Genomic DNA, 266,579 nt, shown 5'->3' on the forward strand with positions numbered 1-266,579 from the left:
GATGCCCTTGGTGAGGGGTCCTGGGGCCCCTCCGCCCGGTCCCTGAGCTGCAGCCGGGCCTCACTGCCCAGGAGGAAGGGAGAGTGCGGGCTGCTCAGCTCCGAGAGGAAGCTCGTCTGTGGGGGAAATGGCGCCTCCCTCAGCCCCTCCCAGCGAGGACGTCCAAGTCCGTCGGACACACATCCCGGCCCCACAGACACACATCCCCACAGACACACGTCTCGGCCCCACAGACACACATCCAGGCCCCACAGACACACATCCCGGCCCCACAGACACACATCCCGGCCCCACAGACACACATCCCGGCCCCACAGACACACATCCCCACAGACACGGGTCCGGGCCCCACACACACGCGTCCCGGCCCCACAGACACGCGTCCCGGCCCCACAGACACGCATCCCGGCCCCACAGACACACATCCCCATAGACACGGATCCAGGCCCCCACGGACACGGGTCCAGGCCCCACGGACACGGGTCCAGGCCCCACAGACACGGGTCCGGGCCCCACAGACACGGGTCCAGGTCCCCACAGACACGGGTCCAGGCCCCACAGACACGGGTCCCGGCCCCACAGACACACATCCCGGCCCCACAGACACACATCCCCACAGACACGGGTCCGGGCCCCACAGACACGGGTCCCGGCCTCACACACGGGTCCAGGCCCCACAGACACGGGTCCAGGCCTCACAGACATGGGTCCAGGTCCTCACAGACACGCGTCCCGGCCCCACAGACACGGGTCCGGGCCCCACAGACACAGGTCCGGGCCCCACAGACACGGGTCCAGGTCCTCACAGACACGGGTCCAGGTCCTCACAGACACGCGTCCCGGCCCCACAGACACGAGTCCGGGCCCCACAGACACGGGTCCGGGCCCCACAGACACGGGTCCAGGTCCTCACAGACACGGGTCCAGGTCCTCACAGACACGCGTCCCGGCCCCACAGACACGCATCCCGGCACCACAGACACGGGTCCGGGCCTCACAGACACGGGTCCAGGCCCCACAGACACGGGTCCAGGCCCCACAGACACGGGTCCAGGCCCCACAGACACGGGTCCAGGTCCCCACAGACACCTCCATGCCCGGGATTGGCGTGGGGCACTTGTTAGGTGGCCCACACGGCTGTGCTCACTCTGACAGGAGGAACGTGTTGGGGATCGAGCAGGGAGCGGCACAGATGGGTGTGGGGTGCGTCCGGCCGCGCCCGAGGCCTCCTGCCGGGGGAGCTGCTGGAGGCTGGACTGGCTGTTGGCAGGTTTGCTCGTCCAGACGGATGGTTTCCCATCTCCTGCCGCTGGCGCTGCCGGCTGGGGCCTCAGCACGGGAGGAGGTGAGACCCCTGTGCCTGCCCCCCTCCCTGTGGCTCCTCACCTGGCTCACCTGCAGGCTCGCCCAGGTGGCGTCTCTCCGGGAGGCCCCGCTGCCCCGGCCTCCCGCTGTTTGCTGTCTCTGTCCCCTGCTCCGCATCCTGGGGCTCTGCTCTGTCTCCTCTGGTTTAACTGTTCCCCCTGCGGCCAGGTTGTGGCTCCTGGAGGCCAGAGCCGTGTACCTTTTGCTCTTTGGTCTGCTTAGCACCTAGAACCTCACTCAGCACGTAGTAGGTACGCAACAAGTATGTGTTGAGGGGAGAATGAGGAGGCACGGCCCTTCCGTGGAGGGGTGGACAGTCCAATGTGAGTCACCCTCAGGCAGTAAATGCTGGGCCATATGAGGTCATAGGACATAGTGAGGGGCGTTATCAGCAAAGCCAGGATGACTGTGGGCTGGAGCAGTCAGGGAGGGCTTCCTGGGGGAGGCGGGCTTGAAGTCTGAGTCAGATTTTTTCACACGCAGAGGGAAGAAAAGGGAGGGAAAGGGGTGTTAGACAGGACCTGCCCTCTGGGCTCTGTGGAGCTGCGCCTGGTTAGGGAAGGTCAGCAGGGCCTGGTGGGACGGCTGTGAGTTGCCATCGAAGGAGATCTGGTCTTTGTTCCGAAAGCCAAGGGCCGCCTGGAGGGCTTTGTGTTTTCATGTCGTGGGTCCTGTTTAATGACAGAAGTTCTGCGTGTTCACCGTTAACATTCAAACAGCCCAGAGTATGGAACGTGAGACCCGGGGACGGGGTGTGCTGTGCACGCCGCCCGGCTGTGTACCTGTGTGTACAGCCCACGTGACCAGTGAGTGCACACGCCAGCGCGGCGCCCCACGGACAGGTTCCCGCCACGGAACCGGCTGCGCCGTGCGCTGCTGCTGTTAAGGGAGCAGCGTGTCGATCAGAACATCGGGCAGAGACAGGGCGCACGTTCTCACTTCTCCGTGGGTCTCCCGTTCATGGCACAGCCCGTGTGTGAGCCGCGCATGCGTGGACGGCCGTTCGGACAGCGTTCCTTTCCCCTCGTGCCTTGTATTTAGTGCTCGGACTTGCCTCTCCTCGTCTCCTGCTCTCCAGCCACCCCAGGTGCTGGGAGGGCCCCTCCCAGGTCAGAGCAGACACGAGGCAGGTGGCATTTCTCTGCACGCCCGGGACCCTGGGCCCTGGTGCCCACGTGTGGAGACAGCCAGGCCACTCCACCAGGGTCTACCCTCGGGGAGGCGTCCCTGTGCCTTTGAACCCGCCTTCTCATGGGCTGCTGGCCTTGGGCCCCGGGCACAGCCTTTGCTCCTGCCCGCTGGGCATTCTCCTTGCAGGCAGGACGAGTTCCCACGCCCTTTGACCCTGGCCTTTGGAGGGTTTACGTGTTGCTGAGTGTGGAGTCAACATTCAGAATTCAGAGGGAAGGGACATTTCTCCTCCCCCTGCAGCAGCCGCACGCTGTCCCCTGCTCAGCACGTAGGAGGCAGTTTTCCTCGTTTCTCACAGCGACCTACGGGAAACTCGAATGCGGACCATAGCGGGATGATATGTACTAAGGCAGACCTTTGCTTTCTGCAAGTGCCGCGTGAAGTGCGGAGGCTGCGGGCTAAGGTGGGCACCCTGCCTTGCGGGGTGGAGCCGGGGTCCAGCCCTCAGCAGGGACGCGTGCAGGGAAGGCCCCACGTGGCACATAGGCCTGCTTCGTCCAAGGGCCTTGTGGTCACTTGAAAATGTCTTTCTTAATTGAATTTATCGGGGTGACATTGGCTAATACAGTTATCTAGGTTTCAGGTGTGGCGTTCTGTAACAACGTCTCTACATGGTATTGTGTGTTCACACCCACGTCAGTCTCCTCCCATCACCATTTATCCCCCGTTACCCTCCCCCCACCCCCTCCCCTATCTCTCCGCTCATCACCACACTGTTGTCTGTGTCTGTGAGTGGTTTTTATTTTTCTTAATCCCTCACCTTCTTCACCCAGCCCCCAACCGCCTCCCCTCTGACAGCTGTCAGTCTGTTCTCTGTTATCTATGAGTCTGTTTCTATTTCGTTTGTTAGTTTACTTTGTTCATTAGATTCCACATGTAAGTGAGATCATATGGAACTTGTCTTTCTCTGACTGGCTTATTTCACTCAGCATAATGCTCTCCAGGTCCATCCACGCTGTTGCAAAAGGTAAGATTTCCTTCTCCTCCTCCTCCTCCTCCTCCTCCTCCTCCTCCTCCTCCTCCTCCTCCTCTTCTTTCCTTCTCCTTCTCCTTCTCCTTCTCCTTCTTCTCAGCCCAGCAATATCCCATTGTGTAAATGTATCCCAGCTTTTTTATCCACTCATCTACTGATGGGCACTTGGGCTGCCTGCAAACCTTGGCTGTTGTAAATAACGCTGCAGTGAACACAGGGTGCATCTGTTCTTTCCGATCAGCGTCGCGGATATCTTCGGGTGTATTCCCAGCAGTGGACTCACTGGGTCGCAGGCAGTTCCATTTTAATTTGTTGAGGAAACTCCATACTGCTTTCCGCCATGGCTGCACCGGTCTGCCTCCCACCAGCAGTGCACGAGGGTTCCCTTTTCTCCACAGCCTCGCCAGCACTTGTCGTTTGTTGATTTACTGGTGATCGCCACTCCGACAGGTGAGAGGCGATGCCTCATTGTGGTTTAAAGTTTCATTTCTCTGGTGATTAGTCACGTTGAGCATCTTTCCCATGTCTCTTGGCCATCTGTGGGTCCTCTTTGGAGGACTGTCTATTCAGGCCCTTTGCCCATCTTTAATTGGGTTGTTTGGTTTGCTGGGGGTTTGGTGTTGAGCTGTGTAAGTTCTGTATCCATTTTGGATATTAACCCTTTATCAGATGTGTCATTGGCGAGTATGTTCTCCCACTCAGGGCTCGTCTTTTCATTTTGTTGATGGTTCCTTTGCTGTGAAAAGCCTTTTGGTTTGATGTAGTCCTTTTGTTTCCTGGCCCTAGGAGGTGTATCAGAAAAAAATATTGCTACGGGAATGTCCGAGATTTTACTGCCTCTGTTTTCTTCTAGGATTTTTATGGCGTCTAGTCCAGCATTTAAGTCTTTAATCCATTTTGAGTTTATTCTTGTGTGCAGTGTAAGAAGGTGGTCTAGTTTTATTATTTTTTGCACGGAACTGTCCAGTTTCCCTAATTCCATTTATTGAAGAGACTGTCTTTACCCCATTGTGTGTTCTTGCCTCCTTTGTCAAATATTAATTGAGCATAAAGGTTTTGGTTTCTTTCTGGGCTCTTGTTCTGTTCCATGGGTCTGTATGCCTGTATTTATGCCCATACCATGCGGTTTTGATGACTATGGCCTTGTAGTATAGTCTGATGTCAGGTAGTGATTTCTCCAACTTTGTTCTTCTTTCTTAAGATTGCTGTGGCTGTTCAGGATCTTTTTTTTGGTTCCATATACATTTTTGGAATATTTGTTCTAGTTCTGTGAAGTAAGCTATTGGGATCTTGATAGGAATTGTGTTGCATCAATAGATTGCTTTGGGTAGTTGGACATTTTAATGATCTTAAATGTCTTTTACATCCTTGGTTTAAATATATTCCTAGGTATTTTTTTATGCATTTGGAAATGGGATTGTTTTCTTAGTTTTCCTTTCTGATAGTTCATTATTGGTGTATAAAAATGCCACTGATTTCTGAATATTAATTTTGTATCCTGCCACTTTACTGAATTCAGTTATCAGTTCTAGTAGTTTTTTTGTGTGTGTGTGTGTGTGTGTGTGTGTGTGTGTGGAATCTTAGGGTTCTCTATGTACAGTATCATGTCATCTGCAAATAATAATAATTTTACTTCTTTTTTTGCAATTTGAATGCCTTTTATTTCTTCTTCTTGTCTGATTGCTATGGCTAGGGTTTCCAGTACTGTGTTGAATAAGAGTGTTGAAAGAAGACATCCCTATCTTATTCCCGATCTTAAGGGAGATACTTTTAGTTCTTGTCCATTGAGTGTGATGTTGGCTGTAGGATTGTCATTTATGGCCTTTATTATGCTGAGGTGTGTTCCCTCTGTTCCCACTTTGCTGAGAATTTTTAACATAAATGGGTGCTGGATTTTATCAAATGCTTTCCTGCATGTATTGATATGATTGTGTGATTCTTGTCTCTCAATTTGCTTATGTGATATGTCATGTTTATTGATTTGCAGATATTGTACCAGCCTTGTATCCTCGGAATAAATCCCACTTGGTCATGATGTTTGATCTTTTTAATGCACTTCCGGATCCAATTTGCTGATACTTTGTCGAGGATTTTAGCATCTACGTTCATCAGGGATATCGGCCTGTCCTTGTCTTCCATTGTCGTGTCTTTATCTGGTTTTGGAGTTAGGATCCTGCTGACCTCCTAAAATGAGCTTGGGAGTCCCCCTCCTTTTGAATGTGCTGGGATAGTTTGGGAAGGATAGGTATTCGTTCTTCTTTGAATATTTGGTAAAATTTGCCTGTGAAGCATCCAGTTGAGGATTCCTGCTGGGAGTGTTCTGATTACTGCTTCAGTTTCGTTAGTTGAAATCGGTCTGTTGCAGCCATTTTTTAAGCGATGAAACCATCCTTTCCCAGGGCCCCGGAGCTTAGGGGAGCCTAACCGGACACTGTGTGTGGCTCAGTCGGGAGTCACCGTGGGCCCGGGCCGCTCCATGGTCACTCTTACGGAGCTTGCGGGGTACAGGGGTGAGGGACGAGCAGGCCGATGTCACTTGTACTGACGTCGCCTGATGTGACGTGCAGGAGAAGGCAGGAGCGGAGCCACCAGATGTAGGTCTGACAAGAGCCGGGAAGTGGTGCAGGCCATGGCGGGAGCAGCCCATGCTGTTGCTACCGTGTCACCATGTTGTTAGGGTCGGGCTTCCTCCCAGGGGTTCCGAGCATCCCAATGTCCCGTTGGGGCCGGGGTGGTGGGGGCCGTGAGGTTTGAGAAAGCAGGATTGGTGAGCGTGAACCGCTGATGATTTGCAGGCTGCGGCGAGGGGCTGGCAGGAATCCTGTGCATGTGCATGTGTATGTGTGTACCGTGTTACCAGGTGTGTGCATGCACGGGTGTACCTGTGTGTACCTGTATGTGTGCCCCGTGTGTTTGTATGTGCGTGCATGCACAGTGTGTTTGGGTGTGCGTGGGTGCACCTGTGTGTACCTTTATGTGTGTACAGTGTGTTTTTGCATGTGCATACATGCACCTGTGTGGACCTGGCCTCTGAGGGTGATGATCTGGAGCCGTGGTCGGCAAACTCATTAGTCAGCAGAGCCAAATATCAACAGTACAACGATTGAAATTTCTTTTGAGAGTCAAATTTTTTTCAACTTCAACCTCTTCTAATGCCACTTCTTCAAAATAGACTCGCCCAGGCCGTGGTATTTTGTAGAAGAGCCACACTCAAGGGGCCAAAGAGCTGCATGTGGCTCGCGAGCCGCAGTTTGCCGACCACTGATCTGGAGAGTAAATGGACCTTAGCCCTGGTCCCTGGAGTCCTGTTTGCTGTGGGCAGGGGAGTTCCCCTTGAGGGGTGAGCCCCCGCACCCAGGGCAGCTCCATGTTCAGACAGGCGGGCTGGGGACCCTCCTCCCTCCCTTCCCTGTTGGCATCATCACGGTTTCTGTAGCCCAAAGGCACTGGTCTGAACAAGCGAACCGGTGCTCACTGCCAGCTTCTCCGCCGGACACACTGGGACCGGCTTTAGCAGGCGAGTAGCTGACACATCAAAGAACATGTCGACTGAGCCATCCCCGCCTGGGAGTGTCTTCCCAGCCCCAGCCGCACCGGAGGCGCCAAGCCGCAGCCCCGCCGGCCGTGGCCGTGGCCGTGGCCGTGCGTACATTCCGGCGGTTCCGGCACCTGCGTGCCACGGGCAGGTGAGGATTATGGGGGGGACGCCGCCGGAGCCCGCTCCATCCTCGGGACGACTGGTCATGAACATGCTGGTGTGACCGCCTGCCTTTCATTGTTATTTGCTACCAACGAGACTACCTTTTAATTAAAAAAAACACAAATAATTGAGTTGTAAAGCCTCAGACTGATTTTTTTTTTTGGTACAAAATAGTTCCAGTGGGCTAATTTATTTTTCAACTTTAAAACCTCAGCGTTTTATAGATCCCGAATTTCACAATGTGGGGATGATTGCTCCGTACAATTTGCAAAGTTGTGATTAGGCAGCCCTGGCGCGGAGCGAGTGCTCCCCGATCCACAATGGCTTCCCAGAATAGCCCGCGCGAAACCCAGCCTGCAGATTGCAGGGCAGCTCGGAGGGCAGCTCAGAGAATGGCGTCCTGAGGGCTGCATCTATATTTACGTCTCTTGTTAAAGCACACGCTTATGTGAACGTTAGGATCCGTAAATAACCGGCCGGGCCGCCTCCTCCAGGCGGGGTTGCATCTTCATTTTTGGCAGCATCGGCCAAGACGCGCACATTGGGGACGAGCTGACAGACATTCGTCGGTACCTGCCGCCGTATTCGTGCGGGTCCGCGAGGCTCAGGGTGGGGACCTTTCGTTGCAGTTGAATGTCTCACGAATGAAGATGCCGTGCAGCGGGAAAGGCTCTGCCCGGTGGTGTCCTGGGGGACGTGGGCCTCGCTGGGCACGCGCCTCCTTTTTACAGCCACCGGTGTGCCCCGGCCTGGCGGGCGCGCAGTCGGACGCTGTCACTGCGGTTGGGCAGCAGAGGAACTGCTGGCTCCTGTGGGCGGAGCGGGCAGTGCCCACGCTCTGACTCCTCTCCAGACGCCGTGCCAACCTGGGTGAGTGGGAGGGCAGCGTTCAGGAAACAGCGTGATGAGACAGACCATCGGCGAGACAGCCGCGTCCCCAGCGCTGGAGGCCTGTACCTCCTCGGGAATCTAGATAACGCAGAGACACTGTCGTGGTAGCTGATCTTGGGGTTCAAGCGAACCAGCGGCTTCTCCTTTTTAAGTACAAGTCGAGTGGCCCTAGCCAGTTTGGCTCAGTGGATAGCGCGTCAGCCTGTGGAATGAAAGGTCCCGGGTTTGATTCCCGATCAGGTCACAACCGGGGCATGTGCCCTGACCTCCTGGTTCCTAGGTCTGCGCTCAACCCCTGAGCCACACGGGCGGGCAGGGGCCGCCTTTTCCTGAAGTTCCCTTCCATTCCGTCTGCTTAGCGCTTTGCGGGGAAACGCGATGTTTGGGGAGTGCTCACTCCGTGTTTGGGACTTCCTGTCCCCTGGGAGAGCGGTGCCCTGCACCCCGCCAGCCCCGCCGCCATCGAGCCCTCATATGCCTGCAGACTAGGTCACGGGGTGGGGGCTGATGCACTGACCGATGGCGACGGTTTCAGGCCTGGGTACGCCCCTGTTGAGACCACGGGGTTTGCTTCTCCTCTTACCCGGCTCCGGGGGCCCTGCTGAAAGGCGTGGCCCTGGTGGGAGAGACTGGCAGAGGGTTGAAGCCCTCAGAACCCCTAGCCCTGCCCTGGCTGGTGTGCTCAGTGGTTAGAGCGTCGGCCCTCAGACCAAAGGGTCGCAGGCTCAATTCCCGGTCAAGGTCACGTACCTGGGTTGCAGGTTTGAACCTGCCCCCGGTTGGTGGTAGGGGTGCATGCAGGAAGCAATCAATCAATGTCTCTTTCTCTTTCTCTCCTTTACTCCCTCTGCCTCTCTCCTTTCCACTCTCTATAATAATAATAATAATAATAATAATAATAATAACAACAACAATAATAATGTAGATCCTGATTATTTCATACATTTTGAATAAGGAAAAGAAAAGAACTCTACTTCTTGAGGGAAGCACACGACGTGGGGACAGGCACAGCTCGACAAGCCCTCTGTCCCCGATGATGGGAAAAGGAGAAGCAAAGGCAGGAACCGAGGGCCCTGGACACTCTGGCCCTTCCGGGTCCAGGCCCAGCACCCCACGATATTCCTGATGGACCAGGCCACCCCCCAGAGCACATCACCCCTGCCCCTGCCTGAGCTGGGAGGTCCTAAAGGGGCCTCATGCATGGGGTGGGGGTGAGGGTGGGGGTGGGCATTGCCAGTAGAGCCCGCACCTCTGTTGCTTGTGAAGGTGGGGACAGATGCGGGCGAGGACTTCTCTCTGCTCAGCTCCAGCCCAGCACCCACGCCTCTTCTCCCCACCCCCCTCCTCTCTCCCTTCCTCACAGACCCCACTCCTCAGACACTTAACGCCAGCCCAGCGACACCTCCCACCTTCCATTTGCATCTGGATCTTTCTTGAGCTGCTAATTCACCCACAATCAATAATCTTATTCTTGTAAAGAAAGTAGGGAATATTTCTGAGAGTGGGCAGAGCAGGGAAAGCACAGTGTGTGTCTCAGATTTGATGCGTTCTGGATTTAGAAGTGCTAAATAATTCATCCCTGCTTAAAAAATAAGCATATTTTCTCTACCGGGACTTGGCCTGGGGGCTTCATAATGAATCTATTCCAGGGTCCAGAGTCCAGGGTCCAGGGTCCTGGGGTCCAGGGCACAGGGTCCGGGGTCCTGGGGTCCAGGGTCCAGGGTCCAGGGGTCCAGGGGTCCAGGGTTCAGGGTCCAGAGTCCAGGGTTCCAGGGTCCAGGGTCCAGGGTACCAGGGTTCCAGGGTCCAGGGCCCTGAGGTCCAGGTTTCCAGGATCCAGAGCTAGGCAGCATGAGAAGGAGACAAGCAGTATCTGAGGGCGGTGTCTCTCTTCCATGGTTGGTGGCAAGCGGGCCGTGGCCCTGCTTGGTGGCGGCATTGCTGGTCCTTACGGCTTCCACCTGCCCTTTGAGGGGCTCTCTCCCCGGCTGGTGTTCAGTCCTCCAACCCATCCTTTCTGCATCATTCCTCCCGTTGCCACGCACCCCCCGTTCTCTGTTCATTCACTTCCCTGTGTCCCTCTAGCTACCTGATCGCATTTCCTCCCAGTTTCTTCTTCCATCCACCTGTCATCTCTCTTTCCTTCATTTACCCATCCACTCCTTGTCCATCCATCTGTCTCTCTATCCACCCATCCACCCATCTATCCATTCATTTGTCCATCCATCCATCCATCCATCCATCCATCCATCCATGTATCCATCTATCCATCCACCCACCTATCTATCCTCCCATCTACCCACCCATTCACCTGTCTACCCATTCACCTACCCATCCATCTATTCATCCATCTGTCCATCCATCCATCCATCCATCCATCCATCCATCCATCCATCCATCCATCTGTCCACCCACCCATCTATTCATCCATCTGTTCATCCATCCATCCATCCATCCATCCATCCATCCATCCATCCATCCATCTGTCCATCTATCCATCCACCCACCTATCTATCCTCCCATCTACCCACCCATTCACCTGTCTACCCATTCACCTACCCATCCATCTATTCATCCATCTGTCCATCCATCCATCCATCCATCCATCCATCCATCCATCCATCTGTCCACCCACCCATCTATTCATCCATCTGTTCATCCATCCATCCATCCATCCATCCATCCATCCATCCATCCATCTGTCCATCTATCCATCCACCCACCTATCTATCCTCCCATCTATCCACCCATTCACCTATCTACCCATTCACCTACCTATCCATCTATTCATCCATCCATCCATCCATCATCCATCTATCTGGCCATCCATCCACCTGTCCATTTGTCCATCTGTTCATTCATCCATCCAGCCACCCATGCACCTATCCATCTATCCCCCACTCTGTCCTCTGTGAGCGTCTACACCCTGCACATCTGCGAGCCTCCCCGTGCCTGTCCACGTGTTCCAGTGGGAGAGTCAAGCAAGGGATGGCTGCTGATGGAGACAGCAATACTCAACTTAGCTGCTGACAGCTCCCTGAGACTAGGGCAAGGGATGGGAGCTGCTATCCATGGGCGAGATGGTGGCCAGGTGACAGATGGGGACCGCCATCTCTGCACATCTGGGGGGACTCTGGCTCAAACAGTCCTTGGAAGACCCCCCCCCCTTTTTTTTAAACTGGGAAACTGTTTTACAAAAGCCCTTTCTTTCCTTATGCAATGGAGTCTCCTGCTCTCGGGCAGCTTTTGTTCAAGGATGTCCTGTTGAAGTTGACACAGGAGGGACGCATGTCCCTGGCCATGGGCGTGTCCCCTGGCTGTGGGCGTGTCCCCTGGCTGTGGGCGTGGCCCCTGGCTGTGGGCATGTCCCTGGCCGTGTGCGTGTCCCCTGGCTGTGGGCATGGCCCCTGGCTGTGGGCATGGCCCCTGGCTGTGGGTGCGGAGCTATGGCGCACACGGGGTTCCCACCAGATTGGGAATGATGGTCCTGGGTGAGGCGGGAGCCTGGTCAGCGGTCAGCGGGGCCCAGCGGGGCCGGCCCACCCCGCGCTAGTCTCCCCGGGATTCCGGCCCTTCCCCGCCGGCTGGCCCCAAGGGAAGCGGGCGTTTTCCAGGCCTGCGTTTGATTTTCACTCCTAATGATCTCCACATAAGTCTTCAATTTGGGCTTTTGAATTGGAGACACATGAACCCGGCTGTGCATGTGAGGAGATCAGTGACAAAGTCACATGACATTTGCGTGCGGCAGTCGCTCCCGCCCTCCGTGGGGCTTTGTTGGAAGGCAGACCTGCCTGCCCTGCGCCCTTCGGAGGGGGCGGCCTCCGTGACTGGGTTCCTTTGTCTTCACGTCTAAGTGCCCCTGTGGCATGGGCGCTGGTTTTCCAGTCTGCTCTGTCCACCCGCACCTCCCAGGCCCGGCCTCGTCTCTGCCTCCTCCGTGGCGTGGGCACCTCTGAGGGTAGAATTAGGAACTGCCATGACTTTTAAAAAAAATCTATATTTTTATGGATTTCAGAGAGGAAGGGAGAGGAGAGATAGAAATATCCATGATGAGAGAGAATCATGGATCGGCTGCCCTCTGCAGAGACCCCTTGGTGTGGGGGGCCGGTGGGGTCCGCTCAGGCCCCTCAGACCCACAGATCCTCAGCCACGGGGAGGGGGGCGCAGCGGCCAGGCCGGCGGAGCAGAGCCGCTCAGAAACGCCTGCAAGGCCGGGGCAGCCCTTACAGGGACGGCTGCTCCGTAGGACCGCGGGCCTGCTTGCCGAACACGTACCCTTTGTGCAGAAACCACGCATAACCCCAAGGCCGGCTTTGCCCTTCGAGTGGGAATCGGCGCTGCTGGAATTTGGGGGTGGGACGGGGAGCGGGTGCGGAGGACCTGCTTCAAGCCTGCGCCCCGAACCCGCGCCCAGAGGAGACTCCGGGCAGCGGTCTCCGCAGAGCGCTGTTGGTGAGGGGGGGCCACGAGGACCAGTGAGAGGAGCTGGTTAGGAGGAGGAGAACCCGAACGCGTGGCCCTGGGGCGCCCTGGCTGGAGCTGTGCTTTGGTGGGACCTGGGGAGGCCCCCGGCGCAGACCGTGGGGTACCGGCTGTGGCCCCTCCGCCGCGTCCAGCCGCTGTGCGTGTGACGTGCGGTGCTGCCACAGGTCTGAGGGTGTGTCCATAGTCCGTTAAAACCCACCCTTGCCCGTGGGCGTGTCAACCTATGAGCCAGGAGGTCACGGTTCGATTCCCGGTCAGGGCACATGCCAGGGTTGCGGGCTCCATACCGCATAGGGGGGTAGGGGGCGTGCAGGAGGCAGCCGATCCATGATTCTCTCTCATCACTGATGCTTCTATCTCTCTCTCCCTCTCCCTTCCTCTCTCGAAATTAATAAAAAAATATATTAAAAACAAACAACCCCCCCCCCCCTTTTTTTTTAAGAAACAGAGGGTTATTGCCGGGCAGGATGGTCAGTAAGGGGCCTGCCTTACTGCACTTGGGGGACATACTTCCTACCACGTTTCTGAAGAAAAGTCAGAATTGATCTGGGTCTTATTGAACTCCGCTCCTTGAGTCTTTGAGAAAAATATTGATTGAGCAGAACGCACTAAAATAGTGCAAAATGGCACGTTTCTGTGAGTGTTTTATAATCCCAGGACCTAGATGCACGTCGTGCCGGGTATACAGTGGTGCTCAGTAAGCACTCCTTGGTCCCTGTCCCTATGGCGACTCCCGGCAGCACCACAGCCGTGGGCTAGGAGGGTCCTGAGTGACAGATCACACCTCTGTTTATCACCGTGCCGCGGGTCACACACAGACGGTACTGTATGAGCACGTGTGAGGTTGCGCCCACGGAATTACGTTAAGTAGGTTTGGGTATGAGCAGCTTGAACAGAAGCGGGGTGGGAACCCCCTTCTGAGAGACAGGGCCTGGTACCTGGGTCCTGTGGGTGCCGGCTGGGGTATTTTATCTAATGCCCTCGTTTCTCACCCGAGGATATGATATTTTATTGACTTTAGAGAGCGAGGAAGGGGGAGAGAGGAAGGGAGAAACCTCGAGGTGAGAGAGAAGAAACATCGACCGGTTGCCTCCCGCACGAGCCCTGGCCGGGGATCGAACTCTCAGCCTCGGTCTGTGCCCCGGCCGGGAATCTGACACGAAACCTTTTCGGTGTGTGGGACGATGCTCCCACCAACTGAGCTACCCGGCCAGGGCTTATTTCATTTTTTAAGAGTAAATGTACTTTCCTGATCGTAAACGCCACTGCATTCACAGTTTCCTATTATATTTTGTGCACGAATTTTAATAGAAACTCAAATCTGGCCATCTCAACAGATACTCCAAAACCATTGCATCTGACTATCTCAACCGTAGATGCTTAAAAGGGAATGTATTTCCTTTTTGTGTGTGTGTGAGAAGACCCTTCCTGATTCCCCTGCAGCCTGCGAATGTCAGCCTCGTGAGGGTTGGAGGTAAAGTAGCGTCTTTCGCTGAGAGCGTGAAGGAGAACGTGGGAGGAGGGTTGTGCTCCCGGGTGCCCTGGGCCGTGTCCGCTGTCCACCTCCTGACGTGTGTCCCTTCGCTAGCTCCCACCTAACCGGACCTGACCTTGCCACACCCTTAGCCCCACCCCTAAAGGTGACTTGAGCCCGACCGGCTGGCGTGGCTCAGTGGTTGAGCGTTGACCTATGAACCAGGAGGTCACAGTTCAATTCCCGGTCAGGGCACATGCCCGGGTTGCAGGCTCTATCCCCAGTGTGGGGCGTGCAGGAGGCAGCCGGTCAATGATTCTCTCTCTTTATTGATGTTTCTATCTTTCTCTTCCTCTCCCTTCCTCTCTGAAATCAATAAAAATATATTTAAATAAAGAAATAAATGAATAAAGGTGACCTGAGATTGTGCCCTAGAAAGACCCACCTACCCACTGACCCCACCCGCCTGCTGACCCCACCTGCCCGCTGACCCCACCTGCCCGCTGACCCCACCTGCCTGCTGACCCACCCGCCCGCTGACCCCACCTGCCTGCTGACCCACCCGTCTGCTGACCCCATCAGGACGAACCCCAGACATCCGGTCCCACGTGGCCGGACTGTGTCTCTGTTGACACGTCCCTCTCACGCTGATGACATGTTTGTGTAACTGATGGCTGCCGTCCTCATTAGAGACTCATTATGGAGCCTGAAATAGTGATTCCTTTTGCTGATATTCCTTCTATGCAAAGATGATTTTTAAGAAGAAACAAACCCCTCTGTGGGTGCCATGAATCCGCAGTGAGGACAGTCAGTTTCAGCGAGGCCCCCAGCCTGCCTCAGGGTGAAGATGCAGGGTCCGTGCCCGCTGCTGGCCTGAGGGTCACTGACGGACGTGACTGGTGACCCCTCCCTGAGACGAGGGTCCCTGCGTTAGAGCCAGCAGCAACCGGAAGCTGCAGAACCCGGCCAAGGGGAAGGGGGTCCTGGGGTTCCAGAAGGTTCTCTTCCCCTCAAGGAGAAAGTCGTAATCCTGATGGCTTGAGTGTTGATTGCGGCATCCCACTGTGACTCAGCGCTGACCGTCCCCACTGACCAGTCCCTCCTCCCTGCAGGGTCGGGAGGAGCCCTGCAGGCAGAACCCTGAGGACGAGGGAGGAGTGACCGCACCCGGAACCGCGGGCGGGTCGGCATGGTCTGAGCACCGGGTCCTACCTACACAGGTGCAGGCTCCAGCCCGAACACAGGGCGGGGCCTGATGATGGACTGCGCCCCATGGAGGATGCTGTCCATGGCGGGCGGTCACCGTTGTTTCTCTGGCATCTGGCACGTAGTAGGTCCTCAGCACACTATTGCTGAATGAATGAATGAATGAATGAATGAACGATCGGGATGCTTGCTAACGGGATGCTAACGATGCTTGGAAGGGCCTCTCAGGCTCGGGCTGCCGAGGCTCCTTAGGGGAGACCAGCTAGCCCCGTGGTCGGCAAACGGCGGCTCTCGAGCCACATGCGGCTCTTTGGCCCCTTGAGTGTGGCTCTTCCACAAAATACCACGGCCTGGGCGAGTCTATTTTGAAGAAGTCGTGTTAGAAGAAGTTTAAGTTTAAAAAATGTGGCTCTCAAAAGAAATTTCAATCGTTGTGCTGTTGATATTTGGCTCTGCTGACTAGTGAGTTTGCCGACCACTGGCTAGCCGATCCGTGGTGCAGCTGGCACCTGGAGGCGGAGGAGGAGAGGGCGCGTGGATTGCGCGGGAGGCTGTGGACAGGCACTGGGTGGAGGTGGGTGAGGCCGCAGGTGGACTCGGGGGGGGGTGCCAGGGGAGCGCCAGAGGCCAACCTGGAGAGGCCGGCAGAGGCCAGACTTCTCGGGCTGGGCCGGAGCGCTCAGCTGTGACCCCGGGGCTATTTTAAGGTGGTGGCTTCTTCCTATTTAATTATGAATGAAATTGCATCTGAGGACGGCAGCTGATGGCGGCGTGCGGTTATGCTGTGTGGGCTGTTTTCAAAATAGCTCGCCCCAAACTTCATTAGTGACCAGTTTGAGGCAAGTGCAGCCTGACCGGCCGTCGGCTCCCGGTGTTCGGCGTCCGGGCCGTGCGGACTCAGGCGAGGCGGCCGGAGGCGGTGCAGGCCGGGCCGCGGCCTCTCTGCCAGGCCTTCTCCCAGAGGCGGGGCCGGGGCCTCAGCCGCTCTCCACGGGGCGGCTGGTGTCCCTCCCTCACTCTCCTTGGCCTCGCGTCAGTCCCCTCGCCTCGTGTGGGAACTTGGGCCTCCTGAGGGGAGCCCGACGGACCCTGCCCGCGGTTCTGTGAGGCCGGGGCGGGGGGGGGGGGCGGGGGACGGGGTGGGGGAGGGGCGGGTGTTGGACACTCTGGCCAGGACGCTTGGCTGAGTCGGTGACTGAGCTGAATGGCTGTGGCCCAGCCTTCGGCTTCTCCTAAATATGGTCCGTGCTTGCAGGAGCACCCCGCCATCTGAGGAGCCGTGGCCTCGGGCTTGGCCGCCCTCCCTCCGCCGGACTCGGCCTGAACCCTCCTTACGCCTGAGCTCAGCCTCATGGGGAGAGCGCAGGGCTGGCGACCAGCGTGAGGCCCGGTCAGATCAGCATCTCCAGCGCCCGATGAGCAGGACACGCAGGCTGGGCCCGCTTCCTCTCCTGAAACCCTGGTCCTGGCCAGCTGGCGGCCATACTGCTGGGCCGGGCAGTGGGCTCCTGGTATGCGCCGGGCGCCGGTGGGGGCTCGGGTGGGCTCCGCCGCTGCCCGTGGCTCGACCTGCGTGGCACCTGGGAGCTCAGGTTTCTGGTATCTGTCTGTGGGGAAGGAAGGAAATCCTAGAAACGAGATACAGTCACATGTCGTGTGAGATGTGAAGCCCACAGCACCCGGCCGTTCCCAGCCAAGGGACGTAGTGACCGCTCCGCTCCGCTCGATGGTGACGGCGATCGCGAGGCCCAGAGGCCGGAGGCGGCCGGCCTGGGGTTGGGTCCTGGTTCTGTCGGGTGACTCGAGCTTCCCTGCCTCGGTTTCCCCCCGTCGGAGGAAGGCAGTTGTGCGGATCTCCACCTGCACCGGCCTGGGGAGCCCGGCCAGCTCCTGAGTGCGCTCTGCCTGTGTCTTCCCGTCCGCTAACCCGGGGAGCCTCGGTTTCCCTAGATGAACCGGGGACGCAGGGCCCAGGCCGAGAGTGCGGGGTGCCACGTGGGTGCGGTCCCTGGCTCTGCCTCCTCCCCGGCCGCGGCGTCCTGCCACTGAGTCACGGGCTGATGTGCGGCTGCCGCCTCCGTGGTGACAGCTGTGTCCTGGCAGAGGAGCGCCCAGGTTTCAGTTTGGAATGCGCCAGCCTCCGGGAGCCCACGGGCCCGCGGGCGGGTGCTCTCGGGGCTCGCTGCTGCTGGGACCCTGGGACACCGGCCACAGGGCGGGCACTGGAAGCCCCGGGGGAGGCGGAAGTCCCCTCTGAGCCATCTCTCGGGATCGCTGGTCCCACGGGCAGCGCACACATCCCACGGGTCCCCATCAGTGCCCTCGGGTCTCCGGGTCGGGCCCCCCGGCCCTTCCTCTCCCCTGGGCAGAGACCTGCTGGCGGATCCCTTCCCAGGAATTCTGGGGGGTCCCTGGCTCAGGAGGGGCCTCCTGCTCTGACCCCTGAAGCCACTCCTACCTCGCCGTGGAGGCGAGGGCGTTCCTCACGGGGTGGGGGCAGTGGCCTTGCGAGGCCGTGCACCGTGAGTAGCAGGAGGGGCGGCCCGCAGCCCGGGGTGCAGAGGAGGCTGGGGAGGGGGACACAGGGTGGCCGTGAGCTCCAATGGGCCACGGAGCTGTGGGCGGATGGAGGCTGGCTGCTCCTCCTGCTCCCCCAGATAGTGGTGTGGGACCCCCAACTCGAGGTACCCACTGCTGCCAGCTGGGTGACCTTATGTGACGAGGCCGCCCCCAGGATGCAGGCCGATTGGCAGCTAAGCCTGCCCCCATCCCTGGCAGGCTGCCACCTACCCCGTCCCAACATCTGCTCTTGGGAGGGGAGCGTGGAGACCCGGCCAGACCTGGGGGCCGACGAGCAGCGTCCCCCTCACTCTGAGGAGCCCCAGCCCCCAGCAGCTCTGTCTCTGGGGGAACAGGGTCCAGGACCCCCAAGCCCAGAGGTCACACCGGCTGTAATTCTCAGCGGTGGCCTCAGGGGACACGAGGGCCTGTCCGGGGCAGCGGCCCTCTCTGATGGGAGACGGCAGGCGTCCAGGCAGCACGGCTCCTCCTCACCCTCACGGCGCCGTGTGTCCAGGACAAACCTTCCATGCAGAGGACACTTCCTGCGCCTTCGAGGAGCCTTTTCGCAGCCCCGGCGGCTCGGCGCCCGGGACCACGGCCTGCGCCTGCGTTGGCACACACCAGGCCGAGCGCTGGCCCTTGGCATGCAGGTTGCTGTCTGTGGTTGACCCGTGCAGGCAGGGCCCAGAGCAAGTCTGTGAGGAGGGAGGAGCACGTGGAGGCCGGAGTCCACCGTCGGCGAAGATCCCTCGGCCATCGCCGCTGTGACGTCCTTTACAAAACACGAGGCCCCGCGGGGGCCCCTCCCGCACCCGCCCGGCCTGCGCGCTCCCCTAGGCCCCGGCCCCGGTGGGGAGGCCGGGGAGAAAGCCCCGCCATTGGGACGCGGTCTCTGTGTGAGCAGGCGGCGACCCCGGCCACCTCTTTAGCGAGCCGCGGTTCAGCGAGCTGGCACACAGCAGCCGCGGCGCGGGGGGAGGATCATAAAGCAGATGGAAGCTTTACATTTTTTGTTTAGTTTTTAAGAGCAGTTTTTATAACATCGCTTAAAACCGGCCCGATGCCTTGCACTGTTTACACTCGGAGCTTTGTAGCGGAGATGTTTACAGCATGGGGAATGTCTTCAGCTATTTTATAGTTATGATATTTAGATAATTGGCAGGGAAAAAAACAGTTTGTTGAGATTGAGGGGATGTGGGTAATCGCGGAGTAACTTATGAGCCTCCATAAATATGTCCAGTTTGGTGGAAAGTACAGACTCACTTAAAACAAAACAAGGCAAGAGGGAATATCTTCTCCGTGAAATCATTTCCTTTTCTTAATCAAAAGATGACAGGCGGGCCTTAGGACTCCCCTCTGCCCTGCACCCCTCCGTGATTGACAGCCCGTGCCCCGGCCCGGCCACGCCTCCAGCCACACCCCTGGCCACGCTCCCCGAGGCCCTGCGCCCCTCCCCCCGCCGCCACGGCGGCTCCACGCGAGTTCACGCAGACACCGAAGTTCAGTTTCCCCAGCCCACCTCCAAAGACGCCCCTTCCCATCTTCGTGCAGACATTTTTCTTTTTCATGTCAAAGAATTTATGCCGAGCTTGGACTTGGAACTCTCTGTGACTTTTTTTCCACCGCCCCAAAATGGCATTAATCAAAAACAATAACTCCTTTTAACTTTTCTAAGTGCTCTGACGGAAAGTATGGGATAAGCTGCGTGTGGGCCGCAAATGTGGAGAGCGCAAACATTTCACAATAAACATGTTTAAATGAAAGTCCTGGCAAGATAGCCCGAGAGATAGCGCATGCGGGGTTAATTAATGCACGCTCATAAAAATAAACCTCACTTTCAAGATTCGACCAATAAAAATCATTAGCATATTTGGATCAGATGCCGCCGCGGTCTCTGTACAGCGAGCTCCTCCTCGCACATCGCCCGCCTGAGACACAGCTCAGCTCAGCCGCGGGCCTCGCTCCCGCCTGCTGTTTGCTTCCCGTCCGGCGAGACGGTGATTTATTCTGGTTTTATCTCTCCTACCTGCCATTGATCTACCGGCGATGGGATGAGATTCATCATGTTCGATGTAGAACTCCTAGTTAGAGAGCCAGAAAGATGTTTAGTGGCGTAAAAAGTCCCATTGTTTGCTTATAACACCCAGTGTTTGATTTTCGCTCTAATCAAATTACCAGTGCGTATTATTTTTACCCCAAGATGTTTGTTTGTTTGTGTTTTTTTTTCCCTATCTTAAATTGAATCGTTTGGGCCTATTCACAAACGCTATCGTGAAAAAAAAAGAAAAAAAAAAGAAAGAATTCCCTGAAACCCTCCCTTGCAGCCAATGTTGACTTTAGGTCGTGGATAACGGGGCGTTCTGAGGTTCGGGTGAATTAGAAATCACATCATTTTCTGAGCCCAATTACACGATAGAAGGTTCTGGCTTTCTGTTGCGCCATTTGCCCAACGAGAGACACAGTCCCACCAAGACGCCCTGGTTAGGACGCCGGCAGCAAAACCAAGCTCCTTGGAATGGAACTGAGACGGGAATTCATCAAGTCAGGAGTTAAGCTGTAACTGCGGAGATGGTGAGATCCGGAGCCTCAGCTACGGCCACGTCTCAGATCCTTAGGAAAATAAAAACACCCGGACAAGAATTAGCGAAGGAAAGACTCCGCTCGCGTTTCACTTCACCCGACCTGACTGCAGCCTGTTCTGAACTAACACCCAGTGAAGTTGCCAGGCAGAATGACAGGGAGGAAGGAGAAAAGCCGTGTCCGGGGTGTCCTGACCCTGTTTGTTTCAATAAAGGCTGCGGAGCGGTAAACACCTGCATAGCTGATCGGGGACTTGTGGGGATCACGCTTCTCCATGTGTGTGATTTCCCAGTTCACAGGCGGGGTCCCGGGCGGCCCTGTGGCCTGCCCACCCCGGGGGCAGCCGAGGCCCCTGCAAGACCTTCTATGGTAGCGTCGTCCCCGCTTGCCCGTCCGGGAGCCGGACAAGTGTCCGCGCCTAGGCAAGTGCCTTCCCACAAATGTTCCTGGAAAAAGGGCCCGGAGTCTCCGGATCCAGCGGTTTGTAAACAGTGCGGTTCGGACACTCGGGTGGTGCCTAGACTCAACAGGGCCTGCTTGAGAGCGTGTGCTCACGGCCACAAACCAACTTCTGTGTGCGTCTGTGTGCGCGTGCACACGTGTGTGTATATGTGTGTGTGCGCGCGCACATGTGTGTGTATGTGTGCGCGTGCACTTGTGTGTGTGTGTGTATGTGTGTGTGTATGTGTGTGTGTGTATGTGTGTGTATGTGTGTGTGTGGGGGGGTGCTTGTCCAGAACCCTCGCCTAGTGATTCCCAGGGAGGGGCATCTCGCCGTAACACCCAACACAGCTCTGGGGACCAAGGCTGTGGAGCTTCTCAGCGCTCCCCCCTCCCCCCGCCCCGTGCCGGGGGCTGGGCCTGGGGAGCCTCCACACGGTGGCCTGCAGGGGACATGACCCTGCCGAGACCGGAACCCATCCACAGACGGGGTGGGAGGACGTGATGAGCACAGAGGGCTGCTGACTGGGGTCCCAGACACACCCCAGGGCCTCCAGGCGATAGGATTGAAAATCTCCCGCAGGCGAGATTGGGCCACGGAGAAGGCCAGCCTCCCCATCAGAATATTTTAAAAATATATGTATTTTTTATTTTTATGGATTTCAGAGAGGAAGGCAGAGGGAGAGGGAGAGAGAAACATCAGCGATGGGAGAGAATCGTAGATGGGCTGCCTCCTGCACGCCCCCCACTGGGGACGGAGCCCGCAACCCGGGCCTGTGCCCTGACCGGGAATAGAACCCTGACCTCCTGGTTCCTAGGCCAGTGCTCACCACGGAGCCACGCCGGCCGGACATGACCTCCGTGATGGAGGCACCAGGAGGCGGCGGTGCTCGGAGACACCACCTGCTTCAGGACAGAGCTGCTCCCGAGAGCCCCACCTCCAGGACGCTGGGGCCTGGGCGAGGCGGTGGAGGTGGGTCCCCCGAGGGCGGCACATGCATGGCCACGCCTCGGGCCTTTCCCAGGCGCCCTGTGGGTGTGGCTGTCGTGATGACCACAAGCTGAGGGTGTTGAGGACGCGAGCCCAGGCCTGGGCCGGACCCGGCGAGGCAGGCAGGGGCCCAGGGTGCTGAGTCCGTGCTGAGCTGCCCCCGTTTATGGGACACGGTCAAGCCCGTCTCCGCTGCCCTACTGGGGACCCCCATCCCCCTTCGTTTCCTCCTTGGTGCCAACCCTGGGTCTCCTGTCTCGGGACTGCGCACTCGAGTTTCTCCCCGCGCCAGGGCCTGCCATGCTGGAAGCCTTTTACTTCGGGTGCGAGGGTGTTTATTTACCACGACGGGGCTCTGGGGGCCTCGTGGCTCCCTATTCCCCAGGGTCATGACCCCAGAGTTCAAGCCCCTTGGTGTTTAGTTGGGAGAGTTGAGGCCTGAAGGGAAGGAACCCCCGAGGTCAGGCAGCGAGCTGGGCAAGGGCCAGGCAAGAGCCAGGCTGCCGATGCTCAGCCCGTGACCTTGACCCCGGGTCACCCGCTTGTAGGTCAGTGTCTAGTTCAGTCCCCATCCTGTGAGGATCTCCAGAACTACCCCTCCTGCTGGCTTATCCTTAGTATAGAAACAACAGCAGCTGTGACGTGCCGGGCACGTGCTCTCATGCAATTAATTAATCGTTAATTAATAAGCGCACTTAATTAATTAATTAATCATTAATTAACGAGCTCACTTAATTCAGTTAAATTCTTGTGACAACTTATGAGGTAGGTGCTGTGCTCCCCATTTTCCTGATGAGGAAACTGGGCCCAGCCAGGCGGCTGGGTGCTCCGCCCAGGCCGCCCGCGCCCGCTCACGCCCGTGACCCCACTCTCTGAGGTGACTCCATCCAACGTGCCCAGCCCTTTCCTCTTGGGTAGAGTTAGGTGTCTGTTTCACATACTTCGTTGGGGATAAATACTGTGTTTCATTTCGGCTGTGTCACCGACGATTTCTATTTGAAACGAGTCGATTTACAGGAATCGGTGAGTCCGCTGAGGAAGAATCATGACTGGTTCACGGCACAGGCAGACGGGCGACAGGGGAGGTGCCGTGTCAGTGACTGGAACGTGGGTGTGCTGTCCCCAACCTCGTGTCGCAGGAGGAGGAGGGACACACAGACATTTCAGGCGAGCCCTGTCCTCCTTCCGGGAGGCGCTCCGGCCGCGGCTCATGGTGTCGATCTCTCTCTCTCTCTCTCTCTCTCTCTCTCAAATCAATCAAAATGCACTGGAGTCAACCCATGTACCACAAGGTCACGGTTCGATTTCCGGTCAGGGCACATGCGGGGGTTGCGGGCTCGGTCCCCAGTGTGGGGTGTGCAAGAGGCAGCCGATCCACGATTCTCTCTCATCATTGATGTTTCTCTCTCTCTCTCCCCTCTCCCTTCCTCCCTGACATCAATAAATATGTATTAAAAAGAAAAGAGAAGATGCCAATGGTATCCTTTCATCCATTCACAAGGCCCCTTTTCATTTGCATATGCATTTTCGCATCGAGGCATCAGTCCACAAATGTGTTACCTTCTTAACTCCTTCAGGCATCGCTCTGCCCCTCATCCGCCCACCCACCTGTGGCTGTGTGCATCCGTTCAGCCATTCACCTCTGCGCTTACCTGTGCATTTGTTCGCTCGTGCATTTGTTTCATTCATTCGCAAACAACACACTTTGAAATCAACTTAAGCCTCTAGAGAAACGTGGCAGAGTCTGACCACCACCAGGTCGACTCCGGGCATCGTTCTGGTCATCAGGTGCGGCCACGTGCAGGTGGACAAGCACGTGTGAGAGGTGCAGGCTCAACTCGTCTACTGTGACCGTGGGATCCCAGTGTCACGGGGGTGCCGGGTCTTGAGGCCTCCTCCCCCCCCCCAGGCTTTCCACAGGTTTGCCTGAGCTTTCGTGGGGCGCCCCGGACCTCTTGTGACCTTGAGCCATCCTTGGGCTGCCCTAGAATGAGAGAACCCCGAGGATACCCCTGGGAAGCAGTTGATGGTGAAGTGCGGGCACCAGGGCTGTTGTGTGCCAGGTGGGAGGGAGCAGCTGTTGTCTCGGTGATGACTGAGGCGCACACATGGCCGACATGGCCGACGTGGCAGGTGTGGCAGGCATGGCAGGTGTGGCGTGGGCAGGACATGCAGTGGTGGGCACAGCGGGAATAAAAACCCGCCAAGGGTCACGCAGACCTAGCGCATCCTTCTCTTCTCCCGCCGAGGAATGTCCGCCGGTTCCTGCGTCTGAACGTCACACTGTCCCTGAAAGACGGGCGGGGCGGGTGCTGTGGTGTGTGTTTCACGCTTTGAGACTCTGTATCCGAAAGCACAGAAACCTGCCCTGGCCGGTGAGGCTCAGTGGATAGAGCGTTGGCCTGCGGACCGAAGGGTCCCAGGTTCGATTCCAGTCAAGGGCACGGATCTTGGTTGCAGGCTCCTCCCTGGCCCGGGCCCTGGTCAGGGCTTGTGCAGGAGGCAACCCATTGATGTGTTTCTCTCACATCAATGTTTCTCTCTGTCTTTCCCTCTCTCTTCACTCTCTCTAAAGATCATTGGAAAAACATCCTCGGGTGAGGATTAACAACAAACAAAAACAACCCAAAAGCGCAGAAACCGTAAAGCTCGGTCGAAGATGAGGTGAGATTCCCGAGGCAGCGGTGACACTGCCTGCGCCGGCTGCGCCTGGAGCTGTTACCCGTGAACTTGGAGTCCATGGGGAGGGGCCTGCCGCCATCAGGGGGGCGTGGACTAGAAAGGACGCCCCGCAGGCTCTGAGTGGGGCCCTGCAGGAGGCTGCCTGGCTCCCTGGGGGCTCCTGTGGTTTATTAAAATGGTGGTTTGCACCCTGACCGGTTTGGCTCAGTGGATAGAGCGTTGGCCTGCGGACTGAGGGGTCCTGGGTTCGATTCCGGTCAAGGGCATGTGCCTTGGTTGCGGGCACATCCCCAGTAGGAGGTGTGCAGGAGGCAGCTGATGGATGTTTCTCTCTCATCGATGTTTCTAACTCTCTATCCCTCTCCCTGCCTCTCTGTAAAAAAATCAATAAAATATATTTTTTTAAAAAAAGAGAAACGGTGGTTTGCTCCCGCATCCACTCCCCTTCCCGTGCACGGCGCTGCACGTGCGTCCGCGCCCTCCCTGCTGGCCAGGCTGCTCATTTATTTATATTTGTAAATCCTCCCCCGAGGATACTTTTCTGTTGATTTTTAGGGAGAGTGGACTAGAGAGGGAGAGATAGAGAGAAACATTGATGTGAGAGCAACACATCGATGGGTTGCCTCCTGCGCGCGCCCTGACCAGGGCCTGGGCCAGGGAGGAGCCTGCAACCGAGGTCCATGCCCTTGACCACCATCGACCCCAGGACCTTTCAGTCCACAGGCTGACGCTCTATCCACTGAGCCGCCCCGGCCAGGGCTGTGCTGACCGTTTAGAAAGCGTCCGCTGCAAGGAGCCTTCCGATGCGCAGCCCGTGCCAGCTGTCCACTCTTGCAGGCTGGGCCGCACCTGCTGGCTCTGGGGTCCAGCCTGTGCCACACCAGGGAGGCGGCCCGGTGGCCAGCCGGGAGCTCATCCTGCCCCGTTCAGGCTGTAGGGGACCCCTGGGGACCCGCCTCCCCCAGGATTCAGGAAGCCTCGGCCCAAGGAACCACGCTCAGGTGGCCTGCTTACCTGTGGGTCAGAGCCCCGCCCACAGTGAGGCTCAGCTCATGGCCAATCACAAGAGTTCTTACCCGGTTGCCTAGGTAACCGAAGGGGACCCTGGAGGAGGACCAGAGGACGGGAAGACACACGGGCACATGGGGTGGTCCTGGGCGCTCATCCTCCATCCCCATTGCCCCGTCCAGGCCCTCGCCACCCAACTGCCCAACTGGCCTTTGCCTTGTTGCTTTACGTGATTGAAAACACACAGCCGTACGCACGCAGGGCAGCCAGCAGCGCGGCCGGGATACTATTCATTTCTCTACTGGTTTATTTGTGAAGGAATCCACCGTATAAATCACTGGAAGCCACCAAGACAGGAAGGGAAATGTCATGTTTGAATGGAGGGTGTAGGGCGTGCTCCCATTACCATCCAGAACATGCGGCCGGTTGGTGGCCTTTCCTCGGGGGGGGGGGGGGGTATTTTGTGAGCCTCGCTGCAGACCACGTGCCGCGCTCAGGCAGCTCCGCCCTCCGTGGCCACGGGCGGCGCCGGGTGCCCACCGCTTGTGCCGTCAGAAAGCCCGGTGTCTGCCGGACAGATCCCGGGCGGTGCCATTTGTCAGGGCTTGTTCCGTGAACAGCCATGTTTTCACCTGGACGTGTTATTCCAGTTGCTATTCTCTCCTAAATTACGTCTAATGAACATATTTGCATGTTATCAGAGAGGGCAATATATCATCTCAAATTTCGGTGTTTAAGCCCGCATCACTCAAAACAGCTTTGGTGGATTAGTAAGCAGGTGAAATCAAAAATCTCATTTCATATCTGACATTAATAACTTTCAGGGGGAATGAGCATTGGCATTTATGTCTGGCCCGGCTTCGAGCCCAATGTCCTAGAAACACAAGGGCAGCAGACAAACCTCCTCGCCAGATAGGAAAATAAATCACGCGTAATGCCGGATTCCTACCTTACATGTTAATTAATGTGTGCAATCAATTACCGATGTTACAATATGAGCAAGAAACTGGTGGGGAATGGGGTCATAAAAAATACCTATAGATTTATCTGCTTCTTTTTTTTTTTTTCTATTTAAACAAATAGTCTTCAAGCCCGTGAATGCTGTGTTGAGACATGCTCTGAATAATAAGCATCATAAAATCTAATCAGATTTATAAGAGGAATTGATTGTTGTGGCAGGAGGAGAGGGAGGAAAATAAGCTGGAATTTAAGTGTTAATTTTTATGCTAATCCACAGTGGCTTCATATGAAGCAATTTTGTTCTGTGCCACAAATATAAAATTGTCCCTTGCAGAGAAATGTCAGCTTGCTAGACCTGAAAGCAGTAATTTATTAGGTATGTTTCTATTAGTATGTGTCACAGTTGTTAGCAGGCTATACACACAATGGTGCTTCATACTTATCCTCCAAGTCTCCGAATGTCGCAGCTCAGTGGCTGCAACGTGGGGGCATTAATACATTATCATATGCGGGGTGGTCTGGGCCCTGTGGACAAAAGGCTATTTAATACAATTTAATGTCATTCCGAGGAGAAGTGGAAAAATAAAGACGGGGAATAAAATGGCATCTGCGTGTTTCACAGTGCGCTCATGCACGAACCCTCGGTTTAAGAGGTATGACATTTCTGCCAAGAAAAAGAATAAAAACTGGGCCATTTTTCCCCCCGTAACCTGCTCCCCACTGCAGTCCTTTCTCAGTGCTATTAAGTGATCGATTTACACGGCCCGTGATGTCATCCATAAGGAGGGGAATGCAGAAGGCAGCAAAATCCGCACGCCGGTGGGTGACCTTGTTTCAGAATCCGGGGGACCCCGTCGGCCCCGCGCCCCCGTGGATGGTTTCGGAAGGATGTATTTTTTTTTTTTTTTTTTGGACAATCGCTCGCTACTGGGGAGTGAATTAATAGAGTTAAGGGTTCTGATGCAATTCACATATAGGTCAATTAGATGCACCAACATCTGCTGTCACCGTCATTTGCATGCGGCATTCATATGTTAATGACGCCTCTTTTTACTCAAGTAATATATTTAAAAAACAAGATTTGCATATCGGTTTGGATCAGTATATTATAAGCGATTTATCATTTGCTCCTTCCCCGGGCCGGCGGGAGGCACCGGCTCCTGAGTGGCGGCTGGTGTGTTCGAGCAGGGCCCTGATTCAGGCAGGAGCCCTTGGGTGGGAGCGCTTCCCTTCGAGAGCCGCTCCCCGCCCGATAAATCAATACCGACACAGATGGACGGGTGATAATCTATTTAGAATGCCTGATAGCAAATATTGGTGCACAGATGATGAGAGTGGTAACTGTTTTAGCAGCAAAGCCTCGTCTTTCTCCCTCTGCGAATGGTAAGTTGGGACCAAAAAAAAAAAATGGAAAAAAAAAAGTGGTCCCCCCCCCCGCCGCCCCCCACCCTTGGACTTGGTGTCGGGCGACCTGCCGGCTGGGTCTGGATTGCAGAGGAGGGAGCCTGATGGGGAGAACAAAGAGACTCCCGCTCCTGCCAGGTCCTCGCCGACCCGCTCCTTTAACAAACAGGACCTCTTAATGGGATTGTGTCTCCAGGTGTAAATAGCATGGAACGCGGGTCTCCTCTCCTTTTTGCCCCGATCCCGCGCCAGGAGTGAGAAAATAAAGTGGAGGTTGTCAGACGTGGCAGCTGCTTGGAGCCCTGATAAATATAAGCTCTTATTGATCTGATGGAAATGAAAGGTCCCAGCGCTGGGCACTGTTTAGCTTCTGGGTGTCTCCAGCCGTCACCCGTCACCCAGGGCCTCACTGGCGCGGGGCGGGGGCGGGGGCGGGGGCGGGGGCGGGGTGAGGCTCTCCTCCCACAGGGGGCTTGGATTTCATCTCTAACCTTTTCCGGTGAAGTTCCTTGACCTCCGCCTGTCGCCGGGATGGGGCGAATTGGTTACATTTCACTTTACGTCGTTGCTCTCTCTCTCTTCTCTGGTGACAGGACCTGGGACGCCCCTCCCCAAGCTGTCAGTGCCGGGCCAGCTGCCTCCTTTCGCCGGTGTTCCTCGCCAGACTGACAGTCCCCAGGACAGCATGCAGTTAAGCTAAGGTAAGACGCCCGATGCCGGGCTCGCCGCCGGGCACCTGGGCACTTACGGCTCGGTGGCTTTGACCGAACACTAATTCCAAGGCAACAGAACCCCCTCTCCTCCCGGCCTGGGGGCTCCCTCCCAGGTAGCACCTCTTCCAGGAGCTCTGGGCCAGGTGCTGGCAGGACCTTTGCCCCGGAAGGCATTGCTGTGTGGTGGGGAAGGGAACAAAGGGAACATGAAAAATGTTACGTTTTATTGATGTCAGAGAGGCAGGGAGAGGGAGAGAGAGAGAAACATCCATGAGGAGAGAGAATCATGGATCGGCTGCCTCCTGCATTCCCCACACTGGGGATGGAGCCCGCAACCCGGGCACGTGCCCTGACCGGCTCATAGGTCGACACTCAACCACTGAGCCACGTCGGCCGGGCACAACGTTACATTCTTCATCTTTTTCTGAAGTTTTCTGCCAAGATCAACTCGAGGCTTCAGTTCCCAGTGCCGAGGCCGCTAACACATCCTGGTTCCAAGGAAGCGCCCGCATTCCGTGGCGTGGTTTGGACACAACCAAATCGAAGGGGAGGTTTGCAGGGGCTTTCTGAGAGCCGGAGCCGAGTCAGAATTACCTGCAGCGTGACTGCCCGTGACCGTGCGATGGTGCCTCCCCGTCGACGTTGCTGCCATGGGCCGCAGGGACGGTCACAAGCACAAGGACACAGTTAAATCCCTGGCAGGGAGGCTCCGCGGGTAGCGCCGATCCGGTGCACTCGCCGTCGCCCAGGTGCACGGCCCAGGTGAAGAGTGGGGTGGGCGAGGAAACACGTGGCTGGCGCCATCCAAGGGGACGCGGTGCGCCTGTCGACAGGGCACGGTGACCGCGTGCCGCTGCCTCGCGGACGACGGGGCGAGAACGTGTCGCAGCGAAAGGGTTGGATGTGTTCCGTCGATTGGAGTGAGAACGTGTTGATTTCACACGGCGGTGGTGTTTTCCATCAGCCGCATGGCGGTGTGACCCGCGCCGGGAGGAGCGGCGGCGTGGCCTCGGGCTCGGGCCTCCCCCTCACGGGCTCCCCGGGGCCCGGGCTCCCCAGGAGGCGGCCGCCCACCGCTCCTCGCGGCGGGGGCTTCCAGAAGGAGCTGTTGGCTAGTTCCCTCCCCGGCATCTCGCAGTCAGAGCCGTTTTGGGTTCCGGGGCTGTTTGCTTGGGAAAACAAGCGTGCGGTTGCCAGTAAGGTTTAGGATTCTCCTGCCAGAGACGGGGATGTCTGCAAAGACTATTTTCCCTCTCGGGAGGCAAAACACAGATGGGGGAGTCAGGAGTCTTACAGCGTGGCTGCTCCATCGGGGGTGGGGATTCTGCCGTGTGGATGCTCACAGCGCGGGGAGGCCCAGCTCGGCGCGGGTGCCCAGGGCCTTGGGTAGGGCGATGGGCGGGCTGGCTTTGGGGTGCGGCCTGAGGTCCTGCCTCGTGAGCGGGGAGAGGAGGGAGGAGGGGGGGCTGCGGTGGCCCCTTGATCCACGTTGAATGGGAAGGGAAGACAGGGACGCACCCAGTGTGTGACGAGTCCTGTGACTCAGACGAAGGCTCTGAACGGATGGGCACGGGCCTCGCCAGGCAGCCTGACACCGGGGCCTGGCGGTGAAGGGCGAAGGCCGCACAGCGGGTGAGGAACCCCGACGCAGCGCCCTGGGCATCGGCCGCGGGGAGGTGGGCAGGTTCCGCTTGGAGACGCCGCTGTGTGGGGGATGGCCCTGGGGTCCCGGGAGCGTCCCCTCCCAGAGCGAGCTCTGCACCTGGAGGCCTGAGCGGGGACAGGCCTTAGAGATGGGCCCCCACGGACACTGCCCTCCCGGCCTCTCGCTGTCTTGCTGGCCCTGCACTCGGATTGATTCCAGGCCCCGAGCGGACCTGTCCCCGGGCCCTGGGACTGGGCCAAGCTGGCTGAGCCGCGTCTGGACGTCTGAAGGTTCTGGCGGGGACGCTGCCCGCACGCTCTCCCCCGACGCCCTCCAAGGCTTGACATTTTAAAATCCTACGTGAAATGCTGCACAGGCAGCGTTGGGGCGCCCAGACGGCCACCCCGAAGCTCCGTCGCAGGAAGCCCCAGCAACCTGCCATGGGAGCCTCTCCCCCACATTGGTGATGGGACCCCCCCCCCGCCCCCTACTGTCGACCCTGACGTGGCTCCAGGTGGTTCCAGAGGACCAGGCCCGGCTGTGCGCCCTCCAGCCTTATCTTCCCGGGGGACCCTGTGCTGACTCGGGAGGGTGGGTCTCAGGCCCACAAGGTCTTCCCTCCATCACCTGATGGACACAGAGTGGCTCCCCCTGTCCACGCGGTGTGGGGGGACCTGGCTCCGGTGCCCGTCCGTGTGGCTCCCGCGTGGCTCCGCGTAGACGTGAGCCAGCAGTCTCCGCGATAATGCCTGCAGTGACGCGCTGCAGTGGGGGTACTCTGGGAGCGCCGAGGAGGGCGGGTAATTGTAATTTCTGTGCGATAACGATGATGGGCCGGCATACGTGTGCAGGGCTCCACGTGGCGTCTGATCGGCACCAGGAGAGCTCGGGCTGGGAGGAGAGATCCCGGCGGAGGCCCCGGAAGCCACTGGCGGCATGGGGAGCGAGGCCCGTGACTCTCCCTGTGCCTGAGAGAAACAGTCTGAGCGAGTGGACTTGAGCCCCAGCGGGCGCGTGCGGGCAGGGCTGGCCTCAGGCCCTGGGGATGACCTGGGCTCACCCTCTCTGGCCTCCCCGCAGGCAGAAACGGCATCAGTACCATTTTCCAGGTGTGGAAACGGAGGTCAGGGATGTTTGCGTGGCCCCTCCGGTCCCCCAGCTGGTGATGGTCAGGCCACGCCGTGAGGGGGCTTCCTCCTGACTTTGGAGCCTGGACCCTGGCCGTGGAGCAGCCGGGAGGAGACAGACCAGGTCCCCGCCCCCAGAGAGATTCCACCCCGAGGCGGGAAGGAAACGGGCGATCCCAGAGCGGATGGTGACAGACGGGGCAGGGGCAGAGCCTCTCTGTGCTTGGAGGGGCCGTGGTCGGGGATGGCCCCCCAGGAGGCGCACGGGCAGTGACAGGGATGAAGGGCCTAGAGGAGACAGCCGGCGTCGGTCTGGCGGGAGCAGCCGTGCAAAGGGCCTGGGGTGGGGAGGAACTTGCCATGTCAGACAGTCAGCCCGCAGGCCCGCGATGCTGCAGCCCTGAGCTCTGGGGACAGGGGACCTGGATTCCACGTGGCTGTGCAGACCCTAGTGAGGAACTTTCTTTTACGTTCACGTTGCTTTTATTTATTTATTTTTTTTAAAATATATTTTCATTGATTTTTAGAGAGAGAGGAAGCGAGAGGGAGAGAGAGAGAGAGACACATCAATGATGAGAGAGAATCAAGGATTGGCTGCCTCCTGCACGCCCCCCACTGGGGATCGAGCCTGCAACCCTGGCATGTGCCCTGACCGGGAATCGAACTGGAGAGCTCCTGGTTCCTGGGTCGAAGCTCAGACGCTGAGCCACGCCGGCCGGGCACGTTCCTGATGCTTTTAACCGGAGGGTGTGTCCAGAAAGACCCTCCGTCCCAGGCAGGGAGATGCTGGCAGGCACCGGAATTCTGCATGTGGCTGGGAGTGGCTCCTGGCGGGCTTTTGGCTATGGCCTGGGGCCTGGGGCCTGGGACGGGGTGGTGGGGGGGAGTGTCCTGGTGACATGTCTACCCTGAGAGGCAGTATTGCTGGCCTCGTGGTGCAGAGCAGGTGGCCAGCTGCACGGGTGACACGTGACCATGCCCCAGCAGGAGCCTCCTGGGCAGCCGGAGCCTGAGCCGTGGGCGTGGTTAGAGCTGCAGGTGGCGGGCTTCTGGCTCCCGCTGATCTGGAGACCGTGGTCTGCCCGGGTCTGCGCGGCCTGGGGGTGCAGGCGCCTCCGACTCACATGGGGAAGCACCGCCTCCGGGCTGAGCCCTGATCCTTTCGTCAGCGTAGAGTCGGGTTTCTGGGGCGGCTCGGGGCGCGGCTGGCCATGTGTGCTGCGTGCGTGCTGTGCCCCCCCAGTGCGCGAGCCTGCGCTCAGTGCGAAGTAGGGGCGCCTCGGGAGCCCCAGCTCTGTCCGGTCCACAGACACCTGAGTTTGCAGAACGGGTTTTTAAAACTTCAGTGCGCTGCCGACCGGGAGGAGGAGGGGAAGAACCAGGTCACTTTCCACTCACTTCTCTTCCCTTCAAAACGGTGCCTCCTGGGAAAACTCTCCCACACCCCCAAGTCTGCCCTCGGGGGATGCCCCTTTGTAGCATCTGCCTCCCACCCCCTGGGTCTGCCCGACACCCGAGCAGCGGCTGCTCACCTGCAGGGCGTGCTCAGGCGGGGAGAGGCCTGGCGGGAGCAGCGCGGCCCGTCTCCCTGGTGGCGGCTGGCGGCGGAACTGCCGCTCAGGAATCCTCGGTCGCTGACCCACAGAACCCCGGGCGGCAGAGCCTCTGTGGTCACAGCCACCTTCCCTGAGAGGCGAGGGGACAAGTCCAGAGAGGGCAAGGGGCGCCCAGGGTCACACAGCCGGGCGCCGGCAGAGCCAGTGCTGGACGCAGTTACACTCGGGCCCAGCCAGAGGCCAGCTCTCAGCCGTCGGGCACAGGGGCTGCTGGGGACAGGGCCGGGGTCTCGCCTGCCCAGCAGGGTGCCTGGGCCAGCCTATGGCACGCTGTGAGGGTCAGCGTCACTCACGGCCAGTGGCTCCCTGACCCTCCGCTATGCATCATCATGACCATCGTGGCTCCTTAGTTTCAGCAAACCCGCTATGCCCCAGCGCCACGGCGCTCTCCGGAGACCCAGCAATGCGGGGCTTGCAAAGCACACAGAGTAGCCAAGCCCGGGACACAGGAGGCCAGGACCCTGGTGGCAAGTCCCTGACAGCTGCCCCCCCCCCCCAAGCGTTCCCGTGGGTCCGCTCTCGGCTACCAACCCTCAGGGTTTGGACAGAAGGCAGGGTGCTCACGCCAGCTCGGCCCTGGAGGCCCTGGACTTTGCCCCAGACTGTCCCTGGGGAAGGGCCACCCAGAGAGCCTCCGGCCTGGCCGCGGGGCCCCGGGCGGGCCGCCGCGCTCCCTGGCAGCTGGCCGCGCGTGCAGAGCAGCTGGGGAGGGCTGGCCCACGGAGCCCCGCTCTTACCCAGGGCAGCACTTCGGATGCAGGCAGAATGTTCCCAAGGCGGCACCGTTTTCAAGGAAAGAGAAGTAAGTTAAAAAAAAAAATCTGGTTCTTTTCCCCGTCCCCCCAATGTTGGCAACGAATTTAAGTTTTAAAAATTCTTTCTGCAAATGCAAGTGTGTCTGTGGACGGACAGAGCTGGGGCCCCTGAGGCTCCCCCACTTAGCACTGAGCGCGGACTCACGCACACGGCGGCCACACAGTGGGCACACAGCACATAGCAGGCACACAGTTGGCACACAGTGGGAGCACAGCACACACACACAGTGAGCACTCAGCATGCAGCACACTCACAGTGGGAGCACAGCACGCAGCACACACACAGTGGGTGCACAGCATGCAGCACACACACAGTGGGCACACAGTGGGAGCACAGCACGCACACAGCACGCACATAGTGGGAGTACAGCACAAGCACACACACAGGTGGCACACAGTGGGAGCACAGCACACACACAGTGAGCACTCAGCATGCAGCACACACACAGTGGGAGCACAGCACGTAGCACACACACAGTGGATGCACAGCATGCAGCACACACACAGTGGGCACATAGTGGGAGCACAGCCCGCACACAGCACGCACATAGTGGGAGCACAGCACACACACAGTGAGCATTCAGCATGCAGCACACACACAGTGGGAGTACAGCACGCACACAGCACACACGCAGCAGGCACGGCCAGCCATGCCCTCATCCACCCGACAGCATGGGCTCTGTCCCTGGGGTTCGCTGGCCTCCATCTGCCCCTCTGCGTCCCTGTGGCAGGAAGGCCAGGTCTGGGCTGCACGGGGGCGCCCCCCTTTCCGCACACGGTTCCTTCACCTCCTTCCTAGATCTGCCCCCTCACCTCTGAGGAAGGTGGACAGGACGCCCTTTGTAGCCTCTGCGCCCCACCCTCTGTGTCCCCCCCCCCAACACCTGAGCCACGGGACACCTGACAAGTCTGAGGTGGGGACACGGGGATGCGTGGATGTGTCTGATTGGGCGACAGACCGGCCCGCCTCCCCTGAGGCAGCAGGTGAGACAGGAAATCGAGAGGCTGCTGGGCCACCCAGCCCCTGGCCCCTCCTGGTCCCAGGGCCACTCCTTTCTGCCGAGGTGGCCCATGTCCTCCCCACCCCGCGAGGCACGCAGGCGGCCCCGCACCCGTCCAGCTGGGGGCCTCGGGCAGGTGCCCGGGCAGGGCGGGGCGGGCCGGCCTGGCTCCCCTCGTCCCGTGCACACGCCGGGTGGCCTTTCCGCGGGGGTAACGTTATTTGTTTTTATTTCCGTAATTCCTTTATTGTTTGCACAACGGCTGTCAGGCTGTTGCCTGAGAGGATCACAGGATAATTGCGGAACGCTGCATAAGTAATTTCGCAGGAAACCGGGCCTGGTCTGCATGTGAAATTGTTTCTCTTGCTGCATCCACGGGCTTCATTATGGGAGGCTGTTGACGGGCCTTCCGCCTTCCCCACCGCCACCGACACGGGACGGCAGGAAACGCGGGGGCCTCTGCTCGGCCCCGGGACATTTCTGGAGGGCGACGGCGGTCCGCTGTGGTCGGAAAGGACGGGCCCGGCGGACGGGCCTGGGGCTGGCGTTGCCCGCGGCTGGCAGGCAGGCCGGTGGCTCCTCCCGCCCGCCCGTGCCCGGCGCCCCTTCCCGCCGTCTCTGCGATATTGATGGTGTGTGGCGAGGAGGAGCTGTGTTTTATTCTCGAGCTCACCCCGCTGTTATCAAAGTAACTTCCAGCTTATTAGCGACAAAGGACTTTTCTCCTCGCGCGGCCCTGCTCGCCGGGGCTTCCTGAATTAAACTGCTGCTTCCTGTCCTTGATATGCATGGCCACATCTGGGCAGCCGCTCCAGCCCGGCCGCTTAATAACAATCACCTTCCCTCTCAGTCTCTGTTGATTGTTTCTAATTCACTCTGACAGATAGTGCCTGACAACTCGCCGGCGGGCCCTCCCTCCGTGACCTGAAGTTACTCACGGCACTTATAGAGGCTGTCATTTTTAATATTTGATTTCATTTTAAGTTATGTGTTTTACTGAGAAGATGAAACCAAAAAAAAGGAGGGGGGGACTTGTAATGGAACATAAATTTAACCCTTCTCGCCGCCCAGGCCAGCCGCGCAGCCTCCGCCCGTGGCCTTCCCTCCCCGGGGCGCGGAGAAGCTGCTGTGGGCTCCCCTCCTTCTCCTTCCTTCTGTCTGTTTCTTCTCTCCTTCCTCCCCTCCCTCCTTTTTCCCTTCCTCCCTCCTTCCTCCCCTCCCTCCTTTCTCCCCTGCCTCCCTCCTCCCCTCCTTCCTTCCTCCCCTCCCTCCCTCCTTCCCTCCCTCCTTCCTCCTCTCCCTCCCTCCTTCCTCCCCTCCCTCCCCTCTCCCTCCCTCCTTCCTCTCTCCCTCTCCCTTCCTTCCCTCCCTCCCTCCTTCCTTCCTCCCCTCCCCCTTCCTCCTCTTCCTCCCCCTTCCTTCCCTCCCTCCTTCCTCCCCTCCCCCTTCCTTCTCTCCCTCCCCCTTCCTTCCTTCCCTTCCTCTTTCCTTCCTTCCCTCCTTCCTTCCCTGGAAACAAAAGCTTCATTTCACATCTGTCCCCTTTACCGGCACTTGAGCTGAGTTTATGGAGCTAATAATGGTGATTCCTGCTTTGCACCATCTTGTGATTGACAGGCTTTGGGGTTTGACTCGAGGGAGGGAGTCAGGGGCGAGGCCTGGTCACGTCCAGGTGACCAGCTTCAACGAAGGTGTCCAAAGGTGACCTTCCTTTTCGGAGACGCTCCTCTTCGGGGGAGCTGCGGGACATAGACGTGCCCCCCCGCCCGGGCTTGGGATGGGCCAGTCCCAGAGCGACAGGGGCGACAGGGTGGGCACTGGATCCCGTTTCCTCCGGCCCTTCCCACTGAGCCTGCGGGGCGGGGTCCTCGCGGGCGGGGTCCTCGCGGGCGGGCGTGTGTCCCACGTCACTTTGGGGCCACCCCGCCATGACTTTGCCTTTGTTTGCCGCTAGACAAAGGCCCCTGTGTCCCTCTGGGCCCTTCAGAGTGGAGAGCGGCGAGGCCGCGCATGGGGTCAGCTTTGCAAATAGACGCCACAGAGCAGAAAAGAGGCCGTTAACCCGGGGCGCCGCCCGCTGCTGCCCGCCGCCCGGCCGTCTGTCTGTCCTCGCAGCGTGGCACAGGCAGCGCAGAGGTGCAGCCAGGGGGGTCTGGGTGGGAGCTCGCCGCCACTGTTGCCCGCGCCCTGGTCCCCCGTGAGCGGTCACCCCAGGCCCCGGCTCCCAGAGCCCAGGCTGGCGTTCCCCGGAGCCTAGCAGCGGTGCCCGGGCCGAGGGTGCCGTACAAGGGCCCAGGAGGATGGGCTCCTAGTGAGCACAGGCCGAGGCCTGCTCCCAGCAGCCTTTGCGGCAAAGGCAGCGGCTGCAGGCGGGCGGGCAGAGGGAGGGACTCGGGCGGCTCCACTGCCCACAGTGGCCATTCGCTGCTTCCCTGCCGTCGCTGCTCCGGCCAGGCCTATGGGGGCCCTGGGAGGGCCTGCCTGGTGCCAGCTCTGTGCAGGGTGGCTCTTCCCTTCTCCACGCATGTCCCTTCCGTTCTCTGGGCCCGGGGGTAAACTGAGGCAGCAGCTGCTCCTCAAGTGGAGACTTTCCCTCCCGGGCCCCGAGCATCCCTCAGTTTCCTCCCGTCTCCGGAAGCGGGGGAGCCAGAACCCCCTTCTGTTTGGGTTTCTCAGCACTGGGTGCACGCTGGGCTGTTGCTGGCCGTGTCGGAGGGCTGCTACTGGAAACAGAACCGGGCGGTTGTGCACGAGAAGCAGGCGCCCGACAGCAGGCGCAGCCACTCCTGCTCCGGACCTGGCGCGCTCTGTGGGCGAGGCAGCGGCCAGGCGGGAGGGAGCCAGCCTGTTCTCCCCCCACGTCCCGATGTGCGGGGGTCCAGCCTTCCCTGGCGTGCGTGTGGCTGTGCATGTGTGTGCATGCGTGTCTGTGCATGCATGTGTGGTGGTGCATATATGTGCACGTGTGTGTGTGTGTGCGTGTGTGTGTGTGAGCATATGTGAAACCGACTGCCAGGGGTCGCCGGGAGGTGCTGTTGGTCCTGACAGCCGGTGACCCCTGTGCGCTCAGTGAGGTTGGCCCGCAGGCCCTGAGGGCACAGGCAGGCCCAGGCCCCGGCCTCTCCTGCAGCGGGGCCTCCGAGTAGGTCTAAAGGAGGCTCTGTGTCCGAGGCTTCCCCTCCAGCAGGGCCGAGTTTTGCTTTTACTCCCGTGACCACGGCCTGGGGGCTGTTCTTGGCTCTTGTAGAGTCAGAGGGAAACGGGATTGACATCAGCCGAGACGGATCTGGGTTCTGTGCCGCCGGCCCGCCTCCTGCCCATGAGCTGGGGAAGCCCCGTGAGCACCCTCCCCATCCATCCTCCCCGTCGCCTGTGGAGCTGGCGGGGGAGCGGGCGCTCAGTGGGGACCTAGGCCTGGGTAGCCTCAGGGGCGCTGCTTCCCGGAGGAGCCGCCCCAGGGCTGCCGTCAGTCAGCACGGCCCGAGGCCCGGCCCGGAGAACCACAGACTCAGGCTAAACGGACGCGCCCCTGGGGACTCCGAGGGCTACCACCCTACGCACGGGGGTGACCGTGCAGAGGGAAGAGGGCACAGAGGCCGGGCACAGGGAGAAGGAGACCAGCGCCACCTCTGATGCCAGCGGAGCACGGGCGTCAGGCCTGAGCGAGGGGTCTGTGAGTTAGCGCCTGGGAGCGCCCGGCTGACCGGCGGTGAGGGGCTGGCGATCATCCTGAGCGTGCGCGATGCGGGGCTCTGCAGTCCCTTGAAGAAAGCGAATGTCGGGCCCTGGTGGGGGCTCGGTTGGTTGGCACGCAGTCCCGTTTGCCAAAAGGTTGCAGGTTTGATTCCTGCTCGGGGCACATACCCAGGTTGTGGGTTTGATCCCTTGTCGGGGTGCGTGCAGGAGGCAACCGATCAATGTTTCTCTCTCACATCCATGTTTCTCTCTCTCTCTTTAAAAATCAATACCTCAACTCTAATTGAAAAATAAAAAAATATTATTAACAATCAATAGACAGACCCTCAGGTGATAATTAAGAAAAGGAAGCAGAGGTTGGGCTGGCTTGCGGCTCGGGCAGAGCTTCGGGGCGAGCTGGCCTGGAGCCGGACTGTGGGGACAGGAGATTTTCATAAACAGACGGGCGGGGAGAAGGCAGAGAGCGCTGCCTGCAGGAGGCAGGACTTTTTCAGATGCCTTTGCAAGTGGGGGTGAGGGTGGGGGATGGCGGCCGATCCAGGCAGAGGCTGTGGAGGGGGGACAGTGGGAAAACTGGGGCCGGGGCAGAACTTAGGATACGAGCGGGTGGGGGTGGAGGTGCAGCTGGTGCCTGATGGTGAGAGACGCCTGCCACGCCCGGGCATCTGCGATGACCCGGGACCCACCCAGGCCCCGGGCACCTGAGGACCGTCTCAGTACGTGAGGCTGAGCAGGCAGAGGACACGGGGAGGGGAGAAGGGACATCGGCAGCCTGCGCATACCTGGCGCCACCTTGTCTTGCTCAGGGCTTAGCGGGACCTCAGGAACAGTGAGCCCCAGCAGGGCCGGGCCGAGGGGGGCGTCCACACTGTCCAGCCGACCGGGTGCTCTGGGGCCAGGGCCACAGATCGTGCACAGCAAGCTGGCCTTTTGGACATAACGCGAAAGGGACCGCTCTTCACAAAACCCACGCTGGCCTTCACCCGTGCCACACACAACAGACGCTCCCTGGGCACCCCGAGGGTGCGTGCCGCGGCCGCGACCAGACCCGGACACGGGAACAATTAGCAGATTCATCAGGTCTCCCGCTGATTCTCCCATTCCAAGGGCAGAATGTTCGTTTGTTCAACTCCCCGTGCCGCGCCTTGATCCCAGCGTGAGAGCGCTGGCCGCGCCCGGCTCCCCGGTCGGAGGGTCAGGGCCCACGGCTCTCCAACACGTTCGCCGAAATCCAAACACTCGCGGCCACGGCTGGTCTTGAAACCAAGGCACAACTTAGGAAGCGAACACTTAATTATCGTGTTTATTTGGGGCATAAATAGAGTGCGTGCATTTAAAAATTTTTCTTCCTGATAAGGCCTTTAGCCAGTCGCTCTGCCCCGCCCCCCACTCCCTTTCTTTCCCTCCCCGACTCTCTCCTTTCTCTTCCCTGTTTCTGCCTTTTTTCTCCTCTTCCCCTCCTCCTCCTCCTCCTCCTCCTCCTCCTCCTCCTCCTCCTCCTCCTTCTTCTCTCTCTCTCTCTCTCTCTCTCTCTCTCTCCCTCCCTCCCTCTCTCCATCCCATCTCTTTCTCCTTTTGAAGGGAAGGGTTCTGCTGCAGCTTTGTGGCTTCCCCTGGCCCTCAGGGTTCAGACAGGCCCTCGCCGGAGCCCACGTCTGCCTCTGACAGTCCGAGGGGGCCCAGGGCCAGCAGGGCCAGGAGCCTGGTGGGCAAGACCTGCAGACCCAGGGAGTGGGGGGCAGCACAGTGGCTGCTGGGAACAACCCCCTGGCGCTAGCCCGGCCACGTTCCTCATCCACGCGCCTCCGTTTTCATCTCTTACCCTGTTCCTGCTTGTAGGTTTGATATTTTTTTTGAAGGGCACGCTTCTTTTAATTAACTCTTATATTTAGCTTTGTGAAGTAACAATATCCAAGAAATCTCTGGTTTGACCTGCCAGTTAGATGCAGGGTGGGGCGAAGGTGGTTTACAGGTGTTTGTAGGGGAGATACCAGGACAGGTAATCAGGAATACAAGAAGGAACTCTGCGTTTCATGTACTAACAGCTGTAGGCCCCCTTTGCGCCCCCATATATTTTTATATTGAACTTACAATGTGAACATTCGTCTTTCTGAAGGAGCTTGTCTGTGTGTCAGCTGAGGTCGCCCTATGCATCCGTGGTCCGTGGGCAGCTTGGGCAGCGGGCACCGCTCCCGTGAGGGCCCCGTGGCAGGCCTGGCTGGTGGTTTCGAGAGGCAGAAAGAAAATCTAAGTGGAAGAATGAAGATTTGACTCCAGCTTTTAAAAAATATATTTTTATTGATTTCAGAGAGGACGGGAGAGGGATAGAGAGAGAGAGAGAGACATCCATGATGAGAGAGAATCATGGACCGGCTGCCTCCTGCATGCCCCACACTGGGCATGTGGCCTGACCAGGAATCGAACCGTGACCTCCTGGTTCATAGGTCGATGCTCAACCCCTGCGCCACGCCGACCAGGCTCGACTCCAGCTCTGACAAGGCTGAGCGTCTCCCATTCTCGCTCCCTAGCGGTGCAGCCTCTTTCCATGTTGGCAGGTCCGAGCCTGACCCCTGACAACCAAGCCTTCCCTGCCGGGAGCCGGGCGGCGGGCGTGCCCGCGGGGGTGGAGGGCTGGCGCCCGGGCACGCACCGTGACAAGCGCCCGCCAACATGCTAATGTTTCATTGTAATCTGGAGTGCCAGGGTCCTCTCCAATTGAAGTGGCTCAGGCGAGGCTGTAAAGTACACGGAGTGGAAGAGTTTAATGCTAATTAAACGCCACCTGACTGCCGGGTCGTGTCTCTGGATGGCCGGGAAGAGCATCATCCAGGTGGGAGGTTTGGGAGCGCGTGATCCCTGTGACCGTGCGAGCCCTGCAAACACACCTTCCCTCCTGGGGACTCCTTTGCAATCCAGACCCGCACACCCCCACGTGGCGATGCCCAGGCCCGCAGGGAGGCCGGCCCCTTCCGCTCTCCCTGTCTGGTGGGTGGACAAGGGCCTTTAATGTGTATTTGATTTAGGAGGTCTAGGGTGGAGCCCCAGGAAGTCCCTGAGGCTGGCCCAGCTGTGTGGTGAGGAGTAAGAGTCTAGAGCCTGACCATGGCCCTAACCGTGGCCCTGACCGTGGCCCTGACTGTGGCTCTGACAGTGGCCCTGACTGTGGCTCTGACAGTGGCCCTGACTGTGGCCCTGACAGTGGCCCTGACTGTGGCCTTGACAGTGGCCCTGACTGTGGCTCTGACAGTGGCCCTGACTGTGGCCCTGACTGTGGCCCCGACCGTGGCCTTGACCGTGGCCCTGACTGTGGCTCCTGGCACCACTGACCTTGGGGAATGATGACATGTGGAGTCTCCCATTTTACTGGCCTCACCTACCGCCTCCACCTCTCCGGCTCCCGCCTGTCCCACTGTCATCGCCGTCTGCCTTCCCAACTAACAGCAGTGATGGCTCGAGATGGTTCAAGACCACCCCCCTCCACTGCGTCTTCCACCAGCCGCTTTGTCTCCGTCGTCTGAGCTTGGTGCCTGGTCCCTTCCCTCCTCCTCCAGGATTTATAGGTTCTTCTCGGCGTGGCCGGGTGGAGAGGCACTTCCTGACCCTCCGCAAACGGGGACTTTTGGGCAGGACTGGCCATGGCTGCCCCGTGCGGGCTGAGCCTGGCGGGGAGGCCTGGAACCTGAGGTCCCCTTCCCCCGTCCGCCCCCCGCTTGCCTTTGGGGAGTGTCTCCTGACTGTGCGGCCTCTTCCCTCCTATGGCACCGAGTGGGACGTGGGCCCGCAGGGGCTCATGGGAATGTGGATCTGGGGCTGCTAGACCTTCAGGCTTTTCAAGGGAAGTCAGAAATCTGTTTTGTTTTGTTTTCATGGAATTCAGCCCGTTTTGCAAGTTGACACCTCTCACATGATTTTCTTAAATTGCCACATGGGACACGTGAACGTGTGTGTGGGGAATTCAGCCAGTGGGCCTCGAGGTGCAGCCGGCGGGGCAGGGTGGTCAGGCTGGTCCCCCGCAGCGGCCCTCGTTGGCTCCAGGAGCCGCGTGGGCAGGGCTGGCGGGCTGGGCGCTCTGCGGGAGTGGCCCCGGAAGGCGCGTGTCTCCCCATCCGCCTGTCTGCGTGCACCTGCGACGTCGCAGCCACTGCCCCAGGGTGTAGATTCAGCCGCGTCCTCTCTGTCCAGAGCTCCACGCGGAGCCCACCCCCGCGGCCTCTGCTGTTTCCACGGGAGCGGCCGGCCGTCTGGCGGCCTATAATGGATTTAGAGGTTCCGTGGCCTTGCTGCGACTAACTTGCATCAGTTTCAGCACAAGGTTAGGTTCCCAATGGAATGTTGGCCAAGTGTAAGTGGGATTAAGATCGTTAAAAATACGTGCAAATGGTGGGCCCCTGTATGTAGTCTGAAGATGCTATTTCTGCGAAAGGGCTTGATCTCATCTTTATAAATTAAGGGTAGCATAGGGCCCTGTGTATGTATGTATGTATGTATGTATGTATGTATGTATGTATTTATTTCTCCTCGCCCGAGGATATTTTTTTTCATTGATTTCTAGTGAGAATGGAAGGGAGGGAGGATGGGAAGAGAGAGAGAGCGAGAAACATTGATGTGAGAGACACATGGACCGGTTGCTTCCTGCATGCACCCCGACTGGGGCTGGGGAACCTGCAATGGAGGTTCGTGCCCTTGACCGGGAATCTAAGCCGAGACCCTTCGGTGTGCGGGCTGACGCTCTAACCACTGAGCAAAACTGGCCAGGGCTCTGCATTTTGTTTTTGCAAGCTAAGCGTGAATGTGTGACGTGGAGAGGGTCCAACCTCGGCCGTGTCTGAGGGAGCCTGGCCTGTCCGTGGGGACTCAGCCCTGGACGTAGCTCTCGCCGTCCGAGGTGGGGGTCTGACTGGCTGTGGCTTTGGCCTGGTAAACATTGTCAGGGAAGAGGGTAGATGCTCTCACAGACTGCAAAGCCACGAGGCCCTACTGTTTCCTCTCAGACCATAAGGTACGCACGTTCCCCCAGGAAAAGATGCGTGTATGTCACTGAACTTTATTTACCTGGGTCCCGTCTGTAATTCTCTGGCTGTCTTTCATTTTTTTTTTTTTTTAATCCTCATCTGAGGATATTTTCCCATTGATTTTAGAGAGAGTGGAAGAGAGAGGAAAAGGCAGAAACATGTGAGAGAGACACATCGATTGGTTGCCTCCTGCACACGCCCCGACCAGGGCCCAGGCTGGGGAGGAGCCTGAAACCAAGGGACCTGCCCTTGACTCGAATTGAACCCAGGACCACAGGCCGACATTCTATCCACTGAGCCACACCGGCTAGGGCAGCTTTTTTTTTTTTTTTTTTTTTGAGAAGGGAACCAATTCTGTTTGTTTTTACAAGGAATTCCTTCGGTGGCTGTCAGCAGAATAGAGTCATTCCACGTTCAGGTGAAGAGGAAAGCGCCGTGCGAGGCTGCGCGCTGTTACGGAAAGTTTATTATTATTGGTCTGTGCGCTGGCTGGGGGCTGAGGCGCCGAGCGGCTGGGTAATTTAGCTCACTCCTGGATCCAATTAAAACCAATCTATGTTGTGTCCACAGTGGGGGGACGGCCACAGCTGAGCGAGCGCTCTGTCGCGAGGGCGACACACCTGTGGCACCCTCCTGGGGACGCGCACCGGGGGACGCGGGGCGGCCGAACGCCTCTCCTTACCGCCGGAGGAGACAGCCCTTCAGGCGGGTCTCCACGGAGCTGAGATTCCGGCTGATCTCTAGAAAGCCGCTGGCCGTGGCTGGGGGGGAGGTGGTGCGGTCTGAGCGACGGTGTGGCTGTGTGTGAGGAGCGAAGGGCCGGGCGTTTCAGGGGAGAGCTCTCCGATGGAAACGCGCGCCTCTGGCGGCGAGGCGTCTGCGCGGGGCATGACGTCTGTCCCCAGCTGCGGTACCTGGTGCGGACGGAGGCGCGTGGGGGAGACCTGACAGGAAGCGCCAGGGCCTTCTGTTCTGCGCGGGAGCCAAGCGCCATAAACACTTTGGGCTCCAGCCAGCGTCTCCCCCCAACGTGGTGGCACGTGCCTGACGTACCTATAGATCGCGGCCCGGCACCATTTGGGAAACCCGTGTTCCATAGAACACACGGACGCACCTCCAGGCACAGGAAGCCAAAGGGAACTCGCTGGCAGACGGCGTTCTCTTGAGTGAGGTTACGAAATTATTTACTTATTTATTTATATTTTTTTTAACTGAAAACAAGCTTTAAATATGGCTTTCCGTGGAATCATCACTGCCTCCGTCATCAATATCCGTCCTTAGTAGCAGCCCGATCACGCAGCCAGCAGGTGAAACAGCTATTAAAAAGTGTAAAAAAATGATTAATCAGGTGGGGTGGGGGCAGCTGGTGCTCTCCCATTATTTAATGCTAAGTCCATCTTTTTTAAAGTGTTTGTTTTTAATAATCGCGTGTAATATTAGTTTGCAAAAAAAAAAAAAATGTAATTGCTCCTTAATTCTGCATCCCGGCTTCCTCACGGGCCCCAGGTAGCATGTCTCCGCGCTTATTGTTTGCAGCGCTCCGTGTAAAAAATCACGTTCATTTCGAGGGGCTGTTAGGGTATTGATTCTGGTAAAGGCTCCCATTAGCTGGCCGCTCTCACCCTCCTAAGCGATGCCGCCCGGCTGGCTGTGCACGCGCCTGCTCCGCGCACGCGGCCGCGGTGCCCGGACGCAGGCTGCCGGCTGGCCACGGCTGTTAAATTATTTCTCAGCACCGAACCAGAGCAGCTTAACGGTGCCGCGGTTCGAGCCCGACACAGAAATGACAATCTGCCACCCCTTTGTTTTTTAAATATTAACGCTGGACGGGGGGAGTATTTTGGGAGGAAAAAACCTGTGGCACGCGCGGAGAAGTGGCATAAACAAAGGCAGCTGGGCCTCGTGAAATAATGGAACAATAAGGCCCTCGCAGCCGCTCTCATCGCTCCAGTATGTTAATTAGCATTCTGCGGTGGCCGCGGCGCCCGGAACATGTCATCTGCGTGGAGTACAGTACAGCTGTGAGCACACATTCGTTTTTGTGGGTCCCTGGAGTTCGCCCTGCCATTGGCATATGCGTTTGGGCCAAAAGTCAAGCCACCCCCACGAAAATAGCACGCCATCGCGGCAAAATGTCATTTGTCTTTGCTTATCCCCTCCCCCCCCCCCCCCCCCCCCCGTGCCACATGCCACCCAGTGATGTCATCCTGTCCGCTTGCATCTGCTCCTCTGCTCTGGATTTGCGGGAGGGTGTGGGGGGCTGGGGGGTTGGGGTGCCGGAGTGCCGGCGAGCAGGGGCCCCGGAAAAGGCCTGTGGCCCCCAAAGACTCCCATGAAAACACGATTCTTTCTCTTTGTGTTATTTGCCTAAAAATGTGTCTTTAAAAAAAATGCATCGATTGCTACGTGTCGTGGCCTTGTTGTGCAGCCTGTCTCCCTGGGGAGTGGGAGGGGCGGCCGATTCCTGAGGAAGAAACAACCTCAGTGAACGGGACCCTTTTCATCGTCTGTTCCCGCACGTGGCACCCACCTGGCGGGGCGGGGGCTTCCCGTCGCCAGCTGAACACACGGAGGCTGCCGCACGGTCGGTCCAGAGAGGGGCCCAGCCTAGGCCCGGCGGCCTCCATCTGTGGCAGACACCTCTGGCTGAGACAAAGGGTGATGCCAGGGAAGGGGTTGGCTCCGTGGGCAGAGGGAAGGGGTTGGCTCCGTGGGCAGAGGGAAGAGGTTGGCTCCGTGGGCAGAGGGAAGGGGGTTGGCTCTGTGGGCAGAGGGAAGGGGTTGGCTCCGTGGGCAGAGGGAAGGGGGTTGGCTCTGTGGGCAGAGGGAAGGGGTTGGCTCCGTGGGCAGAGGGAAGGGGGTTGGCTCTGTGGGCAGAGGGAAGGGGTTGGCTCCGTGGGCAGAGGGAAGGGGGTTGGCTCTGTGGGCAGAGGGAAGGGGGTTGGCTCCGTGGGCAGAGGGAAGGGGTTGGCTCCGTGGGCAGAGGGAAGGGGGTTGGCTCTGTGGGCAGAGGGAAGGGGTTGGCTCCGTGGGCAGAGGGAAGGGGTTGGCTCCGTGGGCAGAGGGAAGGGGGTTGGCTCTGTGGGCAGAGGGACGGGGTTGGCTCCGTGGGCAGAGGGAAGGGGTTGGCTCCGTGGGCAGAGGGAAGGGGTTGGCTCCGTGGGCAGAGGGGAGGGGTTGGCTCCGTGGGCAGAGGGAAGGGGTTGGCTCTGTGGGCAGAGGGAAGGGGTTGGCTCTGTGGGCAGAGGGAAGGGGTTGGCTCCGTGGGCAGAGGGAAGGGGTTGGCTCCGTGGGCAGAGGGAAGGGGTTGGCTCCGTGGGCAGAGGGAAGGGGTTGGCTCCGTGGGCAGAGGCAGCTCTCTGCCGGGGGCAGGAACTGGGACTCCGGGGCAGGACTCAGAAAGGCCCTGCTCCTGTGAGGTCCCTGCTCACACGTGGCCGGTGGGAGCCGCCCTGGCACTGCCGGGACTGGCCCGGGTTCTCTCCGATGCCAGATGCTGGCAAAGGCGGTCTCATCATGGTTGTCATAGGAGCCGGCCACATGGCCACAACCTGCTTCGCTTGTACCTGCGGAGTTCGACTTGAAAAATGAGAATGGTCCCACTTCGATGATCCCTGTTCTCAAAGACACTCACCTTTCAGTGTGTGTGTATGTGTGCATGTATGTACACACACATGTATGTGCACATGTGCTGGTGTGTATGCTTGTGTGTTTGTGTTTGTATGTATCTGTGTATGTGTGTGTAAGCATGTTTGTGTGCGTGTGCATGTGTTGCCTCCTCAGCACAGGACACACACACGCTCATACATGGACTCTTGTCCACGCAGTACATATCCTTTTCCAAATTAATTCTTGAATCAAAAGCGACATTTTCCAGCACGTGGGATGCACTGTCCATTCAGAGGGGGGATGCAGCTGTTGGAACTTCCCAGCGTCACGTGGTCCATCCCCTCCCATCGGGTCTGACGGCAGCCGCAGGGTTTTTGAAAGAACATCCCCACGTGGCTCGAAAGTAACTCTCGGTTCTGCTTCTGGGCTGTGGAGGGACCCAACTGTCCGTGTTTGGTGCCCCGAGCACCTGTCCACCGGGAGCAGACAGGTTGAGGGCTAATAGCAGTTGCTTATTTTTAAACAAATTCCCGAGCCCAGGCCTCTCTGTCCCTGGCCTTCCCCCCCCCCGAACCCCCTCCTCAGCTCCTGCCCCCCCTCACCTCTAAAGGCCTCAGTGGTGCCTCTCCCCAGACTGGCCAGGCGGGAGGCAGGCAGACACTACGCTTTTAGGTTGCTTGTTTCTCTTTTCCTAGAAATCCGTCCCCTCCCTCAGTTAATGGCTCTTTAAATATTGAAATGCCGGGGAAAAAACAACACACACACACAAACAAAACAAAACAAAACACGGGCCGCCGCGCGGAGAGCAGCCCCCAACAACGCGGCATCTTTTAGAATTTGTCTTCCTCGCGGTAAAAAGTATATAATTAATAGGAGACTTCGCCTCCAGATGTGGCCCTGCCATAATGGAGCCTCCTCAACGCTGCGGAGAGAGACCTCGCGGGGAAGGCGGGCGCCCCCGAGGAGCGCACACCTGGGCCCGACAAAGATCGCATTGAGGACGCTGCGCTCTCACCGCGGAGGGAGACCGGGCTGGGAGCAGCTGGAGAGACAGCCCGGATCTGCATGCAAATAGCAGCACATTGTTAACTTAATCAGATGCCTTGGAAGAGGTGCCAGGGCCTAGGAGGAGGAGGATGGACAGACAGGCGCGGAGCCGAGGAAGAGCCGGGCGTCAGGGCCCTCGAGGTCGGCAGGGGCCAGGGGCTGCTCGCCCCGCCCGCCTGCGGTCCCAGGTCCCAGACGCAGGGCTCGCCCTTTGGAAAGACAGAAACGAGGCCGTGCATTTCCGTGGGAAGGAGGCTTTTTCATGTTTTTGTGGTGGTGAAGGTCGGGGCGTTACTTCTCCTGACGCCATCGCTCCCAGGAAATAATATTTCTGCTTCCATATCTGGTGGCATGAAGAGGAGAAATACTGCCCCGGCTTGTACAAAAGGAAGAGTTGTGTTTTTTTCCCATTAAAAATAAAAATAAAAAAACAGAGGCGCTCTCTCTGGACGGGAGTCCATGGCGCCCCAAGAAGCCGCGGCCACCTGTTAGTGTATTTCTCAGGCCTCCGAATGGACGCGGGCATCCTCGCTCGCCTCCATCTTTCTGGCGAGCACCGTAAGAAATAAAGAGTAATACTCTTTAATCACCCACGGCGCATAGTGCCTTAGCTGTTTACTGCCACCGCACTAATTGCTGTGTACTAATGTGTTTCTCTGTGATATCCAGGAGTGCGGAGAGAACAGAGATGCATAACCAATTAAATGTAGGGTTTTTATGTTAAAAATATAGCCGGGGAGGCTGGGAGGGGCCCGGCGCCGCCCCAGAAAGGCGCTTGGCAGCATCTCCGCGCCCCACAGACGGGGCCGCGCGGCCTCTTTTGCGCAAAGACAAAGGGGGTCATATTTTGGCGAGAAAACAAGCTCGCAGAACACACAGCCCACGGGAAGCACAGCACACAGAGCGCTTCCCGGGCCCCGGCCTGCGGCTCTGGGCAGTGGCTGCTTGCTCCTCCGGCCAGGGGAGGCTGGATTGGGGGGGCAGGGTGGGGGAGGGCTGGATTGAAGGGGGGCGGGATTGAGGGGCTGGATCGGGGGCTGGATTGAAGGGGGGCGGGATTTGGGGGCTGGATTTAGGGGGGCTAGGTGGGGGGCTAGATAGAGGGGGGCTGGAGGGGGGCTGGATTGGGGGGGCTGGATTGAGGGGGGCTAGATGGAGGGGGGCTGGAGGGGGGCTGGATTGGGGGGCTGGATTGAGGGGGGCTGGACTGAGAGAGGCTGGATTGAGGGGGGCTGGATTGAGGGGGGCTGGATTGGGGAGCTGGATTGAGGGGGGCTGATTGGGGGGGCTGGATTGAGGGGGGCTGGATTGGGGGGAGCTGGGTGGAGGAATTGAGGGGGTCAGCCTGGAGCCCAGAGCGCACATTCAGTGGTCCCAGGAGCGTGCGCAGCCCAGAGGGGACGGTGAGGTGGACAGAAGCCCGTTCACAATAATGAACCCGGTGGGGTGTGACCCAGGAACCCCAGCCGCCCAGGCCGGGGCTGTGGGTGGAGAAATCACGGGGTGGACCAGGGCCGCCCCAGCAGCCGCTGCCGATATTCCTTGGCAACGCGCCCAGAGTGGCTGCATCCGGCCCGCGCCGCCCCCGCCGCCCGCAGCCCCCTCGCGGCTGCACTTCACCTTGTGGAGGGGAGATAATGAGATCAATTAGAGGCACGGGTCCCGGGCCCAGACAGCTGCCGGCGGCGTGTGGAAGTCAGGCCTTGGGGAGCGGCTCCACCCCCCGCGCCCACCGCGCCCTGGGCACACCTGGGCCCGCCTGGGCCTGCGCCCACCTCGCTGCCCCTGCCGGGCGCTCACCCCTGGGCTGGCCCGGCTGGGATGCGGGTGGGAGTGTCCTGGCACCCGCACCTGTGCTGTGTGTGTGCGTGCGCATGTAGGTGGGTGTCCACAAGGGTGTGCCCCACTGTGTGCGTGAGGGGCCGGGCCAGTGCCATGGTGCCTGGCAAACCCTCCGATCACAGGAAGCAGCAGGAATCCCGGGGGGTTCTGGTTTGGCTCCACGTACCCCACTGATGGGGAGTCTGGTGTCCGACCTCAGAGGACCACAGGAAAGACCCCTGGAGCCTGCCTCCAGCTCTGACTGCGACCTTGAGGTGCCCTTGAAGGAGGGCTTGGACCTTGCTGGGCCTCGATCCGCCTCGGCGACGTCTGAGAGGGCCCGTCCTGCCTCTCCTCGGCTGGATGGACGTGTGAGGGTGAAGGCTTCTGACCGAGAAGAACACGGTGCTTACCGGCACGGACACCCCTTGTGGCCCACGTGCCGCGTCCCTGACTCTCCCGCATGGCACTCCGGGCACCGAATCCCCACTCCGAGGGGACTCCTGGCCACTCCGGGAGCTTCCCCTTTCCCTCCAGTTCCGGCCCCGCCCCCAGGCCCATTCCTGCTCCTTCCTCTTTGCACCCCTCCATTGCCCGCCTTGGCCCTGTTCTCCGTGCGCAGGAGATGAACTGGGGAGAGGGAACAGGGCGAGGGGCCACACTGACCGGCGTCTTACAGGCAAGAACAGGAGGGGCCTGAGGCAGCCACAGGGTCGGGCTGGCCCGTTTCCACTTCCCCGTCTGAGACGTTCGCTCCGACCTCCGCGACCTCCCGCGGCTGGCTGAGTGTGACACCCTGTGCCAGGGGCTGGGGCGCGCAGGGTGAGGCCCTGGTCTTGCTGATCGCCGGGCCCTTGGCGGCCCCCTGGATTTCTGAGCCCGAGGGCGAGGTATGCCGGGCGAGGAGTGTCTGGCTGGCCTGGCTGGTGGGGAGAACTTGCTGGAACGTTGGGCACCTTCCCGCCCTGAGTGTGGTTGGAGATGGCCACACTGTTGCTTTCAGCTTTCCTTCCCAGCCTCAGCCTGCACAGTGGTTAGAGCATCCGTCCACAGACGGAAGGACTGAGGGTGCAATTCCCCGTCAAGGGCACGCACCTCTGTGGCAGGCTCTTGATCCCTGGCCTCCGTGGGGGCGCGTGCGGGAGGCAGCCAGTCCATGTGTCTCTCTCACACCGATGCTTCTCTCTGTGTCTCTCCCTTCCCTCCAGTCTTTCTAAAATCAGTGGACAGTGCCTCAGGTGAGGATTAACAACATCAACATGTCCCCCTCCTTTGTCCAGCTGCTCATGGGTCTACCCAGTCAGTGGCCCCGTGTGGCCGGGACATCCTCACCCGCCTCCCCTTTCCCGGCCCCCCTCCCCCTAGCCCGGCCAGGCCTGTCCACCCCTGAAGAACAGGGTGGCTTGGTCCTAGGAAGCTTCGAGGCCAAATGAGTCTGAGCTATGAGTGGCCCCAAAAGAGGCCAGCCTCCAGGCGTCCTAACGACCCGTTTTCTTAGTGCTCACTCAAAGGGACTCCACCGCGTCGTCTCAGACTCTGCTCCAACTCCGGGGCCTGCGCCGCGCATCCAGCCCAAGGCCCCGCGCCTCACAGGCTTCCCCTGGACGGCAGCTTCCCGAGGGTGGGCGTGGGCCGTTTTCTAGAAGGTTCCTGTCTGGCTGCTTCTCACACTTTGGTTCATGTGGTGACTCCCTTCCCCCTGCCGCCCGCCGCCTGCTACCGGGACCCAGCTCTGCTCCTGCCCGTTCCCATGATAGCCGTCTCTGTTCCTCTTTTTTAATAAGCATATTTTTATTGATGTCAGAGAGGAAGGGAGAGGGAGAGAGAGAAACATCCATGAGGAGAGAGAATCATGGATCGGCTGGCTCCTGCACGCCCCGCACTGGGGATTGAGCCCATAACCCAGGCCTGTGCCCTGACCTAGAATTGAACCCTGACCTCCTGGGTCACAGGTCGACGCTCAGCCCCTGAGCCCCGCCGGCCGGGCGGAAGGCTCTGTTTTTAAAAGCGAGGCGTTCAGTCTGGACGCCGCCCCGACCCTCGGGCTCTGTGGACGGGCCCCAGATGGTTCCCGTGCGTCGTGGGTGCAGCGCGTTCACGGTTTGGCAGAGTTTTGGTCACTCGGTGATGTGGGCTTAGCCATCCATCTCCTCTGAGATATTTGGGTGGAAATGCGACCAAACACTAATAGATCAATACATTTAAATTAGAACTTTCAGACACTCAATAATTGTATTTACAAATTAATAAAGCCCGTGGAGAAAGGCCCGCACTTCGTTATTTAGGGATGCAGTTAATTTTTCCATTGATTATGCATTCTTTTGGCGGATGGGCTGTGGGCAGGGAATTATTACTTTTTTAATTATTTCTTTTTATTGATTTCAGAGAGGAAGGGAGAGGGGGAGAGAGAGAAACATCCATGGTGAGAGAGAATCATGGATCGGCTGCCTCCTGCACGCCCCCCACTGGGGATGGAGCCCACAACCCGGGCCTGTGCCCTGACCGGGAATCGAACCCTGACCTCCTGGTTCACAGGTGGACGCTCAGCCCCTGAGCCACGCCGGCGGGGCAGGGATTCCTTTTTTCTGCGATCGCTGTGTGCAGACCCCGAGTGTGTGCGTGCTCTGGTCCCACCCGCCCCTTACTGTCGCCTGGCCGGCCGGGCCCGTGGTGACGGGGGAAGGGAGGCTGGGGTGTTGGGGGGACAGAGGGAGGGACGCTCTGAGCTGTGGCTGGAGACCGGGTGGGGGATTCGGTGAGGGAGTCCTCACTCCTGGGACAGGGCCAGGAGCCGCTCTTCGTTTTCGGGGGCTTCCCCGTGGAGACCCTCAAAATTCGCCCACCTGCTCTGTGTGTCTGGAGCGAAATGTGGGTGTTTCCCCTCAAAACAGCGAAGCTGACTTGGGCTTTCAGGATGGTCCCTGCCGAATCCAGCAAGTCAGGCCTGCCCTGCCCGGCCCGGCCTGGGCAGGGAGACGCCGAGGGGCCCAGAGGCCACCCCTCACTTGGGTTCCTCCCCCCCCCCGCTTCTTTCCGACGTCCTGTGTGTGTGATGGGGGTGAGGCGCTGGGCAGGGGGCGGGGGGACAGGCTGGGCCTCCCGTGGATGCCCATCCTGGCCCTTCTGCTGAGTGACCTGGGCGGGCCCTGGGCTGGGGGTGAGGTCCCGACTGGGCAGCCTCGGGGCCCCGGATGCCAGGCGATCCCCATGGAGTGTGGAGAGGACGAGAGGTCAAGGGAGGGGGAGTGGCCACGACCTGGCTGTAGTCTGTATAAACTCCCCTCCAGCCTCTCGTCCCTCCTGTCACACAGTAGGTCTGCAGATGGCATCTAGGGCAGGCGTGGTCCTAGCTGGAGGGGGACTGGGAGTAGGACCTTGCATGGGTGAGCACCAGAGGCGGGAAGGGGACAGGAAGAAAGGGATGGGAGGGGAGGGGCCGGGGGAGAGGAGGGGCAGGGGGAGGGGAGGGGACGAGGGAGAGGGCAGACAGGGTGGCGAGTTGGGTGACAGAGACGGAGGGAAGCCGTGACCTGGTGGGTCGTAGTGGCTGGGTGCCCGGAGGCCCACAGGCAACTGATGGGTGTCTCCTGCCGGGAAAGTGAAGCTGTGCCGGTTCGGGGCGGGGGAGGCAGTCTCCTGCTGGGCGCCCTGATGGGCGTTTTCTGGTGAGCTGGGGGCCGGGCCCTGGCCTGGTGACATGCTCGATTCTGGGCTCACCCTCCTCGGCCGTACCCTGCTGGGCTGTCGCCCCTCTCCCCGGCCCCGCCTGCTGTCTGCCGTCCCCAGCGCGCTGGCTGGTGGCTCCTTCGTCCTGAGAGGCAGGGTGCCCCCATGTGAACGTGGCGCCCTCGGCCTCTGCAGACCCTCCCTGGCCGGCTGCCTCTCCTGGGGGTGAGCCCCACACAGGTCCCCCACACCTGGGCTGATTCACTTCCTCCTACGAGCGTCCCGTTCCCTCACCCCCACTTTCCTACCCAATCGCTCAGGCCCAGGTGCGCTCCCCTCCATCACCACCCTCTCCTGAGGTCTGAACTCACTGCCCGGGACACCCAGTGGGGACGGCATGGGCCTGGGGCGCCGGGTGCGTGGCTGGACCTCAGGTGAGGCCGAATGAGTGGCCGTCCAGGACACTGCCCTGGCACATGGCTTTCTGAGGTCGTGTGGCCTGGTCCCTCATCCCACTCCAACTTGGACGGAAACACTGTGGCCCCGGGCGGCCCGCAGTCAGCAGCGTTGCACTGAGGCCTCACCACCCAGCCCCTCCGCCCTCCCAGCTTCTTTCCACAGGACATGCCCCTCCCCCCATCCCTCTGGCCTCATTGTCACCTTTTACGATGCCACTGGGCACCTGCCATTCCTGACACCACACCCTGCTCTCCATGCCTCTGCGTGCACATCTCCGTGTCCTGGAAAAGCAGTGGCTTCTCCTCCCCACCCCCAAGAAAACTCCTATTCATCCCCCAAAGCCCAGCTGAAAAGTCCCTTCGCTACGGACGCAGTTTCTCTAGTCCTGGGTGGAGTCCGTCCCTCCCTCAGTTGCACTTGCAGACCTGTGACCCATGACCTCGCTGTCGTCTGTATAAACTCTGGCCTCTCATCCTTCCCGACACACAGTAGGCCCTCAGCCCTGTCACCAACACTAATGCCTGCCTCCTCCTAGAGCAGTGCCGGCCTGCGGCCAGGGCCACGGTGCTGGGTGTGAGACTTTAGGCTCTCGGGACCCCGGGACTTCTGGCCCCGGGAGCGGCACCAGGGCTTGCCTGGGGGCAGGAGGCGTGCTCGGAGGGCCCATCCAGAGTCACGTGTCAGCAGCAGCATGTAAGGTTGCGTGTTGGCATCTGTGTGCTAGATTCTGTACGAAGCCGCTGAAGGAGGTCGTGTTTGAGCGTGTCGGGCTGTGCGGTGGGGCCCGAGGCAGGGAGAAGGGCAGTGGGTCCTGCAGGCGCATGTACCTGCCTCTCGTGGCCCCCGCCCCACCCAGGCGAGGTCAGAGCTGCCTGAGAGTCAGCGGGACGTGGGGGAGGGCGGGCGCCCAGCTGGGAGATGCTGAGTCCTCCGAGCCCAGAGCCCAGGGCCCTGGGCGGGCCGGCCGCTGTCCAGGGCCTGACTCAGCCGAGTCTGGAGGCCGAGGCTGGGTCCCGAGCCCCTGGCTGCTGGAGCTGGGCCCCGCGCCCCAGTTCTCTCGTGGCCCCGTCGGCACAGAGGGACCCGCGCCCCCTCCACGCCTCCCTGCCGCGCCCACAGGCTTGGGCACATCTGCCACGAGGCCGGCGGGTCCCACGCGGAGGCTGGTCGCCGTTTGTCACCCACGCTGACGTGAGCCATGCTCCCGGCCGATGACACACTCCAGATAAGGTCAGAGGCTCACACAGAGGGACATTTGTCGCTTCTGTTGCTTAATCCCCGTTGGAAAAGAGCCGCAGACACTAATGGCTGGTCCCCGGGGGCCTGGCGGGAGGTCACGGCCCCTCCACCTCTCGCTCCCTGCGCAGGGGGCCAGGGCCGCACAGCCAGCCTGGGGGAGGGCTGCGGGGGAGGCCAGGCATCCGGATCCCTGGGGTCCTTCCCTGTGCACCCCCAACCCCTTCCCCGGTGACACCGAAAAGGCGGTGACCCGTCAGGGAAGTGGGTGCTGAGAGGGAGGGGAGGGGAGAAGCAGGATAGGGGGTGGCTGCCAGGTTTTCTGTGGGGCGTGGGGTGCATGTGGCCTCTTGTTCACCCCGAGTTAATTCACCCCGAGTTAAGGCCAGGAGCCCACAGAGCACCATGCAGGGAACTGCCGCGTGCATGGAGCCCCCCGCAGGCCCAGGTTCATGGATGGGGCCCCCCACAGGCAGGCCCAGGTACATGGATGGGGCCCCCGCAGGCCCAGGTACATGGATGGGGGCCCCCGCAGGCCCAGGTACATGGATGGGGCCCCCGCAGGCCCAGGTTCATGGATGGAGCCCCCGCAGGCCCAGGTTCATGGGTGGAGCCCCCGCAGGCCCAGGTTCATGGATGGGGCCCCCGCAGTCCCAGGTTCATGGATGGGGCCCCCCGCAGGCCCAGGTACATGGGTGGGGCCCCCGCAGGCCCAGGTTCATGGATGGGGCCCCCGCAGGCCCAGGTTCATGGATGGAGCCCCCGCAGGCCCAGGTTCATGGATGGGGCCCCCGCAGGCCCAGGTTCATGGATGGGGCCCCCCACAGGCCCAGGTACATGGATGGGGCCCCCGCAGGCCCAGGTTCATGGATGGGGCCCCCGCAGGCCCAGGTTCATGGATGGGGCCCCCGCAGGCCCAGGTTCATGGATGGGGCCCCCGCAGGCCCAGGTTCATGGATGGGGCCCCCGCAGGCCCAGGTACATGGATGGGGCCCTCCGCAGGCCTGGTGTAGAGGGTCCCGTGATGGCCTGAGTCCCCAGAAGCATCCCACAATGGTGGGTGGTGAGGGGGACCCGGCGGGCGTCCTGGGAGCTCCCGGCGGAAGCCCTCAGCCTCCCGCTCTGCCCGGCCCGAGGCCCTGCCGCGGGCACTCGGCACGGTGGGCACAGACACAAGATGGGGTGGGGGGGGCTCTGCGCCACTTCCCAAAGGCCTGTGGCTGCTGTATGCTGGCCTTCCCCACGTGGAGCTGCAGTGGTCTCCACAGGACAGCTCTGCGGAGTCAGAAGGAGACGGGCTGGGGCCCCGAGGCACACGGCCCTGCTGTGCTCCCCGAGATCTCCCCAGTGGCTGGGGGGGGGGGTGTCCCTGCTCCCACTCCCCTGAGGCACCTCCCAGACCTCCGGCTGGGACCTCAGGGGAGTCAGGGGAGACCTGCCCCTGTGCCCCCGCCTGGGGGTCCCCGAGCAGGGCTGAGCGCACGTGGAACTTATCCAACGGAAACCGCCGGGGCCTCCTCTCCCCTTCACCAGCTCTCACGCAGGCGGTGGGCGGGAAGAAAGGGGATGGGCCCGGGGTCGGGCAGTGCAGCCAAGGCCAGTGGAGCCGCACGGCGGGCCGGTGGTGATCGGGCCTTTCACGTGAGGAAGTGGAGCCTCGGAGTGTGACTGCAAATGCAGAGGCCAGGGCTGGGGAGCACTGTGTGTGGGGGGGCTGTCACTCCCCCAGCCCTGCCGGCGCCCCCTCGCTGTCCCACCAGCCAGGCGCACGGAGAGAGGCCACATCTGGGGCAGAGAGAGAGGGCGCCCAGCCTTCCTGGGAGCAGGCGGCTGATGGTCCCTAAAAAGACCCCCTCCAAGCCAGAGGTCCCACAGCCAGCAGGAGGAGGAGGAGCAGGAGGAGGAGCAGGAGGAGGAGGAGGAGGAGCAGGAGGAGCAGGAGGAGAAGCAGGAGGAGGAGGAGCAGGAGGAGCAAGAGGAGGAGGAGGAGGAGCAGGAGGAAGAGAAGGCAGGAGGAGGAGGAGCAGGAGGAGCAGGAGGAGGAGCAGGAGGAGCAGGAGGAGGAGGAGGCAGGAGGAGGCAGGGGGAGGCAGGGGGAGGCAGGGGGAGGAGGCAGGAGGAGGCAGGGGGAGGAGGAGCAGGAGGAGGAACAGGAGGAGCAGGAGGAGGGGGAGGCAGGAGGAGGAGGAGCAGGAGGAGGAGCAGGAGGAGCAAGAGGAGGAGCAGGAGGAGCAGGAGGAGGAGGAGGCAGGAGGAGGCAGGGGGAGGCAGGGGGAGGCAGGGTGAGGAGGCAGGAGGAGGCAGGGGGAGGCAGGAGGAGGCAGGAGGAGGCAGGGGGAGCAGGAGGAGCAGGAGGAGCAGGAGGAGGCAGGGGGAGGCAAGGGGAGGCAGGGGGAGGAGCAGGAGGAGCAGGAGAAACAGGAGGAGCAGGGGGAGGCAGGAGGAGCAGGAGGAGACAGGAGGAGGAGCAGGAGGAGGAGCAGGAGGAGGGGCAGGGGGAGGCAGGGGGAAGCAGGGGGAGGCAGGAGGAGGCAGGAGGAGGCAGGGGGAGCAGGAGGAGGCAGGAGGAGCAGGAGGAGGCAGGGGGAGGCAGGGGGAGGAGCAGGAGGAGGCAGGAGGAGGCAGGGGGAGCCAGGAGGAGGCAGGAGGAGCCAGGAGGAGGCAGGAGGAGGCAGGAGGAGCAGGGGGAGGCAGGAGGAGCAGGAGGAGCAGGGGGAGGCAGGAGGAGGCAGGGGGAGGCAGGCAGGGTGCATTTTCTGAGGGGCTCTCACCACGGCATGTGCAGTGGAAGCTCTCTGGCCCCCCGCCCCCAGGGCCTGCACTCAGCCCCCTCAGCACCAGTGAGGCCCTGGGCCTGGAGCACCCATCCTGTGTCAGAACCAATACAAATCCTCCTCGTGAGCTTCATAGCCCTGCACTGCGTGCCCGCTGAGCGCTGATGTGCCCACCAGGGACCAGGTCCTGCCGCAGAGGCACACGCGGGGCCTGGGGTCCCACAGTCCGCGGCCGGAGCGATTCCCAGCCTTCGCAGTGGCCCTGCCTGACCGGCAGCCGTGAGCAGTGGCGGCCGCCTCTGCCATCCTGTCCCCGTGAATTCCTAAACTGGGGCCAGCCACGCAGCGCCCCCATCTCTGCTCCTGGGTCCCGAGGAGCCCCCACAGTCTTCTCGGCGTCTCGACGTGGCGACATCGATTTCAGGTGCAGCTTGTCTGGGTGTTTAATTGTAAAAAATGATGGCGGCCCAGCCGGCGTGGCTCAGTGGTTGAGCATCGACCTAGGAACCAGGAGGTCACGGTTCGATTCCTGGTCAGGGCACAGGCCCTGGTTGCAGGCTTGGTCCCCAGTGTGGGGTGTGCAGGAGGCAGCGGATCCATGATTCTCTCTCCTCATAGATGTTTCTCTCTCCCTCTAAAAAGAAAAAAAAATCAATAAAAACATATCCTTAGGTGAGGATTTAAAAAAACAAGGATGATGGAGCCCAGCACAGACAGACCCGGGAGGGACCCAGAGACAGGCAGGGGCGGGGCCCAGAGGAAAAAGGAACATCTGATCCCGTAGAGGTGGGCCCCCCTGCCGATCTTTCCCTGGTTCTGGCCACAGCGTGGCCACCCCTTCCCCGCCGCCAGGAACTCGATTCTCTCCAACCTCCGGGCTGTAACCTCACACCTGTCACTGTGCCCGAGACACTCCCCCTGAATTGAGCCCGTGCGGCATGTCTTCCACACCCCTGTCCTCCGTCTGGCCTTTGCTCCCCAAAACGTGTGTCCCAGGGGAGCCCAGCGGCCTGTGGCCCCAGTGAATCCTCAGCTCAGGCAGTGGGAGCGGGAGAGGGCGTCTCCACTGCTGAGTCCCCGCCGTGCAGCCCCGCCTGCCCGGGCTCCAGGGACTCCCCGCCCCCCACTGGGGATCCCGGCCCGATGGGTGTCATCCAGAATTTGCCAGGAACCAGACGGAAACCACAGACCCAGGGGGGCCGGGAGGCGGGGGCAGAGAGATTTTGCGGTCGAGTCTAAACTACGAAGGGAGGGTAGGAGCAGCCGCCACAGGGACTTCATTAAGGAGACCGCAAAATTGAGCCTTCACAAGGCCACGCCCAGGTGGACGCGGTGGGAGGCCCCACGTGGAGGGAGGCCCCACGTGGAGGGAGCGGGGGAGGGTTGGGAGGCCTGGGATTGAATCCCCACCCTCATCCCACCAGCGATTCCCTGGCTCCTGCCCCCGACGCACTTCCTCTGCTTGGAGCCACCCTCTACGCCCCGCTCTGCGAGTCCTCCCGTTTCCAGGTGTCTGTCTCCCCAGGCCCCGGATAACTGCTCTCACGTGCGCTGAAATTTAACTCCCCAAGGCTTGGGAGTGCGTTTCATTCCGAGAGATGGAAACGGGCAGAGTCACTTCTTTATTGGACGCAGCCCGTGCAGAGGGAAGGCGAGACCTGTGTGCAAACAGCGATGGGCTCTCCTCCTCGGTCCCGAACATGAGCGCGGCGTGAGAGCAACCCAGCCGGGCGCGTGCCCGCGGCGTTTTCAGATGGCTCCGCGGCTTCCGATACAACCTCTGGGTGGCTGAGCCGGCCCGGCGGGTGCTCGGCCTCGGTGGGCCCGGGAGGCCCCTGTCCTCTGTCTGTGGTTTGTTCACTTGTGTATCAGGAACCCTGACACAGGGGTGATGGTGTGTGCGCCTGGGTAGTGAGGTGTCCAACTACCTCTAGGTGCGTGTGGGGGTATGTAATTAGCGGGCTCGCATGTGTAAACGCTCATTTCCTTAAACAAGCCTTCCCCCCACCTTCTCTGCGACCTTCCTGCCTCCACCGCACACACACCCAGGTGTCTCTCTCTCTCTCTTTTCAAAAAAGTATATTTTTATTGATTTCAGAGAGGGAGAGAGAGTTAGAAGCATCAACGATGAGAGAATCACAGATTGGCTGCCTCCTGCACGCCCCACACTGGGGATCGAGCCCGCAATCCGGGCATGTGCCCTGACCAGAAATCGAACCGTGACCTCCTGGTTCATAGGTCGGCATTCAACCACTGAGCCACACCGGCTGGGCGACTTATGCCCTTCAGATATGGGCTCTGCTTTCTCAGCAACCTGTCCTGAGGCTCAGCCGGCTTCTGCGTGCACCGAGGTCCATTCCTTTGTGCTCCTGGGTGGCGCTCCGCGGTGTGAATGGACCAGTGAACTTCACCTGCAGCCCGTGGCTGGCGCACAGCTGCTGTGGACGGCGGCGCACAGGTGCTGTGTGCAATAGGCCTGCGTTTCCCTGGGACACGTTCCCGAGTGCGAAGGCTGGATCAGGCGGGGAGCATGTTATATTCCCGAGGAACCCCCGGGCCGCCTTCCGAAGTGGCTGCACCGTCCGGCACTGGGGCCCGGATCGGGGTGCGGCCGTCTCCCGGCAGCCTGGCTGGTGGTGCTTGGTCTCCTGACGCTTCTTGTGGTGACTGCGCTGGTGGGTGAGACGTCGTGGACCTGCCTGGTGGCCCGGTGCCGCTCCCTGTGGCTGGTGACTGGAAGGCGCTCAGGGCTCACCGCCGGCCTCCCCTCCTCTTGGGGAAACGTCTGCTCACGCATTTGCCCGCGTTCTGATGCTGTTCCGTGTTTCCCTGGTCCAGTGCTAAGAGACTTTGCACACGCGTTAGCTGAGTCCCTGGCCAGGCACAGGGTGTGCAGGTAGCCCCTCTCAGTCTGTCGCTTGTCTTTTGTTAAAAAAATATATATTTTATTGATTTTTTACAGAGAAGAGGGGAGAGGGATAGAGAGTTAGAAACATCGATGAGAGAGAAACATCGACCAGCTGCCTCCTGCACACCTCCTACAGGGGATGTGCCCGCAACCAAGGTACATGCCCTTGACCGGAATCGCACCTGGGACCCTTCAGTCCGCAGGCCGACGCTCTACCCACAGAGCCACACCGGTTCAGGCTGTCGCTTGTCTTTTTGTCTGTCTTGGAGGGTTTTCTGCGGAGCAACGTTTTGAATCGCAGTGAGAGCCAGGGCATCAGCGTTGCCCTTGACGTTTCGTGGTTTTGGTGCCACGCTGAGCGCGCCAGGCCAAAGCCGGGGCCCCATCGTTGTCTTCTAGGCGTGTTGTGCTGTTGTGTTTTACGCTGAGATCTGTGATGCATTTGTGAGTAAATTTTGTGCGAGACGCAAGGTTTAGGTCAACGTTCGTGTTTTTTTCCTGCCTGTGGACGTCCGATCGGTCCAGCACCATTTGTTCAAAAAGCCGTCCTTCCTCCACGGAATTGCTTCTGCATCTTTCTTAAAAGATGCAGAACATCGGGGCTGCGCTGGGTTGCCTGTCAGTCACCCAACGGTGCACCTTGGTCTTAGAGGATAAGAGAGGACTCCAGGGCTCCCCACCCCAGAGCAGATGCAGCCCCAGGACGGGGTGCCACCCCCCCCGGGGCTCGCTCTGCAAAGGAGCACGCGTGGGGGACCCTCCGCACGCCGTCTGGGCTGCACCCCCGGACCTGGCTGCCTTTCTCTCGCATTCCCTGCTTTCTATGCTCATGTATATTCTCAGATTAAATGGGATTTTCTAAAATAGATTTTTCTATCATGGGGTAAAAACCGTAAGTAAACAGAATTATCATAACAATTTAAATAGTAATAAAATATGTTTTCCTGTTGCCATTCAAAGAAGGGGAGAGGTAGCCAGAGGAGATGAGAGGCGACGTTCGTCCGTGGGCGGGAGGTGTGTGGTCCCCCCCTCTCTCTCCCTCAACAATAGGTAAAGAGTTTTCATAAAAGGACTTCAAGGCACAGGGAGAAAAATAGCATATATTGTGATGGGGTTATTTTTATCTTTCATTTTTATGACAACTTATTTGTACTTAAGAGAATCTTTCCAAAGAGTTAGAAGCATCATTAAATAAAGACTGTGAAATGTGCAATATGGCTTATTTATTTAAATGTTAATTGGTCCAACGAACACTTCTAATTAGCTCTATATTTGCTTAGCAAAAAGTTTTACAAATTCCGATTGTGAAAAGCAGCTATTTTAAGCCGGGAAGCATGTTGCAGCCTCGGCCATGATTTTTCTATAGTTCTCAGCCCTCGAAGGCACAATTTAATTTTTCATGTATGCATACTAGCAACGGTAAACACTCGCGAGTGTAAAGAACCTTCCTTAATTAGCTGCACAACAATTAAAGGATTCACAAACTAAATTGAACCCTGTCTCGGTGCTTACGAGCTGGATTCTACCACCTGTCACAACAGCCCTGCGTTCAATCTGTTATGCAAAATCATTATAGCGCCGAGCGGAGGGGGTGGGGGGCGGGAGGAAGCGGCAATTATTTCTTACTTTTCTCCTGAATGGGTTATTTTGGGTTATACTGATGGCAGGCTCATTGAAGCTAACCTTTGGAGAGCTCCAACAGCATAATACTCGCAAGGCAGGGCTAGCACGGCGGGCGCGGAGAGGGTCCCGTCTCGGCCTCTTCAGAGGAAGCGGCGCTCCTCGGAGAGGGAGCGGGACTCTGATCCTTGGTGGCAAACAAGCTGTTGGGACTCTCGCCTCCGCCCCCACCCCCGCCCTGCCCCGCCCCTGCCCTGCATCCCTTCCCACAGGAGCCGGGACAGGCCCTGAGCCAGAGCCGCAGGCGCAGGCAGACGCGCAGGGCGCCGTTCCCCAAAGCAGCCCAGTCAGACGGTCTCACCAGCCCAATTGCTTCCTGGAAAAAAATTATCTTTAATTTTTGAAAATGAAAAAAAATTTTTTTCATTAAAAATTTTTTTTTAAAAAATGTATTTTTATTGATTTCTGAGAGGAAGGAAGAGGGAGAGAGGGATAGACACATCCATGATGAGAGAGAATCATGGATCAGCTGCCTCCTGCACACGCCCCACAGTAGGGATAGAGCCCGCAACCTGGGCCTGTGCCCTGACCGGGAATCGAACCCTGACCTCCTGGTTCTTAGGTTGCTGCTCAGCCACGCCGGCCGGGCCATTTTTAAAAGTTTGATTTAAGCTTTGGAGGCTGATTGAGGGGACGCTTGCCCTCGTCATCCTCAGAGAGAAAGGCATGATGAGGCCCACACCCCAGCCTGACGCGCAGACTTCTCTGTGGTTGGGGGTCGTCCCCTGGCCCCTGGCGGTGAGGGAGGACCAGGACGGGGCTCCTCGTGCAGAGCCCGCCCCCTGGCAGCCGCACTTGGGGGGGCCCTGGCAGTGGCTTAGAGTGGCACCAAGGACATCCCGGTCCCGTCTGGAGCACCTGCGGCGTGCCCTGCAGACGCCCGAGTGACCACAGACACGAGCCGGCTCCCCGGGGCCTGTGGGTCCCGCCTCACCCCGTGTAGTGAGCTGCCTCGTGATGTCACACCACGAACATGTGCAGAGGACAAGGCTGCCCTTTGCAAACACGGCCTCTGGCCCCGAAAATGCGGGAGAAGCGGTGCGAGAGCCAGAGGCCGACGGCTGAGCGAGAATGCGTTTCCTGGTTGCCCCTGGTTCCAGCGGGGCCCCTAGGACCGCCTCTGATCACGTCCCGGGGGGGCCGTGTGCGGTGTGGGCGCTGCCGGGGCCTCGCTGCCGAGACCAGCCCTCGGCCCATGCCTGTAGGTTCCAGGGGGTTGTTGCCGCCTAGTTGAAGCTCAGAGCCTGCACGCCGGGTGCACGGTGGGGCCAGAGAGCCCTGCTGCTGTGAGCAGCCTCCTGCCCCTGAGCTGGGCCGCCTCCTCTGACCCGGGTGGGTCCTCCCTCGGTTCTGGGTGCAGCTGGGTGTCCCAGGGCTGGGTCCCCTGCTGGGTTCCGGGCTGGGTCCCGTGCTGGGTTCTGGGCTGGGTCCAGGGCTGGGTCTCGGGCTGGGTCCCGGGCTGGGTCCCGGGCTGGGTCCTGCATTGGCCGTGATGGGAGCTGCTGCCTCTGGGACAGGCTGGCGCACAGTAGGCTCTCAGTAAACATCCGCTGAGTCACCGAGTCGGAATCTCCTCTTGGCTGCAAAGCTCCTGGGAACTGGAGGGGGAATTCAGGCGACCTAATCCCTCAGCCTCTCCTCCCCGCGCTGGCCCCGCTTCCTTTGTCCCCAGCTGCTCCTCCGACGCCCCTTAGCACACAGCCCGCCTGTCCCCCCCCCCCCCCCCCCGCCCCCGGTTCCTCGCTGCTCATCCTGCTGAGAAACGCGGCACGTGATGGCCTTCGGGCGGCCTCGACTCACGGGGGGCCCAGGCTGGTTCGGGGGCTCCCCCAGGACGCAGGAGGCGAGCGCCGGAGGAGGTTTCTCTCTGGTGGGGCTGCAGCGGGATCTGCGTTTTGTTCACTCTTGTGTCCAGCTCCGTCGGCCGCAGGGGACCGCGTGGTTCCGTGGGCAGATGTGTGGACGTGGACACAGTGTCAGCGATACAGCCACCAGCCAGGGGCCTGTGGGCAGGGGGCCTCACCGTGGGGCCTGCGTTTCCTCCTGTGATGTGGGTGCGACGCTAGTCACCGTGCCGAGCTGTGGTGAGAATTCCGGGGAGGCACGAAGGACGCAGGCGTGTTGGTGGCCGCCCTCACCGCCGTCCCCCTCGCTGCTCCCTGTGCCGTCCCCCTCGCTGCTGCCCATGCGTCTCCCTGCTGAGAGCCCAGGGCTGCGGGTCTGAAGGCTGTCCGGGGACCAGTTGCGTCTCCAGCTTCAGCTGGAAGGCGTGGTGACCTTCCTGGGGGCTCCGGCCCGAGGGCGCTGGGCTGCCAGGGCTGAGCGGGGATGTGGGGCCGGCACGGCGTCCGGGGAGGGGCTGGGGCCCGTGTCCTCCTGGCTCGCGGGTGGTGGAGGTGGACGGCCTCTCGCAGGGCGTGTTCTTGCAACGGGAACCCCTTTGCTCTGGGCCCGAGAGAGAGCAGGGGGTGTGGGCGCCTGGATGTTGAGGTAGGAAATGTACATTTAAAAACAATGTTTTAAAAATATGTTTTTATTCATTTCAGAGAGGAAGGGAGAGAGAGAGAGAGAAGCATCAATGATGAGAGAGAATCATGGATCGGCTGCCTCCTGCACATCCCCCACTGGGGATGGAGCCTAAAACCCGGGCCTGTGCCCTGAGCGGGAATCAAACTGTGACCTCCTGGTTCGTAGGTCGATGCTCAGTCCCTGAGCAGCCGACTGGCCCCTCTTCAGTTCTGGACACATTTTCCTGAGTTTCTTCCGCTGCACACACGTTTGTTCTGAAAAGTCAATGCGCAGAGAGGAGCTCAGGAGGCGGAGGGAGGTCCTAGTGGCCACGCGGCTCGCCTGCAGTAGGCTTTCCATAGACGTCGCCTGGGCTGGCGCTGTCGTGGCCTGCACCGCCCGGACCGTTTTTTAATCCGTGTTCCATTTCACATCTTCCTCGGCGCCATCGGATGACTGCAGAAGCGATGGCCTTGCTCTGCCATGATTTATTTATTTAATTGAGTGCCGTGGGTGGGCATTTAGATTTTTTTTCCCTTTCCCTCCTTTGATGTGGGGACCGGCTTCTCCTCTCTGGCTCAGAGGGTGGCCGGGATTCTCCTTTGGGGAAGGAAAGTGACCGTCTTGAGATCGAGGGCGCTGTGTTCTCTAATGGGGGGCGGGGGGAGTGCTCGTACGCCTGCCCTGGCCAACGCGTCTGCAGCCCTGTGAACCGGGGGCGGGCCGTGTCAGAGGCGGGCTGTGTCCCTTTTCCTGTGCGTGGGTAGGTGCGCGTGCACACATGTGTGCGCAGAGGTTTGGAGGCCCTTCGGTCCGGTCTTCATGCGAGGTTCCCAGGGATCACAGGCCAACACGCAGGCCACGGTGCAGAGAGGGATGTAGGTGAGGCCCCGGGAACCAGCCTCCGGAGGGCTTCACTCCCTGACTTCCGGGTGTCCCCAAAGGGTTTCAGTGCTCTTTTGCACCATTTTTAAAATCCTCACCCAAGGATATGTGTTTATTGAAGAGAGCGAGAGTGAAAGCGAGAGCGAGAGCGAGAGAAACACTGATCGGTAGCGTCCTATATGCGCTCCAACCAGGAACTGGAACTGCAACCTAGGTATGTGCCCTAACCAGGCATTGAAAACACAGCCTTTGGGTGTGTAGGACGATGCTCCAACAGCGGAGCACCCGGCCAGGGCTGCACCATGTTTGATGGGTGCATGGTGTCCAGTTAAGGGTGTCCCCATGAAGACCCAGGTCCCCCTTCTCTGCTGCCTGCCATCCAGACCCCCTCAGACCTCATCCTGTTAAACACTTCCCTCCGGTGTCCATCCGCATGCCTTTTCCAGGCTGTGGCCTTTTCTCCAGGAATTGAAAAGTCATCACCCTCTTCAAATGCCATCAAAATCTTCTTGACCTCTGAGGAGGGCTGCGAGCTGCCCTCTCCCCTGCCAATTTCAGCAGCTGAGAAGGATGCTGGAGAGGAAGGAGGAAGCAAAGGAGGAAGGACCTTATGGTGCACTAGCATCTGAGTTACAACATGTTTGGTTTTCTTTTTGCTTTGTTAGTTGTCTGTTCATCCATCCATCTGTCCATCCATCATCCATCATCCATCATCCATCCATCATCCATCCATCTATCCATCCATCTGTCCATCCATCCATCATCCATCCATCCATCCATCCATCCATCCATCCATCCATCCATCCATCCATCCATCCATCATCCATCATCCATCATCCATTATCCATCATCCATCCATCCATCCATCCATCTATCCATCCATCCATCCATCCATCCATCCATCCATCCATCCATCCATCCATCATCCACCCATCCATGTATTTATCAATATCTTTCTATCCATCCATCTGTGGTATCTAGAATGGTGTCTGGCATAGAGTACTTGCTCAATAAATATTTGTTGAGTAGATGAATGAATGAATGAACAAATCAAATAAAACCCAGAGGTTTCTACGTGGAGAGTTTATTTCCTGTCAACAGCCCCCAGCAGGTCCATGAGATTTAGATGACCTGCTGACCTAACTTTCATACCTTGTTCTGCGGAGAAGGTACCTCACGACCCCCTAAGCTTGCAGAGCTCTGTTTCCTAATGCAGCCATCCTGCCTAATTTTCTTCTCTGAGTTCCTGGCCCCCACCCCATTTGCCCCCTCCCTCGGCAGCCGGCACTTTAAAGGGCAATCACATTGCACTTTAATGAACAGCGTTCTGATGAAAATCATTTTAGATAAATCTTTGTACACATTCTTAATCACTTCCTTAGGTTTAATTGCTAGGTGTGGAGCTGCCGAGTTAAAGGGAATGCACATTGAGAGATTTGATTACCTGTTGCCAAATTTCCCTGCCCTTTAGGCGTGTTATGTCAAATTATTATCTGCCCCAACACACACAAATTATAACTGCCCTTTCCCCACATTCTGCCAATACTCAATATTATTTAACAAAGTCATGCTAACTTAATATGTGACTAATGTTACTCTTCATTTCTTGAGCTTAATATATACACATATCTATATTTTATGTGGTTATCAGTCTTTCTATATATATATCTGTCTCTCTATAACTCTATTTCTATCCCCATCATCTATCTACCTCCCTTTAATGGAATGTCTATAGGTCTTCGGCGAGTCACCTGGTTATGCCTTTTATTGCCCCTGTGTGGTTTCCTGAGGATATTTTAATTTTTCTTTTGAATTGTAGGATCTCTCCCTGCATCAAAGGTTTTGACCCTTTGTCTTTTACATATCCTGTAAGTGTTTCTCCCAAGTTTCTCACTTGCTTTTTAATTTTGTACATGGCGTTTTTTAATGAGATAAAGGGATTTAGTGATCAAATCTTTTAATCTATTCCTTTGCTGCCTTTCGTGTCATGCTTTGAAAATAATTTCCTACCCCATTATTATATTAAGATACTCCTCAATTCACCTCCTTATGTATTTATGGTCCTATTTTTAAATATAAATCTTTAATCCATTGAGTATTTATTTTGATGTATATTACTAGGGCAAGATGTTATCTACATGCATTATACATGTATGTACTTATTCATGATTTGCTATTATGAATGAGATTTTAAATTTATAGTTTTCAGCTCATATAAAATATATAGGAAAAGTATATTTTGTTTTGGTTTTATATAAATAAAACATGTTTTAGAAGCCACATTAGAGAAATATGAAATACAAAATTGAAGTCTTTAAAAATTTTTTTAATCATTTTTATTTTTTCATCATCATTTACCGCCCCCCCTTTACCCTCTTCCAGCTCCACCCACCCTCCTTCCCTTCCATAGTCGTCACACTGTTGTCCATGTCCATGAGTTCTTTTTCTTTTTTTTTTCCTTTTTGCTCAATCCTTCTATGCCCCCCTCAGCACCCTCTCCCACTAAACAGCTGTCTGCCTGCTCTCTGGGTGTCTGTCTCTATTTTGCTCGTTAGTTCAGTTTGTGCATTAAATTCCACATATGAGTGAGGTCATATGGTATTTGTCTTTCTCTGACTGGCTTATGTCACTCAGCATAATGTTCTCCATGCCTTCTCATGCCCCCTTCCTTAAAATTTACTTTTGTCACGTTTTCCAGATGAATTTGAGATTTCATGTGCTAAGTTTGATAGATATTCCTATCAGCGATTTGACATAGATTAATTGCATAAAATTTATATAATTACCACATCGCCTTTCTGTCCATGAACATGGTATACCTGTTTATTCAGGTCTTATTTTATGCCTTCCAATCAAGTTTCATGTTTTACTTTACGTAGATCTTGCCTATTTTTTTTATTATACTTATTTCTGAGCGTTTAGAATTTCCTCTGATAATTAGCTGTTGGTTTACAGTGTATAAGAAAGCAATTATTTTCAGTATATTGATTTATCTTTGACATCTTACTGCACATTTATTAATTCCAACGGTTTCATACTTCCTTCTTTGGATTTTGTACACACAGCCATTATTAGTTGCTAATAGTGACACTTTTGTCTGTTCCTTGTCAAGAATTCTATCTCCTGTTTTCTTTTCCCATTTTAAAACAACAACAGTGTTTGCACTGGCTAAGATCTCCAGGACAGAGCATCTTGTTGCCAGCTTTAACAGAAACGCTTCCAATATCGTGCCATCAAACGCGATGTGTGAGGTAGACCCTTTATCTTTTAATAAATTAGGAGGGTATGCTGGATTTTATCACGCGTCTTTGGAACATGGTTGATATAATATGGTTATTCTATAGGATAGTAATATGGTGAATTTCTAGGTTTCCTGTTGGTGAATGAGTCCTGAATGATTGGACTCCACTGTGGTTGTTTGTTGAGGAATTATTATGTTATGAGACTGCAAGGTTCATTTCGCTAATATTTTATTTAGGCCATTTGCATTGATGTTTGTAAATGAGATGCCCTCTGGCTTCTGTGGGGGTGGCAGCAGTAGAGTAGCTCTCCCTTTTCATCACTCTTCTCCTCCCGTTTTCCTCCACTCCTCCCCTCCTTCCCCCTCCTCCCTCATCTCCTCCCCTCCCTCCCTCCCCCTCCCTCCCCCTCCTCCCCTCTTTCCCCTGCTCCCCCCATCTCCTCCCTCCCCCTCCTCCTGATTCCCCTTTTTCCTCTAGGCTGTACCAGTAGCCCTGTCCCAGTTCAGAGAATGAAACGGGGACCCTTCTGTGTCCCCGTGTTCTGGGTCCATTTATAAACACAGAGATCCATTCCTTTGAAGGCCTCGGAAATGATAAGCATAAAACGGACCGGGCCCTTTTTTTTTTTTATTTAAATTTATTTTGTATGTAACTGTCCATTATCTTTTAAATTTTTGCTACGATTATGATTTTATTCAGGTATTTAACGTCTCGCTGAGTCATAGCTGATCCTTTTATTAGATAATCATCCATTTTAATATAGATTTTTAATGGGATAACGTTGTTTTGTACTGTATTTCGATTTTTAAGTCTTCTTTGTATCTGAATTTATTTCCCTTCCTCAGTCCTGATGTGGTGTGTGTGTGTGTGTGTGTGTGTGTGTGTGTGTGTGTGTGTGTTTTCTCTATTCTTATCCATACAGTTTGTTTCCTTGGCATTGTCAAAGAACCAGCTTTTAGTGAGTCTTTTTTCCCTACCCCAGAGGGTGGGGTATTCTGTTTAATTGGTTTCTGCTATAATTTTTATTAATCTCTTCCTTCTGCTTCCTTTGGGTCTACTCCCTGCCCCCCATTTAGCTTCTTGAATTGACAGCTTAGTTCATTTGTTTTCAATTCTTTTCACTTTCTATTCATCACACTTTTATAACTTGTTTGTTGAGCTGCTTTAGCCACAACCCAGAACTATTTTTTTTTTTTTTTTGCTGTAATTTTGTTTTGCTTTTTACTGTGGACCTCGGCTCACGGGAGCCACACGGAGGCCCTTTCATACGTGTGGCCTCTTGCAGGGGACCTCTCTGAACGCCGCCGCGGGGAGTCTGTAAGGATTCCGTTGTTTTGTCGGGTTTCCCCGCGTGGGTTTGGGCCGAGCTTCGGGTCCGCTCCTAGTCACCTGATTCCGTCCGTGTTCCCTCTCCCGGGAAGAGCTCAACATTTCTGAATCCGCCAGGCCGGTGTCCCGTAGGCAAACGCGCCGTGGGCGCCGTGGGCAGGGCGGTGGGAGCCGAGGCAGGGAGCGGACCTGCCTGGGTGGTTGCATGTGGATACAACCCGCTGGCCATGTTGTCACGTGCTGCCTCTCTGGATTCCCACATGCAGGGGGGTTTTCTAGACGGTCCGTCGTATCATTGTGAAGTAATAACGACTTCCTGTTTCCAATACGTGTTGTTCTCGTGGGATTTTTCTCTTAGTCGGAGGCGCTAGAACTTCCACAACCATAGTTAGGAACCTGGGGGGCGGGGGGGAGCAGCTTTACGTCTCGAGTGTGTTTGGTTTTGCTGACAGAGCCCCTCTGGTGTCCCCAGGGGCCTGTTTTCGAGTTGTTTTGCAGTAGATATTTGGATGGTCTTATGTTTCTATTATCAGGGATTTTCCTAAAAAATCAGAAACAAATATCCAATTTCGTGAGGGGCCTTTTTGACATCTGTCAGAATGACGCGTGGAGTTCGTCCCCCGACCTGTGGAGATAGGGTTCCGAACATTGTGTCCTCGTGTCTGCGTTCCTGGTAGTGGGGGGAAGGGAGGGGACCCTCCTGCGAGGAAGCGCCAGGGCCAGGCTGCGCGCCGCGTGCTTCCTCCTCTTCTCTGGAGCGCGTGGGACCTTTCACGGTGGCGCTGGGTCCGAGGGGAGGCGGCCTGTTCACTCCCCGGTGTGCTCGCATCTGGGAGGCTCTGCTGTGGGGCCCTGACTCCGAGTGCTCGGCGGGCTCTAGGGGGACGAAGGTCAAAGGCAGGTGTGGATAATCTCCCATCCGAGCAGGACTCCCAGCGAGTCCTCCGCCCCATGGCGCCCTGGGCGGCACGGAGAAGCCACCAGTGCCCCCAAGAGCTCCTCGGAGAGGAGAGCAGGAGAGGAGGGGAGGGGAGAGGAGGGGGGAAGGGAGGGAGAAGGGGAGGGGAGAGGAGGGGAGGGGAGGAGAGGGGAGGGGAGAGAGGGGACAGTGACCCCCCAGGTGGGCACTGCTTCTGGGCTGGGGCAGCAGACACATGGTGGGTGATGCTGGCCCCAGTGGGGTCACAGCCTGGGGTGTGTGGGAGCGAGGGGGGCGGGGCCCTGTCCGCATGGGACTCTCTCAGGACATTGCGGGGAGCTGCAGCGAGTGGCTGTGGACAGCCTCGGGCTCAACGCCTTTTTTGTTGTTGTTAATCCTCACAGGGGAAGCTTTCCCATTGTATTTTGGAGAGTGGGAGAGAGGGGGAGAGGCAGAGAGAGACATCGATGTGTGAGGGACACATCCATTGGCTGCCTCCTGCATGAACCCGCAACCCAGGCATGTGCCCTGATCAGGAGTCGAACCGGGGACCCTTCAGTCCGCAGGCCCACGCTCTAGCCACTGAGCCAAACCAGCCAGGGCAGGCTCGGTGCTTTGAACAAGTTAATGTCTGTGCTCCTGGGCGCTGCGCACAGGGAAGAATTAATTAAATCCTTAGGGAGCTCGTCCGTGTTTGAGAGCAGAGGAGACACTCCGCCCGCATCACCCCGGGAACAAGGAGGCCCTGTCGCCTCGCAGGCCCTGCAGACCCGTCCTCTTGCCGGGACCGCGTGCGCGCAGGTAGCTTCACCCCGCAGCCTCCTGGGGAGCCTCTGAAACCCCAGTTATTCCCATGTCATCGCCGGCGTCTGAATCCCAGGCAGCTCCTTCCAGTCTGTGCATGGGACTCGCGTCTCCTCGCGCCATCAGAGACTTAGGAAATACATCACCGACGTGGAGGCGCTACTCGCGTGTTAATTACCACGAGCCCGGCTGCGGGTGGCTAATCCCCGCGTGGGGCGCCCGGCTCAGGCACTCGCGGGAACACAGACCAGCCTGAACCCCCTCCCGCCCTGGAGCAGCAGGCGGCTGGCTGTGGAGCTGAATCCACCTCTTCAGCGGTTCTTACGGGATCTCGCCGCTCTCTGACATGCTTCTCTCTTGAAAGAGAAAAACGAGGTGGATTTCCCGGATCCTGGCGAGGGCCGCGGGGCTGTTGTCAGTCTTCATGCTTCAGAGAAGAGGCTGGGCGGGGTGCAGGCTCCGAGTGTGGGGGGCGCTGAGAGGGTGAAGGTCCAAGGCAGGCGTGGGGTGGGCCCAGGAGGCACAGAAGGGAGGAGTCAGTATGTTTTTTGTTGATTTTTAGAAGGAGAAGAAGGGAGAGGGAGAGAGAGAGAAACATCGATGTGAGAGAGGAACATCCGTCAGTTGCCTCCCACACGGGCCCCTTTTGGGAGTGGAGCCCGAAACCTGGGCATGTGTCCTACCTGGGAATCGAACCGGTGAGCTTTAGGTGCATGGGACGATGCTCAACCACTGAGCCACACCGGCCAGGGCTGGAATGAAATCTTTTCTGTAATCAGTGGGAAGGTGAGGTGGTTCCCATTTATTCTGCATTTCTCACGGAGGCCCCTGTCCACTGCGACCCGCGGGTCCTCGCTGGCTACCAGAGGGGCTGTCCGGCCTAGGGAGAAGCCTGCGTCGGTGTCTAGGGCGACCTCAGGACATGCAGGGGCCCCCACATGAAGTAACTGGGGTCACCCTGAGAGACCTTCCCCGCGATCCTCCCCTGCGTGTCCCTGACCACCCTCCACCTCCCTCAGCCGCTCCTGGAAGAGAGCGCAGCCCCGGGCCAGCGCCTGCTGCAGGCGGCGGGTTCAGCCAGGATTTAATAACACTGTTCTCATTTTATTTATTTTTATAATTACCTTTAATTTAGAGCAAGCGATACAAATTTCCATTTAGGGTAATGATATAGTTTTCTTTTAAATGCATTAAAGTAAAAAATAGTGAATTAATTAAAAAGATATTAGGGCACGAAAACACGGCAAAGGTGGGGGCGCTTTCTTGCGGCGGACGGGGCTCACGGCGCGGTGCGTGGGGAGGCCACGGGTGGAGACACGTCTGGAAGGCCTTTCACGCAGTTCTCATTTTACTTACTTTCTGAAACAGGCGAGGGGACCCTGAGCTCCGGGAGTTGGGGATGTTAGGAAGCAGGGCTCCTCGGGACACATCGACCCGGAGGTTGAACGTGGGCCCGAGCCTCAGGGACAGTCCCTACGCGGAGCAGGCCTCCCTCACGTGCACTTCAGAGTTCCTGCAGGGGACTGAGGGTGCCGGCGCACCTGAGCCCGGACGTCTGAGAAGGTTCTCGGTGTCAACCTGCATGTGGTGGGCTCTGCTTCCCCTCACCTTCCCCTGGGCTCTGACACCTCCTGGCACTTCCTGTGCTCCCACTGCTCTCGGGTTTGGTACCCGGAAATGCATCCAGGCACCTTGCCATAGCCCTCATAGTACCCACCATGTAGAGGGTGCTCATTCACTCGTCCCATCCACCTACCCACCCATCCATCCATCCATCCACCCATCCATCCATCCACCCATCCATCCACCCATCCACCCACCCACCCATCCACCTACCTATCCATTCATGGATCCATCCATTCATCTATCCATCATCCACCCACCCACCCACCCACCCACCCACCTACTCATCCATCCATCCATCCATCCACCCATCCATCCATCCATCCATCCATCCATCCATCCACCCATCCACCCATCCACCCACCCACCCACCCACCCATCCACCTACCTATCCATTCATGGATCCATCCATTCATCTATTCATCACCCATCCATCATCCATCCATCCATCCATCCATCCATCATCCATCATCCATCCACCTATTCATCTACCTATCCATCTATCAATCATCCATCCACCCACCCACCCACCCACCCACCCACCTATCCATCCATCCATTATCTACCCATCCACCTGCCTATCCATTCATGGATCCATCCATTCATCTATCCATCACCCATCCATCATCCATCATCCATCCATCATCCATCCATTCATTGATCCATGCACTTACCCCTCCATCCCCTCAGTAAACACGAATTAAGAGTTCTCTGTATATTTCACAATAAAAAGTTACACAAAAGTGCTGGATCCAGGGATCTGGCAATGACAGGGAGACGCCGTCACTGCCATTGCAGAGTTAGCGGCTAATGGGGAGGCAGAAATGGGACCCGTGGCCGCTCTGCATCAGGTGGAGGGAGGGAGGGAGGGAGTGTATCTGTCCGTAGATCCTCTTCCTCTGTCACGCTGGGCACCGGCTGCGGAGTCCGGGGGCGCTGGGGGGGAACAGCAGTTGCAGTTTCATAGATCAGAGGTTGCATGTGCCGGGCCCCGGCCAGTGCGTCCCTGGAATGAGAGGACGGGCCCTGCAGAGCTGGCTCAGTCTGTCCCGGCCTCCGGGGCTCACCGGGCAGGGCTTCCTCCCGGGCCCCACAGGGGCCAGGCCGGCAGCCCCAGCAGCTGAGGCGGGCATGGGGCAGGGGGGCGGTCACCGCAAAGGGTGGCAGGGAGGGAGGTGCGGGCAGGTGGGCAAATGGACAAGTGGTAACGAGGCAGCAGACCCAGGCTCCCCGTCAGGGTGCGTGTGGCCTCTGGGAGGAGAGAGGCAGGGTCTGGGGTCTCCCTCGGTCCGGGGCTCCCCTGGGCCTGGCCCGCCTCCCTGTTGCTCTGGGTGCCCACGGGGGGGCGGGGAGGATTGCTTCTGGTGGCCACCCTGAGGAATTGCTAGTGCCACCCCAGGGCCCTGGGGATGGCTGAGACACGTCTGGCTGCAGCTCATCTGCGCTCCCCCTTCGACATGCCCCCCAGGGGACCCTGTGTGCCTCTGCCGTGTCCAGACGCCCTGCACGCCTCGGCTCTGGCCTGTGCATCAGGGGCAGAGCGGCTGCGCCCGTCCCTCGGGCTCTCTGTGCATGAGGAGGAGTCCAGGAACCGGTGCCCCGCAGGGTGGACAGAGAGAGCGGGCAAGGTGACCAGGAAGTGCCTGGTGACCCACAAAACCTGTGCATGTGGGGCGCTGTGGCTTCCCGGGCCTGCGTCAGCCAGTGGGCATGGCCGCTGAGCAGGGCTAACACGTGAGCTGGGTACGTGCAGGAGGCAAGCGATCAATGTTTCTCTCTTTCTCCCTCTCCCTTCCTCTCCTTCTAAAATTCAACAAAAACGTATTTAAAAAAAAAATTAAAAAACATACTGACTCCTCCCTTTTCTGCCTGCTGGGCCCTCCTCATACCTGCCTTTGACCTTCATCCCCCGGAGCCCAAGAATACTCAAGGGTCGGGGCCCTCCCCCGTCAGCTGGATGCTCAGGGGGACCCCACCTTGGGGTCTTGGGAAGTTGGGGGGCATTCCTGGGAGAGTGAAGAAGTTACCCACAGTGGGGACGGGAGGGGAGGAGAGATACAGGAGCATCGGGCAGAGGGCCCCGCGGAGAGAGAGCCTGTTAAATCCACACGGACCTGAGACCTCGGGCCCCGTGACCACACGTACATCACGCCACTTTCTGGGCTGTGATGGAGCAAAGCCCTGTGGCGAGACCCGGATATGGAAACCCAGATGCTGGGCAAGCGGCCAGGAAGGGGCCGTCGGGGGGGCAGGGTGGCGATGCCTTCTCGGTGCCGGGGGCCCATTCTGTGTCTGGTGCACAAGGGACGAGACACAGCCATCCCCCCTCACACCAGACCCTCCCGAAGCGCCCCGCCCTGCCCCGCGTGCTGCTCAGGCCCCTGGGGGCGTGGCGCCTGCTGGGCACGGCTGGTCCGTGTTTGAATGAGTTCCGTGGAGCAGGGCAGACATGGGAATGAGTGGGCTCGCTTGGGAAATCCACCCAAACCAGCCAACGCCCAGGGGCTACAACGTGCGGACGTGGTTGGGCCTCGGGGAGCCTTTGCATCGGGAGCCCAGGTGTTGTCCCCGAACAGCTGACGCCCCTCCCGGGTCCTGGCTGCTACACCCCACGCCCAGCAGCTTCGGACTCGTGGTAGCAAAAGGGCTGCCAAAGCTCCGGCTTCACCGGTGAGTCTGAAGCATCTGTAGCTCCCGCTGAGCCCTGACCCTCACGCTCAGGGCTCGACTAGTGTCTGGCCTTAGTTTACCCATCTATAAAATGGGCTCACTGGAGGAGCCCTCGGGGCAGGAGGCAGGCCCACCTGGTGTAGCTATAGCCAGTTGTCTGGGAGGCACAGCCCTGCACGGTGGGCGGTCCCCTCTGGGACAGCAGGCGGCACCCCTGCCCTGCGGGGAGTCGTTCACTGTACCCCGCTGCTCCAGACACTAGGGCGAGGGCCTTGCTGGGAGGGGGGCTGCAGAGGAGCCGGGATGTTGAACTGGAGGCCCCGAGGCCCCGCCCCAGCGCCGGTGCCCTGGGTTGTGCTGTGCGCCTGAGCCGACATCTTCGACAGCACGGTCCTCCCTGCCCGGCGTCCCTGAGTGTGTCCGTCGACCCTCCCTGGCCTCTCGCATACCTGCGTTCTGCATCCTGTTTAGTGTCGCGCCGAATCGAATCGGAGCGTCTGTGCAATGAAAAGGAAATGACAGTGAACTGTGCGGCAGGAGGTCGCAGTCGGGAGGGCTCCGGGGTGAAGGGCTTTCCTCGGGGCTGAAGGGCGGTGAGAGGTAGCGGGGCGCCCGCTCCCCGACCGCTGCTGTCCCGGGAGGAAGGGGCTGGGAGGCCTGGGGGCCGGTTCCTGTCAGTTCAGGGCAGCGCTGTGTGCAGAGGCTGAGCAGGGGCCAAGGCCGGTTAACAGGGATTAAAGATCTGAGTTCCCGTCCTGATGAGTCTGTTTGAAAAGGGAGAGAGAAAGCGGGCGAGCGAGAATAATCAATTCGCCGCGTGGCGACCGCGGGCATCCCTTCCAGCGCTGCCACGCCGTTCCGAGGCAGAGCGCTCATTAAGAGCGCACGTCCACCGCGCTCGTAGCTTCCCCGACAGGCGGACACAGTTCAGATAAATCCTTTGCAGAGAGGTAGGGGCCAGCTCCTTCCGGTTCACCCCGTCTGGGAGAATTGGAGGCTCCACTGTGTGGCCTGAATTCTGGGGGACAGGGCTGGCCTTTTGCTCACCACATGCTGTCCCTTTGCACTGGGGTCATCGGAAGCTCAGAGGACCGCCAGGTGGAGGGCCTGGCCCTCCGGGAGCTGCGGGCGGGGCTGTAAGACGCGGCCCACACAGAGCTCTGACCAAGGCAGGGACACATAGCCCTGTGGCTGTGTGTCTGGCACACCAGGACCGTGTCCCCACCGTTCCACCCACAGAAAAGGCACGGGGGATGGGGGGTTCACGGCCTAAGTTGTCACCTCCAGCCTGGAGCAAACCCAGGAGGGCTTCCCGGAGTAGGTGACACCAGGCTGGAGCACGGAGGACGGGTTTGGGCTGCCAGGAGCCTGGGGACTGGCCCTTCCACGGCCCTGCTGTCCGAAGAGGAAGAGAGGAGGCCAGTGCTGTCTGTCCATCTCTAAGTCCCTCTCCTCCCTCCTGCACGGGGATCTCTCGCCACAGTGACCACTGCGCCCTCCACACTAGTTCTGTGGTCCTAGAGTTTGCTGCACCCTTTGTTTTCCCATCTCTGACGCACAGGGCACGGGAAGCTGCTAACGGGGCGCAGCAGCCGCGCGAGGCACGCGTGTTAGCCTGGGACGCTGGTAGGAGCTTTTGGAGGCCATTTGCCCCAAATGTAAATGTGCACGCCACGGGCCCACACTCAGGTGTGTGCCGGCACCACTCCCATCGCTCATCTTCCCGGACCGCCCCGCTCAGTCCTCGTTCCGCACCCGCTGACCCCTCTGTGCCCACCCCTCCTCCTCCTCTGGGCCCCGTGGCGTCCTCAACGCTCAGCCACGGATGGGCTGCTTCCCAGACCTTTATAGTCCCTGCTCTCCCCCCTCCTCTCCCCAGCCTCCGCCCTCGCCCCGCCTCACGCACCTCATAGGTTCCCCCAGTTCCTCAGCCTCCGCCCTCGCCCCGCCTCACACACCTCTTAGGTTCCCCCATCTCAGCAGCGGACTCAGGTCGGCTGTGTCTGTGGGTCACTCCTCCCTGAGTCAACTGGGAGGCGGGAACCTGGTCCTGCTGTACATCCCTCAGTCCGCCCACGTCCTGTCCTGTCACATGGAGGCATGAAAAGGTGTCATTCATGATGAGCCTTACCTTCCAGATGCTTCCACAGAGCTGCCAGGTGGGTTTTTTATTTTTTATTTTTTGGTAGAAAAGCAAGAGTTTATTGACCACAGCAAACATATACTTAGGAGAGAGAAACAAGGAAGGGCATGGGAGGAGGAGAAGAAGGAGGAGCAGGAGGAGGAGCAGGAGGAATAGGAGGAGGAGGAAGAAGAGGAAGAGGAGGATGAAGAGGAGGAGGAGCAGGAAGAGGAGGAGCAGCAAGAGGAGGAGCAGGAGGAGGAGGAAGAAGAGGAGGAGGAGGAGGAGGAAGAGGAGGAGGAGCAGGAAGAGGAGGAGCAGCAAGAGGAGGAGCAGGAGGAGGAGGAAGAAGAGGAGGAGGAGGAGGATGAAGAGGAGGAGGAGCAGGAAGAGGAGGAGCAGCAAGAGGAGGAGCAGGAAGAGGAGGAAGAAGAGGAGGAGGAGGAGGAAGAAGAGGAGGAGGAGCAGGAAGAGGAGGAGGAAGAAGAGGAGGAGCAGGAGAAGGAGCAGGAGGAGGAGGAGGAGGAGGAGGAGCAGGAGGAGGAGGAGCAGCACGAGGAGGAGCAGGAGGAGGAGGAGGAAGAGGAAGAGGAGGAGGAGGAAGAAGAGGAGAAGCAGGAGGAAGAAGAGGAGGAGCAGGATGAGGAGGAGGAAGAGGAGGAGGAGCAGGAGAAGGAGCAGGAGGAGGAGGAGGAGGAGGAAGAAGAGGAGAAGCAGGAGGAAGAAGAGGAGGAGCAGAAGGAGGAGCAGGAGGAAGAACAGGAAGAGGAGGAGGAGGAAGAGGAGGAGGAGGAGCAGGAGGAGCAGGAGGAAGAGGAGGAAGAAGAAGAAGAGGAGGAGCAGGAAGAGGAGGAGGAAGAAGAGGAGGAGGAGGAGGAAGAAGAGGAGGAGGAAGAGGAGCAGGAGGAGGAGGAGGAGGAAGAAGAGGAGGAGCAGGAGGAGGAGGAGGAGGAAGAGCAGGAGGAGGAGGAGGAGGAAGAAGAGGAGGAGCAGGAGGAGGAGGAGGAAGAAGAGGAGGAGGAGGAAGAAGAGGAGGAGGAGAAGAAGGAGGAGCAGGAGGAAGAGCAGGAGGAGGAGGAGGAAGAGGAGGAGGAGGAAGAAGAAGAGGAGGAGCAGGAGGAAGAGGAGGAGGAGGAGGAAGAGAAGGAGGAGGAGGAAGAAGAGGAGGAGCAGGAAGAGGAGGAGGAAGAAGAGGAGGAAGAGGAGAAGGAGGAGCAGAAGGAGGAAGAGGAGGAAGAAGAAGAGGAGCACTCACCAGGAATTGCCTGGGGTGCCGTGGGCCTGTGTGGGACCGGACCGCCGACCATGTGCATTTGAGAGAGTGAGGGCCTCAGCTCTGGCCAGCGCTCCATCCAGTTGAGGGTGGGAAAGGTGGGGAAGTTGACTGCACTCCCCACCTCGACACTCCTGGTTACACCGTGGCTGCCACCGTCCACAGCCTGGTTTGAATGGCGTGCTTTCATTAATGAACGCAGCCAGGACTTAGCCATTTCTGGCCCCTCCTCGTAGCATCGACTGCATGTCAGTCACAACAGGACGGTCCCACGCTGCCCTCCCGTGTGTCTGTTGCTCACCGGGCACACAAAGCCCTCGGCGTCCCGCCCCCCTCGGGAGCGTCTGCGATGCAATCGTTCGGGGGGCCCAAATGTCACCGGCGTGGATTGTAGGAGATGGGAAAAAAAAGTCCTTGCTCAGCACGGCAAGCTCTAGGCCAAAATGTGAGCGTGAAATCGCTGGCTTATTTTTGTAATAATGTTTACAGCTGTTTAATGACCCTGAAAAGGTCCGCTGGTCTGGTGCTCCGTGTTCAGAGCAGGAGCGGATTGTGCTGATAACAACCTGAGTGTACGCAGCGTGAGCCCCGACAATCGGAAGAGGAGCGCTTAATAGAAAGCCATTGTGCTGCAGGCGACGCCGTCTTAATCACAGCGCACCCCCCGTGTCAGGAAGCAAGACGGGTCACGCGGAAGGGCCGAGGGCCAGCGAGACCCAGGGAGGGGTCCGCCTACCGCCAGAACTGCGGGCCACGGCAGCATTTTGGGTGAAAGCGTCTCCAGGGCCGGGGCCATGGCCCCGAGCCCTCCCCCTGCCCAGCGCCCGGCCGTGGGGCCTCGAAGCTCGGAGGCAGCGCCTCTCTCCACGCTGATAAAAAGGGGCATGCTTAGTTGTGCTTGGCTAGACAACAATATTCGATTTTTAAAAACCCAGTTGCAATGGTAATTTTGAAAGTCATTTTATTTCCCAACTACTCTTTTTCATGGTACGCGGATAAGACCCTTGCTGGCAAGATCTATATTTTTTGGACTATTCGTAAGATTACTTTTTTTTCCCCTCCTGTGCTAGCAAAACGGAACCGTGTTTTTGTGTAAAATGTATTTAGACTCGTCGCAGCTGGCATTTCTGGTGCCCTGATAGTTTCAAATGTCCTCTTGAGAGAGAGACGCCATTCGGTTCTCTGCTGGAGGAGCGAGTGGGAACTTTCGACGTGGCTGCGGCAGGAAATGGTTTCGAGGGCGGAACTGCCGGGTCAGAGGAGCGTCCGCGCCGCGAAGGCAGCCGAGCGGCTCAGGTGGCTGCGGTGATGCGATGATGAGGCGGGAGGTGTTTGATGACCTGTGTGCCCACTGGGGGGTGCCCTGGGCCGAGGGCACCCTCACTGGGAAACGGGACATTGCTTAGGTCCAGCGGAAGCCTCCAGCCCCCAGAAGCTGTCCCGGGGCCCCACGTGGCAGGCGAGGCTGCCATGGCGGCCGGGACTCAGGCCCCCACCTGGTTCTTGGTATTTTTTCTTTTTTGTAAATATATTTTTATTGATTTCAGAGAGGAAGGAAGAGGAAGAGAGAGAGAGAGAGAGAGAGAGAGAGAGAGAGGGAGAGAGACATGATGAGAGAGAATCATGATCGGTGCCTCCTGCACGCCCCACACAGGGGATCGAGCCTGAAAAATGGGCATTTGCCCTGACCAGGAATTGAACCGTGACCTCCTGGTTCCTAGGTTGATGCTCGGCCATTGAGCCACGGCCATCAGGCTGGTTCTGGGTCCATATAGACAGCAGTGATGGGTGCCCGAGCACCCCACCATGACCTCTGGGCTCGGAAAAGGTCAGGCTGGGACAGTGATGGTATTTCCTGAGCTGACAGCGGCAGGGCCGCCACCTGCCCAGCTTCGGCGGAGGCCGGCTCCTGTCCGTGGGGCAGACAGGCGCCCAGCCCGCGGGTTTGTTACCTCCTGCTGGCTTTGGGCTGAGGCCCTGCGCCGAGGGCCAGGCGGGCGGCTCTCTGTGGGTAGCCGTTGGCTTACTCCGCTTCATTGTGCGAAGGGTTCCTACCTGGTGACAGGTCATGCTGCCTGCGCGGTTACTCGGAGGCGTGGCTGGCTGCCGAGGGCCTGCAGGCCGGGTCCCGGCCCACCCCGTGCTGCTCCCGCCTCTCCCCGTGGTGTCTCAACGGCCGTGTCTTGGGAGAGGGGCCAGATCCAGGCCTGGGCCGTGCACAGGCCACCAAGTGCCCCGGCCCAGGGGCCGTGGGGGCAGAGCTGCACGTCAGGAGCGTGTCCGCCTGGTGGTCGGGACGCAGGGCCTGGCCTGGGCACTGACAGGCTCCACTGCAGGCCTCTGGAGGACAGCTTGTCCCATGCCTGCCGGGGCTGCCGGAGGGACCCGGGACATTTCCGCCAGGGAGGCCCCTGCAGGCAGCCCCGCCCTACCTGGGAGCTGTCCGGGCTGCAGGCGGCTTCCATCCCTCAGCAGTGAGACAACTGGTCCCAGAGTCACAGGGGAGCATTTGTGTGAGTTCCCATGGGGACTCCATGCCCTGCTTCTGCACAGACCTACTCCATGGGCACACGTGCCCACACACACACATGCACACACCTACACCTGTGCACACACTCCTCTGCACACACACATACACACATACCTGTACACACACTCCCCTGTGCGCACACACACACCTGTGCACACACTCCCCTGCACACACACCCATACTCACACCTCTGAACACACTCCCCTGCACGTACGCGCGCGCACACACACACCTCTGAACACACTCCCCTGCACGTGTGCGCACACACACACTCACACCTCTGAACACACTCCCCTGCACGTGCGCGCGCGCACACACACACCTCTGAACACACTCCCCTGCACACACACTCCACACGCACACACACACACACACACACACACACTCAGTCCTGTGTCCACAGCTGCGATGTTTCTCCTCCCCCTGAACTTGGCATTCTGTCTCTCAGGAGCCTTTTTGTTGCTTCCCTGTCATCAGTGGCCTTGCCCGTGGCCCCTGGCACGTGTCCCTGAGTGCCCGAGCCAGGGGTAAATGAATTCTGGGCGTGGAACCTGGAGGCTGGAGACTTTGGGGTGGACCCAGGGTTGTGAGGCCCAGGCCGGGCGGGGGGCCAGCTCATCCTGCCGCGGCCGCCTTGGCCCCGGCCAGCTCCCCAGCTCCGGCCTTTCCAGGAACTCCCTCCCCTGCGCTCAGGCTGGCGCTGGCATTGGCCGGGGCTGACCCATCTGGGCACCTGCTCTTGGCACTGCAGGGGGCGGGTCCCAGAGGATCTGGGCTGACCGTCTGGTGCGGCCCTGCCCACGGTGGCTCCGCTCACTTGAGGGCCGTCGCCTGGCGTGTCTCCTGGTGCGCTGGCGCTCTGCTCAAATCCTCGTCCTCCGTGGGTCCCACGAAGCCTGGTCTCTGCCCCCTGGTGCCCGTGGGCACCTGGACTGAAGGGTTGGTGGTGGCGGGGTCTCCCCAGGGGGCAGCCCGAGGCCCTCCCGACTCTGGCGCGTCTGACTGTGGGTGCTGGTGGACTTGGGCGAGGCTGAGTTTGGGGCCCCTGGGGTTGGGGCTCACTTCCGTGGGCTGTGTTGTTGAGGTCTGCTCATCCACCCCCCCGTTCGGCGGGCCAGCACGGAGCCTTCGGTGAGCCAGCGCTGCTCTCGCCCTGAGACCTCCTCTGGGACCAAGGCCGACGGGCCCTGCCCTCGCGGAAAAGCAGCCGCTCTCTGGAGAGTCCACGCCAGCCTTCCCTGGCGCTGAGCGCTGTGGAGGGCTGGTCTAGAGAGAGGCGGGGGCATTGGCCTCAGACACGGGGCACAGGGGGCATGTGAGCTGAGGCCCGCGTGAGAAGAAAGACGCTATCTGGCCTTTGCAGGCTCTAGAACGTTCTGTGTTCAGCAATGGCACTTGACCAGTTGCGCAAAAGGTTTTTTAAAAAGCTTTGTTGATTGAAAAAAAATTTTAACAGTAAAAGAACTGCATACCCAGACCTCACTGGAAAAGGCCCCAAGCGCATTATTTGACACGCGTCCCCGCCCCCGCGTGCGTGGGGGCAGTAGGTGGGCCTCCCCTGACCCACTGGTCTGCCGTCTCGCCGGATGGCACGGATGGCGCGGATGGCGCGGATGGCGCCCTCAGCCTCCGCGCCCTCCCGCTGAATTGGCCGCAACATGAAAATAGCCCGTCTTCCTGGCCGCGCGTCTTCGGAGCCGGCCAACTGGGCAGCCTCTGGCCGCGGGCCAGTGCGTTGGCTCCGGACTTTGCGAACTTCCCTGCGCGCTGGTGGAATCCTGAGGCTCCCACGTGCCCTCGGGGCCGTGATCCGCGTTTGCTCAGGAGAGGAGCGAGTGTGGCCCGGGGGGGGGGGGGGGGGCGGGGCTTGAAGGTGGCGAGAGGCTGGGGATACGGCCCAGGGGTCCTGGAGTCCCTACCTGGAGACCTCAGCCAGGGGCTCTGCACCCTGGGCCTGTCTCTGTGCTGGCCGGTGGACGCCAGGACTGCTGGGGCCGGCCAGCCATGTCTCCGAGGGCCAGCGACGGGCCTGGCACACAGGGGATCTCGGCAAGTTACTGAGATGCACGACTCACCACAAGAAGTCACTCCTTTCGGACCGGTCTCCAAAATGGACCATTTAAAAAAAAATAAAAATAATTTTTTAAAAATAATTTGACTGCCACCAGAAACAAAAAGATGGCCAATTGGAAGGTCTCTTCTACTGCAGGAGCCATGTGCCGTGGGCAGTTGCCCTGCGTCGTCCACATGAGCACGCGGACCTGCACCGCGCTGGCGCTTTCTGCCTGTGTCTGTGCCTCCCCCTCTGTGCCCCATGGCCACCCAGCCCAGCCTGTCTCCACGCTGCACACAGGCTGCCCGGCAGGCAGCGCAGCGGGCAGCGCACCCCATGGCACTGAATGTGCTTCCTCCACACCCGAGCTCTGTCCCCAGGCCCCCTGGGGAGTCATGGGCCCGGGGACCAGTCCTGGCTGGGGGTAAGCGCTGCTCCGGGCCCGCCTGTCTGGCCGGGACATCTAAACAGTGGGGCCCGCAGAGGACAGCTGGTAGCTTCGTTCCAGGGGCAGGAAGCGGGTCTGGGCTCCTTCGGGGGGCGGGGGGGGGGGGGGCGGGGAGCCGGGCTCTGGAAACAGGAGGACCCCAGGCGTGGGCTCCTGGCCTCTCAGAGCTGAATTCCCATGGGCTTGACGTGGGGCTGCCTCCTGCGCCCCTCCCCGCATGGCCCGGCCCCGGGGCCCTGCTCTGGCTGGAGGGGCGGTGAGGCCGGTGACAGACCGTTCCGCAGCCCCGCGCTGCGTGCCGGTGTTTAACAAACGGCTCCGAGTTCTCATTTTCTGCAGAGCTCCTTCCGCAGGTACCATTTGTACTCATTACTGGGTATCGGGAAAGTTATTAAAAACGCTCAGACTGGGCGAGAGTTCCAATGGCGGCGGCGCCGGCCTTTAATTGGTCTTTATCTAGTTCTCTGAACGATCGCCTTAAGCCCGGTGCGCGTCCCATTCTTGGAGATGGTGCCTTGGAAGGACAGGGAGCGAGCGCGTCCCTGGTGGGAGGCCTCACCCCACCCACATCCGAACCGTCTCGGCGGCCCGCCGACGCCGTCAGGAGGTCGTGTATGCTGCCTCTGACGGGCACAGCTCCCCAACGGCAACATAACAGCGTTTCGTAACATAAGGGTTAAATCTTAATCTCCGAGGTTTGCAAAGCTGCTACTCGCAGTCTCCTTAAAATTTAATATACCTCGTTAATGCTTCCTTGCAAACACTGAAGGATTTTTATGATTATAATCATGTGTTACAGCACCTAGCACTGTTTCTAAGCAGCATACTAATCAGCTTAATGAGATATTACTGCACTTTTTGTTGACTAAAGCAAAATCCCTTTTATTGTTCCAAAGCCTGTCCTTTACTTTATTTCCCCCCAAAACATTATCTTGTTTTATTATGTATCAGTAAATATCATGCCATGGGGTGTTTCTTTTTCCTTTTTTTGACCAAAACATAAAATAACCCCTTTCATCTCAGAGTGGCGAATGCATTGGCCGTGGGAACCGGAGTTCGGAGGGAGCGGGACAGCCGTTCTGCTCCGAGGCCAACTTTGAACGAACCAACAGGTGTGGGTGTCCCGAGGTGGGGGAGGGGGCGGGAGGGAGACTTTCCCACGCTGACCGCCCCCCACCCCATGTGTTATCAGGTGTTGAAAGTGGTAAAACATTAATAATTTAACTGTGAATGAGTAATTGCAGTCGGCAAATAGAAAATACAAGGGAAGACGATCCATCGCCCAAACAAATGGGAGGACCAAAGCCATGTTGCATAATTGGCATTTAATAATTCATTTTTTTATTATTGTTTTCGACTCTCATTCCCGCGCATGATGGTGTCGAGGTGAGGCCGGGAACTGCCGGGTTCCGCGCCCCATCTCAACTCTCTCTCCCTTTCCAGGGATGGAAGAAGCCAGCCTGTGCCTTGGAGTGTCCGCCGCCGCGGCCGACGCGGAGCCCCGCCGGAGCGGCCCTGTCCTCAACGGGCAGTATGCCATGAGCCAGAAGCTGCACCACATCACCTCGCAGCTGGGCCAGGCCTTCCCGGAGCTGCACCCGCGGCCCGGCCCCGAGGACAAGCCCGCGCCCCTGGAGGACCAGGCCCACGTGGCCCTGAGCGGCGGCCCGGCCCTGGGCAGTCCGATGGCGCTGCTGGCCAGCCCGCTGGGCCGCGACCTGGACACCAGCCTCAACGGGCGCGTGGACCTGCAGCAGTTCCTCAACGGGCAGAACCTGGGCATCATGTCGCAGATGAGCGACATCGAGGACGACGCGCGCAAGAACCGCAAGTACCCGTGCCCGCTGTGCGGCAAGCGCTTCCGCTTCAACAGCATCCTCTCGCTGCACATGCGCACGCACACGGGCGAGAAGCCCTTCAAGTGCCCCTACTGCGACCACCGCGCGGCGCAGAAGGGCAACCTCAAGATCCACCTGCGCACCCACAAGCTGGGCAACCTGGGCAAGGGGCGCGGGCGCGTGCGCGAGGAGAACCGCTTGCTGCACGAGCTGGAGGAGCGCGCCATCCTGCGCGACAAGCAGCTGCGGAGCAGCCTGATGCCCCCGCGCCCAGACCTCAAGCCCCCGCCGCACGCGCATGCGCACGCGCAGCCCGCCCAGCCCGCTGTCCCCGGCCACCTGGCGCCCCCTGCCGCCTCCGCCCCAGGTGCGCCCGACGCCGCCCGCCCCGCGCCCTCGCCCAAGCCCGCCATTGGCGGCAGCAGCGCGCAGGAAGAGGCGGTGGCCCCGGCGGCTGGCTTCCGCTGCACCTTCTGCAAGGGCAAGTTCAAGAAGCGCGAGGAGCTGGACCGCCACATCCGCATCCTGCACAAGCCCTACAAGTGCACGCTGTGCGACTTCGCCGCCTCGCAGGAGGAGGAGCTCATCAGCCACGTGGAGAAGGCGCACATCACGGCCGAGTCGGCGCAGGGCCAGGGCCCCGGGGGCGGCGGCGAGCAGGCGGCGCACGAGTTCCGCTGCGAGGTGTGCGGGCAGGTGTTCAGCCAGGCGTGGTTCCTCAAGGGCCACATGCGCAAGCACAAGGACTCCTTCGAGCACTGCTGCCAGATCTGCGGCCGGCGCTTCAAGGAGCCCTGGTTCCTCAAGAACCACATGAAGGTGCACCTCAACAAGCTGTCGGCCAAGGCCAAGGCCCCCGGCGACGCCGACGCGCCCGCGCCCCTGGGCGGCCTGGCGCAGGAGGCCCACGCCAACCTCTACTCCCGCTACCTGTCCTGCCTGCAGGGCGGCTTCCTGGCCCCGGACAAAGCCGGCCTGAGCGAGCCGGGCGGCCAGCTCTACAAGGGGGAGCTGCCCCTGAAGGAGAAGGACGTCTTGGGCAAGCTGCTCGCGCCCATCGCCAGCGGGGCGCACGGGGGCGCCCCCGAGGGGGACAAGCACGCGCTCCTGGGCTGCCTCAGCCTGGTGCCGCCGCTCAAGTCCAGCTGCATCGAGCGGCTGCAGGCGGCGGCCAAGGCGGCCGAGATGGACCCGGTGCACAGCTATCAAGCCTGGCAGCTCATGGCCCGGGGCGTGGCGGCGGACCGCGGCTTCCTGCCCAAGGAGCACCCGCTGCCGCGCGGCCCGGAGGAGGCGCTGGTGCCCGCGGGCGTCCTGTTCGACAAGGAGAAGCGGGAGTACGTGCTGGTGGGGGCAGACGGCTCCCGGCAGAAAATGCCCGCGGACCTGCTTCCCGGCTCCAAGGCGGCCGGCCAGAGGGACCTGCCGGCCAAGCTGGACCCCCTGGAAGGCACTCGGGAGTTCCTGTCCCACGGGCTCAGCCAGGCGCTGGACTACAACCTGCAGGGCCCCGGGGGCCTGAAGGAGAAGCCCACCGAGTGCCCCGACTGCGGCCGCGTGTTCCGCACCTACCACCAGGTGGTCGTGCACTCGCGTGTGCACAAGCGGGACCGCAAGGCCGAGGAGGACGGGCCCCACGTGGGCCTGGAGGAGCGGCGGGGCTCGGGCAGCGACCAGGAGTCCCAGTCGGTGAGCCGCTCCACCACGCCCGGCTCCTCCAACGTCACCGAGGAGAGCGGGGTCGGCGGGGGGCTCTCCCAGACCGGCAGTGCCCAGGAGGACAGCCCGCACCCCTCCTCGCCATCCTCCTCAGGTAGGTGGGCCGGGCGGGCGGGTGGGGGCAGGACAGCCGGCAAGGGCCCTCCTGCTCAGGGGCCAGCTTCTGCACAGGCCTCGGTGGGGGGCAGGCCTTTTGCTGCTTTTCAAGGTCAGATCTGAGGTCAGCAAGGTCAGGTCCGAGGTCAGCGTGGCTGGTGGGTGCGGGAGGACCTCGCCTGTCTGCCCGGTGGAGAGAAGGCTGCCATCGTGTCCCTTAGCCGTCCCCTGAGCCCTGGCTCCTACGAAATGTAGCGGACCCTCCTCCCGTGTGGTAGGGTGGCCAGTGGGCACGTTCACCCGCGGGGCCGACCTCTCCCTGTAATTGCCCTCCTGCCCGCCCCACCTCATGCCCTGCCCCTGCTGGCGGTCCCCTGCTCTCCAGAGCCTGGGAGCCCGGAGCCCGCTCCATCCGTCCACAGACGTGAAGGTGCAAATTCAGACCCTCCCTGCCCTCCCCCCTGAGGATGCCCCTGTGACTAGCTCAGGTGGGCTCCCCCAGTCTTCCTCCCCAGACCAGGCCCTGCGGGGTCCCTTCCAGAATCGTAACGTGGCCCCCGGCCAGCTCCTCTGTGGTGTGGAAGGCACGGAGCTTTGGCACAGATGTGCCAGTGCCCATCCCGCCATGCGCCGTGTTCATGGGCCATGCGGCCTTGGGGTCCAAAATAGTAAAGCAGCAAATCTGTCATCAGGACATCTGAAACACAGAGGCTTCCTGGCCCCGTTTGAAGAAAACACACACACACACACACACACGCACACGCACATCCTTGCGCCTCCCAGGGCGGAATCTAAGTGGCCACCTCGCAGGTGGGCGGCCTCCTCGGCCTGGGCCCCGGCGCTCGGCACGGACGGTGCAGGGAAGTTCCGTCGGAGCCCTTTCTGCGGAAAGCAGCCGGCTAATACTGTACTCACTCCGCAGCCTCCCGGCAGCGGAAGTCATGCCCTAACAAATACCCGGTTACTAATGGCAACATTGATTTCTGCAATCAGCCATTCAGTCTAGAAAACGAATGGCAGTTTGGGGCACCTTGAGGCGCCGCATTGCCCACGGGAACGGGTGGCAGCGAGGGCGGGGGTTCGTTTTTTTTCTTTTCTAAGTTTTTTCTCCCCTTCTCCCTTTCCTCCCCCCTTTCTGGGTTTCGATAAATATCCGTGTATCGGAGGCGGTGATTATGTGCACGCGGGCCGTTCTGTCGTCGCTGTCACGCTCCCGCCTGCCCTCCGGCCGGGGCAGAAGTAGGATGAGATGAAGTGTGCGCCTCCGGCTTATCACGGACCAGGAAAGAATTGTTAAGACACATAAATCTGAGCGGCACATTCCAGAGATTCCGATAGCACTTAATGCCGCTGCTTAAATACCCATGAAACACACTGTCTGCTCCGGAGTCCCTGGCTCGGCGGTGATTTATTTCTGGTGGGAACTCCGGGGGAGGCTGCGCGGGACCAGGAGCGCGCCTGGGCGGGTGAGGCCGCGCCACGGACTGACCACGGCCCAGGGCAGGCGAGATGCAGGGCGGGGACTTCAAGTTTCGGTGGAAATGGATCCCTGAACGTGGAGGCAGCAGAGTGAGGGTGTCCCCGGATAAAGAGGTCCCTGGTGCTGGGGAGTGCGGTCTCGCTGTTTTGGGGATGGGGGACCTTTGAGGGGCAGAGAGCAGAGCGCAGGCCGGTTCCCCTACGTCTGCGGCGGGAAGCTGACAGGTTTCCACGCCTCTCGCCCGGACCCGCTGAGACGCAGAGGGCTCGGCGGAATGTTCCGGCACCAAATGCTCGCCTTTTCTTCGTGACGTCTCGTTCCCCATGGTTTTCTCACCTTCTGGCTGAGTGACGGCCCCCACGCTCTTCCTAGCTGTTATTTCCGGGTCTCGAAATGTTCTCGCAAAAAGCCACTCTGCCCTCGGAGCCCGCCGGGCCCAGGCCTCGCAGAGCCTGCGACCTGCGCTGCGGTCAGCTGCGTGCTTTCCCGTCCCCCGTGGAGGCAGTTCTGAGTCCTGAGGGCTGACTCTGTTCCCGGAGGGCTGGCTTCCTTCCTATCCAAACGAGGCCCTTTCCCGGGGCCCCGGCTCAGCAGCAGCCACAGGCCTGCCATCCACGCGGCCCTCATCGGCTGCCGCGCGGCGCGAGGGCCAGCCTGGGATTAGGACCCGACCCCCAATCTGTTTCCTCTTCCCTCTTCCTTCCGACAAGTCAGACTTGGACAGAGTGCATTGAAAAGAAGCATTTACATAAAACTGGTGACACAATAGGTATTTTATTATTACCTGTCAGAGAGAAACCGCGAGGTGAGGGGAGGGAAAGAGCCAGGTCTTTAAGCCCTTCCGTAAAGAAAGAAGCACTTATTAAGGCCTCTGTGAAGGAGCGGCGCTTCCCCACGTCTCTCAGGCGGCATGACAATGTCGCAAAACTCAATTTCCATCCCTCGCTTCTTTTCTTGTTGAAAACTGGGTCAGGAGGGCCTGAGAAACTATGTTTTCAGATCTTCACCAGCGAATTCTTCCTTTATAAATCGCTGCTCTTAACATGATAGTCGTTCTGAATTCATCACCCACCCTTTCTGCAGAGAGCCTCTCAGCGCGGATCCGCCGCGGAGGCGCACAATGAGCGGCCTTTGTTATCTGATGTAATGCTCGCGAGGACGGGGGCCGAGTGGCTGTTTAAAAATGTCTCGCTCAGACCGAGACGCCGAAAGGGTCAAGTTTGCGATCACACGGCGATTGCCGAGCCGGGCGACCGTCCCCGGCTGGGCTGGTGTGGGGTGCAGCTGTTGGTGATGTGAGCAGAGGGGAGGTTCGAGTCAGTGAGCGTGTGAAAGCCACCCCAGTGAACCGGAAAATAGGTTTGTTCTCGGGCGCTCCCCACTGCGGAGGCCCAGCTCGGAGCCGCGGCGGGAGCCAGGGCCTCGGACAGATTGAGAGGTCGTATTTTCTCACCGAAAAGGGACAAAATGAGCAGCCTGGACCTCCCCCCGCCGCCCCCCACCTCCACCCCCCCCGGTCTCGTCCCCCATTTTTGCTGCTGTTTGTGTGGCTGGCCGATCATTTCACACCCCAGCCGATGTCCTTTCTGCGTCCGTATCCAAGGCCAGGGAAGTGAGTGACTTGGAGGCAGCAGCGTATAAACCTGACTCCCTCGTGACATCAGGGGAGCGGGTGGCTGTTTGGAGTCCCCTCGCTGCTGGCGTGCGTGCCCACCGCCCAGGGCCTCCGTCTCGGCATCTCTCCCCGTAAAACCCCACAGAGCCCGTGCCGGCATCTGAGCTTCACGCCAACTCGGAGGATGACCCAACTTCTGCATCTTTAGGTTTCGCGTTGGAAGTCACGCTCGGCATAATTAAAACTTAATGTGCTAGGAAACGGCCCTGCTCCTCATTACAGCGGCGGGGCAGCTGCCTTCCCCCCGCCGCCCCGGGACTTCGGAGAGGGGCTCACTGGAGCGTGCAGGGGGAGGGAGTCATCGGATGCGCTGACCCTCCGTTGTTAAATAACGTCGGCTAAGTTCTGGGATCCGTGGAAAGCCAGGGAGAGAGGCGGGGCGAGAAGGCCCTTCGCCCCCACCCCTGCTGGGCAGCCTTTCGAGTGGACACGCTCATTGTTTGATCAGCTGGGCTCGAAGCTGGCGGCTCCTCGGTGCTGGCCGAGTGGCATTCCCACGTCGTGGGTCCCAGCCTGGGCAGGCCCTGTGACCACAGCCTCAAAGGCCGCCGCCCAGTCCCCGTGCCCTTCCCCGGGCTGGACAGTGAGACAATCAATTCCCTTTCTTGTCCACCCTTTTTCTCCGGGGACTCCTCCCCTCCCCGCCCACCACCGCCTCTGCCCCCCTACCCCCCCCCCACACACATATCCAGGCCCCCAAAGAAGAGGGGGTAAAAAATAGAAAAATATTTAAATCTGAGGATTAAGATCTTCTTCTTCTTCTTCTTCTTCTTCTTTTTTTTTTTTTGCTTGTGCATTCCAATTGTTCTTAAAATATTTGGCAATGTCAATTAGTAACTGAGCAGAGTTAGCTGATGAACACAATTTTCCGGGAGACTGAGCACCCTATTGTTGCCGCGCGCACAGCAGATTTCTGAGGCCATTATCATGCGCGGGCTGCTTGGCCCAGCTGCTTCCTGCAGCAAAAGCCAAACTTCCCACTGGCGCTCTGGGATGGAGGCAGCAACAGGGGGCTGGGAGCGGCTGGGCCCACCGCCCAGCGCCCGGCGGGCGGGGAAGGGGCCTTTCCAGGCCCTTCCAGGGAACCTGCCCTCCCAGGCTCCTCCCTCTGGGTCCTCCCTCTCCCAGCACCTGCACTGCCTGCCCGCCCAGCTGGGGATGAAAAGGACCAGGGGACCCGCCCCCCCCCACCCCCCCCCGCCCCGGCCCCCGGGCATGGCGGCCACTAATCTCAGTGCTGAGCAGAACTTTAGAAAACAATAATCCCATTTACAAATGTACTTAAAAACTGTTAACCCACTCGGAGGCCGAGAGTGCCTTCCCCGAGACAGGCTGCCTCGTTTTTATTAGAGTCAGAAAAGGATAAAAACACGTCTTTTTTTTTGCAAAGATGAAGTTAGGAACGTGGCTTCAGTCAACCGGGGATGGCAAACGGGGAAGCTGATTTCCTTTTCCAGAGGCACCTGCTGAGCAGAGGAGGGTCTGAAGTGCCGTGTGAGGCCCCGTGTTGTGTGGAAGGCACCCCTGTGCACCCCGGCTCCCTCTCCTGTACCCCCGTCACCCTCCTGGCCCCCCAAATCTGGAAGCCGGTTCAGGGAGATGACAGGCCGCAGGTTTTTAAAGCTCAGCTGTCGAGACCGGGTACCACCTGCAGCCCTTCCATCCCGCAGACCTGGACGTGTGTGCAGGCGCCGCCGCGTGTCGGTGGAGACGGGTGGAGGGAGGGGGAGGCTGGGCTCGGGTCCCAGGCTGGACCCAGGCCGAGTCCAGCCAGCTGACTCCCGGGGAGTGTCAGGTGGGGACCGGTCAGCGGGCAAGGTGCCCCCTCTTGGCCTGCACCTTCCCTCTGGCGTGGGGTGGTCTGCCCACGGGCCTGGGGCGGCAGCTGGCGGGAAGGGGCCCGCGGGGCCCAGTCACACCTCCCTCCCGTCCTGGGCTGGACAGCGCCCAGCAGCTGCTTTGCAGAGGCCCATTCGCTCGTGCACTCGGGCAGGTGCTGGGGAGCTGGACTCAGCCCTTGGGTGGCCAGGAGCCCACGTTGCGTGCTGCCACTTCGCATGTCAGAAAGAGGCGTGTCCTGGGTCAGCGGTTGAGCCTCTTTTTATTTTTAATGTGTTTTTATTGATGTCAGAGAGGAGGGGAGAGGGAGAGAGAGAAACATCCATGATGAGAGAGAACCATGAATCGGCTGCCTCCTGCACGACCCCCACTGGGGATGGAGCCCGCAACTCGAGGATGTGCCCTGACCAGGTATCGAACCCTGACCTCCTGGTTCATAGGTCGATGCTCAACCCCTGAGCCACAGCGGCCGGGCACATGGTGCAGGATCTGAGTGGTGGGGTCGGCCGGGTGAGCAGGCGGCTCCGTGGCTGCCTAGCGCTGTGGGCTGGCGGGGGCGGGGGCGGAGAAACACCTGCAGGGCCGGAGATTGGATCTGTGCACACATCCCGGATTTGTGATGATCAGGCTGGAACCTTTGCCATCTCCTACCCTGGGGCCTGCTTGCTGCCCTTCTGGGTTCCTGGCCCCTCCTCTCCTCTGTCGGCATGCGGCCTGTGCCGGCTGGTCCCCGCGCCCCCTGGGCCGGGCTGGCATGCTGAGGCGGGAGGAGGGGGCGCAGCCAGGCTTGCCCAGGCAGAGGGGCAGGGGCTCCCCAGCGGGGTGCGGGCAGTTGGCGGGGGCTCACTGATCTCCCCGGGAATGGAGCGTCGCAGCAGCCGAGACGCACTGCGGGTCCCCCATGCCTTTTCCTGGCAGGACGGGGCGACAGCAACATTTACTTAAGCTGTGGAGTTTGGCACCAGCCACACCAGGCGCCATCTGGAAAGGCCTCCTCAGAAAGCCGGGCTCCCCGACGAGCTCAGAGGAGCAGGCGTGGGCGGGGCTGCGGGGCTGCCTCCCCGCGCAGAGCCTGGGCGTCCGGGCACCTGGGCAGGCGAGGCTGGGCAGGTCCTCCCGCTTGGCATGTGGCTGCCTCCCTGCCAGGCCTCAGCAGCTGGTCCTGAGCCAGACCCGGTCCTTGTCAGGAGCACGCCCACCTCCCGAGCCGTGTCCCCACGTGTTGACTGTGCATTGCATGTTGCTCACTGTTTTCACCCCCGTTCTGGTGTGTCGTGGGCGAGGAGGTGTGGAGCCAGCCAGGGCCATGGTGGTTCGTCACCGACACGGCTGAAATCACAGGGCCTGTGACGTATGTGAGGAAGGCATGTTGTGCCTCTCGGCGGGGCCGGGGACCAGGATGGAGAACCGGGGGCTCGGCCTGTGATGCGTGGGGCCGAGGTCAGCACAGAGGTTTGCCGCCTTCCTTTCCTCAAAGAGACGGCGAGCCCCAAACCGTGCGTGCCTGCCGCTCAGGGCCGCTCCCCGACTGGCCAAACGCACAGGCGGGTCCCCGAGCCCAGGTCGGCCCTTTCCACCCAGACGAGGTGCCCGCGGGCCTGGCTTCTCGAGGGACCCATCCCTTTGTGGCTGTGAGCCTGGGGCAGTGAGGGACGCGTGGCAGGGGCCTGAGAGAAGCCGGCCCCTTGGCCGGGCTGCCCACGGTGCCGCCTGGGGGTTGTCTCCTCCGGGTGCCCAGTCCGTGCTGCAGGAGCAGTGGGTGGCAGGTGGGCTTGGCGTCTAAGGTGGGCTTGTCGTTTTCCAGCTCTCCTGGGAGGCAGGGCACACCTCTGGAAACCTTTGTCTGTTTTGCTCTGTCCCTGGGTCTAGAACATTCCACAGAGGAATCCATTCTTCCTCTTTTAAAAAAATATATTTTTTATTGACTTCAGAGAAGAAGGGAGAGGGAGAGAAAGAAGCATCAACGATGAGAGAGAATCGTTGATCAACTGCCTCCTGCACGCCTCACACTGGGGATCGAGCCCGCAACCTGGGCCTGTGCCCTGACCAGGAATTGAAGCGTGACCTCCTGGTTCCTAGGTCGACGCTCAGCCACGGAGCCACGCCGGCCGGGCTCCATTCTTCCTCTTGCTCAGGCAGCTTGCTCGGGATGCCCGGTCCTTTCTTTTTGTCTGACCGTAGCCCAAAGCCATCTGCCGTGTGGGGCGCGGGTCCCCACCATGCCCTCGCCTCTTCATCACGGTAATGTCCCGAAACGCGGCGCTCAGCTCGCCCCCGGGCTGCGGACACCCTGTGTCTTCAATCATCTTGAGAGGCGTTTTGGAAAGTTTCCAACCTGCTTATGTTTAGTTCAACATAAAATGTGTGCACGTCATGCCTTGAAGACCGAGGCAGATGCGACGCTCTCTTCGCTGCTAAATATACTTTGTCGTGACAATAGGTGTAATTTTTTAAAAGTAATTTGCCCTGAAAAATTTGGAGCGGGCCCTCAGCCACGCTGCTCTGTGACATGAAATGGTTCTGCTGTGGGAGGAGCCGGGCGGGCTGCGCCCTTCCCGGGGGCCCTGCCCCTGCGACCTCTCTGACCTTGACCAGCGACCTCCTCCAGGAGGGATGCTCACTGGCTTCTTTGTTGCTATTGCTGTTTAATGACATTGCAATTGTTTTCCAAACTATAAATTCTTATTCATGTTAGACATTTAGAAAATACTGATAAATAAAAATTAAAAAGAAACCATTTTTATTGATTTCACCAAGGGAGATGGTGAGGGAGAGAGAGATGGAAACATCACTGATGAGAGAGAATCACCCATTGGCTGCCTCCTGCACGCCCCCTACTGGGGGTCGAGCCTGCAACCCGGGCATGTGCCCTTGACTGGGAATCAAACCGTGACCTCCTGGTTCCTAGGTTGACACTCACCCACTGAGTCACGCCAGCCGGGCAAATAAAAATAAGCTTAAAAATATGTTCATGCCCATGACGACTCAGCAGTAATGTGCCCAAACCCCTGGTGCATCTAGAGACGTATTTAACAAAAATGGGTCTTGCTGCGTGTACTTCCATGTGACACACTTTTTACTTAAATATATGTCATGTGTCATCTGTCATCGAATATTCTACACAAGATCAGCAAACTTTTTCTGTAAAGAACCAGGTAATCAGTCTTTTAGGCATTTGTAGGTCTTGTGGTCTCCATGGTAACTGCTCAGCTCTATCAATCAAAGGGTGTGATGTGTTCCAATAAAACTTTATTTACAAGAGCAGGTGGCCAGTGGATTTGGCCCGAGGGCTGCCCTGGGTCACAGGTGACTGCCTTTGTGCTGTGTCCCCACTTGGTGGGAGGGAGCTGTCCAGGGTCCCTTTGTAAGGGCGCTAATTGCATCCAGGGGGCCTCCACCCTGGAGACCTTATCACCTCTTTTTTTTTAAAAAATATATTTTATTGATTTTTTTACAGAGAGGGAGAGAGATAGAGAGTTAGAAACACCAAAGAGAGAGAAACATCAATCAGCTTGCCTCCTGCACACCCCCTACTGGGGATGTGCCCGCAACCAAGGTACATGCCCTTGACCAGAATCGAACCTTGGACCCTTCAGTCCACAGGCTGATGCTCTATCCACTGAGCCAAACCGGTTAGGGCCCTTATCACCTCTTAATGCCTTCACCTTGGGGGTTAGGTTTCAACATATGGATTTTGGGGGGATGCAAACAGTCTATAGCAGTGGTTGGCAAACTCATTAGTCAACAGAGCGGCAAACTGCGGCTTGCGAGCCGCATGTGGCTCTCGAGCCGCAGTTTGCCGACCACTGGTCTATAGCATCTCTTCACTGGTTCCCGCCCCCCCTCAAAGCAGTGTTGATCAAGCCAGTTTTCTAGATATAAACAAATGGAAGAGAGAGTGACTCCCATGTCACCCGCCCTCTGCCTGCCCCCTGCCCCCTGCCCCCTGTGTGCCCCCTGCCCTCTGCGTGCCCGCTGGCTCACAGCACACCCCCCTCAGGTCCGCCTGCACGGCTCTGCCTCCAGGTGCCCGCCACCCCTTGGCTGCGGGAGGCAGGTCCCGGAGGGGTGTCGGGCAGCTTGTAATTCACGAAATACAGCCTTGGACAGACAGACGTGCCCACTCGGGGCGGGGAAAGGGACGTCCACGCAGGTTACACACAGACCTGAGCACGTCCTGCTTCCCTGACTGTCCCCCGACCTCCCCCGGCTCCTCGTGTGCCTCTCTGTGTGCGACGGGCATTCAGCGGACGGGACGCAGCCAGAGAGGTCGGCAGCGCCCGGTGCCCCCGGAGACGGGTGTGGAAGAAGCGTCCTATGAGCACGAGTCGTCCGAAAGTGCGTGGCTGTCTCACGCTGCCCTCAGCCTCCTCCTGGGGGCAGCGGTGGGTGCAGGGTCCGAGGGGACTGCGGGGCTGTGGGGGGTGGCTTCCTGTCTGTCCATCCCATCCTCCCACCTCCCCTGGGGCTGGCTCCCTGCAGTCCTCTCAGCTGCACCCCTTTTCGGGGGGGGGGGCAGGGGGTCGGAAACATTTTATTTTAGAATCGTGTTGGGTTCCGGGGAACGTCACAGGGATCCCGCCCGGAGTCCCGTGAGCTCCGCACCAGCGTCCCCGTCAGCGTTCCCAGGGCACCCCGTCCCCAGGAATGAGTCAGTATTGACCCAGGGTCATCACTGAAGCCCCCCCTTTATTCAGCCTCCCCGCGCCCTTACCCGCGCCCTTACCTATCCCAGGGTCCCGTCCAGAACACGCACCACACTTAGCTTTTTAAAAATTAACAAACTCCGTTTTTTAGGCCAGTATTAGGGTCACAGTGGCACCGAGCAGAAAGCACGGGTCCCTCAGGGCCCTGTGCACCCCGACTTCCACTGTCCTCAGTGCCACGCCCCCTCCCTCCGGCTGCTCTTGGCCGTGGCCGTTTCTCAGGCGTCTCTGGTTTGGGGTGACTGTGACCGTTTTGAAGGTGACCGATCAGGTATTTTCTGGACTGTCCTTCAGTGTGGGTGTTTCTGAGGTTTCCCTCGGGGTCAGCGGGGTTTTGGGTGCCTGTCCCCTTGGGCAGTGACCTTCCCCAGCTGGTGAGTGGGCGGGCCCAGCCACGTCCTTCTCAGGTTCCATGCAAAGTGGGAAGGTGGGCCCATTGATCAAGATGAGTAAGAGTTGTCCGGTCGGCGGGGCTCAGGGGTTGAGCATCCACCTATGAACCAGGAGATCACAGTTTGATTCCCGGTCAGGGCACATGTCCGGATTTGCGGGCTGGATCCCCAGTGTGGGGCGTGCTGGAGGCAGCCGATCCGTAATTCTCTCTCATCATTGACGTTTCTCTCTCTCTCTCCCTCTCCCTTCCTCTCGGAAATCAATAAGAATAAATGTTAAAAAAAAGAGTAATAATTTCAGTGGAGCGCCAACATAACGTTACACCATCAGGGGCCTCCTGAACGAGAGGCCCAGTGTGGCCGCACTGGTGGTGATCCGTGGGGTGAGCCCTGGCTGTAGGACAAGTGTCAGGTCCCCAGCAACCCCTGGAGCCCCCGGGCACAGGTGGCCCAGCCCTCGCCACGGAAGGGACCCTGGCTGGGGCGGGCGAGGTGCCCAGAGCCATGTGGTGACACGGGCGTGCACACAGCTTGTCCGCACGTCACAGGGGTCCGCGCAGCGCCTGCTGAGGCACCAGCCTGGGCACGTGCAAAAGCGGGCCGAGTCCCCGCGCTGCCCGGACGGAGAGGGGAGCGGGCCGAGTCCCCGCGCTGCCCGGACGGAGAGGGGAGGCTCAGGGGTGCGGAGGCAGCAGCAGGCCGGAGAGAAGCCCCAGGAGTTACAGAGCTGTGCCACCTGGCCCTGCCTGTGTGCTCAGTGATTGGAGCATCCTCTCGAGCACTGAAGGGTCGTGGGTTTGACTCCTGGTCCAGGGCATGTACCTGGGTCTCAGGCTCAATCCCCAGCCCCCATCGGGGTGTGTGTGGGAGGCAACCAGTCAGTGTCTCTCTCACATCGATGTTTCTCTCTCTGCCCCTCCCTTCCACTCTCTAAAAATCAGTGGGAAAAATATCCTCAGGTGGGTGAGGATTAACCAAAAAACCAAACCAAACCAAACCTGGGTGCCACTCTGGCCGCCTTTATCTTGGGGGTTTTCTCCTTTGGCTTAGTGCCCGGAGCAAGCAGTGCCCAGCACAACGCTCTCCGCTCTCCCAGGGTCTTCTCTAAAAAATGCAAACCGAGCCTGTGAACACGGCACACAGGGCGGTCACATGGGGAGGTCACATGGGAGGTCACACGGGAGGTCACATGGGGAGGTCACATGGGGAGGTCACAAAGGGAGTTCACATGGGAGGTCACATGGGAGGTCACATGGGAGGTCACATGGGGAGGTCACATGGGAGGTCACATGGGGAGGTCACATGGGGAGGTCACAAAGGGAGTTCACATGGGAGGTCACACGGGGCGGTCACATGGGGAGGTCACACGGGCGGTCACAAAGGGAGTTCACATGGGAGGTCACACGGGAGGTCACACGGGGCGGTCACATGGGGAGGTCACATGGGAGGTCACACGGGAGGTCACATGGGACACTGGCTCACTTGGAGAGGAATTGCCTCACGGCCGGGCCCAGGCGGGTACCTGTGGCCGCACAGCCCCGGGCAGCCCTGGCAGCCTTGGTGAAGGGCGGGCGGGCAGCTGCCGTGCCTCGTTCTCGCCAGTCCTCCCCGCTGTTTGGGGAAGGCGTGAGCGCTCCATCAGCCAGGGGGAGTGCAGGCTTCCTTGCGATGCTGAGCTGAAACGCACACCGTGGTCAGCATCTTGCACGCAGATTCCCGCACGGCGCCAGGAGCGCTGCCGGAGCCGGTGGACGTGACTCTGTGACTGCACGGCGTGGTGGGCTCGCATCGCCGTCCCTGACGACCCGCTCCCTCCCCGCGCCGCCCGGGGACCTGGCTGCGAGGCTCCGGTGCCTGAGCGAGATGATGTGAACACGTGTGCGATCTCGAACGTGAGGAACGAAGTTGAGGACTCGTTGCAGGAATTGCCCAGCGGCTGGAGGAGCCTCCGCGTGAAGACCCGGTCGCCGGGCGCGGTGATGGAAAACGCACCTGCAGGCTCGGGCGAAGGGGAAACCCATCCTTTCTGCCCTGATCGTATCAAAGGGCCGGTTCTGGGCCTCGCCCTCAGCTCTGTCTCCATGAGCATGAAATCACCGCAAATCTGTCGCTCTCCCTGCTCCCCCCCACCCGCCCCGTGGGAACCTCAGCGCGCCTGCAGGGAGCGGATGGCGTCTGGTGGACTGCGGAAGTTTCTGGAACCACCCAGGCTGTCCCATGCCAGCCCCGGCCCTGGAAGGTGCTGTCCCTTCACTCCTCTCTGTGGAGCACCCACAGCATGTCCCTGAGTTACGGTCCCACCGAGTAAGTCAGCGTGAGCCTTGGTTCAGTGCAGTCCCCTCTGGGGAGCCTCCCTGTCCACACCCCCTTGGGTCTGCACGACTGCCCCCCCCCCCCCGACAGTTAACCTGCTGATGCCCTGGCGTCCATCCTGCCCTGCCGGTGCCCCAGCACGTGTGGCCCTCTGTCTCCCCGCAGCAGGGGTGCCTGGGGTGTCCGACTGACTGGGGTCTGAATCTTAGTCCCTTCAGGTGCCCCCTTGAGCAGATGCCTCCGAACCCCAGTGTCCGTCTGTGCAGAGGGAGATGCTCGCCTCCAGGTTGTCAGCACCGGATGTAGGTCCTGTCCTGGCTCGTAGTAGATGCTCATTAAAATGTGCGTTCACAGGTGCGTGGGGGACGTGGGGCCTGTGGACAGTCCGGCAGTCTGAGCTTGCAGAGGAGGGAGGAGGGCTGGTGGCGGGGAGGCGTGGTGGGGACAAAGGTGAGGCCTGGCAGCCAGCAAGGAGTGTCGGGGGATGAGGTCCCCGTGTGGCTGTGTGTGCGTGCGGGGTGATGAAAGGGGTTTGCAGAGGGCACGCTGAGCATGGGGCTCCCTGCTGGTATCCGTGTCCTGGTCCTTCATGGTCTCCCCTCCCCCAAGAACCTGTCCAGCAGACACTCGGGGAGCTGCAGGGTCGCAGGGGGGCCGGGCCTGGCCCTGGGTGAGCCCCCCCCCCCCCCCCCGGCCTCGCTCTGTCGGGGGCCCACGTGTCGGTGCACTGCCAGGGGGCGTCCCGGGGGCTCTGAGTGCTGCCTCAGAGCCGTTGGGGTTCTCGTCCTCCCACTGATTATGGTTAATTAAGGTTGATATTTACAATCAGAGGTGGGGCAGGAGCGGATCCTTCGTTATTTTTTTTTAATATATGTTTTATTGACTTCAGAGAGGAAGGGAGAGGAATAGAGAGATAGAAACATCAACGATGAGGGAGAATCCTGGCTCGGCTTCTCCCTGCACGCCCCACACTGGGGATGGAGCCCGCACCCCGGGCCTGTGCCCTGACCGGGAATGGAACCGTGACCTCCTGGTTCATAGGTCGAGGCTCAACCACTGAGCCCAGTCGGCCGGGCGGATCCTTGGGTGTTCAGCTCCGCTCCAGGGTCCCCCTCGGTCCCCATCCTCACACACCAGGCAGGGCCGGGGCTGGGCTCTGAGCGCTGGAGGCGCACCGTGTCCCAGGAGCCTGTGTCCGGCCGCCTCTGCCCCTGCTCTCCCTCCCGCGCCCGGACCGGTGGGCATCACTATCTACGATGAAAGAGGTGGCCCTGCCCTTCGTCTCGGGGCGGCCCCTGCCGTTGGGACACGCGGGCCGGGGACCGTGTTCTCACTCTGCAGACGTGCACACCTGTGTGCTTCCTCCAGCCCCAGAGAGAAAGGGCTGCTCGTTACTGAGAAACATCAAAGGACTGCTCTGCCTCGGGGCACGTGGGCAGCGCGTGCGGGTCGGGGTGCACGCTGAGGGTCTGCAGGTAAGCCCTGCTGGGTGTTTTCCCCGGAGGAAGTTTCCCGTTCGACCCCGAGAACCAGGCGGGAGGAAGTGGCTGCGGTGACGTTGCTTTGGCGGAGTGAATCTCCACGCCCTGCGTGCACACCCGCTCCTCTGGGCTGCCCACGGCCCGGCTCCTCGTGGGCACAGGGACGGGCAGGCATTGGTGGGCGTCCCTGTCGAGCCCGCCTGGACTCCTGCCTGGGGTCTCTGTGGTCCCCGTCGCCCATCACCAGGGTGCCCATCACCCCTGCCCAGCTCTCTCCCCGCCCCCACCTGGTCACCCAGGACAGTGGTCGGCAAACTCATTAGTCAACAGAGCCAAATACCAACAGGACAACGACTGAAATTTCTTTTGAGAGCCACATTTTTAAAACTTAAACTTCTTCTAACGCCACTTCTTCAAAATGGACTCACCCAGGCCGTGGTATTTTGTGGAAGAGCCACACTCAAGGGGCCAAAGAGCCGCATGTGGCTCGCGAGCCACAGTTTGCTGACCACTGACCCAGGAGATGCTCCATGTGTTCTGTTGAATGAATGAATGAATGAATGAATGCTCCGGAAATCCAAACCCAGCCTCGTCGTGTGCGGCCTCTCTGGTCCTGTGACAGGACGGGGGCAAGGTCTCTCCTCGCCCGTGTTCTCCCTCTGGGCTCCCAGCATCTGCCCGAGCGCCCCCTCACATGCCGTGGCTCCCTCGGAGCTGGGCCGCTTTGCGGGTAACAGCTTTGTTAGGATCGTGTTCACGTACCGTACCCAGCACCCTGTAAAGTGTCCCAGTCGGTGAGTTTCGTTATTTGTAGAGTTGTGACTTGTCACCTCAGACAGTTTCAGGACATTTTCGTCACCCGGCCCAGGGAGCCACCGGTCTCCTTCTGGGCCGGTAGACTTAGGAGTTTGGGGTGTCCTCTAGCTTGTCTCCTGTACTCCTTGTCGGATTCTCTTAGACCCGTGGTCGGCAAACCGCGGCTCACGCGCCATATGTGGCTCTTTGGCCCCTTGAGTGTGGCTCTTCCATAAATACCACGGCCTGGGCGAGTCTATGTTGAAGAAGTGGCATTAGAAGAAGTTTAAGTTTAAAAAATTTGGCTCTCAAAAGAAATTTCAATCGTTGTCCTGTTGATATTTGGCTCTGCTGACTAATGAGTTTGCCGACCACTGTCTTAGACAATCAGTAGGTTGCCCCCCCGTCTCTGTCTCTCTCTCTCTCTCTCTCTCTCTCTCTTCTGTCTGCCTGTCTGTCTGTCTTCTCTCCAGAGACTCACCACAACGCCTCCTAATTTTTCTGGAACCCGGGAGAGACGGGGCCCCTCCTCTTGGCTCTGCGGGTGAGTGACGTGGGTCACAGGCGCCGTAAGGGTGCGGCACGGAAGACCGAACTATTGTTGGTTTGCTGTCGGTGCTCCAAACTGATGTCACGTTCTCAGGCTTTTTCCTTAACGTGGTCCCCTCGTTAGCAAACTCAGGTCCCGAGGAACACGTTTTACCCGCTTCTTTCTCCCCGGCTGCCAGCCTGGCCTTCCGGGGGGGGGGCGGACCTGGGCTGGGGGGGCGGGCGAGGCACCGGGGATGCAGCTCAGAGCCCGGTGAGAGCTCCCTGGCATCGCGTGGGGGCGGGCGTCACGCGTGCTCTTCAGGAGGGAGACAGGCATGCCCTGCAGTCATGTATCTGGTGTTGGTCTAGGCCAGTGGCCGGCAAACCGCGGCTCGCGAGCCACATGCGGCTCTTTGGCCCCTTGAGTGTTCTAACGCCACTTCTTCAAAATAGACTCGCCCGGGCCGAAAAACTTCTTCGTGTGGGCCACGAAGTTTCAATCGCACTGTACGTGTGCGCCCGCACATGGTATTTTGTGGAAGAGCCACACTCAATGGGCCAAAGAGCCGCATGTGGCTCGTGAGCCGCAGTTTGCCGACCACTGATCTAGTTGGTCCTGGAGCCCCACAAACCTTCCCTTTGATTCAGATAAAAGGCAAGGACCCCTGACTCACCCACGAGGCAATAAAACCCGTAAATGTAGGAACACAGACCACTGGCTCTCGTGGTTAAAGGTTGCAAACTTCACCAGATACCAGCCCTGGCCAGTGTTGCTCAGTGGATAGAGCCTCAGCTTGCGACTGAAGGGTCCCGGGTTCGATACTGGTCAAGGGCACGTACCTCGCTCGGTTGCAGGCTCGATCCCCGACCTTGGTTGGGGCGCATGCAGGAGGCAAACAATCGATGTGTCTCTCTCACATCGATGTTTCTCTCCGTCTTTCCCCCGTCCCTGCCACTCTCTCGAAGAATCAGTGGACACATATCTTCGGGTGAAGAGCCAGCTGCCAGTTTGGCCTTGAGATGATGACAGATATCAAACACTGACTCTCCTGGCTGCTGGGGCCATCCGCCGGAAGGGATGGTCCGGACCGGCCCTCTCCCCAGCAGCACGCTCCGTCTGGAACTCCCCATGTTTGCTGGCGGCATTCGGAGTGGCGGGGGCTGGGCAGGAGGCCACCAGCAACACCTGCCGGGAGCCACGACACCTGAGACACGTGGGCCCAGCTGTCCTGCTTCTGAGAACCTCTTTGAAGGAACTCACCCAGGGCGCCACCAAGCTCAGTGCTTGAGCGTGCGCGTTAGAGCAGTGGTCGGCAAACTCATCAGTCAACAGAGCCAAATATCACCAGCACAACGATTGAAATTTCTTCTGAGAGCCAAATTTTTTAAACTTCTTCTAACGCCACTTCTTCAAAATAGACTCGCCCAGGCCGTGGTATTTTGTGGAAGAGCCACGCTCAAGGGGCCAAAGAGCCGCATGTGGCTCGCGAGCCGCGGTTTGCCGACCACGGCGTTAGAGCATCACTTAAGATGTCAAACGTTAAAATGGGGGGTGGGGGGTGAGGGGAGGGAGCTCAACGCACGGCGCCGGGGTGACCGGGGAAGCAGGTCTCCTGGAGGGGCGGCATGCAGTCCGTTAAAATGAGGGTTTTCGGGACAAAAGAAGAAAAGAAGGAAGCGCCACCGAGCGTGGACCCTCCTCGTGGCCACGTGGGAGGACGGGCACAGGAAACAGCAACGCGGAAATCCCAGCGGGAGAGGCGTCAGGCCCGGCACGTGGCCCTCCTTGGCTGCCTCGCCTCTGCTGTGTATCGTGTAACATTCCCTCCAAATAATAAGAAGGAATTGGGAAAAATCGCGGCCCTGCCCACGGGCATGTCTCAGGACGGCAGACCTACTGTGTGTTCTCAGCGAACCCTGCGGGAGGAGCTGGAGGTGTCCGCTGTGCGCAGGCCCACCCTCCCCGGCACCACAGAAAGGCGCAGCTCCCCGGCTCCCTGAAACAAATCTCCCCTAACTTTGATAGTTCAGCAATTAGGACTTTGGCACACAATCTTTCTTCTTCGGCGCGCATAATTAGCGGTCTCCAATTATATGAATCAATTTCAATTTCTATAAATCAGATGATTCGGAGAGAGGGCCGTTCAATTTCCCTTTCAGCGGGGCGTTTCAGCAGCCATAAACCTCTCCGCTCAAACGTCAGGGGGCAGCTCGCTTCAGAAACGGCACCGGGGCGTTAGGGCCTCCCCGGCAGCCACGCCTCTCGCCGTGGCCGTGCTCTCGGCCTCACGTGACCTGTCTGCCCCCGAGTGCTTACAGCATCCTTCCCACCCCGGGGGGCTGTCGGGAGCCTGGTCCGACCCCGCCCGGACGTGGGCAGCTCTGGACCGTGTGCTTAGAGCGTATATTTGGTGTTGTTTTCTTCCTTTTTTGAAAAATACGTTTTTATTGATTTTTAGAGAGAGAGGAAGGGAGAGAGAGAAACATCAGTGATGGAGAGAATCATGGACCGGCTGCCTCCTGCATGCCCCCCAACTGGGGATGGAGCCCGCCACCCAGGCCTGTGCCCTGACCGGGAATCAAACCGTGACCTCCTGGGTCATAGGTCGACGCTCACCACTGAGCCACGCTGGCCGGCCTGTGTTTTAGCCGTGTGAGGAGGTGTGTGGGGCTCAGACTTGGTTCACTGCACGCGAAGCAGTGACAACAACACTGGTTGTTGGGGGAGAAGAGCCACTGAAGACCGCCCCCCCCCTTTTTTTTTTTTTACTAAGTTGATGCTTCTTAAGCCAGGAAGGAGTGCTGAGTCCACAACTTCGCGGGATGAGCCCCGAGCGGCCGGGGGCTCACTTCCTGGGACTGGGGCGGGTCCTCCTGGGCACGTTTTCTAAGATACTTTCAAACGGACGTAGCGTTTGCTGTCCGGACCCTTTGGCCGCTGGGTTCCGTGTGGATGCGGGGAGGGTGGGCCACCTCTTGCTGACTCCACAGCGGAAGCAGAGCCGGGCGCTGATGCAGACGGCTCCGGTGCGGCATCTGTGGGGTCCCCACGGGCCCCCTCGCCGTGTGGACAGCTGGGGACCTCAGACAGGGAACCCTGGGCGGCCGGCAGGGGGCACTGTCCGCGCCGCCCACGTGGCTTCCAGGAAGCAGGACTGAGGGCCATTGTCCCCAGGGCCCCCTCTCAGGGCGGGTCCCTGGCTCCGAGCCCGTGGCGCCTTGTGCCCTGGGCCGCACCGGGAAATGTCAAGTGCCCGCGGCCCACTGCAGTTGGCATTTGGTGGAAGAAGAGAAGGGCTGTGAGGTCGCAGAGGGAAAGCTTTGCATTGGGGGCGCACGCGTCAACGTTGGCGATAATGAAGACTTTGTTTGGAGGCGCCCCAGCCCAGTGACTAATGGGCCAGCCGCCTGGGAGGCAGGGCCGGGATTGGGGTGTCAGCATGGGGCTCTGGGTGGGGCGTGGGGGGGTGGGCAAATAGGCAGATTGCATCAGAAGACTAGTCAGCTGTGGCTTCGGCATTAACTAGGGACCCTCTGCTGCGGCTCTTGGGGACCCCCCTAACTTCCTGAGGGTAAATGGTCAGCGTGTCCTGACGTGGGCGGGCATTGTGGGTCGTGACCTCAACATAACCATTTCCTCCCCATAAACGCCTTTAAAATGGGAGCTAAGCCTGGCTAGCAGGGCTCAGTGGTTGAGCGTTGACCTAGGAACCAGGAGGTCACGGTTCGATTCCCGGTCAGGGCACACACCTGGGTGTGGGCTCAAACCCCAGTGTGGGGGGTTCAGGAGGCAGCCGGTCAGTGATGCTCCCTCATCATTGATGTTTCTCTCTCTCTCTCCCTCTCCCTTCCTCTCTGAGATCAAGGAAAATATTTTTTAAAAAATGAGTGCTCTTCCTCTGAACACATTATTATTTTTTTAAAATGAGTTTTTATTGATTTTTAGAGAGAGAGGAAGGGGGAGGGAGAGAGAGACAGAAACATCCGTGGTGAGAGAGAATCACACTGGGGATTGAGCCCACAACACAGGCGTGGGGAATTGAACCTGTGACCTCCTGGTTCCTGGGTCGACATCAACCCCTGAGCCACGCCGGCCGGGAACATGGCCTTACTCTTTAAAAATCCTGTTAGCCATGGTTCATCTTCCTGCTGCTTGACCCGTCTCCTGAGGCCCTCTGGCCCTGGCCACAGCTTAGGGCCCGGACTGGGCACCAGCACACGGCTCCCTGTCTGCCCCAGGCCCTTCCGTGGGCCTGGCTTCCTAACCGCCTTGTGTCTGCGGGGCGGGCACAGGTCCGGCCTGTGTGTTGGGGGCGGGCACGGGTCTGGCCTGTGTGTTGGGGGCGGGCACGGGTCCGGCCTGTGTGTTGGGCGTGGGCACGGGTCCGGCCTGTGTGTTGGGCGTGGGCACGGGTCCGGCCTGTGTGTTGGGGGCGGGCACGGGTCCGGCCTGTGTGTTGGGCGTGGGCAGGGGTCCGGCCTGTGTGTTGGGGGCGGGCACGGGTCCGGCCTGTGTGTTGGGGGCGGGCACGGGTCCGGCCTGTGTGTTGGGGGCGGGCACGGGTCCGGCCTGTGTGTTGGGGGCGGGCACGGGTCCGGCCTGTGTGTTGGGGGCGGGCACGGGTCCGGCCTGTGTGTTGGGGGCGGGCACGGGTCCGGCCTGTGTGTTGGGGGCGGGCACGGGTCCGGCCTGTGTGTTGGGGGCGGGCACGGGTCCGGCCTGTGTGTTGGGGGCGGGCAGGGGTCCGGCCTGTGTGTTGGGGGCGGGCACGGGTCCGGCCTGTGTGTTGGGGGCGGGCACGGGTCCGGCCTGTGTGTTGGGGGCGGGCACGGGTCCGGCCTGTGTGTTGGGGGCGGGCACGGGTTTGGCCTGTGTGTTGGGGGCGGGCACGGGTCCGGCCTGTGTGTTGGGGGCGGGCACGGGTCCGGCCTGTGTGTTGGGGGCGGGCACGGGTCCGGCCTGTGTGTTGGGGGCGGGCACGGGTCCGGCCTGTGTGTTGGGGGCGGGCACGGGTCTGGCCTGTGTGTTGGGGGCGGGCACGGGTTTGGCCTGTGTGTTGGGGGCGGGCACGGGTCCGGCCTGTGTGTTGGGGGCGGGCACGGGTCTGGCCTGTGTGTTGGGGGCGGGCACGGGTCCGGCCTGTGTGTTGGGGGCGGGCACGGGTCCGGCCTGTGTGTTGGGGGCGGGCACGGGTCCGGCCTGTGTGTTGGGGGCGGGCACGGGTCCGGCCTGTGTGTTGGGGGCGGGCACGGGTCCGGCCTGTGTGTTGGGGGCGGGCACGGGTCCGGCCTGTGTGTTGGGGGCGGGCACGGGTCCGGCCTGTGTGTTGGGGGTGGGCACGGGTCCGGCCTGAGTGTTGGGGGCGGGCACGGGTCCGGCCTGTGTGTTGGGGGCGGGCACGGGTCTGGCCTGTGGGTCCGGCCTGTGTGTTGGGGGCGGGCACGGGTCCGGCCTGTGTGTTGGGGGCGGGCACGGGTCCGGCCTGTGTGTTGGGGGCGGGCACGGGTCTGGCCTGTGGGTCCGGCCTGTGTGTTGGGGGCGGGCAGGGGTCCGGCCTGTGTGTGGGGGGCGGGCACGGGTCCGGCCTGTGTGTTGGGGGCGGGCACGGGTCTGGCCTGTGGGTCCGGCCTGTGTGTTGGGGGCGGGCAGGGGTCCGGCCTGTGTGTTGGGGGCGGGCACGGGTCCGGCCTGTGTGTTGGGGGCGGGCACGGGTCCGGCCTGTGTGTTGGGGGCGGGCACGGGTCCGGCCTGTGTGTTGGGGGCGGGCACGGGTCCGGCCTGTGTGTTGGGGGCGGGCAGGGGTCCGGCCTGTGTGTTGGGGGCGGGCACGGGTCCGGCCTGTGTGTTGGGGGCGGGCACGGGTCCGGCCTGTGTGTTGGGGGCGGGCACGGGTCCGGCCTGTGTGTTGGGGGCGGGCACGGGTCCGGCCTGTGTGTTGGGGGTGGGCACGGGTCCGGCCTGTGTGTTGGGGGCGGGCACGGGTCCGGCCTGTGTGTTGGGGGCGGGTGGGGGTGGGGAGGTGGGATGGTGGAGGGGCCGGGATATTAATTAGACGGAAAGCGCTCTCCGCGCCTTATCTGCAGGGAGGAAGATAAAGCCCGTGTCCACACCGTGTGCTCCCCTCAGCGCATGCCCCCTGTCCCTCGCTTCTGCCCAGAATCAGACACTGCGCTTTCATTCCGCGAGGCGTTGGACGCAGGCCAGCGAGTTTTTCTTTTAACTTGATATTTGGGGCTCTGATCTTCGTGAGAGCCACCATGGCGGCCTCCCCTGCAGGCGGGGTCACCCCTCCAGCCCCTTCCCTTCCCTTCCCATCCTCTCCCGGAGAATGTTTGTTTTCAAAACAAAGGCTTGGGGGAGGCGTAGGTATCACATATCCGCACGGATCTCCCGCCGAAACGAAGCACACTCAACCCTCCCTCGGAAAGGTCAGATGTTATTTATGACGACGAGGGCCGCGGTGGGTGATTTATGCGCGTCCTTTGTCGCCGCGGACGCAGTCAGAGGCTTAACACGACATTGTTTTCCTTTGACGATGCAGCCACGAGACCACGGCAGCTGCTCCTCGCTCACAATAGCAGATTAATTAACACAATCCCGTGCTCTTGGCTCGCACTCAATGAGTGGGTCTGCGGCGGGACAGATAGGTAAATCCTTCACGTGCGGCCGCGATAAAGCGCACACTAGGTGGTGTCCTAAGGGGCCGCCCAGCCGCCGACCCGCCCGCCCTGGAGGGACCCGCGCGCGGGCCGCGGAGGGCCAGCGTGGGCCGCACCTCGTGGGCGCCCTCACGCCCGGCTTCGCAGAGATGTGCACGCAGAAGGCCCCGCGGAAACCGCCGTCCCGGTGCGCGTCGCAATCAGTCTGCCGCCCGCGTGGAGTATTTTTTTAAAGTCCAATCACTGCTTTCCTGAAATATCTCCCTCGCTGTTACTCACTTCCCCCCTTTCTGCCCCTCCCGCAGCGCAGGCAGTTCCCAAGGACCAGAGACGCTTTCCTCCCGCGTGTCCCCCCGCGTGCGCGTGTCCCCGCCCCGCGCCAGCCGCCGGGATGTTTATTGGGAACCTGGGCTGACATTTTCGGGAACGTGGGCCCTTTGTTAGAGCAAATGGGAGGCTTTGCTCTGGAAACGCTCCTGCCATGTCGAGAGCCAGGGAACCAGGCGGGGCCGGTAGGGCTTCCTGAGCAGTTTCCTCCCTGACGCCCGTGACAGACGCGGCTCTTTTACTTACTTCTGGTTGTGTTCGTTAGCACTGAAATGGAAAAGGTGAGAGCTTTGTGGGACGATGAGGCTCATTATAGAGACGCATAGAGTGAGAGGAAGGAGAACAGCTCACCGTGCGGAGCCTTTAGCATCCATCCAGGTGGGGAGAGTCCCACACGCCGCCCCGTCCTGTGTCCTGTCCCGTGCGAGCAGGGCCGACCGCGGCCACGTTCGGGCACAGACATATGGACGCTTTGGAGAGACCAACCCGCCGTGATGGCGAGGAGGGCGCCGAACTTCCACGCCGGGGTGGTCCCCGCCCCGCGGAGGTCCCCGTCGGCCCTGGGAAATTCTGGCGGCCGCGCACCCGCATCTCCACTCTCCATGGGCTGGGCTCTGAGGTCCTTGTCCCGGAGTCTGCACGGCTCCTGGGGGCGGCGGTCTTGCTCTTTGTCCCACCTCGTTCCCCACGTGGCTTGTTTCGCTAAAATCAAAACGCTTACGGGCCCGGGACACGTGAAGAATTAGTTGCATGTGGCACCTACGGCTCAGATTGTGTAGAAAAATCTGTCTGGAGAGCAGGAACCTGCAGAGGCCGACGGACGGTAGACAGAGAAGCAGGGGCGACGGGCAGACCTGGGAGGAGCCGTGAGGTTTAAGCCCTTCAAGCTCGGTGCTGGGGTCCCGTGAGCGCACAGAGCACCCCGGAGCGGCGGCCACCCGCCCACGCCCTGGACTCGTTGCGAGGCCCGGGCATCTGCTCTGCGTGGAGAGCCAGGCGGCCTCTCTCTTCCTCTGCGGGGTCCTGTCTGTTGTCTCATCCTCCCCCGAGGAAGTTTTTCCGTTGATGTTTAGGGAGTGGAAGGGAGAGAGGGAGACAGAGAGAGAGAGACACACATCGATTGGTTGGTTCCCGCACGCGCCCCGACCAGGGCCAGGGATGGAGCCTGCAGCTGAGGTACATGCCCTTGACTGGAATCAAACCTGGGACCCTTTGGTCCAAGGGCCTAAGCTCTATCCACGAGCCACACCAGCCAGGCCTCCTCTGGTTGGATTTTGGAGGCTCCTGGGTGAGGCTGGGAGGACGTGTGGCTGGAGACTGCGAAGGTTGACCTTGAGACTGGCGGTTGACCTTGGGACCCTAAGGCGCGAGTAGTGGTGATGTCCCACGTGGACTTGGGCTCCGTTTCCAGGCCTGGGGTGGCTCCCCTGTCCCTCCATCCTTCCACCTGTCTGTCCTCCCATCTAACCCATGGACCCAGAAAAGCTCAGAAGAGGACCCGGGACGAGTTTCGTGGGTGTTTCTTGAGATGGCATGTGAGGTGCCTGTGCCGGGCCCAGAGCCAGGAGGCCCCGCTCGGCTGTGTCCGCAGTGTTGGGATGCGGTCAGTCATGCCCCCTGCCCCCCGTTACCCTCCGGGGCTCTCCATTCGCGCGCGTGCGTCCCTGTAGGAGGACGTGAGAAGGAAGTGACATCGACCTGGAGCTCGCATTCGGTGGGCGTCGTGGGGCGAAGGAATGAACGGGGCCGCAGGGCTCCGTGCTGCACTCCGAGGAGGGCGGGAAGGGGTGGAGGGGATGGAGCCGTGTCTGAAGGACGCGTCGGCCCACGGTGACAGGGAGAGGGAGGCCCGCGTAGATGATACTGCAGCACCGTGGGCGGGGAGCGGGCGTGGACACGCCTGTTCTCGCACAGACGGGCTGAGGGCCTGAACCTGGGACCCGTTCCGCTGCTGCGTGTCCGCCCAGGCGAGTTGCATGGAGGTTTCCGATGAAAGAAATTCCTTTGGAGTCTCTGGGTCCGGTCAGGCTGGGATTTGAGGTGGAGGCAACGGGCGGGGCAGGAAGGGGGAGTGTCCTAGGAGCAAGGGGCTCTGAGGTACGGATGGAGCTGGCCAGCACCTGCGGCCCCAGCCATGGGCAGGCGGGCAGCCGCATCAGCGCCCCCTGCAGCAGTAGTTCAGCCCCTCACCGGCAGCAGCTACCGGGCGACGCCACGTGCCCTCGGTGCCCGGCACCTGGAGGGACGCCGTGAATATTTGTGGGATGAACTTACCGGAGGAAGGACTGTGCATCTTCCTGGGGTTCCAGTGCCTGGAGAACCTGAGTCTCAGGGTGCAGTTCCCGGCGTGCCCTCTGTGCTGCACCCGTGGGAAGGGTGCTGGGCCACCCTGAAACATCTCAGTCCCTTCACGCCTCCGTCCCTCTCTCTGGAGCGTCCTCCGCCCTCCTGACTTGCCAGATGTGAACCCATTTCTAAGGGTTGCCAATTGCCGCCTCTTCCATGAAGCTCTCCAGGATTGCCCACTCCCCCAGCCTACAGGTCTCTCCTGGGAATGCCCACAAGTGTCTCTTTAAGGCTCTTAGCATCCCCCCGCTCCTGGGGCAGGGGCATCTGGTGATTTATATGCCCGCTGTCCTGTTCTGCAGCCGTGCGCTGGGCAGGGAGCTGGGGGTGGGTGACATGCGGTGACTGAGCAAATCACTCATGCGTTGCTCTGAGACCTGCAGATGGGGGCAGCCAGGAGTCGGGTAGGAAATGACACGGGAGGCAGAGCAGCAGAGATGGGGTCAGAGGACACAGCCCCGGGCCTTTGGAGAGCACCAGGCCACCCCGGGCCCACGTGGCAGGGACTGTCCGGACCGGCTGGCCTCCGGGGGCCTGTCCTGCCCCTGTGGTGTGTGAGGTGCTGCTGGGTGGCCCCTGTCTGCCCTGGGGCACGGGGGAGTGTGTTCTCCCGAGGGCACAACCTCAGCCCCGAGCGAGGGGCCGGGATCCTGGGGGGGAGGGGGGGAAGGTGGGGGTGGGGTGGGGAGGCAGGGGGACTCGGCTCAGCAGCCTGAATCCCTTCCCAGGGCATTCCCAAGGTCAAAGAGGTAGAGGTCCTGGCAGCGGTCCCCTCCCCCTCCCTCCCCTTAAACCCGCCAGGGCCGGAGTGTCTGCAGGTGCCGCTCCGCCGAGAGGCCGCAGCCACAATGGCAGCGCTGCGGCCTGCCCCCCGCGTGCCCATTCAGGAGGCACGCGGCCGCTGAGCCATCGCGGACGCTCCTGAGCGGCAGAGGGCCCTGGGGCGATGACCCGCTGCCGGTGGCCTTTCTGGTGCACGTATTTCATCCCACGCGCGAGGCCACCCATCGGGCCACTGGCTGGTCCCTCCTCCTGCACAATGGCCCAGCGTGCCGGCCGCCCCCGCCCGGACCTGGACCCTGGACGGGGAGGGCACGCTCCCGCCTCTCGCCCTATTGTCGCGCCGAAACCTTTGTCCCCCGAGGGTACTTTTCACATAAGCCTAGGTGTTCTTCTCTTTTCAAAGCGAAGGTTCTCCAGTGTGACTGTGCGTCCCGCATTTTCCCGGGCTGGGCCCTCAGGTGAAGCCCAGGCCCCTCTCCTCCCCCGCCCCCCCCGGGCCCGCAGTGGGGAGACTGGGCCCCAAAACCAGGAGAGGCCCCCGGACGCAGCGAGCTGTGGCCCCTTGTGATTTAAGTCATTCGCTTTCCAAAGGGACCGTGGGTTGTGGTTGTGTGTGTGTGTGTGCGCGCGTGCGTGTGCAGCCCGTGTTTGTCAGGCAGACACGGGACACAGAAACTCTAAGCCGGGACCAGACTCGGTGGGCAGCCCTGCGGCCGCACTTCCGGCCGGTTCAGTCCCGCCCCCTCGCCGTGCGTCATGGGTTAGGTGTGCCCCCGCCATGGGCTTGTCCCGCCTGCATTTTGTGGTTTGTTGTTTGTTTGTGTTATTTTGTTACTCCTCACCTGAGGATATGTTTCCATTGAATTTTAGGGAGAGTTGGGGGCAGGGGGGGGGGTGGGGAGAGACAGAGAAACACGGATGTGAGAGAGACACATCAGCCGGCTGCCTCCTGCACGCATCCTGGCATCCTGACCAGGGCTGGGGATCCTGCAGCCGAGGTGTGTGCCCTTGACCAGAATCGCACCTGTGACCCTTCAGTCCGCAGGACAGTGTTCTAACCACTGAGCCACCGGCCGGGGCGCCTGCGTTTTGAATGTTGGGAAAAGGGAAACCACCCTCTGCAGCTTCCAGAGAAGTGCTCCCCGGGAGGCAGAGGCGGAGCCTCGGAGCGGGACGTGGAGCGGCCGCCGTGTGGGGTCTGGGTCCTCTTTCGGTGCTGGGTGAGGTGGGTGCCTGGGTGCCCATTTCTTAATATAGATTTTCTTTATTGATTTCAGAGAGAAGAAGGGAGATGGAGAGAGAGATAGAAACATCAGTGATGAGAGAGGATCATGGATCGGCTGCCTCCAGCCTGCCACGTGGGCATGTGCCCTGACCAGGAATCGAACCATGACCTCCTGGTTCATAGGTTGACGCTCAACCCCTGAGCCACGCCAGCTGGGCTTGGGTGTCCATTTTGCAGAGGGCCCACGAGGTGCAGGGTGGGTGGGTCTGTTGCCCCGAGTCTGACCACCAGCCTCCCCACCGCCCCCGCCTCCCGGCCTGCTGCTGCCCTGCGCTGGGCATCCTGGGGGCTGCACGCGGCGAGCCGGCCCCTGGGCAGGGCCGCTCTCCTCGGTGCCGGCAGGTTCCAGCGCCAGAAACAAAAATAGGCCCGGCTATTTTCACTCACACTTGGTGCTGCTTTTTCCTATTTTCCCCCTCACATGCCATTGGAACAGAATTCTAATTTTTACACCAAACGTGTCATCTTAATAAATGGCTACATTGTTGCGTGCTGCTCGATGTATTTAAAGACCACCTCCTTCCCAGAAGGCTGTCTCCAGTGCGATCATGGCGGTCGATAGGGAGCGGCTTCGGGGCCGGGCGCTGTGCTGGGGGCTGTCTGCTCAGATGGAGACCCCTCTTCTGTGTGTGTTCAGACTGGGCTGCCGGGACGGCCTCACGTTTAAGTAACAGGACTTCACATTCCATCTCAAACATCTAGGTCTTACACTTTCTTTGTTTTTAAAATGTTTTTACTGTTTTTAGAGAGAGAGCAAGGGAGAGGGAGAGAGCGATAGAAGCATCAATGATGAGAGAGAATCTTGGACTGGCTGCCTCCTGCACGCCCCCTACTGGGGTTGGAGCCCGCAACCCCCGGCCTGTGCCCTGACCGGGAATCGAGCTGTGACCTCCTGGTTCCTGGGTCGACCATCAGCCCCTGAGCCACGCCGGCCAGACTAGATCTTAGTTCTATCAGATTCACTTACACGTGAGGTGCATTACACATTTCTGAAGCTCCACGTGACTCCCGTGTTTACAGAGTGCCTCACCGGGACGTCTCCGACACGTGTCCTGTGTTGCCCTCGTGGACCTCAGCTGCGGGGGGTCTGGGGGGGCCCTGCTCACTGGGGCTGCAAGGGCAGGAGGTGGGGTGCTGTCCTACTTTTTTAGTTGGACTTCTGATTCACTCTTTAGGCCAAAATAAACCCCAGATGCATCGAGGAGTTAAGTGCAAAAGAAACAAATAAAAAGAACCCTAAAGACCTAGAAGGAGTCCCGATGTTTTTATAATCCGGGGCAGGGGACGCTGACGGGACCTCGGGCCAGGGATGCTGAGGGGGAAGGTGGCCGTTCCCTTGTGGGGTGAGCGGTGTGGGTGAGGGGTGCGCGTGCGGGCGTCTCCGGGACCCAGAGGGCTGCGTGGGAAGCTGTCGGTCCCTGCGCCAGGAAAGGGTTAAGGCTCCTGGTACGAAGGCAAAGCTCTTGTGAATCGATGCGGAAAAGACAAACCCTCCCTCCCATAGAAAAATGGTCAAAGGGCGCGAGCAGGCCGCTCAGAGGAGGCGCGCAGGTGGTCGATACCCCAAGGCCCGACGAGGAGATCTTGGGGCCCTGCCATGCGCGAGGCTGGCTGGCCTGTGGTTGTGGCTCGGAGGGCGGCCTGGCGCGCTGTGGGCTGAGGGGAGGGAGCGGCAGGAGGCGGCAGGTGGGGATGGAGGGTCGCCAGAGCGGCTGGTCCTTGGGGGATACCTGTCTGGAAGCCAGAGAGGCTGCAGCTCCTCCTGTCATTCAAAACACAGGCGGGACAAGTGCGGGGCGGGGGCACACCTAGCCCGTGGGGGGGCACACCTAACCCATGACGCGCGGCGATGGGGCAGGAGGTGCGGCTTCGGGGCTGCCCGCTGAGTCTGGTCCCCCCTTAGAGCTTCCGTGTCTGCCGGGTGGGTGGCCACCCCTGGGAGGGGTGGGCCCGCGGCCTCCCAGCTACCTGCTCAGGAGTCATCGTCAGAGGGGCTGGGTGTCATTTGAAGGGGACAAGAGAGGCAATTTTGGGGGCGTCCCCCGAGGTGAGGGCGCCGACTCCCGTGTCCCCCTGGGGGGCTCCCCTCTGCACAGGCAGCACACAGGACAGAGAGAACCACGTCTTAAGAATACACAGGGGAATGGCCAGGAGCGGTAAGGGAACCAGAGGGCCCGGCCACGGGGCTCTGTGGCTGAGCGTCAGCCTAGGAACCAGGAGGTCAGGGTTCGATTCCTGGTCAGGGCACAGCCTGGGTTGTGGGCTCCATCCCCAGTAGGGGTCGTGCAGGAGGCAGCCGATCCATGATTCCCTCTCATCATTGATGTTTCTTTCTCTCTCTCTCTCTCTCCCTCACCCCTCCTCCCTTTCTCTCTGAAATCAATGGAAATACAATAAATAAGTAAATAAAGGAAAAGCTCACAGAGAGAAAAAGGGCAGAGATCTGACAGCTGGGAGGAAGCTCAGAGTTGAAGCAGAGAGCGCTGAGGGAGGGAAGCGTGGAAGGCTGCGTTAGCGACAACGGGGCACGGCATCGCCCGTGAGGGAATGTCCGCCCTCGAAGCACAAACCTCCTTAAGCGCCACACGCCCCGCTCGGGGTGGAGAGAGCCCGCGCTAAGGGTTTTCGAAAGGGAGCGCCTGGCAGGCCACCTCGGGAGGGTACAGGGCGACGCCAGAGGGCCGGGGAGAGCACAGATAGAAGACACTCGGGAGGGAATGCGAGAGGAAGGCTGAGAGACGGAGGGGAGGCCGCGGGGCACCTGAGGCAGAGGAAGCGGAAATCCTGCCAATGTGATCGCTTAGGGCAGTGGTCGGCAAACTCATTAGTCAACTGAGCCAAATATCAACAGTACAACGATGGAAATTTCTTTTGAGAGCCAAATTTTTTTCAACTTAAACTTCTTCTAATGCCACTCCTTCAAAATAGACTCGCCCAGGCCGTGGTATTTATGGAAGAGCCACACTCAGGGGGCCAAAGAGCCGCATGTGGCTCGCGAGCCAGTTTGCCGACCACGGCCTTAGGTGCAGAGAAAGCTCAGGACTGCGTGCGTCCCCTCACGTGTGGGACGGACGTAGAAGCGCAACCGGTGAACACAATCAGCCGTGGGGCGGCTGCCGGAGGGAAGGGGTGGGGGGCGGAGGGGTCCTCATAGGAGGTGACGGGAGAAGATCTGACTTCGGGGGGTGGGCACACGGTGTGACATACAGATGCTCTCACACAGAACCCCCCCCCCCCCCCCCTGAGACCTGGATGATCAGGTTGACCAATTTCGCCCCAATCCATTTAGTAAAGAAACGTTTTTTTAAAAGGGTGAAGGCCCTGGCCAGTTTGGCTCAGTGGATAGAGTGTCGTACCCACGGACAGAAGGGTCCCGGGTTCGATTCCGGTCAAGGTTGTGTACCCCATTTGCAGGTTCCCTATCCCTGGTCGGGCCTTGTGCGGGAGGCAACCAATCGATGTGTCGCTCTCACGTCGATGTTTCTCTCTGTCTCTCCCGCTCTCTTCCACTCTCGCTAAGATCAACAGATAAATATCCTTGGAGTGAGGATTAACCAAAAAAAATAAAAGTAAATTAAATAATGAACAGGGTGACGTAGGAGGACTGCTCTTCCCCAGGGGTGACATACGGGGACAGGAGGCAGGGAGTCAGCACCCAAACAGCAACAGCTGTCCTTCCTTGGGGACCAAGGTCGTGGGAGTGGGTGTGCCGTGGCCTTGAAGGACGGGGTTCAGGTCCCTCCCCCAGTCGCTTCCCCGGAAGGCAAGCCCCCCGGGCGAGTGGCTGACGGGAGTGGGGTTGTCACGAGGACTTGGTGGTGGAAACTGTTGAGACTGCGTGTCCTCCTCTGCTATGGCCGGGAGGTCGCTGCGTGGGCGGCTGGGCAGCCACAGAGCCTCCCTCTCCAGGTGCGTGGGCTTCCCTGGGTGCCGAGGCGGCAGGGGTGCCTCTGACCGGACCGTCCTGGGGCGGGATTCGCAGCTCAGGAGACAGAGTGTCCCCGGCATCCCTGGCGGTCGCTGCCACCTGGGCGTCCCTTTGCTCCCCTATAAATGCTGCCCGCGCACCCACTAATAAGAATAAATCTGTTTCCGATTACTCGCTATGCATCCAGGTGCCTGCTTGTTATGAGCAAGGCATGTTCATTAATTTCCAGCTATGAAAAGTGCACTGTGCCATAAATATACCACTCGGAGCGCACCGCTGGGGATGCGTACACGGCCCGGGAGCGTGCCCGAGAGGGACGCGGGGCAGAAAGCGCGTGCCCATCGGGAGCGCCCGGCGACGGCGGGCACGGCCGACCCTGCCGGCCCTGCCTCCCCCGCGGGGCAGCCCTGTCCTGAGGCCCGTTCTCCCTTGATGGTGGCTGATCTGGAGCAGTGGGGAGGCTGGTAGGGGCTGGCATTCTGTAAAAATGAAATGCCCCCTTCACGATGGCTGGGTCCCGCTCTGCCCTGCCTTGGCCTGTGACGTCTCCTCTGTGGTCTCACGGACACGGACACAGAGCTTCCTGGAGTCAGGCAGGTGGATGGCAGACCAGGCCTCTCTGGCCGCGCCCCCGGGGGAAGGCCATGTCCTCCCTCTGCTGTCCCCTGGCCGTGCTCCGGGAGTGTCCAGCCAGGAGAAGGGCATCCGTCCCCACCGTCCATGCTGATCCGCCTGTAGCTTCCCATGGAGGCGGGCGGGCGCAGCCGCCATGAGTCTGGGGCCTGGGCCAGCGCCACTGTGGGAGGGATCAGGTTTCCCAGCCCGCCTCCCAGGGGCCAGACTTGGCCTGAGAACAAAGGAAGCAGCATCCCCAGGCCTGAGCCGGGATGTCACACAACGCGGGGCCATTTCTAGCGTCTGCAGTTTGGCTGGAGCTTGAATGGAGCGAGGCCGTGGTCAGACCGGCTTCTTCTGGCAGGGTGTCCGGAGGCAGCGTTTTGGCCACCTCCTCCTATCCTCCCTGTGGACACTGCCCACTCCCAGCTCCATTCCCAGCTCCAAGCTCCCAGCTCCACTCCCAGCTCCATTCCCAGCTCCCAGCTCCACTCCCAGCTCCACTCCCAGCTCCACTCCCAGCTCCACTCCCAGCTCCCAGCTCCACTCCCAGCTCCCAGCTCCACTCCCAGCTCCACTCCCAGCTCCACTCCCAGCTCCCAGCTCCACTCCCAGCTCCACTCCCAGCTCCCCTCCCAACTCCACTCCCAACTCCCCTCCCAACTCCACTCCCAGCTCCACTCCCAGCTCCATTCCCAGCTCCAAGCTCCCAGCTCCACTCCCAGCTCCACTCCCAGCTCCACTCCCAGCTCCCCTCCCAGCTCCCAGCTCCCCTCCCAGCTCCCAGCTCCACTCCCAGCTCCACTCCCAGCTCCACTCCCAGCTCCCAGCTCCACTCCCAGCTCCACTCCCAGCTCCCAGCTCCACTCCCAGCTCCACTCCCAGCTCCCAGCTCCCCTCCCAGCTCCACTCCCAGCTCCACTCCCAGCTCCACTCCCAGCTCCCAGCTCCACTCCCAGCTCCCAGCTCCACTCCCAGCTCCACTCCCAGCTCCACTCCCAGCTCCCAGCTCCCCTCCCAGCTCCACTCCCAGCTCCACTCCCAGCTCCACTCCCAGCTCCACTCCCAGCTCCCAGCTCCACTCCCAGCTCCCCTCCCAGCTCCCAGCTCCACTCCCAGCTCCACTCCCAGCTCCCAGCTCCACTCCCAGCTCCACTCCCAGCTCCCAGCTCCACTCCCAGCTCCCCTCCCAGCTCCCCTCCCAACTCCACTCCCAGCTCCACTCCCAGCTCCACTCCCAGCTCCACTCCCAGCTCCCAGCTCCACTCCCAGCTCCCAGCTCCCAGCTCCACTCCCAGCTCCCCTCCCAACTCCACTCCCAACTCCCCTCCCAGCTCCACTCCCAGCTCCACTCCCAGCTCCACTCCCAGCTCCCAGCTCCACTCCCAGCTCCCAGCTCCACTCCCAGCTCCACTCCCAGCTCCACTCCCAGCTCCACTCCCAGCTCCTAGCTCCACTCCCAGCTCCCAGCTCCAGTTCCCTCAGCTGCTAGAGCCACATGGACCCCAGTCTATTTTGTTTACATTCGAAGCTAATGCAGCTATGACATGAAATTTAATTTATACACAAATCATAAAAAAGCCTTCAGGTTCATGAATTCCTGATGAGCCAGAGGCTAAGAGTGTGTGTTGATACGTGCACAGTTACATTTTCCACGAAGAACATCTATTTTGCGGGTCTGCATGGGGCTCGAGGAAAAGCAGGAAATCAAGCACGTGGAGCGGCGGCCTCTCTCACTGTGCTCCCGGCCACGGCCCTTCTGAAGCGCGTTCAGGTCTGAGCCGAGGTTCGCTGGGAACAGCCGCTCAGCCCCACGCCGGACATGGAGTGTCACCGATTAAGACGCACGTGTAACATCTTAAACATAATTAACGCCGCAGCGGGGACGTCACCGTGGTGTAACGTCGTCACTTAAGTCCGTGGCTGGGAGCTTCCGTGGGCTGGAGGAGACCGGTTCTCCGTATCCCGTGAATGACCAGTTAACTCGTGTCTGGACGGAAGACCACAAAGAACGAAAGCTTCCAGAAGCTTCCTGGTGCCGGTACCCACCCGCTCCCTGGTCTCCATGACAGAGATTTCTGCGGGACATTCGGAGCGAGGCAGGGTCCGTAAGGAGCCCTCACGAGGAGTCTGTCCGTTCACATTAAGCAGAATTCCGGGCTTCGCGGAGGCGCAGGCTGGCCCCGGCGCCGCCCGTGGCCCGGCCCTCGACACGCTTTTATTTTACAGTGAAAATGGTGCAACGTTTCCCCGCGGCAGCCTCTCCGTCAGAGCGACGGGCGAGATGGCGGGTCGGTGGATGGCGTGTTTAAAATTCGGAGAATTAGAGCCGTAAAAAAATACACGGCGAAGCCCAGAATTTAAAATGGTTGTTTTTCCCCCTCCCAGCGCCTGCAGAATTGTTTTATGAGGGGGACTGCGGAACACCTGCCTTAAAACGTCGCTCAGAACATCTCCCGCACGTCGTTTTCCTTAATTGACTTGGAAATGGCCCAAATGTATTGCTGAATGCAGTCTAATTAATATTAATAATAAATGCCATTATTAACATCAAAGAACATCTGGTGCTCCTGCCTGCTCGGAAGCCTCGTATGTAACACATTCCGTGGTCGCTTCATCTCGCAGACATGGCGCGGTAAACAGCTTTCGCCACGCAGGTCAAGTCGGACCCTGTCCCAGCAGAGTGCATTCATCCCATCTATATGTTTTTTAAGGAGAGAAAAAAAAAAAAATCGAATCTTTTTCTTTGGGTCACATGCGTTGCTGTGATACGCCAACGGGTTAGAGGTCCCCGGAGTAAACCATTTCGAAAAAAAAAAAAAAAAACACAACAAAAAACCGCTGCTCCCAGCATCTGCACAGTGGCCACATTAGAGTTTTGTACAATAAATCAAGCCCTGAATAACTTTAATCTAAAATTTCATTAAGTAGTTCTTGTCAGGTAGTAAAGCAGGATAATGCAGTGCTGTTTAATGATAATTGGTGTTTGGTTAATAAATTCTGCAAGTTCGAATTACTTTCTAGCAATCTATAGAATGCAAGCCTCAGCAGTGTAACTAAACCTCAAATTGATTAACTTGCATGAACCAGGCGCACAAAGATGGCACACTTCCAGATAAAAAGAGAGCAGGCGCATCAGCCGGATGGCGTTCTGTTGCTCTGGAGTAAGAAATAAATCCCCCCGGGTGCATTTTTAAAAGCTTATGCCTTTGAAATGATGTCATCATATTTTATATATTTTTTTCCTCCTTTTCTTTCATATTTTCTTTATATGTACACACACTTAGGTCACCGGTTCACGAGACACGTGACACATTAGAATAATGGAAAGCATTTTTTTTTTTTATATCCTAGAATCAAAACCACAAAACAATTTAGCTGGAAAGTATTATGGAGCGGGCGCCATTACCAGCAAGCTGGCGTTCCCCGCGATTAATGGGGGCAGGGTGTGGCCGGGCACCGGCGGCTCCCTCGCCTCTGGGGTGGGAAAGGAGACAGACTCAGGGCCTTTTTCAAGTGAAACCCACGCCGGTTCTCGGGGCGGTGTGTGTGTGTGTGTGTGTGTGTGTGTGTGTGGGGGGGGGTCCGCATCCCGGGTTCCGGGGTGCAGGGCTGAGGGTGCTGGGGGTGTATGCCGGGAAAAGAGGCTGAGTTCTGTTTATTGCTCCCCCCCTCCCCCCGTGACTCCTGTGACATTGCCGTGGTTCGGTCGCAGTCTGTAACAGTTCCCAGTTAAAAATAACATTTATTAAATGTCCTGAAACCCAAGACTCCGGCCCATGTTGACGAGATGAGCAAGGGCACAGGGCCCTGGGGGCAGTGACCCCGGGACAGACAGACAGGGAGGTGTGTCCACGCGGTTCTCGGTCTGGACTCGGTGTCCAGCTGGGTGTGGATGGCTCCCCAGGCGGCTCCACACGTGCAGGTCCCGAGTGGCGACACGGCAGGCGTTGGATGTCGGGGTCGGGAGGGGGCAGCCTGGAGGAGAGCTGGTGGAGGGACAAGCCTACGGATGTTGGAGCCACTGCCGGCCGCTGTCCTCCCTGCGGAGGGCCGAGGAGGAGGCCCCCCGAGCGGGGACTGGGCGCCCTGGTCCCTGGGCTCCGGCCGTCCCGCTGGGGTGCCCTGGGTGTCCCCTGGCTGCCGTGGGGAGCCTCGCCCCGCCGCAGGGCATGGCGACCCAGGTAGGGTTCTCCCCTGGCATCAATCCTTGACCCCTGAGAGGGTTGGCTTTGCCTTTGAAGCCGAGCAGATGGCACCAAATGGCACACGTTTTCAAAGGGACGTCCCCAAGGAGGAGCGAGCAGGCCTCAGCCACGCCCCTTCCACTTTCCCCGCAGATCCCCGGCTGGGAGCCGACTGTCATCTTTGGGCTGGGGGGCGGGGAGGGGGGGAGGTAGGTGACTCAGCCCTCGGCTCCCCCCCGCCCCCCAGCCTCAGAACCCAGGCTGTTTTTTTTTGGTTTGTGTTTTGATTTTTAAATGTTTTTATTGAGTTCAGAGAGAGGAAGGGAGAGGGAGAGAGATAGAAACATCCATGATGAGAGAGAGTCATGGATCCTCTGCCTCCTGCACGCCCCCCACTGGGGATCGAGCCCGCAACCTGGGCGTGTGCCCTGACCGGGCGTTGGAGGGACAGAGTGAGCCGGCGCCCGGTGGCCTGTGGTTGATTTATTGCAGTCGATGCGGCTGAGGTGTAGACCGCACAGGTGCGTGTGAATCTCCGTTTTGAGTCCCAAAATCACAGTCAAGACAGGTGTAGCCGGCACTAAAGGAGGACACGCCCTGAGCAGTACCCCCGAGGCACCCGCCGAGGATGGGGCCGCGTTCGAGTGACATGCTTCGGCGCCCTCGGTTCCGGAGCAGAAGTGAGCATGACAGGGTGTGGGCGGCTTCCCCAGGGCAGGGAGCAACGTCTTCCATGCTAAAGAAAAAGGCCCCTGGTGCCCGCTGCGTGGCTCAGGGGCTGCGGGTCGACCTGTGAATCAGGAGGTCACGGTTCAATTCCCGGTCAGGGCACAGGCCTGGGTTCAGGCTCGATCCCCAGTGGGGGGCATGCAGGAGGTGTCGGGTCCATGATTCTGTCTCATCATGGATGTTTCTCTCTCCCTCTCCCTTCCTCTCTGAAATCAATAAAAATATTAAAAATAAAAAGAAGGAGGAGAAGGAAAGGTCCCTGGCATGTAATCGGGCGTGCTTGAACGATCCGGGCGGCACGCCTGTTGAAACCACTGCGCTAGGCCCTGGCGCCTCTGGGGTTTAAGGGGCACACAGGCCTCGCTCACCCTCTGTCTCATGCGACGCTCAGATTCCCTTGTGACAGTGGCTTCGTCCAACTCCGCGAACAGGGAAGCGAAAGGCCCTGAGGTACAGCGTGCCGCCCGGATTGCTCAGGAGCCGTTTGGAGTCAGACGCGGAGCTTGGCGCCACACATCTCGGCGTCCTGAGCGGGCCCCGCAGGCGGGCAGGCTCCGAGCCTCCGGGGCCGGGCAGACACGAGGGTCCAGCCCCGGTCCCTTGTCCCTGGGGCACGGCTGCCTCTCCTGCAGGGACGCCTGGGAGGCCTGTCACCTTGCTACTCGCGAACTCGTTCCTGGTCCCGCTTCCTCCGGGCTGGTCTGGGGGCTTCCCGGAGCCTGAGACGTTCGCTTTGAGACACGTGCTCACACTGGGTACTTAAAAAAAAACCCAACGTTTTTACTGATTTTAGGGAGAGACGAAGGGAGAGGGAGCGAGAGATGGAAACATCACCATGGACCAGCTGCCTCCTGCACGCCCCCTGCTGGGGACCGGGCCCGCAACCCGGACTTGTGCCCTGACCGGGAATCGAACCTGCCTGGCAACGCCGAGACCCTGTCTTGTCTGTGCCCCGGGCCAAGGCCAAGAGCCGGGCAGCACATCTCCAGAAAGAGATTTGGGATGGGCACAGCTGGATCGATTTTTTATTTTCTTGCTAATTTTTATACGTCCTCTAAAGTCTCTGTCACTACTCGGTGTGGCCGCGTCCGGCACTAATGTTACAGGTTCCCTGTCTCGATCCCGCGCTGGCGTGCCTCCGATGGAGGCTCTCCAACGAAAAGGGCCCAGATCCCTCGGTTCAGCTCAAAAATGGCAGTGACTTCCGAGCTGGCAACTGACACTTGTTTCCTGCCACTGTTTACTCTTCAATAAAAAATGCATATTTACCATAGCAACCCCGGGATCACGTGGGCCGTCCTCCCGCTCCCCCCTGACACGGCAGCGCTCCTTAAAGAAACACACACATGCTAAATAGGCCTGCTTTTCAGATGCAAAAGTGAGTTCTTCGGAAGGAAGGCCCCCTTTCTGGGGATTTAATGCTAATAAACACGTCCTCTCTCCAGAAATCATTCGGGGCCCGCGTCTTAAATTTTAGGACGTTCGTTCTGGAAATAAAGCCGAGATCAGTCTTGGAGGGCCTTTTGTTTATCTTGACAGTTTGCCGATTATTTATGTTAATACCGCCCGCTCTCCGGATGCGTTGGTGTTTACACGTGCACGTAGAGAGATATAGATGTTTCCCAAGCAGCAGCCGTCCGTATCCTTTGGAAGGGAGTTCGGGGTGATCCTCAGACCCGCGGCTTCGTCTGTGATGGAAGATCCTCGAGGACTCGAAGCTCCGTTGGGGCCTGAATTGGTTTCCGCTGTGAAGTTGGGAGGAGTGCCTGGTCTTTGGGGGTTTGGAGGGACGACTCGGGGCGAGGCTTTTCGGGAGAGCAGCGCCGTTCTGTAACCGGACAGCCATGGGGTCCGGGCTGCCTGTGGCTGCTTGAGCCAGTGACGCAGAGACGGGTTGAGTCCTCTGTGAGCGTTTATCCCGATCCCGCCGGCAGCGGGGCGGGCAGCAGGTCAGCCACAGAACCTGCTCCGCCCCCGCCATAGCCTGGCCGCTTATATGGGGCAGGAGGACAAAGATTACGTGGGGATTAGGAATGACAGGCGTGGGGACGTGCGTGCGGGATAATCTTTACAGGTTGCAAGTCATGCTGGGGGGCGGGTCGCAGAGGGCGGGCACCTCCAGGCACCCCGGGACCAGATTACATGCACAGGGGCAGGGGCTGCAGAGAGCAGGTGCCTCCGGGATGAGACTGTGTCAGCCACGAGGTGTCAATCCCCCCATCATGACAGGCGGTCCTCGGGACAGGAGGAGGGACCGCGTTCCGATGTGAGCGCCCAGGCCCCAGGCGCACAGCTCCCCGCAGGTGAGCCGGTGCTTTCTGATCAGAACAGAGCCGTCACGGCTAACAGAGCAGGCTCCTGTTTCTTACGATTCTAATTCGTTTCCCGTATTCTACTTCTGCCCTTAACCATTCCACACCTTGGAGCTGGCAGGGTGAGGAGGGAGCTGAGGCCACCGGTCCCCCGGGCCCCACGCTTGTCCATCCCTGCACGGCAGGCGTCCCTTGGGCCACGCTGGCGGGAGGTGCGGCCATGCCCGGGAGCGCGTCCTGCGCCAGGCGCCGTGGGAAAGGAAGGATGGTGACTGTCCCGTGTTGTGGATGAGGAAACTCAACCTCAGACCGGCCGTGTCATTGGCCCGGGATTCCACGCCCTGCAGTGGGCAGAACTTGGTTTCCCCTGAAGTCTTTGCTTAGCCCGTCATTTAACCCTTTCCGTCCAGCCTCAGCCAGGAAGGGGGCCGAGGCCGAGCAGCCTTCGGGGAAGGGGCAGCGAGCAGTCGGTGCCTAGAGGCTCCCCTCTAGCCTCGGTGTCCGCAGAGCCTTCAGGGACCCTGCGCTGGTCTTCCCTGTGCCCGGTGACCACGCGCCTGTGCGATGGTGTCTGGGGGTGTCTGTGGATGCCACAGCCTTGGGGACGGGCAGCATGGGGTCACCAGCCTGGGACTGGGTGCGTGTTTTTTATTTTTATGTTTTTATTGATTTCAGAGAGGAGGGGAGTGGGAGGGAGGGAGAGAGAAACAGCAATGATGAGAGAGAATCCTGGACCGGCTGCCTCCTGCACGCCCCACACTGGGGATCAAGCCCGTAACCCTGGCAGGTGCCCTGACCAGGAATCGAACCGTGACCTCCTGGTTCATAGGTCGACGCTCAACCCCTGAGGCACATCAGCCAGCCTGGCTGAAAGGAATTTTAAAGATGCACTCAGCCCTGGCCGCTTTGGCTCAGTGGATAGAGCATCGGCCTGTGGACTGAAGGGTCCCGGGTTCGATTCCCGGTCAGGGCACATGCCAGGGTTACAGGCTCGATCCCCAGTGTGGGGCGTGCAGGAGGCAGCCGGTCCATGATTCTCTGTCATCATGGATGTTTCTGTCTCTCTCCCTCTCCCCTCCTCTCTGAGATCAATAAAAATCTATATTTAAAATTCCTTTCAGCCACACGCAGACCCATCGGAGAAAGTAGGCCGTGCGTGACTCTGCTGTGTTCAGTGGCGTTGGGGGGAACCTGATTGGGAAGTGAGGCGGGGCCCTCCGTGGCCGAGTGGCATTGTGACCCGACGTCGGAGGGGGAGGGTCCCTGGACGCCACGCCCAGGCCTGTCCATCCCCACACCGGCAGCCCGTCCCAGCAGCCGCGCACCGCTTCCTGGTTCCTGTGAAATGGGCCCTGTGCCTCCCACGGAACCTCGAGTCAGCCCCGGCGTGCGGACACCCGCGCCGGGCGGTAATTGCTTATCATGTATCTCTTTGTTCCCGACACTCTTATAACAGAGTCCGTGTTATGTACGGTGTGACCTTCAAATGTCAGGAATGTGTTGTGCAGTAAACTGTCAATATTTGTGGTTCTAAGGCGCCCGATGACTTTTACAATAATTGGAGCGGCTGTATGAAAAGCCCGGATCCCTCGCCTGGTTCCAGCCAGAGGCTCGGCCGGCGTCCATCGGGGACCCGCCTTCCGCTTAAATGGGAGAGACGCCGAGGTGCCTAGGTGCCTTCTGTGTTTAAAAGAGAACCTGGCAGAACCCCAGTCCCCCGCCCCGCCTTCCCCTCGCTCAAACCCGGCCCCACAGGTGGCGATGACGGACCAAGTTCATTTTCAAAAGCTCCGTTCAGCGTCTCAGGGCTGCGAGGAATTCCTTGGAACCGGCAGGCGAGATCCCCTCCGATCTCCCCCCCCCCGCCCCGACACAAAGTGGGGGGCTGTAAATTATCTTAAAAGGATCTTAAAAGCTATAGGGTATGGTGTGTTGATTGTTTTTTTAAGAAAATAAATTATGGAGAAATCTTGGGGAAAATTGTGCTTTATTTAGAAGTAGAGACTTCTATAGTTATCTTTTTTGTTTTGAAGGAAGAAAAAAGTCCTTAATTTAAATTATGAAACTGGGAAGGCACACCAAATATTCTGCAATAATGATGACGGCAATCGGGGTGTGGCTTCGCTTGAGAATTTCTGTCTTGCTGTACTCGTTTGTTGATTAATGTCTCCTCGTGACAGCGAGGCCTCGGGATTGAGGGAGGAAGGGGGAGACTAAGGTGCCCCCACAGCACGCCCCGCCCCCTTCCCTGAGAAAGCTCGTCCGTGGCCGTGCTGCTCAAGCCTATGCTGTGGCTCCTTCCCCCTGGTCGGGAGGAACCGGAGACCCCGAGGCCGCCTCCTCCAGGAAGTCCCCTGGGCATGCCATCCGCCTGCCCTTCCCGCTGGCGTCACACCACAGGCCCTGGAGGTGCTGAGCACTGTGGGGCGTTCCTGGGGTTTGACGGGTGCCTGGGGCCCTTCCTCCCAGGCGGACCTCAGCTTCGGACTTCCAGCTTGCTGGCCACTCGGATTCTCCCATTTTCTGAGAAAAGCAGGTACAGGGTTTTGAAAGCATAGGCTGAGCCCTTGTTCTGACCTGAGCGCCTACATGTGCCGGGGACAGAACGCACCCAGCGGCCCGGGTCCCTGTTGCCGGGGCTCGTGTTCCGGGTGGGGCCCGGTGGGAGCAGCCCGACCCGAGGTCAGAGCGTGCAGAGGGAGGCGGCAGGCGCCAGGAAGGAGCAAAGCAGAGGGCGCTGCCAACTGCGGGGTGTCGGTGCCGCTGCAGATGGCGGGGTGCTCACGGGCCCTTCGGGGCGCAGGTGTCTTTGGAGAGTCCCCGGGGGGTTGGACCCAGCTCCCAGGGTGGGGACCCTTTTCCTGCCCAGGGCCGTTGGGGTGTTTATAGCGTCATTCCAGGCCATTCACCATCGTCCCCTCAAACACACCCTGCTCGCCCGGCCGGTGGCTCCGTGGCTGAGCGTCGACCTAGGAGCCAGGAGGTCAGGGTTCCATTCCCGGGCAGGGCACAGGCCCGGGTTGCGGGCTCGATCTCCAGTGTGGGGCGTGCAGGAGGCAGCCGGTCCATGGTTCTTTTTCATCATGGATGTTTCTATCGTTCTTTCCTTCTCCCATCCTCTCTGAAATCAATAAAAGTATATTTAATAAAATAAAAAGTAAGTAGCCGAAACCGGTTTGGCTCAGTGGATAGAGCGGCGGCCTGCGGACTCAAGGGTCCCAGGTTCGATTCCGGTCAAGGGCATGTACCGTGGTTGCGGGCACATCCCCAGTAGGAGGTGTGCAGGAGGCGGCTGATCGATGTTTCTAACTCTCTATCCCTCTCTCTTCCTCTCTGTAAAAAATCAATAAAATATATTTAAAAAAATAAATAAAAAGTAAGTAAATAAAAGTGAGCCTGCTCTGTTTGGTCAAACATTTCATGAACTGCCCCCGGATGCCTCGGCAGGGCCAGACCAAGTGATTTCACGAGCTTATAGGGCCTGTGAGCCGGACGTTCCCCCCCACTGCGGAGGTCCGAGGAGAAGAGAAGATGGGTGCTGAGGACAGCGGCGGGGGGCAGAGGGCAGTGAGGTCAGAGCAGGAGGGGGGCCATGTGGGCGGGGCTGAGGACCCTGGGAAGGATGGGGCTATTCTAGAGAGCGATGGGCCCAGGGCCGTCCCGCCCCTGCTGGCTACCAGGCTTCCCCCCCCCCCCCCCCCCGGAGACGCTGCGCCCTGGCCGGCCCCCTCCAGCCTCACTCTCCGGCCTGCTCGCCTCGTCCAGCCGGGTCATGGTGGGCCTGCTCAGGCCACAGTCACCTGTGGTCTCTAGGGCGGGTTCCAGCCTGCACCCCTGACCAGGCCAGAGGGGAGAGAGGGGTTGCAGAGCCCAAGGAGACCCGTCATACCAGGTGTCCCCAAATCCTGCCTGCCACGTCCACGGTCGGTCCCCAGGCTGGGGCCTAGAGGCGCCACCCACAGCCAGTCCCGAGGGCCCTGGGAGAATCGGGCAGGCAGGGAGCGCAGACCCTGTCGCCCACGGCAGGTCACAGGACGCCAGAGGAGAGAGACCCCATGGGTGGCCCCGTCGCCAGCAGGGTGCCACGCTCCCCGACGGTTAGGAGAGGGCTCTGGGCTCCGTAAAACCAGGAACACATTTGGCCCGAAGCGCTTGATGTCGGAGCCCTTGTGTATGTTAAGGGAAATTTAATCCATGTGTTTCTGATTCATTTTCACTTAACTCATCAAAATGTTGCTTTAGTGAAGCTATTTGAGATCCCAGTATCTTATATGTTTTTTCTCTCCAAACTTTAGCCTTTTTATGACCTATTTCCCCAGTTCCCGAAATCCTATCTTGCCAAATGCAGAGATGCCCAGTTTTGAGTGTGGGTCAAAGGTGAAAAAGGGCAGTGACAGGGACACCCCCTCTCCACCTCCACACCTGGACACACGGAAATGGGCTGGTGAGCTCAGGGGTCCCCGTGAGCCCCGCCCCGTCCCCGGTCCTGAGACCCGAAGGGCAGCTGGCTCTTGCCTCCCCCTAAGTGGACAAAAATATCTCTCTCTTTAAACAAACACTTTGCCAATCCATATTCATGTTTAGCTTTTTCGCATGACTATATATGGCCATCAGAAGCCCGGGAGCCGATGAAGCAACAGAGACACCAAAGCAGCACGGACCCGAGTTCAATAGGATTGTTTACAGACATGTTACAGATTTCCCACACACCACTCATTTAAAGTAATTTAAAAAAACAAAGGAACTCTCACCTGGGAATCTCTACCACAGCAATCATTGTTTCGTTTGAGTCTATTCATGTTAAAGTTTTCAAAATTAGGGAGAGTATTAAGCTTTTAAGAGGAGCTGTGCATTCTTTTGGACTTTCTCCAAAGAGCCATTTCTTCTCCCTGGGGAATATTTTAAAGACGGCTATATGGGGGCAAAGAAATGAAGAAAGATGCAATTTTTTGATGTCCTGCTCGCCCCTTCGACACCAAAAATAGGGGTTTTTTTTTGTTAATGAATTGAGATTCAGACTTTTGTGGTACTCTTTGCACGAGGCTCTTTCCGATTTGACAACTCATCTAGGAAAATGTGTTTACTGTTATACTAGAAGTTCCATAAAATAAAATACCATGGCTAGTTCATGGTATAAAGTGATAAGTGTTCAGGTATACAGACAGCTACCTTATCCGGGTGAGGTTGCTGAGAAAACTCTCCAGTCACTGCATGAACTTATCACCATCATCATCACCACCACCATCACCATCATGATCACCACCATCATCACCATTACCTTATCATCACCATCACCACCATCATCACCATTACCTTATCACCACCATCATCACCATCATCACCATCACCTCATCACCATCATTACCATCACCACCATCATCACCATCACCATCATCACCATTACCTCATCATCACCATCATCACCATCATCACCATTACCTCATCATCACCATCACCACCATCATCACCATCACCTCATCATCACCATCATCACCACCATCACCATCATCATCACCACCATCATCACCATTACCTTATCATCACCATCACCACCATCATCACCATCATCATCATCACCATCACCACCATCATCACCATCATCACCATCACCATCATCACCATCATCACCATCACCATCACCATCATCACTATGACCTCATCATCACCATCATCACTACCACCATCACCATCACCATCACCATCATCACTATGACCTCATCATCACCATCATCACCATCATCACCATCACCATCACCATCACCATCACCATCACCATCACCATCATCACTATGACCTCACCATCACCATCACCATCATCATCACCATCACCATCATCACTATGACCTCATCATCACCATCATCACCATCACCTCACCATCACCATCACCATCATCATCACCATCATCATCATCACTATCACCATCATCACCATCATCACTATCACCATCATCACATCATCACCATCACCATCATCACCATCACCATCATCACCATCATCACTATCACCATCACCATCATCACTATGACCTCATCATCACCATCATCACCATCACCATCACCATCACCATCACCATCACCATCATCACTATGACCTCACCATCACCATCACCACCATCATCACCATCACCATCATCACTATGACCTCATCACCATCACCATCATCATCATCATCACTATCATCATCATCATCACCATCACCATCATCACTATCACCATCACCATCATCACCATCACCTCACCATCACCATCACCACCATCATCACCATCACCATCATCACCATCATCACCATCATCACCATCATCACCATCATCACCATCACCATCATCACTATGACCTCATCATCACCATCACCATCATCATCACCATCACCATCATCACTATCACCATCACCATCACCATCACCATCATCATCACCATCACCATCATCACTATGACCCCATCATCACCATCACCACCACCAACATCCTCCTTGTAACCGTTTTGAAAGGAAATCTTTCCAAGACGCACTTGTGGGCACGGGGAGGGGAGGGATGAAGAGAGAACTGAGAACACAGGCCCGAGGCAAAGGGAGCCTCTTTGTTCCCCGGTTTGGTCTCTGGCTCTGTTCTCTGAGTCGCCCTGAATTGGCCGGGTAACCTGGACGACTGGGCCTGTCTGTTCTTTTCCAGCAAACACTCCCAGCCTGTGGGAGCCGGGAGAGCGTGCAGGGTTTCCGGTACCTGGTACCGTTCACCAGTTCTAGGCTGGGACCTGGGAAGGGGGACCCCTGCAGCCCGTTCCCTCCAGAATATAATCGCTGCACGCATACACGACTCCATTTCTGAGGAGCGGATCCCATATTGCTTAGTGGGGTCGAGAAATGAAACAGGGTCCCAGCCCGGCTGGCGTGGCTCAGAGGTTGAGCATCTACCTACAAACCAGGAGGTCACCGGTTCGATTCTTGGTCAGATTCATGCCCGGGTTGTGGACTCAATCCCCAGTGTGGGGCGTGCGGGGTCCCAGGGGTCTCCCCCAGCCTTTCCCCATCCAGGGAGGCCAGGAGAAGGAGGCGGCCTCCAGCCGCAGCCAGTTGGTCCCAGGGTCACTCCGGGTCCAGGTGAGCACGAGGAGCAGGTGACGGGTCTGAGGCCGACCTCCGTCCACATGTCCTCCTTCCGTCCCCGGAAGACCCAGGGAACGCGCCTGCCCGGGGGGAAGAAATAGGTTGTGGAGAAGGACGTTTCTCAGAAGGCTCCACCCACCCACCAGCGTCCGACTGAGGACCACAGCTCGGTATTTGAAGTGCCCCTTCCTTTCCACCGCCGGCTCCCTGGGGGGCGGGGACGTCGGTCTGTAACCAGCACCCGGATTGCTTCCTGGCTGGGGGTGGGGCGGGGGGCGCGGGGAGGGCGTGCAGGGCGGCAGGCCGAGCCTCAGGCCTCCACCCAGACATCCTGGAGAAGGACAGCTGTCAGCGCTGTCACACTGGGGACGAGGCTTCAGGTATCGGCCTCTGAGCGAGCCCCCGGGGGCTCGAGGTCCCCGCACAAGGCCTGGCCGCGCGTCCTTAGCCATCCGTCCCTGCCCTTGGCTCGCGGCCCCTCCGGACACTTCCCGGGACCACCCACCGTCCCCTTCATCGTCGCTCAGAGTTTGTTTTTCTACTTGGATTTAGTCTCAGAGTAAATGCCATGGGCCTTCTGGCCCTCCCAAAAAAAAAAAAAAAATCCCATTTCTGTGTAAAGTGAAAATTAGATTCTTAAATCTGCAGAGAAAGCTGTTTATCTTATAAATGTATTCTCTTTATTGGGCCACACATGTCCACGATGGAGAGATGAAAGGCAACAGGGCCAGGCCATCGCTCCACGTGACGACAGTCAGGCGCCCTCCCCCCCCCTCCCCCACCACACACACACTGGAACCTCCAGGCTGCGGCCTTATCTGTGCTCATCAGAGGTGCCCGGGCAGGGGCAGCCGGAGCCGCCGTGGACCGTCCCCGCCAGCTGCGCTCCGCTCCATCGCGTCCCTCCCTTCCTGTCTGACTGTCCCACAGCCCCGCGGTGTGTCACCAGGGCTTGTCGGAGGGAGACTTGGGGGCTGTGCCCACGTGCAGATCACGGCACACGAGGACCCGCAGGAATAGGGCGGCAGACGTCCACTCCTGCCCAGCGGGCCTGGCTCAGGGGTTGAGCGTCGACCTATGAACCAGGAGGTCAGGGTTCGATTCCCGGTCAGGGCACAGGCCCGGGTTGCGGGCTCCATCCCCAGTGGGGGGCGTGCAGGAGGCAGCCGGTCCCTGATTCTCTCTCATTGATGTTTCTCTCTCTCTCTCCTCTCCCTTCCTCTCTGAAATCGGTAACAATATGTTTTAAAAGAAAAGGGTCCAGGGTTCTGTTCCCGGTCGGGGGCATGCACCTGGGTTGCAGGTTTGATCCCCGGCCCCAGTCGGGGCTCGTGTGGAGGCAGCCCGCCCCGTGCCTCTCACATGGATGTTCCTCCCTCTGTCCCTCCCTCCCTGCTCCCCTGCCTCCCACTCTCTCGGAGAAGCAATGGGAAGAATATCCCGGGTGAGGATTAAGGAGGTGAAAAGCCCCCACCCGCACACCTCTCTCTGGGAGACAGCCTCTGGGCACCTCGTTCTGCTTGTGATCCCAGCTGAGAGCCGCCGCCGCCTGGTGGAAACAGGGCCCTTGACTGCGCACAGCGAGGCCGGGCGGGCTCACTGGTGGTTTACTGACCTCACGGTCCCAGCCTCGGAGGCCGAGGGAGGCCGGGAGGCCAGTGCCCGTGCTGAGGGGTGGGGCGGGCGGGCGGGCGGCAGGAGCGGGCATTGCAGCTGTTTAAACCTGCAGGGTGACTTGGACGGACGCCTGGCCATCGTTCTCCTGGGCTCTTGGGAAACTGGCGCCTGGGGGTGGGGGCCCTGCCGGCTGCACGCAGCTTGCGACACGGGTTAGCCGTGGCACCGCTCACACTCTGGTGCCCGTGTGCCCTCGTCCATGGCCCTCGTCGGTAGCCTTTGCACATGCGTGTGGATGTCCCCAAACCTGGTGCTGGGGGGGGCGAGTTCCACGTGTGGCGGAACCCGAGGAAAAGGATGCCGGGCAATCAGGCCCTTAGAACAGCTCCCCGGGGGTGAGAGGGGTTGGGAGCTCAGGGCTCCCGGGAGCCCTCGGGGGACTTTCCAGGGTGACGCCCCCCCACTGTCGTGGGCAGTCTGAGGCAGGAAGGGTGCTCCAAGCAGAGCGTCTCCACAGAGCCTCAGAGCCAAGGGCGCTTGGCCACGTCCCGCTCACGGCCTGCGGTCTGCAGGAGGGCAGCGACTTGCATTGCCATCGCTCGCGTGGGACATGTCTCGTGTGTTCTGCTCTCCGCAGAGCCCTGGCCTGTCGTCACCCCAGAAGGTCCCCTCGTTCTCCCGGTGGGTCTAGGTGAGGCCCCGAGGGAGGGCGGAGGCTGCAACAAGCGAGGATCCCGCCAGCCTCGGCACCTCAGGGCCTCGGGGTCTGTGAGGCCGTCAGCGCAGCCCCCGCAGTCCTCTCCCAACACACAGCTCCCAGCTCCCGCCCCGCCGCCCCCTCGGGCCTCGCCCTGACGTGTTCTCCAAACGCTCGATGTTTCCACCGTTTTATTTACTGTCGTGGCCCGTCATTTCCATGCAAATCTCGCTCTGTCGTCTAACGGTTTGGGTTCCACGACGAGTAGCAGCCGGAGGGACGTGGGTATCGATGCGCTGCAGGCGGGTTCTCAAGCGCCGTGCTCCGCGCTGACGGAGATTCAGCCGCGTCTGCACGGGCCTGTGGATGCGGCTCATCGCGGGCGGATTGTGGAACTGCGTTTCCAGGCTTCTCCCTCCCGCGAGATCCCAGCAGCCACGGGCGGAGCCTGCCAGGGGGAGAGGACCCGTCGGGTCGTTTCCTTCCTGTCCCCTACGTCGCCCTGGTCTGCACGCCTTTGGGGCTCGGCCGACACGCTTTCTATTTTCCGTTCGTTGCTTCTTCATGTCCCATGGCAAACTCTCCCGGCAGTCGCTCTTATAAATTAATCAGATCCAACCAAACACCACCATTGCTAAACTTTTGGGGGAAAAACTATATTTAATAGGAGCTAAGCAAGAGGAGAAATCCGACCAGCTGCTGACACAGCTGTTTCTGTTCTTGTTTAATTCAGTTCGATATAAAGGTACCATATGCTGCTTAAGACGATGATAGGAAAGATGAAATAATTTTGGAGAATAACAAGGAAATACATGAATTGTCAGCGTTCTGTCAGATTTAAAGAACGAGACCGACAGGTGCGGTATCGACACGTTTGACTCTGCGTGGCGTTAGCAGTTTGGGTGCGAACAACTTTTGACGGGCGCTGAAGTGACGTGCGAACGTTTCCCCCGCTGCAGACCTCGGCGAGGAGGCGGGGAGAGCGGCCGGCGTGCAGCCGCCCGCGCTGCTGCGGGACCGGAGCCTGGGCTCGGCCATGAAGGACTGTCCGTACTGCGGGAAGACCTTCCGCACGTCACACCACCTGAAGGTGCACCTGAGGATACACACAGGTGAGCGCTGGGGGGCCGCCCTGTCCCTGGTCCCCGCTGTGGGAGTCACTCGGTCACGGTCTCCCGCGAACCTGGGCACACACTGCTGTGTGCGTGGAACTGACCCCGAGGCCCAGGGCCCGGACTTCACCATCCCCCTCCTGAGCGACCCCCAGGTCTGTGTGCAGGCCCGGGGTGACCCGGACACTTGGCCGGTGGCCTCCTCCTGCTGCATTGAGGCCCGTCTGAACCTCGTACTGACGGGCGGCCTTTCGGGTGCAGGATGGCAGGCCTGTGGATGCACCTTCCTCCTCAGGGGAGCTGGGTTCCCCGAGGCTGTGCTTGGGATTGTGGGGGCTCCTCAGGCTGCCAGGACATGGGGACGGCCCCCCAGATCCCCCACCATAGGGCTGTCACAGGAGGGGAGACCTGGCCACGTGTCCCGGGATCCTGTCCGTTCATTAGATATGGACATGGGCCCCTGGGACGGCCCCCCAGGGGGCAGGAGAGAGAGTAACAGCTTTGGGGGTCAAGCTCTCTTATGTATGAAAGGGGACGTCGCTGCTCCCCTGGCGTCACCCGCCGGGGCACCAGCCTGAACCTGAGGTGGGCCAGACGGGGGGTGGCAGAGGGAGGCTGGGTCTCCTGAGAACAAGGACTGACGGCTCTTTAGCAAACAGGGACGGGCCGCGGGCCTGATTGTGGCTCCCGCTGCCCCTTCCGGCCAGCGCCTACCCCGGCGCTGCCTTGCCCCACCGTCCTGGTTCTTGCTTTTCTGCAAGCTGCTTGGACGTTGCCGACAGGAAAGAAAAATCTATCCGCGCTATGGACACCTCCATTTTCTTTGATTTTTCTCCTGACGCTTTATCTATCGGAGTCTGAGCTGCTCCAGAGGGTGGACAAATATGCCATCCATTTTCAGAAATAATTGTGGTCTGCTTCCCGAGGAATCAATAAAGCTCAGGGCCCGGCAGGATGTTCGGTGGCGCGGGCCTCGGAGCAGCTGCGGCGAATGCCAAGTGCCCTCGCCTGGGCCCTCGTCTGCTGCCCCCAAACCTCCCTGACGGGGGAGCCCCGAGGACGGCGGCGTGGGCCAGCTGCGCTTCCTGCAGAACTGGGGGGCCGGGGAGCGTGGCCCCTGGGACGGCCCCTCTCAGCGAGCCCTCCCAGGCCAAGGGGGAGCGCCCGAAACCACAGCCAGGTTCCACCGAGGCCTGGCCCCTGGGACCCGGCCCAGCGGGCACCGTGGCTCCGTCCTCGGCTCCCTCCCACCCTTCCCCGTCCTCCTGTCTGTCCCTCCAGTGCAGGGGCCTGTTTCCGCTATAGGACGTCCGTGCCCACAGACCCTCCACCTGGAATGATCTCCTTCCGGTGGCCACTGTCATCTCAGAGAGACCGGCCCGACTCCCCGTCCGAAACACCCCGCAGGCCCCGCTCCATTTTCTCCCTCAGCTCACACGCCCCACGAGGACCCTGTGCGGTGCAGTTGTTTGTAGAACATGAGGCTGGTGACGCGTGCGTCTGTCCCACGGCTGTGATTTCTCGGTCCCCAGGGCCCACCCGCGCACCTGCCGCACCGCGGGTGCCCAGCGCCTGGCCGTCTCCGAGTGACCCGCCTCCTGCAGCCGTGCCTGGTGCTGGGGCCGCCCGCCGAGGGGACAGGGGCTGCGGGGACCCTGGTCCGATGGGAGAGGCGGGCTGAGCACAGCACCATCGTGAACCACGCTTGGCTGCCGGCTGCAGGGCGGGACTCTAGGTTGCAGACGGCAGACCTGCCCAGGAGCGCGGTGAGGGCATGACCCCGACTGCGGGTCTCTGCACCTTCGGAGCGTGGCGCCAACGCCCCTTCTCGGTGACGGCTCCCCAGCTCAGACCCCTGGCTTCCCCATATTGCCCGAGGAGCACTTCCCTCCCAGGGGGAGCTGGGTCCCCGAGGCTGTGCAGGGGTTGGGGGGGCCCCCATCCTGCCAGGACATGGGACAGTCCCCTAGAGCCCCTGCCACGGGGCTGTCCCAGGAGGGGAGACCTGGCCACGTATCCCAGGGCCGGGTTCACCCGTGGCTGTGCCTCCCTCCGTGGCCTCGGCCCCCAGGGACTGTGGGGCAGGAGAGAGAGGGTCTGGGCCTCCCCACCAGGAGCCTGCCCACCCCGTGGGAGACCCTCTCAGCTGCCTGCGGGTAAGAGATGCTCCCAGAACATTCCATGAAGAGGACCGAGGCCGCCAGGAGGCCTTCCGGACCTGGACGGAAGCAGGTGGATGCTGCTGCTGACATTTTAACGCGGAGAAACGTGAGCGGTTTCCCCAAACTTCTGTTTTTCCCGCTTCACAAACTTCTTCTGAAATGTATGACTCATGGTCCGTGGAGATGCGAGAGAAGCAAGGAGACCGGGCCGTGGGCAGAGGCATTCTGGGAAGCTCCCAGAATAAGGAAGAAAGTGAAAGACGCCATGGAAATGCCCCCCCCCCCAACCCCAGCAGCGTTTGCTGAGTGTAAAAAGCAGGATCATATCCAGATGAAGATCAATTTCCTTTTTATCAAAGAACAAAGAAGGAGGGAAACGCTTACACGCGTGCATGGGAGCAGAGCTGACAGTGGTCCATGTGCGATTCGGCACATCCATGACGGCGGTGTGAGCGTGCAGGCGACACGCACGAGGAACCAAAGCAAAACGGAGCGTTGGTCGGTCACTGAGCCCATGACCCAGGGCGGGGTGTCCCCGGCTCCTCCCAGTTTCTGTGTTTTGAGGTGACGTCGCGCAGGACAGGAGTCTGTGAGAGAGAACACCCGTGTCCCACAGTGCCGCCTTCTGAACTCCTCCCATCAGGGCCCGCAGGAGCGCGGGAGACAGTCAGCGTGTCGCCGACGTGCTGTAACTGGGTGGGGTGGGAGGCGGCCCAGTGGTGGTCTTATCCACCGTCCTTCCTCCCGAGAGTCTGGTGGGAAGACAGGGTGGGCGGAGGGGACCCCGCCCGAGTCCTCCCTCCCCGACTCAGCGGCTGCCCGTCCCCCCACACCTCTTCGTTAGGCAGGTGAGCGGGGCCGCACCTCAGCTCGGCCGTGCCCCCGGGACCCGCACGGCTCCCGGCCGTGGAGGGAGCCGCTAGGGACCTTCGGGTCCGGGAGGCCGCCCTGAGTTGGCTCTGCCACGCACCCCGGGGAGCCCGCGCTTCCCTCCTGGTTGACACGCCGTCCCGGGCTGAGCAGAATCAGATCAGTTAGGCCAGTGGTCGGCAAACTGCGGCTCGTGAGCCACATGCGTCTCTTTGGCCTCTTGAGTGTGGCTCTTCCACAAAATACCACGGCCTGGGCGAGTCTGTTTTGAAGAAGTGGCGTTAGAAGAAGTTTAAGTTTAAAAAATTCAGCTCTCAAAAGAAATTTCAGTCGTGCTGTTGATATTTGGCTCTGTTGACAAATGCGTTTGCCGACCACGGGGCTAGCCTGCCAGCTTCTGCCGATTCCTCTTCCGGAAGGAGAGCACGTGTGTCGGGCTTAGTGGGGCCCTGCCACCTGCGTGATTATGAAAAAAAGGAAAAAAAATACCCACTTGCCCCAAAGGAGAGGATTCTTTTTTTCCTTTTGTTCCGAGGTGAAATTTCATGGCTTCTGTGGATCCCACGATGAGCCGAGAGCCCATTGTCTTCCCCCACGGGCCCCCGCCCCCCTCCCCCGCCCCGTCTTCTCTCCCTGCCCTAAGGACGTCCCAAACTTTTGTGGAAAATAATTGGCGGGGTTTAGATTTCCTCAGAAGTTGCGGCGGTAAGGTGACGGCGTAACTTTCCCCGCAAACCCTAAGCAGGGAGATACCCATTAGTGGAATTAACCGCGGTTCCTAGGCAGGAGCCGGCGCCGTACAGTGGGCACGGCTAATGAACGCTGCAGCGGCGATATTTCATCAGACAAATTAATGCTCACGTTTAATGGGGAAGTCGCCTAATGAATCTGGGCTCCAGTGACAGCAATTAGAGACACAGATTGTCCCCTTCTGGACAAGCCACTGTTTAGCACGGAGCAGCTGTGTGAGAAGTCTCCAGGTTTACAACGTATAGATGCTTTGGGGGAATTAGCGCACAATTTATATTTATGGACTGGAGCTGCCGCGGGAAGGCGCCGCCGCATTTGTCTCTCCCGGTGTTCGCTGAGTGAGGACGGGGAGGAAGGCTGAGTAAATAGTGAGGAGACGCCGCCGCCGACGCGGGAAACCGTCCGCACCTCGATGTCAAACCCAGAGCCCCGCACGAGAGCCAGCAGAGCGAACGGGAATCAGCAAGGACACGTGGGAAGCGCGAGGCCCTTCTCAAAAGCCTGAGGAAGGGGCGTCCGCGGAGACCCGTCGGGACCCACCTGTGGGTTTGGGAACGTGCTCCTCCAGCTTATCCAGCGCAACGTGGAGGCTCAGAATGATGAAAGCTATGGCCGTGCGGAAATAGGTACGGTGGCCCGGCCGGCGTGGCTCAGTGGCTGAGATCCACTTAGGAACCAGGTGGTCATGGTTCGATTCCCGGTCAGGGCTCATGCCCGGGCTGCGGGCTCCATCCCCAGGAGGCGTGCAGGAGGCAGCTGATCCATGACTCTCTCATCATTATGTTTCTATCTTCCCCCTTCTCCCTTCCTCTCTGAAGTCAATAAAAATATATAAAAAAAAAAAGAAAATAGTGGGATGAACGAATGAAAACAGATGGCCATATACAGGGAGTCCCCCCCCGCCCCCACAAACATACACACACTTCAACAACTGACAGCCCCGTTGTGGAAATGAGATGCATTTCAGTAAACACTGCCTTTATGATGATCCTAAGTGTGTGGCTACATTTTGGGGGGACACCCCCTATTTCCATAGCTTCTTTACAGTGACCTGTGGACGTGCCGATGCTCCCCCAAAGCTGAGTGTGCAGCCCGTCCCCAAGGCGGCGGGAGCTGGTTTTACTATAAGGTGGTTCCAGTGATTTCTTTTCCTCTTTATGGAACTTATGGGGGGGACCCTGGCTAAGGAAAGTACACAGGTTTCAGGTGCACAACCCCACTTCACGCATCCGCACCCTGACGTTAGCAGGGGTGGAACCTTTGTGCTGCCGAGGGCCGTTTGCACATTTATAACATCATTCATGAGACACACAGGGTTATCAGCTTAGAGTCTACCCACAGGTTGAGAATCGAGACCCACAGGTTGAGAACCGCTGCTGTAGAGCCTAAGGCCATCGGAAAACACAGATATTTACATTACGATTCATTAACAGTAGCAAAATTACAGTTATGAAGTAGCAACGAAAATAATTTTATGGTTGGGGGTCACCACAACACAAGGAGCTGTATTAAAGGGTCGCGGCATTAGAAAGGTTGGGAACCACTGGCTTAGACATTCGCCTGCTCTATCTGGTCAAACACCTAATGACCTCGGCACCCGGGCCTTGGCAGGGCCAGACCCATGATTTTGAGGGCCTCATAGGGCCCGTGGGCCGTACGTTCCCACCCCTGCTTCTGCCCACTGAGGTGAGGAGCTGCCGACGGCTTTGTGATGCCGGCTCTAGCTACACTCTCTTTTCTAGAAAGGCGGTGTCCGGGCCCAGCCTCACTCCCTTGAAAGGTTGGGGAGGTTTCCGGAAAGGTCACCGGTGCCCTGACCTGCTTCGTTGGATGGGGAACTGGCTCAGCAGCGGCCCCCTCCCCCAGGCGCAGGCTTCGGAAGGGCCGCCGGGGCCGGACCCAGCCGGCGGAGGAGGCTCCGGGGCCCCTCACGTTTGGGGACGTGTTTAAGCAGGTGCCAGAGTTTAAAAACCAGGATGCTGCACGTAGGAAACGAGTGTGGCTTTGCCTAGGGCCGTGGTCGGCAAACCGTGGCTTGAGAGCCACATGCGGCTCTTTGGCCCCTTGAGTGTGGCTCTTCCACAAAATACCACGGCCTGGGCGAGTCTATTTTGAAGAAGTGGCATTAAAAGAAGTTTAAGTTTAAAAAATTTGGCTCTCAAAAGAAATTTCAATCGTTGTACTGTGGATATTTGGCTCTGTTGGCTAATGGGTTTGCCGACCACTGGTCTAGAGCGTCAGCGGTCGCCGTGTCCACAGCTGTTTGGACCTGAGTGGCGGCCGCCTGTGGGAGAGGCGTGGGGTCTGCCTGCAGTTTCCCGCAGCCTGAGGTGAGCCTGGCTGGGAAGGCCCCTGAGAGGGCGGCTCCCACACCAGGCGGATGCAGAGACAGCGTCCCAGACATCACGGTCCCAGGCGCCCTGAGAAGCCGGGGCAGCCCGAGTGGTGCCCCCGGCGGGTTTGGACTCACGTAAGGCCCAAGTGGCCAATCACTCAGCTAGCCGGCGCTGCTGGCCGGGTCTGGGCGGCCGGTGCCAGGAGGCTGCACAGGGAACACCTTTCCAAGTCTCAGGCGGAGTCTGCTGGGCGGGAGGGGCTGGGCGGCCGCTGGCTCGCTCCTGGGCAGACGCCCGAGGCGTTGGCACCAGCCCCCGTCAGGCTGCAGCGAGTGGCCAGGTGGGTGGCGCGGACTGGGCAGTAGCTCCCAGCACAGGTGGGCTCGCATTTGTCCGTTGGCCAAATGGAAGAGGTGTGTGCGTGCATGTGTGTGTTACATGATGGCTGTGCATGTGTGTGCACATGTTATGTGATGTGTGTGATGTATGGTTTTTGTGTGTGCACACATACATGTGTGTATGGTATATGGAATGTGTGTGGTGTATGATGTGTGTATGTGTGTGTGCGCGCGCACGCACGCATGTGCACAGGCATCTCTGGGTGTATGTGGGGGGTGTGTGCACAGGCGTCTCTGGGTGTGTATATGTGTGTGTGTGTGTGTGCACAGGGGTCTCTGGGTGTATGTGGGGGGTGTGTGCACAGGTGTCTCCGGGTGTATGTGGGGGGTGTGTGCACAGGCGTCTCTGGGTGTGTATATGTGTGTGTGTGTGCACAGGCGTCTCTGGGTGTATGTGAGTGCACACAGGCATCTCTGGGTTTCAGAGCTGACATGAGACCTCCGAGAACACAAGCTCCAACTTCCCACACCAGAGGGTGAGGCGGCACAGGTCCCGACATGGGAGTCGTGTGCCCGGGGGGAGCAGACCGTAGCTCCGGGGCCCTGGTCCCAGCCCCGACTCTCAGCCCCTCCTGGTGCAGAGGTGCAGGGGCCTTCCCTGCTCAGCCGCCCACGTCCCTCCCCGAAGGCCACTTCCCGGGAGCGGGCACCTGGTTTCCGCGCTCCGGCTGTGCGTGGCGGGCCGACAGCAGGACTTCTGGACGTGGAGGTGGGGTTAGTGTCGGAAGTTTGTAAAACTCCTCAGCTCCTCTCTGGCTTTTCAAAGCGTATTCTTTCCCTGTCTGCGTCAGGACTGCTCAGGACCCCGGAGAAATGCCCCCTCGGGCCCTACCCCCGACCTAGGCCATCAGGACCACAGCTCCTGTGTGCGTCCCCTGGAAATGCATCCACGCGGCCCCGTGCACCCCGCCCAGGCCTGCGGGCACGGTCCACACCCTCCCTCGGCAGCTCCCGCCACGGAGGCCCGGCGCTGCCCGCAGACCCTGTGGGATGAGTGATTAAGAGGCACCTAATCGCCCCAGGTGTGCTCTGCAGTGCAGCCTTCGCCTCACCCAGCCTGCGGGCCTCACCCAGCCCCGGTGCCCACTGACCCACAGCCAGATCCCGAGTCCTTGTCAGGCCCCATTGCCTGGGTTCCACCGGCCGCCGACCCCCAGGCGGCCCAGCTCCGTCCCACAGAGGCGTCCGGGTCTCCGGTGAGTTGTCCAGAGAGCGGCAGCGACATGAGCCAGGACCTCCCACGGGACCGAGGCGGGACATGAGGTGGTATCTGGAGCCCTATGTCCCTTTCTTTTTTTAAATAAATTTTATTGATTTTTTACAGAGAGGAAGGGAGAGGGATAGAGAGCTAGAAACATCGATGAGAGAGAATCATCGATCAGCTGCCTCCTGCACACTCCCTACTGGGGATGTGCCCGCAACCAAGGTACATGCCCTTGACCGGAATCGAACCCGGGACCCTTCAGTCCGCAGGCTGACGCTCTAGCCACTGAGCCAAACCGGCCAGGGCAGCCCTGTGTCCCTTTCCTCTGAGGGTGGCGTCTTCCTCTCGGTCCTTGGCAGGGTCCAGCCAGAGCCCCAGGACCTTCCCACATGGAGACCCTCCCAGACCCACGGGCGTCTCGAGCTGCCCGGGAGCCCCGCAGCTACTGAGCGGGGGGCACATGGCAGCGTGCGGACGAGGCCGGCACTGGGTCTGGGGGTGACGGGGAGTCCCCTGCCCAGAACCAGGCTGTCGGTCTTCTTGGCGGCCTAGTCCTCCCTTCAGCCACTGTGTCACCCAGTGCCCACGCCCGGAGGACGGGGGTCGCGGCATCGGCCCAGCCCGGCAGGCACCGGTGACCTCGTCCGGTTCACGCTGGACGAGGGCAGGTGGGGACGTGGTCCCTCAGAGAGATCACGTGGGTGTGGACGGGCATGCTGGGTGGGAGCAGCTCCCAGGGACGGTCACGGCCGCCTTCCCCGCGGACAGCTTCTCCGTCCCCGCGTCTGGGGAGGACCTGGGCGGATCCGGAGTCCTTGGGCAGCACTTATTTATTTTTATTTTTTAAAAATACATTTTATTGATTTTTACAGAGAGAGAGGGGAAGGGATAGAGAGTTAGAAACATCGATCAGCTGCCTCCTGCACACCCCCCACTGGGGATGTGCCCGCAACCAAGGTACACGCCCTTGACCGGAATCGAACCTGGGACCCTTCAGTCCGCAGGCCGACGCTCTGTCCACTGATTTCAACCCGTGTGTGCGTCGCCTCCTGTCCCCTCGGGCCCACGGTGCACCTGGTCCAAGTGCTACGTGCCCGTGTCTCTTCCGTGGAGGCAAGAACAATAGAAGTTGGGTGTTGAATTGGAATAAATATTTAATTCGTGAAAATGGCCTTATATGTTTTAAAACGCCCCTTAACGCGATTTTTATTCTCTCGAAAGCGCTTATTACAGGTAAATTACGCATTTTACTGCCGCAGCGTTAGGTTCGCCATTAGAACAAATTTAAGGCCCTGTGAAGACCAGTAGATAACGTTAATTTCAAATACAGAAGCTAAATATATTTTGCCCCTTTTTATTACTCGTTTTCTTTTAAGGTTTATTGACTGCTTTTTGTCTTAACTATACGTCTTTACGTGCCGCCGCCGTAATGCACGGTAATGGCATTAATATTTTAGGGAATCGGTATTTATGGATCTTTATTTGGAAACAATGCCGTGGGTCTGCCGCTCTCCCAGCCCTGGAAGGGTGCCCTCCCGATAATGATGAATTGCCCGTGCTGTGTGCCATTTGCTAATTATATCCATGATTTACTGCGGAGCGAGACTTAAATCATTCATTTCAGTCTTGCGTAACAGGGCCATAAAATTTTTAGGTTTAAAAATGGTTTCCATGTGTATAATTTAAACAAATTTCAGAGCTATTGTATACACAAAATACTGCACCCAGCCATTTGTTACGTACGCCGTCTTCCTAAACTTCTACTCTTAATGATCACTGTGGTTGGAATTATTATGCTTAATTTTCATAATCATAGCTTTTAAATCTATAGCCGTTTCCACACGTTAGATGAAGAAAGAGATAGCTAATTGTGTGTGGATAGTATGTCATTCCTGAGTAGTCCCAAATGGTACGAAATCGTTAAAAAGGCTGAAAAGCACGAATTATTCTTCTATTAACGAGCAGTTGTTCTCCGACTAATTATTAGTTGGCGCTGCTTTGTGTCCAAGAACAAGCGCTGCTCCTTCTAGCCTCACGCGCAGCAAAGTGAGATAAACTCTCTCTCTCTCTCTCCCCCCCCCCCCCGTGCCCACGCCTGGCAGGTGAGAAGCCCTACAAGTGTCCGCACTGTGACTACGCCGGCACGCAGTCCGCCTCCTTGAAGTACCACTTGGAGCGGCATCACCGGGAGCGACAGAACGGGGCGGGGCCCCTGTCCGGCCAGCCGGCGAGCCAAGACCCCCGGGACGAGCCGTCGGGCAAAGCCGCGCTGTTCCTCAGGCCCGACATCCTGAGGGGCGCCTTCAAGGGCCTCCCCGGGATGGACTTCCGAGGGGGGCCCGCCACCCAGCCGTGGCCGGCCGGAGCGCTCTCGTCGGGGGACCACCCCGGCCAGGCCGGCGGCGTGTCTTCCTCGGAGCCTCCGTCAGACGCCCTGAGAGGCACCGACCTTCCCTCCAAAAGCGCCCACTTCTCCGACGTCGGAAGAGCCTACCAGAGCCTCTCGGGCAACGGCGTGAGCTTCCAGGGGTCCCTGCAGGCGTTCATGGACAGCTTCGCCCTCGGCTCCCTGCGGAAGGAGAAGGGCGCCAAGGACAAGGCCCCGCCGGACCCTCCCTCCGCCAGAGCCCACGGGGCGGACGGCGGCGGCGAGGACAGAGGGGGCGGGAAGGCGCCCCCGAGGAAGTCAGAGAAGTCGCAGTATGAGCCTCTGGACCTGTCGGTGAGGCCCGACGCCCCCGCCCTGCCCGGCTCCCGGGTGACGGTGCGGGACAGCGTGGCGTGGCACGGCTGCTTGTTCTGCACGTTCACCACGTCCTCCGTGGAGCTCATGGCCCTCCACCTGCAGGCCAACCACCTGGGCAGAGCGAAGCGCAGGGACCCCGCCGCAGGGGTGGCCGTCCACGGCAAGGAGCAGGTGCGGGAGGCCAGCAAGGAGATAGCACTGGCCACCCTGATGGGGCCTCTGGACTCTGCTTCTGAGAAGGTGGCCCCAGGACAGGCCATGGAGACTCTGGGGGAGCCGAAGAGTGGCCCGTGGCCCGGCCATGTGGACCCCGCGTTCTGTAACTTCCCGTCAGACTTCTACAAGCAGTTCGGCGTGTACCCCGGTGCGGTGAGCTCGGGAGCCCCCAGTTCCTGCCCCAACAAGGGGCCCGAGGGCAAGGCCCCCCCGGAAGACGATGCCCCGATCGTGATCCCCGACACTGCGGACAAGAACACGGCTGACGGCCTGTCCGACGGCACCTCCTCCGAGGACATGGACTCCACCAAGGGGGACGACGAGGACGAGGAGGTCGACACGGAGCCCGAGGTGGCAAGGAAGCCGCCCGCGGCCCTCAGCAAGGACAGCGACGGCGGGGACAGCCTGCTGCCCACGGGCGCCCCGCAGCCCGTCCAGGGACTGGCATCACCCCTGTCCCAGGCGTCGGAGAAGGCGTGGCACAGCCCGGGCCTCCTCCCGGCCCAGGACCCCGCCGCGGGCCTGGCCCGGCCGGAGCGCGGGCCCCCCGGCCTGGAGAAGCCGATGAACATGCTGTCGGTCCTCAGGGCCTACAGCGCGGAGGGCCTGGCCGCCTTCAACGGACTTGCCGGGGGCGCGGCCGGCTCAGGATGCGTCAAGAGGCCGGACGTGTGTGGTAAGTTCTAGAACCCTCCCCCCCGGGTTCCTTTCCCAGCATGGCGGGCTGAGTGTGCACTTGGTAAGCACGGGAGGGGTAGACTGATGGACTCACTCGCGGATTTTGAACCGAACATCCAAGGTCCCACCCGCCCCCATACTGGAGGCGCTGCATGGACAGTCATGGAGATCTGTCACGTGCAAGCCCACATGCCTGGGCTCCCGTTAGCATGGTGGGGCCCTGGGCGGGGGTGGGTCTCCCGGGGGGAGGGACCCGTCTTTAACCCCCGGAGGGGAAGGGGTACGTAAAGGGGAAAGAGACGCGGCAACTTGCAAACTCTGCAGCGTTCACTGACGCCTTCGATGCCCGAGACCGTGCCCCTGCTGTGCTCAGCCGAACCGCTCTCCTCGCTTTCCTCGTGCGCACGCGAGGCTGTGAGACCCTCACACTGACCGAGGCCGGGAGCCGGTGACCCTGCCTCCACACAGGGAGGGGGCCGCGGGGCGTTTGCGCCTCACCTTGAGCAGCAGGGACCGTGCCCCGGGCCTTCTGTCCTGCTGCTGCCTTCTGTCCGTCTGTCTCTTCACCTGTCCGTCCGTTGTCCTAGCGAGAAGTGCGCAGCCCCAGTCGCCAGTGTTGTGACTCCGTGTGTCTCGGGCCCACGTCTGTCCGCTCTGCTTAGCAAACCGGCGCCTCGTTGCCTCCTCGGAGAACACGGCTCCCCCGGGGGTTCCCGAGCTTAGAACGTGGCCGGAAGTGGGCTCTGGTGGCTGGGAGGCGCGGGGAGGGTCCAGTCCTTCTCTTGGGGCTCAGATGGTCTCGCTGGGAAGCCTCTCTCAGAACAGACGCTCAGCCCCACATAACCTCTCCAGAGAGGGATGGCGGATGCCTTCCATCTTCAGTCTGTGACCGGGTTTCTGTGACTTATTTCACTTGTTGAAAAAGGAAGGGAGGGAGGGAAGGAGGGAGGGAGTGAGGGAAGGAGGAAGGAAGGAAAAGAGGGAGGAAGGCAGGAAGGAGGGAGGGAGGGAGGGAGGGAGGAAGGAAGGAAGAAGGGAGGAAGGAAGGAAGAAGGGAGGAAAGAAAGAAAAAGGAAGGAAAGGAAGGAGGGAGGAAAGAAGAAAGGAAAGGAGGGAGGGAGGGAAGGGGAAGGAAGGAAGGAAGGAAGGAAGGAAGGAAGGAAGGAAGGCAGGCAGGCGGGCGTATTTTGTAACCTCTGAATCTGACGTCCTTGCACACACAGGGGTTCAGGAAGCTGGATTGGTTCATACTTGAGGAGGACATGTATTCCCTCTCCTTCCTAATTCACGAGGAGCTGGACCAGCAGTCAGAGATACTTTTTGAATTCTCAGAAACCACTAATGGCTTCCTGACAGCCCCCCAATGTTGACAGTCCCTTGTGCTGAGTGGTCTGCAGGCCGGTCCCTGGCCACACACAGTCCCTTCCTTTGGAAGCTGTTAAAGCGAGTGTAAAAGGAGCAGGAAAGGGTGTGGCCAGGCCAGCCCCCCCCCCCTTTTCTTCTGGGGAGCAGGGCACGGGCGGGTGGACGTCTTTCTTCCGTTGTTGTTTTACGTGTGTGAGGGGCGGCCTCCGTTTGACTGTTGTTTGGGGATGTTTCTTTAAGTCTATTTCCAGTGCTTTCAGATCCCTAAGTAGGACCCTGGTTCCTGCCAGGAATCCAGGCATCAGAAAAGATCAAAACCCGGCGCGCTCACGAGCTCTTTATTATTGAAATGAGCTCATATTACCCCATTAATTTCCCATCCTCCTATTCGTGCGGGAGGAAGCGGAGCAGGCCTGCCCGGAGAGGGTGGGGAGGCCCTGCGCCCGCTCCGTCTCCTGAGCCCTTTCCCTCTGAGCTGAGCTCCCAGGCACTGCTCCCCCCCCCCCCCCCCGGCCCCCGCGGTTCCTGGGAGCATGTGCACCTTTGCCTGGTCACCCCTTAGCCCCTTGGGCAGCAGCATCTGGGTCCCAAGTTAGTTTCTCTCCAAGAGGAGCATGAAGGCAGCGGCGGAGGGGTTTCTGTGAATGACTTCACTTGTGGAAAAAAGGAGGAAGGGAGCGGGGAGGGAGGAAGGAGGAAGGAAGGAGGAGGAAGAAGTGAAGAGGGCGGAAAGAGGAAGGAGGTAAGAGGGAGGGAGGAAGGAGGGAGGAGGGCGGAAAGAGGAAGGAGGTAAGAGGGAGGGAGGAAGGAGGGAGGCGGAAGGAAGCAGGGAGGAGGGAGGAAGAAGGTAAGCGGGAGGAAGGAGGGAGGAGGGCGGAAGGAGGAAGGAGGTAAGAGGGAGGAAGGAAGGAGGAAGGAGGGAGGCGGAAGGAAGCAGGGAGGAGGGAGGAAGAAGGTAAGCGGGAGGAAGGAGGGAGGAGGGCTGAAGGAGGAAGGAGTAAGAGGGAGGGAGGAAGGAGGAAGGAGGGAGGCGGAAGGAAGCAGGGAGTATTTTTAACCTCTGGGTCTGGTGCTCCTTGTACACAGGACTCCCCAGGTGAGGCCCGGCCCCCCTGCTCCACCTGCACTCGGGGCGAGAAGCCCACGCGAACCTCCCTGGTTTCTGGGAGCCCAGCGCCGGGGTTCCTTTGACCTGTTCCCTCCCCCTCCTCCTGCTGGGAAGCGGCCCAGGTGGGCCCCGGGGCCAGGTGGAGACCTGCCCTCTTGCTCCGGAGGGGCCTGACCCTGACCCTGTGCTCAGCCCCTCCCCTACCCCTCCCCACGCCCTGGAGGGCCAGGCCTGCGCATCCCTCTGCATGCCTGGCCGGAAACCTAGATCCGCTATCCGCTAGGCCCCCCAGTCCAGCGCACTCTGCTCACATCACAGGGAGCACACACAATAGTTGAACGTTTGACACCCCGTGGGCATCACTTTGGAAGAGGAGGGCCCGATGTTGGCCCGGGAATCAAATATTCCCACGTCTCCCCCTCCTGCCCGTTCTGCCCAGGGGCTGGCCTCCCGTGAGGTGCGGTGGGGCCCCGGGATGGCGGCTGCAGGGCCTGGTCTCGGAGCCCTGCTGTGTTCCAGGCCCGCGGGGCCTGCACCCTCCTGTGGGCTGGCGTGCCCAGAGCCTGGGTGGAGCACACCCTCCCCCTCCCTCTCTGTGGACTTGGTCGCTCCCAGATGGGGCGCCCGCTCCCCCTGTGGTCCAGGGCCTGGTGCTGGATCCCCGTAGGGGACACCGTGGCTTGACCTGAAGGCCAAGGGCAATCTCGTGAGTTAGCGCGTATCACTGTCCATCTGCCTGCGCTGCCCTGCTGGCTGCCGGGCTCTGGCGGGGCGAAGCATGGGTGCTGACTCCAGGCGCCCCCAGAGACCAGCAGCCCTGGGCAGGCGCTCCCCATCTCCCCCCCCTCCCCCGAGCCCAGTGCTCTGTGTGTGGAGTGTGGGTGCCAGGACAGCCTCTGAAGGGCAGCCCCCTCCCTGTGCTCCCCCTTGCTGGCCCCCACCCCCCCTTCCTCCTCCTTTGCATGGACCGGAATGCCTGGGCCGGAGGGTGCGCGCCCCGAGGCTGGCAGAGCCGTGGTGTGAACCTGCTGTATTTGCCAGACGGTCTGCTCCCCGTTCAGAACAAACACATGGACGGTGTCTGAGTCGGCAGACGCGGTGACCTTTAGCCTTGTTTATGTTCCGTCCCTTTTGCCGCAGAGCGTTGGCTCCAACGCTCCCGTCTGAGTCAGCAGTGCCTCCGAGGGGTCTGGACGCCTTCCGCTGTCGTCCTGTCCAAGGTCCCCTCGGATCCCACAGGAGCTGCTGTCCTGGACCGAGCCAGGGAGCAGCAGAGCTCTTTGGTTCAACCCACATGCACACACGTGTGTGAACATACACACACACACACAACCAAACGCACATGCAGACATGTGAACACGTGCATAAGCACACACACGTGTGTGCATAGGTCCACACACTGGTGCATGCACATACTTGCATGCACATGTGCACACACTTACATGCACACATACTGACACATGCACACACACTGGCACACACACACGGGCATACACTCACACGCGTTCACACAAACTCATACCTGCTCACTCACTCACATGCACACTCACACACTCACACACTTCCCTCCCTGGCAGGACTTTGGGGTTCGGGGGAGGACGAGAATGCTAAAAGTGTGGTCAGAGCAGACACCCTCTCCGGGGACAGGCAGACCCCAATGGGCCCAGCCACCCTGTGGGCCAGGGGCGTGTGACCCCGTCGCTGTCCCGAGCGGGGCGGGGATCCCCAGCTGAGCTCCCGCGGTGGCACCTCCGTCCTCGGTGCTGGACCAAAGGCCTGGTGGCCCGACGGCCGCCTGGACTCGCCACACCTAGCCGCCGAGTCAGGTCCTCCCTTCCCATGTCCCGCTGCTGTGTGCAAAGCCCGCTTCCACACGCCGTCACCTCCTACCGCGCGCTGACCGCCTAGCCGCCCGCCTGCTCTAACCTCCTGCTGTTCTCGCTGTGGGAGCCGGGGGATGGGGGGGGGGGCGTCTTCCACACACTGCCCTGTGGTCCTCGTCCCCGAGAGTCAGGGCCGTGCGCCCGCGCTGTCAGACTCCTCTGGCCCCGGCGCCGGACTGTCTAATGACTGTGACGTTTTCTTGCAGGTAAGTGACCCCCGTTCTAGCCGGTCCACGCTGCCCCGCCGGCAGCTCCCGCCCCGTCCCTCGCGCAGGTCAGGAGGAGAAAGACTGCACGCTTGTGCGCTGAGCAGATAGTCGCTGTTGGCGTGGGTGTGTGTGCCCGAGGCGCACCCCCACGGCACGTACACGCAGAGGCGGGAGGCGGAGATACCGCCCCACGTGTCCCCGCGCTCCTCCGATCGCCACGGCTGAGTGATGTGCGCAGGGCGAGCGCTCCCTCCCGCTGTGCCTCCGGGTGACAAACCCGGTGCTCCCAGTCCCCCCATTCCCCCCCCCCCCCCCCGTGAAAGGCCTGCCGTGGGGGCGGGGCTGCGGTCCCTCCCCGGCAGCCTGACGTGGTCCCGTGTCCTGTACTTGTGACGCATACAGAGTGCAGTGGCCCCCTCTCCCTAGTGTGTACGCGGTCACGTTGCTAGTGTGACCTGGTGTCAGGTCCTGGCGTTCCCGGGAGCCCGTGCCGGTCAGACCCAGGACCCTCCTCACCCACGGCTGACAAGCAGGAGCTGAGGCCCCACGTGCAGAGGCGGGGGTGGGGGGCGGGGGTCGCGTGCCAGGGCTCACTTCCTGGGGACCGGGTGTGCTGGGGTCAATAGGAGATGCACGGAGGTGTCCCGGGGACGAAGGCGTGTGCCCGCTAATCCCTGTCGCTTCTGAGTCGGTGTGAGACGTGAAGTGTGCTGTGCACCGTGTGAGCAGCGAGGGCCCGTGCGGATGGAATGTAAAACGATGCTGAAACGCCCCGGTCCCTTGTCTTGCTGTTGCTAATAAAAGCTGTGACACAGCAGTGCCGCTTCGAGTCCTTGTGTTCATTCTCTTGGTGACACCCCCCCCCCACATGCCCCTCGAGTCCTGCCCGAGGGTGGGAGCCCCCAGAGGACCCCCTGGGCGCTGCAGTTCTGGGGCTGTTCGCTGGGCGACAGGTCGCATTCCTGTCATCTCTAGGGCGCCCCGCTGGTACTGATTCACAAATGCGCAAATGGACAGGGACCTCCCGGTTTGGGGGTGACTGTGGCAGGTGGGGAGAGCCAGACAGCAGGGGTGCACGTCCCTGTACAAGGGGTGTTCCCGCTTCTGGACCCTCACGCCTCTCGGGGCCTGTGGGTGGGGAAGCTGAGGCACAGAGCATGCGGGCGGCCTGGTAGGTGGGCGGAATGTCAGGAGACCCCCCTGTACCCCCTTGCCTCCCCCCCACGCCTCCCATGCGTCTGTGCCTCCTGGTGGCTCTGTGAGGCTGCGTCACCCCCAGGGCCCCACGGCTTCCCTGTGAGGAGCTGCCTGGGGCTCCCTCTGCTGAGGCCCATGCCCCGTTTGGTTTAAGAAGCCACATTCTCAGCTACCAAGGAGGGGGCGCCCCACCCCTCTATTCAGAGGAGCACCCTCAGGGCCCTCTGGACCAGAGCCTCCGGCCTGAGGACATGGATGAGCGGGAGGAGAGGGCCTGGCTACTTGCGAAGGTCTCCCGGCCACTGTTGGTCACAGTCACTGCACACGGGACCTGCTGCCACCGGGGCCGGCCTCCCCGGGCAGGCGGGGGCGACGCTGGGTACAGGCAGGGTGAGTGGCCGGGCGGTGGGGAGGGAGGGTGTGCTGACGACAGGAACCCGTCATCCTGCAGGGCAGTGGGGGCTCCTTGGGCCCTGATCCAGGCCTCCGCTGCCCCCTCGCCCCTCCACGCGGCCCAGCCCCCTCGCGCCTCCACGCGGCCCAGCCCCCTCGCCCCTCCACGCGGCCCAGCCCCCTCGCCCCTCCACGCGGCCCAGCCCCCTCGCCCCTCCACGCGGCCCAGCCCCCTCCTGCCTCCACGCGGCCCAGCCCCCTCGCCCCTCCACGCGGCCCAGCCCCCTCGCGCCTCCACGCGGCCCAGCCCCCTCGCGCCTCCAGGGGTCCTGCTCTCACCGCAGGTCCCCCGGCTCCCCCCGGGGTGGCTTCTCAGGCAGAGAGGAGGACTGGCTTGGAGGCTCAGTCTGTGAGCCGGTCCCAGCCCCTCTCCCCTCTCATTTCAGGGCACCCCAGCTTCCTCCCCTCCCCCATGCCACACCCCCGCACTGCACTGCACCGCACCCCCCCACTCCCCACTCCCCTCCCCTGGTTGCCTCTAACTCCAGGTGGGCATCCTTGGGGGCGTGCGGCCTGCTGGGCGGAGCTGAGTGGGCTCAGCCTCTGCAATGAACTGACTCCCTTCCCAGCACCCCATGGGGCAGGCAATTCTGTTTCCTGCGCCGCCCCCCCCCCATTAGGACGAGCCCCACCTGTTTGGACTCAGACTTGGGGTCACCACAAGCATTAACTGTTGGATGGATCTGCCCTCGGCCATCCAGCCTAGACCCATCCTTGCCAAGCGGGGAGGGCTCACTGGCCCGGGGGATGGGGCTCCTTTGTAGAAGGGGGTGCAGGTTCAAGGGGGTGACTGTACCCTGAGATGGCCCAGGCCGAGGAAGGGAAGGGACAGAGTCTTCAAATCCACGTTTCGTCACAGGTGCTGGGAAGTAGGTTGGCTCTAATAAAATGCAGATCTCTAAGATGCCTGCAGGAAGCTAAACTTCAGGAGGCCCGGCCGGCGTGGCTCAGTGGTGGAGCATTGACCTATGAACCAGGAGGTCACGGTTCGATTCCCCGTCAGGGCACAGGCCCGGGTTGCGGGCTGGATCCCCAGGAGGAGGCGTGCAGGAGGCAGCCGGTCCATGATTCTCTCTCATCAGGGATGTTTCTCTCTCTCTCCCTCTCCTTCCTCTCTGACATCAGTAAAAAAGTAAATGAAAAAACTCCGGGAGGGGATCATCGCTGGTGTGGTCGCCTTTCCTCCCAGAAACATCACGGTGGTCACGTTAACGGCCCCGACGGCTCCTTCCTTGCAGAAATCCCCGTCCTGCCTGGGCACGGCGGCCCTGGAGGAGTCCCCCCTCTGCTGGGGGCGGCCCAGACCCCCCATCTCAGCCCCAAGGCTCCCAGACTACGTTTTCTTCCTGAACTTGGCTGTTGTCAGATTAACAGGATATGCTCTCCCGGATCCACGTCCAGGGAGAAAGGCCGCCACGTGAGGAAAGCAAATTTGCAATCAATTTAACAAATTACTGCTCTTCTATAGGAGGGGCAGGCGGGGGTGGAGGGGTGCTTGCAGGCGGCAAGGACAGGCCCAGCTGAGGTGCCTGCCCCGGGCAGGGCTGCAGGGGTGATGGGGTTCACACACAGTGTGAGGGCCCTTCCTTGTCGAGGGGAGCCCACTCATCCTCGGTCTCCTAGGACCCCCAGTACCACCCCCAAGTGGGCACCCCCCGCCCGCGGCATTGGCGCCAGGTGAGTGTGACCCGGTAGTCCCTCCACACCCTCAGGGAACAAGGTGAGTGTGAGAGAGCGACTTGGAGGGGACAAGTCACCCCCATTTCAGTGACTTCAGGGTCCCTGCCACCAGGCAGCACCAGGCAGAGCTCCCAGGAACGCTGAGGCCCTCTGAGACCTGCCCCTGCCATCCTTGCCCATGTGTCCGCCTCGTGTGAGGGCCGATCAGAGCCGAGCCGGGCTCCTCCCCTCCCCAGGGGAACCCCATCTGGGGACCCTGTGTGAGCGTCAGCGACTGGTTCCCAGGGCGTGAGAAACAGCCCGGCTCCCGTTGAGCTGTTTCTCCTGGTTTTATTTTTAACTTATATTTTCAGTCCTCACCCGGGGACACTTTCCACTGATTCTTAGGGAGAGTGGAAGAGAGAGGGAGAGACAGAAACATCGATGAGAGAGAAACACATCGATTGGTTGCCTTCTGCACGCACCCCGACCAGGGCCCAGGCTGGGGAGGAGCCTGCCACTGAGGTCCGTGGCCTTGACCAGAATCGAACCCGGGACCCTTTGGTCTGCAGGCCGACGCTCTATCCACCGCGCTGACCCGGCCAGGGCAGTTTCTCCTGTCTAAGCAGACGGATTCACCCGCGTGGGGCCATGTGAAAGTCTCCCGTGGCCGCCCGTGGGAGCAGGAGTCTCGTGCCTTCCTGTACGGGAACTGGGGGCCCAGAATGCCCTCCGGAAGTCACTCGGGCCCTGACTGGAAGCCGCGGCCAGGAAACGCCCGCATCCCCGCGTGCGTGGTGTGTCACGTCCCCGCTCCTGGCCTCGGCCCTGGGTTTTCAGCAGGAGACACGGGGCAGCCAGGCCTGCGAGACCAGAGGCTTCCTGCTGGGCCCAGGGGCCTCCCGGGGTGAGAGGAGGGACCCTGTGGTTCCCGGGGGCCCACCAGCTGCCTGCAGCCCCGACTGGACACCATTCCCACCACGTGGGTGTCCCGGGCAGTGGGAGGGGCGGGCCAGCCCTGGGGGCAGAGGGGAGAGTCACAGCAGGGCTGGGCGCAGGAACGGACAGACACCAGGAGCAGGTCAGACACATGGACAGAGAGAAAGGGGATGGGGGGGGGCAAAGGTCAAAAGAGGAGACAATGCTCAGCCCGGGTGGCTCAGTGGGTGAGCGTTGACCTTTGAACCAGGAGGTCAGGGTTCGCTTCCCAGTCAGGGCACATGTCTGGGTTGCAGGCTTTGTCCCCAGTGTGGGGTGTGTAGGAGGCAGCCGATCAGTGATTCGCATCATTGATGTTTCTCTCCCTCTCCCTCTCCCTTCCTCTCTGAAATCAATAAAAATGTATTTTTAAAAAAAAGAGAGAGAGAGAGATGGGGGAGAAGGTTGAGAATGGAGACCTGAGCAGATGGAAGTGAGACAGGCAGAAGGACGAGGGAGCAAACGGGTGTGAACAGAATGGAGGGAAGTGATGGAGATGGAGGAGAGAGAGGGCAGACAGGCAGGGGAAAAGGAGAGCGTGCCCAGCAGGGGGCGCTGGAGGAAGGCCTGGAACTGGGCCAGTGGCTGGTGCTGGGTGCACAGTGGTGAGGGGTGAGGGTGAGGGTGAGGGGTGAGGGTGAGGGATATGGGGTGAGGGGTGTGGTGTAAGGGTGAGGATGAGGGGTGAGGGTGAGGAGTGAGGGGTATGGAGTGAGGGGTGAGGGTGAGGAGTGAGGGGTATGGGGTGAGGGGTGAGGGTGAGGGATGAGGGTGAGGGTGAGGGGTGAGGGGTGAGGGGTGAGGGTGAGGGTGAGGGGTGAGGGTGAGGGGTGAGGGTGAGGGGTGAGGGGTGAGGGTGAGGGTGAGGATGAGGGGTGAGGGGTATGGGGTGAGGGGGGAGGGGTGAGGGTGAGGGTGAGGGGTATGGGGTGAGGGGTGAGGGTGAGGGTGAGGGGTGAGGGGTGAGGGTGAGGGATGAGAAGTGAGGGGTATGGGGTGAGGGTGAGGGTGAGGGTGAGGGGTATGTGGTGAGGGGGGAGGGGGGAGGGTGAGGGTGAGGGGTATGTGGTGAGGGGGAGGGGGAGGGGTGAGGGTGGGGGGTGAGGGTGAGGGTGAGGGGTATGGGGTGAGGGGTGAGGGGTGAGGGGTGAGGGTGAGGGTGAGTGGTGAGGGGTGAGGGTGAGGGTGAGGGGTGTGGGGTGAGGGGTGAGGGTGAGGGTGAGCGGTGAGGGTGAGGGTGAGGGGTGTGGGGTGAGGGGTGAGGGTGAGGGTGAGGGGTGTGGGGTGAGGGGTGAGGGTGAGGGTGAAGGGTGACGGTGAGGGTGAGGGTGAGGGTGAGGGGTATGTGGTGAGGGGTGAGGGGTGAGGGGCAGGGGGAGGGGTGAGGGGGGAGGGGAGGCGGAGGGGTGAGGGGTATGTGGTGAAGGGGGAGGGGGAGGGTGAGGGGTGAGGGTGAGGGTGAGGTGTATGTGGGGAGGGGGGAGGGGGGAGGGGGAAGGGGAAGGGGAGGGGGGAGGGGGAGGGTGAGAGGTATGGGGTGAGGGGGAGGGGTGAGGGTGAGGGGGAGGGGGAGGTGTATGTGGTGAGGGGGGAGGGGGGAGGGGGAGGGGTGAGGGTGAGGGTGAGGTGTATGTGGGGAGGGGGGGAGGGGGGAGGGGGAAGGGGAGGGGGAGGGGTGAGGGGGAGGGTGAGGGGTATGGGGTGAGGGGGGAGGGGTGAGGGGGAGGGGTGAGGGGGAGGGGGAGGGGTGAGGGTGAGGGGTGTGGGGTGAGGGATGAGGGTGAGGGTGAGGGGTGAGGGTGAGGGGTGAGGGGGAGGGTGAAGGGTATGTGGTGAGGGGTGAGGGGTGAGGGGTGAGGGGGGAGGGTGAGGGGGGAGGGTGAGAGGTATGTGGGGAGGGGGGAGGGTGAGGGGGGAGGGTGAGGGGTATGTGGGGAGGGGGGAGGGGGAGGGGTGAGGGTGAGGGTGAGGGTGAGGTGTATGTGAGGAGGGGGGAGGGGGGAGGGGGAAAGGGAAGGGGAGGGGTGAGGGGGAGGGGGAGGGGTATGGGGTGAGGGGGAGGGGTGAGGGTGAGGGTGAGGGTGAGGTGTATGTGGGGAGGGGGGAGGGGGGAGGGGGAGGGGTGAGGGTGAGGGTGAGGTGTATGTGGTGAGGGGGGAGGGGTGAGGGGGAGGGGTGAGGGTGAGGGGTCAGGGGTATGTGGTGAGGGTGAGGGTGAGGGGTGTGGGGTGAGGGTGAGGGGTGAGGGTGAGGGTGAGGGTGAGGGGTATGTGGTGAGGGGGGAGGGGGGAGGGGGGAGGGGTGAGGGGGGAGGGTGAGAGGTATGTGGGAAGGGGGGAGGGGGAGGGGGGAGGGTGAGGGTGAGGGTGAGGGGTATTTGGAGAGGGGGGAGGGGGGAGGGGGAGGGGGAGGGTTGAGCACTAGCAGACCATTGCCAGCGCCTCCTCCCCAGCACCCTTTTAGGAGGAAATGCAGCCGCTTAATCAGAATTATTTACAAGATAATGGTCCATTGTTTGCAGGGAGACAGATGTTGTCTGTGGGACTTGGGGTTTTATGCTCCTCCCTGCTCTGCCTTCCCCGCGCACACGGGATCCCACTGGCGGGAGCTGTGATTCTCAGAACGGGAACTCGAGGCGCCTTTGCCCGCCTGGGCGGGGCGGACTGTCCCCTCGGCTGCGGGCCAGGCGGGACCTGGATGGCCGTGCCTGCTTCCTCGAGGGCCTGGTCCTCGCCGTGTCCCTCCGTCCGCCACGGTTCTTCTTACGTATCAAGCACCTGCTGTGTGCTCCCTCGCGGAGCGCTGACAGAGCCGGTTTTCAGCAGGTGCGCCGCTCAACACCTGCCGGCTGGGGGCGCAGACCTCTCTCCCCTAGGTTGTCACACGGAAGAATGACGGCAGCCAGCACCACAGTGGCCGTCCGGCGAGAATGAATCAAAATCACACTCTTCCTCTGGTCGGGTCGGCCAAAAATGCACGCTGTGCTGTGCTGGGCCCGGTGTTAGTCATGAGTTGACGCATCACGGGAGAACAAGGTAGAAAACGCGGTCAGAGGACGACACAAATGATACCTCTCGTTGGATCCGCGTAACAGCCCCTTCTCACGGACGCGAGGGGAAGTAGAGGCACACACAGGCTGCGGTCCCCACTCAGGAAGGCCCGCGCGGCGAGAGGGAGCTGAGGGTCACAGCCAGACCATGGCCACTCTGGGGCGACCTTCTGTGGCGTCTGATCCTTGCTGGAGATGCATCCAAATCGAGCAAACCAGCCCCCTCACACAGACCCCCCCCCCTCCCCGTTCTCACAGCTTGTCGCTCTGGGTCCCCTAGAGCAGCCGTCGCCAACCTCTCGGACCTCACGGACCACCAGTGGTCCACGGAGGATGAGATGTTCCGTCACAGAAGGACCCGGGAGCCTGGGCAGAGGCCAGTGTCCTCCACATGACCCGCTGACCTTGAACCTGCCTCCTGCCCTGCAGGCTCTCCTCCCCACCTCCACGTCCTCCCCTCCAGGAACGACACCAATTGGGAATCCATCATTCTTAGGTCTCTATGTATCCAGTCACTTCTCAGCCTCAGGGAACAAAAACCTGCCGGCGCCCCCCCCCCCTCCCATCCCCCCACGAGAGAGGCCTCCAGGAAACCTGACCCCCCACCTCCCAGTGGCTCCCGGGGCCCAGGTGGGGAAGAGTGGTTGAGTGGTCGTGGGTGGCCCGGGGCACAGGCCAGGCCCCCGCGGGGAAGGCAGCCAGGGTCAGCCCAGGATAATATTTGTCAACCTCCTTCTCACCACGTCAGGCTCTGACCAAACCCGGCCCCACAGGGGTCCCAGATCACCTCCTCCTCGGGCCCCCCGGGGTGAGGGTGAGTCCCGTCACATGGGACCAATTACCAGTGTCAGGCAGGGGGCACGGGTCCCCCCAGTTGGGGGGGGGGAGTGGGACTCCAGCTTGAACTCCCCGCGGCAGCCTGGGACCCCAGGCCTCTGGGCCGCCCCACCCCCCAGGCCGTTCCCGTGAAAAGTGTTTAAATTACAAACCAGTAATAAAAGGATCGTGTGTGTGTGCGTGTGCGTGTGCGTGTGTGCGTGTGTGTGTGTTTCCCACCGAACAGGTTCTTTAGGGCCATTAGGATAATTAAAAACATATGGTGCCCGCGCCGGCCGGGGGAAGCGCAGATGCACAAATTGGGCATTACAGACGGGCTCCCTGCTCCTGGCCTTTTAAAAACGTCAGGCCGGGAAGCTTAAGGAGATGGAACGGCCATTGTGCCCTGGCAGGTAGCATTTTGGTTTGGGAACCGTTAAGTACGTAAACCCTTTCCTTAGACGTGTTAGGAGCCAAGCCCCAGGACAAGAGGCGAGAAGCCGCGGGGTTTAGGGGGAGAGGCCCGCCCACCTGCGGGCCCTGGAAGCCGGGGAGAAGCGCTGCCTTTCAGGACGCCGTTCACACAGAGGCTGCTATCGATTACGTATCGGGCTGTATTAAAACCCATCGGTGGGGCCGAGATGAGGATCTGGTGACACGCGACTTTTTCCTTTTTAAAAGGCCAAGATGCAAGTATCGATTGGCCTAGAAACCATCATTTGTTTTCATTTCAGCCACGCCACTGATTTGGAGAAGGTGGCAAACACGGATAATAAAAGTGAAAAATCAGGAGGGGCTTCCTGGCCCCCCACTCTCACGGCTTTCCGAAGCAGACAGGTCTCCCCGAGTTGTTGAGACCTGAGATCGGAGGGATGCCGGGCGGGGACCCTGGCGACACTCAGCTGTGTCGGGACCTGGGCTCAGAGCCACGGACTCGGCACTCTGCCCGTCTGTCTCCCACGGAAATCAGCCGGAACGGGGCGGTGACGGGGCAGGTGACGGAGTGTGGCTCTCACTGGTCCCCGCTCTCGCTCTTGCTCTCATTCCCCTCGGGGAACATTCCAGGTCCTCACTGAGATGGTCCCCCCGGGCCAGGTAGCCTCATCCCAGCCCCGCAGGCCCTCCTACCACCGCGTGAGCAGAAGGGAGCCGGCGTCCTCCAAGCCTGTGAGCAGCCAAGGAGCCTCCTACTGATGCGTGGGGACGAGTTGCGTTCAACACGCTTGTGCATTGAGGTGTTTCGTGTACGTGTTAGAGCCCTGATGCAGTGGAAGGCCCTGTCATAGACAATGCACTTTCCGCCCCACCGGCGTGGCTCCGTGGTTGAGCACCGACCTAGGAACCAGGAGGTCAGGGTTCAATTCCCCGTCAGGGCACAGGCCCAGGGTTGTGGGCTCCATCCCCAGTGGGGTGTGCAGGAGGCAGCCAATCCATGATTCTCTCTCATCACTGATGTTTCTCTCTCTCTCCCTCTCCCTTCCTCTCTGACATCAATAAAAATATATTTTTTTAAAAAAGAAGAAAATGCACTTTCTTGGTCCTCGTGGCTGAAGGGCCCTGGGCTCCCGAGGAGAAATGGGCTTTGTAGCCACCTTGTTGGCTGGGCCGTGAGTGCCCCCCGTCCACTCTGCTCCTGGCCACACCCTCTGACGGGACAGAAGCTCACCGTCCTCCTGTGCCCTTCTGCTGGGTCAGGTGAGCTCAGGCAGGAAAGGCAGAGTTGGGTTCTAGAACCTTCTATTCGCTACATAGCAAACAGGTCGCAGGCACAGCAGGGATATTCGGCCCTGCCCGATCGTCTTCTCCAGGGGGCAGGCGTCAGGCATCGGGGTGCTCGTGGCGTCTGGGTGCAGGCCAGGACGCTGCTGAACATCCTACAACATGCAGGACCGGCCCCCCAAGAGCGGTCTGGCCCCGAGGTGCACAGCGCCAGGCCTGAGAGACCCCGGGGTCTAGGTTTTCAAGTGGGACCCCAGGCTGGGTACGTGGTGACATGGTGAGTGACAGGTTGTGGCACTCAGCGAGCTCCCGGGACACCCTCCCTCCACGCCATCACCCGGCATCTCGAGGCTTCAGCGAGATCTTTGCAGGAAAGCAGGCGGGAGGGGGCAGGCGCTTCCAGCCGGGAACCCGGCTCGTGCCTCCCCGCTCCCGCTCCTCGCGTGGGGGAGGGGGCGGGGCGCCCAGCAGATGGGACCGAGGGCTTTTCTCCCGTGAGTGACGGCAGCCTGAGCGTTCCCCGGGCCGGAAGTATTGCCGCTCTCACTGTCGCTGAGGCTAAAATAACACCTTTTCACTCAGCACGAGCACCCGTCACAAGGTGAATCATCAAGGTGATAACCATTGTCAGCCGCACAGAGGACTTGCTGCTTCCTGAGCGGGTTTGGGCGCACCTCCCAGGGCCACCTGGCGGGGTCTCGTCAGCACCTCACTGAACCCCTACACCTCTCCACTTTGTTTTTTCTGTCTGTTTTTTTAAATACATTTTTATTGGTTTCAGAGAGGAAGGGAGAGGGAGAGAGAGAGAAGCATCAATGATAGAGAATCATGGATCGGCTGCCTCCTGCACGCCCCGCACTGGGGACTGAGCCCGAAACCCAGGCATGTGCCCTGACCGGGAATTGAACCCGGGACCCTTCAGTCCCCAGGCCGACGCTCTATCCACTGAGCCACGCTGGAGAGGGCTGTGCTTTGTGTTGAAGGGCTAAGGAATCGAGCAGAAACCCGTGTCGAACATGTCCAGGTACCTACCCCTTTCTGTGTTGGCGACATCTCCTAGGAAACACGGGGTCTTGAAGGACGTGGCCGTGAAAGTAGCATCTGCGGCTAATGGTCAGGGCCTGCGGCAGAGGCCACCGCACGTCTGAGTCACGGAGGGAATTAGGCTCAGTTACCCTCCCAGGAAGCACTCTCTCGTCTCTGCGAGGTACCCAAGCGCATCCGCCGGCCAGCGGTCGGCCGTGCCCTGCGCTCAGAGGCTTGCGTGGCCCCTCGCTGGGCGGCAGGCTCCTAACGGCCTCCGCATCAGGCGGCTCCTTTGATGCCGGGCTCTTTCCCCGGCCGCTTTCCCGTTTTCTCCATCTTCGCTTTCCACCTCTCAGCACCGTCCCTTCGTCACGGAACCCTGGGCGCTCGGCGAAGAAAGGAGCCATCCCTGTCCCGATGGGCGGGCGTGAGCGGGTGGGCGCTCAGGGTGGGGGCCCAGCTGGGCGCCCAGCTGAGTTGAGTTCACGTCTATGAAGGTGGGGTGTCTGGGGCCTGGGAGTGACCTCAGGGTGCCCAGCTGAGTTGAGTTCACGTCTATGAGGGTGGGGTGTCTGAGGCCTGGGAGTGACCCCAGGCGAGGGTGGCGGGCCCATGTGGCTCTGCTCCCGGCTTCGGTGAGTCCAAAGGACACCTTGGCCAACCCCCAGGTCATGGGTCAGAGGCTCAGAGCCTTCTTCGGTGAGGGCCACGGACCACAGGCCGCTTTATTCGATGGACCCAGGGCAGCTGGGGAGGATTCCCGGGTGCGCACCGCCCACCCGGCCGTCCCCACGCTGCTCCTGCCTTCCTGTCTGTCTCCTCCTGCTGCTCTCTGGCCAGTGGGACCCAGCGTCCACCTTCATCCCAGCCTCTCGGGCCCTTCCCGTCGGACACACGGGTCTGTGCCGCCCCCTCGGCAGCCGGCTCTGCCATTAGCGCTCATTGAGCCCAAGTCGGTCCCTCCATACACACGAGATGGGAGATTCCTAGCCTGGCCGGCGTGGCTCCGTGGGTGAGCATCGACCTCCAAATCAGGAGGTCAGGGCACATGCCTGGGTTGCGGGCTCCATCCCTAGGAGGCAGCCAACCCCTGATTCTCTGTCATCATTGATGTTCCTGTCTCTCGCTCCCTCTCCTTCCTCTCAGAAATCAATAAAAATGTCATTTCTTACAAAAAGATTCCTAGGCTATTCGAGCTCCAAGGAATCTTAGAGGTCACCTTGGAGGTCAGCGTAGGGAGAGGGCTGGCGCTTGGCTACTGAGCGGGAGGCCAGGGCTGCTGCCGTCGGGGGGTGTCCAGGCAGGTCCCTGGAACCCTCTACCTCCTGGGGCCCCTGGATGCCAGCACGAGCACATGCCTGCAGCGCTGGGGCACTCGCTCCCCTGCAGAGCGTGGCCACTCCGGGGTGGGGGGCGGGGGGGGGGTAAGGGCAGGCTGACCGGTTCCACGCCGCCCTGGCTCACACGGCTGAGGCCTTGGATGTGCGTAGGCGCCTCCGGCTGGAACCAGGTCCGGCGTGCACAACGCTGAGACGAGCTCTTCCCTGGAAACGGAAGCTACCTCCAGCTCCCGAGGCTGCTCTCCTCGGCCGGCGACTCGGGGTGCAGCCCGTGCTGGGCAGGAGGCCCAGGGTGCACCCCCCGGGACTGCCCAGGACCCCTCCACCCCCGGGACTGCCCAGAGCCAGTCCGCTCTGCCCAGCTTTCCTTTTCGGTGTCCAGGGCCCGAGAGCTGGGCTGGTCAGGACTCTCACTGGCCACCCACCGTCACCTGGAACGGTGGCCGGTCCTCGGGGATCTGAGCCGAGCCTCCGGGCAGAGAGGCTCCTGAGTGTCCAGGAGCTGTTGCTGCTCAGCCTGCAGTGGGCAGCGCCAGCCGTGCCGACCTTGACCGCAGTGGGTCAGCAGGTCCTCAACCCCGTCCCATCGGGGCTGGGAGGTGGATGCTGCCCCCTGAGGGACACGGGGGGGGGGTGGGTGTTGCCTGGACCGGCTGCTCCATGCGCTCCGGGACCCGTTCCCGTCTGGGCAGGCTGCTCGCACATGAGTAGCTATTTCTGGATGATTTTTTCGTGCTTCTCTCCCAGCTGGTCTATTATTTGCATCTCATGCCGCTCGGGCTGCTGGGGGCGAGGCGGGTGGCCCGTTCCTATTCACTGCAGCTCGATCTGCTTCCCGACACGGGAAGGTGGAGGTAGGAGCTATGGCAACCTCGCAGCCCACCTGCTCGCCCGGCGCCGCGGCGGGGAAGGCACGCTTGTCCCTGGCTCCGTGGGCGACCTTCTGCACACAAAGGCGAGGGTTTGTGGCAAGGCCGAGGGCGGGAGGGGCCTGAGCAACGACCAGGAAGGGCAGGGCTCCTCTGCAGAGAAGGGCCTGGAGGTCCTACACCCACTCCCACCGCCTCCCGCCACACAGGTGCCCCCCTTCCCCGGGGAGGCTGGCCTGTGGGTCGCTGCTGCCAAGGGCCCCTCAGGGACAGCCTTCAACAGCAGCGGGGGCAGGGCCGCCGGGCAAGGGTGCCAGGCTTCCGGTTCCTGCAGAGCCCAGCTGTCCTTGCAGGGGCGCTGAGGTGGACTGTAACTCAGAGCCCCCATGCCGTAGGCCAGGCCAATCGTGTGTGGCCAAAACCGAGGGTCAAGTATATGAATGTACACACACACACACACACACACACACTCTATAATAATAAAGAAATATAAAATAATACAGGCCTGGCCGGCGGGCTCAGTAGCTGGGCATTGACCTATGAACCAGGAGGTCATGGTTCAATTCCCCATCAGGGAACATGCCCAGGTTGTGGCCTTGATCCCCAGTGGGGGGCGTGCAGGAGGCAGCCCATCGATGATTCTCTCTCATCATTGATGTTTCTCTCTCTCTCCCTTGCCCTTCCTCTCTGAAGTCAATAAAAAAAAATATTTAAAATGATACAGGTCTATTTCTAATCCATGAATCGCTCCCCGCTGGCTGCCGCCGGGTGCTGCCGGATTGATTTGACAGGCGGGAGGCGGAGGGCAGTGTGGTGTGCATTTAGTCCCCCAGCGACACCAGGAAGGCTCCTGGCTGCGCCTGCGTTCTGCCGCAGTCTGCACTGGGGCACCCACCCCTGTGGGCGGTGCAGGGTCCCTGAGATCTCGGGAAAGGAAGTTGGGGTCACTCACGCATGGCTCATGCGTTTGTCCTGGTTGCATTCGGTAGCCTGGTCTGCGGGGGCGGGGGCGGGGGGGAGGGCAGGGTGGAGGGAGCTGCTTCCTGTCCGGGCAATGCTCTGAGTGACTCCGCCATCCACCAGGCTGGCGTCCGAGGTCCTTTCGGGAGTGGTTTGCGTCCCGGGGAAAGCGTGCCGCACGCATGTACGTCCCTGCCTCGGTGTCCCCATCCCAGGCCCCGAGGGCTGCCCTTTGGGTCCGCCCTCTGTCCTCTGACTTCACTGGCTTGGGATCGGAAGTCTGTTCATTTCATGATGACCTGGCTGTGCTTGGCGGAGAGAACCTTGAAAAACCGCCTTTTGATTTGAGAGAAGAGACGAGAAAAACCCCAGCTCTTCAACTTTTACTTAATTACATTTTTTAATAATTCTCTTTCATTTCAGTACCCCGTCTCCTCAACCCCGAAGCATCGCGCGTACGGGGCTCCCACAATCAGACGGGGTGGGTGGGGTGGCCGCGGACATGTGCGCCCTGGCCTAGGCCTTGGGTGCCAGGTGTGAGCCTGAACCCCATACTCATAGCTGAGGGGGGCCCTGAGCACAGGATGCCTCCTGTTGTGGTGACGTGCCCTGCCCGCCCGGCGCTCTGGGGGCCTGTGGGCCTGCACGCGGACCGCAGCCCGTTCCTCTGTCCGTTACGAACGAAGACCAGCGAGTAAATCAAGCCTGGTCCCGGCCCTGTCCCTGTATTTACGACGCCCGGGAGCTTTCCTCCTGGGGCAGGGTCTGAGAGGCTGGGATCTGAGGCCGGTTGCTCGACGTGGCCATGGGGCCTCGCTCAGCCCGGCTGCTCTCTTCCTTCTGCCGTTTCATTCCTGGTATTTCTCTCCCTTCTCCGTTGCTCATTAGAAAAATGTTAAAAATCCATTTTGGCCTGATTAATACTAAAGCTGATCGCACGTAACCTAATTTTCATTCCGCGCGGCCCCTGTCGGCCGAGCCATATACAAAGTGACCTTTGAGCCGCCAGTGGGCTCATAAAGCACAGTAAGCACCATTGTCCTGTCAGGGGCGGGAGATGCTGTACATCATCACGAAATTTAACGTCCCATCTTCCCAAGCCAGGCCTTTCAAAGGCCACATTCCAACGGAAGCTCATTAAAACCAGACGCAGGGTTCCCGGGGTGGGGACGAAGCCCCTTCGCAGGCGAGGGGGTGGGGGACAAGTCCCTCTTAAAACAGTTCTGAGAAGGCGGGGCACGGGGCCCACTGCCCACCATGGCCAGGCTTTTGTGCCGACAGGCGGACCGGGCACTGCCCCCCCCCCCCCGATTCTTGGACTTCACCCCCCACACCGGGTCCTCTTTGCTGAGCGATGATGTCAGCGCTCGCTCTAAATCAAATTGGTGTTGTTAAGTTTGGAGGTGGCATCTGAGGGCGTTTCTGGAGGAGTGCTGGGCCATTTAGCAACCGCGGCACCGGGCACTCCCCGAGTTCTGGGGGTGGCCATCCGACTCGGCTGGGTCGCATCTTAGGGACCCGGTTCTGAGCTGAGGACAGTGCCTGGCTTGGTACCGAGAGGTCATCGGTCTCCCTGTGGGGACTTTTGGGGGGCAGCCCCGGCTCTGCCTTCATCCTGGCCCCTCCCGAGTGTGGAGGGTACCCGGTCTCGCCGCGGGCTTTCTGGCCGCCCTCGGAGAGAACGGTGCTGGGTGTGACACGGAACGTTGTCCCCATGCCAGGCTGGGCCAGCACCGAGGGCCGAGAAGCCCAGTGTCCAGAACCAAGGCCGGTCCCGTGCGGCCCGAGCCCTCGCCTCCTCCAGGACCTTCTAGGTCGGGCAGGGCTCACCTCCCAGCAAGGGGAGGACAGACGCCTGCAGGCCGACGCGGGTCCTGGCAGCGGCTCTCGAGTTCCGCCTGCCAGACAGGCCCTGACGTGGGCCTGGCCTGTCGCTTAGTGAGATCCGGCCTTTGGTCCGGGAGTTGCGCTTCAGGGTGTCGTTTTGAGGACCAGCTCCAGCTCCGACGGAAAGGGCGTGGGCCCATTTTCCACTTGGGACTGTGACCTCGGTCAGGTGACTCTGTTTTTGTTGTTGTGGTTTTTTAAAAATATATTTTTATTGATTTCAGAGAGGAAGGGAGAGGGAGAGAGATAGAGGAGAGAGAATCATGGATCGGCTGCCTCCTGCACGCCCCACACTCGGGATCGAGCCCACAACCCGGGCATGTGCCCTGACTGGGAATTGAACCTTGACCACCTCAACCGCTGAGCCACGCCAGTTGGGCAGGCAGCTGTTTTGCTGAACTTCAGATGCCCCGTGGGCATAATGCCAGCGTCTGCCCACTATGACGTGAGATCATGCATGCAAAGGGCTGGGTGCTGTGTCTGAGGCCCGGTCACTGCCCACTGGATGGGAAATGCCAGCTACATATTCGCTGTCGTTATAATGATTCCAGAACATTCCTAGCGAAGGCCCGTCCTGGGGGCAGAGGGCAGCTGGGAGAGGAAAACAAGGCAGGCCCAAGTGGCTCCTGTCACTGGATGTCTCTCCGCCCAGCTGTAGTGGTTAGTATTGCTGTGTAACAAAGCGTCCCAACTCATTGGCCCAAAGACAACTTCCGTCTCCTCACAGGTCTAGGGGCCAACGGGGTGGTTCCGCAGGTCGGGTCAGGCCCTCGGGTCTCAGCTGGACTTGCTGGGGTCTGTGATGGGGCCTGGCTGGTCTCAGGGTGCCTGTGAGAGGAGAGGAGGCCGTGGCAGGGCCAGCCAGCTGGGCAGGGGCTGCAGCTTAATTCACAGAAGGGGCCTGATCCTGGGTGTGTGTGTGTGAGTGTGTGTGTGTGTGTGTGTGTGCATGTGTGTGTGCGCCACACTCACCCACCTCAACCCGGATGGGTACTCAGGGGCACTCTCCCGTGGAGCTTGCTTCGTGAAGTTGGGTGTTCGCTTCCCGAATTGGGGGGACGCTGGCCCAGTGACTGGGCCCTGTGTACCGCGAGGGTCCCCGTGACTCGGGCAGATGAGGCCACGCCCTCCCTCCCTCCCTCCCTCCCACCATCTCTTCCCTCCTTTCTTCTCGGCACTGGTCTCATTTCCAACATCGGAGATCACTTCTCCCGAAGCCTCTCTGGGCTCCGGAGGATGGTAGTAAACGGGAGATTATCTGCAGTCACTTCTGGAGGCAACGGGACCATCTGGGAATTAATGACGTGTCTGACACAGCCTGCTTTTTTCTTTTTTTTTTTTTGCCTACCTGTGAAAGAAACCCCGTGTGGGGCACGTGCCCCGGGCGCTGTGCGGGGTTTAACAGGCAGCACGGTGGCCCCAGGGACGGGGGTCCGTGTCACAGACTCCTCTGCCATCAGGACACTGCAGCCTGCGACTCGGAGCCAGCGGCCTCCCAGCTCTGCCATCGAAACGCACTGGAAAGTAACCGAAGTCAAGAGGATGAGATTTAATTAAAGGAATTTAAAGCGGGGAGAGGGCATTTGTGATGATGTAAAGCCTCATGGGGCTGCTGCCCACTTTATTCTATAAGGGACATCCTGAGCCACTGTAGGCAGGACAGTGTGTGCCCACCCAGGGCTCCGCCCATGCCCCCACGGCTCCGCCCACGCCCCAGCTCCGCCCACACCCGGGCTCCGCCCACACCCATGCTCCACTCACATCCAGCTCCTTCCTCACCCCCACACACCCTGGCCCCCCCATTTCCTTTGTGGCTGCTTTTCTGGACCAAGGTGCAGCCGAAATCCAATTAAAAAAACGCTTCCTTTCCCCCTCCGTTTTTGAGTCGGTGAGCGATTTCGCCGATAGCGGATCTCGGCGGAGAAGTTCAGGCCATAATCTGTGGATTACAAACCTCTGGCACCTGCAGAGCAGCCTGGCCTTAGTGCGATCTGCCCTCGAGGCTGTGAACGCACGCCATCAGCTGCGTCTCCCGCCCCGTCAGATCCGGTGGCCGCTCTGCCTTCCTCCCAGCCCCAGGGACGCGGGCATGTCCTCCGCCTCCTGCTCGGAGCCCCCGGGCGCCTGGCATCCGTGACCTAAGGTGAAGCAGGCGCGACAGCTCCCTGCACCACGTAAGGATCGGAGCAGATGGCGCTGGGCAGCCTGGTCCAGCCGGCGGTCACTCACCCATTATTGTCAGCTGAGCCGTTGGTCTCCGGCCTCCTGGCCTGGAGGGCTCGCCCCTGAGCGAGGGAGCAAGGTTGTGATTTCGGATGTGGTGGGCGTTCTGGGGGAGCCCAGTCCGCCATGGAACAGCTGTGGGCTTGGTGCCCCGTGCGAAGGGTGGAGGAGCCTGCTGCGCCGAAACCCCCCCGACCCGCATGGTCCCACAACTGCAGCTCACCCGGTCAGCTCCCCGGTCACGGGGTGACATTGGAGTGGGGCCTCTGTTCACGAGCTTGCCGCCGGGACCCTTCGGTCCACAGGCCGACTCTATCCATTGAGCACCCCTGCCAGGGCCAGTGCTTCCTGCTTTGATGTCCTGCCGTCTCCCTGGGAAGGCCCCATGCCATGAACTCGCACCCCGGTCTCTGGTCCCCCAGCAGAGCTGGGAGCAGGCACCCTGCCTCCATGCAGCTCCGAGGATGGGGACAGGCCCAGCCCGGGGGCCGGGCCTCCTAAGACACCTTCCGGAGCCCGCTCCTCTCGGCCAGCTCCCCAGAGGCAGCACCCGGCTCAAGGGGCTCAGACGGGGTGTCTCCTGGGACCCCTCCAGGTTCTGTTGGTTCCTGTGTTCCTCCTAAGCCGGCCCTTGCAAAAGAGCCTCCTTGCGGCTGGCTGTTTGAGGGAAGCAGTTGTCAGGAAGGAGGGTTGGAAACCTCCCAGGGAGTAGGGGTCCGCGAGTGCAGGGCTGGGGGGGTGGGTCAGGGGGAGGCTGGGGGCCCTGAGCAGCTCTGCCCCAGGGAGAGGGGGCAGCTGGGCCCAGACCCAGAGCCGCACAGCAGCCCAGGCAAGTGGGTCTGTGCGGACAGACGGCTGCTAACTCGCGTGCAGACAGACTTGCGGGGAGGGAACTGGGACCCGCACAGACACCCTGAGGAGATGGCCGTTCTTCCTGCTGCGAAGGAGTTCAGCTTGGCAGGGTCAGGGCCCATGTTAGGGCCGGGTCTGGACAGGACTGCCGCCTCCTTCTCAGCGCCCCTTCCCCTCAGCGCCCAGTCAGCTGTGCCCTCGGCCCCCTCCCCTCTGCGTCTCCGCCTCAGTGGTTGCTGGAGTGGCTTGAGAGAAAGTGGGCTGCATGGGCTTTCGATCACAGACTATCCTTTTATTAAAACGTAGAAGAGAGCCCGGTGGGCGTGGCTCAGTGGATGAGCGTCAACCTATGAACCAGGAGGTCACGGTTCGATTCCCAGTCAGGGCATGTGCCCTGGTTGCTGGCTCCATCCCCAGTGGGGGGCGTGCAGGAGGCAGCTGATCCATGATTCTCTCTCATCATTGATGTTTCTCTCTCTCCCTCTCTCTTGCTCTCTGAAATCAATAAAAATTGGTATTTTTTAAGAACTTACAGGAGAAACACGCATCCCTGGGACGGGCCTTGCCCTTCAGAATCCCTTTCGGTTGACCAGGTGCCCTGGGAACTCCCTGGGCCTTTAGGAAGCTTAGCGCCCCCTGCTGAGCAGTATGGATGCCTCCCCCACCCGCCCCCTGCACTTTGGGAACCACTTGAATATTTATGAATGTAATTATTTATTTTCATATTAAAATTAAAGCTCTATTGTCTCACAACCAAGGCCTTGTGCTGCCACTCCCTCGGAAACAAAACCTTCTCGGGTCTGATCACCTTATTTATAGCCGGCAGTGAGCATATTTAGCGAGATTATTATTCATGACCCTCGCGCCAAATACCGCAATCAGGGCGCAGAACGGCCCGTGATTTCCACGCGGGAGTCACGAGGCCTCAGATTCCTGCAAAGCAAAAATAGCATCCATGCCCGGCCGGCGTGGCTCAGTGGTTGAGCATCAACCTATGAACCAGGAGGTCACGGTTCGATTCCTGGTCAGGGCTCATGCCCAGGTTGTGGGCTCCACCCCCAGTGGGGGGCGTGCAGGAGGCAGCCGGTCCATGATCCTCTCTCATCATTGATGTTTCTCTCTCTCCCTCTGAGAACCTCTCTCTGAAGTCAATAAAAATATATTTTGAAAAAGTAGCATCCATGTTCAGAGAAAGCACCCATGGGTGCCACATCGGGGTGTCAAGGGAGCACCAAGGACTTCAAAGAATAGAACTGGGGGACCTGTTTAAATCGGGGTGCCCGGCCCGTGGTTTCTGGATATGGCGATGAATCCAGCCTCCTGGCTGCCCTGGCCCGTCTCCCCGAGCACCTTTCCTTTTTTTAAAAAAATATGTTTTATTGATTTTTTACTAGAGGAAGGGAGAGGGATAGAGAGTCAGAAACATCGATGAGAGAGAAACATTGATCAGCTGCCACCTGCACACCCCCTACTGGGGATGTGCCCGCAACCAAGGTACATGCCCTTGACTGGAATCGAACCCGGGACCCCTCAGTCCGCAGGCTGACGCTCTATCCACTGAGCCAAACCAGTCAGAGCCTGAGCATCTTTTTGTGCGCTGACTGACTAGGCAGATTTCCAGCGGGGAGGGGGGGGGGGAAGGAGGAGGGATGGGATGGGGTGGGGCCCTCGCTCAGCCCGCTAATTGACTGCGTGAGCGGCGGTCACACTTTACACGCCGTCCCGTAACGGATTTCCGTGTCTGTGAGCCCTAACCGGCTGTGGAAATGAAAAGCAAATGTCTCGTCATCGCAGATATCTTCTGGGTCATTGTTTTCCCCTCCAAAACCCACAGATTAAATCAACTTTCCCCCCCATTTGCCAGCCAGTTCGCGGCTGTCGAGGTGATGGGGGGACCGATACATCCGCAGTGCTTGCAGCTTAGCAGACTCTTACAGGGGATGGCGAGAGGTAACACGTTTCGCAGTTAGGTGTTACGCGAGTAATTGGTGCATTAGAGAGAGTGTGAAGTAAACAGGTAGAGAGCGGGAGGCGCGGACGCCATCGGTGGCGGTTTCCCGTAGCACTGGGAAGCCATGGCCCGGGTCTTGCCCTCTCCCACGTACCTGGAGCCACATCCTTCGGGGAACCTGGTGGGAAAGGCCCTGTGTGAACGCCACCCGGGGTTCTGGCCACAGCCTGGTGCATCGGAGAAGATGCCGGGGGAAACACTCAGGTAGCAAACGAGTCAGCCCAGCTGGTGTGGCTCAGTGGTTGAGCGTCGACCTATGAACCAGGAGGTCAGGGTTCGGTTCCCTGTCAGGGCACATGCTGGGGTTTCGGGCTACATCCTCAGAAGGGCCGTGCAGGAAGCAGCTGATCAATGATGCTCTCTCATCATTGATGTTTGAAATCAATCTGAAATCAATCAAAATATTTTTTAAAAAAATCACTGTAAAAAGGCAAGTCAGATGGAGCCTTTGTTGCGGGGGGGAGTGTGGGGTGTGGACTGGAGGCCCGCACGCCTCCTCCAGGTCTCCCCGTGTGGCACCCTCCGCCCCTGGGGCCTACCGCCCAGGAGCCACGCATGTACTAGTGTGTGCAGAGTTGTCCCTGCGGGACACTGTGGGGTGGCACCTGCTCCCCGGTGCAGGCAGGAGCAGTGACACCACAGAGAAGTGGTTCCCACAGCCGGGCCACCGCCATGAGGTCCCCGTGGAGCTGGCCCAGCCCGGCCTGAGCCCCCGGTCCCGCTGGCAGGCGTGGTCTCCGCCTTCTGCCCGCGCAGTCCAAGCGCTGCCTCCCCGTGACCATGAGCGCTTGGGTGCCACCTCTTCCTGCCCCCTCGGGACCTGGGGACACGGCGGGCCCCCACCGTCCGTGGTGGACCGTGGGGGTCGTCCCTCTGCCTGCCGTCTCCACGCAGGTTCTGTGGACAGAACCCTCTCTCTGACTCTCCCCAAACCCCAATTCTGCAGGGTGTCCTCGGCTTCATACCTGTCGCTAGGTGTGCGGGGCCTCGCCGGCCCCACTCTGTCCTCCCCTGGACTTGCCACGTGGCTGGGCCAGGGGGGACCTGTGTTCTTGGGGTGCCGTGTCCTCTGGGACAGTGTCGGGAGGAGGGGGCAGCGTCCCACCGCCCACGCTTGGAGGCCCCGAGCTCAGGGCGGTGGGAGGAGGGCTTGGTCTTGGCCTCCCGTACCCCAGGGCCGCCTCCCGCCAGGACCCCAGCAAAACGGCCTGAGCTTTCTCCTCCTGGAACGACTGCGGCTGAGCTATTTTGGGCAGCCATTTAAATAAAAGGCAATTTGACTAAAGAGCAAAATAGATTCCCGGGAATGACGGCGAAAGGGCAGAGCCAGAGAGGGGGGAGTCGCCGAGAGAGGGAGCGGAAGAAAAGAAGTGCAAGGCGCTCATTTTCCTTTGTGCTCCCCAATAAAGGCGCTGCTCGGGCGGCGTCAAGTGACACACGAAGAGATGTATGTATCGTGGCTTTTAAAAACACAATTAGATAACACCTTGTCACCACCGTGCGCGCTCCGCGGTGACAGCCCGCGCTCCGGCGGGCCGGCCCGGCCGCGGGCAGGTGTCTCCCTGACACGCCGGCAGCCGAGTCAGCCCTTTTGCACACACGGTGCTGTTTACCACTCGAATCATCAATCCACATCTAGTCACAACAATAAGGCAGAAGGAGCAGTAAATTATACTTGTTCAGCCCTGATGAGTTTGAACTGTTTTGCTGAAATTAACTGAAATAATTATCTATTTTTCCAAAGCTGCAAAAAAAGGGGGAAAGGAAAAACGGCAGTAGCGCTCAGGGGGGAAGGAGAGGCGGGCGGGCCGGCGGCTGCGCAATATTTAAGGAAACGGGTTTTTTTTTGGTTTTGGGTCTGATGACCACGTAGGTTAGATGAGGCTGTGAGACAGGCAGATGTATATGTGCTATATTCTCTCTCTCTCTCTCTCTCTCTCTCTCTCTCTCTCTCTTTGAGCTAAAAAAACAAAATCTCCCCAGAAAAGAAGAGGCTGTCCTTATTGGACTGAGTCTCTCCGGGCCGGATGGGGGTTTTTGATGAGCTGTTTTCTGCGCTGTTTCGGGCCGTCTGTGACCTTAGGTGACGCGGGAGGGAGCTTTCCTCGTGACTGATCCCCGGCGTGTCCTCCACCGGCCAGTCTGTGCCTTCATTTTATTTCTTAAATATATTTTTATTGATTTCAGAGAGAAAGGGAGAGGGAGAGAGAGATAGAAGCACCCATGATGAGAGAGAATCATGGATCCACTGCCTCCTGCACTGGCCCAGGTTACGGGGGATCGAGCCCGTAACCTGGGCCAGTGCCCTGACTGGGGATTGAACCGTGACCTCCTGGGTCCTCGACGCTCAACCACACTGGCCAGGTAGAGGAGGTTGGCCCTTTGAAAGGCCAGGAGGCGGGGCGAGGCACTCACACGATGGCCACCGATGTGATGGCGAAGGATGGAGCGACAGCAGACATCTACAGGGTGGGCGCCTCCAGGCCCCCAGTTTGCAAACAGGCCCCGTCAAGCTGCTGCCGGGACCCTCCCGGGTCTCCTTAGTACTTCCGAACCGTGCCCCCTTTTGTGACAAAGACAGAAGCGAAAAGGGCCTTTGCTCGAACGCCGTCCCCTCACCCACGTCTGCACACTCACCTTCCTCCTTCGTCCCTCCCACACTTTAGGTAGGAATAGCTCCGAGAGCATTTTCGGGTGCTCGGTCCACGGAATGAGCCAGGAAGGATGTCTCTCTCTCTCCCCCCGGGCGGGCTCGCCGCGGAGGGAGGGCCAGCCGGGAGGTGGGTGGCCTGGGGCGCGTGATTTCTGAATAAATTTCCTTGGCGTCATTGATCCACTGCGTGTCAGATAAAATGTGATACCCACCAAATTCATGTCCGACCCTGACATTTTTCCAGTACTTAACGTAATTGCCCTCCCGTTTAATAACAGTGTTTATAAAATTACTTTCTGATTGGCCAGGTCCATGGCACGCTCGTGTCAATAATCGGTGGCAAGTATATGCCTGTGGCCTTTGGCCTTGGTTTTCAACATCATTTTCATCTCTTAAGCCTGAACCGGGGGCAGCCGGGAGCTGGGAGTCAGCGCCTACGCACCAACCTTCCTCTGCAGCCGGGCGACCAGGGCTCCTCCGGCGCCCGGGTCTGCGGCGGAATGGACGTGGGTCTTGCTCCCTCGGTGGTTGCCGGGTCCCTGCGAGGGGTCTGAAGCCACGAGGTCAGCAGCCCGTCTTTGGGGATCGGGGCTTCACGGAATGACTTTCTCCTCCTGATTTCACACGTTGAGAGCTGGGGGACTGGGAAGGGGCGAGCCACTGTCCCAGGCCGCTCTGGCGGGGAGGAGAGGGTCCCAGGGTTTGCCCTGTTCTCCAAACCCAACTGCATATGGAGGTTTCAGGCTCAAGCAGACGCTGGAGGCTTACACAGCTCACATTTCTGTCCCCAAGGGACTTGCCTGAATTTTGAGGGGCCACCGGTCTCTTTGTCAGCCAGGGAGAAGGGTGGATGCATTCGTTTCATGGGGATGTCTGGGCACAGGGCACCCCGGGGAGGACTGATGGGGGAGGGAGGTGGTGTGGCCAAGCCTTTGGGATTTTCCGTTGGATGTAATGACTGTCCGTCAGCTGTCTTGCATCTTTCATTGGTTTTCCCAATGGGACTTGCAGGAAAAAATATGTTTTCATTACTTTTTAAACTTTTTGTTTTGAAACTAGAGGCCCGGTGCACGAAATTTGGGAGCCCTCGGGGATGTCTGACAGATGGTGGGGAGCAGGCCTAAGCCGGCAGTTGGATATCCTTAGCGCTGCCCCGGAAGCAGGAGAGGCTCCCCCCCCGGCCCCCCCCCCCCGCCCCCACCTCCACGCTCGCCAGCCGTGAGCCCAGCTTCTGGCTGAGCGGTGCTCCCCCGTGGGAGCGCACTGACCAACAAGGGGCAGCTCCTGCGCTGATCATCTGCCCCCCGGTGGTCAGTGCACATCGTATCGACCGGTGGTTCTGCCGTACAGTCGATTTGCATATTAGCCTTTCATTATATGGGATACATCAGACTCACTAAAGGGGGATAAAAGGGTACAGTGTCTCACAGCCTCAGGCAGGCGCCTTACCTGCCATTTCTCACATTGGAATTCTTCTGTCGGGAAAGTTGTTCCCTCTCCCATTAGTTACTCACTTTTGTTAATCAGACTCACTGACAATTTATTGAATTCTGTGGGTCATCAACCCATCACTGTTATTCTCCTGTTTCTCAGATGGTCACAGCTTTGGTCATTGGCCCTGTGTCCTCAGGACGTGCCTCCCTCCTTTGGGGGAGGGTGTTTGTTTGTTGTGATACCTGGACATAGGTATGAACCCCCCAACTGTCCAAGAGGGTGACCCTGAGTCAGGAGATGGGGAGTATCCTGCTCTCACACTCTGAGCCCAGCCCCAGCTGTAACCACCACCAACAGTCCAAGTGTACTTTTCCGTAAACATTCCACGCAGGTACACGTGTACGTTCATTGTTAGGCACAGCCTGAAAAATACTTCCCACACTGTGCGGGACCGTCCATGTTCTAATATATCACACATGTGTTTCCACATCTTCCACATTTTTGTTAAAGATTCCAGAGAGTTCCCAGTCCCTTTGTCTCCACCATAATTTACGTAACCAGCCTCCTGTTGATGAATAATTTTGTATTTGTGTGTGTGTGTGTATGTATATGTATATACTAGGGGCCTGGTGCACGAAATTTGTGCACTGGGGGTGGGGGTCCCTCAGCCCAACCTGCCCCCTCTCACATACTGAGAGCCCTCAGGGGATGTCCTACTGATGGCTTAGGCCCGATCCCCACAGGAAGCGGGCCTAAGCTGCAGTCTGGCCTCCCTTTGTGGGAGGCAACCGGGCTGATCAGGGGAAGGCACCAGCCCCATCACCCCGCTGCTGTAGCCACTGCCAGTCACCACAGCCACCAAGGTGTTTTCATCAACACGACTCCAGTCCCTTCACCAGGAAAAAATGACAACTTTCTTTAGGCATTTTCAAGATGTGTCTTTCATAGGATATGCATTTCTTTCTTTCTTTTTTTTTTTATCCTCACCTAAGGATATGTTTCCATTGACTTTTAGAGAATGTGGAAGAGAAAGGGAAAGACAGAGAGAAACATCAAAGTGAGAGGAACACTTTGATTGGTTGCCTCCTGCATGAGTCCTGACCTGGGCCCCAGCCAGGGAGAAGCCTGCAACCTAGGTACATGCCCTTGATCAGAATCAACCCAGACCCTGCTGTGGGCAGGCCGAGGCTCTATCCACTGAGTCAAACCGGCTAGGGCAGGATATGACATTTCTTAGCCCTCCAACAGCGGACCTTCGTTTTTTTCTCCAGAAGTGTGGTGGAAAAACCCTAGATCACCTTTTTGGATTCTTATTACCCAAGTTACTAAGAATATTACCAGTGGCATACAGGAAGCTTAGCCAATGGGCAGTCAGAAAAGGTGTTTCCTCTATAGTTCACACCAATCACCGGCTGTGCCCTGCCCAGGCCTAAAGCCTCTGGCCGAAGCTTTAGGCCTGGGCAGGGGACCTCCAACTCCCTGTGATCGCAGACACCGCCCATTGGGCAGGGGACCCCAGCTCTCTGCAATCCACCACAGGAGCAGACCCCCTCACAGCAGTGGACCCCCAGTTCCCTGCTATCCATCGCAGGCTCCCCGCTGGTGCCCAAGGTCGGAAAAGCCTCCAGCGGATGCTTTCCTGGTGGGAGTGGCTGGTGGGCGTAGCAAAGGTACAGTCAATTTGCATATTACTCTTTTATTAGGTAGGATGTGTGTGTGTGTGTGTGTGTGTGTGTTGTGTGTGTGTGTGTGTGTGTGTGCTAGGTGTACCAGTTAATAATGCAGATTAACTATTAACTGGCTAAAAATGCGGATTAATTATTAACCAGTTAATAATGAGGATTTTGTAATCCAAAGAAAACATGATAATTTCAAGAGAAACATCAAAAGTGCTTTATTCAAAGTAATGTCCATCGCTGGCTACACATTTCCCCCATCTTTCAGGTAATTTGTGGATACTGTCCCAATAGAACTTTTTTTGTTTTGAGGCAAACCATTCACAGACCCAGTTTTCCACTTCTTTGTACGGTTTGAAGTGCTGCTCAGAAAGTGCGTGTGCCATTGATTGGAACAAGTGGTTATCTGAAGGAGCAAGGTCTGGTGAATACAGAGGGTGGGTTCATACTTCCCAGGCAAGATCTTTTAACATGTCTTTAACTGGTTTTGAAGTGTGTGATGGTGTGTCATCATGAAGCAAAGTTACTTTGCCGTGTCTTTTAGCCCATTCTGATCGTTTCACGATCAAAGCATGGTTCAAATTGGTTATTTGTTGTCGGTAGTGATCAGTATTAATGGTTTCACCTGGTTTTAGAAGCTCAATACACCACACCTTCCTGATCCCACCAAACACAGAGCATTGTCTTCTTTCTGAAGCGATTTGGCCTTACAGTCGATGTTGATGGTTGACCTGGACAACCCATGATTTTGTGCATTTGGGATTCTCAAAATAAATCCACTTTTCATTGCCAGTCACAATTCGATGCAAAAAAGACTTTCTTTCGTGCCGTTGAAGCAACATTTTACTGATGACTTTTCGGTTTTCCATTTGTCTTTCGTTCAGTTGATGTGGCACCCATTTTCCTTCCTTTAAAATCTTCCCCATTGCTTGTAAACAATCGGAAATTGTTTGCTGAGCAATGTTTAATCTTTCTGCAAGTTGGTTTTTAGTTTGACACCCATCTTCATCCAATAATGCTTATAATTGTTGGTTTTCAAACTTTTTCGGTTGACCTGGACGTTCTTTGTCTTTCATATAGAAATCATCACTTTTAAAGTGTTTAAACCAGCATTCACAAGTATCTTGAGATGGAGCATGTTCACCATAAGCTTCCCAAAGTATACGATCACTTTTCAGCAGCACTTTTCTTCAAAATAAAGTAATGAATTAAAACTTCTCGCAAATGCTCTTTTTTTGGCATGAAATTCAACATTTTTAAGCATAAAAATATCTATGATGTTAACACTTTCAGAAAATTTGACATATGAAGTTTTGAAGCTTGCTGTCAATACAACAAAATAGCATACATATCAAATCACATATATATCAACATATGTGTAACTCCATCTATTGAAAAAAATCTGCATTATTAACCGGTACACCTAGTGTGTGTGTGTGTGTGTGTGTGTGTGTGTGTGTGTGTGTATGAGGCCCGGTGCATGAATTCGTGCATGGGTGGGGTCTGGCCAGCCTTGCCAGGGGGAGGGGACATGGCAGTTGGCCGGCCTGCCTGCTGGTCGAATTCCTGGTTGAGGGGACAATTTGCACATTAGCCTTTTATTCTATAGGATATACACTGAGTGGCCAGATTATTATGCATTCAGAGATCATAATAATCTGGCCACTCAATGTATATGATACTCATATATGCAATATGTAATACTAGAGGCCCGGTGCATGAAAATCATGCACAGGTAGGTTCTCTAGGCCTGGCCGGCGATCAGGGCCGATCTGTGGGGCAACAGGCGGGGCAATTGGGGGGGCCCCCGCTGGCACCTGCCTTGGCTGGCCTGGGGCCTGCAGGCTGGGGGCAGCTCCTGCGTTGAGTGTCTGCCCCCTGGTGGTCAGTGTGCATCGTAGCGACTGGTCATTCCACCAGTCGTTTCGCCGTTTGGTTGATTTGCATATTAGTCTTTTATTATATATGATGATGATAATAGAATATCATTATATATATATCTTTTCCCTCTATTACAACTGGCCACCTGTGATGTGTGTGTGTGTGTGTGTGTGTGTGTGTGTGTGTGTGAGAGAGAGAGAGAGAGAGAGAGAGAGAGAGAGAGAGAGGAGACACTCTGATAGAACAAAATCAGAGACTCGCTCAGTCAAAGACAGAAACCTTTGCCCATCTGACGGGTTTTTCGTGTTTTTATTTACATGTCTTTAATTATGAGTGACATGAAACATCTTTCCATATGCTTCTAAGTCACTTATTTTTCCTTCTCTGTGAATTGCCTTTTCATTCCATCCTCCCCCCCCCCTTTTTTTCCTGTTAAATGATTGATATCTTTCTCACGGATTTGTAAGAGCTTATTATATATTAAGGAAATTAGCCCTTTTCTGTCATTTGTGTCATAAATATTTTTCCCAGTTTGTCATATGCCTTTTGATATTGTTTATATATTTTTTATCATGGTGAGGTTTTAGGTTTTTTTTATTTTTAGCTTTATCTGTCATATTATGGCTTCCATGACTTCCTCCCAGATTTTATATTAACCTCCAGGGTATCTTTAATGATTGCTCATTTTTTTGGACTTTCCATCCTTAATCATCTTGATTTTGGGGGGGGGGGTAGGAAGTGCATTTGGGTTCCAGTTTTATGTTTTATCTCCCCCCTACCCAGTGGTTCAGTTGACTAATTGTCAGTTATTAAATAATTCTTCTTTCTCTCATTGATTGTAAAAAGCATGAGAATTCGATTCTTCCTGCTGGTGCCCACCTGTGTACCCATGGACCTGCCTGTCATTCCACGCGTGTCCCACACATGCCGGTGACTGAAATTAAGGGTACTCCCCGATAACCTGACCTTCTGTTCAGAATTTCGTTCTAGTCTATTTATGATCTTAAGCCTTAGTTTAAAAATTATTCTCCCCACCAAATACTCAGCAGAATTTGTGTATTTTTTGGGGGGGGCGGGGGGAATAAGGAAATACAATACATTTATAGATGTGTCAGGAGAATTAACATTGTCATGCCTTAGTCTCATAGTCAGTAGTAAAGTTATGCACAATTGTTTGTTTTCATCTATTTACACAGGCCCTGGCATTTATATTTAGGGTTATCTCCAGGTATTCTGCCTCTTTCTTTCTCTTCATACTGCACTGCATTGTAAATCAAGATTCTTCTCTGTGAGGTTTGTCTAGTTGGCTATTAGGAATACCGATTTATCTGCTGAATCAAAAATGCCGATCTTTGGACGTACAGGTTACAGCTGGCCATCTTTCTGGATTGTCTTATTGTTTCTGATATTTTCCCGGCCGCCTCTCATAAGTATTCCGGTATGGCACGCTCTTACGTGCAGACGGCCGCCGCCTTCCCTGTCTTAGCTAATGGAGCATCAGCTGTATGTCCCTTCCGCCACGGTGCCCGCCTGCGAGGAGCTGGCCGGGAGCAGCGGGGGGTGGGCGCCCTGTCTGAGCGGCAGGAGCCGGGTGCGAGCCCCCGGCAGGAGCCCCGTTCCACGCGCCTTCCCACAGACACCCTGGATGAGGAGGTGGCTGGTTGTTTATTTCGATCAGGGATTTGTGTTTAAATTTAAAAATGCCTCTTAGGGATGGAGGTGATCCAACAGGCCCCCCCCCCCCGTGCGGTAGCATATTAAAATATTAAATTAGCGAGTCGTATCAGCAGCTTTCTGTACAGCAGCACATCTTTTTATTTAAAGAATCAACTCTATTGGATTGAAACCTGTGATTCTCTGTAATGCACAGCTGCCGAAGTCGACTATTTAAAACACCATTTAGGTGGTGATGGAGGGGGGGGTGGTTAGTGGAGGTGGAAGAGGGCATCGAGGGGATAAAGAGTGCCGGGGAAAATAAAAAATAAAATAATAAATAAGTAAAATATCATTGGCAGTTGGTTGCATCGCAGCTCCAAAGCAGGGTGGGTGTGTGGATCCCTTTTTTATATCGTTGCCAGCTTTTGACATCCACACTGCACCAGCCTCCGGAAAGGACCGGGAGGTTTTTTCCTTCCCTCCTTAGGCTCGCGAACAGTTAAAATAGCGCCGCTGTCATCTGTCTTTTGAAGGATTGATGGAATTAACAGCGCGAACATCTGGGCCGCCAGCATTTTTGAGGCGGCTCTCTGACAACCTTCTCTGTGTTTTGTTTTGGTGTGTGTGTGTGTGTGTGTGTGTTTAAATGGGACTTGGTCGGTTTTAGTTCTTTCTCTTGGGTGAACTTTGGTGATTTCCACTTTTATAAACAACGTATTCATTTGATTTACTTAGGATGATTTGCACAAAATGCAACCATATATGCATACTTATTTATTGTTTATTTGTGGCTCTGTCCTGTCATTCTTTCTGATTGTGTGAGTTTGTGCTTCCCTTTCTTTGTCCCTGTTAAGATAGGTCAACCCGGCTGGTGTGGCTCAGTAGTTGAGCATCGACCTAGGAACCAAGAGGCCGCTGGTTCGATTCCCAGTCAGGGCTCATGCCCAGGCTGCGGGCTCGATCCCCTGTGGGGGGTGTGCAGGAGGCAGCTGATCAATGACGCTTCTCTCATCCATGTTTCTATCTCTCCCTCTCCCTTCCTCTCTCTCCCTAAAAAAATCAATAAAAAAACATATTTTTTAAAAAAGACAGTTCAGCGTTTCTCGACCTCAGCAGCATGGACATCCAGACTGCCCCCGTGGACTTGGATGGGTGTCTGATGGACCTGCCTTGTCGATGGTCCCACTTACATCTCCCCGTCCTCTCCACGTCTTCTCTACTTCCTCTGGGATGCAGCGGCACAGGTCTGTCTTCCAGGACTGTATTGGTGATTCTTGCTTTTTAAAAATTTTATTATTATTATTATTTTTAAAATATATTTTATTGATTTTTTACAGAGAGAAAGGGAGAGGTATAGAGAGCTAGAAACATCGATGAGAGAGATACATCGACCAGCTGCCACCTGCACACCCCCCACTGGGGATGTGCCCGCAACCAATGTACATGCCCTTGACCAGAATCGAACCTGGGACCTTTCAGCCCGCAGACCGACGCTCTATCCACTGAGCCAAACCGGTTTCGGCTTATTATTATTTTTAAAATATATTTCTTGAATTCAGAGAGGAAGGGAGAGGGAGAGAGAGAGAGAGACAGAAACACCAGTGATGAGAGAGAATCATGGATCGGCTGCCTCCTGCACACCCCACACTGGGGATCGAGCCCGCAACCTGGGCCTGTGCCCTGACCGGGAATCGAACCATGACCTTCTGGTTCATAGGTCAACGCTCAGCCACTGAGCCACGCCGGCTGGGCTTGCTTTTTTTTTTTTTTTAATGAATGCTATTTTTTTTTTTTTTTGCCACAGCCCCAGTTTCTAAAATGAAGCCAGATGTCTGATCTTTACATGAAACTTCATGATTGCTAAGCGTAGGCTCAAATATTAACCAAAAACCCCAACACCACGTGGGCCAACCCGAGCGGAACATGCGGGCCCCAGGGTGGCCGCGGAGCTGCTGGGCTGCAAATCGGGAGCCTCGGGGCCGGGAGGGAGCCTGCCGGTGCAGGTGACCCTCGGGGATGCCCCCCCCCGCCCAGACTGCTCTCACCCTGGGCACTGCGCAGAGTCTAAACGTCACCCAGGTGAGCAGCGGGTCCGCGGTAGCGCTGTCTGGAGGGTGTCAGGGCGTCGGACAGGGTGTAATTTCCATCACCGTGTTCTCGTCTTACTCGCGTTCGATATCGTTTCCCCGTGGCGACCCTGCGGAGTGACACACGAGAGCCGAAGCGGCAGGAAGGGCCTCCTGGCAGGCAGGGCGGGTCCGCGGGCCTGGGATGAGTCCTGGGGAGTCCCTGGCACAGGGCGCTGCCCCGCTTCTGGCAAGAAAAGAAAGGCTGATGGGAAAGATCTGTGTCACCTGCCCGCTCTGTCATATGCTCGTTGGTGGCAGTCTGTGTATTTTTAGACGCCAAACAAGCGCGAGGCCCCCCTCCCCCCCAAGCAGGACCCCATTCTCTGGCTGAGGAGCGTGGCAGTGTTTGTGCCCAATGGGACCTGGGGCTCCGCGTCTCCTGTGTGACATTCGGGTGTCCCCGTGCCCCCCCAAGTGTCTGTCCTTGGGGTTTGTGGAGCAGCTCTGACCTGGTTGTTGGAGGGGGAGGGGCCGAGAGGCTACATTTAGGAGGTCGGAGGCACCAGGTTAAAGAAGTTTTCGCTGAGAAGGAAGCAGCAGGGATTAGATTATCTTCTTCCGTGTGTTATTATAGACTAGAGGGCCGGTGCATGGACTCGTGCACCGGCGAGGTCCCTCGGCCTGGCCTGCGGGGATCCGTGGACCTCCGTGCCGCCGCAGCCCAGCTTTATCCGCCAGCTCATCGGGCTCCAGGCCGCTGTCCGTGTCCATCCCGCACAGCACCAGGTAGTGCGCGAAGCAGCAGGCGGCCGGGGAGGAGCCGGCTCCCGCTCATCCCAGCCCCCCTGTGCCTGCTGTCACTCGGGCACGCAGGGGGAGTGTCCGCGGGAGAGGCTCGTGCCGCCCCAGCTGCGCTTGCCAGCCGTGAGCCAGGCGTCTGGCGCCCATCTGTCAGCGGAGTGGCGCTCCAGCTGTGGGAGCACACTGACCACCAGGGGGCAGCTCCTGTATTGAACATCTGCCCCCTGGTGGTCAGTGCGCATCATAGCTACCGGCCGGTTGTCCAGTCGTCCAGTCATCTGGTCGCTTAGGCTTTTGTGTATATAGATGGTTCACGGCCTTCCCTTCGAGGTTTCAGAAAAGGGCTGGGGCCCAGCGGGCCTGGCTCAGGGGTTGAGCATCCATCTATGAACCAGGAGGTCAGGGTTCGATTCCTGGTCAGGGCACATGTCCAGGTTGTGGGCTCCATCCCCAGTAGGGGGCGTGCAGGAGGCAACCCATCCATGATTCTCTCTCATCGTGGATGTTTCTACCTCTCCTTCCCTCTCCCTTCCTCTCTGAAATCAATAAAAACATATATTTTTTTAAAAAAGAAAGAAAAGGGGTGGGAAGGGAGAGGCTCGGGGTGCTGGAGCCCCACTCCTGGGCGGGACACTGAGAGGTGAAATCAAGTGTCTCGTTGCCTCTCCGGCTTCACAAATCGTCCCACGAAGTGAACCCCGAGCCGGAGCGCTCCTTGTGCTCTGAAAGCCACCCCCGGGGGGCGGGGGGGGGGGTGGCCTCTGAGCGCAATCTGAAAACACTCTCTCTGCAGCCGCCACCATAACTCAGCATCGAAATGTCACTGTGTTTTCCTTTTATGCCTGGCAGCAAGGAAAGTGAGGACAGACATACAGCGGGGGTGGAGAGAGGCCGGTAGTGGCAGCTGGGGCTCCAAGGCTGGGGGGACCCGAAGGGGCTGGGGCACCATCAAAGCCTCACAGGACACCCCCTGTGCCTGGTTTTGCTCCCCACGCCACACCCCGTCCCGTCCTCGGGCTCCTCATCTTGATCCACGTGCCTCAAACCAGAACGGTTTGGCCCTGGCTGGTTTGCTCAGTGGTTAGAGCATCGGGGGGCAGGCTGGAGGTCACGGGTTCTAATCTGGTCCAGGGCACGTCCCTGGGTTGCAGGCTCCATCCCTGGTCCTGGTTGGGGTGCGCACGGGAGGCAACCAATCCATGTGTGTCTCTCTCTCACATCGATATTTCTCTCTGTCTCCCCCCTCCCTTCCACTCTCCCTAAAAACCAATGGGAAAAGTATCCTCGGGTGAGGATTAACCAAAAAATAAATATAAAATAGAATAATGAGAAATGAAAAAAGTAAAGTAAAGCGGTTTGAATCACTCCCCCCACGGTGCGCAGCGCCCTTCCATTCAGGACCGCGACCCTGACTGAGGATTAAGCTGAAGTGTGGGGCTTCTGAGGAAACGCAGCCTTTGTAACCGAACGAGCTCGCTTTAGGGGACTGCGGCGTGAGCCCCCCATTTCCCCTGCGGGCGGGCGCGGAGAGAGCATTTCCAGCGGCTCTCCTCGGGCTCGGCGGCGGAAGAATAGAGTCCCCGGACGTATTGGGGTGTTTGGGGCACTTTGCTGTGTATTAAAGCCGTAAGGACGCCAGCCGCTGCCCTCCCCCAGGCAGGGTAATCCTACGATTTAGATGTGTTTAGCAGGAGCAGATCCCAGCCTCATCGGCAAAGGTCCGCTGGACTCCGAGTCATGGACCCGCGGGGTCGGGGGAGGCCCGTGAGCCTCCTGTCCTCCCGGAGCGAAGGTGCTCAGCCCTCATCCCCAGCCGGTCCCGCGGCCTCAGCGCCTGGACCTCCACCCACGTGCGGGCAGCGCAGCCCCCATCGCTGTCGGGAACCTAAGATCCGCTGCCTCGCGGAGGGACAGCAGCACCCGTTTCACACCTCTTACTTTGTTTTAATTTTTATTTTCTGGATTATTTTTTTAAAAAAATGATTTCAGAGAGGAAGGGAGAGGGGGAGAGAGATAGAAACATCCATGATGAGAGAGAATCATGGATCGGTTGCCTCCTGCACGCCCCACACTGGGGATGGAGCCCACAACCCGGGGCCTGTGCCCTGACCGCGAATCGAACCGTGACCTCCTGGTTCCTAGGTCGACGCTCAACCCCTGAGCCACGCCGGCCGGGCTCACAAGTCTTTTTGAAATCAGGCCCTCGGATGGGAAGCTGTTTTGGGATCCTGCTCGAGTCCTCCACGTTGTCGGCTGTTGGGGAGGGTGCTGGTGTGTGTTTTACCCCCCACGCCTCACGTGGGGTTAGAGGCCCAGCGGTCCCATCCCTGGGGTCAGGGGGCAGCCAGGTGGGAGAGGCCCATGTTTAGAATGAATGGGCATCCGCCTCCACTGGACCCATGTTTCCTGTGGGCGAGTGGGATAGGCCTTGGAGGAGACAGCGTGGTCATCGAGGCGTAGGTCTGGGGCCCCGAATTCCGAGTGTTTGTGCCGCGCAGGTGGGAACGGACCCCGTGCTGTGCAGAGACACGTGGTTGGGCACACGGACAGTGGTTGGGCACACGGACAGTGGTTGGACACACGGACAGTGGTTGGGCACACGGACAGTGGTTGGGCACACGGACAGTGGTTAGACACACGGACAGTGGTTAGACACACGGACAGTGGTTGGGCACACGGACGTGGTTGGACACATAGATGTGGTTAGACACACGGACAGTGAGGCCGGCTGACCCGCGAGGGGTCCATCCCGGGTGCCCGCTTATGGCCAAGGGTTGGGTCTTCAAGTGTCACGAACGTTTAGCATTTCTGCTCCTCGTTCTCCTCCATCGTTTATTAAAATAGGGTTTTCCGGGGGGTTATTTTTTTCTCTTCGCTGGTAGAATGTGCTCTTTAGTAGCATTTTACATAATTTAATACAATTTGTTCCATCCATTGGTTTTCATGGGGCTACAAGCTGTTCACTTGTGAGCGAGCTGGCTGGCACGGGGCTGGCACGGGCTGGCACGGGCACGGGGAGGGATCCGTCCTGGTCCCAGCTCCGTGGGCTGCGGCCTTTATGGAGCAGGTCCTGCCGTCCCTCACGCCCCAGGCCACTCACACCCAGGGAGACGCCCGGAGGAGACGGCAGTGGCCCTGTGGGCTTGGGGGGCCTGTGTCCCCGCTGTGGCCCGGGGCTGTCCCCCGCGTGCCGCCTGTTGGACGCAGGTGTTCCTTAATGACGCGTGCAGAAGGGCAGGTGACGGCGGGAGGAGGTGCGGAGCGAGCCAGGGACGGCAGCCCGCAGCCGGGCCTCCTCTGGCCGGCACAGCTCCGTGCCTCCCGCCCCCACCCTCCCATCCTTCCGTGTTAAGTGGGGTCCGGGGACATTTAAAGACGCGGTCACACCGAAATGTGGGCATCAGACCAGTGGCCATACCTGCATGTGTTGGGCCCCAAGTCAGGAGCCACTGCTTTCTGTTCGGCGGGACCCCTTCCCGAGGCCACCCAGCACCCCTCCCTCACCCCCTGGGTTCCTCTGGCCAGTCTGTGTCTCGGGGGGGTAGATGGGTGGGTCCCAGGTGACAGAGGGACTTTTGGACAAAGGCTGGAAGACAAGAGAACTGGGTTCCGGTGATGAATCGCCCCTCCCGGCACCTCTGGGCGACGCTGTCGGCCAAATGCAACGACCTGAGCTGGCCGCCAGCCCAACAGGCTCGTCCTGGCCACTGTGGAGAGCTGGGCCGGACGCTCGGCCACCGGTCACAGCTGCGGGTCACGGCTGGCCCAGCAGCCCTGCCACCCCCGGAGCCTGGGGCCTCCCACTGCCCCTGCCCCTCCCTATCCCCCTCCCCGCACGCCTGAGCCCCACAGGGACCCGAGACTGCCTCCACCTCCCCTGGGAAGCTGGGACAGGGCACAGCATAGCTCCTGTCCAGGCAGGAGCCGCTTTTAAGCACCTGCTGAATGCCTGCACCCACAGCTGCCGGTGACGGGCCCGGGAAGGGTGCCTGCATGTGTGGCAGGGTCTCGCCAAATGCATGCTCAGTGCCAGGCACTTTACTGACTTTTATTTTTTAATAAAATGGCTATTGTTCAAAGTATGACATATGTCCCCCATTCCCCCATGGGCCCCCTCTAGCCCACCCCCAGCCCCAGCCCCAGGCCCTCACCACCCTATAGTCTTGTCCATGGGTTGGGCACGTATGCACAAGGTCCTTGGTTGATGTCTTCCCACCCCCACCCTCCCACGCCTTCTCTCTGAGGTTCCGCAGTCTGTCCGATGCTTCTGTGTCTCTGGGTCAGTCTGTCCGATGCTTCTGTGTCTCTGGGTCTATCTGGTTCATCAGTTTACTTGTTCGTTAGACTCCACCTGGGAGGGAGGGCGTGGGAGACTTGTCTCTCTCTGACTAGTGCCGGGCACTTTGCACCGGTGCCTTTCCGGTCTCGCCGCAGGCCTGTGAGTGGGCACCCTTGTCTTCTCCGTGTTATAGCTGCCGGGCGGTCGCTCAGAGAGGTCAAGCAACTTGCCCAAGGTCGCAGAGCTAGTGAGTAGGAGCCTGCTGGGTGCCGGCCTGTCTGCTGGCCACAGGGTGAGGGTCTGCGGCCTGTCCCCCAGCCCTCACAGTCTGCATCCCTGCTCCTGGCGCGGAATCGGCCGGGAGTCTCTGTGCCCACCCGGCCCTCTTATCGGGCTCATTCTTCGTACAAGTCCGCCTGTTGAGGCAGAGAGCGAGACGCACAGTAGGCCTGCAGGCACCTGGGTTGTAGCGGCTCCTCAGGCCGGGCCAGCGGGTGGGAGTGAGACAGGGCACCATTTACTCATCACTCACTCAGCCAGCTCTGCACACTGACCAGGGTCCAACTGCGCCAGGCAGGGGACACCCCGAGGAGACCTGGGCAGGGAGGGGACACCCCAAAGGGACCTGGCCAGGCAGGGAGCACCCCGAGGGGACGTGGACAGGCAGGGGGCACCCTGAGGGGACGTGGACAGGCAGGGGGCACCCCGAGGGGACGTGGACAGGCAGGGAGCACCCCGAGGGGACGTGGACAGGCAGGGGGCACCCCGAGGGGACTTGGACAGGCAGGGGACGTCCGAGGGGACCTGGACAGGGAGGGGGCACCCCGAGGGGACCTGGCCAGGCAGGGACTGTGCTTGTGAAACTCACTAATAAAGGGAGGCAGACCATGCACCCGAGAGCAAGCAAATGTGTAACAGACCCTTCAAACAGTGCAAAGCAAGGGCATGGGGGCAGGTCTCAACCTCCATCCGTCCACGTCCTCATCCATCCGGTCATGGAACATGTTTATCGAGCACCTGGTATGTCCCGGCATTTTCCACATGGCAGGGGGGCTACATCCGTCTGTAAAACAGCGGGACCCGTGTTCTCCATGAGGTGCCTGCATGTGTAGCTGCATGGCACGGCGTGTCTGCGTGGGCACGCGAGAACACAGGCTTGTTGGGAGAGAAAGGGGGCCCCGGTCAGCCGCACCTCGGGGCCCAGCCCCTTCCAGCCCTGGCCTGCAGACCCTGCCAGCCGCTGCTGCTGAGAGAGCATCGAACCCGCCCTGAGGGAGCTCTCCTTGGCACGCCCCTCCCTCTGCCCGCCCCTCCGCGGGGGGCCAGGCTGCGGGGTCCTTGTCAGGACTGGCCCTGGGGCCAAGGTCAGCGGAAGTGCCCCGGGGCTGCCGGCGGGGCTCCCTTTATTGCTCACCCAGCCACTTGCTGAACAATTAATTGGCAAATGAATCACATTTACTGGGACCTTCTGGAGCAGAAGCAGAGGCACCTGGCCGACCCAGGCCGTCCAGGGAGCAGCGGGAGAGGCCTCCGTGGACAGAGGCCTGCGGCCGGCCGGGGGGCGTGGGGCGGGTTTGGAATCCTCCCCTGGAAGCAGAGGCTGGGGCTCCGGCCCTGCCCGGGCGTCTGGAGCGGAGGCCGGGCCGGGCGTGGGCACTGGGGCCGAGCTCGTGGCTGGTTCTCCCGGAGCCGGCGCTCCCGCCCTGGCCATCTGCTCGGAGCATCTGGTGCTCAGGTGTGAGCCCCGCGCTGGCGCATCCGAGCTGAAATGTGCAGTCACCTTGCCACCCACACTGGCTTCCGTGGCGCCGCCAGGCTGCCCTCTTTGTGTGGGGAAGACAGTCGGGTGGAAGTCGGGCTGCCAGCCCGGGACGGCGCCAGGCTGTGCTGAGGCCCTGCAGCCCAGGGCTGGCCCTGCCGCCCCGCTGCCCCGCCCGCCGGGGGCTGTGGGCCCGTCTCCAGGGACAGGCAGGCTCCCGAGAGCAGAGGGAAGATGGTGCTGTGCCCCCCGCCCCCCCACCCTGCCCCGCTGGGCGGAGCAGGCTGCAGGCTTTGGATCCTGCCTTAGGGGCCAGAGGCCCGTCAGGGTTCTGTTTAGCAACTAAGGAGACACCAGGTGGCTCCCGATGCCACCGCTGGCCCTGCGTGCACCGCCCACCCTCAGGGCCAGGGGTGGGGGCGTGGGGCCCACCTGAGTGGTGGCGGGCCGCGAGGGCGTCTGTGGTTGAGACGTCCTTCCTGTTAGCCGGAGCCCCTGGCAGGGCGCTCCGTGTGACATGGGACCTTCTCCTCGAGGGAGGACACGTCTCATATCGGAGCCGTCGAGGGCATGGCCGAGGCTGGAGGCTCCTGTAAGAAGAGGTGCTGTGGTTGGCTTTTTAGGCTTGTATGACCTCCCAGAACACCCAGGAGGCCCGTCCCCACCGGGACACAGCCCCCCAGGACAGCCCCTGGGACACAGCCCACGGGAGAGTCCACGGGACAGAGCCCACGGGAGAGTCCACGGGACAGAGCCCACGGGACAGAGCCCACGGGAGAGTCCACAGGACACAGCCCCCGGGACACAGCCCATGGGAGAGTCCACGGGGCTAAAATCACAGTATCTCTCTCTCTATAGCTCTCTACTCAATCAGATTATCTTTGGTGTTTTAAAAAATATATTTTTATTGATTTCAGAGAGGAAGGGAGAGGGAGAGAGAGTGAAACATCAATGATGAGAAGAATCACTGATCTGCTGCCTCCTGCACGCCCCCTACTGGGGACTGAGCCTGAAACCTGGACAAGTGCCCTGACCTGGAATTGATCCGTGACCTCCTGGTTCATAGGTCGAAGCTCAACCCCTGAGCCACGCTGGCCGGGCCCAAGGTATCTTTTTAGGAGCTGGGGGAGGACTGACCGCGTGGGCTCAGGGTGGGTGGGTCTGGATGCAGGCCCGGATGGAAGGTCAGCCCTGTCAGACCCAGGCACCGTGATTCCCGGGGCCCACCATGTCCCCTTGCCCCTGTCCTGCCGGCGCCCTGGGCTCCCAAACACACCCGATAAGCGGGTCGAAGCGAAGAGGGGTCGCGTCCACGTGGGCCTTGAGGAAGCGCTTCATTTCCTGTTGGGGAGGCCCAGCGAGGTCTCTGACCTCAGACTCCGAAGCGCAGGCGGGGGCCGCCGGGCGGATGGACGCGCGGAGGACCTTCAGCCCCTCTCGCTTCTAACCGTTCCCAGGCGGCGGCCGCGGCCTGTCCGTCTCCAATCGGAAGCGCCCTGCGGCTCCCTTTCCCGTCCCACCAGCACATGCGTGGAGCCCGTGTGCCCTCCCCTCCCGAGGAACCGCGTCCCGGGCGTGCGCCCTGCGGACACCCGCCCCCCTCGGGCCGCCCCGCCGCCGGCCGCAGGAAGGTGGGCGCCGCTCCCGTGCGGCTGGGCAGCCCTGCCTGCACCGGAGCCCGGCGTCTTTCTCTCCCGCGTCGCGGTTGGGCATCGAGACGGGGTCCCGTTGGCGTGAGGCGCGGTGCTGGCGCGCTCCGAGGCCTGCGCCGTACGTTAGCAGGATACGTCTGACAGTAATTTAATTTTCATTGACAAATGCTGTCATAATATTGAGGAGAAAGTGATATATTGTATCAACAGTAGTGGTCGACGCTCAGCCAGTCATATGGACCGGGCGAGCGCCATATGCTCCCTCCGCACTCGCCTTGGGAAGCTCTGGCTAGGAACTTGACGAGCTTAAGATACCCGTCAAGAGAAAAAGAAAGAGGAAGGAGATTGCCCCGGAGAGGGCCTGCCACGTCCCAGCCTCCTCGTGCTCCGCAGCCGGGAGGGCCTGGCCTGGGCACCGCGTCCCATCGCGGATGGAGGGGCGGGCTCCGCTCTCGGGTCTCCTCGGGCGCCCCCGACGCATCTGCAAGGGGTGTCTCCTGGCAGCCAGGTCCCCCGCTGACGACGGACAACCCAGAGCCCCGAGATGGATTTCCTGGGTTTGTGCTTGTCTCGCTGCGGTCCCTCCATTTAACACCCGTGGGCGTGGCGTGTGTGTGAGAGTGTGTGTGTGTGTGTGTGTGTGTGTGTGAGTGTGTGAGTGTGAATCTTTCTGAATGTGTGTGAGTTTGTTGTATATGATTGTGTGTGAATGCATATTAGTGGGCATGTGCATGTGTTAGTGTATATGTGTGAGTGTGTGTGTGTATATGTGTGTGTGTGAATGTTTTTGAGTGTGTGTGTGACTGTGTGTGTGCGTATGTGTGAATGTTTTTGAATGTGTGTGTGACTGTGTGTGTGCGTGTGTGGATGACTTTGAATGTGAGTCTGTGTAAGTGCTCATAAGTGTGCATGTGTGCGTGTGCACATTCTGCTGGTGTCCCCGCCTGCCTTGCCAAACACGCAGGGCCTCCCCTCACAGGGCCCGCCCACACAGGCTAAGGAAAGAACGGCATATGGCGCCTTGGAGCCGGCTCAGCACTGGCACGGCTGTGCTTTGGTGAGCGGGCACCTGGGAAAGACGGCCCATCGGCTGTTTGGAGCTGAGCATTTATTGGATGTCGTTGTTGCTTTGTGTTTATTATTATCTTGACAAAGAGAGGGAAAGCGTGCGGTTCCGGTTCCTGGGTAGGGCTCCGCATTCTCCGAGGGGACTCCCTGCCCGCGCCCCGAGCGGCCCTCACCGCAGGCGCCTGGCTGGGTGCGGGTAGCGGGAAGGGCGCAGGGGCTGCCCGTGCGGAGCCGTGGGGCGCAGGGAGTGTGGACTCGAGAGAGCAGGGCCGAAGGAGGAGCAGCCGGGGGAATGGCACCCTTGGGGCTGCGTGGGGGCTCGGCCCTCCTGCTCCCATTTCACTCCCCACAGCAGATGGTGCACAGGTCCCCACGCGCCACTCGGAGGGGGTTCCGGTGCAGCAGGCCAGTGGAGAGCGTGGGTGCCTCCTCTCTGTCCTCCGGGACCCCTGCTCCCCACGCCGTGGCCCCGCTGCCCGCCCCCCAGCACTTCCTGGGTGGTGGCTGCAGGCTCACTCCTGGCAGCCAGTGAGGACACGGCGCGTCCGTGGGCCCCGTGTGCGCTGAGCGTGTTGCCGGTGGCTGTGACCATCTCTAGACGGGTCTCCTGAGAGAAAATATCAGGGTCAAGGGCACCCCAGTGTGCTCAACACATGCGATTCTCCCACGTGTCAGAAACGCTCAGTTTTAACTTCAGATGCTGTATTCTTAGCTCTAGAGTGACCAGTTGGTTTCTCTTTAAGATTCTAATTTTCTGCCAAAAGTCTCTGCCTTGTCATTATTTTCTTGAATGTCTATTTTCTTAAATGTAAAGTCTTATTTTAAAGTCTATGACTCTTAAACTCTAAGGAGTTTAATCCCTGCTTGTGTTCATGGGGTCTTCTTTCCATATGCCTGGTAATTTTTTAATTTTTAACCGAAGTCAAGCATTGTGTTTTTTAACTGTCTGTCGCTTGAGGCTGTAGGTGGGCACGGCCGAGTAGGAATGGAAGGTGAGCCGTGTGTCAGCTGTAAACCCTGTCGCAGTCACATCAGGGCACCCGGACTGTCTGCTCTCACTCTTCAGGGTCCCTCCCTGCAGGGCCCCGGCTGAAAATGCACCGAGGTTACCGGGAACCTGCCGTCTTGCTGGGCCCCGAATTCTAATTGTGCCCTTGATCCCCGGGCCTGGAGAGAATTCTGCTCAGCGTCTCAGCAGCCTTGAAGGGCGAGGGAGCCGGCTCAGCGACCAGTTCCCTTCTTGTTCGAATCCAGGCCCCTAAGTCCTGGCTCTTTGATAATTCTCTTATGCTTGAAATAATCACACACATGCATGCACATACACATACGCACACAGGCAAACATACACACATGTACACCACATATGTATGCACACTCGTGTGTGCACATAAGAAAATGCACACACAGGGAAACACACATGTATACACACACTCACGTGCACTGCACACACACATACAGGCAAACATACATATACATGGATACACACACGTGTGTGCACAATCACCGGTATGCACACGTGTGAAACACACGAACATGTGTGCATACACACATGTACACACATGTACACACACATGTACACACATGTGGTGGGTTTGACAGGAGCCTGCCCGCCGCAGTCAGAAGTGGAAAGAAAGTGACATCTTCCTAATGAACGGAAGCCGGCGTGGTGGTGGTTCTGTTCGGCTGTCAGCGCTGTTCCGGGCTTTGAAAGAGGACTTTCTCCCTCCCTCAGTCAGCACACCCAAACCCGGGACGAGGTGACTCCCTGAGACCGAGGACCCGCAACGTGAGGCATGATGGACGAATGGGAGGGTCGGGGTTCAGATCTGAGCCGTCTGTCTCTGTTCTCAGCCCCAGAGCCTCCAGCTGCTCCGCCCGGGGCCCCATGGCAGGAGGGCAGGCCTGGCACCGCCCGTGCTCTGGGCGGACCCTCCCGTGGGGGACACGGGGGACTTGGGCGAGCCCAGCGTTTCACAGACAGCGGGAGGCATGGGAGAGAGCACCCATTTCTCACCCGAGGCCCACGGAGATGGTGTTTTATGCCGGAGTCTGTGCTGGGCCGCATGGGCACGCATGAAGACGCCACGGATCGCTGTGTGCGCCCTCAGGTGGCTTCCCGGGCCAGTCCCTGACATAATTATGGTCGCACTGCACGTGCGACGTTGCAGTAATACATATGTAATGTGCATGTGCAACGTGACCATTTCCTCATATCATTACCTCTTTGTGTGCGCACTATGGCGCTGATAAAATGTCCTGTTTAGGGTTTTATGGTCATTTCTCCCGTTGTGACTATTTCGCTTGTCCCCGTTTTTACACATAGGACACGGGCGCGCGGCCCCGTCTGTGCCCGGAACCCGCTTCTTTCTCCAGGCGCTCACGGCAGGGGGCCACTGCGTCGGGGTCACGAGTCCTTCACTGCTCTTTAACTTAATCCCACGTCTTGCATTTACTCCTCAGTGGGCAGCACTTCCCCTCAGGCCCCGGACCCGGGAGGCGGCACCGGCCGGAGGTGGCGAGCTCAGGGAGCCGCGCTCTGAGCGGGAAGGGACCGATCGCCAGGGGCCGGGAGGACGGGGACCAGCCAGAGGCCACAGGCTGCGCGTGAGCAGCGGCGAAGCCCCTTTGGAGAAGAACGTGAGGGCGGCGCTGCAGCTCCTCCCTCTCCACGGGCTGACTGACGGGGCCGCTGCCAGGCCCGGGTCATCCGAACTGTGACTCCGAATCTCATCTCCGATGCTCTGTGAGCGCAGTCCTAGTTGTTTTACTTTTTAAAAATATATTTTTATTGATTCAGAGAGGAAGGGAGAGGGAGAGAGAAACGTCCATGAGGAGAGAGAATCATGGACTGGCTGCCTCCTGCACGCCCCCCACTGGGGATGGAGCCCGCAGCCCGGGCCTGTGCCCTGACGGGAACTGAACCGTGACCTCCTGGTTTGTAGGTCGACGCTCCACCACTGAGCCACACGGCCGGGCAGTCGGTCCTAGTTTAGACAGACTCTCCGGCGGGAACCCCGTGGGCCTACAAGTCAGAAAGCTTGTTTGCGACGCACATCGGCCTGGCCCACGTCACGTCAGCTCCGTCCCGTGTACAAAGTGTGCGGGTAAATGTCTGTTTCTGTACGCTTGCTCTTGCCGGTACCTTTGGAGACGGGCTCACCGGGAGAGGGGGGACTGGGGCTGCGAGTGTTGGGGTGGGTTTGGGGGGACAGCGCATGGGCTTGTCTGGGGTGAGGCGGGTTGGGGGCAGGCACCTCCCCAACCCTCAGCGGCGGGTCCGCAGTTCGGGACGGGGTCTGGCGGGCACGTGAGGGGAAGGCGGGCTGCGATGGCTGATGTCCCGTTCTTGGGGGACACACGGGCGCCCGGGGTTCCCAGTGGCCTCGGCATCAGGTGTCGCCACCACAAAGCCCCGGAGGGTGCGTCGGAAAGGCAGGTGGCGCAGAAGTCACATCTCCCATTGGGGCCCTGTTTGTGGCTGTCGTGACTGACCTGACCTCGTCAGTAAGACCGGCTTCGCGCGAATTAATCCGGCGTGTGCAGTGGGCAGCACGGTCACTTCTCAAGGTCCTGGAGACCCCGACCGGGGACGGGGGCCCCTCTTTGCCCGCCACGTCACGTGTCTGGCCCTTCCTCTGAGTCACGTGTCTAACCACAGCCCGGCCGCTGAGCGCCACTAACAGCCACTGGACTTGGCAAGTCACCGCGTTCGTGGGGGGCTCGTCCGAACCTCCACACGTAGCTGGAGGAGGGGAAGTGGTGGGAACACCCCGGACCCCCGTTCGTGTTGGGAGGGGCCCCGTGAGCCACGCCCGGGGGCTGCTTGGGCGGTCACACGTGTGCCGGTGATGCCTTAGCCATCAGGGCGCCCACACGTTTACACCGTCCAGGCAGCGCCTCGCTCCCATCGATGTCCCCGCTGCCGTGTGGGAGTTCACGTCGTCTCCCTGACAGGTGGCTCCCAGGGACTGATTTCAGGAGAGGGTGCCCGCAGGGACTTTAACCCTCGTTTCCCTTCGAAAAGCCTTCTTCTCCCGGGGAGGGGCTGCTGGGGGCAGCTCCGGGGTCCTGGGGGCGGGAGGGCTTTGGGGGGACAACCGGTGTGTCTAGAGGAGCGTTGGGGTGGGGGCGTGGGGTTGGAGGGCTGACAGCGACCCCAGGTGACCCGCGACCCCTTTATGAGCTGGCCCCTCGCAGGTGCTGGCGTCGATGCCGGGGAGAACATGTATTTCTGGGCCTCAGGAAACAGCAGAAAAACCCAAATTTGCTTGAATGGAACATGGGGGGAGTAAGGAATGGGCCGAGTTCCTGGCAAGCTTTTTTTTTTTTTATCTCTGACATACACCTTTTCCCTTAAAATGCGTGTATGTTGTCAGAGGCCACGGGGCCCAGACCTGAGCACTTGAGCTTGAACTTGACCTGGGCAAGAAGCACGTGTCCGTGGTGGCGATCCAGGGACGCACTGGATGCGGGACCCGCTGCCCAGGTCGGGTGGGCAGGCTGCCTCCCCACCCCACCTACACCCTCGTCAGCCTGCGCCTTCTCTCCAGCGCTCAGCCCGCTTCTGCAGCGGCTGCCATTCCATTCGTAACGAGTGGACTGAAGACCAGGCATCTCCAGGGCTGACATTGTGAAAACAGAGTGAGAGGCTGTAGTGGACACTGCTTTTTCTTTTTTGTTTCTATTGATTGTAGAGAGAGAGGAAGGGAGAGGGAGAGAGAGTGAAACATCCATGAGGAGAGAGAACCATGGATCCGCTGCCTCCTGCACGTCCCTCACTGGGGATGGAGCCCACAACCCGGGCACGTGCCCTGACCGGGAATGGAACCCTGACCTCCTGGGTCATGGGTCGGCGCTCACTCACGGGGCCACGCGGCCGGCGGGCCGTTTCTGTTTTAAGTCCGATTCTGAAGGACGGCTTTGCTCCCGTGGTAACCGGGGCAGCTGTTGATTTTATTCCGGAGGCGAGCGCGCGGCCTTCATTTGGCGCCTTTTCATCCTGAGTGGCCTTTGAAACAGGCGCGGCATTGCCCGGCCGGCGTGGCTGTTTTAAAAAATTAATTTAAAAGTATTCCGACCGAGGAAGTCCCCGCGGAGGCCTGGTCCCTCGGCGGCGGCGTTCACCGGAGCTCCGTGCAGACGGCTCCCGTCCCCCCACGCTCACCCCCAAACCCCCCCAAGAGCAGCCTGTGGGCCAGCGGCCCCGACGCCTTCGCCAAGTCCCAGTAAATTATATCCTTGGTTTCCCTCTTCAATTCCTTTTTGTTACTTTTTCAAAATATTCTATTAGTTCTGTTACGTATGATCTCCCTTTTGTGAACCCATGCTGAATATCTTTAATTAAATCGTAACTCTCCCTGTTTTGTCGCTGATTAGTGGCTCCGGTATCTCCTCCCCTGCTCACGTCGGGCTCGCTGGGGTTTCATCTCCCCCCGCCCCCATCCTCATTAAATGTAGGGGCTGCGTAAGGGCCTGGCCACGGCGTCTGCGTGTCCCCGGGCATTTCCAAAGGGTGTTTGCTGACGTCCCCGGTGTCCCTGCTGCTCTCGCCTCGAAGCCGCTTCCCCTGGTCCCGAGGGTCGGCCTTCAGACTCTCGAGTGTCTCCCTCGCCTGTCCTGCTGGGGGCGCCCCCCCAACCCCCCGCCCCGGAGACGCCTGCCTGCCGAGGGCCCTGCTCTGGCCCCTCTCTGGGCACCAAGGCAAATGCCTCCATTTCGTTTCCTCAGCAGTCGCCCGGATCTCTGCACCGTGCGCCTGGCGTGTTCACAGAAAGCGCCGGAATCTCGGTTCTGGCCCCACCTGGCCGCCCCAGGCCAGAGCATCACCTGTTCAGTGCAGGTGGGAGAGCGGCCAGGTGGGGGGTTAAACTGGTTCCGATGCCCTCAGCGCCTCCCCAAGGCTGCCCTCCTGAGGACCCCGCCTTCCCGGGGACCCCGCCTTCCCGGGGAAGCTGAGAACTTCTGGAGGAGGTGCTCCCCTGGTTCTGAGGGAGCTGCAAAGCTTCCTGGGTGGCATTTTGGAAACCTGTCCTCTGGTGTCAGCTCAGCCAGGATGTCCCCCTTCACCTGCCTTCTGGTTCCCGGGGGGTGGGCCTTGCTCCCGGGGGGTGGGCCTTGCTCCCTGGGGGTTGGGGGGGCCTTGTTCCCGGGGGGTGGGCCTTGCTCCCGGGGGGTGGGCCTTGCTCCTGGGGGTTGGGGGGTATTGCGTCTGGGGGTTGGGGAGCCTTGCTCCCTGGGAGTTCGGGGGGCCTTGCTCCCTGGGGGTTCGAGGGGCTTTGCTCCCGGGGGGTGGGCCTTGCTCCTGGGGGGGTGGGGGGGCCTTGCTCCTGGGGGTTGGGGGGCCTTGCTCCCTGGGGGTTCGGGGGGCCTTGCTCCCTGTGGGTTCGAGGGGCTTTGCTTCTGGGGGTGTGGGCCTTGCTCCCGGGGGGTGGGCCCTCCTCCGGGTCTCTCTTGCCTCAGGCTGTCAGGGACTCACTCACCGAAGGGATGCGCTACCTCTCACCCGTTCCCAGGACACAGACCACAGGGCTGTCCTGGGGAAGGGGCACCCCCATGGTTTTGGGGCCCGCGTCGCACACCCCAGCCGGGATACGGAGGCCTCCCAGACGGCTACTCCCTCCCAGCTGACCTGGTTTCCTTTCCGGCTGCTCAGCCCGGATCTGTGCCCACGCGGCTCAGGCTGCAAATGACACCAATCGGAGGCCAGGTCCTTCCCAGCATCCGTGCCCCTCACCTACAGACACGGCGGGCCCTCACCTACAGACACGGCGGCCCCTCACCTACAGACACGGCGGGCCCTCACCCACAGACACGGCGGGCCCTCACCTACAGACACGGCGGGCCCTCACCTACAGACACGGCGGCCCCTCACCTACAGACACGGCGGGCCCTCACCTACAGACACGGCGGGCCCTCACCTACAGACACGGCGGCCCCTCACCTACAGACACGGCGGCCCCTCACCTACAGACACGGCGGGCCCTCACCTACAGACACAGCTCTATAGACACGGCGGCCCCTCACCTACAGACACAGCTCTATAGACACGGCGGGCCCTCACCCACAGACACGGCGGGCCCTCACCTACAGACACGGTGGGCCGAGGCGTGGGGCCCCAGGGCCACTCCCCGGAAATGGCACAAGTCAGACATTTCAACAGGAAGGTTGAGCCACACTCAGTCCCGCTGCCACCTGCCCTCCACAGCCCGGGGCGCCCGCTCAGCGCGGGCCGGGATCTGCACCCCCGGGGGTACTGGAAATCTTAAAAGCTTAATAAAGGCAGCGCATACATGCTCTCCAGCCAGTTTTTAAAAACTGCATTTAATTGAGTCAGATAGCATGTTGCTTTGGGGGAAAATGAACACCACACACTTGTTCTTTGAGTCCAAATGTTGTCTTACGAACAACCGAATGCCTGGTGTGGACCGGCCGGGGAGGCGACCCGGCACAGCGGTGGCCAGAGGATGGCAGGGGGTCCCTGCGAATGTGGGGTTCCTCCCTGGTCCAACCGCTATTTCTCCACTAAAGAGCCCGCTGTGCCCCTGCCCGGGGCCAGGGCCCGGAGTCCCGGAGTTCCCCGAGATCTGAGGCCCAGCACCCGCTGTCTCCCTCCGCGTCCCTGGGCCGCAGACAGCGGTCCCGGACAGCGAGCCCCGTCCCAGAGGCGCGGTCCCCACGGACGTGGTAAGCGAGAGCAGACACAGGTGCCCCCGTCGTAATTGCTTGCACATTTCCAGAACCGGACACTCTCTCATCTAATAGACCTAAAACGAAAAAGCTTTTGTCTGCGCAAGGTGACCAATGGGAAGGGAGCGCCGAGGACACGATACCCCATAACTTAATCATACGGCTCTTACGAGGGGGCCGCACGCAGCTGTGTCTCACTAATATGCATGCACTGTGTGTAAGCCGATACGCTTTCATTCTCCACTTGTTTTTAGCAGGAAGAAAAAAGCCTTCAGATGAGGAGCATTAAGATTCAATATTAACCATCCCCCCCCCCCTCCTTTGGGCAAAATTATTCTTCACTCGATATTTGTGAAAGCAGCGTTTTTTGTCGCGATGGTAACACGCACCCTGCCGAGGATGCGCCAGACGTGTTGGAAGTTGTGTGCCCGCGTGGACGGGGAGCCGGGGCAGCCCTGGGGGCGCAGGAGGACCCTGGACGTGAGGGATGGACACTTGTTCCTCTGAAGCCCAGGCCCACCCTGAACCCCCGGACCCGAGTTCCCGGGCTCCGGTGGGAGTCACGCAGGCGGGGTGACCCCGGTCCAGCTCTCCTCGTAGGGATCTTTGATGTGTGCGCGTGTCAGTGGCTCGTGGGTACTGCTTTCGTCTGGATTCTTTGAGTATATTTGCTTTCAAAGTCTTAACCAAAAAGAAAAGAAAAGAGAGGAAAAAAAAAAAAAAAAAAAAAAAAAGGCCCTAAGACAAAGGAATGGTGGAGTGGAGACTTTTATTTTTCAGGGCAAAAATGATACGGGTAAGTGAACATCAACTGACCAGAAATTATTTGCTTCTGTCTGTTAGACACGTAATGGAGTCATTTAACTAGTCAAATTAGGAGCTGCAGAAATGCACCATGCTTCATTACTGAGTTCGAATGGGCACCATTTTACATTTACGTCAAAAATTATCTCATCGCAAATTAATGTTTTCATCGTGCCAGGCGGCCAGAGCCGCGCGGCGCGGGCGCCCCCTAGTGGCCCTCGCGGGAACGCGCCTCCAAGTCTGATGTGGGCGCGGGGCCTGATGACTGGGAGGCGGGTGGGCGGGCAGGGGGAGAGAAGCGGGGTTCAGTTTAGGGAAGGAGCCCGGACCCCTTGAATGTCACTGTGGGGCTTGGCTTCCGAGGGGCAGTTCCGAGGGTCCCGTCAAGATTCCCCTGAACTTGGTCTCGTAGGAAACGTGCCCAAGGCCTTGTGGGTCTGTGTGTGTTTTCACACTTTGCTTGGGGGTCCTCCTGTGTGCTTACATGGCCCACATCTCAGACGTTCGCCGGATTCCTGCTTCTGTACAGAACCAGGGAGAGCTTCTTTCCTGCCTCGTTGTAAATCGGCATCTTTTTTGGGTGTCGGTAAGACGCGCTCCTGCAGGAACAGGTGAAATGTGACGTGGAATCGTCTTGAAGAAGCGTGGAAGCAGATCCGCTCTGCACTCACGCAGTTGCTCGGGGTCCCTGCCGTGCTGGTCTCGGTTCCATCCAGGGAGAAATCAGTCCAGGTCAAATTGCAGCACCCTCCCCTATAAAAATACTTAGCGGAAGGCCGGGCAGGTGCGCCGTGCGTCAGGGGAGCGGGCGCTGGCCGTCGAGGCGAGGGCCACGGACAGGATGGGCGCGGAGAAGGGCGCCGGGAAGCCGCGCTGTTTCGGGGCCGTGTCGGTGTCGCAGCTCCGTGAGAGTGGCTGTGAAGCGGGGGAGGCAGACCTGACGCACAGCACAGTCAGGCCTCCGCGGAGACCTGCAAACCCTCCCAAAGACGTGTTTGCTGGGACAGCCTCACCCACAGCTGCTCCGTGGGGAGGCAGGGAGGCGCCTGGTGGGATGCAGCAGGTAGGGGGCCCTCAAGGGGCCTGGGCAGGACCCTCGGAGGCCTGCACCCCCTCCCTCGGCAGGGGAGAGAGAGCAGGACGGCTGAGCTCAGGTGAGGGAGGCCGGGGCCCGGGTGAGGGAGGCCAGGGCCCAGGTGAGGGAGGCCGGGGCCCGGGTGAGGGAGGCCCGGCCCAGGGAGCTGTTGGGGAACTTGGCCCTGTGCTTCGTCCGAGCCCTGTCCGCGGCCCCTCCACGGGCCGTGTGCTCACGGGGACGCCGGGGGTGGCTCCCCCGGCCCTGACTCTGTTTGTGCAGCTGCCTCTCCTGACCTTCACTTCTTCTCGAGCACGAGCTGGGCCAGGGCAGCGGCAGGTGTGGTCTCCAAGCAGCACAGAATGCTGGGATTCAAACACAAAAAAGAGGCTCAGCCCGAGCCCGAGGAAGAGCACCCACTTTCCTCCGGACGGGGGCTGCCCCGTGAACCGTGTTCCATTAACACGCTGCCGCCCAACCGAGTTTGCAGACGGCCGTCTCCCCAACATTTAAAAAATTCCTCCGAATATTCTCAACTCTTTCGTTTCTGCAAAGATGCTGCGTTTTCGGATTTCAAAGAGGGGCCCTCCCCTTTGGGAAGTAAATAATTATTGCAGAGCCTGCTAAGCACGGGGCGCTAAACCCCTGCCGTGGGGAGAAGCCGCAGACTCCTGCAGTGACCCTGGGCCACGGGCAGGGCAGGGAGAGCTGGGAGGCCGGCCTGTCTGCGAGCCGGGTCCCTTTTGTGCTAACAGGAGCTTTGTGTGTGTGGCCTAAGCTCGTGGTTCAATTGAATTTCTTTGAAACAGAAACAAAAAAACTCTGAAGAGCTGGTACAAGTGCTTGAGGCGGGTCTCCCCTCAAATGCCGGGAGAGTCCCCCCTTCTCCTGAGCCCCGCCGGCGGGCGTCTCGGTCTCCGCGTCCTGTTTACCGAGGCCGGGCGGGGGGAGCGGTAATTTATACCCGCTCCTCTCGGCTTTTATGTAATAACTTTGGAACTCATATAGAGTAATGATCCACAAACTCTTTTAATGCTCATTATAAAATGTGAAATAGGCCTCGGCCCCGTGGCAATTACGCGGCCACACACAGCCGCTCCACCTGAGCTCACGCGGGCGGCTCTCCTAACGCGATCACCGTCCCGCGCCTCTCCCCGTCGGCGCGATAATCCCGTTTTCCTATTTTCCTAAAGAAAAGTGAAGTCGTTCCGAGTCTCTGCTGAGGCCGCTTATTGGCGTCGGTAATGGAGCTCTCGGCTCTAATCGCATTTGCGCTCAGACTGACGCCAGCAAGTGTCGCGGGTGGAGGGGGCGCCCCCGGCCGTGTGCTCTGTAATTATCGACGGGCGGTCCCTGCGGACGGGGCCTGGGCGCTGGGACGGTCGCAGAGGCGGCACCGAGCCGCGAGCCCACACATTCCCACAGTCCCCGGCCTCTCAAGGGGCTGCCGAGCCCGTCGCCGGCACCCTCGCCCCATGGACTCTCCCCTGTCCCAGGCCCGCCTGCCCTGCTCAGGGCTGAGCCCGCAGCGAGAACCTTGTGAATGAAAGGCCGCTCCCCAAGAGACGGTCCCGCGATGCCGCCGTCCTCCTTCCTGGGCTCCCAGCCGAGTGGCTTCCTGGTGCGGCTGGAGCTTCGCGGGGCGGCCTGGCGGGCAGCTGTCTGTGGCACGGAGGCTGCTGGGGGGTGGGGAGTGATTCCGGAACCCACTTCTCGCTCCAGCCTGGGCAGCCACCCCTCCCGCAGGCGGGGACTCTTTGTCGCCCCGCAGGGTCAGGCGGAGAGAGAGGGGGACGGTGCCACGTCCGGGTCCCCCCTCTGCACCCCCTGCTCCTCGGGGTCTAGAATGCGGGCAGGTCACGGAGGACCCCGTGACAACGCAGATTCTGACTCCGTGGGTCCAGGAAGGCCCGGGCTCAGGCCTTTCCCTCGGCTCCTGCTAAGGCCCGCGGCCCTGCGTGTGCCCACCTCTCCCCGCCGCCCATCCGCACGGCGAGGGCTCCGCAGAGCTGACCGGCGGCGGGAGGGCGGGGTGAGCGCCCTCGCAGCCCCGGGGGGGCGGGCAGTGGGACCTCAGGGGTGGCCCGGGGTGGAGCCGCCCCAGACGGGGTTCACGTGAGTTGCATGAAATGGACACATTTGCCTTCAGTTGGTTGCAAGCATGAACATCATGGGATCTCACTCACAGCCCAGGGCACCTGCAAAGGGCGGTCCCTCCCTGCGGACCCCCCGCCCCCTGCTTCCCAGGCTCACGGCTCCTCTTGCCGGCGCTGGCGCTGAGACCAGGCCCGCATGCCCGTCTGCAGAGTTGGGGCCGCTGCCCCCGACTTTTCAGGAACCTGGAACTTTCCACATCTGAGCCCACCCTCCTCCCCAGCACGCTGGCTGCCTCATGTCTGTGGTGCAGTCCCCCACCCCTGTCCCCGCAGGCCACAGAGCCTGTGACATTCTAATGAGAGGTCTCCTGCCCCCCTCCCCCCCCCCACCCGTGGGAGCATCCTGCTGGGAACAAGCAGGTGGGTGAGCTCAGACAGCAGGCTGAGCTGGTGGTGCAGGTGTGGGGCTTGGGGGGCAGGGCTGGGAGCCCCCTTCCCTGGGGACAAACACCAGGCGTGGCCACAGCACTGGCAGGCAGCTCAGGCGTGTCCCCGAGTCGGCACGTTCACTCGCGCTTACAGAAAAGTGCGTTCCTCCTCCCTGATGCTCCCAGCATCCACCAGTCCAATCACCTGGGATTTCACCCCTGAACTTGGCTCAGGGTCCCCTCCACGCCCCGCCCCCCCCCCAGCCCAGTTCCCATGTCTCGGTCACTTCCGGAACCCATGGCTGTGGCCATCGCCTGGTGTGGCCTCACCCAGCCCCGTCAGCCCCTGGTGGGGAGGACAGAGACCCCGGCCCCCTCGCGCCCACGGCTGTCGCCCTGACGGCACGGGTTGTGGGTGGAATCAGAGGGTCTTTGCTGCCAGGAGCAGCCGCTCGGCCTCCGCCCGACGGGGACAGTCCCTGCCACTGGTCCCGGCCTTGCTGTGCGTGACCGGGCTTGGGTTTCTGCATGAGGACCGGGTGCTTGGAGGGGAAGCGACCTGGCGTGGGTGGCTCTGAGCCCGGGGCCTGCTTGCAGCTGGGCCACGCTGTTCCCCAGGGTCCGCATGGAACCCCGAGCCGAGTTCAGGGGTGAAATCCCGGGTGGTTGGACTGGTGGATGCTGGGAGCGGCAGGGTCTTCCTGGGGCCGCCGTCCTGCAGGGGAACACCTCTGCCTCAAGTGATGAGCGGGGACTAGCTCCCACCTCGGCGACGTCATCGCGCTGAGCCAGGGCCCTAGCCACTCAGGGGGGCCCAGGGGCAGCCGCGTCCACGGGGGCCCTGGGAAGCTCTGCCAGCCCCTGCCAGGCTCTCGCGGGCACTGTCTCAGGGTCTTCTTTCTGCCTCCCTCGCCGCTCCTCCTCGGCTTCTCTGCTGACCCCTCCTGGGCCTGCCCTCCTTGGGCTCCTGGGGTGCAGCCGGGCCCGGGGTCCTCCCTGTGTGCTCTCCCGGGCGGCCTCCCCTCGCCCCCTCGGCCGCCGTGGCTGCAGGCACAGGCCTGAGGTGTGAGTGAAAGGCAGACCGGCCGGGCGGCAGCGCTGCAGGAAGCACCGTGTCTGCTGCTCATCCCTCGGTCGGCGAGCCCATCGTGGGTGTGAGCGGAGAGTCGGGGCCTGACCGCCTCCTGCGTGGGGCCTGCGCAGTCTTCCCTCTAGACACGTTCTGAGCTTCCGGGCAACAGGGCTGACGCTCCTCACGGACGCGGGCTCTGCCGGGAGTGTGCGGTGATCACTCAAGAGCACGGTCAGGTCTCCTGGCCCCGCCCCACCGACTCAGAGACCTGTGCAGGTGCAAGCAGGTGTGTGTGCAGGTGTGTGCAAGCGTGTACAGGTGCATGCAGGTGTGAGCAGGTGCATGCAGGTGTGTGCAAGTGTGTGCAGGTGTGTGCACAGGTGGTGATTTCATAACACTCGATTGACACCCCTTTTAGAAAAGCCATTGACAATAGGGACTTGCTAACACATGGTGACGGGCTGGGCCACCCCACTCCTCAGTGGGAGCATGGCGGCTGGCTCTCTGTCTCGGGAGGGCCACCGCGTTTGAAAAGGAACGAGGCAGAAGGGAGGTGCGCCTGCTGCCGATACCGCGAGGCGGGGACAGCTGACAGCGTGTCGTCCCCGCGGCCACAGGTCCCTCGTGAGCCTGACTGCACTCCGGAGCGTGTCTTCCTGGCGGGCGGGGTGGACTTGTCCCTCAGGCTGTTCCTGATGCCGGGAAAGGCTGCGAGCGAGGTGGTGAACCGGGCCACTCGCTTGCCTTCTCTCCGTCCTCGGTCATGGCGGGAAAATAGCCGTCTCGTTCCACCCTGGGGACTCTGATGTCAGAATATACAAATGAAAGACACGGATTCTGGGCCTCAGATAAATATATGATGCAGTGGTAACTGATAAATGGATAAATATCTACCACATTGTATCTCGAGGTCTCCCAGAGATAGCCAGAGAGCACTTAATTGTTACTGAGTAATCAATTATTCAATTAACCTTCTCATTGAATACATATTTGATACAACTTTGTGAAGCCTCAGCTTTGAAAGGTTCCCATTGATTGAAACTTTCAAGGCCATAGGGCCTGACTATTGGACGTGTGCTCTCTTGATTGACAGTGGAGGCCGCAAATCACATGCAGATATGTCAGATGGTGTGAGTTTCCAATGACGGGGCTCCAATGATGCTGGTTTTGTAGATGAGTTTATGTTTATGTGTGTGTGGGTGTATGCATGTGTGTACACATGTATGTGGGGGTGTGCATTGGATATGTGCATGCATGTGTGTGTGTACGTGTGCATTGTGAGGGTGATTTCACACGTGTGGGTGTGCGTGTATGTGCATGGGCTACACACATGCCGTCTCTGCCTCCCACACACGCTCCCTCACCCTGTGCACGTCTGGCTTCGTTTAGCGCCCGCGTTGGCCAAACACAGGCAGGTCCAGACGCGAGCGCAGTGTTCCGGAGCGCGGCTGCGCCGTCTCAGAGGCCCCGGGTGACTCGAGGACTCGCCGGGGGGAAGTCTTCTATTTAAACAAGATAAGAGACCGCGATGCTCTCAAAAGCAAAAATTAAATTGCATGAGGCTCGGCCTTGCGAGGGGAAAAAGGTTTTCAATCCGAGCGAAGTCTCTTCTGCTCTGGTTTTCCCCAGTTCACTTTTCCAGAATCTTCTCAGGCACCCCTAGGTCTGTAAGGGCCCGCACAGCTGCTTTTCTCCACGCTATCTCTCCCCATGGCAGTGTGTCGTCCACGTGTGGAATCTGACAGGGATCATAAGTTAGCAGGTGCAGAGCAAGGTTCGGGGAAGCTTCGGGGTGTGTCACCCCAAAAGGATGCATCTGGGCAAAGGGCCCCTTGCCCACCAGGGCAGCGTCCTGTCCACACTGGCACGGGCGGGGGGGCGGGGGCGAGGTTTCTGGAGGCCGAGGAGGGATCCGTGTGTCCTATGGATGCGACAGGTGCGCTCACCCTCACCAGCGAGTCCGCTGCTGGGCCTTTATCCGAGGACCACGCTGACTCGCAGGAGGGTGCGTCTAAGCAAATTGTAACCACCACATTTCTCCCGCAGCCGGCATGCCAAGGACAGGGGTGGGTGACACCGACCAGGGCCCCCCCCCCCGGAGGACACCGTGTCGCCAGAGCCCAAGGCGGTGAAATGGGGAACCTTTGGTGAAATGTTAGCTGCTGACACATACATTTTATAAAAGCATATTATATAGTTACACATAGGAAATACTTAGTAAAATATTTGGGGAAATATATGTGGGAGCATCATTTTATTGATTGGTTGGTTTCAGAGAGAGAAGAAGGGAGAGAAGCATCGATTTGGGGGTCCACTTATTTATGCATTCACTGGTTGATTTCTGTCTGTGCCCTAACCTGGGACCGAACCCACATGCTTGGCGTGTCCGGAAGATGCTCTAACCCACTGAACTGCCTAGCCAGGGCTGGAGGCATAAGTGCTATGAAAACATTACGTAGTTACACATGTATCATTATGCGTAGAACAGACATTTAGTGAAATGGTATAGTTTGAAGCATAAATTTCTTAAAAACATACTGTTATGCACACAGAGTTGTGCACAGGAAAACTTACTTAGTGACAGGTCGTGATATGGAAGCACACGTTTTGTATAAAACATACACCGAGTGGCCAGATTATTATGATCTCTGACCGCATAATAATCTGGCCACTCAGTGTTTATATATATGTATTAGAGGCCCGGTGCATGCATTCGTGCATGGGTGGGGTCTGGCCAGCCTGGCCAGGGGGAGGGGACATGGGCGGTTGGCCGGCCTGCCTGCTGGTCGAACTCCTGGTCGAGGGCACAATTTGCATATTATCCTTTTATTCTATAGGATCTACACTGAGTGGCCAGATTATTATGCGTTCAGAGAGCATCATCATCTGGCCACTCAGTGTCGATAGCAATGCAGAGGAAGACGAGCGGGTGAATTTACAGCCAAACGCCCGGCCGGCACTTCCAGGTTTGAGATGGGAGATGAGTCATTATCTCGATGCTTTCCTTTTTCTCCCGAATCTTCTGCACATTTCCCAGACCAGAGCTTCACCCACTGGCAGCACCAGAGGTTCCCCCCCCCCCGCACCCCGACCTCAGCATCCCTTCGACGGCAGCTCTCCCTCAGCTGTGGTTCCTGGGCTGGGCCCCCCCAGAACACGGTCCTCATCAAGATCTTAGCAAAGAGTTTCTGCCCCGAAAATAGCGTCCGCAGGCGGAGCCTGACCTCCGGGGCGCAGAGGGCGCCAGTAATCGGGGCCTAATGATTTTGTGCATTAAGCCACAGCTTGTGCTGGGCCCTGGCGGGGCCCAGTAATTTAAGATCACTCATTTTGCACATTCCGCTCCCATTAGGTTACATTGTTACCGAATAAAGACGGGTATTATGTTGCTCCCATAAAGGGCAGAAGTGGCCTGAATTTTATCTGCTGAACGAATCAATCTGGATTATGTCAGCTGAAAAGAATTGCCGACTGAGGCCCCTCCCGCGGATGGATGGGGACAGGGTGGTGAGTGCGGGTTTGTGTGTGTGTGTGTTTCTTTCTTTCTTTTCTTTTCTTTTCTTTTTTTTTTTTTTTTTTAATGTATCTGTGAGTTCTGAATACGGGGCCTCAGATAATACCTTGTGGTGACTGACGGGGGGCTCTTCCCTCTGGTTTTCCGGCGAGGAGTGTAGCAATTATCATTTCAACACAGCGTCTTAGGGGGTCAGCGGGGGCCGGAGGGCCGGTGCCCGGGTTAATGCCGCGTTGTGTGTGAGCCGCCAGCGGGGCTGTGGGAAAGAGACGGCGGTAATGAGAGAGAGCTCAGAAACAGGGGGAGGGAGGGGCCTGGCGGGATGTGGACTGTGCCTCATGGGCTGAGCGAGGACGATGGGAATAATGAGGCCTCCTTAAAGGAAAAGGGGATTTAAAACACACACACACACACACACACACACACACACACACACACACAAATACTAGTTCCCCTGGGGGAGGAAGAAAGCACTTTTAACCCCGACTCCATCCTGCTCCCCGGGAACGGGGCTGAGACTTCCCGAGACCGCAGCGGGCCTTTGAAATGGAGAGTGCGCCAGGGCGGTGGGCGCTTGCCCATCCGGTTAAGAAAACGGGTCCGACTTTCCTTCTGTCCCTCGAGTGTCTCCGCCTGTGACCATCGGAGGGCAGCCACCGCCGGCCTCCCCTTGGGGACCTGCAGGCGGCCCGCGGCCTGTCACAGTGTTCGTGGCCTTTGAACTGACTCCGAACAAAATCCAGGGCAAACCTGGTCACCCCGCGACGTGTCAGGAGGAGGTGCTCGTCGGCAATAAGTTGCTGAAAGCGACAGAACGTGTCGCGTTTCCTGGGTTCCCGCGTGCCCCCAGCGCCGTCCTGCGAGCCCTTCCAAATATTTACCTTCGCGGTGAATGGACTTGGCTAATATTATTGTGCTTCGCGTCGCTCCATTTCCACTCCGCAGACCTAATTCCGCCATCTGCAAGGCCCTAGGTTTTATAATACTTCTAAGCTGTTTCTAATCTATTTTTACCGCCTTGTTCTGTCCTGAAATGTCAGAGAATGCAGAATAGGTCTTGGAATTAACATGACAGTTAAGAAACTTGGCAAGGTTTAACGCAGACCGTGACATTAACAAAATACAAAGGGGCCCGGAGAAATTAACATTAATGTATGCTCGCAGACACTATAAAAAAATCTATATGTCCGTGATCAGGGAATTAAGAAATAGGCATGTTTTTAGGGTGATGCTATTAAAGACAGATCTTTGCTCTGAAAAGAAATTTCCATATGAAAAGGGGGTTACTAAAAGTGACGCCGTAATCCCCTCTCTGGAATGAACAACAGGTTCACGGGCCGGGTCAAGTGGCATATGGCTGTCTCGGCTGCCAATCCCCCCCCCCCACCCCACCCCCAGGCTTCTTTAATCTCTGATAAAACTGCTTTGAAAGCACTAATAGCGCTTTCTCACAGCTGTGAGGGAGATCGGATGATAGATGTACCTAGAAGGGGGATCATTTGTTTAGGTTCCCGGATTGAAAAAATAAACCGCACCAGGCCCGCGTTCAATGTCATCATGGGGAGGCTGCAAACAGAGCTTATCAGGCGGATGCGTCCCCCTCGCCTGCCTCTGCAGCTGCCCACGGCTGCCCGGCTGCCCTGGCTGTGCGCGGTGGCTGCAGGCGTGGACGCTGTGGCAAACTTGACCTTGGGCAGCTGGGTGAGGGGCGCCCTGTGACTCGGGAACGTGGTCTTGGCGTTTGAAGGATGCCAGTCTGCTTCCTAGAACACAGGGTGGACGTCAGGCTCTGATGTGCTCCATGGATGGGCCCAGACCCTGGCTCCGCCCTTGCTGTGTGACCTCGGGCCAGTTACTTAACTTCTCTGGTCTGGGATTCCTCATTTGAAAACGGGGAGATAGAACAGCCTACCTCCAGGGGTGGCATCTTACAACAGCACATTCACATGTGGGTGAACCCCTGCCACACAGTGAATTGGATTTCCCGGTGGTTTTTATTAGTTCTTGTTTTGAATCCAGGAGTGGGGACACTCAGGAGGGGGGAGAGATAAAACCTGGGCCTTTGAACACAGTGCCAGCTGTGGGGTCCCTGCAGCTGGCATCAGGGAGCATCTTCTGCTGTGAACCCGGACCCCAAGTGCACCCCGACACCCTGGCTGTGCCTGGGCCCCAGGACGGCTCACACACCCACTGCAGCCTCCGCGTCCCCACCTGTGAGGAGGCCGCAGTGGCGCCGCCTGGGGCTCAGGGAGAGGGAAGTGGCTTGATCCAGAGAAAGCCCTTTGGGTCTAGCAAGCCACATCTGATGAAGAGAGAGTTGGAAAACGAGAAGCAATGCAGGCTAAGAGCTGTGTCGGCTGCTTTGCTGGGCTGCAGTCTGCAGGCGGCGGGGCAGGCCGGGGAGGCAGCTCAGCGCAGCCGTGAGATGCAGGGTCTGGGCCTGAGGACCCCCTCCAGCCTGTGCTGGCACCCCCAACTAGGGTCCCCTTGCTGGGACAGGCCTCCTGGAGGTGGTTTATGGGGAACCTGGCTGTTGAAAGGCTGTGTGGCTGCCCAGAAGGGTCAGGGGTACACTCGGGATCTTTGTTCTGGAAGGCATTTCCATGTCATGTCAGGCCCCAGGGACCTAGCCAGGTTTCCTCCTGGCACAGGCCGGTGGGGTGCGCAGCAGTGTGGGGACCATTGGGGTCAGAGGGCTGAGGGACAAAGAGGGGTCACTGGCCAGAGGCAGGCATGCCATAGACACGTGTGCAGGCATGATCGCTGACTCACCTGTGCTTAACGCCAGGCGATGCTGTGCTGAGACCCAGCTCCTCCCATCAGCAGGTGCACCTGCCAGGCTCCCATCACTAGGGAACAGCCAGCGCTGCTGCTCTCACCTCTGGCCACCAGCAGGTGGCAGTCTCTGCACAGCAATGGCACCCAAGCTTGCCTTCAGGCTAAAATCCATCTCCACTGCTCCCTGTTCTGAGCCCTCGGTGGGTCCTTCTGGGAACAGCCCCGAGTCCTGCCTGGAGGGGAACCAGGAGCCCCACTGCAGGTGAGGGGGCTGGAGATGTCACTGGTCTAGTCCCTGCTCTCAGAACTGGTGTCTAGAGACACCTTTTAATTTCTCCTTTTTTTTTCTTTTTAAACCAAACCTGCCCAAATTTTAAATCCAGGCTACTTAGAGCACACCTGGCTATGTCAGAGAGATGGTGGCACCAGACTCAGACTCATGTCCTCCTGTCCCAGACACAGGGGCAGATGCTGAGTGGCCTACACCCCTTCCGTATCCCCTCCCCCTCCTCCCCTCCCCCCGCACAGGTCAGGGGCTGTCAGACTGCAGCATCCGTGACCTGGGTCAGAGTAGCGGCTGTATTGGTGCCTGCAGGCCTCCCGGGTCAGCTCCTTCCCCCTGGGCAGGTGTCACTGTCCATTTTCAGGGAATGGACACTGAGTTCAGAGGAGCTGCCGCCTGCCCAGGCGCAGGGCAGGGACTTGTGCACAGGCCCTGGGGGGGCATCACCGGGCTGCCAGGTGTCGGGGGTTGGGAGGGGGGAGAGACCGGCCTGGCGCGTGCCTGTGTGTCCTGCCCCGTGTCCATCAGTCCAGGAGGCCTTGCCCATGCAAAGCTGCCTGCGGGGCACAAGGTGGTGGTCGGAAACCCCAAGATGACAAAGCACCCCGCGGGCCTGAATGGAGGTTGAGTGCAGTCACCGACAAAGGCTGTGTATAAGATCAGAAGATCGGCTTTTAGGTTTTTAGTAACAGGAAATGAGGTACCCCACATCCTCAGGGGTATGAGTGCTCCAGGCTGCCTGTCCGCGGTCAGCGTCCCCGAGGCCTCGGCCTCAGTGTCCAGCTGCTGCTGCTGGAGAGCCTGGGGCCCCTTCCTGGGGGGCGGGAGGTCCAGGGGTCCTGGGCTGTCCGCTCAAGGACCAGGCGCTGTGAATCCGAAATGGCCACAAGAGGGCGCCGGAAACTCACAGATGGGTGGGCTCTGTTACCAATCCCTGGGCGATGGTCCAGTGAGGGGACATGCAGGACGTGGGGGGCTGTGCTGGGGAGGGGAGCTGTGCTGGGGTGGGGGGCACCGTGGGCAATGTCCACCTCCGCTGGGGTTGGGGCGAGACACAGGGTCCGTTGTTCTGACTCTTGGAAAAAATGAAAGGACAGGTGGCCGTAGGTTAATCCCAACCCTGCATCTATGGAGCACCTGCTGTGTGCGAGGCCGAGGGTGGTGCGGCAGACACAGCGGGTCCTCACCTCCCAGCCCAGCCGCCGAGCTCTGCTCTGTGTCCCGGGTCAGAGGGGGCCGCCCCACGACTCAGAGGTCCCTGTGGTGCCCCGGGGCCCAGTGTGTCCCGAGGAGCGGGTGGAGGGCTGGCCAGGCCTGTGAGGAGGGCTATGCCCCAGGCCGTGGCCCAGCCCCGCCCGCCGTGCCGCTCCGGCGACAAAGTCCACGCAGAGAAGGCTCTCAGGGGCCGGGTCTCCGGGCGCGTCTGGCTGAGGCGCTGGCCCAGCTCCTCTGCGCACTGACCCGTCCCGTGCCTCCCGGCACACCCTCCCCGGTCTGGCTCCCACGCCATGGCTGAAATACCACCGTGACCGACACGCAGCCCTGTGCCTACGTGGTCACGGGACGTTCGCCGGATGCCGAGTTCACCTAATAGATTCAGGTTCACGGGCTCAACACCCGCCCCCCCTTGGATGGACCAGGACCGCGCCCACCCGCTCCCTCCCCTGCAAGGAGGCCCCGCTCGGACCTCAGACCCTGAGTTATGGGTGCCGGTGCATCGCGTGCATCCCAGGGACCCACTTTGGGGAGAGAGGTCAGAGGTCACAGGACGTCTGGCTAGCGCAGGCCCTGTGTTTCCCGGGGGAGGCGCTGGCTGCGGTGGGGTTTGGGGGGGCATGGCCCGGCCACAGGAGGCCCTCCCTCTGAGGAAGACACGCCCTCCTGGGGGCGCTGTGGGTCCCTCCAGCGCTTCTGGCCACGAGGCGGCTGCGGCGGGGCGCGCTCACGCGAATACGCATCGGCTTCAAGCTCCAAGCCCTGCACTGCGCGGAGACCTCCGTGGCCCCCCGGGGGCGGTCTCTTCGGGGTCCCCTGCGCCTGCGCGGTGCCTCCTGCGGACGCTCGACCCTTGTGCGTAAAACCCTGTGTGCGGTGAAGGGGACCCGGGGATGGGGCAGCTCTGGGGCGTGACCCACCTTTCACTCCTAGAGTCCACGTCCGCGCCCCGTGCCCGGAAGTCACGCGCTCGCCAGGACCGGGGAGCCCCCCTTGCCCCCCCCCTCCGCACCCCCCTCAGGATTTGGGAACATGGCCACAGCCTTTGCAGACTCCGTGGCCCCGCGTTGCTGTGGGAGGCGCCGCTCCTCCGGAGGGAGCCCGCCACGGGGCTGAATGCTTTTGGGGAGGTTGAAATGCTCCCGTGCCGCTCAGGGTCCCCGCTGGCTCCTAGGTTGCAGCCGAGGAGGGGTGTGCATCCGTGCAATCTTATTCCAGCTTAGAAACAGAGCAAACACTAATTTTTGCTTCAGTAATGGAGCCTTGGAGAATTCAGCCTGTCTTTCCTCAATGCACACTTTGTGAAAAGAATGCTCACGTGATGCTTAATCTTTTTATTTTTATTTTTTTGAGAACTTCTTGCAGCGAAGCCCTTTCCACCAGAACTTATCTCAAAAGTCTTTGGGGACAACGCTGGGCAGTTTCTGGACAGCGGGGTTTGTGGGGGGAACAATACGCATCCCACCATATTCCTTTCTACAATTAAAGGAAGTTTTCTTTTTTAAAAAATTAATCTCTATTGTTGAAAGTATATAGATGCCCCTTCCTCCCCCAGCGTATTTTGTTCACTAGATTCCACATACGAGTGCGATCATGTGATCCTTGTCTCTCTCTGGCTGGCTTATTCACCTAGCACAGTGGTCGGCAAACTCATTAGTCAACAGAGCCAAATATCAACAGTACAACGATTGAAATTTCTTTTGAGAGCCGAAAACCGACTTCTGCGCATGGGCCACGAAGTTTTAATCGCACTGTATGTGCGTGCCCGCACGTGGTATTTTGTGGAAGAGCCACACTCAAGGGGCCAAAGAGCCGCATGTGGCTTGCAAGCCGCAGTTTGCGACCACTGACGTAGCACGATGCTCTCCAGGTTCCCCCCATGCTGTCTCAGGGGGTATGAGATCCTTTTTCAGGGCTGCATAGTGTTCCATGGTGTAAATGGCCACGGCTTGTTCTGAAGCTTCTCAGGGGGTTTCTCAGGGTTATGAGCCCTGAGAGCGCGTGGAGTTGTGCCTGACGGGCGGACTCGACGGGGCTGGGGCGGGGGAGGCTGCATTTGTGGAGAAACAGGCCACTGGCTGGTGTTTGGGGGACACTTGGGTGGCCTGGGCTGCTGTCCACGTGGTAGTGTGGGTTCCCTCAGGCTCACCCCCTTCCTGGTTCTGTCTTAGTGGGTGTGTCTTCACGGGCAGGTGGCCCCAGAGCCAATCACAGGCTGCAGGACAGGGAGGTCTCCCGTCCAGGCCACGCGGCCGCACTCGGCCATCAGGCTGCCCCAGCGCCTCCCCCCTCCCCGCACGGTCTGCCCTCCGGCGCCCCTGGTGACTGACCCTTCGGGGGGAGGCGCAGGCGCAGTGGCCCCGGAGCCCTAAACCCGCTGCCACGGCCGAGGAGGCGGGCGGCTGAGGCCCGGGGCTCCCTGTCTCCGGGCACCTGCCTGGTTTATTTTGAAAGTTAATCCATCGCGAGGTGGATCATCAATAGGCCCCTCCCCTTAACCGCTGCTCCGCAGTAAGCTCTGTGCAGGGCATTTGGGGGTCGAGGCGAGATCAGCGAAGAGAAGCCAGGGTGGCCAGGAGGGAGGCAGGAGGTGGGGCTGTGGCTGCTCGTGGCAGATAGAGGCCCACGGGGTGGCAGTGGTGGGGTACTGGGCGTGGCACAGCCCATGGGGTGGCAGTGGGTGAGACTCTGGGGCGTGGCACAGCCCACGGGGTGGCAGGGTGGGGGTACTGGGGTGTGGCACAGCCCATGGGGTGGCAGTGGGTGGGACTCTGGGGCGTGGCACAGCCCACGGGGTGGCAGGGTGGGGGTACTGGGCATGGCACAGCCCATGGGTTGGCAGTGGTGGGGACTCTGGGGCGTGGCACAGCCCATGGGGTGGCAGGGTGGGGTACTGGGGCGTGGCACAGCCAACAGGGTGGCCATGAAGCCTCGGGGCTAGGCAGTGGCTCCCACAGAAGCTGCCAGGACTCTTTGGAGCCTTCTTCCCTCACCAGGCACTGTCTGGGGTGTACGGAGCCCTCAGGGAGGGACCCCAGGGGAGAGGCAGGAGTGGTGGCTGAGCAGCAGTGGGAGGTCACGGGCTCCCAGCATCTGCAGACGTGACAGCCTTGGTCCCCGGAGCCCCCAAAGCCTGGACGTGGTGGTTGACATTTACCACTTGGGGATCTCACCCCCAGACTGCGTTCCTGGCCCCCTGACAGCATCCAGTCCTGCCCGCGGCCGCTGTGCTGTGGGGTGGGTCAGCCAGAGCTGGGCAGCTGCTGCCCCTCCGACGGGTGGTCTCTGGGGGTCTCCGGCCCCGGTCTGTGTCAGAGCTGGACCCGCCTGCTGGGTGAGCAGGGGAGCGTGGTGCCTGCTGCCGGGTTCCTGGGCTTGGCTTACCCAGGCCCCAGCCCCACGTGCATTTGGGCAAAGGCCCGGCGGGTGGGGGCGGCACAGGCATGGGGAAGGGCGGACGATGGTGTGGCCGGCCAGGGGACAGGGTCAGGCCGACCCCAGGAGACACAGGTGGGTCTGGGATCCAGGGCCATAGACCCGGGGCCTCTGTCACCGCAGCAACAAGGAAGGGGAGGCAGCACCCATGCACAGACTGCCCCTCACTTATCCATCCCACAGTTGTCTCTCATCCTGGGGCCCCTGCCAGGTGTGCCCCGCCCCCCATTTCCCAGCCCCTTACATTCACCAAGTCCTGCCATTCCCCCTCCCCATCCCCCTCACCCTCACCCCCCACCCCGCTGTCCCAACCCCAGGGAAACCTCCTTCACGCCTCCTGGTCATGGAAAGTCTGTTTCCAGGAATGAAAGCCCGTGGGGTGGGCAGCGGGTCACTGCGTGGTTTCCGGGGGGGGGGGGGGTGAAGGGACCGGAGGGACTCAGGCCGACCGCGGGCCAGGCTGGAGTGAGGGTCTGAGAGGCACGTGTGGGCGAACAGCAGCTGTGACCCTGCCTGGCTGCGTGGGAAAGGGCGCCCTGTGTATTGGAGAGCATCCGGGAGGGCTTCCCGGAGGAGGGAGCATTGGAGCTGGCGAGGTGGGGCGCCCAGCAGAAAGCACAGCGGGAGAGAGCTGTGGCCCAGAGGGCAGGGGTCCTTCCTGGGTGTCCCCGCCCTGCGTCTGCTGGGCGGAGCCCCGGCCTTGCCTCCTGCCTTCGCCCCTCCCACCGGTGGCCATCATTTGGCTTCCGGGAAGCCGCCTGCAGCCTGGTTTCAAGGCGAGAGACGGGCACCAGCCTGGTTTGACGGCCCCTAATTGCCGGGCGCGGTGCCCGAGGCCTCGCGGCCAGCCCTCCCCTGGCTCCGTCTCCGGCCGCCTCTCTGCCTGGCATCGCCGCCTGCGAGAGGGAGTGGCCCCTCCGGAGTCCGTGGCCGTCAGCCCCGCAGCCTGGGATCCAACAGACGCTAATTGCGTCCCCAAGGAGGTCCCCCTGCACTTGGGGTCACCCTGCTGTCTCTCCTCAGCGATCCGTCGCCATCGACAGTGCCCACGGGAAACGGCGGCAGGGCCTCCGGGAGGCACCACGGGGGAGGGGAGAGGCCGTTGCCACGTGCAGAAGGTGGGCAAGGGCTGGGGGGCCACCCGGCGGGGGCGGGGAAGCGCCGCCTCAAATCCCCAACCTCACGGGGCTCATCCCCGGCTTGTCCCAGCTCGGAGGCCCAGGTCCGGGGTCTGCAGGAGGCCTGTGCGCGCTGCCCCAGCGTCAACCTCCCCCCCACCCCCGTGCCTAGGCCCTGAGCGAGGGCTGGTTCCGAGGTGGAGAGAGGTTATGAGACGGGCATAGGAGTTGGTCTTTCTCCTGAAACAGGCGTGCCCGCCGGTCGGGCACACAGAGCCCGCTGGAATTCTCCCAGCTCCGCACCCGCCACATCCAGATCCCTGGTCACCGCGGCTCCGGGAGGCAGCTGGCAGCGAGGCCCAGCTCAGATGTGGCACCTCTTTCCCGGGGAGGATGCCTGCCCCAGCCCCGCCCCATCCCCAGGGACGAATGCGCCAATTGGGCATGACGTTAAGCAACGCTGGCAGGGGCACCGGGCCCTCCCGACACCGCCCTTGCAAGGATGGTGTCATTTGCTCAGTGCCCTCCCTCCCCCTTCATGCCGGGAGGAAGCAGGCATGGGGACTGCGGGTGGGCTGGCCTCTCCCCTCGCCACCCCTCCCGGCCGCACCTCCCGCCCTGAGGAGCCCTCTCCCCTCCCTGGGAGATGAAAGGATCACCTGTCTTTTTTTTTTTTTTTTTTTGGCACCAGCACCCTCCTTAATGCCATGAGAAACGGGTGACCTTCACTCCGGTCTCCATGACAACAAGATGGTATATGTTTAATTAGCGCGGGCTTATTTTAGGGCCCATTTTCTTTCATTTTAGGGCCGTGCACGCTATGATAACTGCAGGCATGTTTACGAGCCGCGCGGCTCAGCTGAAGTGTGCCAACAATTCTAGTCAAGCAGATGGTGACCCCTGATTCAACTTGCCCCCTCATTCAATTATTCAGCTGTATTTAATTTTCCTCCGGGTGACGCTGCCGTGCGCCCTCCGGCCTCCAGGTGGCGCGAGAGACCACCGTTAAGGCCGCATCTCCTTGGAAAGCGGGGTCAGGGGACCCCTCCCCGCCGGGCCTGGGCGGTGCAGGGGTGCAGGAACCTCAGCTTTGGAACAATGGCCCCCGCCCGGTGTCAGATGACGCGGAGGGGGAAGGACCGAGGGCCAAATGTATGGGATCTGGCCACGCGTTCTAAGTCATCTCCATTCCAATAAGAAATGGGAAAGACCTTCCAGGCTTAATATCCTCCCCAATGACTTGTTTGGAGGTGGAGGGGTAGAGCCGGCTTTATAATCCTGGAAATGTTTTCATTCTGAAAGCCGCTGCTACTTCCGTTTCCCACTGCCGGCCCACCCACTGCGGGGCGAGGAGGGCAGCCCCAACTCTGCTCCTTCTGGGGTCCCTAGGTCCCTCCCGCTGTGGACACTTAGCGCCCACCCGACCCTTGAAAACCAGGGGCCTCAGAGGGAATGGGTTGGTCCCTACCTACCTTTTCAAAAACAGGAAACTCGCTAACACCACAACCCAAAGCACAGGCAGGAGCCCACAGGCTGGGTCCAGGAACCTTTGGAAGACAAAACAACCCCTCCACTGTAGCCGGCCCCACCTCCCCCACCTGCCCCTCCCCTCCCCTCCCCTCCTCCCCCTACCCCACCCACCCCTACCTGCCCTCCCCTCCCCCCACCTGCCCTCCTCTCTCCCACCTGTCCCTTCCCTAAGTCCTCACCTGGAGGCTGCGCCCACTCTGTGTGTGGCTATCAGAGCACAGCCAGGCCTCCATTCATACCTCCTTCAGCTGAACAATTCAGACCTTTAACTCTGGTTGGGGTTTTTTGTTTTTTGTTAATACTCACCCAAGGATATTTTTTTCATTGATTTTTTGTTGTTTCTTGGGGGAGAGAGAGTGAAAGGGTGGGAGGGAAAGACAGAGGGAGAGAGAGGGAGGGAAAGGAAGAGGGAGGGAGATAGAAAAACATCGATGTGAGAGAGACACGGTGATTGATTGTCTCCCTCACGTGCCCTGACCCGGGCTGGGAATCAAGCTGCAACCAAGGAACATGCCCTTGACCCGGAATCGACCCCTCGAGCCCTCAGTCCTGGGGCCGATGCAGGTCTGTGTGTGTGTTTTGATGCAGTAACACAAGCCTGTAGCATGGTGCGTGCATATCCCCTCTAAGAGTCTCTCACTTTAGAAATCATACATCTTCCTTGTCCTGCATTTGATCAAACCTCAAGCACATGACCAACCCAGAGGAGGGGCTCCCCTGAGAACGTGCTGGGCCCAGCCTGCTTCCTGCTTCCTCCCACAATGCCCTGGGCTCCAGAGGGGGTGGTCTCCATAAACACCAGGTGTACCGGTTAATAATGAGGATTTTGTAATCAAAGAAAACACGATAATTTCAAGAGAAACATCAAAAGTGCTTTATTCAAAGTAATGTCCATCGCTGGCTACACATTTCCCCATCTTTCAGGTAATTTGTGGATACCCTCCCAATAGAACTTTTCTTGTTTTGAGGCAGACCATTCAGAGACCCCATTTTCCACTTCTTCATATGTTTTGAAGTGCTGCTCAGAAAGTGCGTGTGCCACCGATCAGAACAAGTGGTAATCTGAAGGAGCAAGGTCTGGTGAACACAGCGGGTGGGTTAATACTTCCCAGGCAAGATCTTTTCACGTGTCTTTAACTGGTTTTGAAGTGTGTGATGGTACGTCATCATGAAGTAAAATTATTTTGCCGTGTCTTCTGGCCCATTCTGGTTGTGTTACTATCAAAGCGTGGGTCAAATTGATTAGATGTTGTCGGCAGTGAGCAGTATTAACGGTTTCACCTGGCTTTAGAAGCTCATAATACACCACACCTTCCTGATGCCACCAAACGCAGAGCATTGTCTTCTTTCCGAAGCAATTTGGCCTTGCAGTCGATGTTGATGGTTGACCTGGACCAACCCATGATTTTGTGCGTTTGGGATTCTCAAAATAAATTCACTTCTCATCGCCAGTCACAATTCGATGCAAAAAAAGCCTTTCTTTCGTGCCATTGAAGCAACATTTTACTGATGACTTTTCGGTTTTCCATTTGTCTTTCGTTCGGTTGACGTGGCACCCATTTTCCTTCCTTTAACATCTTTCCCATTGCTTGTAAACGATCGGAAATGGTTTGCTGAGCGACGTTTAACCTTTCTGCAAGTTGTTTTTGAGTTTGACACGCATCTTCATCCAATAATGCTTGTGATTGTTGGTCTTCAAACTTTTTCGGTTGACCTGGATGTTCTTTGTCTTTCACATCGAAATCATCACTTTTAAAGCGTTTAAACCAGCGTTCACAAGTATCTTCAGATGGAGCATGTTCACCATAAGCTTCCTGAAGTATACGATAACTTTTTCTTCAAAATAAAGTAATGAATTAAAACTTCCCGCAAATGCTTTTTTTGGCACGAAATTTGACATTTTTAAGTGTAAAAATATCTATGATGTTAACACCTTCAGAAAATTTGACATATGAAGTTTTGAAGCTTGCTGTCAATACAACAAAATAGCATACATATCAAATCGCATACTAGTATATATTAACATATGTGTAACTCCATTGATTGAAAAAAATCCACATTGTTAACTGGTACACCTGGCAGGCCCGTTCCACCGGAAAACGCTCAGTTCTGCCTCCGAGGACAGAGTCCCAGCGCAGAGAGGTTAGGACCCCGTGTGCAGGCGGATTCCCGGACCTTCCTGTCCGGAGGCTGGGCTCTGGCTGGCTCTGTGCGTGATGGCGTCAGCGAGGGCCTGGCTCGCATTGAAGGCCCGCGTGTGACCGGGCCTTTAGCCCAGGCAGGGAGAGGGCTCTGGCCCCGAGCATGACTTCCTGGTGCTGACGGCTGGTGGGCCGGGGGCAGCTGCGGGGACCTGCCCCACGGTCCGGCACGGTGGCTCCCGAGCCTCGCGAGGCACACACATTGGCGCCGAGTGTGTCTGTGCTCTCAGACTCGGCCTCCTGGGCCCGCGTGCGGTCTTGGTGCCGCTCCCGGGGTGCTGTTGGGGCCTCCCAATCATGGCTCCTTGGGCCACAGGAATCGATTGTCTGCCGCACCCTTGCCCTGTGATTGGCCCAGCCCATCGGACTCAGCACCCCGTGTTCCCAGGACCTCGTGTCCTTGGCACCATCGGGTCATCAGAAAGCACCAGGTGATACCAGGTGACAAGGTTCCCACCCTGAGGGCCAGCCCTGCACCCCTGTCCCCAGAGCGGAAACGACTTTGGGACCAGCCTCCTGGCAGAGCCATCTCTGCCCTCACTGGTGCCCGTCCGAGGTGCCAGTGGGCAGAGAGGCCGGGGCATCGGGGCCTCGCGACAGGGAGTGTCCTCATGTGTGAGGGTCGGGGTGCACCCACACGCATCCGCATGCTCCTATCCAGCCCCGTCCCTTCGGCTCCGGGCCACCAGCCCTGGCAGCAGACCCCGTGGAGGCAGAGAGGGAACGGGGAGGGGCGGGGCAGGCGGAGGCGGGCAGGGTGGTCAGCAGCAAGGGACACATCCAGCGGTCAAGTTCCGACAGGAAAAAGGAACGCTGAGCAAACCAGCCGTGCCTTTGCCCGACCCCTGGCTTCCGTCTGCGCGTGTCACATAAGCGGTCACCACGGCTTGTAGGTTAACCACACGCTCAGGGCCCATCACCCCCGCCTGCCCCGCGGGCCTGCCGTCCCACTGAGCCCGGTTCCCCCACCACCAGGGACGGCTGGCTTCTCTTTGTTCAGAGACGCTACCTGAGCACGTGGGTGAGGCCATCTGTGTCTCAGACAGAAACCACGGGCTGTGGGGCCCGCGTGGGGGTTCAGGACGGGCCTGTGGTGGGGCTCAGGGTCCCCACGTCCAGGGAGGCCTGTGCACTGCCCGCGCCATCCCACCCTCTCTGCCCTGTGACCGCTCGGCTCTCTGCCCGCAGGACGCATGGAGGCTCCAGCCGGTCATTCGGGAATGCAAGCCTGGTGGCCACTCTGCCGCTTCGAGCCTCCCCAACTCCCAGGCACCCTGTTCTATTCTTTCTTTCTTTCTTTCTTTCTTTCTTTCTTTCTTTCTTTCTTTTTCTTTCTTTCTTCCTTCCTTCCTTCCTTTTTTTCTTTCTTTTCTTTCTTTTTCTTCTTTCCTTCATTCCTTCCTCCCTCCCTTCATCTCTCTCTCTCTCTCTACCCCCCCCCCCTCTCCCTCTTTCTCTGGAATGGGCCAGCTCCTCTCTTCCTGAAGGTGGCAGTGACTCTCTTTGAAGACGTGGACATTTTATTACCAAACAGATGGAGCGGCGCGGCCGGCGTCGCCGGGTGCCCAGGAGTGCAGACAATGGGAGGCACAGCCCAGCAGAGTGGCGCTCACCTGGCCCCGAGGCCCCGAGGCCCCGGCCGGCCCCGCTCGGTGGCTCACGGGGTAATTGAGGAGCCGGTGCCGGGGAAGGAGCGCGGCGGCGGCTGTCAGGTGTCTGCCGCGTCCTCGTGTCATCCGTCAGCGTGAGCTCCCTGTCATCCCGGCTCAGCCTCAGCCCGTGCTCTCATCGTGTTCATTATCTCGGCTCCGACCGGCCCTCCCCCCGCGCCCCATCCAGTAAATGCATCTCCCTGCGACTCTCAGGCCCGATTATGAATCGATGATCATGCGGTGTAAGAGAGATAGATGGCTCTGAGTTCCATCTTGTCTTCCCTAATTGTAAAATATTAGTTACATTACACTGTGTCTTTTGATTAATGGAACTTATTTGGAGTAGCCTATCTGAGCCCTCCCCCTCCTAAAGTCCTCCACTGACTTTTGAGAATTGAGTGATTTCACTTAAAGCAGACAAATAGGCCCTTCAGCGCGAGATAGCGAGGCTGCGGGGCTGCGGGCAGGCCGGGCGCCGTGTGCGCGGAAGGCAGCTCCGGGCCCGGCCAGCACGGGCCGGCACAGCCTGCGTGGCGACCGCGTTCCCTCCTTCCGTCCACCCCCTTTTCGGCAAACCTCGCTCATCTTGCTGACTTGCAAAACAGGATGTGAAACCAAATTGAATTAAAACGAAATAAATCGCAGGTTGCCTCATTCCCGCGTCCAGCCGGTCAGATCCTGAGGGGACGCAGCCCAGCTCTCGCTGCGCGGGCTCCGTGCTCCGGGCCAGGACTGGGTCCCCTTTGGCACATTGAACACGTGTGCGGATCAAGTCCATGCCGCACGCAAGGGATGCCAGTGCCTCACCTCCTTGAATAATCACCATCTTTTAGGGCAAAGTCAAGAATGCGGCCACTTCAACCTGCCAGCTCCGTTAGAAAGGGCTGCTTACTTTGGGGTACACAGTGTCGGGGTCTCGAGGAACTGAGAAGGCTGACTTTGTAAACAACCCCCCCAGAAAAAGGAGTGGAGGCTGGGGACCCCAGGATGCATGTGACAGGGGCACCCCCAGCCCCACGCTGCTGAGATGCCTGCCACGCCCGCCTGCCAGGCCCGCCGCTCGGGTCTGCACGGTGGGGTACGCGTAGTGCTTGCTCTGACTTTCGGGTTTTCCGGTTATGTTTATTTGCACGATTCTTGGAGACACGGACCATGCCGTGCTTTCTGAGCACCTGCTCTCTCCCTGGATGTCCTCGAGGCAGAAGATGGATTTTATTCAGGGTGCAGGAAGCCCGGATAACGTTTTACTTTATTTTTTAAAAAGCACCGCCATGTGTCTGCCTGCGGCTGCCGGGAGGAGCAGCCCGCCTGGGTCTGAAACTCATGCTGAGGATCTGATGCCCAGAAACAGGGAGACAGCGATGGAGGCTGAGCTGCCTCCTGCCGCCTGCCCGCCCCCCTCCCCCCGCCCTACCAGCCTCGGTGCAGGTGTGCGGAGCCAGCGCTCACCTGGGCGCTGCCTGAGTGGCTCAGGTCTCCCCTTGCTCCCTTCTGCACCCCTCTCCCCACCCCGCCCCCCCAGCCTAGAGTCGGGTTTGTGTATCTTGTGCTCCTGTGGGGTTGGAGTCCTCGCTGTGGGGAAGTGTGTGCCTGAGGGTCTTTGTTCTGGGCCCAGGGGACCCTTTGAAATGTCAGCTGCGTGTGGACGGCGCGTCTAATAAACGTCCTGGGGCTTGAGGTGCGCGCTCCTCCCAGCGTCAGCCCGAGCGCGCGTGGGGGCGCACGTGGGGGCGCATGTGGACCGCTGTGGGCACCCCCATAAATTCCACGCGTGCACTTGTCTGTCACGGACCTTCATACCGATGGTGCAGGGAACGCTGCATCTAAAGGCAGTCAGGCCGAGTGCATCGGGCCTCTCACTCGGGGGCTAACTTACCTGCGACCCGTCCCAGCCCCTCACCCTGATGGGCTTGGGCTTCATGTCAGGAAAGTGGGTGCCCGAGTGGGGACGGCAGTGCCTCTGAGGCTCTCGCCCAGGGGAGCCCTGCGTTGGGACCCTCTGCCCACGTGGCATCCCCTCCTGGGGGCTGGGCGGGGGGCTGGACAGACCCGCCCCCAGAGCCGGCTCGCTCCGCCTCGGACCTGTCTGTGTTCTCGGGAAGGGGGCTTCGCCTCCTGTGGCGTGTGCACAGCAGGGAACAGGTGGGAAGAGCCGAGGCGAACCCGTGTCTGGAGACACGACAGACCTACCCGGTGGCACAGAACCGCTTTCCCTCCGGGACCTGCGCCGTCCCCGGTCCCCCCCGTGTCCTCAGTACCGGCGGGAAGCGGTGCAGGTCAGTCGCCTGGTCCCTTTCCTGCGGATGTGGCCATCGTTGCCACCAGGTGGGCGTCGGACAGGAAATAAAAATTAGGATCTTTCCTCGGACAGCAAAGCAGCCAGGGGCTCGGGAAGTGACCAGCAGGACCCGGGGCACCAGCCGCGCGCGCGCGTGCGCGCGCGCGAGCGCCTTCCTAGCCGCTTCCCACGGTCACGTGTGCGGAAGTGCTCAGCCAATCACAGGGCGCGGCTCATGTGGCAGAGGCAAGGGTGACAGGTGCTGAGAAGAAACAGGAAACACAGGGGCGGGGTGGGGGGGGGGCTCTGACTCGGGGCTGGGGGTCACGTGGGGCGCTAGACGCAGGAGAGCGCAGAGTGCAGCCGCCACGGGCACATGTATCTTGAAAAAATAAACAGCTGGTGGTTTGAATGAGAGTGAGACTCCCCCCCCCCCCAACCCCCCGCCAAATTTCAGCCAGGCTGTGTAAACGGGCCTAACTGGCAGCAGGCTGGGGGCGTCTGGAAAACAGGGGGAAGTCAGAGCTGGGGGGAATTTCTTGAGATCTCTCCCAAATCAACAATCCGCGTTTTATCTTCCCGTCACTTACCGGGTACAGGGCTTGGTCAGGCGCGGGTGGGAAAAGCAGCGCTGACACTGGGCCTGTGGGGAGGGGGATGGGCCGTGGGGTGGGCCCTGGCTCTGGGGAGGAAGAGAGAGAGTCTCGGGAAGCTAGGTGGTGGTGAGCTTGGCCAGGAAGCCTCCTTCCCGTTCAGCCCCTCTCGCTCTCTGCGTAGCCGGAGTCTATTGTGAGACTCGGGAAAGACATGCTGTGTGGCTGCTTATTAATAATCATGGGCAGTAGTCCATCGGCTTCCTGGGCACTAAACGGGACCCTCCAGGCTCCTCCTCAGGCAGGGTCTTGGGGGGCTCTGGGGACAGAGAGAGGAGGGGTCGGGCCAGAGCAGCTGGCTTTAACTGGTTCACCCTGGCAGGGCACCGACTCTGCACCTCGCTCTTCCCACCTGTGACGTGGGAGGACCTGCCGGGACGCCGTGCTAACCCCGTGGGACCCGTGGTCCAGGCTCAGAACCGCCGAGAGCATCTGACAGAAAATCTCCCGCAACAAACAAAACCGTATTCGCTTCTCTTGGCGGATGGTTGGTTTTTTCTTTTCCTTCCATTCCAGTAAATCATTTTCAACGGAATTTTGTAGCTTGAGTGAAGATTCTGGCTAATTATCATGAGTAGCTTATGCCCCGGGGTGGGGGTGGGGGGTCAGTGAGGCAGTTTCTATCAGTCTGAGCAAGAAAAGATGGGAGAGCATGTTTCTGGGGAGCAGGGGGGCTGGGGCTGGGGAGGGAGCCCTGTCCGTGTTGTCGAAATGCCTCCCGCAAAATCTGGAGCAAAAGCCAGCGACCAGCTGAGCAGCCTGCTGGACAGACAGAGGTCGGTCAGGACTCTCCGTATTGAGAGTGGGGTCTGCTCAGGGGGCCCCTCCCCCCTGCCCCTCCCCCTCCCAGACACATGGGGAGGGACCCGGACCTTGCGAGCCTGCCGCCAGTTGTCCCAAAGGTCTAGTGGGGAGACAGCCAGCCGCCCTCCCGTCCCAGGCCGCAGGGGATAGGAAGATCCGGATAATAAAAATCTCCCTGTCCCCCAGACATCCTTCAACTGTTAGCAATCAGTTTGGGGGTGTGGGCGAGGGGGTGGGAAAGACCGAAGAACATCAAAGGGGGTCTCCGTGCGGCCTCGGCTCGGCTTCCGGCTCCGGCATTTGGGGAGGGTGGGCGCTGAGTAATTTGCGAGCCTCCCAGCAAGCAGGTTATTGTTTGCGGACAGATGGCGCGGGCGCTTTACGGCCCTCCTTCTGTGGGTCCTCACGTGCGTGCGGGTGAGGCAGTCTCGAGCCTTTGTCTTCTTGCTAAAATCTCTGATCTGAAACAGGCCACGGAGCACAGATGCAGGGCTCAGAGCATCCTCCGTCCTCCAAGCCAGGGGGCGGGGGCAGAAATCCCAGTGCCCTGTGAGGCCCGTGTGTGCAGAGAACACGGAGGTTACTAGGGGATTAAAAGTGGGCGAAGGGAAGGGACCCCGACGCAGAGGCAGAGGGCCCGCCGGCTCCCGGCAGGCACCTGGCTGCCTGCATCGCCCCACCTGCCCTTGGAGAGGGTCTTTGTCTCCTCAGGCAGCACCTGGGGGCGGGGAGGGCTCTTCCGGGGCAGGGGCTGCCGTACCCGCCCTGCCCCCGGGAGTTCCATCAGGTTGATATCCGGGAAGGAAGCGGAACAGCCGAGCTCTGTCCCCTTGGCTTCCTACGGGTTTTCTTTCTGACTCTGAGGGTAGAATTACTGTTTGTAAGCATCTGAAAGTCATCAGAGGCCCTGCAGTCTGTCAGGTGCCGACGCAAGAAACTGCTGAAACCAAGCGGTGCTTGCACCGAGGGCCGGGAACGTGTCATGTGCTGATGAGCGGTTATAATAATATATGAGCAAATCACAAGCGTTCTGCAAATTAATCAAATTTCCCCTCCCCCGTCCCGGGGAGCGTGGCTTTGCAGGCAGACTGGGTGCAGCAGCCTCGCTCACAGATGGCCGCGCTGGCATCAGATGGAATTTATATAACAGCCATTCTGACTTCCTGCCAAAGTAGCAGCGAACACACCAGGGAGATTGTCGAAGGCGAGCCATGTGGTTTTGCTGAGGTTGTTGTGGGAAGTTGAAGGGGGAAATCTCAAACCCTCCTCTTTGCCTTGACCGTGTTTGCCTGAAGGGCCGGGCGCGCAGCACCAGGCCGCCCCGGGCGGAACCCACGGGACGTTCCCTGCGGCAGCTGCTGGGCTGGTGGCCGTGGGTGGCCCCGGGCGCGGTCCAGCGGGAGAGGGCGGGGAGAGGATCGCTGGGGCGCGGCCCTACAAGCTGGGGTCAGCGGGGCAGCTCCTCCCCGAGGCCCGGCCGCCTCCCCTGCCCCCGCCTCTGGGAACCGGCCCGGCTTTTCCCTTTTCTCTAAGGTTGTGTTCAGTGAAATCAAACGCCCTCACCCGAATCACACGCGGCTCCCTTTCTAAGGCCTCTGCGTTCGTTCACGGAGCTGAACACGAGGGCGCTGCGGATTGAACGGATCCTCTTAGGTTAGCAGCTCGCAGACCTGGGGCGTGCGTGTGTGTGCGTGTGTGTGTGTGTGTGTGTGTGTGTGTGCGTGCGTGTGTGTGTGTGTGGCCGGCACGTGGCTGCCTGTCCCCCGTCCCCGAAGGCCTCCCTGAGCTTCTGACCCGCTCCCCCCACCCGCCCCCACGTCCCTCTCCCCGTGGAATTGCGTCTGGTGGGGGGTGAAGGGGCCCAGGGCTGGCACTTTGGGGACCCCACGCCGAGGGGAGCATGGCACCCAGATGGCCTGCGGGCTGTGCGCTGCACGAGGTCCCGAAGCGGGGCCGTGGGTGTGGGTGTGGGTTTGTGTGACTAGAGGGACGGGTGGGCTAGAGGGGGCGTGCCGGCGCCTGCCACGCCTCCGCCCTCTCTGGGCCCTGCCCGCCGGAAAGGGAAGCCTGCCGCCGTGGGATTCAGAGAGGAGAAAGGGGAGACGGTGGCTTTTCCTTCGTGCCTGCCTCGAGATGCCACGGCCCGTCGCCGCCGTCTCCGTCTCATTTGTTACTGACGTGTGACGGCGCCTGAGGCGCCTGCAGGCCGGGAGGTGAGGGGTTCACGCTCTGCCCCCCTTTGCTCAGAGACTCCCTGTCCTCTCTGGCCGCGTGCTGCACGGGGCGGAAGAAAAGCCGCTCCTTAAACGGTGATTCCCGGGTAAACGTCAGTCCCGTGTCCCTTTCTGCGGACCGTGCCGGTGGGTCCTTCATGAGAGCAGATGTGTCCCCGTCACACGTACTCAGATTCATGCCGAACAGCAGCACGGACTGTGCGGGGTGTGACCTGGCCCCGCCACGCGGGTTTGGTGGCATGTTCCACAGGAGCCCCACGGCGACCACACGGGCCCCAGGAAAGCGCTGGTGTGTTAGGGCAGGTCCATGGGAGTCAGCCACACGGAACGCAGGGAAGCTTGGACGTGACCTTTCTATGTTGGTAGATTCAGGTTCACACGGACGGCGTGTGGGCGGCGCAGAGTGTCCCCGGCACCTCCCCTGTTCTCCTGTTGCCACACCTGACAGGAGCAGGGTGATTTGAACAACCAGTGGCCCAATATCGGTGCTTTATTATTCAGTAGAGTCCGTGTTTTACCCAGATTTCCTCGGTTTGTTTGTTCACTTTCAGTGAGTAAAACAGCCTTGGGAGGGCTTTAAGTTAAAACCCGAATCACGGAAAGGAAAACCTAAAGTCATTTAGAGCAGGATCTCCCGAAGTGCTTTAGCATCTTTGATTAGATGGATGAATATTTTTTTGAAAACTGAAAACAAAAATTACGTGCCTGATGAGAGCCATCTTGCCTGCTGGAATTAGGGAAATGAAGAGAGATCTGCATACGCTGTGTGGCGCCGAGGCTGGGGGGCCCGGAGGAGGCGGCGGGGACCTGGGCATGGACCCCCGTGGGCAGACGCTCCGAGGGAGAGGTGGGGGTGCTCGGGGCCCAGACCCCGCCCTGCAGGCCTGACCTGCTCCTGAGTCTGCAGGCCCCCGCCCCCCACCCCACCCCATCCCCGCTCTGGGCCCCGCTCCTCACATAACCAACCGGCCCTGTAGGGGGCGCCCTTTTCTTACCACAGCACAGTGAGCAAGTGCCCCTGGTTTCAGGCACCCCAAGGGCCCTGGTGGGGGGGACCGAGCCTCTGCTCTGAGACCACCAGGTGACCTCCTGACCGGAACCGGGCAGCCGTGCACACCTGACACATTTCACTATAAACCCCTCCCCCCTCCCCAAATGTGCCCTGGGGAGCGGGTGTCAGACATTTCCTCGCCCCTCTGGGACGGACGCCCCAGGCAGGGCCCTCCCTGCAGTCCCTCCCCTCCCCACCCCCAAGAAGAGGCCAGGTTTCGGGGTCTAGAGCCCAGACTAGCCCGCAGCGGTAATTAACGGATGGCGCCCCGAGGACAGGCGTTCTCCTAGCCGGCAGAGAGCAGGAAGTGAGAAAAACGCCCTGTTTCCCACTTTTGTTATAAACAATGGACGCCCTGCTTTCTCCTCACTCGCTTGACCCTCTGCTCTGTATACATATTTATATATTATTCATAGTGGATTAAAAATGGATGCGCTCTTTACCGCGGCGGGACGGCGCAGTGACAATACAAATTAACGTATGATGTACTTACTCTCCGCCGAGTGATGGGGGTGTTGATGGCCTCGGAGTGAGAGGTGAGGGCGGGTGGGGGTTGGGCACGGGCGGCCCTGTCGGGCTCTGGCCCCGGCTGCACATGGGACCAGGCTGCGGGCTGTCCCCCCTCCCTCCTCCCATGGGATCCCAGCTTCCCAGGGTCCCGAGGGCCTGGCCCCTGCCCCCTGCCCCCACCACCGACCCCCACCCCCAGAGCCTCCCTCCACCTGTGACCTGCTCCTCAGTCACCTTCACTGGGGGGGGGGACCCCTCCTTTCCTCAAAGAACTTTCTCCTACCTCAGTGTGGCCAGACCTTCAAAAACTCACAGAAGGGTGTGTGCATGTATGTTCTTGTGTATACATGGATGCACATGCATGTACATGTTTGTCTGAGTGTGTATGTCTGTATTTATGTGCATGTGTGTTCATATTTTGTGTTGTGTGCATGTGTTTGTGTGTGCACATGTGTGTACATGCTTGTGTGTGCATGTGTGTTTTTATGTACGTGTGTGTGTGTGTGTGTATCTTATAAAACACATTGCAATCATGGTTCTAGGAAGTACTTGGGAGAATTCGGGATCTGGGTACTGTGTAGCCCAGTGATGGGCAACCTTTTGAGCTTGGTGTGTCAAACTTCGCCAAAAAACTGAGCATAACTCGGGTAGTGTGGCACTTTGAGGAAAAAACTAACTCCAAGACTCTAGTCGCAAATGTTTCATCCTCAGGAGCAGCAAATGTTTCATCCTCAGCATGTGGCCGCGTGTCATCAGAAATGGCTACACGTGTCAGTGCTGACACGCGTGTCATAGGTTCGCCATCACTGGTGTAGCCCCTGGAAATTTGTTGTCAAGTCCAACTGTTCGGGTTTGCTGAGCCTCAGCTTCCTCATCTGTGCAATGGGCTGGTAGCTCTCCTTGGCAGAATGGCCCTAGAGCTCACAGGTGAGGCTACCACAGACGTGAGAGATTGAGCGTGGGCCTGGGCCTCAGGTGGCACCCTGTGGCCGCATGGCTTCTCCTGGCAAGGTGGGCGGCCAGGTCAGGTTCCTCATGCCCCCATGTGGTGGAGGCTCCTTCTCCAAACGCACACGCAAATGTGCCCACACCCAGTTCCCGTCTCTCCGAGGACACGGGACCCATCGGGGGGCGCTGGAGGCCGGGACGGCGGTCAGGGCTGAGCCCGAAGGCCCGCCTGTTCCTCGGAAGGCAGGCGGCCACCGAAGGCTCGGGGCCAGGCGGTCACAGGGGGAGGCTGCTCCTGAGGCGCTCGTGGTTCCCGGGGGAGCGGAGGGGCACGGCCCGGCCGGGTCTGGGGGTGTGGCGAGCGGAGAGTCCACCAGGTCGAAGGCGTTGACCTGGGCCCTCAGTCTGGGAGGACGAGGGACCGAGCCCTCCTGACGCCCGTGGAGAGGGAGCCGCTCCGGCGCCGCGGGCACTGGTGGGGGTGAGTTTCAGCTGCAGACGTCGGCCGGGCCTCGGGTTTCTGGGGGACAAGACTGTTTGCAGGTACGGGGGCGCCTGGGAGCCGCTCTCGGAAAAGGGCTGCGCGTGCCGTGTGCACGCTCCCGGGGAGACGGGCCCGTGATGTCCTTGTTCACTTTGTGGGCAAATGAAAGCAGCTCCGGGCGGACTCTGGGTGGGACAGCGTCCACGGCTCCCAGCCTCGGGGACGGGGTTGTCCTCTGGTGACTTCCCCAACCGGATGCTACACGGCTCCCGGAGGGCGGGCTGTGGCTTCTGCTGAGCTCCAAGGCCCAGACATCAAGCGCGAGGGTGAGACTCAGGGACCCGTCTCTGCTCCGAGTCGGAGCCTTTCCAGAAAAGTGTGGTTTCGAGAGCTGCTCTCCCAGCTCCACCTTCGTTAGCGCTGGCTGGTGTTGCTCAGTGGTTAGAGCGTCAGCCCATAGGACTGAGGGTGGTGGGTTTGATTCCCAGTCAAGGGCACATACCTCGTTTGCAGGCTCAATGTCCAGCCCCAGTCAGGGCAGCCAATGGATGTGTCTCTCTTACATCGATATTTCTCTCTCTGTCTTTCCCTCTCCCTTCCACTCTCTAAAAATCAGTGGGAAAATATCCTCAGGTGAGGATTAACAAAAAAAATAAAAAAAAAATAAGAGAAAAGAGAAGAGTTGTATAGACTGTCTGTCCTCCCACAGACGGAGAGCTAAGAGTGGTTCTTACATTTTTCAACGTTTGGAGAAAAATAACTCAAGAACAACATTTCATTACACGTGAAGTCATCTGAAATGCAGATTTCAGCACCCGCAGCGCATTCCTGGATCTCAGCCGTGAGCAGGGGGACACATGGCTCCGTGCTTGTTCTTGAAGTGCATGCACCGTACCCGTCCAGACACCCACCATCCACTTCCTGAACAAAGGGAGCTGCAGGTGTGGGGACTGTCTGCCTTAGGATCTCGCTGAAGGGCCCGGCCGGCGGGGCTCAGGGGTTGAGTGTGGGCCGATGACCCAGGAGGTCCCGGTTCAATTCCCGGTCAGGGCACAGGCCCGGGTGGGGGCTCGATAACCCCGTGTGGGGTGTGCAGGAGGCAGCCAATCCATGATTCTCTCTCATCATTGATGTTCTCTCTCTCTCTCTCCCCCTTCCTCTCTCTGAAATCAATAAAAACATATCAAAAACAAAAAAGACCTCTGGCTGGATGAAGAGATCTGCTCCATCCCTGTCTGTGTTACTCTAATTCGGTCACTTAGTAACTCCTTATTTGTCCAAATAGATGTAGTGGTCGCCTTTCTCTCCTTTGCTGGGTGACTTTTGCAAAGTCTTAAGACACATGATTTTGATGACATGGGTAATGGGGAACACGGGTGACAGGGGCTGTGGGTGACTAGCAGTGGCCGTGGGTGACAGGGGCTGTGGGTGACAGGGGCCGTGGGTGACAGGGGCTGTGGGTGACAGGGGCCGTGGGTGACAGGGGCTGTGGGTGACAGGGGCTGTGGGTGACAGGGACTGTGGGTGACAGGGACCGTGGGTGACAGGGGCTGTGGGTGACAGGGGCTGTGGGTGACAGGGACCGTGGGTGACAGGGGCCGTGGGTGACATGGGCCATGGGTGACAGGGGCCGTGGGTGACAGGGGCCGTGGGTGACAGGGACTGTGGGTGACAGGGGCCGTGGGTGACAGGGGCTGTGGGTGACTAACAGGGGCCGTGGGTGACAGGGGCTGTGGGTGACAGGGACCATGGGTGACAGGGGCTATGGGTGACTAACAGGGGCCGTGGGTGACAGGGGCTGTGGGTGACAGGGACTGTGGGTGACTAACAGGGGCCGTGGGTGACAGGGGCCGTGGGTGACAGGGACCGTGGGTGACAGGGGCCATGGGTGACAGGGGCCGTGGGTGACAGGGGCCGTGGGTGACAGGGACTGTGGGTGACAGGGGCCGTGGGTGACACGGGCCATGGGTGACAGGGGCCGTGGGTGACAGGGGCCGTGGGTGACAGGGGCCGTGGGTGACAGGGACCATGGGTGACAGGGGCTATGGGTGACTAACAGGGGCCATGGGTGACAGGGGCTGTGGGTGACAGGGGCCCTAGCCCCGGGCGTGGGGCGCAGGGGGCTGAGCTGCGAGCTGACTGCCTCTCTCTCCGCAGGTCACCGGCCCTTCCAGTGCCGCTACTGCCCCTACAGCGCCTCCCAGAAGGGGAACCTGAAGACCCACGTGCTCTGCGTGCATCGCATGCCTTTCGACAACAGCCAGTACCCCGACCGCAGGTTCAAGCGCTCCCGGGTTGACTCGGAGGCGGCGGGCGTGGAGGAGGCGGCTGCGGGGGCCGCGGAGCTGGCGGAGGAGGGCGGCCAGGCCCCCGAGGAGCCGGCCCCGGGCGGCCACCTGGCCCAGGCCTAGGGCTGCGCGCCCGGAGGAGAGCTGCGCACTGCATCCGGGGGTCCCGTGCACCCCCCGCCCCCCACTGGTGTATAGGACGTTTGAAAGATTTAGAGAGAGATCTATATATATATATTAAAAACAGATCCCGGCCCTTGACCATGGCTGCTAAACTGTTACCCGGCAACAAGGACTTCCAAACCACGGCCGTGGGCAGAAGGCGGCCTCCCGGGCCGCGTCCCACGCCAGCGTCATCGTCTTTGTCCGAAAACCATGCTCTGCCCGCAGCGGAGAAGCGACACCGTCCCCGCGCCCTAGTGTGGCCTGGAAGGCGGGGCCCTTGCGCTCCGTCAGAAACGCCCCTAAACCCGACACCCGCTGTGTCACTGACCTGGCACCCCCAGGAGGGCGCGGGGGGGGGGGGGGGTGCAGGCGGCATTGGTGCCAGCCAGGCTGGAGTGCACGGCCCAGGAAATCAATAGGCGGGCCAGGCGGCTGCGCAGGAAACCGGAGCCGGAGGGTCCCCCTCCCGTGCGCGGGCCTCGCTCAGCGCGTCCCGTCAGGAAGTGTCTGCGGGCAGGCCCACGGCAGGTGGGATGGGCAGGCCCACGGCAGGTGGGATGGGCAGGCCCACGGCAGGTGGGGTGAGCAGTTACCACTCCCCCCTTTTTTAAATTTTTTAGCTCAAACTGCAGTATCAAGGAAAGTGCTTTTCTCCCCCCCTCGTTTGTCTTAATTTTTAATTTTTGGATTCATAAAAAAGAAGGTGGCTAATAAAAGCAGGTTAGGGGAACACTCTTTGAAATGCGGTTCAGAAATACTAGCCCCCCCCGTCCATATGAGGCGCTGGCAACACAGGGAAAGGGGTGTCCGGGTGGGAAGGTGGGCTTTTGTTCCGATTTCTAAAGATTGGACGCGGGCGAAGGCTGCTTAGCGTTGAAAAGTGCCAGCCACGCGCGTCGGAACCGCTTCCGACGGGGCTCGGATTCAAGCGCGGATCCCGACACCCCGCTCCCGGCCGCTAATGGAGAAAACGGTTTGAGTTGAAATGTCTGTTTTTGTAAAACAAATGTGTTCTCTATTTTTGTAGATTTTAGATTTTTCTACTGATTGGGTACTCCAAATTTATCAAGTTCTTCACCACTTCACCACCCAGAGGGAGACTTCGAGGGCCAATAATAAAACACTTAACTCCTTAAAAAAAAAAAAAAAAGATGTTTAAGAAAGACTAGTTAAGGGTGATTCTTGAATCTGCTGGGATGGAGAGAAGGCCCGGCCTCTCCCGCCCGTCCTGTGAGGGACCCAGAACCGGTGCTGCTGCTTGTGGGGTAGGGAAGCGATGAAGCCACAGCTTCTAAACCAGAACCCTCAGACGTAAAAAGAGAGAAAGGAAAAAAGAGTCCCTCCTCCCCTGCAGGCTGGGAGCACAGGACAAAACCCAGGGCCTTAAGCACTTCAGCTCTGCCTCCCGCAGTTTACCGGGCACTGAACTGCGACGATGTAAATACGGCGCTTCGCCCTCCTGAGGCAGGACGTCGGGGCGCACGCGCCTGGGGGTGTCGCCGCCCCGGGCTGGGCTGCCGGTCCGCGGGCCGCTGCGCACCGGGACCGCCGGGCGCAGGGCCAGCTGCTTTCTCGTTTTTTCTAGACTAGTTCTCACTGCCTTACTTAACTCGAGTGGATACATTAATGCAACGGTTCCCGTGACCCTAGAGGAAGGACCGAGCTGTTACTGAGACGTCCGACTGTAGTGAGCTTTAGGGTTTTAACTGCGCTGCTGTGTTTGGTGACTGTGCCGGTCGCTTGCTTCCTGTGTGTTTGCCCCGCCTTTGGTATCTTAGCAAAGAAAAAAAAAATATCTATATATTAAAAAAAAAAAAAAGATTAAAAAAAGTAAAAAGAAAAAAAAAAACAGGAAAAAAATGAGAGCCACATTCCATTTCTAGCACTTTGGGAACCTCCATATCTCTCGTGTCTTCTGAGCATCGTCCGATGCGACAGGCAATAATAATTCTGTGTGTGACACTGGGAACATCCCCCCGTCGTGGCGTGTGTGTTCCTCCCACGTGGTCCCGTGCTGCCACCCCGTCCCCTCTGACACACCAGCGACAGCGCCGTGACGCAGTGTCAGGCTCGCGTGTCACCAGGTCCTCCCATCCACGCGCGCCCACCTCCCCCCGTGACTCCTGTGGTCTGTGATGCTGGTCCCATCCCGCCCGCACCCCGCGGAGGCGCGCTCTCCGGGGGAGTCTGAGGTCAGTAGAGTAGAGGGTTTTGTTGCGATGCTTGTAACAAGTAGACAACTTTGTATTTAAAGTCTATTCTTGGTCATTATTTATTATGATAATACATCGGTTGACAGAACTTTATTCTGGTATAGAAAGTATTAAAAGTTGTTTTTTCAGCAATGACTGTTTCCTTTCTGCTGTTAGAATAAAATGTCTTTGAAGTAGTCCCGTTCCATCCAGTGTTTTATGCAATAAAACCTCTACCTCTGGAAAAACAACCTCTTTTCCTAGTCCCGTCTGTCAGCCAGGAAGGGGAGGACCGGCGTGCAGCTTGGTCGGACTGGTGAGACCGAGTCAAATCCCGCTGAGAAAAGGGAAAAAACGGGCCGGCCGTATCCTGGGCCCTGGGCCCTGCGCACGGGGGCTTGAGCTGGATGACTCTCTGTGCAGTATAAGGAGTGTGTGTGACTGTGTGTGCGCGCACACACGTGTGTGCCTTTGTGCCTGTGTGTACACTCGTGCATATACATGTATATGTATGTATGTGCCTGCATGCACACCCATGTGCATGTGTGACGTCTGTCTCTGGAAAGCCTGGCAGACACCAGTTTCAATAAGGTGAAACCTGCGGAAATAAAAATGCTTTTCGTATCACAGTAATTACATCAGACATGGAAAGCACTGGGATCTATTATTCCCTTTTACTGGTAAAAAGTGGTGTTTTTTTTTTTTAAATCACTCAGTGCAAGGAAGTCTTTTGCCTCCACATCATCAGAGGAGTCTGACTTCTCCCTCTCCCAAAGGCAGAGGCACGGACACGGCAGGGGGCAGGCAGGGCGGGGCTCGGTTTGTGGTCCTCGGGTTGGTCCTGAGCCCAGGGGGTTAGCGCGGCTGCAGCCTCGGGATCGGAGGGTCCGAGAACCCTCGTCACAGAGGCGCCCCCTTTACAGGAGCCTGCGCGTCACCCCGTTTCTTTTACATGTGGGGTCACCGGACATTTTATTCTAACAGCAGGGAATGAACGAAGCCTCGCAGTCCTGTTGTCACCAACGGCCGAGGTGAGTCACGGGTTTACGGTGAGAGGCGGGGCGTGGCCCCTCAGGGAAAGAGGTGGACGGAGGGGTCACAACGCCACAGACACGACGCCCCAAGCCCAAGGCGGCCCAGGGACTCGGGGCATGGGGTGGCCAGGAGGGACGTGGGTTCGAATCCTCTCACCACCGCCCACCCACGGAGCGGCTGACGGGTACCAGGGCACACGCAGTCCCACGCTCATCACTTCCCATCCTCGCTGAGCGGCCCTGGGAGCCTGCTCCTTCCCCCGAGCCGGCGGGGCCCCGCCCCGGGGCTGCTGGTCCCCAGGGCTGGGTGGCGCTTGTCCTGTCTCCTGTGTTGGGGAGGCTCCCCGCCCGCCGGACACCTGCATGTGCCGGTGTGTCACGCAGCCCTCACCGGGCAGATGGCACGCACCATCCCACGGAACCCAGCCTCGCATACTGGGATCCGCACCGCCGGGCAGGAGGGCCGGCACGTTCCGGGAACCGGGTATGTCTCCATGGGAAGGGAAAATCGCACGGCCTCATGCAGGATGCACATGTCGCCGCCGGGCCTGCCGCCACGTCGGGCTTGTGCCGTTCTACTCTCTTCACCTGTTGAGAGAAAGGAGAGAGACAGAGAGAGGGCGGGGGGCAGGGGAGGCGGGGGGGGGGGGAGGGCTTATGCGACCAGGGAAATCACAGGCAAAGGAAGAGGAGGGGGAAATTTAAATGATCCCCGACCGCACTGTTTCGCTGTTAATACAGAAATACAGTGTGAGACACATTTAATGGGCTCTATTTTTTATTATACTATGCTGAATAATTAAGTTTGAAGCTAAGTGTCACATGGATTTATCTTTTAATTAAAAAAGCATGGTTCACGCATATTTGAGTGGTAGTCCAAATAAATGCAATATAGGAATTTATGCTTGTTTATCTAGGTGTTAATTACCTGAGATTGTTCCGGATTACTTCTTTTTATAAAGTGTCATAGGCTCGTGTCAGGACGAATAAAGCTTGCCCGTGGAGCCTTATCAATTTGCTAAGTCGAGTGCTGGGGTCGGGGCGGCGGGGGGAGCAGGAAAAAACTTTGGGGTGGTTATGTATACACACAGCCCCCCATTCAACCCACACCCAATAAAACCGTCGTTTTTAGGAAATATTTCTCGGACATAAAGGCATAAATATATCTTCGTTGCTTTACGGCCTCTTGTCCACGGCTGTTTATAAGCCACGTGATTATTTATGCTCTGGGTTATGAGGAGTTGGGCGGGGAGAGGCCGGAAGAGGCTCCAGCCATCACGCCACCTGAGCCGGCAGCTCCCTGAGCCCGGGAGGGAGGCGGGGGGCCCGGGAGGAAGGGGCCGCAGGAAGTGGGCTGCTGTGATCTGTCTGAAGCGTGTCCGCCTCCTGCGGCTCCAGGAAAGGCGGCCCGTGGGAGGAAGAGGGGTCACCAGGTCGAGGGTGATAGGTCGTGTTTGGAGGTCAAGGACACACAGGGACAGTAGGCCCAGAGCCCCACCAACGGTTTCCCACACCTCGGGTCAGAGCTGGCTTTTTTTCTTCTTTTTTTAAATATATTTTTTATTGATTTCAGAGAGAAAGGGAGAGGGAGAGAGAGAAACATCGATGATGAGAGAATCACTGATCGGCTGCCTCCTGCACGCCCCACACGGGGGATCGAGCCTGTGCCCTGACCGGGAATGGAACCCTGACCTCCTGGTTCACAGGTCGATGCTCAATCATTGAGCCACGCCGGCCGAGAGCCTGGCCTCCTCTTTGTTTACACACTGATATTTGGTGGCTTCCGCGGGGGGGCGGGGGAGAAACGGAAGGAGTGGGTGGGAGCCGCCTGCGGCGGGTGGTGCACCTTGCTGGGGGAGGGGGCGCTGCATTTTCTGCATCCGCTGGCCTTTCCCACGAGTCCGGCCTCTGTGCTGGCTGACAGGCCCCCAGAGAGTCCAGGAGAAGAGCTGCAGGCCTGTGGGTTCCCCGGCTCGGTGGCCTTTTCTCAGGGCGCAGGGAGGGCTGTAGGGGAGCGGGGGGCACTTCTGTCCAACTGACCTGGGGGCCAGGTGCCCCGACAGCAGACCTGCCCAACTTGGGGCTCTGGGCCTGGGAGGCTGCCGTTCCCAGTGTCTCCCCTCCCCGGGGGTGGCGGGGGGACTGGACGGAGGGGACCGGTCACGGGCAGTGACCGGGGGGCAGGGAGCAAGGCAGGCTGCAGGCGGGGTGGGGCTCCGTCACTGCGGGCAGGTGGGGGCCTGGCCTCGGAACCAGCCGGCTCCTCTGAGGGGTCAAGGCAGAAAAGAGCCACAGGGGCCCATCCCTGCCCCGGCCTCGGGCCCGGCCATGCGCGACCCTGTCGTCTGATTCATTTCATCAGGAGCCTCTTAGCACCACGTGTCCCGCCGGCGCGTGGCGAGCACCGGGGGACGGAGCCCGCGGCCGGGTCAGCGCCTGCCCGTCCCCCCCGCCCCCCCGCTGACCTGGCCCCTCCCAGGCCTGTGACCCGGGGTCACCGCCTTGTCTTACTGCCTTTCAAGGCTCTGTTTGCTGACGGGGTGGTTTCCGGGCGTCCACACACATCCTCCAGATGTAATTCACGGCCAAGAGGCGCTCCTGGGGGGACGAGGCGGGAATTAGGCGCGGAGGGTCGGGCTGTGCCGGGCCCAGGGTGTGGGAGCCAGAGAGGGGTCACCTCCCTCCCACCAGGCCCAGGCCCCAGCGCTGAGGTCCTCCCGCCTCCGGGCTGGAGGGGAGGGTCCCCACTTGCCTGGGGGAGCGGGGGAGTGAGGGCATTTGTTAGCAGTGAGCAGCCTGACCCGTCCCCCCTCCCTCCCCCGCCCCCCCCTACTCCTCTTGGGGGCGGCACCCGGCATTTAAAATATTGTGTTTGCCTTGAAAATGGGCCCATGTTCCCTCCAGGCCGTCAGCGTTTCGCCGCATGTTCACGTGGGAAGAAACCTCACAGGGTGTCGTGCCCGACATGCCTGCCCAAGCGGAGAGGAAGCTGCCCGGCCGACCTGGCTCAGTGACTGAGCAGCGACCTAGGAACCAGGAGGTCAGGGTTCGATTCCCGGTCAGGGCACATGTCCGGGTTGCGGGCTCCATCCCCAATGTAGGGCGTGCAGGAGGCAGCCGATGGATGATTCTCTCTCATCGTTGTTTCGATCCCTCTCTCCCTCTCCCTTCCTCTCATCATTGTTTCGATCCCTCTCTCCCTCTCTCTTCCTCTCATCGTTGTTTCGATCCCTCTCTCCCTCTCCCTTCCTCTCATCATTGATGTTCTATCTCTCTCTCCCTCTCCCTTCCTCTCATCGTTGTTTCGATCCCTCTCTCCCTCTCCCTTCCTCTCATCATTGTTTCGATCCCTCTCTCCCTCTCCCTTCCTCTCTCTGAAATCGATTTTAAAAAAGAGGGAGAGAAGAGGAAGCCGAGGGCGCAGGGGAGCTCAGACGTGGGCCCCGCACAGCCTCTCGCGCCTCAGGGGCCTCGGGTGTCACTCAGAGCGACGTCAGGGCGGCTGCTGAGGCTCTGTGCATCCTGGAGCCGGCAGTGACCGCTGGGGAGAGGACGCATCGGTCCCAGCAGGTGCCGCTGTGACCCCGACGGCCGAGGAAGCCTGGTCACACGGCGTGGTCGACCGGCTGTCTCATCCCTCACACAGCAGTCAGCGATGGCGCTCTGCCTCAGGGGGTGTGGGCACGGGCTGGCAGCTGTGGGCCGGGATGAGCTCGGCCGGGGAGGTCCCGGTGGTGCTTGATGACCTAGGAAGGGCCCAGGAAGCCACAGGCCACCGAGGGTGGGGCGCGGCTCCTTCCACCGTAGGCTTCTGGACGGCCCTCCGTGTCTGAACGTCCAAGCTCCGTGACTCCCTCATGCACACCAAGGTCCATGTGATTGACCCAAAGGGCAGTGGGGACAGGAAATGAGATGGAGCGCCCACCCCAGGGGAAGTGGTGAGGCTGGGCCTGCATGGGACCAGGCTGGGTGCGGGGGGAGGGGGGCTCAGGGAGTGAGGGAGCAGGTTCCAGGAGGAAGGGTCCGTGTTCCCCAAAGCAAAGCCCCGGAGGCACCCGGTGGCTTCTGAGAGGAACCAGCAGGCCAGCAAGACTGGAACCCGAGGAAGAGGATGCGGGTCGGAGGAGAAGGCGTCTATGGGCTGGTCTGCATGGCAGGGCCCACTGTTTCTTGTAATTTAAAAAAATTCCTCACCACAGGATATGTCCTCACTGATCTCACAGAGAGAGGAAGAGAGAGAGAAACATTGTCTTCTGTATGTACCCATTAGGGGATTGCACCTGCAACCTGGGCATGTGCCCTGACTGGGAATCGAACCAGCACACGGCGATAGGCCAACCAGCTGAGCCACACGCCAGGGCTCCAGTGTTTCTGATTGTCATGGAGACCAGGAGGGACTGACAGGTCCTGTTCCTGCCGTCACCTTGACCCTCCCGGCAGGCTGGTGAGGTGGGACCGGCTCCCGCCCCCGTCAGCACGGCTTAGCGCCCCGGCTCACTCACAGGTGGTCTTGTGACCCCCGCTGCTCCCCCCAGGACCTGAGCCTCGTGAAGAGCCCGGGTGAGATGCTGCGGGTGAGGCTCCCTGCTTATCTCTGCGCGTGCGCCTCCAGGGCCGGCGGGGATCAGCCGCGAATAGTAATGCCCTACGGGGGCACCGCCATTAAACAGAGCGCTGCTTACAGCGAAACAACGATGACATGACCTGCCTTCTCCTTGTTAATTGACAGTGGCCGGTGCCCCGTGCAGGGGTGACGCCGCCTCTTCCAAGGGGGAGGAGTCGCTGTTGCGTGTGGCCCTGTGCGCACCTGTGTGGAGCCGAGGGCTTTGGTGGGTCGGGTCCAGATCTGAATCTCAGCTCTGCCCAGCAAGCGGCTGAGACCGTGGCGGGTGCCCCCCGCCCCGCTCGTCCCTGCAGACACACACCGGTGCCAGCCAGGCCCACGGGGATGCCGTCCCGCGTGTGCGTGCGTGGCCCTGTGTGCGTGCATGGCCCTGTGCGCGTGCGTGGCCCTGTGTGCGTGCGTGGCCCTGTGTGCCGTGGCCCTGTGTGCGTGTGTGGCCCTGTGTGCCGTGGCCCTGTGTGCGTGCATGGCCCTGTGTGCGTGCGTGGCCCTGTGTGCGTGCGTGGCCCTGTGTGCGTGCATGGCCCTGTGTGCGTGCGTGGCCCTGTGTGCGTGCATGGCCCTGTGTGCGTGCGTGGCCCTGTGTGCCGTGGCCCTGTGTGCGTGCATGGCCCTGTGTGCGTGCGTGGCCCTGTGTGCGTGCGTGGCCCTGTGTGCCGTGGCCCTGTGTGCGTGCATGGCCCTGTGTGCGTGCGTGGCCCTGTGTGCCGTGGCCCTGTGTGCGTGCGTGGCCCTGTGTGCATGCGTGGCCCTGTGTGCATGCGTGGCCCTGTGTGCGTGGCCAGCGGTGCTCATGGCTGGAGTGCCCCATTGGCTGCAGTGCCCCGAGTCGATCGCTGTTTCGTGTGGAGTAAATCGTGCCGTCGGCTGGCTTGCTGAAGGCTAATGAGCCCATGTCCAGCATCTGAGAAGCCAGATAACAAGACATGCTTTTCTCCATTGGCTCCCATTGATGTATTAATTAATGAATCCGAGGTTCCCCATCGAGCGGCAGGAGTGTTTAAGTCACTGCTGAGCTGTGCGGAGTGCAGCCCCCCACTTGCTCCCAGATGCTGCCGGGGTCGCGGGGGGGGGGGCATGTCTACCTGGCTGACCAGGGCTAGCCCAGGTGGGAGCCGGGTCGGCCAGGAGGCAAGCCCTCCATGTGAGCAATGGGGCAGCTCGGGCTGCGGGGGGGAGGGGGGGGAGAGGGGAGAGACAGGGGGCCAGGCCGCCCTTGGGACTCAGCTCTTGCTCCACCCACTTCCTCTGGGATTTCTAAGACTGAAAAGAGCCCCAAGACCGGACCTCCCGATGCCGTCTTCAACCCCACTGACAACCTGCCGCAGGCGGCTGCGGGCGTCCTGGGGGCTGCGGGCGTCCTGGGGGGCTGCCCAGCACTGGGGTTGGTGGCTTACTATCAGGGGCAGCGAGCGGCGGGTCTGTGTGGGTCCCAGCCTGGCCCCGCACTCAAGTTGTTGAGTCTCTGAGCCCGTGCCCTGTGGGTGGCGGAGATGAGGGCAGTGTGGGCCCAGAGGGTCCTCTGTGACGGCCCCGGCCGAGCTGTGTGGGTCCGGGAAGAATAACTAAGTAAAGGCCACACCTTATTCCACATGGGGCGAGGGGGAGACTGGTGCACAGCGTCCTGCCTGCCGGTCCTCGGCGTCTCTAACGATGCCCGCTTCCACCGCCGTGTGCCGGGCACTTGCCTCCCAGGCAGAAGGACAAGTGCCTCTGAGCGTTTTCTCCTCACAAGTGGCTCACACTGTTCTCGGCAACTTTTCTAGAAGCTTCCATTTCCATCCTGGTCCCCAGAGAAGCCATGCGCGCCGCCCCCACCCCCCACCCGCCCCGGGCCCGTGCGTAGGTCACCGTGTGCCCTCTCACCCCAGCGCAAGCCAGCAGTCGGGTGACGCTTCTTTACAGACTCGCTCACCCCTGAGAATCTCAGACGGCGTTGCTGGCTCCCAGCCTGAAGGCGCGGGCAGCCCTCGCCACCCTGCGGCCCGTGGACCGGGGTCTCCGGGGCGCACGGCAAGGGGCCCTGCATGTCACAGCTCTGCCACCAGCCAGCAAGGACCGGGCGCACCACAATGGCACCGGGCCCGCCATGGTGGGCCTCCATGTCTTCCCTGTGCCCGTGCCCTCTCTTGGGGATGGACGGAGGTCACCCGCAGACCCCTCCGCGCCACACTCTGCTGTGCTCGTGAGGGCGAGGGCCTGGCAGTCCCACCCGCCGCCCTGCAGCCTCTTCCCTCCCCACTTCAGACCCACGGACCTAATGTTTGCAACTCGGATTCCACTCTATTTAGAATCAATAACCACTTAGAATTAAACTTCGAGCCGAACTATAAACCATAAAAGCCCCTGATTATTTCATTAGTAATTTGCTAATTGGCATTAGAGATTCAATTACACATTCCAAATATTTGATGAATTATTTCGGCGCCGTATAGAAAGCCGGGGACGGGGACAGGGACCACATTTCTCAGGAAGCACCGAGCCCGGAGGGAGGGGTGGCTCGCAGGAAGCCAGCGTGGCCGCGCGCCTGGAGCCTGACACGGGGGCGAGCCGGGCCCGGGAGGGAGGCGCCCGCCCAGGCGGCCCCCAGCGCGCCCGGCGCCAGCGGGCGGCCCAAGCCCAGGGACCCAGCTTCTCCCCGCCGCTCCCTCGCTCTGCCTGTGAAGACAGCTTCTTCTCTGCTTGGATCTGCTTCCCACAACAGAAGGTGCTTCCTCCCACCTTCTCGTCCTGCTGACGGGCTGTTTTTTGACTTGGATGAGAACGAGTGAGCCCCCCCTCTCCCCCTCCCCACCCGCCTGATTCCTCTCGCGGCGGCCCTGTCTGCCGTGGACACCAGATGGCCCCCACAACCTTCTTAGAATAGATTTGCATTCGATACGGCGCGGCTCTGGCTGCCTCCCGTAAGGTGTGGGAGTGCTGCTTCTCGGCGCAGGGAGAGGAGATAATTTCAGGGCCTGAAAAAAGATGCCCAAATGTTCATTTCTGTTTCCGCCGGGATGCTTTGCCCGTGTGGGCGCCGGGCACGCGCAGCTTGAGGTTCCTCAGGTGTGAGGGAGCGGTCCGCCAGGAAACCGCCCCCTGGCCCCCCGGTGCCCGCAGCCCGGTGCCCCGGGCACCAGCCCCGCCCGCCCACGCCACCAGGGGACGATCGAGCGCCACGGCAACACTGGTATTTGAAGCCAGGTGTTGGCTCCCAGTCGGCCTGGCCCTCTGCGGACACCTGCTTGTCTGTCTGTCCTGCGGGCGGACGGACAGATGGACGGGGAGCTGAACTGGGGTCCAGTGAGAGCATAGCGCCCCCTCCCGCCACTGCTGCGCTCACCCTGGACTGGGTGGGGGCAGGGAAGTACATTTCTCACGGGTCCGCACGTCTAATCCTGGGGAGGCCAGGTGTGCGGGGAAGTCGGGAGGGTGAAGGGTTGATGCGGCTGCAGGAGGCGTGTGGAGCTCACACGGGGCCACAGGGTCGGAGCCAGTGACCCCTGCGGTGCGGCGGCCGAAGGTCCCCTTGCTTCTGGGCACCACAGTGTGTACCTCCACCAGCTCAGGAAGGACAGGCACCCGTTCTGTTTGTTTTCATCTGTTTTTATTGATTTCAGAGAGGAAGGGAGCGGGAGAGAGAGAGACATGAGAGACACCGACCGGCTGCCTCCTGCACGCCCCCCCTGGGGATGGAGCCTGCAACCCGGGCCTGTGCCCTGACCGGGAACTGAACCGTGACCTCCTGGTCCATAAGCCACGCCGGCCGGGCTGTACCAGCTTTTATGAGCAGCTGCCTCGAGTCCCTGTGGGAACCGGGTGAGGTTAGAGCCAAAGCCGATGAAGTGACCGCCGGTAGTGACCAGCTGCAGGCAGTGACCTCCCAGAGGGGCCGTGCTCCCCACCCCTCCCCGACCGGAGCCCTGGGAAGCAATGAGGCTCCGAGAAGCATGGCGTTCGCCTGTCCGTCACCCCCAGAGCCCTGGGCGGAGCCCTGGAGGAGGGTGGCTGTCGGCATAGAGCCCCTCCCCCCAGGTTCGCGTCCAGCCTCCGGCCAGGGGACCCCAGAGGGCCCTCCCCTGACCCCTCCCTCTCCCCTCCTGGCCTTCTGTTGGGGCTGCCCTGCTCCCCACACTGCCAGGGCCTTGGGAGGATCAGGTCTTCCCGGCTCCAGATGGATATTTAACACCGACACGGAAGAGGAAATGCCACCGTTTAGGTGGACACAGAGCGGGTGGAGAGGTCGTTATCATCTAGGGAAACGCAAGGTCAAGGCCGGCTCGCTTGGCTCCTTCCTTCTCCATCCCTGGCGGTCAGTCCTCCAGCCCTTTAGGGGGCAGGGCTGCCTCCTCCAGAACTCGTGCACTGCACCCCGAATGCACCGTGGTGCCTGTTACACACACACACACACACACACACACTCACACAACTCTACACACTCACACACACACCTCACACAACACACACACACACACACTCACACACACACCCTCACACAACTCTACACACTCACACACCCTCACACACACACCCTCACACAACTCTACACACACACACACCCTCACACAACTCTACACACACACACACACCCTCACACACACACCCTCACACAACTCTACACACTCACACACCCTCACACACACACCCTCACACAACTCTACACACACACACACACACCCTCACACAACTCTACACACTCACACACACCCTCACACAACTCAACACACACACACACACCCACACACACACCCTCACACAACTCTACACACTCACACACACCCTCACACAACTCTACACACTCACACACACCCTCACACAACTCTACACACACACACCCTCACACAACTCTACACACACACACACCTTCACACAACTCTACACACTCACACACACCCTCACACACACACCCTCACACAACTCTACACACTCACACACACCCTCACACAACTCTACACACTCACACACACCCTCACACAACTCTACACACACACACACCCTCACACAACTCTACACACACACACACACCCTCACACACACACCCTCACACAGCTCCACACTCACACACACCCTCACACACACTCCCTCACACAACTCTACACACTCACACACACCCTCACACAACTCCACACTCACACACACCCTCACACAACTCTACACACTCACACACACCCTCACACAACTCCACACTCACACACACCCTCACACACACACCCTCACACAACTCTACACACTCACACACACCCTCACACAACTCTACACACTCACACACACCCTCACACAACTCTACACACACACACACACCCTCACACACACACCCTCACACAACTCTACACACACACACACACCCTCACACAACTCTACACACTCACACACACCCTCACACAACTCTACACACACACACACCCTCACACAACTCTACACACACACACACACCCTCACACAACTCTACACACTCACACACACCCTCACACAGCTCCACACTCACACACACCCTCACACACACTCCCTCACACAACTCTACACACTCACACACACCCTCACACAACTCTACACACTCACACACACCCTCACACAACTCTACACACACACACACACACACACTCACACACACACCCTCACACAACTCTACACACTCACATACACCCTCACACAACTCCACACACTCACACACACCCTCACATAACTCCACACACTCACACACACACACACACCCTCACACAACTCTACACACTCACACACACCCTCACACAACTCTACACACACACACACACACACCCTCACACACACACCCTCACACAACTCTACACACACACACACACCCTCACACAACTCCACACACTCACACACACCCTCACATAACTCCACACACTCACACACACACCCTCACACAACTCTACACACTCACACACACACACACACAACTCCACACTCACACACACCCCTCACACAACTCTACACACACACACACACTCACACAACTCTACACACACACACACACACACACACTCTCACACAACTCTATACACCCTCACACCCACACATCTATACACACACACCCCTTCACCCTCATATACACAACCTCACACACACACACACACACACACACACACACACATACCCTCACACAACTCTACACACCCTCACACACACACATACCCCTTCACCCTCACACACACAACCTCACACACACATACACACCCTTACCCTCACACACACACACACACACACACACACACACATACACACACACATCTTCACCCTCACTTACACACACCTACACACACACACCTATACACATACACACAACTCTACACACCCACGGACACCCTCACCTTCAACCTCATACATTCTCATACACACACACACACACTCACACACACACACCTTCACACACAACACTACACACCCACACACACCTCATCCTCACACACCCACCCACCACCCACCTGTGCGCACACACGCACCCACACACGTCCCTCAAGGCTGAGAAGACGAAAGGCGTGGCCTGCCTGCTCCCACAGCACCCTGTCTCCCTCCAGGGACACATCTGTCCTCCTGAGAGGGTGGCAGGCCCTGTGCCAGGGAGGCCTCAGAAAGGCGCCTGTGCCCTCTCAGGGAACCCACCGCCAGTGGGAGGGGCACCGCCCGTCCCCGATCACAGTGGCATGTGCGAGGAAGGGCAGGACGGGGTGAGAAGGGCAGCTGGTAAGATGTCACCTGGCCCAGTTTGGGGGAGGGCGGAGGTCAGAGGTAACCTGACGATATAATAGAAGAAAACTACTTAAAAGTGAGGGGGGCTGAGGTCCGCCGCCTCCGAAGGAAGTCCGTTTGGAGGGAGGAGGTGACGCCGGCCCTTGTCCTGGGATGCAATGTGGTGAGAGAGGCCTGGACGGCGGCAGGCGCCGAGCGGCGGGCAGTGGGCCTGGCCCCACCGGGCGGGAGGGAGCTTCGCACACACGGTGCTGGGCCTTGCATTTGAGTTGCTGGGGCATCGATGAACTAGGCCGGGAGGGGTCCTGGGAAGATGTGGCGTCCACGTGTGTGACAGGGTGCTCTTTTAAAGAAGAGGGGGTCTAGCCTGGAGTGCTAAATGGCCGCCCCGCCCCCCTTCCCCACACCCCCTTTTCCCCACCCCACACCCCCCACCCCCCGCAGCCCCAGGAGGGAGGCTCTGGGTGGGAGGCAGGAACAGGGCTGTGCGCCGTGGGAGACGCGGCAGAAGCTCCCGAAAGGAAGTCGGAGTCGGGGGCCCTGGGACTTTGGACGGGTCCCAAGTCACGCGGGTGCCGAGCCGAGGCTGGCTCCACATCTGGATCCCATCAGGCCAGGGCCCTGTCTTCCCATGACACGGAATTCACACGGCTGAGAGGGGACACGGGGCACACGGCTGCTGTAAAGGCTTGAAAATCTGAGCTCTGGTCAGATCTCCAAGGGGCACTCGGGGTTCCGGGACGGTTTCAGGGAAACCGTTCATTACACCGTGTGGTTTCAGCACGAATGGCCCTCAAGTGCGGACAAGGGGGCGTCTTGCTGACCCCGAAGGGCCGAGGGCCACGTGGGACCAGCGCCGGGCGCTGCACCCTGGGGTGGGGCCCGGACACTAGAAGCTGCTTGTCTTAAAAGCCTTAACACGGTGCCCGCGGGTCTGCCGCCCTGCTCAGGAGGACAGATGCACGGACCGGAGGGCAGCCTGCCTGCTCCTGCCTGGATTTCCGTGCATCCGGACGAGTTAAAAACAAATTAGCAAAGGCTTCTTTTACTTTTATTTATTTATTTTAAAGGAGCCTGCAACTGAGGTATGTGCCCCTGCCCGGAATCGAACCCGGGACCCTTCGGTCTGCAGGCCGACGCTCTATCCACTGAGCCACACCAGCCAGGGCGACAGATGCTCCTTGCTGGGAAGTCTGTGCCCAGATGGACTGGGAGAGGCACCCTGGACGCCCTGGGCACCTGCTTCAACTGGGTTCCTGAGGGCAGCTCCCCTGCCCCTGTCCAGGGGCCCACCTGCCTCTGAGGGGCGTGTCCCGAGAACTGACAGGTACACGGGGCTTCCCAGGGGGCAGCAGGGGCAGCCACTCCCCAGCTGTGACAGCTACTCTGCCCCAGGAGCTGCCCTGTCCCCCCGGGGGAGGCGTGTCCCTGGCCGAGCATCCTCCACTTCCCGGAGGCAGCCTGCCCGCCGGCCCGTCCCCTGCGGGCAAGGAGCTTGGAGTCGGGGAGGAAGAGCCTGCAGCGCCCAGAGAGGGACGGAGGACCGCGGAGGGCTGGGAAAACCCACAACTCCTGGCGGTTCCACCCCGGAGCCCCTTGGCTTCCTTCCGTCCCCAGGACTATATTTCTGAGGTCCCCAGTGAGCCATGGGGCTCATTACGGCCGCACAGTCCTCGGGTGAGTGATGCCGATGGGCCGGGCCCGCCTCTGCCCGTGACACCTGCGGTTACGAGCAGGCTCCCGGCTGCATGGCTACATCCGCACCAGCCGTTAAATCCGAGGCATGAAAAGGACGGTTTCACCCCCAAATGGCTTACCACTGCACGACTCCGTGCCTGTGCGCAGAGCAAGCAGGCCCTGCGGCGGGGCTCCGGGGTCCGGGATCGACCTAGGAACCAGGAGGTCACGGTCGGATTCCCCGACAGGGCGCTTGCCTGGGTTGCGGGCTCGATCCCCAGTGTGGGGAGTGCAGGAGGCAGCCGTCCATGACTCTCTCATCGTTGACGTTTCTATCTCTCCCTCTCCCTCCCTCTCTCTGAAATCAAACAAGATATATTTAAAAAACGAAGTAAAGCCGGCGCTGTCACTGCTCCCATCTCCCCGAGGAACTTCCACAGACGCGGCAGCAGCACCTGCCTTGTTTAGCTCGGGGCTATACACACCCTACACGAGTCGGAGACGGCTCCTAATTTTTTCAATGAAAGCCCCTGTCAGTCAAAGACTGCGTCGCCTTCCCACTCCGAGGAGCTGGGAAAGGCACGGGCGTCGGCACCTGTGGCCCCCAGCGGAGCCTGCAGACCCCCGGGCGGTGTCCCTGCCGCCGTGCCCGCTGCTCCCCGTGAATGCGCGCGATTTCACCCACAAGGAGAGGACCCCCTTCGTGTGTGACGTTAGAATTTCTAAGAGGTTTTATTTGTTATTTTTTAAAAATATTTTTATCGATTTAAGAGAGGAAGGGAGAAGGGAAGAGAGAGAGAAACATCCGTGATGAGAGAGAATCATGGATCGGCTGCCTCCTGCACGCCCCCCACTGGGGATCGGGCCCACAACCCCCACGTGCCCTGACCGGGAATCCGCGACCTCCTGGTTCCTGGGTCCACACTCAACCCCTGGGCCACGCCGGCCACCTGTGAGGTTTTGCACTTGGATGTCGATGCTGCCGCCCGTGGCGCAGGGGCGTGAACCGACGTGGGCGAAGCTGGTGGCTCCCCAGGTGAGTCCACTGTCCCAAGTGGACCCTGCAGGTGGCCCACGCCCGGGGAATGAGCCCGGGCCACGGCGGGACCGGGACAGAGTGGGCCTGACAGCAGAGCCTCCCGCCCAGGAAGGAGTTAACCGAGGAAATAAAACCAGCGAAGTATCGCCTCCAGACGTCCATTCCAGCGCCGCCTGCTTCCTCTCCGCTCACACGCCAGATGTTCAGCCCTCGCTAATCACTGCAGATGTAATGGGGTAGAATGCCGCACTTGGCGGGCGCGCTGGCATTAATCCCGCATCTTGCGCGAGGGAGAAGATTTTAAAAATATAATGATATCTCATCAATACCCAGGTTTTATTCCTTTCCACGTCGGGCCCCCTGCGTGGTCCTGTGTGTGTGTGTGTGTGTGTGTGTGTGTGTGTGTGTGTGTGTGTGACTGTGCACTCGCTGGGGTGCAGAGGAGCCCCAGGTCAGGGCGCAGGGAGACGCCCGGGTCGGTGAGGAGGCCACCACTCCCCACAGTCACTATTATACGCACGAGACGGTTCCACGCTGTCTGTGGACCTGACGTGCGAGCTGCTCCCGGCTGGCTTCCCGCCTGGAGTGTTGGTATTCCTTAATTTGAAGGGAAATGGCCCGTGCCCTGTCCTCACTGCGCGTTGGGGGAGGGGCCCCCGGCTCCGAGGGGCCTCCGTGCGGTGGGCGAGCTCCTCACCCCGCCTGGAGCCCACACTCTGCTCCCCAGGCCCCCGTGGGAGTCACCAAAGAACAAAGCAGTTCTTTTCCCCAGAGAATCGCCAGCTAGAATGCAGCCGGGGAGGAGGCTGGATGAGGAATGAAGAGGTCCCCAGCACCCCGGCCCGCTCCCCCAAATGAGACATCAGCCTCTGCACCAGCTGCCGTGGTGCTGGGCACTGAGCAGCACGCCGGGCCCCTCCGCCTCCTGAGGCAGCGCCTGTCCCCAGGAGCCCTCCCAGCGCACAGGCCCGCCCAGCGCGGTCCAGGCTGGCCCCGGGGGCGGGGGAGGGGGAGCAGGAATGCCGGGCTTGTCTCTCCATGAGGAGAGAGACAGGGTTTTCTGGGTCCTGTTTCTGTCTGGACCGACCCCTGGTTCGCACACAGGACTCCGGGCTGGTCCAGGAATGGGCTCCTGGTGGCAAGCTCACCTCGTCAGGGTCTCCCGGGCCAAGTACAGTGCCTGGCACATGAGGGCCTCTTCCCACCTCTTCCTTTCTTTGTACTTTTAAAATAGGTTTTATTGATTTATATATCGCCAGTTAGAATGCACAATATATAAATCAATTATAATATATATATATATTAGAGAGAGTAAGGCGGGGGGAGGGGGGAGAGAGAGAAGTATTGATGAGAGAGAAACATCAACATTGATGAGCTGCCTCCTGCACGCTCCCAGCTGGGGATCGACCAGGGCATGTGCCCCGACCAGGAATCAACCCGTGACCTCAACCCCTGAGCCCCACCGGCCAGACCCCACCTCTTGCTGAAGGGAGAGAATAGGGGAATAAATTAATGGAGCGTGAGGGCCTCTGGGGAGAGGCGGGTGGGCTGGCGATTCAGTGCCTCGTCCTTAGCCATCATTGTCGGGGAGAGTGTGATGGATCCTGCAGTAATGAGATTGACGAGACAGATGGCGGCTGCCAGGAACTCAGCGAAGGCCGGGGTGATGGGGAGGCGACAGCTCGGTGTCAGGCCGGCAGCCGAGTGGGCGCCAGGGGAAGCTCCGTTGTGGTTTCCATGCCGTGGGGATGAAATGATCTGGGGTGCCACGTGCCGGCTCAGGCAGCAGAAGTCACTGGATGGCCGGGAGCTCCTGAGGTCCCGGAGGCCCCCAGGGGTGTGGGGCGGACCGAGCACCCGCAGCCGCAGGGGGCAGGACGGGAGGGCGGAGGGTGCGCGGGGCCACGGTGTCTCTGAAATGAGGCCAGCTCCGCAGACTCTTCTTAATCTGGGTTTGTTTTTGTTTTGTGTGTGTTTTTTTTCTTTTTTAATTTAAGTTATTTCTGGACACTGCCAACTGGATATAGAGGCTCCACCTCTCCGCGGCTCTCCCCGCCGTCCCCGGGACACTGGTAGGAGGAAGCCCAGCGTTTTCCTCCTGGGACACGGCCGGGGTGTCCACGGGAGGGATTTCCATGCCAGGATCGTGGGAAGGAAGGAGCTGGGGGCGGGGGGCTGGACTTCTTTCCTTTTCTGGCCTGGAACCCCATAAGGCCAGGACTCGGGGCCCAGGAGTGGGGCCTGGTCGGGGGTGAGGTGGGGGGGGGGCAGCGAGGGGCTGAGCAGACAGGCCACCATCTGGGCAGCCCCAGGGCTGTGGCTGCGGTTCGTGTCTGGGTCCTAGAGCCGGAGAGCAAGGCTGCCAGGTCCCAGGCAGGGGTGGGCTCCGCACGGGACTGGCGAGTGGGGCCCCAGGCCTGTGAGGGAGGGGACACTGCCCTCCGTCCCCGCCCCTCGCTCTGATGTTCACGGTGCCCTCTGCGCCTTCTGGGCCGTGAGAGGCTGGCTGGGGCGCGGACGCAGACATCCTGCCTGCCTGGCCGCTGGGCACCTCCCACGGGCGTCTCTGGTGAGCAGGGACCTCACGCAGCCCTTCGTGCTCACCCCACACGTCCATCCGGGGGTCGCTGCGAGGCCTCCGACCCCGACCTCGCGTTTCCTCAGGCGGGTTTGTTACTAGTCAGGGCGGCAGGGCTGGCGGGTCTGGGGGGCAGGCATGTGAAAGAGGGCTGCCACTCAGTCCTCCGGGGGGGCACTGGCCCCACAGGCTGCAGGGGGCAGCCCCAGGCCGTCGGGGCAGCAGGTGGGGGTGTCCTTACTGGGTTCCCACGGGACCAGGGCGATAGTCAGTGAATAAGCGGAAGCAGCAGTGTTTCTGGAGCTTCCTCCATGGAAACGGATGCACAGGACACGGGCTGGGGCGGGGGTGGCCGCCAGACAGACTCAGCTGCAGGGCCCCGTCCCCGGTCCGGCCGGCCCTTTTCAGCGATGAGGCCCTGGAGGCTCTCAGGAGGCAGCGGCATCGGGGTTGGCTGGCGGCGGGGCTCTGTGGGGATCCCTCTGCACCCGGAACGGGGTGCCCGGCTCCCTACAGACGGAGGCTGACAGTGCTGCCGGGAAGCCGGTCAAGGAGCAGATCCGCGGAGACAGGGTCCGAGGTTTAAACAACCCGTTAAACGGCTGTCGTTGTCAATAACCTGATCCGCACGCGGCAAAGACACGCTGGGCGCTGAGCCGGCCTGAGACGCGTGGGCGTGCACGGGCGAGATGAGGGGGCGAGGCTGCGCCGGGGCGCCCTGCGTCTCATTTTCTGGGCCAGATGCTGAAGAGTTCAGGGATCGCTGCCTGATGCTAATTTGCAAACGATACCATCAGTGCTGAGCGAGGACACGGGGGCGACACGGGGATCCATCGGCCGCCCCTTTACCTCCCAGCAGCCGCCGAAGGTCGGCACAAAGGCAGGGTCTTCGTTCAGCAGCGAAGCGGCTCCGAGAGAGGAGGCTGGACTGCGAGGGACACGCGTCTGAGATCACGGACCCGGGGCCCTCCGTGCCAGCCCGTGCCTGGGCCAGGCCCCCTCAGCCTTGCGTCCGCACCCAGGACCCTCAGCACAGGGCTGAGTGCAGAACCCCATGAACAGGAGCTGTTTATTCATCTGGGGGTTCATCGCGCATCGCAGGGCTGACCATTGGTGGGGCTGGGCTGCCCTGGGATGGGGCTGGGGGCCCTTCTGCCCGTGTGTCCAGGTGGCTGCCCACACGGGTCCTCTGGGGTCCGAAGTCCTAGGCATCCGGGTGCTCACCTTCATTCTTTTTTAATTTAAAAAAAAATTTTTTTTCATTGATTCCAGAGAGGAGGAATCATCAGTGATGAGAGAGAATCATGGATCGGCTGCCTCCTGCACGCCCCCCACTGGGGATGAGCCCACAACCCGGGCCTGTGCCCTGACCGGGGCCTAGAGCGCACAGAACCAGCTGACGGATGCCACGTCACCTCCCACAACGGCAGTGAGCTCGGGCCGGCAGCCGCGGCAGCCTCCCACCGGAGAGGAGGTCAGCGCGGGGCCGGCCCAGCCCCCGCAGGTCTGATAAGAAAAGGAGCAATTTTAAAAATCAATGGGCTCTTCCTAGGATCCGAGACAGGTCCTCAATCTGGAGCCACGGAGGCGCCGGGATCCATAAGTAAAAGGCACCTGCCCTTCGGAGCCGGCTCCCAGAGCGTGGGCCCGGTGCAGCACAGGAGCGCGAGCCTCCGCGTCCAGAACCTTCCATGCCAGACGGCGTCGCCCTGACATTTCCATCGGCAGGGGATTTATGCGCCTGTTCTGTCGGCCGCAGTGACCACTCGCCAGCTGCGGTGGCGGCTAATGGACGGAGGGAAATTCTTTAATTAATGCAAAACTCAAGCATCTTCGTCCTTCACGTTGAGAAGCCGAGCGGTTCTTGGCACCAGCTCGGAGGTAAAATGATTATATACAATTTCCAGTGATTAAAAGATCGTCAGATGGTTTCAGTTACATCTCAAAATTATTTCTCTTGTAAATGAGGAAGAGGGAGGAGATGGGGACCCTGAGTCCCGAGGTTCGGAGCCAACGCTGCGGGCACTTCCTCCCGGGCCCCGGCCGCCGGATGCCTGGGCCTGGGAGTCGGGTGAGCTGGGGCTCTGCCCCCCGGTCAGGGTCATGCCTCTCTCCTGCCTTCCTTGGTTCTCCCTTTGCAAGGCATTAAAAACCCCAACTAAGTGCCACTGAGCATCTTTTTTTTAAATATATATTTTATTGATTTTTTACAGAGAGGAAGGGAGAGGGATAGAGTCAGAAACATCGATGAGAGAGAAACATCGACCAGCTGCCTCCTGCACGCCCCCCACCGGGGATGTGCCTGCAACCAAGGTACATGCCCTTGACCGGAATCGAACCCGGGACCCTTCACTCCACAGGCCGACGCTCTATCCACTGAGCCAAACCCGTTAGGGCTGAGCATCATTTTAAAATATATATATTTTTGTTGATTCCAGAGAGGAAGGGAGAGGGAGGGAGAGATAGAGACATCAACGATGAGAGAGAATCATGGATCTGCTGCCTCCTGCACGCCCCACCCTGGGGATCAAGCCCCCAACCTGGGCCTGGGCCTTGACGGGGAATCGAACCATTGACCTCCTGGTTCCTAGGTTGACGCTCAACCACTGAGCCACGCCGGCCGGGCAGCCTGCAGACTTTGTATGTCCTTGCCCATCCCAGGTAGACCACTGACAGGCACAAGACCCCGGGCCTCTGAGTCCCCGTCAGGAAACGGGTGGAGATGTTCTTACCTCCTGGGCCGAGGGCGGGGGAGGGTGCAGAGCTGGCCTGGGGCGGCCTGGCCCCCTGGGTCCCTATGCCGAGGCCAGAGGTGAGGCTGGGTGTGGGTCCCGGACTGAGCTAAGAGGCCCTTCCTCCCAGGGCTCCTGAGAAGAACTTCTGGGCTGGGATCCCCGCTTTACTTCCTGACTCCGGGAGGGGGTGGGGGAGGTGGGGAAAGTGGGGGGACTCATGGAAGGCAGAGACGGGGCTTCTGGAGACGTCCCCCCACCGCCCCCCTCCCCTCCCACCCCCGTCAACTGGAGGCCGCAACATGATGTTTTGATGAGTTCAGTGTCGGTGAACCAGAGACATATGGGTTCAATTTCCCTTGGAATCCACGTGGGCTTAGGACCGAGGGGCGGGGAGCGCCTCTGGGGAGAGTATTCGGGTTCCACCCCGCCCCCCGCCGCCCGCCCTGTGAACAGTGTCTGAGGCCTGTGAGGCCCGCGTCCCGGGTGGCGCCGCTCCTGGTGCCGGGACGCACATGGTGGCCTCAAAAATGTGCCGGGAAGGACACCGAGCGCTGGGGTCCCGGCGCTGCCCCGCGGTGCAGGCCACACGGTGCCCCTCGGCCCGCTCCAGGCTCCAGGCCGAGGCCTCCGTCCCTGGTTGTGGGGCGCAGTCGGCGCCACAGACTCAGAGCGGAGAGTCCGGGGCGCCCAGCGCTTCGGGAGGAGCTGCTTCCTTGCAAGCGGGCAGCCCCGCGGAGACTCACGGCAGAGCCAGAGCCCGGAAGGACGGGAGGGCCGGGGTCGCTGAGCCCCAGGGGCCCGGGCAGGGCTAGAGCCGCCGCAGGCCCGCCCTCAGGAGCCGCAGCCTCTGGGCGCTCGGCGATGGCACCGCTCCGCCTGGTCCTGGACCTGCGAGGCGCATCCTGTGGGCCCGCCACGCCCGCCCTGCGCTGGGGCCCAAGGTGGTCCTCAGGCCACGACTGTCCCCCTGAGACAGCCCTTCAGCAGCTGCCGGGGCAGAGCCAACCCCGTGCTCCCAGCACCGCCCCCCCCACCCGTGCTCCCAGCACCTGTCCCCCTGCTCCCAGCATCCGCCCCCCGCGCAGCCCCACTCCACACACAACCCACGCCTCGCCCCACCCCCCACTCCACGCAGCCCCAATCCTAACCCCCGCGCAGTCCCCCGCCCCGCCCCACGGAGCCCCCCCGCCCCACCCCATGCACAGACCAAAGCCCCACCCCACGTAGTCCTGCCTACACGCAACCCACGCCCGCCCCACACAGCCCTGCCCCACGCAGCCCCACGCGCAGTGCCACCAGGCGTGGTCCTGGCCCCAGAGCCCTGCAGAGACCAGAGCGCAGCTCAGGCAGGAGCCCGAGGAGGTGCCGCCGGGCCCGGTGCAGCCAGCCTCTCGCTTCTCCAGCTTCTGCCTCGGCCCCAGGCCTGGGAGGGGCCCTGGGGGCAGGTGCTGGGGGGCAGACAAAGCCCTCACCCAGGTCCTACTTTGGAGGGAAACTCGGGTCACCCCGCCCTGCCACGCGGAGGGAGACTCCAAGGGCCGGGGTGCGGGTCTCACCCGGTCCCGCCTCTTTTGGCCAAAAAATGCTTTGTCGCCAGCGTGGTGTCTCCTGGGTGGTCCGGGTGGGAACTCCGGCCAGCCACCCCGCCCCACGCATCTACGTCACTCCTGGGCAGCCCGCTCCAGGCTCAGGTGGTTGGAGACAGACTAGGACTCACTTCTGGCCGGAGGGGTCGCAGTGGGCGCTGCCTGGGGCTGAGTGGGGTGCGGGCTTCGAAATGAGGTTTCCACCCTCTGTTATTTTTGCTGCCTATAAGCGGCTCGCTTTACATTTTTAAAAATATTTTTTTATGGATTTCAGAGAGGAAGAGATAGGGAGAGAGAGAAACATCAGTGATGGGAGAGAATCCTGGACCACCTGCCACAGTGGGGACCCAGCCTGCAACCCTGGCATGTGCCCTGACTAGCAACCCAGCCATGACCTCCTGGTTCATAGGTCGATGCTCAACCACTGAGCCAGGCCCGCCGGGCTATTTAAAAAATAAAACCTTAATTGTTGAAAGTAAGGAGCAGGGGTGGGGGAAGACGGTGGGGCCGCCTGTGCCGGTCGGTGGTCCTCAAGGGGCCTGGATGAATCCGGAACAAGCTGGGCGGGGGCACAGCGTCAGGACCGCCTGGGAGTCCCGGGACCACGGCATGACTTCAATTGTATGTTTATCTGAGGGGCGGGCGGGGCTGATGGAGAGGTGGGAGCGCTCAGATCGTCCAGCCCCCGCCTGCCTGCCTGGCCCTCCTCCCAGGTGAGGTCTGCAGCCCAGAGCACCTGCCAGGGCCCCCCTCCCCCACCTGACCTCATCCCGCGAGCCCTGCGACCCCGTGGTGCTTGAAGCGCTTACACGCGCCTGTGAAACAGGCTCCATTGCTTCGTCTGCGGCACTTGGCCTGGCAATGCGAGGATCGTAATTACTTAAATATTTCCCTTTACTATTTTTCAAAACATTTTTCTAAATTGTCAAAAAACATTCTGGAGACAGTTGGATAAAAGACATAGTGAACATGTGTCTGATTAATTTTTTAAGACAATTAAGATCAAATGCAAAAACTATTGGAAATGGCTTCGTCCCGAAAAGGAAAGGCAGATTCTCGGGGCAGGGAGTGTGGAGTGGAGGCAGGAGGCCTCCCGATTCCTCCGGCCCCTGCGGGAGCCCAGGGCCGGCGGCTGCCCGGGCGAAACATGAAGGTGCCGGGGCCTCAGGACTGTGCGCGGCCAGGGCCTCCCTGCCCGGAGCCTTCCAGGCGGGCCGTCCCGACACCCAGCTTGTAAAACGAGGGCCGCTCTGAGCACCTCTGTCACCTGTCGTCACAACCTGAGGGCATCCCACTGGCTTCCATCTCCACAGGCACCGCCCCTCGTCCGTCCATCAGGCCACTGTCCCAGGCCATTGGTGGGACCACGTGTCAAAGGAGGGCTTGTGGCCTTAACTCCTAAGTACTTCCCACGCTTGAACTAGGTTTTAGTTCACTCTATTCAATTTACTTTTATTTTATTTTCATCCTCACCCAAGGATATTTTTCCATTGATTTTTAGAGAGAGTGGAGGTGAAGAGAGAGAGAAGCATCGATGTGAGAGAGACACATTGATTGGTTGCTTCCCACACACGCCCCGTGACCCGACCCCGGTGGGGAGTGGAACCCGCAACCCTTCGGTCCTCAGGCCGACACTCTCACCACTGAGCCACGCAGGTGAGAGCTCTGCTCTATTTATTGTGTCAAGTCCCTTCTCACACTTACTTTTCAGTCCCGGAGAAGGGTCGGACGAGGATGCAATTCTTTCTCCAGCGAAGCAGGCTGGGATCCACCTGCCTCTCTGGCTCCTGCCTCCTGGCAGCGTCAGGGAGGGAGGCCAGGCCTGTGTGAGCCCTTCCCCTCGGGAGCTGGGAGAATGCTCAGGCCTGGAGGAGCGCACAGTAGGGCTCTGCCCTGAATTCTAGAGAGAAGTCCTTCGGAGGGAAGGCAGCACCGAGAGTCACGTCCCTGCCCCCGCCCCTCCCAGCTCTGTCCACAAACCAGGGCCAGCAGGCTGCTCAGCAGACATCTCCCCTCGGTGGGCGGTGCCGTCTCCATCTCTGAGTGAAACTGCTCGGGGGAGGGAGTTGGATCCACGGAAAATAATGGCCAACAAAGGCGGGAGAGCAAATCCACGTGAGTGCTGTGTGCGCAGAAACGGGTTTTGCTCACACCGCGGCGGGGACATGGCGGGGACATGGACGGGGCACCGAGTCCGGCGTGTCTGCTCCGCCCGTTTCTGACACGGAGCACGGACTGTGACCGTCAGCTCCTGTGCCGCTCGCCGGGCCTCGCAGACGCGTCCGGGAAGGGCTGATATAAGGGGAGGCGCGCTGCGCGGTCCCTGCGGCTCTGGCACGCGCGCCCACGCTGAGTTCTGGGAAGCGACAGCGAGCAGGAGAGTAATTAGGGTGCATGTCGCTGAAAGCAGAAGTGTTTCTGGGATCGATACCAACCATCTAGGATTTGCCAGCGCCTCCAGTGCTGGAGGTCTGGATGCTGCAGAGCGGGGTGCCGTCCCTCCTGGGGTCGCTGTGGGTGTCCATCTGGCTGCTTCCTCGCTGGCCTCAAGCAGGTCGAGGAGGTCGGGCCGGAAGGAGCCAGTGGGCCTCCCTGCAGAGCGGGCATCACCTCCGGCTGCTCCCAGGGCACAGGACACGCTGGAGACTCTGCATCGCCAGAGGCAGCGCCGGCTGAGGTGGTGGTGCCTATGGTCCTGCCGGGGGCCCGTGGCGGGGACAGGGGGCCGTGGCGGGGACAGGGGGCCATGGTTGGGACAGGGGGCCGTGGCGGGGACAGGTGCCCGTGGCGGGGACAGGGGGCCGTGGCGGGGACAGGGGCCCGTGGCGGGGACAGGGGCCCGTGGCGGGGACAGGGGCCCGTGGCGGGGACAGGTGCCCGTGGCGGGGACAGGAGCCCGTGGCGGGGACAGGGGCCCGTGGCGGGGACAGGTGCCCGTGGCGGGGACAGGGGCCCGTGGCGGGGACAGGGGCCCGTGGTGGGGACAGGGGGCCGTGGCGGGGACAGGGGCCCGTGGCGGGGACAGGGGCCCGTGGCGGGGACAGGGGCCCGTGGCGGGGACAGGGGCCCGTGGTGGGGACAGGGGGCCGTGGCGGGGACAGGGGCCCGTGGTGGGGACAGGGGCCCATGGTCCTGATGGGGGTCCGTGGTGGGGACAGGGGCCCGTGGCGGGGACAGGGGCCCGTGGCGGGGACAGGGGGCCATGGCGGGGACAGGGGTCCGTGATGGGGACAGGTGCCCGTGGCGGGGACAGGGGCCCGTGGCGGGGACAGGGGGCCGGGGCGGGGACAGGGGCCCGTGGTGGGGACAGGGGCCCGTGGTGGGGACAGGGGCCCGTGGCGGGGACAGGGGCCCGTGGCGGGGACAGGGGTCCGTGGCGGGGACAGGTGCCCGTGGCGGGGACAGGTACCCGTGGCGGGGACAGGTGCCTGTGGCGGGGACAGGGGGCCGTGGCGGGGACAGGGGGCTGTGGCGGGGACAGGTGCCCGTGGCGGGGACAGGTGCCCGTGGCGGGGACAGGGGTCCGTGATGGGGACAGGGGGCCGTGGCGGGGACAGGGGTCCGTGGCGGGGACAGGGGCCCGTGGCGGGGACAGGGGGCCATGGCGGGGACAGGGGCCCGTGGTGGGGACAGGGGCCCGTGGCGGGGACAGGGGGCCCGTGGCGGGGACAGGGGTCCGTGGCGGGGACAGGTGCCCGTGGCGGGGACAGGTGCCCGTGGCGGGGACAGGGGCCCGTGGCGGGGACAGGGGCCCGTGATGGGGACAGGTGCCTGTGGCGGGGACAGGTGCCCGTGGCGGGGACAGGGGCCCGTGGCGGGGACAGGGGCCCGTGGTGGGGACAGGGGGCCATGGCGGGGACAGGGGTCCGTGATGGGGACAGGTGCCTGTGGCGGGGACAGGGGCCCGTGGCGGGGACAGGGGCCCGTGGCGGGGACAGGGGGCCGTGGCGGGGACAGGGGGCCGTGGCGGGGACAGGGGCCCGTGGTGGGGACAGGGGCCCGTGGCGGGGACAGGGGCCCGTGGCGGGGACAGGGGCCGTGGCAGAGACAGGGGGCCGTGGCGGGGACAGGGGCCCGTGGCGGGGACAGGGGGCCGTGGTGGGGACAGGGGCCCGTGGCGGGGACAGGGGCCCGTGGCGGGGACAAGGGGCCCATGGTGGGGACAGGGGCCCGTGGTGGGGACAGGGGGCCGTGGTGGGGGACAGGGGCCCGTGGTCCTGATGGGGGCCCGTGGCGGGGACAGGTGCCCGTGATGGGGACAGGGGCCCATGGTGGGGACAGGGGCCCGTGGTGGGGACAGGGGGCCGTGGTGGGGACAGGGGCCCATGGTCCTGATGGGGGTCCGTGGTGGGGACATGTGCCCATGGCGGGGACAGGGGGCTGTGGCGGGGACAGGGGGCCGTGGCAGGGACAGGTGCCCGTAGTGGGGACAGGGGGCTGTGGCGGGGACAGGGGGCCGTGGCGGGGACAGGTGCCCGTGGCGGGGGCAGGGGCCCGTGGTGGGGACAGGGGCCCAC

The 266,579-nt window shown here is 59.8% G+C and overlaps 1 protein-coding gene and 1 long non-coding RNA gene across 2 annotated transcripts; one reads left to right on the forward strand and one right to left on the reverse strand.

Moving 5' to 3' along the window:
• The first annotated feature begins 86,589 nt into the window (after positions 1-86,589).
• Positions 86,590-237,862, forward strand: ZNF536 (zinc finger protein 536). Its single transcript, XM_054710670.1, has 4 exons — positions 86,590-88,795; positions 137,558-137,710; positions 147,533-149,068; positions 237,609-237,862. Exons 1-4 carry the CDS (start codon positions 86,590-86,592, stop codon positions 237,860-237,862), a joined length of 4,149 nt encoding a protein of 1,382 aa, XP_054566645.1.
• Positions 204,057-206,985, reverse strand: LOC114230947 (uncharacterized). Its single transcript, XR_003616941.2, has 3 exons — positions 206,704-206,985; positions 205,464-205,532; positions 204,057-205,007 (listed from the first exon to the last, which is right to left on the reverse strand). It is a non-coding gene; the product is annotated as an uncharacterized LOC114230947 (long non-coding RNA).
• Positions 237,863-266,579: the final 28,717 nt, after the last annotated feature.

The sequence above is a fragment of the Eptesicus fuscus genome, chromosome 21 (genome assembly GCF_027574615.1).
Source record: "Eptesicus fuscus isolate TK198812 chromosome 21, DD_ASM_mEF_20220401, whole genome shotgun sequence".
Lineage (NCBI taxonomy): Eukaryota > Metazoa > Chordata > Mammalia > Chiroptera > Vespertilionidae > Eptesicus > Eptesicus fuscus.

Bases quoted from the DNA above. Each gene is read 5' to 3' on its own strand.
- ZNF536 (XM_054710670.1), top strand. From the start codon at position 86,590: ATGGAAGAAGCCAGCCTGTGCCTTGGAGTGTCCGCCGCCGCGGCCGAC. The intron at 88,796-137,557 runs GTAGGTGGGCCG...CCCCCGCTGCAG, and splicing joins CTCCTCGCCATCCTCCTCAG to ACCTCGGCGAGGAGGCGGGG. The intron at 149,069-237,608 runs GTAAGTTCTAGA...CTCTCTCCGCAG, and splicing joins CAAGAGGCCGGACGTGTGTG to GTCACCGGCCCTTCCAGTGC.